This window comes from Lepidochelys kempii, chromosome 2, assembly GCF_965140265.1.
Source record: "Lepidochelys kempii isolate rLepKem1 chromosome 2, rLepKem1.hap2, whole genome shotgun sequence".
NCBI classification, from domain to species: Eukaryota; Metazoa; Chordata; order Testudines; family Cheloniidae; genus Lepidochelys; species Lepidochelys kempii.
In genome coordinates this window covers 188891959-189135751 of record NC_133257.1, presented here as the reverse complement: position 1 = coordinate 189135751, position 243793 = coordinate 188891959, and the positions used below count along the sequence as shown (strand labels likewise).

Here is a 243793-nt window from a genome sequence, read left to right as displayed (position 1 = left end):
CTCTATTAGATGTGACCAGATTCTCATTTACACTAAGGTCCCTTGACATTAGCTGTGTCAAGGGACGTTACTATAAAAGAGAATGTGGCCTTCTTTGTTTAGTGTAATGGGCAAAATTCTGCTCTCACTTATAATGGTATAAATCTGGAATAACTTTATTGGCTTTAGTGGAGCTACTCCAGAGTATCTGTGTAACAGAACAGAATTTAACATTTTATATTTTAAAATTAATTTATTTCTTATGCTGGTTAACTGCATCTTTCCTTCACTTTCAATATTTACACAGGATTCTCATGGTAGCTTGAAAAGTCCTCTCAAGAAGATAGCTGATCAATCGATATTTGTATTATTAAGGAAATTCCCCTCTTGCCTATGTTCTTGATCAATACTTCACAGAAAATCACACCAGACGGTGCTACGCTGATGGGATGGTCACACTGGTAAATTGGCCTCGAGTACTTTGCCGACCTTTGAGGTGTAGTTTGTCAAAGCATCTGTCAGTGATATTTCACACAAACTCTCATTACAGATTATAAGTTTTAGTCTGCTTAGTACATAAAGGAATGAAAAGAAGTATACTGTCCAGTTAGCAGGGCCGTCCCTAGCTATTTTGGTGCCTTACGCAGCCCCACAGTCCTCCACGAGGGGGGCTGGCCCCAGGCCTCCGTGGGGGACGGGGGCTGGCCAGTTCCGGCGGGAAGTGGAGTGACCCGGCCCCAGCCTGCTCCGCTCGGGAGCGGAGCAGGCAGGGGCCGGGTCACTCCGGAGCGGAGCAGGCAGGGGCCGGGTCACTCCACTTCCCGCCGGAACTGGCCAGCCCCCGTCCCCCACGGAGGCCTGGGGCCCCACACAGCCCCCCTTACCCCCGTGGAGGCCTGGAGCCAGCTCCTGCCCGCTCCCCGGCTTCGGGGGAGGGGGAAACCGCACTCGCTGGCGACGCAGCTGGAAGCCAGGGGAGCGGAGCAGGCTGGGACCGGGTCGCTCCACTTCCCGCGCCGTGAGTGCAGGGCCGGGCCTGGCTGCAATCTTCAGGGGGGCCTGGGGAAGAGTTGGAGCAGCAGGCAGCTGCAAATGTGGTGCCCTAAATTTCCTGGTGCTCTGCGCAGCTGCGCGCTTTGCGTATAGGTAAGGAAGGCCCTGCCAATTAGACTGGAGCAATAGAAATGATGTGCAGAAAACTTTAACAGGCTGGCTGTAGTGAGATTGATTCATGATTGAAAATTAAAATGTTGAAGATACAGACATTGCAGCTGGAATAAATTCTCTCACATACAGACAAGGCCACTGTCTGCTAAGGTAAGTGAAGCACTGGAATGCGTTACCTAGGGAGGTGGTGGAATCTCCTTCCTTTGAGGTTTTTAAGATCAGGCTTGACAAAGCCCTGGCTGGGATGGTTTAGCTGGGGACTGGACTAGATGGCCTCCTGAGGTCCCTTCCAGCCCTGAGGTTCTATGATTCTAAGTATTAGCTCAGCTGATCAGATCGCACCTCGGCTATGTATGCCTGACATTCTGTTTTGAACAGAGGGTGCAATGTAACTATTCCTCTGTCAATAGGCCTGGCTGTCCCACCACCAAGTCATACTCAATACAGTGAAAAATGATGTCCTCATCTTTCATCTCTAGCCATCTTGACTTCAGCATTATTGAAAATCTGGCTATGCTCCCCATCTCCCTGGTTCTACTCACAACCTCTTTTTCTTCTTCCCCCATCTCTCATGTACAAGCTGTTACCAGATCCTCTTGATTTGTCCTTTACAGCATCTCTATAATCTGTCCAGGCGTCTCCATCCCCACCACCAGATTCCTGGAGGAAGTCTAGTCCAACTACTTACCTCGTACTGTAACTTCCTCACAAAGCTAGAATTACATCAAGATCAAGCCACAGGGAAAAGCACTGTAAAAGTACACACAAAATTAGATGTAGGCTCAGTGTAGAGAATAGGATTTGGATCTTTAGGGCTTCCAAAAGTTTGGGGATGTTTGGATTTGGGATTGTGGCGTGAGTCCATCCCAACATAAAATACATTATTTTAAAAAAGCCACGAAAGCATGCTGTCATGCTCTCTGGATTCTGGTTCAGCAAAATTTGGTGTGTCTGCACCAGGTGAAATCCTCAGCTTTTACAAGTCTAAAATTCACACAGAAACGTTTAAAAAGTATTCCATCTTAATCTCCTTTGACTAATTATTTGTAATTTAAGAGATGAACTAATACAGTAGTTCTACTTGCAGCTCCTCATTCTGTCCTGTCATGAATAATTAGGTAGAGCTTTACGCTGAAATCCTCCTCGATGGTAGTTTCTAAACTGCAATTTGTAGATGGGACCAGTGAAAAAATTAACAGATGATCCTGAAAGGGTTCTGGGGATCCAATAAGCCATGAGTGTGACTCTTGAGCAGCTTATTACTTCAAATCCCTGAGATGGAAAGGGACATTAGTAGAGGAGATTTAAAAAGAACAGCAGGATAAATGACATTTTCCCACTAAGTATGTTAAAATGCATTGGGCAATGGTGGGTGGCGGGGGAGAATAACCGTACATTCTCAGCTATCATTAAGATCAGGTTCCATTGTGACTCTTACCATATATCAAAACATATTAACTACAATCCCTTCACTTTTACAGGAGGCAGTCGTCCATTTACTGAGCCTGGGGCACCTTCGGAGAAATGTAGTGGTGTATCAGACCCTCTGTCTTTAAAATATTACTTGTTAGTAGTTTTCTGTGCAATGCACGTTCTTCAGAATTCAGTAATATATAAGTAGAGCAGCTGGATTCTAATCTCAGTCAAAGAAGTGCAAATCCTCTGATTTCTACAGTTACACTTTATTTACACCAGTGAATTCAGCATCAGAATCTGGCCCTGCATCTTGTGTACCCCTAAAATCCACTTTTTGCCCACCCAGAACTTGAATGTGGCCGTATATGCCATATCCATAACTCCTCACTGCTGCTGGTTGGGGGAAAAGGTTTGAAAAGTTGGAGCATACCAGCAATACTTTTTTAGTTCAAGCACTGAGGGCTAAATTTGTCTCTCATGCCAGTTGCAGTGGAGTAGAATTTGGCCATAGACCTTTGTAATTCAATGAACTGGTGATGATTTTGGAAGAGGGAATGTTACTGGTAATAAAGGTGGTCCCATCCTCATCCTGATTTGCCTGTGTTGCTTGCTGAGACTGCGTGTCCTGAGATTCAAAAATTATAGCAAATCTAAAGTATAATTTAAACAGACAGGATGTCCTGCTCTTACCTTTACTAGGTAGAAGAGAAACAATAAAAATTAACATTCTTCCAGGAACACTGCTTTTTGCGCCACTACCAATCCTTAGGAAACTGATATAATTAATTGATAGATCCATTGCAAGGGTCATATGGAATGGGAATAAAACCAGGAGTAAAATCTAAATCATTCCAGCTCTTGAATATATTAAGGCTCCTTGGCTGGTATTCCTGGAACTCTTGAGTTGTGGCATTTTTGTTATCGTGGAGTGTTCATCACACTGACATGGTGCGACAGGCCACTTATCATACAAATGTTATTTATATCATCTGCATAAACACACATATTAAATGTCTTATGCGAAAGATTCAGGCTCACCAGAGCCAACGTCTCTCTCCATTAGAGTGAAACAGTGTTAACCTTACAAAAGACCTCATATAACCCTTATGAATTAATCAAAACTGGTTTCGTGTTCAGTTGCAACTCATTGTTTTGTTTGGCTTGTTGTGTTGTTTTATATTGAACTGCTGATCAGTGGCTTACTGAAGTTGCTTGGAAACCATCTAGCATCAGCTCAGTCATCCAAGACCGACTCCCCACGTGCAAGCAGTGATAAGCCTAACTTTTTAAGTTTTTAAAGAAATGCAATTAAAATTAAACCAAACCAAACCACTGTATGTGATGTCTGAGAACTCAACTAAGGGAAAAATAACAAATCCACTGATGCAGAAAGGTCTGGAATGGATATAGCGTAGGAGTGCGTTGAGGGAGAATGAAAAAGCAAAAGCATGCTCAAGATAGGGATTGAGTCAGAGAGGCAAAGAGCCACATCCTCAAATGGAAAGTTCTTTCTTCTCTTTCTCCTCACACAATCCCCCTCCCAATGAAAGAAAGAGCAAATAGTTATTGATGAATATGTGCTAAGTACTGACAGCACATTTGACACAGCAGAAGACCCAGTCAGTAGAGTCATTGGTACACTTTAATTGCTCTGTGCCATTTTGGTGACACAAAGCAGCCACAAACCCAATTTGTTTGGGGTCTTTCTGTCCCCACTCTCCCTTTTGGAAATGGTATCTGTTGCTCCCTCATCCCCCACTCCTATCCAAAAAATTGTCTCAGCTCCTGAGGAGATGTGGAGAGTGCTCCACCTGACTTCTGCAGTAGCTGTGACTGGTTGTTGTTCACCAAGGGAGTGAGGAAGGCAACCAGTCAGAGTGGTTTTCCCCTGGACAATTCAAAAAACACATGAAGATTGGAACTTCTTGAACATTACAAGACTGGCTCCAGCAGGGGCTGAAATCACATTACTTGGGATAAATTTGCAAGAGTTGGGAACACTGATTAACACTTGCACACATTTACTCCACATCCAGGGAAGCAAAGTGAAGCACATGTGTAAGTGTCTCCATGATTAGAGCCTTAGGTGGTAAGCTCTGTGAGTCAGGAATTGTGCCTTCTTTAGTGTTCATGCAGTGCTTAGTGTTGGAATTCCCCCAAGACATTTTTCCACTTGATTCCCCAAGAACTCAGCTTGACTCCAGTCTCATCACTTAGGTTTCATTATCTGTCATAACAGCAAAGCTATGCCGAATTGATCACGCTCAAGCGTAGGGGGTAGGCATAGGGTGTACCACACATCCAGAGTTAGGCAGCACACCTTTTTTTTCATATAGACTTACACGGTTCAGTGCATTTGCTATACATTGCATTACACATTTTTGCACTGTCCGTGCTCAACCTAAGCTTAACCTCATCTTTACATTCTTGACTTATTTTGTTTATTGTTTGTTTGTAAATGGTTCCCTGGCTGTTTTCCCTCTTATCCTGGCTCGCTCAGACGTTCTGTCTCTTAGCTTATTGACCGATTTACTTAAGTTAGTTAGCACAAATATTCTGTTTTCAGCCTGCTAATCAATGTACCTCCTTTCTCCTGTCTTCCAAGAAATCAGGCCTCCCCCATGTTTAATTGCTCATTTCAGGCCAGGCCTACATTCCTACACTTAGTACATTGTGGGTGCTGCCAGAAACAAATAATAGAGGCTGCTCAGTCCACACTCTACCACGGACTGAGAATGACATTAGTGTAGTGCACTCACTGTCCAGGGAGGAGGTACTTGATTCATGCAGATAGCTCCATTCCCATTAGCTGCTGCTACAGGGAAACAGCATTCCTGTCTCAGAGGTGGTTCCATACATGGTGGCTGAATGACATAGAAGTTTGTAAATAAAGATTTAGCAAGCAAATAGGAAGGATGTTCCAGTGGAGTGGGTTCTTAAGGGTGCTTAAGAAACAGCAGTTCAAGTCCCTCCTCTACCCTAGATTCCTTGGTTAAGTCTTTTAGTCTCTCTCTGTCTCCCCATCTGTGAATGGGCATAATAGTACTTCCTTCCTGCATAGGGGTGTTTGTGAGGAGAAATACATTAAAGATTGGGAGGTGCCTCAATGCTGTGGTTAATGAAGCCACATAAGTACCTTAGAGGGATAGAACACAGAAGGTTAAACCTTTTTTTAGCTAAAAACTTTTCTCCACAGAAAAAACAAAAAAATATTAGTAGCGTTGGTGTGTATTTTTGATTTGTATTAAAGTTGCACCAAGAAGCCCTGTGATGAGGTTAACATAGCTCACTGTGGATTAGGCAGGGGAGGGGTTAATTCCCAGCAAAAGGGAGTGCCTTCCCCGGCAACATGCTGTGCTTGCTAATTGAGGGAAGTGTTTCCAGCTGGGTTCAGGAAGAGCTTGGGAGTAGAGTGCTTTGGTCTTGCCAGAAGGAAGTATCTTGTTCCTTTTCTTATCAGTCTGGGAAGATAGTGGAGTTGAGCAATACCCAGAACTAGAACAGGATCTAGTGTGCTCCTATCTTACAGACCCGTGCTCTCAACTGAAGCTGTTGTTTTGCTTTTCTTTCAGTTGCTCTCAGATGAAGATGTGCCTATGGTGGGACTGAAGTAGAAGACTTTGCAGGCAAGTCAGCCGGTATAGGAAGCAAGCTGGAGGGAAGTTTGAGGTTGGCTGGAGTATATATCCGCTTCATTAGGGCGGCAAGGTGGTGTCTGTGGTAAAAGGACATGAGAGGTTCCCCTGTGCCTCAGCTGTGGACAGCCCTGCAATCAAGGGATGAAGGCTTTTGAAGCCCTTAGGAGATGTCTTTTGTTTGGATTCTGGGCAAGTCCATTCCTTCCTTCCTTCATTGAGTTAAAAGGCTAAATTAAGTTCGCCCTACCACCAGCAGAGTGAGTCCCTGGCCAAGCAAAGGAGGGAAACCAAGCCAAAGGCCTATGTTTGGCCAGGGAGGTAAGCTGTACCCAGAATCAGAGACCCCCTTGTTAAGTATTGGGTGAACACCCAGTAAGAGACAGTCCCTGTCCTGAACACTGTGTAAGTAGAAAAAAGATAGTTTCCCTTTTGATGAATTGTATGAAACTTCAGCTTTCACATGTGAAAGTTCACACAGATAAAATTGCTGCTTTTGACCACCGTTTCTTTCTTGCTATTAAGGAACAAATCTGCTCTGGGCCATGCCCGAATGGGCTTGTTTGAAACCAAGGGAAATTGGAAACACCTGGAGTCTGTTATGACCTAAAATGACTCTGTGGTTCACTGAGCTCTCTACTGTACGTAAGGGAGGGATTTGGCCAGTGACTCTGTACCGATGAGCCCCATCTTTACTCCCCAAACGTTTTCTGTGCTGCTGTGGAAAGGGCCTCTGGGAACATAGCTTCATGAGGTGTGGACACCATTGTCCTGTTCCCCTCCTCCCATACAGCAGGTCTTCATTATTTATACTGTGTGCAATGTAGAACTGGGCAAAATATTTTGGCCAAAGCTTTTTTTGTGTGTGAGAGAAAAATGCAGATTGGGTGACACCAAAATATTTTGCAAATTCATGTATGTTTTGCCAAATTGGTTCAGTAGAAGAAAACCCCTTTTTAAACAAAAAATCTGAAAAAAATGCTTTGATTTTGGGGCAGGGGCGGGTGGAAACAGATTTTTGTTTCAAAATTCCTTTTCATTTTATTTTTAAAAAAATGTAAAATGGTCAAAACCCAAATTTTCATTTTGGAAATATCTCTGTGAAACACTTCATTCAGCCTGAAACAGATTTATTTCTTTTGATCCAATCTTTTTCAGTTTGATCCAAAAAAAAAAAAAAGTCTTTTGGGAATTGCCAGGGAACCAAAAAAAAAAAAAGTTGTTCTCCCAGCTCTATCACCAGGCCTTATGTGCCCGTTTGCAAGTCATTTTGCAGCCCATGGTCCGTGCACTCTGTGGAGTGGAGGATGAGATTGTACATATTGTGCCTCACTAATGCTCTCTTCAACTCTCATTTTAAATTACATCTCTTCTCTCTTGCGTCTCCCTTAACTCTCAGTTACCAGCCTTCTATGAATAAGGGCTTAAATGTATTTCTCATACAGTGGCCTTTATACCAATGCTCTCAGGGATTTCCATTATATGTTGGCTGCTGCCCTTTATTATTCAACTCTGGAGGCCATGTCGAGATGTGGGTTGCATGAAAGATTCTAAAAAAACAAAAACACAACCCCCTACCTGTACTGTGTATAGGAAAGAGGTGGGCAGGAACGGAGGAGCGAGTTGTTCACATTTGGAGTCTAAGTCTCAAAGAGGTAAAGAAGAAATGATCTTGTTGTGAGCCTTGGAATTGGAGCCAGGCAGGGTCAGGGAGGGTGCATACTACTTAGATGCCTGCAGTCCCCAACTGCCACCAAAATAGAAGGAAACAAATAATCCTTTGGGGCAGTAATGAAAAGCGGCTGAGCACAGATCATGAAACTGTAACTGGCAGCAGAGGACAGTTGCTCCTGGAAAGGTGTCAGCTTTAATCACTGCACTTCTCAGAGATGGAGGCACAGAAGAAACTGAGGAATCATCGCTTGTCATAAAGGCTTCTGGCTTTTATAGGGAATAAGCTCCAACCGTCCCACCCAGTAAACAGTTTATTTTTAATTGCATTATTTTCTAATGCCCTCTTTCTCCTTCCCCTATACCCAGGTCCAAAAGGAGGGTGATAGAACCTCTTGGCTGGTGTAATATTTGTATTACTTTCATATTTTGGGTAGACCCGCTCCTTGTTCCAAACCAGGACCCTGGTACAGCCGCAGCAGAGATGGCCCCTGAAGAATCCATCAGGATTTATGCATTACCCAGAGCTTGCTAAAGGCAGGATTTGGGGAGCTGTACATCCGACATAGATGTACTGAGTACCTCTAATTGTTAATTTAAAATACTTTTACAAACCCGAGGCACTGTGCTTACATGGAAGTATCAGAATAGCCAGTGTTTCAGATGCAATGAGCCTTTATCAGGATAACTCATTAATGGGTAATTAAAACCTCAAAATACACCTTAGTATCTTTTGTAGCTAGTTTCTTCATATTTAGTAGCTGTCTTTGAATTTTCAGGGCATGTGGCAAAGTCTGTGTATACGGTACTAGCTTTTGTCTGAGAAAACCACTACAGGATGCAATATATCACATACCCGGGTGCATTTAGATGATCTCTTCTGGTAAAACTACCCCTTTAGCTCTCTACGGAGCAGCCTGTGTGTCAGGAGTCAAAGGTCAAGCTCTTGTCCCAGTACTATATGCTGTGCAGTTGGCTTATCGTCACTGCTGCTCTGGGATCTGCATTGGCAGCCTGTTGGTTGGTGGAATTGAAGGGGTTTGTTTTGACCTAAGAAGTCTTATGTGGTACGGAACCTTGTGAGACTGTTCCTCTCTGTGTGTAAAGTAATACCAGAATTCAAAGTAAAAACCTTCTGGTGTAAAAGGCTGCTGGCAGGCCATCCTCCATTGAGGCTCCTCAGCTCTAAAGCTCACTTGCCCCACTTGGCTGGTCAGAACCAAAGCCTGTTAACTCTCATACCACACTGCAAGGCTCTCTTCCAGGTTTTTTTTGTTTGTTAAGGGAGCAGGTTGAAATACAAAGAATGGTTTGTGCAGGGATGTTTCAGTTTTTATCAGGGAGCACTGGTGTGTTGGTATGGGCAGTTTACCTAGATTTTTTTTTATCCTTTTTTGTTAAACGGCTTGTAACAGCATCTAAAGCTATATGGAAAGGAAGTCCTCAACTGTATAGATAGAGGTTAGTGAAGAGCTGTTTGGATTCTTTGAATGAATGAATAAATAAATAAATAAATGATCAATTGTGCCCATTAGGCAGAAGCCAATGTACCATTAGCCACTGGTGTCAACAGATGCTGACCTCTCTTATGTGATTGGCATGGATCTTTGTAATGCAGCCCCAGAGAAGTGACTGGGGACAAGAGCCCTGTCACGTGACTGAGCTCCGTTTCCACTGGTTCTAGTGATTATTGGTATAGCCTGCATTTGGGGAAGGTGCAGCGCAACTTTCCCAGAAGCAGCTCTGGGAAAACTGTTAGACTGAACTCTTTCTGCCTCTTCAAGTGAGTGTGAGGACTGCAAGTGTGGATGACTCCTGCACAGGAGATGCAAGAGAGGAATGTTCCTTGTGCCCTCCTTTCTTTTGAGCACCCGTAAGGGGGCTGCCACATTCTGGTTCTATAAAAAAATACTTATGTATATCTAGAGCCACAGAGTGTGCCCATGTTTCATCAGGTGGCATCAGAGGTTGCACAAAAGTCACTAGAGGGGTAGAGGTAGGTACTAGCAGACTCATTTCTTTGCTGAGATGAAGGCTGACTGATCTGTGTACAGATTTACACACTGGTAATGGCTATGTGAAACATCCAGTAGGTCTTGAACACTGACCTCAGGCAATATTTCTAATAAAGATTATTTTCTGGAAATTGCAGCATATCACAGATCAACTGAAATCATGCAGAATATCATTGATTATTATATTCTAAAAAACCATGGGATGAAGAAGATTTAACCTCGTGGACGCTGTGGTGCATTATCATTGAATAAGTACCTAGTTCCTCAGACCTTGAAGAATTCTAAGACCACACATGATGAGATGGAGTGTTAATATTAATAATTCAAGAGTAAAAATTGTTCCAGAGTTGTCCCGACTATCCCAAAACCAAGCATTACAAACCCAGGAAATTCAGAATTAGTTACACTTGGAAGAAATTCAAATGGGTTAAGCGCAGTTAAGGCTTCCAAACAAACTTAACTCTTCCTGGTGGAGATACAGTGCAATAACCATACAATGAGGATAAGGCATGTTAGTGTTTTGTGGTCTTGCATTAGATTGTCAATGGTCCCACAATTTTTACCTCATGCCCTCCTTTACCCCGTCCACCCTCTCTTCGCCTGCCCCCTGGAACCGGGGCTGGGAGCGGGGCTACAGCTGGGGCTGGGGTTGGGAGTGGAGCCGGGGTTGGGGCCAGGAGCAGGACCACAGCTGGGGGCAGGGCCGTGGCCAGGCCAGGAGCGGGGCCGTGGCCAGGCCAGGGCCTGGGTCTGGGGGCAGGGCCTGGACCCGGGGCCAGAGCAGAGCTAGGAGTAGAGCGGGGCTGGATGGCGCTCCCTCCTTGACCCCTGTGGGGGCTAGTCTAATCCCACCGTGCCCCCTGAATGTTCCTTTGTGCCTCTTCCACCCAGGGGGTATATCCCACAGTTTGGAAACCTCTGGATTAACTTTTTTTTTTAGACTCGTGTTGTCATGACAGAGCAAAGTTAAGATTGTCTGGGAGCCTTAACTGTATGTTTCTTACCTTAACACATTTAGATTTCTTTCAAGTATAACCTTAACTCTGAATTTCCTGGATTTGTAATGCCTGGTTTTGGGATAATCGGGGGGCCCTGTAATGTGTTTTAACCCTTAAATTGCTGGCATGAGTTTTCAACCTTAGCTCCATATTAACATAGGCTTTTGTCTTGCAGTTTTCTTAGCTTTTATAAATTATTAAATGTTATACATAAACACTAAGACTCAAATAGAATGCTACCATGCACTATTGCTAATGGCTTGAAGTTATGAAATATACTTTAAATACCTCATCTGGAGCTTTAAAGGGCATATTCACTGATAGACCAGAGCAGCGAAAAGCAGCTGGAGCACACTGGACAGTTAAGACTTGCTTATAACTGTCTTGTATCATTGGTGCAGTGCAAAATGGTTAAAGAGTACTGGTGAGTCTTGCATTTAGAGGGCTGTTACAGAGATCAACACCATGTAAAATAGCAGTGCAAGCAAACTATGCATTTTAATAGGGCTAAATGTATACCTCTAGGAACAAAGAATGCAGGCTGTGCTTACAGGATGGGAGACTCTAACCTGGCAGGCAGGGACTCTGAACAAGATTTGGGGGGTCATAGTGGAAAATCAGCATAGAATGAGCTCCCAGTGTGACTCTGTGGCCAAAGGGTTAATGTGATCCTTGGATACATAAACAGGAGAATACTGAGTAGAAGTACGGTAGAGAGGGTTTTTTCACCTCTGTATTTGGCACTGGTACAAGTGCTGTTGGAACACTGCCTCATTCTGGTGTTCACAATTCAAGAAGGATGTTGATAAATTGGAGAAGGTTCAGTGAAGAGTTATGAGAATGATGAAAGGATTAGCAAACATGCCTTATGGTGATTAAAGGATCTCAATCTATTAAGCTTAACAAATAGAAGGTTAAGGGGTGACTTGGTCACAGTCTATAAGTACCTACATGATGAACAAGTATTTGATAACGAGCTCTTCAGTCTAGCAGAGAGAGGTATAACATGATCCCATATTTGTAAATTGAAGCTAAGCAGTTCAATTAGAAATAGTGTAATTTTTTTAATAGTGAGGGTAATTAACCCTTGGAACAATTTACCAATGATCATGGATTCTTCATCCCTGATAATTTTAAAATCAGGATTGGATTTTTTTTTTCTGAAAGATCTGCTCTAGGAATAACTTTGGGAGAGTTCTATGGCCTGTATTATACAGGAGGTCAGACTAGAAAGATGATCACAATAGTCCCTTCTGACCTAGGAATCTATAATTTATGAAGAAGTGGTGGTAAGAGGCCAGCCCCTCACTTTAAATGATCCGCCTCTGCTCCTACTTCAGTTCTCTGAGCAGTGCTGCTCAGGCAGCAATACTATGGGTAGCTTTTCAAGCACTTGATGCCCAAGCTAATATGGAGCCATGGAACTGAGCTGTTGACACCATCAGTAGTCTGTATAATAACAATTAATTACAATTCATAATAACTTATTACAGCATAATTTCTTCAAGTATAGCCTATGCACAAGATTTCAACTTTAATTACAAGGAAAAGTTTGAAGAATCTGTTGTCCGAAATGATCTCAGTGGAGTAGACTGACACAAATGCTAAACATCTTAAAGGACACGATCTTTAATTTTCACTCTAACAGATTTACTTGTAAATTCACCACATGTTCATTCTGTACTCATAGATATTAAGGTCAGAAGGGACCATTATGATCATCTAGTCTGACCTCCTGCACAATGCAGGCCACAGAATCTCACCCATCCTCTCCTGCAATAAACCTCTCACCTATGTCTGAGCTATTGAAGTCCTCAAATCATGGTTTAAAGACTTCAAGACTCAAAATGCTGTAAGTTTGGAGAATATGAGTATTTTTCATATATAAGAAGGCTGGGTTCCATTTTGCAACTAAAACAGCAATTCAGCCTCTAACAATGGAGTTGTTACTGGTGCTTCCAAATAATGCAAATAACTCTATGGCTGACCAAATTTTTTTCACACACTTCAGCTTCCCTGTCTTGGGCCACACTCTGCCCTTGAGGGTGCATGTGCAATATTACTGACTGAAATGGGAGCCAGCTGTGTGCTTCCAAGGGCAGACCTCAGCACTCTGGCACTAAACAGGAGGTTTACTTGAGGATACAGATTATACAAAAGAACCTCTTTAATTTTTAGTATTAACCAGTAGGCAAACTGCAACTGTGGAAATCTAACAATCAACTCTTAAAGTGAGGCTATGGTATTGTAAATTATACTACGTGACTAGAGCATGACAAATGTCATTGTTTTATGCCTAGACTGTACTAGATATGGTGGCAGTTGTGCTGTAGTATATTTGTATACCAAAATGTGACCTTTTATTACTAATTCTGTATTTAAAGACCTACTAGTCTCATCACACAAACATCTCAATTAGTGAGGCTCTACTGCATATTTCTACATCCGTCCCTGCAATGCATCTTGCAGTCTCTCCAGCAGGGTTAATCAGAACCTGTAGCACCCTTAACATCTCGCTCGCGTTTTGTTTGCTTGCAACCATTTGATGACTGTCAGAGTAGCAGAGTGTAGTGAGCCCACAATGCAAGTCTTCAAATTAAAAAGAAATAATTGACCAAATCTGCTGTCCATGGGAGTTTAGCCTGATCTTGGATAGGTGTGCACATACCTAGCTTACAGCTGATGGTGACCTGACTGAAAAATCAGTTCTGCAAGACTAATTTTTTTTAATATAATAAACATTCAGAAACCTGCTTCACTAAAACTGCCCCTTGCCTTTCCCTGAGCCACATGAATACCACTGAGAACGGGGTGCCCTAGCTACATGGACAACGCAATCTATCAATAAATGCCTAGTTGTCATTCCAGTGGTGAGAGTTGTCATGGGGATGCTGGAGGAAAAATTATCCCTGACTCCAGTCTTGCCTTCTCTTTAGATGTATTATCCCTGCATGGCATGTTGTGGAGATAGGGGTACACATGTGGGCACATGCAGATCCTGCATCTGAAAATCATAATAAATATACCCATCTGACTTTCAGCTTATAGACCCTAAGCGCTCTAGAGCCGCATAGAAGCTGCAGCCTTGGAAACTGGACCAAAGATAAGTGAATTTTTACCTATGCTATTTAGGGTCATTACCAGCCTCCTCATTGCTGGAGCTAGCTTAGGCAGTAAAATAAAATTCAAGGCAGCCAGGCCATAACAAATAGTCAGATACTTTGCTGAAGTAAGTTGTTGTAGAGCTACTGAAATCAAGAGAGCTACACCAGCTGAGGGTCTGGCTGAATGCAACTGGGAGCAGAGAAGACTACACCTGTACAATAGTGGGTTGAGAATGTTATGCTGAGTGATGTGTGCACTTAGACAAAATATATTCAAGACTCTCTCAGCAATCTCAGGGCTGCTTTTGTGGACTATAATGGGATTTCGATGAGCCTCATCTTTGATGGTATCGAATTAACATCACTACTCATTTTAGCTTATTATGTGTCATATCTCTCAACCATCTACTGCAAATAATGATTCCAGCTGTTATAAAGGCAGATACAAATCAGAAATAATATCTCACGAAGAGAGAAAACTTTGAGCCAAATTCTGCCCTCCATTATCTGCATGCAACCCCCCTGACTTTAATACATCTGAAGGAGCAAAGTCTTCCTCCATTTAGCAATTTGGTCCTTATGTTCCTTTCTCCCTTACATACAGTAATGTAGAAGGGAGCAGAAACATGCACAGAGGGAAAAGGCAAAACATCTTCTCACCCCTTTTGCCTCCCTACCCTCCCCCCACCAAAGTCCCCTAACCGGAACAGAATTTGATATAAAACAGCAAATTCTGCTGCTCTAAGGGCTTGATTAAAAACTTATTGAAATCAAAGCCTGTTATTTCAGTGAGCTTTGAATTGGGCCCTAACAGGAGAGCATCCTGCATGAAGTAGCTGTTTCCCAGGATCCATCTGGCTACCCCACACCCTTTGGGTCAGGCAGAATAGAGGCAACTACATGGTGGTGGGAGAGCATATTGTGTGCCTTTCCCCTATGTTCTAGATCCCCTCCTGTGCACTCTGCTTACAGAAGCAGCACCACAGCATTTATGGTAACAGACTGGGGATGGGGGTTGGGCTTGGGACTGGTTGTCCACTAGTCAGGAGGAGCACGGTGTCACACACAGCATTTGGGCTGCCATTGCTGGGCAGAGGGAATGGAGGGTTTCAGAGGTGGGTGGAGTAGGGAGGGGGCTCCAAGTCTGTGAGGTCTGTGTCATCTGCCCTCATTGTTCCTATCTATACCAGGTTACAATGGAAACTATGGTCATGACCCCAGGGGCTAGATCACAAGTCTAGAGAGGACAATGTGATGAAGCAGCTCTTAAAGGTTTGGCTATCTGGGGAGTCCATTGCTCCCTTTCTGTGCAGACACGAGTGAAAGCAGACCAAGGGTTCTCAACCTTTTTCCTTCTGAGCCCCCACCATGCTATAAAAACTCCATGGCCCACCTGTGCCACAACAACTGTTTTCTGCATCTAAAAGCCAATGTTAGGGAGTAGCAAGCAGGGCAATTGTCTGGGGCCCAATGCCACCGGGGCCCCTGTGAAGCTAAGCTGCTCAGGCTTCCGCTTCAGCCCTGTGTGGTGGGGCTCAGGGCCCTAGCCTTCAGCCCTGCACAACAGGGCTTAGGCTTTCTGCCCTGGACCCCAGTGAGTCTAGCGCTGGTCCTACTTGATGGGCCCCCTGAAACCTGCTCACGTCCCCCCTGGGAATGCTGGACTCCTGGTTGAGAACCCACTGGAGTAGAGCATGTGGCTCTTGAGTTGTCTGCCAGATCCAAGTGTACAACTTGTCTGTGCTAGCCTTGTCACTTCTGAATCTAACCATCACTAATGCTAGACTGCACTTTTAAGCACAGCCATGAACAAAGGGTGAGGCAGAAGCAGCACCACCCCCAAAAGGCATTGTTCTTCAGACAACCCTCAAAGCCACAACTCCCTCCTGCTGACCCCTTGCTATGATGTGTGGGACATGTTGATTTGCTGCTGCCTTGTACTAGCAGAAGCTGTGATGCCCCCATCTGTGCACACACAGACACCACCCTCTGGGCTGGCTCCAGGACAAAGTCAAGGCTCCACTCAAATTCTTTCTCCCCTAGGGAGGCATGTAATTCAAGTCACAGTCTCTCCTCAAGAATGCAGTGCCTTGTACAGCTGTGTCCAGATACCCTTGCCACCATATTTACGATACTGATAAACTGTCTTTAAAAAATAATCCGAAAACCATAGACAAACAGAACAGCAGCAGCACATGGTAACCGGGCCTAGTGTGAAATGGAATGCATGAGGTAATGCTTTAGATTTGACACACATTGTTTCAATATCAGAGCAACAGTGGGCAAAAATATGGAAATAATAATAAAGTTATTACAACTCCTCTTCAGAGCACTTTTCATTCACTAAGGGATGTAATATTAGTTTTTTGACTTGGCCATATGCTGGGAATACATTTGGTAGCAAAGACAAAGGTTCAAGTTTTCAGCTACTGTAATGATTTCAAAATGTCAGTTCCAATTTCATGGCATTAAAATTGGTAGCAAAAGCCTAGATACTTAGTTAGAACCAAACTCTGCTCTTGGTTAAATGGATATAGTACTCTTTGAAGTCCATGGGAATTGTGCCATGTAAAAGTGTCAAATTCTGCTCTCAAACTTGTTTAATCTCAGACATGCAACGTGCATCATCCCTTTTTTCACAAGATTAACATCTGTCCCCACATGCAAAAGGCTGTCAGAGTTTACTAGACCCATAGCATCTGCCATCAGATTCTGGTCCTAAATGTCAGGCTTAAATACCGATGGTATGTTTATGTATTCCTAGGATCTATTTCTGTTGGAACGTTTACTTTAGGAAAACAATTTATATTGTGAGTATTGCAAAGGTCAAGAGTTCTCATTTGAAAATGTCAAGACTTTATTACAATATACTATTTTCTGATTTTAAATATTTTCTTACTTTTTTTAAAAGGAGCTTGTAGAGCTGTGTATGCGTGTGTGTATACACACACCCCTATGCACACATGGGCTCAGTTGTGCTTTTCTGCAAGCCATGAGGAAGGAGGAGACCAGGGATGAGATTGTGATTCAGTCACAACCTGGCTCCTGGTTTTCCCCCTTGCTGTGGAAGGTGTGGGGAAAGCAGTCTTCCCCAGCCCCATATGTCATGCATGTTAATTCCCCTGGCAGAGCCTGGGCTTTGCTGGCATTCCTGCCCATTCCCCACGCACGCACGTGTGGGAGGAAGTGTTCCAGCCTCATGATCGGGGCTTAGCCAATGCAGAGATGTAAGGGAGCTTTCTACACCTCTCCACAAAAGTGAAGCCGGAGACACAATCTGGTCCCGTGTAAACTTGTAAAGGCAACATATTGTTCATTCAGGGGCCAATTATGCAAGACACTGAGCTCCCTCGATGCCCACTGAATTCAGTGGAAGTTCAAGCCACTCATACAGGATTAGGCCTCAGTCCTGTCATAATTATGAAAATTACTCCCATTTCAGTTTGGCCTACAGCAGTGGTTCTCAACCAGGGGTACACAAAGGTTTTCCAGGGGTACATCAACTCATCTAGAAATTTGCCTAGTTTTACAACAGGCTACGTAAAAAGCACTAGTGAAATCAGTACAAATTGAAATTTCATACAGACAACAACTTGTTTATACTGCTTTATATACTATACGCTGAAATGTAAGCACAATATTTCTATTCCAATTTATTTATTTTATAATTACATGGTAAACATGAAAAAATAACCAATTTTTCGGTAATAGCGTGCTGTGACACTTTTTTTTGTATTTTTGTGTCTGATTTTGTAAGTAGTTTTTAAGTGAGGTGAAACTTGGGGATACGCAAGACAAATCAGACTTGTAAAAGGGGTACAGTAGTCTGGAAAGGTTGAGAGCCACTGGCCTACAGGACTGGGTACTAGTTGTATTTGCTGCATTAAGGAAACATGGGCCTTGATCCATTCTCTCCAACAAGAGTTGGAGCAGGTCCATTAAGCTGTATTTCTATTATGAGGCGACGATGTAACTCATTGTAAATACCAATACAATCATACAGTAATTGATTGCTTCCAAGTTATCATTTAATTTTAAATGACAATATGTGTAATACAGCCAAGCTACATATTGCTCAGATCCAATCAACCATTGTGGGAAGTGAAGGAGACTCCAGGCTTTGTTCAATTGTTTCATTAAATTCAGATTTCTTTTAAGAGTGGGGCTTCTCTATCCTCTCTCGCTGTCTTGATGCCTCAAGTAACCTCTGTCTGCCCCCAAACCTCCTTCCTTTTTACTCTCAGGCACCGTTATCTACTCCAGGGCACCCTGCAACCTCAAGCTAATGCTGCTCCTTCTCTGCTATAAACTTGTTATTCTTATACACAGTAACTCAAAAATGGTTAGGAAAAAGTGCAGGTATAATATATATAAAATATACAAGACCATATAGTTTGTCTCTTGATGGACCTCACAACAAAGCCCCCTGGAAACTGATAGGAACAGATGCTTTTGGGGAGACCATAAGTCTCCTGTCCAGTAAACTCTACTGACTTCTGCTAAGTATCTATCCTATAAACAGCTATCTGTGAAGTGGAGCTTGGAGCAGTCCTGTCAGAGGAGGTAAGTGGTACGGAAGCTCTGTTCTCAGGAGAACTCCATACTAGAAAGAGCGTCTAGCCATGAAATGGGTGATAGTCCCAGCTACCACCTTCTAATAATTCCTCTGACTAGGTTGACCAGATGTCCCGATTTTATAGGGACAGTCCTGATATTTGGGGCTTTTTCTTATATAGGTGCCTATTACCACCCCACTTCCTGTTCCAATTTTTCACATTTTCTATCTGGTCACGCTACCTCTGACCCTGGTCTTGCACATCTTCCTGCAGGCCATCAAAGATACTAGAACTAGGATCACTGGGCTCTACAGCCATATTCCTTCATGATATACCTATAGGGCAGCACATCTGAATACTGCAAGAGGTAGGAGAGGGGGAGAAAGGGCGTGACTCCCACCACCGTGTACTATGTGCTATGCTTTATGTGGGGGAGATGTTTGACAGCATGCAGGAGAACTACATACTGCCATATACACAAAGGGTTAACTAGCTTTCCTTTACCTCTCCTTGCACAAGTGTTTGGGAAAAGGATATGGCAGGCTGCCGGAGAGAGAGAGAGAGAGGGAACAGAGGCCACTGTATACTACCCCTTTGAGGGGCAGGCTGGAGGCTGCAGCTGGGATATCCTGGTGTGCCATCAAGAGGCCCTGCCTCACCCTAGGGCTGGGCTATATAGACAGGAGGATGAAGTTGAACAAGTTAGTGACGACTTGGGAGTAGAATCATGCAGGATGTAGCAGGTGGTGGTTTTCCTTGCAGGGTCTAGGAGACTGGCCTAACTAGAGACTTTGTTTGTGAACTTTAAGTTTGGGAGCTTAATGAGGGCACTGAGGTGAGGACCTTATAAACGTTGTACTGTAATTACTCCTCTCCTGAAACCCTACACGTGATTTGTAGAAGTGTATGTTGACTTCTCCTTGCCCCGGGCTGTTAAATTGAACCAAAAGCTGCCTCAGTCAGGGAAATTACGAGAGTACCACCATGGGCTATGCAGGGACTGCCCACACTCTTACAGGCCCACACAATGGTATTAGGCTCTTTATTTTTGGCGATTTCAGTGGAAGTTAGGAACCTAAATACCTTCATGGATCTGGGCCCAGATGCTTGGAGGGGGATGCAAGACCTTCTGCCCTGGTTGGGAGGGCTGGGATTTCTCTCCTCCTGCTGGGGAACGTATAAAGATTAGTGGCACTGAAGAGAGAGTGCCCATGTTTCCTGGAGGGACTATTATTTACTGATCACCCATGGAACAAGGATGTGGGGTGATAGGCTAGAAGCAACTCAGCCACATGGTCAGAGTTGTGCACAGGGTTTAATAAAATTCCACTTGTTCAGCTTAACCTGCATTTAGCTTCTCTCATTGCTAATTGGTCTTGGCTGATGTTCCCTTGTTTTATGACTCGGTGTTAGAGGTGTCCATAAATTACATAACACTTTTTGATGAGACAAGGTGGGTGAAGGAACATCTTCTATTGGACCAGTCTCTGTTGGTGAGAGACAAGCTTTTGAGCTTACACAGAGCTCTTCTTACATGCTTTAGAGGCATCATTCAACATAAAAAGACCCTGTGCTTTAGTATGCTGGGAAAACAAAATTAGAAAGATGATGTTCTTATTTCTGCCCACTAAAATCTTGTTACTACAGTACATTTGTTGTTGTCCTCTGCCTATATGAACTGATTCCTCTGCAAGTCAGCATTGATTATGTAAATTAAAACTAGATGCTGCCACATATCACACTTATTTCAGCACATCTCTTAAAAAAATTGAGTTGGAAAGCAAAAGAGATATTACTGTAATAAAACTGGTGAAGTGTTTCATAGAGAAGAATATGTTGGCAACACCACGATCTCAAGGACGTCTCTCTCCTTGCTGAGAGAAACAAAGAGAAAGCAGACTAATGATCTATTTATCTACCTCTTACAATGATCACCATTTTCACTCATGGTGATCCAGGTTTGCTTATCTGCTTAAATATCTTCATAGGAGACACTACCTGAATATAGAATGGGTGCATCTAATTCTAACACCTCCCACCCCGTTTACACAGAATAGGTCACAGAACCATATGAATAAATTGACTCCTTACCAGACTTTTCAGTCTAAAACTGACTCAGAACATTTCCTTAACTTGCAATGAAGCTACTTTATTGTTTTCATTTGGATGACTCTTCTCCCCCTTCGCTTGCTATACTTCCAGCCAGTGGGCTCCTTTACTTTCTACCGCTTTGGCACACGTGCCCAGAGAAGCCAGGCTTCAGTTCTTCAGCCGCAACAGAACTTTCCTACTACCTGCGCTCTGGGCAGCTTTGGCCTTTCCAAATGGGAACACGGGAGAAGTAAGGAAGGTCAGCTGCATGTTCTTTACTTTTAAAAAGACCCTGTGGAACATTGCAATACTACCGATTGCCCGTGTGTGTGACATGGAGAATACAGAACACCTGTGGCCCTTGTGTTAACTAATAGTATTAAGGCAGAGGAGGTGCCAGTGTGACTCAACAGTAACTGCTCTAAATCTTAGGGTTTCATAGCCCCTAAGCCTAGGAGAGCCAGGCATTCTGATACAGGGAATCTGTCTGTCACCAGGTTACAGTAACAATATTAGCAAATGGATGCAGTTAACATAAGAACGGCCATACTGGTCAGACCAATGGTCCATCTAGCCCAGTATCCTGTCTTCCAACAGTTGCCAGTGCCAGATGCTTCAGAGAGAATGAACAGAACAAAGCAATTTTTGAGTGATCCATCCCTTGTCATCCAGTCCCAGCTTCTGTTAGCAGAGGTTTAGGGACACCCAGAGCATGTGGTTGCATCCCTCACTATCTTAGCTAATAGCCATTGATGTACCTATCCTCCATGAATTTATCTAATTCTTTCTTTTTTGAACCCAGTGATAGTTTTGGCCTTCACAACGTCCCCTGGCAATGAGTTCCACAGGTTGACTGTGTGTTGTGTTAAGTTTCATAGAATCATAGAAGATTAGGGTTGGAAGAAAGTTCAGGAGGTCATCTAGTCCAACTCCCTGCTCAAAGCAGGACCAATCCCAACTACATCATCCCAGCCAGGGCTTTGTCAAGCCAGGCCTTAAAAACTTCTAAGGATGGAGATTGCATCACCTCCATAGATAACCCATTCCAGTGCTTCACCCCCTCCTAGTAAAATAGTGTTTCCTAATATCCAACCTAGACCTTCCCCACTGCAACTTGAGACCATTGCTCCTTGTTCTGTCATCTGCCACCACTAAGAACAGCCTAGCTCCATCCTCTTTGAAACCTCCCTTCAGGTGGTTGAAGGTTGCTATTGAATCCCCCCTCACTCTTCTCTTCTGCAGATTAAATAAGCCCAGTTCCCTCAGCCTCTCCTCATAAGTCATGTGCCCCAGCCCCCTAATCATTTTCGTTGCCCTCCGCTGGGCAAAAAGTTTGTTTTAAACCTGCTGCCTATTAACAGTTCAAAAAAAATCAATAGATTAAAATATGTTTGACAAAAAAGTTTGCACAAACAGCTATGAATAAAGAACAAGTTTGTTTTGTTTTGTTTGTTTTTTTAAAAAATGCGAACAACGAAGGTAAAAATCTCTAAAATTATTTGCACCAAATAGTTCAACCAGCTCTGTGTGGCTGTATCTTATTCATGCACTGATGGAGATTATTCAGTTCTGCAACAAATAGAACTGTGCAATGTGTACTTTAGGGTTGTTGGCGGTGCATTCGGTTACTAGAGAACTGGGTGAACATAATCTCTTCTGTAGTTGCTAAAATGAACTTGCTTCACCTGTGGATTCACTGGCTGTGAACATTCAAGCAGTCGAGATTTATTCACATAATGCTTACAGAAAGCAAATTTTAATCTCACTCCATTATTTGCAATAGAAATGGTATATTTTATAAGGGATGGGACAATATATTAATACAACAGGGAGACGCTATTTTAAAACTTTGCCAGAGCCCTGGAACAGAGGCTATTAAGCAAGCCAATCAGGGGTGTGACTTCACCCTCCATGAGGAAGACCATGCATGCACGCAACTACTTCTAATGAATGGGATCAGAGGAAATTAACAATAAGATTCATATCTAGCCAGCAAATCTTACAGTAGCCTAACTTAAAAAGGAGTATGCTGCAGGCAAGGCCTGGGTGACCTGGAAGGGAAAGTCTTAAAATGGTCTGTCTAAAATCCCAGAATCCTATTTTATCTGCTGCTTCTCCCTAGGCAATCCAAAGCTTCCGGGGTCTCTCTAAAACTTCCTCCTGTTTATAAGATTTATGCTTCTCCAAACAGGAAAATAAATGCTAATGTGTGAATTGTATGACCAACCATAACCTGAGTGTTGGCATATAGAATATTCGTAGCAAACTGTTCACAATTCATCTATAGAGAGAGGAAAAGGTAGTGTAAAAACCTGTAATTTCAAATAAAATTGAGGAAATTGCCATCTGTGGGAACATTCTAGGAGCAGAACAAAAGGCAAACTCGTCATGTAAAATGTTCACTAGTACCGTATCTCCTGGAGCTCTGCAGAATATGGGGGAAGCATGGCTCTGGCATCTCCACCAGAGAGTTTGCGTAGGCCAAGTTAACGAAACAATGCATTCCATCAGAGATGTTTGCAAAAAATATTTGGTGTCTGCTGGTGGGATAAAGTAAACAATGCTGATGTGATACAAAGGACTGGCAAGCAGACTGCAGAGACAGTGATTCGAGAAAGAAGGCTCAAGTGGTTTGGATGTGTTGTGTGGATGTCAAAAAAATAGGGCTGTCGAGCGATTTAAAATTTTTTTTATTGCGATTAATCGCATGATTAAAAAAATTAATCGTGATGAATGGCACGATTAAACAATAATAGAATACCATTTATTTAAATATTTTGGATGTTATTATATTTGAAAATGTAGAATTCAATTACAATACAGAATACAAAGTATACAGTGCTCACTTTATATTTTTTATTACAAATATTTGTGCTGAAAAAACAAAATAAATAGTATTTTTCAATTCACCTCACAAAGTACTGTAGTGCAATCTCTTTATCATGTTTCAGAGTAACAGCCGTGTTAGTCTGTATTCGCAAAAAGAAAAGGAGTACTTGTGGCACCTTAGAGACTAACCAATTTATTTTGAGCTGTAGCTCACAAAAGCTTATGCTCAAATAAATTGGTTAGTCTCTAAGGTGCCACAAGTACTCCTTTTCTCTTTATCATGAAAGTTGAACTTACAAATGTAGAATTATGTACAATTTTATGTACATATGTAGAATTTTAGAGCGTACAAGTCCACTCAGTCCTACTTCCTGTTCAATCAGTCACTCAGACAAACAAGTTTGTTTACATTTGCAGGAGATAATGCTGCCCGCTTCTTGTTTACAATGTCACCTGAGAGTGAGAACAGGCGTTCGCATGGCACTGTTGTAGCCGGCCTTACAAATTATTTACGTGCCAGATGCACTAACGATTCATATGTCCCTTCCTGCATTAACCACCATTCCAGAGGACATGCGTCCATGATGATGACAGGTTCTGCTCAATAACGATCCAAAGCAGTGCAGACCGATGCATGTTCATTTTCATCATCTGAGTCAGATGTCACCAGCAGAAGGCTGATTTTCTTTTTTGATGGTTTGGGTTCTGTAGTTTCCACATTGGAGTGTTGCTCTTTTAAGACTTATGAAAGCATGCTCCACACCTCGTCCCTCTCAGATTTTGGAAGGAACTTCAGATTCTTAAACCTTGGGTTGAGTGCTGTAGCTATCTTTAGAAATCTTACATTGGTACCTTCTTTACAGTTTGTGAAATCTGCAGTGAAACTGTTCTTAAAACAAACAACATGTGCTGGGTCATCATATGAAATACATGGCAGAATGCAGGTAAAACAGAGCAGGAGACATACTATTATTCCTCAAGGAGTTCAGTCATAATGTAATTAACACATTATTTTTTTAACGCGCATCATCAGCATGGACACATGTCCTCTGGAATGGTAGCCGAAGCATGGAAGGGGCTTACGAATGTTTAGCATATCTGGCACCTAAATACCTTGCAATGCCAGCTACAAAAGTGCCATGCGAATGCCTGTTCTCACTCTCAGGTGACATTGTAAATAAGAAGCCAGCAGCATTATCTCCTCTAAATTTAAACAAACTTGTTTGTCTGAGCAATTGGCTGAACAAAAAATAGGACTGAGTGGACTTGTAAGCTCTAAAGTTGTACATTGTTTTGTTTTTGAGAGCAGTTATGTAACAAAAAAAATCTACATTTGTAAATTGCACTTTCATGATAGAGATTGCATCACGCTATCAAAGGCTCGTTCACCTGCGCATCTACCAATGTGATATGTGCCAGCAGTGCCCCTCTGCCATGTACATTGGCCAAACTGGACAGTCTCTACGTACAAGAATAAATGGACACAAATCAGACATCAAGAATTATAACATTCAAAAACCAGTCGGAGAACACTTTAATCTCTTTGATCACTTGATTACAGACCTAAAAGTGACAATTCTTCAACAAAAAAACTTCAGAAACAGACTCCGAGAGCCTGCTGAATTAGAATTAATTTGCAAACTGGATACAATTAACTTAGCCTTGAATAAAGACTGGGAGTGGATGTGTCATTAGACAAAGTAAAGCTATTTTCCCTTGTTTATTTTCCCTCCTACTGTTCTTGTAAAGTGTTGGAAATGGCCCACCTTGATTATCACTACAAAAGGTTCACCCCCCCCCCCCCGCTCTCCTGCTGGTAGTAGCTCATCTTTCCTGATCACTCTTGCTACAGTGTGTATGGTAACACCTATTGTTTCATGTTCTCTGTGTATATAAAATCTCCCTACTATATTTTCCACTGTATGCATCCGATGAAGTGAGCTGTAGCTCACAAAAGCTTATACTCTAATAAATTGGTTAGTCTCTAAGGTACCACAAGTCCTCCTTTTCTTTTTACGGATACAGCCTAACACGGCTGCTACTCTGAAACTACAGTACTTGTATGTGGTGAAATAGTATTTTTCATTTCTTTTATCATTTTTACAGTGCAGATATTTGTAATAAAATAATAAAGTGAGCACTTTACACTTTGTATTCTATGTTGTAATTGAAATCAATATATTTGAAAATGTAGAAAAACTTCCAAAAATAGTTAATAAATTTCAATTTCTTGGTTTTCTGTTTAACAATGCGATTAATTTTTTTAACCACAATTAATTTTTTGAGTTAATCGTGTGAGTTAACTGCAATTAAACGACAGCCCTACAAAAAACTGTATTCCTAGACAAGTCCTTTACTGGATGCCACCTGTGGGAAGAAGGAAAAGAGGAGGACAACAGAAGAGGTATTAAAAAACCCACTGAGAAAGATAACCCTGTCATGGAAACAGACTATAACAGAACAAGAAACATGGCATTAGATGGATGGAGGTGGAAAGTCTGGGTTGCCTCATGTCACAAGGCATGGGAGCATCTATCAATAAATACTCTTATTGGAGAAAGAACATATCTGCTGTCTGGTTGTGGGAGGAGGTCAGGCCATGCGGGAGGAGGTCAGGCCAGGTCAGTCTCTCTGCTTCTCCAGCCTTTGGAAAGCCGAATGGTGGCAGCGGCAGTAACTCTGTGGAGTCCTTGTACTGCACCCAACCTCTGTGTGAGGGAGGTGACGTGGATGGTGTGTATAGGCTTCTTGTGTACTACATACTCCCAGCCTGTGTAACTGCCCAGGGGCAGGGCACAATCTCTCTACAGCTTCAGCTTCATGACACTTCACCAGAAACAGCTTTGACTGAAATAAATGCCTCAGTGCCTAAAACCATTGATGTAACAGGTTGATCTTATTGATACTGTACATACAATAGGAGTTCTCTCCCTCCCATGCACTCTGTGGGCCGAATTCTCCACTGGTGGAAACCAGCAAGTCTTCATTGACTTTTGTAAATCTGCATAGCTCCACTATAGCTGAAAATCTAGCTCTGGTATGGGTGTCAGCATACATATCTATCATAGCATACAAGCACCCATTCAAAGAACATGATTTAGGTTGCAAAGTGATGCACGCCAAAGTTAGGAAATGCGACCTTTACAGTTGCCCATGCAGTCTTGATTCTGCCTTCTGTGCATCCAATCTTGTGTACGCAATGCAGCAGGGATCCTGTGGCAAAATAATATGTGAGCATATAAGTAAACACTGTACCAAAGTGAATATGCATAAGGACCAAAATTAAGGCTGCAGAGTCAATTGTCAGTCTGGCACTTCCTAACTCTTGATGTTTGACTTTGCTATCTTAATGGCAATCTTTCAGTGGAGGGTTTTGTATGTCAGGTTTCAGAGTAACAGCCGTGTTAGTCTGTATTCGCAAAAAGAAAAGGAGTACTTGTGGCACCTTAGAGACTAACCAATTTATTTGAGCATAAGCTTTCGTGAGCTACAGCCCACTTCATTGGATGCATATAATGAAGTGAGCTGTAGCTCACGAAAGCTTATGCTCAAATAAATTGGTTAGTCTCTAAGGTGCCACAAGTACTCCTTTTGGTTTTGTATGTAACATCCTAGAATCAGAAATGGACTATGTGCTGAGTCTGAGGGTGGTTGCGGGGAAATCTGGACTGGCTCTCTCCCCACTTCCCCCTCCCAGACATTTCCACTGTTTCCATTCCTCCCATAAGTCCAGCACTTTTTGATAGTTTGCATTTTCAAGTGTTTTGACCTGCTGCTAAAATGTTCCTGAGGACTATAAGGGAGAGAGGAGGGTGTTTGCTTTTTTTTTAACACTTTGTCTTATCAAAACCTGAAAGGAACTTAATGGGACCAAGAAAAGGGACTTCTCTAGCTCAGGGGCTTTCCCCTGCTGTATTTCAAAGGCCTTCTGGAGGCAAAGGCAGCGTTAAAGCATCTCAGAGTCGCAGGAAACTTTTATTATGGGAAATTAGGTAACCTAAATATAGGGGTTGTTTCCAGCTCGCCCTGTAATCATTGGCTGTCTTTTATGCATGTCTATCTCTTAACTACTTAATATTAAATTAATCCTTCAATTTAGAGCAGTGTTTTCATGTGCTACAGGCAGAGGCTTTTGCCCCATCTTGATGGCTTATCAGATCCTGAAATCATATTTGCCATTTACTGTACCATAAAAATATCTAATTTGAAGGGTCCTTATTTGTGCAATGTATTTTCTGGTGCGATAAAGAGGCTCAGGGCATGGAAGTATCCTTGAGACTCATAAAATTTACTTGGCACCATTGAGCATAAGGGTAGTCATGGAAACCTGCTCCTGAAAGCTCTCTCACAGCTGGATAAGAGCCTCAAGTGCTACTGTTTGTGTCCAGCAGGGAAAAGGTGAGTGGAAAAGGTCAGTGCTGATGACAATATGTGAAAAGCCTTGGGGTGATGGAAGGAGGCATAAAGCAGGTTGGTTGGCTGAGGGATAAGTCGCTCTGTAGGAGTTGGGGAAACAGACAAACCTGGCTATGTGAAAAGCAAGCGTGCTCACAGCTGAGTCACTGTGAGCTTAAAATGGAAGGTGGCTAGTGCATGAGGCAGATGATATAGTGAGCACATGGCTAGCCCAAAGTGCATTTGTGCAATAGTCAAACCCAGGATTTGGCTCCTATCCTTCCAACACTTCCTGCTTTCTTCCACCTATTGCCCCACACTGCTCTTTCCTAGCCTTCGTCTGTGTCCTTTTCTCTTTGGTATTCTATAGTGCTTTCCATTATATTCCAAACATAATTATCTTTTCATTATCTTCCTAAGGTGACCAGATGTCCCGATTTTATAGGGACAGTCCCTATTTTCGGGGTTTGTCTTATATAGGCGCCTATTACCCACCGACCCCTTGTCCCAATTTTTCACATTTGCTATCTGGTCACCCTACGTACCCCACTGATGGCAGCTGTGCTTCAAGAACATATTGAGGCAGCCATTCAAAAGATTCTGGGGGGTAGCTTAGCCCGAAGATGCAAGCTGCATGTGACTGTGCAGACAGAGTCCTGGTGAGCAGAAAATCCATACCTAGACAGCAACAGGTCAGGAACATCTGAATGAAAATAGTGACACAGATATTTCCGGAATGCCTCAGTCCCATGGTCAACCTAGTCCAGTATCACATTTCTGACACCAGGTGGTAGATACACTGGAGGATAGGGATAGGATACAGAGGGACCTAGCTAAATTAGAGGATTGGGCCAAAAGAAATTTGATGAGGTTCAACAAGGACAAGTGCAGAGTCCTGCACTTAGGATGGAAAAATCCCATGCACTGCTACAGACTAGGGACTGAATGGTTCGGCAGCAGTTCTGCAGAAAAGGACCTAGGGGTTACAGTGGATGAGAAGCTGGATATGAGTCAACAGTGTGCCCTTGTTGCCAAGAAGGCTAATGGCATTTTGGGCTGTATAAGTAGGCGCACTGCCAGCAGATAGAGGGAAGTGATCATTCCTCTCTGTTCAACATTGGTGAGGCCTCATTTAGAGTACAGTGTCCAGTTTTGGGCCCCACACTACAAGAAGGATTTGGAAAAATTGGAAGAAGTCCAGTGGAGGGCAGCAAAAATGATTAGGGGGCTGGAGCACATGACTTATGAGGAGAGGTTGAGGGAACTGGGTTTGTTTAGTCTGCAGAAGAGAAGAATGAGGGGAGATTTGATAGCTGCTTTCAACTACCTGAGAGGGGGTTCCAAAGAGGATGGATCTACACTGTTCTCAGTGGTACCAGATGACAGAACAAGGAGTAATGGTCTCAAGTTGCAGTGGTGGAGGTTTCGGTTGGATGTTACTTAAAAAAAACGTTTTTTACTAGGAGGGTGGTGAAGCACTGGAATGGATTACCTAGGGAGGTGGTGAAATTTCCTTCCTGAAAGGTTTTCAAGGTCAGGCTTGATAAAACCCTGGCTCGGATGGTTTAGTTGGGGATTGGTCCTGCTTTGAGCAAGGGGTTGGACTAGATGATCTCCTGAGGTCCCTTCCAACCCTGATATTCTATGATTCTATGAGGTGCTTCAGAGGAAGGTGCAAGAAATTCTGCCTAGATGTAGGATAACCTATGGCTGGGGGAATTTCCTCCTAATTGTTAGAGATTGGTTTAAGCCATGAAGCATCAGATTTCATGTCCTTCTGAAACCTCCTGTATTTGCTAACATAACTCTGGCTAGTCACATTATCCATATAAATGTTAAATCTGCTGACTCTTGCTAAGTTCTCGGCTTCCATGACATCCTGTGACAATGAGTTCCATAGCTGGTGTGTAAAATATTCCTTTTATTGGTTTTGAATTTGCTACCTTTCAATTTCTTTGACTGTCTCCTGGTTCTAGTGAGACAATGTGGGTGAGGCAATTTCTTTTATTGAACCAACTTCTGTTCTTTCGTTGGGCCAAATTCCCTGGTACTAGTGTGAGACAAGAAATTCCTGGTCGGTCTTATTGATGCTATCCATTATTTTCAATACTCGTTATCTCTCTAAAGACTAAGTAATTAAGACCAATTAATTCCAATCTCTATTTTTATGAGAGCTTTTCCATGTGTTTACTTGTTCTGGTCACTTGTTTAAACCTAAAATATCCTTTTTAAAATGGGTGGTTAGTACTGTGCACAATTTCCCAGATGAGCCTGTATGACTGACATTTTCCATCACATTCCTTATGCATCTTAGCTCTTTTTATTGCTGCAGCTGTTTTACTGAGGAGTCTACTATGATATCCTGATCCCTTTCCTATGCTGGTGCACTTTACTGGGTTCTACACTGACTGTGTGACTAATTCAAAATTTTCCCTCCAATGTGCGTTACTGTGCATTTATCAACAATGAATGTAATCTGCTGTCATGTTGCCAATTCACCTAAGTTAGGTCCTTCTGAAGTTCCTCACAGTCCTCTCTGGACTCACATACATTTTGTATCATCTGCAAAATTTGGCACCTCAATGCTCACCCCCTTATCCAGATTAATAAATATATTAAACAACATTTATTTGAATAATCCCAGCAATACCCTTCCAACATCCCTAAGTGGTGCCTTTGTGTGCTACTGTACTTAAACTATGCCCAGCCCCACCCTTGCTTTCCTCCTGGAAAACTATTTTCATGGTTGGTCACGTGTGATTTCTCTATCAATGACGACATGTATTTCTAGATCCATGGTATAATCCCATTGTCTCTGGTCTTTCCCGCTCCGTTCCTCAACAACCAACTCCCACTTCATTTTTTGTTCATTTTCCAGACAGAGGGTCTGAACATTGGAGTGGGTACTGGAAACATGTTTGGAGGCTGCTGGACTTGCCTTCTTCAAGCAGGTGCCATTTGTGTGTGAACAGCAGCACTTCACACAGCATTGGTTTTGAAATCAAGGCTCTGATGGCAATGGGGAAGTTTTACTGAGCGATGTGATGAGACTGGGGCCAGTGAAACACCGTGTACTGATGCCAGATAGAATGCTGAATTCCGTACAACTCACTTTAATTGGGCTTGATTTGCTGTACTAAGCTCTTGCGGAGCTCCAAACACTGTCACTCAGGTTGATCGTTATTCACCACATGGCTTAAATCTACTTTATACGCAAGCATCTGTTGATTTGAGCTTTTTTCTTTTTAAGATGAATTGCTAGCCTGCCTTTCTTCCCCTTGGCAGCATGTGTCAGGCATTCTGAAATAACTCACCTGGCCCTCCGTGCAGACTAGACTGATATTTATAATCCTGAGTCTGCCACTCCAGATTCTCTCCCCCTCTCATTATGTGCTACATCTACCACAGGTTGTAATACTGGCTGTTTAAGCTTTCATTTTTCCTTATACATTTTGCCTCTTGCGGTTGGGTTCCAGAACCTTGGCTTGAAGCCGGCAGAGAGAACAAGAGCAATTGGAATTTTGTTTCTGCAAGAACAATTCCTTTCAAGTTCTTTATCCAAGGTGACTGACTGGTGCGCACTGTGTTGTATTTGTGAAATGAAGACAACCGAAGCAGCCTGTTGAATGGAATGTAAGCATGCACACGCGTACACACACAAACACACACTGAGGTTAGGCAGGCATTGTAATATATCCATTCAATCACATTGCCTGGAATAAACACACTAAACCACACTCTTTTTCCTATTCTGATTATTCCCGAGGAAGGCCTCACTATCCCTTCCTAATGTCTGTTCTAGTGAAAATCCTTGTGTTTTTCTAAAACATCTAATCTCTCTATAGTAGTTTTTCAAGTATGATTTCCTGTGTGCTTTTAGACTATGGGGTTTGTATGAAAACTGTATCTTTAATATAGATATAAATATACATACTAGATAAGTTTTATGCATCGGGGTACAGTAACAAAGGGAAAAAAACCAAAATCATGTCCAAAAATTAATCAAGGGCCAATTCGTCTCTAGGTTGCCATTTAAAATCCAGCTCAGGTGAGTTGTGAACAAATGTTACCTCCCATTTGATGGCTATTCAGTGGCTGATGTAACAAGAGTTGGTGCTCTCTGTTTACTTCTAAACAAACGCAGCTGCAGCAACTGGGGGAAGGGATGTGTCGTCCCCCCCCAACATTGTTATTATCCTAGTGATGTTGTTTCCCCTACTCCCCCATACAGCCTCAATGCTCGTACAAAGAGTTGGGGGAGTCCAGGAGTGAGAGTGTGTGGTTTACTTGTGGCACCTTAGAGATTAATCAATTTATTTGAGCATAAGCTTTCGTGAGCTACAGCTCACTTCATCGGATGCATACTGTGGAAAGTGTAGAAGATCTTTTTATACACACAAAGTATGAAAAAATACCTCCTCACACCCCACTCTCCTGCTGGTAATTGCTTATCTAATGTGATCACTCTCTCCTTACAATGTGTATGATAATCAAGTTGGGCCATTTCCAGCACAAATCCAGGTTTTATCACCCCCCCCCCCCACACACACACACAAACCCACTCTCTTGCTGGTAATAGCTTATCTAAAGTGACCACTCTCCTTACAATGTGTATGATAATCAAGGTGGGCCATTTCCAGCACAAATCCAGGGTTTAACAAGAACGTCTGGCGGGGTGGGGGGGTAGGAAAAAACAAGGGGAAATAGGTTACCTTGCATAATGACTTAGCCACTCCCAGTCTCTATTCAAGCCTAAGTTAATTGTATCCAATTTGCAAATGAATTCCAATTCAACAGTTTCTCGCTGGAGTCTGGATTTGAAGTTTTTTTGTTGTAATATAGCAACTTTCATGTCTGTAATCGCGTGACCAGAGAGATTGAAGTGTTCTCCGGCTGGTTTATGAATGTTCTAATTCTTGACATCTGATTTGTGTCCATTTATTCTTTTACGTAGAGACTGTCCAGTTTGACCAATGTACATGGCAGAGGGGCATCACTGGCACATGATGGCGTAGATCACATTAGTGGATGTGCAGGTGAACGAGCCTCTGATAGTGTGGCTGATGTTATTAGGCCCTGTGATGGTGTCCCCAGAATAGATATGTGGGCACAGTTGGCAACGGGCTTTGTTGCAAGGGTAGGTTCCTGGGTTAGTGGTTCTGTTGTGTGGTATGTGGTTGCTGGTGAGTATTTGCTTCAGGTTGGGGGGCTGTCTGCAGGCAAGGACTGGCCTGTCTCCCAAGATTTGTGAGAGTGTTGGGTCATTCTTCAGGATAGGTTGTAGATCCTTAATAATGCGTTGGAGGGGTTTTAGTTGGGGGCTGAAGGTGACGACTAGTGGCGTTCTGTTATTTTCTTTGTTAGGCCTGCCCTGTAGTAGGTGACTTCTGGGAACTCTTCTGGCTCTATCAGTCTGTTTCTTCAGTTCTGCAGGTGGGTATTGTAGTTGTAAGAATGCTTGGTAGAGATCTTGTAGGTGTTTGTTTCTGTCTGAGGGGTTGGAGCAAATGCGGTTGTATCGCAGAGCTTGGCTGTAGATGATGGATCGTGTGGTGTGGTCAGGGTGAAAGCTGGAGGTATGTAGGTAGGAATAGTGGTCACTAGGTTCCCATTATAGGGTGGTGTTTATGTGACCATCGTTTATTAGCACTGTAGTGTCCAGGAAGTGGATCTCTTGTGTGGACTGGACCAGGCTGAGGTTGATGGTGGGATGGAAATTGTTGAAATCATGGTGAAATTCCTGAAGGGCTTCTTTTCCATGGGTCCAGATGATGAAGATGTCATCAATATAGCGCAAGTAGAGTAGGGGCGTTGGGGGACGAGAGCTGAGGAAGCGTTGTGCTAAGTCAGCCATAAAAATGTTGGCATACTGTGGGGCCATGCAGGTACCCATAGCAGTGCCACTGATCTGAAGGTATACATTGTCCCCAAATGTAAAATAGTTATGGGTAAGGACAAAGTCACAAAGTTCAGCCACCAGGTTTGCCGTGACATTATAGTGTTCTTGATGGCTTGTAGTCCATCTTTATGTGGAATGTTGGTGTAGAGGGCTTCTACATCCATAGTGGCCAGGATGGTGTTATCAGGAAGATCACCGATGGACTGTAGTTTCCTCAGGAAGTCAGTGGTGTCTCGAAGATAGCTGGGAGTGCTGGTAGTGTAGGGCCTGAGGAAGGAGTCTACAGAGCCAGACAATCCTGCTGTCAGGGTGCCAATGCCTGAGATGATGGGGCGCCCAGGATTTCCAGGTTTATGGATCTCGGGTAGTAAATAGAATATCCCAGGTCGGGGTTCCAGGGGTGTGTCTGTGCGGATTTGATCTTGTGCTTTTTCAGGGAGTTTCTTGAGCAAATGCTGTAGTTTCTTTTGGTAACTCTCAGTGGGATCAGAGGGTAATGGCTTGTAGAAAGTGGAGTTGGAGAGCTGCCGAGCAGCCTCTTGTTCATATTCCGACCTATTCATGATGATGACAGCACCTCCTTTGTCAGCCCACAGACTATACTGACAGCTTGTGCCACATGCTCTCAAAGAAACTGCGGAATCACCTAATCAACATCCTCTACAGCAAACAGGGAAAGATTAAGAATGAGCTCTCAAACATTTTTATGGCTGACTTAGCACAACGCTTCCTCAGCTCTTGTCCCCTAACGCCCCTACTCTACTTGCGCTATATTGATGACATCTTCATCATCTGGACCCATGGAAAAGAAGCCCTTGAGGAATTCCACCATGATTTCAACAATTTCCATCCCACCATCAACCTCAGCCTGGTCCAGTCCACACAAGAGATCCACTTCCTGGACACTACAGTGCTAATAAACGATGGTCACATAAACACCACCCTATACCGGAAACCTACTGACCGCTATTCCTACCTACATGCCTCCAGCTTTCACCCTGACCACACCACACGATCCATCGTCTACAGCCAAGCTCTGCGATACAACCGCATTTGCTCCAACCCCTCAGACAGAGACAAACACCTACAAGATCTCTATCAAGCATTCTTACAACTACAGTACCCACCTGCGGAAGTGAAGAAACAGATTGATAGAGCCAGAAGAGTTCCCAGAAGTCACCTACTACAGGGCAGGCCTAACAAAGAAAATAACAGAACGCCACTAGTCGTCACCTTCAGCCCCCAACTAAAACCCCTCCAACGCATTATTAAGGATCTACAACCTATCCTGAAGGATGACCCAACACTCTCACAAATCTTGGGAGACAGGCCAGTCCTTGCCTGCAGACAGCCCCCCAACCTGAAGCAAATACTCACCAGCAACCACATACCACACAACAGAACCACTAATCCAGGAACCTACCCTTGCAACAAAGCCCGTTGCCAACTGTGCCCACATATCTCTTCTGGGGACACCATCACAGGGCCTAATAACATCAGCCACACTATCAGAGGCTCATTCACCTGCACATCCACTAATGTGATATATGCCATCATGTGCCAGCGATGCCCCTCTGCCATGTACATTGGTCAAACTGGACAGTCTCTACGTAAAAGAATAAATGGACACAAATCAGATGTCAAGAGTTATAACATTCATAAACCAGTCGGAGAACACTTCGATCTCTCTGGTCACTCGATTACAGACATGAAAGTTGCTATATTACAACAAAAAAACTTCAAATCCAGACTCCAGCGAGAAACTGTTGAATTGGAATTCATTTGCAAATTGGATACAATTAACTTAGGCTTGAATAGAGACTGGGAGTGGCTAAGTCATTATGCCAGGTAACCTATTTCCCCTTGGTTTTTTCCTACCCCCCCGCCCTCCAGACGTTCTTGTTAAACCCTGGATTTGTGCTGGAAATGGCCCACCTTGATTATCATACACATTGTAAGGAGAGTGGTCACTTTAGATAAGCTATTACCAGCAGGAGAGTGGGGTGTGAGGAGGTATTTTTTCATGCTTTGTGTGTATAAAATATCTTCTACACTTTCCACAGTATACACCCGATGAAGTGAGCTGTAGCTCACAAAAGCTTATGCTCAAATAAATTGGTTAGTCTCTAAGGTGCCACAAGTACTCCTTTTCTTTTTGCGAATACAGACTAACACAGCTGTTACTCTGAAATGTGTGGTTTGAATCGGTGCCCATACAGAGGTGGTATTGTTGTCGTCATCACTAGGTAGTAAGTACATTCTTAGCAGTCCTTGAAGAGTGATCAAAAACTGAATGGACACCGAGAAGACTAAACTTCTCTTTCATTCCAGAGGTGATCTGTTTAGGTCAGGGTTGAAGTACATTAACAGGGAGCCCAGGGAAGCTTTCACCACAGCTGCTGTTTCTCTACTTGTTCTGCATCAGATCTAAATAGAGGACTTTGCTTTCCAGTTCTGAAGCGTGCTAAATCTTAGCATGCTTCACAACCACTATATTCACATAATAAAAGCAGTGTGTGCAGATTGTGATGAGTTTTTGTCATTATGCACAGGACATGATGTAGCAGGAGGGCAGTGCAAGACCTTATCCAACAAAAGAGAGAAATGGAGGGCTTGTCTAGACAGGGAAATTGACCAGAAAGAGCTATTCTGCAATAGCTCCCCATATGGATACTCTTATTTCACAATATGAATGTTGCACAGGGAGTGATTCCAGAGTAGCTATAGCGTTTTAAATTCACACCCTTCCTTATTCCAAAATAGCTTCCCTGTGTAGACAAGCCCTAATATTTCTGCACAGAAACCTCTTGGCCTGGAGCCTTAATGTGCAGTATATTTTATTTATTTATTATATTTATATTACTGTGGGGCCTACCATAGACCAGGACCCTGTTATACTAATGTATTCCAATGCTTGCTTATGTCCTCAGTACATTCTCCTATTCAAGAGTATGTTGGTATTTCTTTCCTGCTGAGGCAGGTATAAGGAGATTAACTTAGGGCCTGCCTCTTCACCTGCCTGTCAGCATCCTCAGGATGGGGTCACTAAGGGTATGTCTACATAGCAACTAGTTACCGTCAGCTGGTCCATGCCAGCTGGCTCAGGCTAGGCTGTGGGGCTGTTTCTTTGCTGTTTAGACTTCTGGGCTCGAGCTTTACCCCAGGCTTTGGGACCTTCCCACCTTGCTGGGTCCTTCAGCCTGGGCTCCAGCCTGAGCCTGGAAGGCTACACAGCAATGAAACAGCCACATGGCCCAAGCCCTGTGTGCCCGAGTCGGCTGGCACAGTCCAGCCAGGGGTGTCTAGTTGCTGTGCAGCCATACCCTAACACAGCTTACTTCCTCACCACCAGACTGTTCCTGTGCTCTTTTCCCCTCAGTATGGTCACAGCTCAATGAGTGGATTCCAGTGATGTCACAGATTCATGGTGTTTTGCTGCTGCCTCTATAGCTGTTGGCCAAATCCCGGACTCTCCTCCCAGGAACCTATCAAGTGATAGGTAGCTGGTGCCCCACATGGCACTAAGGAAGCCCTCTGGAGACATAGTGTGTAGGAGCAGTGTCTGGGTTCTGGGGTGCCGGTCGGACCTCTCAGGATGGATCCTTAGGATTTAACTGTGTGTCAAAGTTTTGGGAAGGTGATAGTGTTGGTTATTAATTTAAGTTATAATTTGCCTTTGATACTGTATCTGCAGTATCTTTTCTGTACTATTTGTTCCATCCCTAAATACAGAGCGAACAAGTAGGAGACCGATCTATCTTGGAGTTACCTCCACAACTCACACTGATGATGGAATTGCCCCCCAAAATGCTTGTTTGTATCTGTTCACCAAAAAAGTTGTATGTATTTACACAGTAATCACAGTTAGGTAAATACATGTGCATAACCATGGAATGTAACTATATAATTTTAGCCACAGATTGGGAACTACTCTTTACCCATCCTCCCTTTAGATAACCCCTCCCTTGCCTCCCTCAAAAACTCCAAGGGCAAAATTCTCCTTTCAGATACAAATGACTCTCCATTTGATCCAGAATGAATCTTAATTCTGATATTCTGCTCCACTTACATGTGCAGAATTATCACTAGTGTCATTGGGAGCTCTGCCCACGTACGGAGAGCTGAATAGCAAAATCAAGAGCCACCATGTGGATCTGCGAGAATAAATTTGCCTTCATATCTTTGTTAATGGTGTATTTCTGGGAGCTAGTCCAGGGTAATTAAGAGTGTAAATATAATTTAACAGTTATTTCTTGAGTTCAGTTCTGATCGTAGGAATAGCCACTGCCTCTAGCAATGATTCAGTCTGAAACAATCCTCTCAGCCCCAATGACTACCTAATGAGAGGTTCTGCAGTGCAGTTTTGGGCACCCTCAAATAAGGCAAGGCTTCAAATTCCTTCAAAGTGAGCATTTCTTCTTCAATTAATGGTGACTCATTTAATGGAATCTATGGGTCTGATGTTATTAATGTACCAAGCTATGGTGTGAATTTGTTTCTCTTGGCCTAACGGGGCCTCCTGTAGCAATCTGACTTAAAATACAGTGAACAATGGAATTCTAGAAACTGTTTGGAAAAAAAAAAAAGTCACTTTCAGAGACCAAAGAACTTACCGGCAAGACCTCTGAAATCAGATGTCCTAGCACATCAGATGGTTTGTTTGACAGCCACGACTAAAACACACGACTAAGCACAAAGATGGACAGATTCCTCTCCGGCAGCACAGGGATTGTAATAGCGGAGAATAACTGAGGCAGTTCATCAGGGTGAAGCTGCATATTTTAGAAGGGTTATGGCAACCAGACACATTTCCAATGAAAAAAGTTGAGGGGGAGGGGAAAAAAGTCTTTTAATGTTAATCTACCGTTTCTGCCCAAGTTTGGTATTCACAATCTTATTCCATGACAGAATCCATTATTGCAGCTTATTGATCAAAGTGCATATTTCTTGAAAGCAAAGGAAAAGAAACTGAGTATCTCCTTTTCAGCACTTTATCTTCACAAAAGATAATGGGCTAAATTCATCCCTGGTGTATCTCCTTTGACTTCAATGGGCTTATATTTGAAATGAGTTTTACCCGGTAGGTTCTGTCCATTTGCAGTATATCGTATGTAATGGTAAGTACACTAAATTAGGGCCATTAAAGTCCTTGCTTCCAAATGAATCAAGTTAGTATTGTCTGGCTTTACTATCCAACATTCTAATATTGGGCTCAATTCTAATACCAGTGGAGTCAGTGGCAAAACTCCCATTGACTTCAGTGGGATTTTGGTTGGAGCCCAATTTCTCCACCACATGCCTTTTATTGGAAGGTCATTGACTGGTTGAGGTGTATTTTCCCATTTGTCAGTATTTCTCATCAAGATTCCAGTAGTGTGCCACATTACCTTCGCTACCAATGAGAGAAAAGAAATCCTTTAAATTGCCATCCACATACATAGTGTCTCAATTTATAATACATATACTGTGTTTATTTTTTAAAAAATCTTTGGCTACATGGTAACTATAAAGGGTTTTATTCAATTATTGATTAAGTACTCTTGGTTCAGAAGTACTTTTCATGCACTATGGTTTCATGCAATAATCATGTAATACACAGAGTAATTCTGTTACTGACAGAACTATGTCAACTCTTCTCCAGCACAGATTACTTAGGTAACGAATCACCAGAAATGCTTCTCCTAGCAATGTGAACTTAGATGCTTTGCATGTTTTTTCTTAATATATTGCTGCAAATGTTAAATATATACCCTGGAACACATGGGCTGTGCAAAGTGGCCATCTTCTAACTCCTGGACAGCATGAATTTTTGCGTTTCCTCCACTTTTTGTGACTGTAATCACAGAGCCTTCCCCACTACATGAATATAATCTTTGGTATTTAATATCTCTCATATACACACACATGCTTTGATGAAAGACCCTGAGAATGCACATAGTTCCAGTGTTTGGATTTTTTGTTTGGGGTTTTTTTGCACCAGGAAAAAAACATGATAGAAGAGCATAGGGGGAAAAAGTTTACTGGGGAAGTTACAGATATATGTCTGGGAAGCAGTTCTCCATTCTATGAAGCCTCTTTGTGGCACTCTGGGGCAGAAATAGGCCATTGGGAATATCCCCTTGTAATGAGGCTCTAAACAGGACCTGAGCAGGACATAAGTGGTGTGTAGGCCTTGTGTTGGCCCTGGAGCGAATTTCACCTACAGTGAATACAAATACCTACTGTGAGCCCATAGGCGACATGGCTCACCAGACTATCTTGGTAAATACTTGTGAATAACTGATATATTCACAAGTCGGGATTGACTCAGTACCCATGTGCAAACAGAAAGGGGCTAAATTAACGACGACTATTTCACTGAATGATTCAACCAGCTCTACTACTAGTAAAAGCAGATTTGGGAATAGCTGTACAGGTAGAAGAAATGAAGAGAACTGGAGGGCTCCTAAGGCCTCAGAGGGCACCCACCCCAGACAGAAAGGAAACAGTGTGAACTCTATGAATATGTTTCAGAGTGGTAGCTGCGTTAGTCTGTATCAGCAAAAACAACGAGGAATCCTTGTGGCACCTCAGAGACTAACAAATGAAGTGGGTTTTAGCCCACGAAAGCTTATGCCCAAATAAATGCGTTAGTCTCTAAGGTGCCACAAGGACTCCTCGTTTTTTTTTATGAACATGGATATGCATAATGTATCTGAGGGCGCAGTAGCTTAAAGGCTCAGCATCACTATGTTTAGATAACAAAGTGTCCCTTCCCCAGTGGAGGACCCATCTGAAATGTGCCTATTCAACCATAGCAAATTAAGACTCCTACAGCCAGAGCCCTATGCTGTAAGGGGCAGTGGCTGCAGACATCATGCTTCCAAAAACTGCTCACCAGCAGATCATCTCATGTACCTTTGTGGAAAGGTACAATTTACATTTCTCCCTCCTATCCATTCCTAGAACAACCTTCCTTCCTGTTTGAGACCCAGATCTAGCACTGAGAACCACACTGGCACATCCGTGCAGAGCCCCACTGAAGTCCAGCCAGGCTTCACCTGGGAGCAGTGATCCACTCGCACAGAACTGGGGCTTACATTTTTAATATAATGCTTGAGGGGTGGAGGCAGTGTGACAGATTTTTGTTATCAATCTGTCTGGGCCACAGTTGATCAGGCTGGGGCCACAGGACCCTTTTTGGGGAGGAGATGACGAGGCACACCAAGTGTCTAAATTTTTAAGCTTTATTGATAAAATAATAAAATAACAGTAGAGAGTGTTGGGAATGCTCCCACGTCACCCAGGGGAAGAAAGTAAGTGTTAATGCCCCAAGCTCTAACCCACTGAAGTCAGCTTCTTATCTTCGGACTGAGCTTGCTAGCTGCAGTGTTAAGTTAACCCGTTCTCTGCTCTCTTCTTTCTCTCCCCCCCCCCCCCCCTCGGCCTCTCATACCTGCAAAGGAAACTTCCACTCCCCACTCACACACCTCTGACCCTCTCCAAAATGCTTTGTGATGCTTGGAACAGCATTAGCAATATACAGTGCTGATCTGCCGTCCCAGGGGACTCCCTAAAGGGAGGGGGCCATTGGATTGTGACAGCAGGAGCACAGCCACATTTCCACTCCCCCTAGTATCCTCCTGTCAAGGGTCCTTCCCCACTCTGAACTCTAGGGTACAGATGTGGGGACCTGCATGAAAAAAACCCCTAAGCTTATTTTTACCAGCTTAGGTTAAAACTTCCCCAAGGTACAAACTATTTACCTTTTGCCTTTGGACTTTATTGCTGCCACCACCGAGAGTCTAACAAATATATAACAGGGAAAGAGCCTGCTTGGAAGTGTCTTTTCCCCCCCAAATCCTCCCAAACCCTTCACCCCCTTTCCTGGGGAAGGCTTAATAAAAATCCTCACCAATTTCCATAGGTGAACACAGACCCAAACCTTTGGATCTTAAGAACAATGAAAAAGCAATCAGGTTCTTAAAAGAAGAATTTTAATTGAAGAAAAAAAGTAGAAGAATCCCCTCTGTAAGATCAGAATGGTAAATACCTTACAGGGTAATCCAATTCAAAACATAGAGAATCCCTCTAGGCAAAACCTTAAGTTACAAAAAGACACAAAAACAGGAATATACATTCCATTCAGCACAGCTTATTTTATCAGCCATTTAAACAAAACAGAATCTAACGCATATCTAGCTAGATTACTTACTAAGTTCTAAGACTCCCTTCCTTTTCTGTTCCTGGCAAAAGCATCACACAGACAGAGAAAAACCTTTGTTTCTCCCCCCCTCCAGCTTTGAAAGTACCTTGTCTCCTCATTGGTCATTTTGGTCAGGTGCTAGCTTCTTAACCCTTTACAGGTAAAAGGGTTTTTCCTCTGGCCAGGAGGGATTTTAAAGGTGTTTACCCTTCCCTTTATATTTAGGACACCTCCAAATCCCACCTGGAGGTAATTTTGACAGCCAAACAGCTGATCCCTACACAAATGGGGAAAAGGGGTCCTTTCAGCTTCTCCTTTCACTAGCACGCTTAGTAACTTCTTAGATGTGCTCTTACTACTAGGTATTTGGAGATACTGTGTTTGGAGCCCGAAAATACAATGTGACACTAAAGGCTCAAAAAATACATGAAGAGATCTTCCAGGGAGGTCATCCTTTAACTTAGAATGGTAAAGTTTGGGGGGCCAAATGGGCTGGTTGCATCACTCTGTAAATGTTTTTCAGGCTGTGGGTTTTGATATATATTTCATGAAGTCTTTACTGTTTGCTTCCACTAGCTAATTGGAGTATGATGAGGATGGTTTATAAATGACCAAGTTATTTGTTAATTACCCTTACTAACAAGACTAACTCTTCTATAATGAGTACACTAGCTCTAGGCTTCTGGGTGATCTGTAGTAGGTTTTAAAGATGTACGGGCCAAATTGTGGTTGCCCCTGCAGGACAACGAGAGAGAGTGGAAGGAGAAGCCATAGGCTGCCCCTTCAGGCCCAGTGCTTCCACGTAGGAGGCAAACCAGAATGCTGATTCTAGAATTCTCTGTTCACTGGTACAGTCCATCTGCTCTTGTCACTAGAGTGGAACAAAACAACTGGAATGTGTCTGCGTAGCTGAGTCCCAGAGTACAGGGTGGATGATAATAAATTAGATAGTATTTGGACTTCATAATAACCCCAAATGCTGCAGTATCACTGCTGTTAGATGTAATGTGTTGAATCTCAAGTAAGAGTAGAGAGGTTATTTTCCCTCTATATTTGGCAGTGGTGTGATTGCTGCTGAAATAGTGTGTCTAGTTCTGGTGCCCACAATTCAAGAAGGCTTGACTGGAGAGGGTTCAGAGAAGAACCATGAGAATGACCATGAGAAGGATTAGAAAACATGCATCATAATGGTAGATCTGAAGAGCTCAATCTATTTAGCTTAACAAAGAGAAGGTTAAGGGGTGACTTGATCACAGTCTATAAGTACCTACAAATATTTGACAATGGGCTTTTCAATCTAGCAGAGAAAGGTATAACATGATTCAATGTCTAGAAATTGAAGCTAGACAAATTGAGGCTGGTATAAGGTGTAAATTTTTTATGGTGAGAGTAATTAACCATTGGAACAATTTACCAATGATTGTGGTGGATTCTCCATCACTGACCATTTTAAAAACAGGACAATGTTTTTTCTAAAAGATTTGCTCTAGGAATTATTTTGGGGAAGTTCCATGGCCGGTGTTACACAGGAGATCCGATTAGATGATCACAGTGGTCCCTTCTGGCCTTGGAATCTATGAATCTAGGATCATGATTGTAGAATACTGTAATATTTATCCGGGGAGGCAGTAAAGGCGGCTGGTGGTTGGGAAGAATGACTAACATTGGTGGTGGTGTATTCCCCAAAACAAGTATGACCAGGTGGGATAAGGGTGTGGCCAGGGGGCTTCCCTTCTCCCTACTTGCTAGCACCTGGAGACAAGCAGTCAAGAAAATAGGGGCTGCTGCTGCTGAGTCCAGTCTCCCCAGCACCCCTTGGATGAATTCTGCTGCCTCTGCACTGGTCTGGTGGGATACCCAGCACTTCAACTCTGCCCTGCAGTCTGAAACCCTCAGTAAGCCTCTGACTATAAAATCCAATGGGCTGGAGTCTCTTTATAGCAGTGTGAAAGCAATATATGTCCACTGACTTCAGTAGCGTTGCTCTCAGTCCTCTCCAGTGTAAGTGAGAGGAGGCAGCTCCGGTTCTATGAAGCATCTGGCCCAATCGTCTCCTGATGTAACTCCATTGAAATGAATGGAGCTATACTTCTCTAAACGGGAGCTATACAGGGGTGAGTCAGGCATTGTGCATTTTGCCAAAATATCTGTGCCTAAAACACATAGAACCAAGGCCTGGCTTTCCGAAGTGTTGACAACCTACAAATCCCACTGACTTTAATGCAGGCTGGAAGTGCTCAGCATCTCGGAAAATTGGGACTACAATATACAGGAGAGAGAGTGTGTGTGTGAATGAACTCTTTTTTTTTTTTTTTTTTTTAAAAGAGCTCAGGTCTGTATTTCACATTTCTCTTTGCCCTTCCAGCAGCCCTTCCTCTCTTTTCTCTGCAATGTTTATGTCTACAGTACAAAAAGCAATTGCATTTCCATGTAGCCAGGCTACCTCGACCACAGTTTTCAATAGCTGAACTGCCCTTTACATAGCCTCAGCAGCTATGAGGCCTCTCAGGACAGAGCCGTGTTTGTCTCAGAGGCATGTTGAATTTGGCAGGTACCTTATATCTACTTCCAATTTAAACTACCACCTTTCAGAAGGAACGAGTCTGGAATACGCAGCCACAGCAGCCGCTGCTGCCAGGGAGAAAATCTGCTCACCCCACAGCAAAACCCAACCAGCTGTTACAATGGACATTTACTCTTCTACTTTCAGAAATACACACGCAGCGTCCGTAACCTTATGGCCATTGATTGGGCAGTACACTTTTTTTTTAAACTTGAAAGGAGTGTAATACACAGCTTGATTGCAATGAGTCTGAATCAGTTAGTGTAGCTAAGACAGACCTAACTGTAACCTTGAAAAAAAAAAAAAGGACCTTCTCAAACAGCGATCAGATGTAGATGCAGATTTACATAAAGTCTGCTGTGCTCTTTCATGGCCTGATGGCTTCCTGTGGGTTCATCTCTTCCCATTAAGTTCAACAGAGTCAATATTTATGAGTGCATTTCTTTGGTGTCTGCTGGTTTTTCCCCCCCACCCTACTCTCTCCCCTTTTGGCTAGTGCAAAGCAAAAGCTGATCTCAAATGAAAAGAGGATTAACAAAGGGTCTCTGTAGGTGGTAACTGGCCCTGTGCAGCTGGGGTGTTGGCAAGTCTCCTGTGGCTGGCTGGTGGGAAAGGGGAAGAGGTGGGACCCAGTCAAGATATTGAGAGGAAGAGAAGCCTTTCTGTGCAGAGGTGATTCTGGCCAGAAGCAGCTATGGTCAGGAATCTCTGTATGTCTGTCAAGTCAATAGTTTGTATGGTTAGTGAGAGAGAACGTGTGTCTGGAGCGTTTCTGAGCGGAGGTGGTAGTGGGGAGTTCGGCAGCACGTGTGCATGCGACGCAATGCATTTGTTTCGCAGTCTCTGTTTCCTCCATGTCACTAACCTCAGTGTGGCTAGTGCTGCCACAGGAGGGAAGGTCACCCTGGGTCTGACTCGCTCAGGTGCATGTCTCAGGGGCATTCAGGGTTCTTGAGGTCACTTTCAGCCTTCCGCTCACCCAGTGAATCAACAGGCAGTGCAGAAATTTCCTCAATGGTATCGGTTGCTGTGCCCTAAATGTCTCCTGCAAAGCAAACCAGAGCAGTCAGTGCTGGGGGGAGGGAAATGACTGACTTGAGATTGGGCAGATGCAGTGCATGAAGAAGCCTTGTGCAAGTGCTGCCAATCATTGGTTTCCCTGGTCCCCCATTACACTGCAGTTGCTCTGTTCTGTCTCCCAAAAGGCTTCTTTTCCAGGCTGGTGCAGCAGTGCGCTCCATTACTGTGGCCTGCTGGGAGAGAGTAGTTGCTTGTTTAAAAGTGGGGTTCTCTGGTTTCAGCCACCCAATGACTGGCCTTGCCTTTCATCCTGAAGGATCTCAAAGCACTTTATACAATACATCCAAGTTATTCAAATCGGACATGCTGGATCAGGAATCTGTGGTTCTCTGAGATGTTGTCTGTGCCAGAGAAATGACTCCCACATTGAGTCAAGCTTCCTGCACTATTTTTCTTGCTTCCTGCACTTGGGTCCAGGCAAGTCAAGAGACACAGGGCTCAACAGACTCCCACAGTACAAACCTGTCTTCCACACACTGATCTGAATTCTGACGATAAAGGCCTAGATTATACAAAGTAGAAAATTTAATTTTTAAAGGCTTGTTTGCATGGTAACCCTATTTTAAAAGAAGAGCTGCGGACCTAGTGTAAAGTATCTGGCTTCTAAATAGTTAACGGAATTGTACTGCTGCTGTCTCAATCTCTGACTTGGGCAGACTTCCCCTCTGTCTCCTGCAGGCTGGGCTTGGAGCAGCAAACAGGGAAAGCAAATGATTATATGTATGCCTCCTCTGTCATGGCTAAAGTAACACTCTACTTTGCAGGGTTGTCTGTTTTTGGTGGTGGTGGTTTTTCAGGGAAGCAAGGGGAAGGCAGAGGCCACTCAAGATAATCTGCCACTCTAGGCAAAACTCCCGTGGGTTGCTCCCCTCTTCCCCCACCCCAGAACATAGGTTCTCAACCAGGGTCCATGGCAAGCTTTTTGGATGGGTCAGTGGTTATTGTAGAAGTGCTTGTGTGTGGGGAAGTGCCACATCACAGCATTACTCAGTCAGGTTTTGCCCAGTTGCTCCTCTATCATGAGTGGGGAGGTGGGGGCAGTCAGGCCAAATTTGAATGAGTGGCATTGTGACCTTGCACACAGGGTTGCAGTGCCACTCAGGTTTGCCTGGCTGCCCCTGTGCCTGAGGCAGAATCTGGCACCCTAGGCAGCTGCCTAGTTTTCCTGTCGCTAGTGTGGCCCCTGGGTGGAGGCAGAGGGTTGGAAAAATGGAAAGAGGTGAAAGATCCAAACTTCAGCACAGCATGTTGGCATCTTTCTGGCTGGTGCCCTATCTCCCATGTCCTGTGTCATCTGTGCTGTATTGGAATCTGAGCGGGGTTCAACAGTATGGCATGCTGAGCAAGTTGTATCTTGTTGAGACTCTTGCTTCTCTGACATTCTTAGACCATGAGGCACTGGATAAATTGTTCTGTCATGTACAGGGCAACTGGCTCTCTAAATGAGCCTATAAGTCAAAACAAGACTTGAGCTTTTTGAGGAACAAAGTGTTCCCAGGACTGCCAAGTGTCACCTCACAGCCCTGTCATGTGTGCCTGTACCTCTCAAGGACTGTCTCACATCGGGCTCAGGTGCAGTTCCGCCTGCCACCACTAGAGGCTGAGGTGGAGCCTCACTTCCAGTAGCCAGGCTGCTTGTCTGGTTCCCCTTTGGTTGCTCCCCGTGCTGGATCCTAGCAGGAAAAGAGCAACGGTATCTGTCTAGCCAGGACAGTGAAAGAGCTCAAGGCTGCTGCCTCCCCAACCAGGTTCCAGACTCACTAGTTTCCACTGAGACCCTAGCCAGACCAAAGACCCCTAGTTCCCCTGCCAGATCTCTTTTCTCTGACTCCAGCCATCAGGACCCCAGCAATCATGCACCAACCTCCTAGGCAGCACACAGACACCTTAGCCACCCCAGATGCCCTTCAGCATCAGCAAGTTTGAGCACTTCCAGAACCTTCCCAGCTCCACACCTCTACCTACTCCAGCACCCTCAGACACCTACCTTATACCTACCCCAGCTGCCAAGTTTTGTTCAGCTCCATGTCCTACCCCCATTACTGCTTGGGGAAGAGTGTATGACCATAGGCTGAAGTTCAGGGTTATTTACAAATACAGAAATTAGCTAATTAAATTTGCATAAAATGTCCCAGGACCCATGCAGAACTTGACAGCTGTGTGTCACAGAATCAGATATTGAAGAATTAGGCCTGGACAGCTTGTTCAGGAGTCCACGAGGGATTACAAAGGATGATCAGGTCATCTGAAGAGTTGTATGCGTAGGGAGGAGAACCGTGCATCCTATCCGCCATTATGGGATGTCTTTGGGAGACTTATTGTTCTCGTGCTTAGGGAGATGGAGTGAATTACTTTGGAGGAAGAACATCCTTTTTTCATGCTGGCCACAATTTTGGAAGGTCTCTAGTTTCCTGCTCACCAAGCACCTGGTCTCGTTATTCCTTCCTTAAACCCTACATTCCTTCATGAGACCCTTCCTGTGTTGGTCTCCTTGTCAATAGGTTCCCCACACTAGCCTGGACTGTGTTAGACTGTAGGGCTGGGGACTGCCTTTTTTTGGTGGGTGTGTGCAAGCGCGTATGGAGTTTACGATGCTATGTGAGGGCTAGGTTGTGTCCTCAGCAAAGTCAGGCCCGGGAGGGGTGTAGAGGGGAGCCATACTCTCCATCTGAGTTCTGGTTGACTGAGAGAATTGCTCCTGGGAGTTTCCAGGGGACACGCCTGCTACACCAGACTTGAAGAGAGTTCAGCATGGTACTCCCTCTCCACCCAACCAGCTTTTCTGGCCAGTGCAGAGGTCAGTCGAGTCCTTGTCCAGTCCCTGGTAGTTTCTGGAGACAGCAGGAAATATGTTCCCTAAGCATATCCTTATAGCCCCCCTGCAGTTACCAGAGGGTGTGAAGCACTTTTGTATCTTTTGCATATCTTTTGAATGGACTGACCAGAATCTGGTCCTTCATGCTTAATAGTCTTTCCAGATGTCTGACAGCCTTGTAAAAAGCCCTCTCATTTCTCCAGTTTCTTTCAATCAGCAGCTTGGGTAGAAGTTCCAGGACTGAAGCCGTTTTCAGAAACAGAAGACAAATGAGAGGAGGAAGGTTTTTTATAACATCAGAGATCTAATATTCCAGTTAGTACTTCGGCTGGGGCACTGTTTCTTAAAACACTTGTCTCCAGGCAGTCTAGCCCCAAATTTAAAAGAATTCCAGTAAAAGAAAAGCTTAGTTTTGGCACTGGCAGACTGCCCAGAGATGGGTATTTTAAGTAATTGCAAGTTTTAGAACAAGACAGCAACTGTAGTGCAGCAATAAACAAAATGCTTAAACAAATGGCAAAGGTTTGCTGAGGTTTTAGGTGGTTTTGTACAGGTGGTGGTGTTCTTATTCACTTACATCTCCCTCCCATTTATGTTTAAATCTAGCACGCATTTTCCCATTTTCCTCCTGCCTGTTTTCCACTCCTGAGAGGTATTTTCATCACTGTTTTGAACACCGTCTTCCATCTCAGCTTCTCATGATGTCTGTGTCTCTTTGTCTGTTAGGCTTGGTCTACACACAAAAGTTGTATTGATATAGGTATTGGCCAGGAGTGTGGAAAAATCACAACCACGACTGTCATAGCTATGCTGATGGAAACTCCCAGTGTAGCCGTAGCTAGGCCAACAGAAGAGTGCTTCTGTTGATGTAGCTAACAGAAAAAAATCCTTCTGTTGGTGTAGGCAGCATCTATGCTCAGAAGCTGTGCCAGCATAGGTTCCATAATGTAGACATAGCCTTAGTTTGTCTAACGCCAGTGTCCATTTTAAGACCTAGCTGTGTGCGTGTCCACACTTAAATTCGTCTCCCACTGATGTAAGCGACCCATAACAGCGATGCAGTAACACCACCTCCCCAAGCAGCATTGAGCCATGGTTGATGTACTGAGGTAGATGCTGTGCGAGTATAGACACGGGACTACCTATGTCAACCTTAAAAGTTCTTCAGCAGCCATCCCACAATGCCCAACGCTGATCACTCTGGCCGTAATTGGGAACTTCACTGCCCAGGGGTCATGTAGACTGGAAGCTCCTCTGCTCTCTCACCAATTTTTGACTGCCTTTTCCTGATTGTTCAGCTTGGCGAGCACACCATTATTGTGTGCAACTGCCCAGCAGACCATGCTGACTACATGTGCTTCAGCTTGGAGTAGCCAGGAGATATTGGATCTCCTGGGCCTGTGGGGAGAAGAGGCTGAGTAGGCACATAGAAATGTGGACATCTCTGAACAGATTGCACGGGGGATGCAGAAGAAGGGGTATGACGGGGACCAGCAGCAGTGCCGTGTGAAAGCAAAGGAACTGTAGTAGGTATATCAGAAGGTCAGAGAGGTCATCAGTCGATCCAGTGCTGAGTCGCAGACCTGCCACTTTTACAAGGAGCTGCATGCCATACTTGGCAGAGACATCACCGCCACCCTGCAGACCACCCTAGATACCTCCAAGGAGCCTGAGCCACAGGTCCCTGGTGTGAACAGTGAGGATGAGGAGAAGGAAGAGGAGAAGGCAGGGAGACAGGTGACTGGGGGTCCAGCTATGCCATAATTCAGGACCTATTTGAGATTCCACAACAGTCCATTCAGTCCCAGCAGTGGAGGAGAAGTGAGCCTGATGCAGGCGAAGGAACCTTGGGTCAGTGTGTAAATGTATTTCACTTTACAATGATATACTGATGTCGCCCCCAGCTTAACAGGACACCGCTTTTGACTTTTCATTAATGTATTTGTACTAGAAGAGGTAGCAATACAACAAAGAAAGGTGGAATTGGCACCTGCTTTTCATTCCCCTGTGGAGTTAGGTGGGGGTGGGTGGAGGGCATGCAGAGCAGTCTGTGTATGCAGGAGTGTCCCTCAAATGCTCCTGAGAGACCTCAATGATACCTTCCTGGCAGTAATCTGCAGTCCTTTCTTGAGGGTGCCCAGGGATGGCAGCCTTATTCCTTCCTCCATGGTAGAAAGCTTTCCCATGCCAGTTGGTGATAACTTTGGCAGGCACCATTGCAGTAAAGAGGCCAGCAATGCCCTCCTCGTTTCTCTCACCTCTCGTAGGCAATATTCTCCTTGGCTGGAGTTGTGAGTGGTGCGGTGCACAAACACTCCAAAGCAGAAGTGTCACTATGCATGTCTTGTGTTGAACTTTAGGGGAGCAAGGGAAGGAAGTTCTGAATCTTAACTTTCGCTTACTGTTGTGACCATACTGACAATGGTACCTCTGTGTGTTTTATCTATCGCTGCTGCTGCTGAGGGGTTCCCCCGCCACACCCATAGAACACCTGAGTGAGATAAGGAGAAGAAAGAAGAGGACTTGGGATGACATGTCCAATGAGATCCTGTAAGCCAGTGCTGTATCAAACTGTGAGCAAAGGGCTTGGAGGGTGAACATTGCAAACAGCCTGGAGAAGGAAAGAATGGACAGGAGAGAGACCCAGGAGTCCCAGTAAGAAAGGGAGAAGGAGATGCACTTAGACATAATGGGGTTTCTCTGGCAGCAAATATAGATGCTGGTGACTCTCTTGTGGACCTACACGTTCAACAATCATGCGCTCGCCTCTCTTTACTGTCCCTGGTAAACTCTATTATAGAACTTCCCTGCACCCCACCACCCTCAATATTTCACTTGGCATCAGAGGCCACATCCCTACCCCTACCACTCCACCCCAGGAGACATTAAGGACAGCCACAGTTCCACATCCACTGACCTGTGAGAGCCCAAGTCACTGCATATGTAGCTAAAATGGACATGAGTGTTCTTTCCCCTTGTTAAGTTCTGAATGCATTTGCTTTTAAATTGCACAATTATTTCTTTGCCCTGGTTTTGTTAGTCAATAAAAATGCCATTTCTTGGAAAATAATTCATCTTTATTAGTTCACAACATGTGCTGTGGGGTGTCTAGCAATAATGAAAGCATGTACTTACTTGTGATTGTACACTGTGACACAACTCATAGGATCAGTGACAAACACAGTATAATAATCGTAAATGTACAGCAAGCACCACAAAATTAATAGGTGCATTGACAGTGTTATAGTCATAAATGTACACCAAGCATCACAATTTTTAATAGGCTCCAAAACAGCAGGGCCAAATGGCGCACAGTACACCACAATGCATTACTGTGGGTCACTGTTTAAAATGTTCTTTCAAAGTCATATAACTTTGGGTTGAGCTCTTTTAACAGCCCTTGTGTCCGGCTGTTCAAACTCAGCAGCCAGCTGTTCCATCTCCGCCCCCCTACCCTGGTGGCAACTTTTCCCCTTTTGTTTCCTTAATATTTTGCAGGACACAACAGGCAGCTATAACTTATTCGGATGTTTTTTGCCACTGAAATCCAGTCTTGTGAATAAACCACACCAGCATCCCTTCAAGCTGCCAAAAGCACATTCAACTGTCATTCTGCATCTGTTGAGCTAGTGGTGGAATCTTTCGTGGTTCTATCAAGGGGGCCAGTGTACAGCTTCATAAGCCAAGGCAGCAAGAGGTATGATGGGCCCTCCAGGGTCACCACTGGCATCCCAACATTATCTATGGTAATCTGCCAGTAGGCCAAGAAAGTCCCTGCTTGTAGCTTCCTGAACAGTCCTGTGTTCTTAAAGATACGAGCGTCATGCCCCTTCCCTGACTACCCATCATTGATGTTGGTGCAGCATTCCCAGTGAACCACCGGTACTTGCATAAGCATAAAAAAGTAGCCCTTTCTGTTGATGTACTCAGTGGCAAGGTGGTCTGGGGCCACAGTAGAGATGTGCATGCTGTCTATTGCTCCACTGCAGTTCTTGAACCCCATTACTGCAAATCCATGCACCCCGTGCTGCACCTTGCCAAGAGTCACAGTCCTACAAAGCAGCAGACGATTAATGGCCCTGCACACTTGCATGACAATGGCCCCCATGGTGAATTTTCCAACTCCAGAATGATTTCTCAGTGACTGGTAGGAATCTGGCATGGCAAATTTCCATAGTGCGATCACCACTCACTTCTCCACTGGCAGTGCAGCTCTCTTGTGGTGGCCCTGCGTTGGAGGGCTGAAGTGAGCTTGCCACACAGATCCAGGAATGTGGCCTTGTGCAATCAAAAGTTCTGCAGCCACTGCTTATCATCCCAAACCTGCATTATGATGTGATCCCAGCAGCCAGGTCTTGTTTCTTGGGCCCAGAATCGGAGCTCCGCTATCTGTAGCTGGTCCATGAACACTACCACCAGCCTTGAATTGGTTCTTGCTATGTCCCATAGCAATCTGCCCTCCAGGAAATCATCATGTTGCCTGCTGATTCTGTTCTTCTTGCGGCTCTACAAATACTGAAGAGTTGGGCGTCCTGTGCTTGCAGCACTTATGACAATAGGGCAGAGTTGTGTAGGCTCCATGCATCTCTCAGAGATGGTAGACAGTGAGGCAGGCCCCATGGACTTGTGGGATTTTTAAAAAGGGAAGACAACTATGGGATATAGATGACATTATGGCCTGGAGACCGTTGCATTTTGGGAAGTTGACCCTTGCTCCCAGTCATCCTGTGTGACCCATTTCTGCCCCACCATGCGTTGCCAAAACTTCCCAAAAGAAGTTTGTGCGCTGGATAGTGGAGGGTTGCACACTGAGCTACTTAACTCCTGGTGCACTGCACTGTGCATTGACACAAGCACTCCTGGTGTAGCACTGACACAAGGAGCCACGTATGCATGCGTACAAGCGATAGACTAACGGCAGCAGCTTTATGGCCATGTAACTTGTGTCAGTAAAAATTTGCAGTAGAGACATGCCCTTAGTTTTCAGAGTGTGTCTATGCTTCTTTTTATTGTCTCTTCCTCTTTCTTTCAGTGTCTTAGTTTTCCCTTTCTCTCCCCTCTCTGTTATTGCATCACCCTATCCCAGCAAATCAGAAGTGCCATGCTGTGGTGCTGATACCGCAACTGAAAGGACAGTAGAGTCAAAGACTGTCCTTCCACGGCAATATCACAGCAGAGGTAACAGCTGCCAAGTGCATCATTCTGAGTTCAGGTCCCTCCATATCAAGGATATGTCTACACTTACCAGGGATCGATTGTGGTGGCGATCAATGCACCGGGGTTGATTTAGTGGGTCTAGTGAAGACCCACTAAATCGATCGCAGATTGCTCTCCTGTCAACTCAGGTACTCCACCGGAACAAGAAGAGTAAGATAAGTCGACTGGAGAGTGTCTCCCCTTAACGCAGCGTGGTATAGACACTGCAGTAAATCGACCTAAGCTACGTCGACTCCAGCTATGTTATTCACATGGTTGGAGTTGCATAACTTAGTTCGACTTATCCCCATAGTGTAGTCAAGGCTGTAGTTGGGATGCTGTAGTTGGGATCTTGCTTGCTTGAGTATGGTATCAAAAAGAAGCTTATCTTGCAGCAGTATGTGTGTACCTTATGCTGGGCACTGAGTCTATGGGAGCGAAGAGTCTGTTATTAAGGTCCCCTTTACTCTGGCAAACTAGACCTAAATTCTGTGGTGGTGAGATGCAAAAGACTGGAATTTCTGTGGCAGCTTTGTTTCAAATGTTTAAAATGGAGATTGCTTGAATCAAACATGCACATGAATATTATCATCAGTATGGTAGTCCCTGTCTTATTTTGACATTAATTTATAGGTATTTGTGGTGTCCCTCCCCATTTTCAGTTTTTTTGATGCTACAGATTTTGTATTGACAATGGGTGCGAGCTGTCAGGGGAAGGAGAAAGTGTGTGTGTGTGTGTGTGTGTGTGTGCGTGCATGCGCGGGGGATGGGAGGGCGCTAGAGGTTTTGGCAGCTGAGTAGAACAGTCTGGGGCTTTTCTCACTGGGGAGCCGTGGGAGGCAGGTAGAGATTGTGTAATTGGAACATGAGCTGGAGGTCTCTGCCAAAGTCATCAGCAATGAAATAGTTTACGCTGATGTTTGAATTGTCATCTTCAAGTTTCAGAAATAACCTCCGGGGCATTTAAAACTAATTGCCTTTATCTGCATTCTTTGTTTTGTGCTCTTAAGGTTCAACTTTTCAAGCTTTTCTCTGAAATTGAGGGATGGACTTTTTTTTTTTTTTTTAAATGAAAGTTGAGATTCGCTTATAGTGGCATGAGTCTGATGAACTAGGGCTTCATGAGACCTGGCAATGCAGGTAATAAATCAGAGGGGTTCTACCTCAGCTATTGTTTCAGGCTGTCTGCATACTCAGGAAGACAAATCTGTACAAGTTTAACTTTAAATGGCAATAGTGTTTCTTAACCATGAACCATAGTAATATTTTTTTTAAAAAAAATAAGTCGTATGGCGAGAGCTGGATTCCACGGCAAGTTCCTCCACAGCCACAGAATACACAGGGCCCTGCCTGTTGTCAGTGAATCTTCCCAATCTATATTTCTGCTTCCATATAATTAATGTGCCCTATTGTGCTGCACCCCATGAAATCAGAGAGGCCAATGCAAATGCACCGAGAAGCTATGTGTGTGCGGTTCTGTCACCCCAGCAGACAAGGGCTTTTTCCCACTTGGAAAAAGACATTTTAGTCTTAGTCATTATTTACAAAGCCAGTCTTATCAATACGGTACTTAATTGTGAAAAATTTCTCCTTAGTGTTTAAAAAAAGGGTGAGACTGCAGAGCCACATAATGGATTTTACATATAACTCAGTGTTATACAGTAGAATCTACTTAATTGGAACACCCACACAGGGCTTTGCAAATAAAGAGGATGCCTTTAAAAAATAGAAGAGGGGGAGAGACTGAACGTAAAATAAAATGCTGTGCTGAGTCAAAATGAGGCACAAGACTACACACTATTAATTGCATTTCATCTTTATGCTTGGCTCTTCTTTGACTTTGAGCAAGTCATTTCACCTCTCCATACCTCTGTTTCCCCTCCCACTCTTCGTACAGTGGGGCCCTGATTTTGATGGGCATCTCTAAGTGCTACTGTAATGCTCATAATGGTGCTACACACATGTCTCCTCATCCCAAGTGCACAATCTGAGTGAGTAACCATGTGCTGTGATCTCTGTAGCTGCTGTTGCAGTCTAAGGGCTTCAGTAGACCCAGTAGCTGATGCACTCTTATGCCACAAGGGAGAATGTCCGGACCCACATAATCACGGATCCATTGGCCTGGTCCCCTCAAAACTCTCTGCATTCTGAAGGTAGGAAAGTCCAATGCGGCTGAATATATAAGGGGAGGAGACTTTATGCAGAGTCCCTAAATCCTGCCCCTCTTCTCCACAGAACTGCAGTGGTATCACTGAGTCTGGCTCCTCCACAACCCAGGAGGCAATGCAAGATTTGTCCCTTAATCTTCATTTGGAAACTTCTGTATTAAAAGCCCTGAGTTCAGGATTTCACACCTTGTTAAATAGCACTTCACCACTTTGCAACAGTCAAAATGCACCCTTATTAAATGAAATGTGAATGCTATCACAGTGAAGGGCCATTCATTACATGTGGTGTCATCAAGCTAGAGAGAGAACATCCTGTAACCACTTGTTGCAATTGCGCTTGAGGAGAGTGTTCAGTACTATGGAGCTTCAAACATTTTGCAGACTAGTCAATTTGTTTTAATTGGTCTGGTTTTGGCCCTTCCCTGTTTCCTCTTCGTTCCTGATGTCTGCACACTGAATGTCTGGTTCTGTCCCTTGTCTTACGATTCTCTCACTTCTCCCTCACCCATGTGTTCCATAGTGGACCTTCCAAGAGTGTCAACTTCTTGGAATATAGAATTTCAGGCTAGGCAGTAGTGGAGTTGGGTAGAGATTTCATTATTTCAAAGGCTTTATTTAACTTCTCCATGCCACACACGTGTTACCAGCTCATGAATGAGATGGAAAACCAACACCCTGGAGACTTCCGGTCATTAAAGATCCAATATCAACAGGAACAAGGAAAGGGGTGTTGCTCTTTCTATTCTGGAGAAATTCCAGAAAGTGCAATTTACATGTTTTTTAAAGTTTAATTGCTCTTTTATTGTGAAGGGGGATGGAGGAGGAGAAGAGGGCAGGGTTGCTGGGTATTAATTTTGTTTTGTTTACCCCAACCCCACTTTGGAGCACTCATAACAGAAAAGCCTGGGTCACTACAGGAGTCCTCATGTTGACCAGGGCTTGCTTGTTTAACTAACTGAGCAGTCAGACTGCCTGAGCCTTACAATGAGAATAAATAGATGCAAGACATCTAGCAAAACTGATGTGGAATCGTGCGCTCTGTTTGAAAGCAGTATGGCTGAGAAATTGCTCCTTTTTATGTTGGACCTTGAATACATTTTAGTTTCAGTTTCATGATGCTGATACCATGGCTGTTACAATTCATCATCCTGAAGTGGCAGATTTCATTAATGGGGTCTGGAAACTGGCCTGACTTCCTGCCTCTCCCCACCGACCCCATCTTCATTTTAGATGCACAGCGTTTAAAGCATCTCTGCTGTGCTGAGGTGTGCAGAGTAAGCCAATTAAACTGAAGGAAGACTGTCCCTGTTGCCCTAGCAACAGCTACAGATATAATTACAGCTGAATGAGTAAGAGATTCACAAGCAACTGGAGTACTTTTCATAGGCCTTGCAGATTTCCTCATACCAGTGTGCAGGACTGGGTATGATCAAAGTACAGTAGTGAGTCATCTCAAAGCCAGTGAATGATCATTCGTTGGAATGGGGGAGAGAGATAATCAGACTGGCTTGACTATTCTCGCTGTTATGCTGGGAGGTCTAGTGGAGCAGTACTACTGCCATTGAAGATTTTGTTTGTTTGGAGTGACTCATTGGGTGTGCCTCACAAATTATATACTGGAAAAACTACCTATGTTCTTTGTGGGTGGGCAATCAAAAGTCAAGTGCGCTATGGCACTAGGAGGGCAGCAGGCAAAGTCAGAAAAATTAATGATGGGGCTAAAGCCCCAACGTCCAAATATGCTCAGCCTTTGTAGCAATAGGGAGGGGATTTGAAATTCAGCCGTGGATCTGAGCTTTGTAACTGTGCCTTTCTTTGTAATAAGAGAGTGCTTAAAATTTAGGCTGTTCAAAATCTATATCCTCATCTGAATTGGGTCCATGATTTTATATATACTAGTAATGGGTGAACCTCAGAAATGCTTATTTGAATGACTCCAATCTTAGGCATGCAAAATTCAGTTGGAAATCTTAAGAGAACAGGTCTTATATAGTTTCTGGCACTATTGCGTCCAGATGGGCCAGGAATTTGAAGCTTATAGGGTCAATCAAAAATAAAAGGGGCAAAATAGTTACTTGGGATTTTTTTTTAAATTAAAAAAAAAAGCTAATTTCAGATTATAGGTGATCTTTCAAGCTGGTTGTTATTTTACCCAAGCTGTTGTAGTTTTTTAAAACTCTGATTAAATAAATTCACATCAGATTTGCCCTGGAAAGCTTTGGGATGAGAAGTATCCAGTGGAGAATCACACAATTCAGTGACTGCACTGGTATTTTCTTTATTTGTTTTTTTAAGTTAGAATTTGATTACAGCTCTTGAAGAATGTTCTTTTATTTTAGCCCTGCATCAGAGAGTAATTACGGACATAATGGGCCAGATCCTCTCACTGACTTCAGTGGAGTGACACCAGTTTACACCCAGTTATGGATCTGGCCCAGTAGTGGTAGATACTGTAAAGGAGTCTCTGCTTATGTTTTTTAAAGTAATAGTATTACATCTTTTGGGACCATATCCCCAGCTGGGGTAAATGGTGCTATACTGACTTTCCCCACCTGAGTTCTGGCCCATCTTCCTCTGTTAAGAAAGCAATAGGTAATCAGGAGTATTGGATAGTAACACTACGAGAGTGAAATTGTCACCGTTGAAGTCCCCATTGAAGTCAAAGGGAGTTCAGCTAGCGACTTCAATGGGGACAGGATTTCACTGATGGAACATTTCAAAAGGTTCAAGTGATCATGAGCTAATTCAGTTCAAACTGAACGGAAGGATTAACAAAAATAAATCTGCAATTCAGGGAGCTTGGTTTGTTTGATTTCAAAAGGGCTGACTTTCAAAAATTAAGGAAATTAGTTAGGGAAGTGGATTGGACTGAAGAACTTATGGACCTAAAGATAGGGGAGGCCTGGGATTACTTTAAGTCGAAGCTGCAGAAGCTATCGGAAGCCTGCATCCCAAGAAAGGGGAAAAAAATCATAGGCAGGAGTTGTAGACCAAGCTGGGTGAGCAAGCATCTCAGAGAGGTGATTAAGAAAAAGCAGAAAGCATACAGAAGTGGAAGATGGGAGGGATCAGCAAGGAAAGCTACCTTACTGAGATCAGAACATGTAGGGATAAAGTGAGACAGGCTAAAAGTCAAGTAGAGTTGGACCTTGCAAAGGGAATTAAAACCAATACTAAAGGGTTCTATAGCCATATAAATAAGAAGAAAACAAAGAAAGAAGAAGTGGGACCGCTAAACACTGAGGATGGAGTGGAGGTCAAGGATAATCTAGGCATGGCCCAATATCTAAACAAATACTTTGCCTCAGTCTTTAATGAGGCTAATGAGGATCTTAGGGAAAATGATAGCATGACAAATGGGAATGAGGATATGGAGGTAGATATTCCCATATCTGAGGTAGAAGTGAAACTCAAACAGCTTAATAGGTCTAAATCGGGGGGGCCCAGATAATCTTCATCCAAGAATATTAAAGGAATTGGCACACGAAATTGCAAGCCCATTAACAAGAATTTTTAATGAATCTGTAAACTCAGGGGTTGTACCGTATGATTGGAGAATTGCTAACATAGTTCCTATTTTTAAGAAAGGGAAAAAAAGTGATCCGGGTAACTACAGGCCTGTTAGTTTGACATCTGTAGTGTTTAAGGTCTTGGAAAAAATTTTGAAGGAGAAAGTAGTTAAGGACATTGAAGTCAATGGTAAATGGGACAAAATACAACATGGTTTTACAAAAGGTAGATCGTGCCAAACCAACCTGATCTCCTTCTTTGAGAAAGTAACAGATTTTTTAGACAAAGAAAACGCAGTGGATCTAATTTATCTAGATTTCAGTAAGGCGTTTGATACCGTGCCACATGGGGAATTATTAGTTAAATTGGATAAGATGGGGATCAATATGAAGATTGAAAGGTGGATAAGGAATTGGTTAATGGGGAGACTACAACGGGTCCTACTGAAAGGTGAACTGTCAGGCTGGAGGGAGGTTACCACTGTAGTTCCTCAAGGATCACTTTTGGGACCAGTCTTATTTAATCTTTTTTATTACTGACCTCGGCACAAAAAGTGGGAGTGTGCTAATAAAGTTTGAGGATGATACAAAGCTGGGAGGTATTGCCAATTTAGAGAAGGACCGGGATATCATACAGGAGGATCTGGATGACCTTGTAAACTGGAGTAATAGTAATAGGATGAAATTTAATAGTGAGAAGTGTAAGGTTATGCATTTAGGGATTAATAACAAGAATTTTAGTTATAAGATGGGGATGCATCAATTAGAAGTAATGGAGGAGGAGAAGGACCTTGGAGTATTGATTGATCATAGGATGACTATGAGCCGCCAATGTCATATGGCTGTGAAAAAAGCTAATGCAGTCTTGGGATGCATCAGGAGAGGTATTTCCAGTAGGGATAAGGAGGTTTTAGTACCATTATACAAGGCAGTGGTGAGACCTCACCTGGAATACTGTATGCAGTTCTGGTCTCCCATGTTTAAGAAGGATGAATTCAGACTGAAACAGGTACAGAGAAGGGCTACTAGGATGATCCGAGGAATGGAAAACTTGTCTTATGAAAGGAGACTCAAGGAGCTTGGCTTGTTTAGCCTAACTAAAAGAAGGTTGAGGGGAGATATGATTGCTCTCTATAAATATATCAGAGGGATAAATACCGGAGAGGGAGAGGAATTATTTAAGCTCAGTACCAATGTGGACACAAGAACAAATGGATATAAACTGGCCACCAGGAAGTTTAGACTTGAAATTAGACAAAGGTTTCTAACCATCAGAGGAGTGAAGTTTTGGAACAGCCTTCCAAGGGAAGCAATGGGGGCAAAAGATCTATCTGGCTTTAAGATTAAACTCAATAAGTTTATGGAAGAGATGGTATGATGGGATAACATGATTTTGGTAATTAAATATTCATGGTAAATAGGCCTAATGGCCTGTGATGGGATGTTAGATGGGGTGGGATCTGAGTTACTACAAAAAATTCTTTCCTGGATATCTGGCAGGTGAATCGTGCCCATATGCTCAGGGTTTAGCTGATCGCCATATTTGGGGTCGGGAAGGAATTTTCCTCCAGGGCAGATTGGAAAAGGCCCTGGAGGTTTTTCGCCTTCCTCTGTAGCATGGGGCACGGGTCACTTGCTGGAGGATTCTCTGCTCCTTGAAGTCTTTAAACAACAATTTGAGGACTTCAATAGCTCAGACATAGGTGAGAGGTTTTTCGCAGGAGTGGGTGGGTGAAATTCTGTGGCCTGCGTTGTGCAGGAGGTCAGACTAGATGATCATGGTCCCTTCTGACCTTAGTATCTATGAATCTATTATGACAAATAAGTGAATTGATGCAAATAAGTGAATTAAAACCTGTCCTGGTCTTAAGATTGTTGAGGGCATTATTACTCATTATAATTACTAGTGGCCTGACTGGAACTGGGGCCCTGTCATGCTCGTTGCTGTAAGAGATTGCTACTAACTAAGGAACGTACAATCAATAGACAAGACAGCCAAAGGATTGAAGGGGAAACAGAGGCACAGAGAAGTGAGGTGAAGTGACTTGCCCATGGTCACACAGTGGGTCAGTGGCAGAGTCTGGAATAGAACCCAACTCTACTGGGTTCCAGTCCGGTGCCCTAGTCACCGAATACAATGTCTCCCTTGGCATGGCAGGAGTGTGCAGAGAATCCACCATTACATGAATTATCCTGATTTCTCCCCTCTCTGCCCCTGCATGCTTCCTTCCCTCCACAGACAAGTAATACTCTAGCTGTGGAATGGCCCCACTCCTTTCTCTTGAGCTGGGCGCCTCTTGTCCTCCTGGAGTTCCTCAGTGCTCAGCCCAGTTACTCATGCGGGGTGCTGTGGGAGAGGATTTGTCCCCATATGAATACAATGTAAAATGGAACAGAATGTAAAAATGCTTTCAGACAGACTTTAAAAAGGAAGATTCTTTTTCATTTTCTCTTTTAAATGTTTGATGACTGCAGAAGAAGCTTCACACAGAGAGAAGAGCTTTGAGAGTGGCAATCTCCAGCCTGTACTCAGAAGCACATTCCTTTTTAATGGACATTCAAAGTGTGGTTTTGTGATAAAATGACTTATGGGCACAATGGTGGTAGTGCATTGCACTGCTCCAGTTGGGATTCAGGCTCCCTGACTCTCCCAGGTGCCTGTGGAGGAATTGCATTGTAACCAGTCTTCACTTAGCCACTTTTTCTGCTTTTAGTTTAATTTTTATTTATTAATTAGAGATGGACCAGGACAAATCCCTGGATCTGAACATTCCTGAATTTTGGAGGGATTCTGATTCAGTACCTGGATCCAAAGGCAAATTTCATGGCTAATCCTCTATCATAGAATGAAAACCTCAGATTCATTGATTTTTAAGGCCCAAAGGAACCATGAGAGCATCTAGTCTTACCTTGTTGTCATATGCAGGCCATACGATTTCATCCTGTTACTCCTGAACAACAGTAAATAAAATATGGGGTTAAGGAGAGTACAAAATCTGGATCTGAATCTTCTGGTTTGAGCTCATCTCTAATTCAAATGGAAATAGAAGTAGGTAAAATGGATGGGGGTGGAAATTATATAGCAAGTATCTTACCTTGTGTAAATAGTCAAGAAAAAGTAATAACCTACAGTAATTTAATACATAAAGACTCCTACTTATACCCAGTTTATGTTAATCGTAATTTAAATAATACATTTATAAAGCTCTAATAACAAAAATCAAATCTTTAAACCTATCTTCTCCATGGAATATTATATAATTCTCTTGAGGCTTGAAAATTTACATCACCATGCTGTAATGTTTGTGTGCTGATTTCCAGTGCCTCAGCACAGACTTTTTAGCTACTACACAGAATCTCTCCAGGAACATTTTATCACGATTTCTGAGGCTCTCAGTGAGATTTGGAACATCCACTAGGAAGATTCTTGGGTCTCCTACTTCAAACCGTATTTTGTTTCCTGGCAATCTCTTTCCAGAACCTTTCGGTGTGGGGAACGATGCCATAAATTTGCTGGAATTACAGAAATAGAAAAGGATATGCCTAGCACATCAAGCCACTTATCCCTGTATTTGCTATTCTGTTCAGGGATCTAGTATCTCTTGACAATTATTGCGATTATCCCCTAATAGTCTCACATTTTGTATCAGGAACTCCTTCAATAGGAAACGTATCAATGTCTGTCAGTAGTTGGTGGTGAAAACTGCTACTTCACGTGAGGCAAACCTGTTATCAGCAGTGGTATTAGATGCTGTCAGAGACAGAATATTAAGAAAGATGGGCCACCGGACTACGTGTCCATGTCTTGCAATTCCTACGTTGCTAATTGTTACAGATAGAAGTAACAATTCATTAACTGGCTGAAATTGGCTTCATGAAATAAAGAATATAAAGTTGGATTGGTGTGCAGTGCCCCACGTGTTAAATTAAAAATAGATATAAATCTGTCTTTGCTTCAGATATGGTTTTATGCTCCTTGCCAGTCAGCGACAATTTCCTTCTCTGTATATGGAAAGGCTATAGCCCTTCAATGTTATGAGTATTATTACAGGAAGGCTATTAATGATGGATGTGTATATACAGTAAAAGGTATCACATGTACAGTAGCTGGCCCCAGGCTGAGTACAGAGCTAGAATGCAACAGAGAGCCTCTAATGGTTTCATAAACTGCGAGAGCATAACTTGAGTGGCTTATAAATGACAGCAAAGCCTCCTGGGTGATTTTGGTCATGTATTCACTCCAGTGCAACAGGTTCAGTAGCTATTTGTGCTCATTTGCAAACTAAGGCACTCTCACCGGTTTTTACCTTTTAATTCCCCCCTGGAATGACATCCATCAGAGGGTAATATTGTCACTACGCATTGTGATAGAGTGCTGGGCAACAGCAGCTGTACTCTGACCACGGGCTCACCAATGAGATGAGCCCTGAACAAACCTGAGGGACAAAGCAGGGCTAACTTAAAGATTGGGATGGGCTAAGAAGACTCCTGAAAGGCTAATTAGTCCATTAGCCCAGAAAGTAGAAAAGGCACAGGAAGGAAGTGCTTGTGGGGAGGGGCTGGGAGTCAGAAGAGATCTCTTAGGTGGAAGATACCTTCTGTCTCCCCCATCCTTGGCTGAGCAAGCTAAGGGCTGCATGCTTGCAAATATAGAGCCGCAAAAGTTTGTAAAGGGGGAGGGGGGAGGAAGAATGCTGCAAATAAATTGCACAAGGTGTTTGAAGAGATGAAGGTCTCCAAGCAGTTTGTATCTTAAAAAGAGACATGAGTGCTGTCCTGTCACACTTATATGAAGCATGAGAAGGGGTAATAATATCACGACTTGTCTAATGTCTGTGCACTAAGAGCACTTATTTAGCACGTTCCATGCAAAAATCTCAAAGCCCTTTGTGAATATGATGCAATTTAGTCTCAATCTTTGAGGCAGATAAATATTACTATTATGTACACCTAATAAGACTGAGGAACAGAATGGCTAAGACAAACCCTGCCGACTGATTTCAGTGGGAACAGGATAAAATTCTAAGTTACTTGCCCATATGCTGATATTTGTAGACTAGAACGCTGGTCCCCTGGCTCAGCCCGATGCCTGGCTTAATCACTAGATCTCCTTCCTCTCTGATAGGTGAGATCTTACCTACCGTACCATATTATTTTGTGAGTGTGTGTGTGTGTGTGTGTGTGTGTGTGTAAAAAATATATATAAACTTCTATCAAGAAAATGATGCTTTTATTTTCTGATAAGCTATAAACTGGTAAATTTACAACATATTAAAACAGAATGAGAGAGAACTGCTACTTTTCCCTAGCTAATCAATATATTCATTTTTCACCTACTGCTGTTTCAGATATTGATGGTCAAGCTGTTGTTTAGCTTCCCTGGGTAGACTTTATTTTTAGCTGAGAGTGTCACTTTTCCATGTGGAAGCTTTCCCTGCCTTACATCATGCAATAAAAGCCGTTTGTTGGCATTACGCTTTCCACTTTCACTGCCATTTTTCCTCAACTGACTTTTTAGCGTACAAAAATTGGTAGTCTTATTAAATTATCATGTTGCCTACAGTAAGACAGAAAAGTGACTTTGCATAACTTGCCTTGCAGCATCATGGAACGTACCTCCTATTGTTGCACTAAGAGGTGCACTATTGTCGTTCTGCTGCAGTGCAATGTGCATGGCTTCTAGCTACTGTCAGTCAGGACCAGAGATCTGGGTGTGCCCTGTGTACGGTAACTCCTCACATTCAGTGAACAAATCCTGGTTGGCATCTGAGCTAGAAAAGCAGATAGAGTGGTCACCAGCACGGAGCACAATAGGCACTTATTGCTGGCGTTCAGAGACAAACGAAGATGCCTTTGAAATGGCTGCCGGGGAAGTATTTTTCATCACATCCACAGAACGCATAGGTTTTGCTGCTCTTCTCTTGCGTTTTCGAGAGTAGTGCTTCCTCGGAGCTCGAGTAGTACTTTGGTGTGCACTTCTATTTGCACCCGCATAGTCCGAACCGCAGGGCAGTGTAGCCAGGCCCTTAGATCAGTACTCCTGACTTCAGTGGGAGTTGGATCTAGCCCTGACAAAACCAAGAGTGAAATCCTGCTTCCACTGAAGTCAATGGCAAAACTCCCATTGACTACATCAGACCTCAGAGAATATCTGATTTTTTGGTTCACGGGCAATTAAAAAAAAATTGAAAAACAACTTCATTTGGATCCATCCAAAACCAAATTTTCTTGGAATTTTTGGCTAATCAAAAAAAGTTGGAAAAATTTCACTTTGGGTCAAATGAAGCATTTTGTTTAGTTTCTGGGCATACTTTTAAATAAAAGCAAAGAAAATGAAGGGCTGGAGAGCGGTGATAGTGGTTCCCCTTTATAACCTTTATCCCAGGGAGTAGAGCACTCACCTGGATGTGGGAGAGCCACGTTCAAATCCCTGCTCTGGAGTAATAGATTTCCAAAAAAATTTCATTCACCTCCAGCCAGGATTTCACCTCGGACTCTAACTGGCCAAGCTGTAGCACAAAAACACTTTGTGGGAGTGGAAGAATTAATGGCATCCCTAGGCACTGACTTTTGTGTTTCAGCGTCTGACTTGGGACCATATGTTTTCTGCTGCAGGCTTAGTGCTATGTTCTCCACCATTCCACGGCTGCAGAGTTTGTGACAGGCTACAAAATTGTGGCCTCTTACCACTGAATTGTGATTCAGAATATAAACTTTTATTTAAAAATAAATTCCCACCAATCGGGTTATGAAGAAAATATTAAAAATATGAGTCAAGTATAAACCAGTGCAGTGATATCTATGTCTTCAGACAGGCTGAAACCAGAGCTGTAAGAGTTGGGTGAACGGCCTCCATAGCTCTCAATAGGTTAACTCTGAAACCTGAGGATGACAGTTGAAATGTCAATACTTTTAATTATTTAACTACTGATCATTGTAATGTAATCTAGCTAACATGCTCAGCCCTCAATCCCAACCTCTCTCCCAGGCCCTAGCAGTTGCTAAAAACCCCAAGTATCCCCTATGTAGCTGTCAAAACTTCCAGCCTCCAGCCAGACAACCTCTGTGATGCAGTTCTGTTTGGTCATTGCCAGCAACTGTGGCCTACTGAAAGCGTAAAGGCAGTTTAATATCTCTTTCTGGAGTCGGAACATGTTTCCTCAGGGCAATGGCAACCTCTTGGGGAGACCGGTATTTTGCCTCATATGAGGAAATATGCAAGAGGATCCCTTGGTCCTCCCTCACACTGTCATCAAGCTCTACAAGCTAAATGTGTGAGCGTCCTCTGGGAAGCAGTCTCCACTAGAGGAGTGCTGCAAGAAGCAGAGCCTCTATAAGCAGAATGTGCTCTCTTTATAATATGGCTGCATGTTTATTCTTTTTTGTTTGTATTACTGTAGCACCTCGGAGCCCTGGTCCTGGACCAGGACCCCATTGTGCTAAGTGCTGCATGGACACAGAAAAAAGTGATGGTCCCTGCCCCAGCAGGCTTACTCTCGAAGTATAAGTACAAGGAAGCAAGGAGACAGTGTTGGTCGCATCATAGGCAGTGGCCTCAGCACACCGCTGGCCTAACCATTGTCAAGTTTTTTGTGGGTGCCCTGGTAAAGGAGAGTTGTGAGGTGGGTATTGGAGGTGGATAATGAGGTATTTTTGCAGACGTTTAAGAAGGGGGGCAGCATGGGAAAAAGCACGAAGGTGCTTGTTTGAAACTAACAAGTGGGCAATGGAGGCTGGCATCAAGAGCACAATAGTTTGTTTATTATTTGAGTTTCTCATTTTCCCTCCCTGTCTACATGATGCGATTAAAATCCCACTGTTAAGGATCTGTGGTGATTTATGTACTAAAGGAAAATGTTTCTCTGTTTACCTGACAATTTTTTTTCTTCTAGTAGGAAGGTCCCCCCACATGGGATTTTAGCTGGCACAGCAAATATGGAGGACTGGGTTTTTAAAATACTCTAAAGTCATGGCCAAGATAGGACTCTAGGCCAGTGGTGCTCCCTACTCCTAACACAGTGTGCACACCTGGGAGTAAGTTTGGAGAATATCCCTTCCTGAAGTTTTATTGTTCACTTATAAAATGAACACTCTTCAGCCTGAGCTTGGCTGTTCCCCTCAAGGGATCCTCTGTCCCTGCATCTTAGTTCCCTTTGCAACTCTCAACCCTTCTCTATTTCTGAGCTGGAGCAATAAGCACCACCTCAGCTGGATGCTAGGGTGCATCAGCAGAATGGCTCTGCATCTCCATCTCGGGGACTTAGTACCTGATATGGAGAGTGCCTGAACCATGAGATTTGACTATTGTTACTTCAGCATGTATAACTACAAATGTTATTGATGGTCATCAAACCATTCAACCACAGCATTATATTCAATGACCTCCCGATGGCAGAGAATTCCACCAGCCATGAGAAACTGTATTTCCCTTGCTTAGTTCACAGTGTACCAGCTATTAATTTCATGGCTCTACTAGTGCTGCGTCTGAGGTCACTAATACTCCCACAGTACTCACTGAGAAGCACATGCCAGTTTATGTGCACTTGGTACTTTTGTTCAGACCTATGCTAATTAGCAGGCTCATGGGCAGCACAAATATTCAGTCTGCGGCTATTCATATACTGCTCAAGAGGGAAAAGAAATTCCTGCCATACATCATTCTCCCCAAAATGAAAAGATTAAATGATATTAATTAATTTAACTGCACAACCCATTAGAAGTAAATGCATACTCTTAGAGCTCCTTGATTGAGAATAAATGCCTCATTAATATTGGATATATCAACCTGGGAGCCCAAGCAAAGTCCGATAGAATAATGAATGGCATTACAATGAGCCCAGCAGACCCACGCAGCGATGCCTTCTCCAGTCCCTCAATCTGCATTCAGATACAGATGTTTCTCTTAGAACACCATCTGTGAAGGTTTCGAATGCCTGGGTCTCACCTCTTCAGCACGACTGTGGCAGAATTCCCCAGAGTGTTAAGGCTTTTGGACAGGGAGAGCAACTGCAGTGTGGTTGAGCATGAGCCAGGCCCCGGCTGACCATCAGTTGCCACCCCCTGTATCAGAATATTCTAGTCAATTTTGTTCTTGACTGTGGTTGCTGCCTGCAGGTGGCGGCACCTCGTCAGTCTCCAGCACTCCTACTTTCCAGCAGTACCTTCCTGGTACCCTATAATGCCCTGTGCCCACCTTTCAGCCGCGGTACCAGTGACTATGCTTTTTTGAGGCTTTGGCCTTGGATGCTGCAGCCCATTTCTGTGGTGCCCTGGCACCACTTATGTTGGGGCTTCGGCACCTGCCTTGACATTTCTCTTATTGGTATCCTTAGGATGGCAGCTGCCACTGCTGCAGGAGAGTCATGAGGCATGGGGTGGGTCCAATAAGAACATTGAGGATGACAGGCCAGTGGAGGGAACATAAAGCAATTTTACATATGATGAAAGAGAGATCCTCATCCTGGAGGTAATCCCCTCCACCCCACCCACATCATAATATTCTGCAAGTTCCCCGCTCCAGGGACACCTCTGTTGCCCAAAAATAGCAGCTATGGGGCCAGATCCTCAACAAAGCCAACACAGGTGAGACATTTTTATAAAAGATGTGCCCTGTGGCACAGAGATGAACAGAGGAAGTCACAACTTTGGGCAGCCCTGCAAGGAAGAGCAAGCCAACAGGAGAGAGCTCCTGTATTCCCTTATTCCCTGTTCAGAATAATGCAGTCTTACAGGGCATCCCCATTCACACTATACTATGGACTGGGGATATGGACACTTTTTCACAGGTTGTCCAGAGAGCAAATATCCTTCCCCCACCATCTCATTATCTACAAGCACACTGTCCCGCACACCAGCAATCGCTGTTTAAAGGTACCCTTGCTTATGTCTGACTTTTTCAACATGCGCAATGCTCACTGTGAAATGCTGGATTGCTCCCCTCTAAACAGCCTCAGTGTCCTCATGTTCTACTCCTCCTACCCCATCCTGGTTATTGTTACTGGCCTAAGGCCAACACTCCTGTTACACCACTCTCCTTGCTTGTTGGTGAGCTGTCTGTGAAAGAGTGATGTCTGTTAATCTTCTCAGACTGGCTTCTATGTCCTAATTTCACAGGTACATTTCCTGGTGCATCTGGCCAGGAACTCACCCATAACGGAATGATCCACCCAAGGCTACTCCTCTTCTTGTAGAATTCAAATGTCAGTAGAGGAGGAGAACACCAACACGTTGGTATTGGACTAGTGGATGCATTAGCTGTCTTTAATAGCCCCACCCCAAATCACACGGACAAGTTGGAGGAATACTATCCAGATTGACTCTCCACATTTCTCAGGCCATCCCTTCCCTAAGAGGGATGAGGCTGCATGGTGGGGCAGATCTCCTTCTCAGGCCCAGCCAGGACACAGTGCTGTTACACACCCTTCAGCTTCCGTGGCCAGGGCAACACAGAAGATGAGACCCCACCTGGTGTATCCATGGAGAGAGAGGCTCATCTCATGAAATATATTTATTATGTATCATTAAATGTGATGGGGACATTTAGCTTGCTATCGCTAGTAGGTGGGAAGGTCATGCAGATGGAACCTAGGGATATCTAGATCTCTCTGAGTCACACATGGCATTAACCTGTGCTTTCCTGGATGAAACATGTGTGCAACTTGAAGTCTTCAGTGGGAACATCACAAAGAATGGAAATGTAGGATGACTCCACGCTCAGTGGTTCCATTCTCAATCAGGAAGAGATAGCTTGCTTAGTACATGAGTATGTATCCAGGAAATCTGGCTGCTGCAGCAGCCAGGTGATGGTCTCATATATTGCATGAGGGTGTGTTTATTTATGTGCTATTTATATCTGTGAGCAGCAGTGTCCACCAAAGGACACTCTCGGGGATATGTATGTGCCATCAGCTAGCACTGGTGGAGAGTGGAATCTCTGTGAGCTTTAGAAGTGTCTATTTGTCTCCATGGGGAAGGCTGTATATCAGAGGTGGGCAAACTACAGCCCGTGGGCCACATGCGGCCCGTGGGACCCTCCTGCCCGGCCCCTGAGCTCCCGGTTGGATGGGTTGGGGGTTTTGAGGTGGGCAGTTGGGTGGAAAGTGGGAGGGGGAGGGGGCCAGGCTGTTTGGTGAGGCACAGCCTTTCCTACCCGGCTTGCCATACTGTTTCGCAACCCCGATGTGGCCCTTGGGCCAAAAAGTTTTGCCCACCCCTGCTGTATATTGTATAACCCTCATCCATGGCATTTAGGAAGTCTTCCAGGAGGTGTGAGGCAGCAGAGTGGCTGATGCCAGCATATGTCCCCAATGATCTTTGGAAAGGTCTTGGGATGAGCATACCTAGATTGGTGGTGACCCTGAAGAGGACTGAGAGGGGCTTGGTTCTTGTGTGTCACTGTCTCAAGGTCCCTCCTGTGCTTATCACATAAGTACCTGATGGCCACGCTGGATGAACCCATCACTGGGCCCTGGCAAACGTATATACATCCTCGGCCCCTCTACTGGCCAGTTAAACTGGATGCATTTTTATTAACTCTCTCCTGGCCAGCACAGCTGCATTAGTACTCTATTAACTCCAGCACATCCGGCTCCCACTGCAAATATGTTGCTTAATTAAACTTTCCTATTCAGGTCAGTCAGTGACTGGGTCCTGCTGTACAGGCACTGCTTTATTAACCCTCTTGTGTCCACCCCCATCAGGGCTCCCTGCCTCCCCTTTCCTAGCTGGCTTCCTTGTATGGGCACTCCCACAGCTCCCCTTACTTGGGGTAGGTCTCAAGGTTGTGGCTGAGGGAGTCCTATGGGCAGAGCAGAGGTGACATGGGTTGCTGGTCTTGGGGAAGGGGGGATCATTGGGCAGGAGCCTGGAAGCCAGGAGGAGCAGCCCTACTGCCCACTCAGGTTTGGCCCAGCGCTTCTGCATTATGATACAGTGGTGATCAGATGCCACCTGAGCAGCACTGCAATCCCGTGCACCAGCTCTCAGTGTCACTCACTCCATCATGACAGGGGACAGCCGGGCCAAATTTAAGTGAGTGGCATTATGACCTGGCGCATGAGATCGCTGTGCCACTCAGGTGGGGGCCTCATAAATTTGGGCCCTAGGCATGTGCCTAGTTAATCTGGAAGGAAGTGATTCTGCCCCGTGGTTTACTTGCATCTTAATGAGGTCAGAGCAGGTCCTCTTGGGCTCCTAGACTCTTTGAAGAGAGTGCGTAAAAGCCTCCCCTGTCTTCGAGCTGTGTGAAATTGCTGCCGCTGCCGCCACCCCTGCTCCTTCGCTTGCCTCAGAATGGACTGTGCCATCACATGTTGACTGGTGCAGTGTCCTCCCGCCAGAAACGCCCAGCTCAGGAAGCACCCTCCGTCAGACTTCTCATTCTCCCCTCATTCTGTTCTCTGGTAGCCTCCAGTCTCTCCTCTTCTCCTACCCTAGCCCCAAAGACCTCCTCAATTACTTCCTCTTTCTCTGTTGATCAGTCACTGTGGGCTGCTCTTCATTACCGTGGTACATCGGCGCAGCTGCAGCAAGCAGCACCAGCGTAGCGCAGCTGGTGAAGACGCGCTGTGTCGATGGGAGAGCGCTCTCCCGCCGACGTCATTACTCCACCTCAGCGAGAGGCGGAAGCTGTGGGCAGGAGATGCTCTCCCACTGACAGCACGTGGCGTAGACAGCACTTTAAGTTGATGTACCTTATGTCCCTTGGCGGGGGGAGGGGCAGGAGGAGGTTTCACACCCCTGAGCGACATTAATTTAAGTGGTAGTGTAGACAAGCCTTGTGTGTATCTGTCTCTCTTAACCATAGAGAGACAAGGTGGGGGAGGTAATATCTGTTGTTGTACTACCTTCTGTTGGCGAGAGAGACACCCATACTCTTCTGGGAGTGAGAGCACATATTCAGAAGGTGGGTAAAGAAGGTGGGTGGTGTTGTAGTTAATTTAAAATAAATTAGCAGTCGGATTCCCAGGTGTGCAGGGTACAGAGCAACCAATGAGTAGCTGGCACCTGTATAGCTTTATCAGACTAGATTTCAAATTGATAGCATTCCTTTAAATAGTGGGGAGTTGTTTCTCTAGCACCCAGTTGGCAGGACTAATCCGCAAGAGTGCAGAGAATTCTCTCCCTAGTCTCTGCAGTTGCTCAGTCTCACTTTCTCACACACATTCACGTCCGTTCTCGGACACATCCTCCCTGAGCACTGCCAATACATTCTACATGATTTGACTTTATATAAACTCTCACAATAATGCTTCTAATAAGGAATCATTATTCACTGCAGGTAGACTGTCCCCATATGAATATGTAACAGGTAAAATGTCCTCCTTGAGTCTGATTCACCTAACATAGCTAAAGTCCTATTGTACATAATGTAAAAATCTCATTAGAAAATAGCATTACTCCTGTGTAACATTTCCCCCATTCATCAGTTGTTTTCTGCAATGTGTAGGTACTGCATAATCCAATTACATTCTGAGTGACCATATAGCTAGGCATTAATAGGTACATAGAGTCGTCAGGAACCTAGCCACTCATTCATCCACAGAGACTTTTCACAGTAGGGAGGGAAAACAATATGAAAGAGAATGCATAGAAGACCAGTACTAAGTCATGTATAAGTTTCCATCCATGTATGAAACACAACATGCTCTTTTATCCTGTAGAGAGGAATATAACTAGGAGTAATTTCAGAGTTTACTTTTTAAACTGAGACATACATTTCCAAGTTGGTGGTGATGAATGAGAACACAAGACTTTCACTTGAGATGTATACAAATGTCTTACACTTTGTTATCAAAGCCTCTTTTCTCTATGGAGTAGGGTAATGTCCATCAGCTTCTACATTCTGTACAGTGTCAGAAAATTATATGATCAGACATCCAACAACTAAAGCACAGTCTGACTCATCCTCAGTCTGACAGTCTTGCAGTCTCAATCTTTCTTGGCTGCCAGAGACAGATTAATGAGTGCTTCTTGCTCTGTATAAAATGCTAAGCCTAAGAAAGTAAAAGCATTCTTTTAATGTATTACTGCATATAACCCATGTTTGTTTTTAATACAACTACAACATGACTGGGAAGGTGGTTGCTATAATTAGTGGTGTGTGAAATGATCATAACACTAAATGAAAGCATGCCAAGAAACCCAGAAGGTTGTTTTGGGGGTTCATTTTAGATTACAGCTCAAAATTGAAATAACCTATCAGTTTATTCATAGGCTTTTCTATGGTGCTCACCACTGCACTTCACAAATATGAATGAGTTTAGCCCCACAACAGCCCTAGGAGGGAAGAAGATATTATGATGCCAGTCTTACAGATAGGGAACTGAGGAACAGAGAGACTAAGAGCTGGACTTTCAATGGTATTTACATGCCTAAAGATACAAATTGGCTCCTTGTGGGATTTTTAAAAGCACGTAAGCACCGAAGTCCCACGGCTTTCAGTGCAATCAGCAGCAGAGGTGGGAATTTAACCCAAATCCGAGTTCCATCCCAGTGCCTTAATTACATGAATATGCTTAACCAGTGCCTTAATCAGAACCCTTTAGAATGTCTTGGGACTAATTTATTGTTTTGTCTACAATTCATGCCCCATTTTCAGCTGCAGTGGAGTTTTACTGTGTGGTTTTGTTTTATCTGAAACTCTGGGGTACAAACCCACACAGACTGAAAGGAAAGAACAATTTTACCCAGATCCCTGGAAAACAAAACTGCTTAATTTCACACAGTTCTAAGTAGGGCATATACATCAGGTGCTGACCGAAGGGCCATATCTCTGATTAGCACTGGGGAGCTCTGCATGCCACCCTTACTGCCCTTCTGCACTGAGCTTAATGTTACAAAACAGGGACTGACCAGTAAACTTTGATTCAGAATTTCCTGCATCAGTAACAAAAATGAAAAACACTAGGTTGGTGTGGGACAGGTGAATTCAGGTCTAAAATGAGAGATGGTTGAGAAGCCTGCTTGTCCTCACCTGTTCAGAAAGTCCACAGCCAGGATGAGTACGTCTGTGGGTATGACTCCAGGCACACGTGAAGAAAGCAGAGTGACTGGCAAGCGAAGGGCAAGTGTCTTTACTTATTTTCCAACACGTAAGGGGATGTCTGCACCACAGGCTCTACAGCATCACAACTGCAGTTGTTCTGCTGTAGCACCATAGTGCAGATGCTTTTTATGTCGATGGAAGGCGTTTTTCTGTCAATGTAGCTAATCCACTTCTCTGAGCAGCGGTAGATATGTCAATGGAAGAATTCTTCTATAGACCCAGATGCATATACTCTGGGGGTAAGATCGGCTTAACTGTGGGACTCAGGGATATGAATTTTTGCCACCCCGAGCGACGTAGCTAGGTCAATCTAAATGTTAAGTGTAGACCAGTGCTAAAAGATAAATTAAACAACTTAAGCTCCTGTTCAGAACACTAAAGTCAATGGGAGTCTTTCCACTGCCTTCCACTGACTTCAACAAGCTTTGGATCGAGTCCCTAATGAATAGTCCAAGGAAATTTGGTTTTGGTTACTGCTCTAATTTTTTCTTCCTGGAAGGGTTGAAGACTTTCTGCTAATCACCAGATCACAGTTTTCAAGTCTCACACTCTGCATGGGAACAGCAGCAAGTGACTTGTGTGAGGTTTAGCAGTCATTCTCACACTTTTGCTGCCAACCACTGCAGTCGCCCCCAGCCTCCCCAGAAATACACAGACTGAAAATGCCTCCCCCCGCAGCCCTTAGGTGATTCAGATCAACAGGCGGCCCTGTTATTTCCGAGGCTGAGAGCTTGGTAACATTTCCTGCAGGCAGCTACTTCGGGAATACTAAGCCTGACTGTTTTTGAATTCAAAGGGCCATGAGAGTGGGAGAATGAGTGAATAAACCAAGAAACTCGACAACACTAACATTTTGTAACACTTCCTTAAACACAGAGGGAGCTTTTGATATCACACAGGGGAACAAAGGCTTTTATCATGTAGGCTACTTCGATGTTAATCTGAAAGTGTTTCCATTGTACTCGCATCCAGTTTCAGGGAAACAAGCTCATGTTAGAGAGCTAGTTAAAAATAATTTTAAGGCTCATCATTTTTTGACATCTCCAATCCAGCAGCACTTTGCTTCCTATGAAGTACTGTACACAGACAAATCTATTACAATGGCCACTTCTGATCTCAGCCTAGCCTAACAAATACACCCAGAGCACTTGTGCTGATGTAAAGCATATTAGTAGAGTGGTTGCAGTGACGTGACAGCTCACAGTCGATGGGACTACTCATCTATGGAAGGTGAGCAGGACTTGGGCCCCTGTGAGCAAGGTATTTTCTTTCATTATGAAGCCCTAAGGAGTTGAGTTCTTATATAAAATGACATTATTCAGCAGCAGAGGTATAAACCACTACAGCCTGCAGTAATGATGCTGCAGTGGTTTAGGCCATGGCAATAAACTAGTATGTTTTCATGAAGGTGCGTCCAGCCCTTCAACTTTGACTGAAAATTCCTACACCTATGATTTTGAACGGAGGGTACTTCATAGATTGTCATCTATCTGCTATAGCTACAGTGGATGAGAGGGGAGTTTTCTTATGCTTTCTTGAAAATTAAATATTTTGCTCTTCTATACCTTCCATCCAAAGATCTCGAAGTACTTTACAAACTTGAACCAATTAATCCTTCAACCCCCTGTGGGCTTTGGTAGTCTGATACTTATTTGTTTAGGTTAAAAGTCAGTTGTAAGTGTTCTTTGTCATAAATTTCCAAACTGTTTGAAGGTTGCCTCTTAAAATTAGAGGGTGTGTATACATTAGCATTTTCCTCCTAAAATTTCTCACCACTGCTACCATTGGTGCTGCTTCTGGTAGAGCTGCAATGGTGGAAGCACTAGTGTAACCTTGCTGCTTTGGCTAATAAGTTAAGAGCAGACATAGAGTGACATGGTTAAAATAGCAGTGTCAGTCTACACTAGGTGGGGCTGCACCAGCATAGTTCAATGGTGGAGAATTTGAAGAAAAATGTCAGAGTAGATAAGGCCTCAGTATTCACACACTAAGCTACAACTGCTCAGTAGAGCAGCCTGGTACTTTCATTATGAAACATAAGACACATGAAACTTGCTTGGTTTCACGTTTCCTTATGAACTCTAAACTCAGCCCAAATTTATAGGGAAAAAATTGTTCTTTCCAGTGAACCAGTGCCCAGTTACTCAGTTGAAACCATCTGATTTCACTGTGAATGATTATTTTAATTGAGTGGTGAACTTGGTGGTTTCCACTGAGTTTGACATTGGCTATAGGGAGCTCCATTGGATCCAAACACCAATGCAGAGCTTGGTGGTACACAACCGTCCAACTGAAATAGGAAAAGATTCACAAGAACCTCAGTGAGCCAAAACTGCTCTATCTTGATTTCTCTACTGCCCAGAAGAGCTGAGTCAATAGAGGAAAAAAATGGTCCATGATTATTTGTTTGATTTGAAAGAGAATTTTGATCTGATCGAGTCCCTTTTGAGTTTGATTTCTGCTTTTATTTATTTACAAGCTTGAATACTTGCAAACAGTGAATGTTAAACACAGATGCTCACATACTGACCAACAGTGAATTTTGAAATGTGTATTTGTTGTAAAATTCACATTGTGCTGGTTACTTACATAAGTCATTCACTCAGGAAATAGAAGAGAAAAACATGTTACTTATGTCATAAACAGACACAGCTCATACTGCATATTGTGATTATTTACAATGGACTGGACAGAAGAGTAGAAATTATTCACCATAATAATTCTTGAATGAATGTAAATAATGAATACATTAGAGAGTTTTTCAATCTATTATTGCACAATTCACAGCCAAAAGGTGAAATTCATGAAAAAACATTAGCTGTGATTATTGGCTCAATTCTAGTTCTCACTTTCATGGTCCTATGATCTACAGTGCCCACAAGCCAACACCCTTTAATTTCAGTAGAGCTGGTTATAGACTAATAAAAAGCTGTTGGCTGCTTGTAAAGCTAGGAGTGTTTTAATTAAAGTTACTTACTAAGATTTAAAAATATCTGGGCTTCACCTTCAGTGCTACACCAAAGCAGAAGGAAGATTCCATTGACAAGTTTAAATACTATTCTCCTTTTGTTCTGCCACTTGCTGAATGCCCCTTGATCTCTCATTTTGTATAGTAACAAATGGACCTCGAGAGGTTCAGATGGTACCGTTCCTGTAGAGGTCCTAAAGTTTGGATGCGGATCATATAAAGCTTATCCATATCTCTGGAGCCTCAGTATGTTATGGGAGAGGAGAGGGAATCAACAGCCCTGAAAGATAATATGTGCAGGCGAGGGCTAAGGGAGACTACAGTCAGTTATCGGCCAGCTCTGGTGTAAGGCACCATTTAGCTGAAATATAGGTTTTCTTTTGTCTGTATTTTAACAGATGAATGAACGTTGGTTGTTTAACCTCTCTTGGGAGGAAAAATAGTTTCATGGTTAAAGCACATGACTGGAAGTCAGGAGATGTGGGTTTTATTCCCAGCTTTACCACAGAGCCGGTGTGACCTTGGGAAAGTCACTTAATCTCTCTTGTGCCTGTTTCTCCAACTATAAAATAGAAATAGTAATCTCTGTCTACATCACAGGGGTATTGTGGGGGTTCATTCAATTAACCTTTGTAAAAGTCTTAGACCAGGGGTGGGCAAACTTTTTGGCCTGAGGGCCACATCAGGGTTCCAAAACTGTATGGAGGGCTGGGTAGGGAAGTCTGTGCCTCCCCACACCCTAACCCTATCCGCCCCTTCCCACTTCCTGCCCCCTGACTGCCCCCCTCAGAACATCTGACCCATCCAACCCCACCCATGCCCGCCCCCTCCTGGGACCCCCTGCCCCAACTGCCCCCCCCGGGACCCCACCCCTTATGCAACCCCCCTCTAAAGCCCCTTTCAGAATGCGGCCCTGCAAACATGGGCAGAGGACTCAGGAGGAGCAGGGGCAGCTGCGCAGCTGGAGAGAAGCGGCGGTTTCCCCTTCTAAGCGCCGCTTAGAATCATAGAATATCAGGGTTGGAAGGGACCTCAAGAGGTCATCTAATCCAACCCCCTGCTCAAAGCAGGACCGATCCCCAATTAAATCATCCCAGCCAGGGCTTTGTCAAGCCTGACCGTAAAAACTTCTAAGGAAGGAGATTCTACCACCTCTCTAGGTAACGCATTCCAGCGTTTCACCACCCTCCTAGTGAAAAAGTTTTTCCTAATATCCAACCTAAATCTCCTCCACTGCAACTTGAGACCATTACTCCTTGTTCTGTCATCTGCTACCACTGAGAACAGTATAGAGCCATCCTCTTTGGAACCCCCTTTCAGGTAGTTGAAAGCAGCTATCAAATCCCCCCTCATTCTTCTCTTCCGTAGACTAAACATCCCCAGTTCCCTCAGCCTCTCCTCATAAGTTCCAGTCCCCTAATAATTTTTGTTGCCCTCCGCTGGACTCTTTCCAATTTTTCCACATCCTTCTTGTAGTGTGGGGCCCAAAACTGGACACAGTACCCCAGATGAGGCCTCACCAGTGTCGAATAGAGGGGAACAATCACGTCCCTCGATCTGCTGGTAATGCCCCTACTTATACAGCCCAAAATGCCATTGGCCTTCTTGTCAACAAGGGCACACTGTTGACTCATATCCAGCTTCTCGTCCACTGTAACCCCTAGGTCCTTTTCTGCAGAACTGCTGCCGAGCCATTCGGTCCCTAGTCTGTAGCGGTGCATTGGATTCTTCCGTCCTAAGTGCAGGACTCTGCACTTGTCCTTGTTGAACCTCATCAGATTTCTTTTGGCCCAATCCTCCAATTTGTCTAGGTCCCTCTGTATCCTATCCCTACCCTCCAGCATATTTACCTCTCCTCCCAGTTTAGTGTCATCTGCAAACTTGCTGAGGGTGCAATCCACACCATCCTCTAGATCATTTATGAAGATATTGAACAAAACCGGCCCGAGGACCGACCCTTGAGGCACTCCACTTGATACCGGCTTCCAACTAGACATGGAGCCATTGATCACTACCCGTTGAGCCCGACAATCTAGCCGGCTTTCTATCCACCTTATAGTCCATTCATCCAGCCCACACTTCTTTAACTTGCTGGCAAGAATACTGTGGGAGACAGTGTCAAAAGCTTTGCTAAAGTCAAGGAACAACACGTCCACTGCTTTCCCTTAATCCACAGAACCAGTTATCTTGTCATAGAAGGCAATTAGATTAGTCAGGCATGACTTGCCCTTGGTGAATCCATGCTGACTGTTCCTGATCACCTTCCTCTCCTCTAAGTGCTTCAGAATTGATTCCTTGAGGACCTGCTCCATGATTTTTTCCAGGGACTGAGGTGAGGCTAACTGGCCTGTAGTTCCCAGGATCCTCCTTCCCTTTTTTAAAGATGGGCACTACATTAGCCTTTTTCCAGTCGTCCGGGACTTCCCCCGATGGCCATGAGTTTTCAAAGATAATGGTCAATGGCTCTGCAATCACATCCGCCAACTCCTTTAGCACTCTCGGATGCAGCTCATCCAGCTTTTCTAAATAGTCCCAAACCACTTCTTTCTCCACAGAAGGCTGGTCGTCACCTCCCCATGCTGTGCTGCCCAGTGCAGTAGTCCGGGAGCTGACCTTGTTCGTGAAGACAGAGGCAAAAAAAGCATTGAGTACATTAGCTTTTTCCACATCCTCTGTCACTAGGTTGCCTACCTCAATCAGTAAGGGATCCACGCTTTCCTTGACTTTCTTCTTGTTGCTAACATACCTGAAGAAACCCTTCTTGTTACTCTTAACATCTCTTGCTAGCTGCAACTCCAGGTGTGATTTGGCCTTCCTGATTTCACTCCTGCATGCCCGAGCAATATTTTTATACTCATCCCTGGTCATTTGTTCAATCTTCCACTTCTTGTAAGCTGCGCAGCCGTCCGGTGCTCCTCCTGAGCCCTCCTCCCGCATTCGCCGCACTCTTGCACCGCCCACCTGCTGAGGCTGCAGGTGAGCCTCCCTTCCTGCTCTTCCCTGTCCCCGCAGTGCAGCCCCCTCCTGCGCTGGCAGCGCGGTACACTGAGGCTGCGGGGGAGGGGGGATAGAAGGGAAGGGGCCAGGGACTAGCCTCCCTGGCCAGGAGCTCAAGGGCTGGGCAGGACGGGCCCGCAGGCTGTAGTTTGCCCACCTCTGTCTTAGATCCTCCTATGGAAGAAACTACAGCAGTGCACAATGTGTTAATCACTGTGCTGATTGGTTTGGGGGCAGTCACAAAGGTTTTCAAGTAGGGTTGGGTGAACTGGTTTGGATTAAACCAGAGCCCCTCTGCATCAAACCCAGACTAACCCATTTTTTTGAGGTTTAAATAAGTTCTGATGACTCTTCCATGGAATGTTACTTAGAAAATGCATTCTCTCCTGACTAGTCCTTTGCACTGAATTTAGCAACGAGTTCAGAGCAGAATCAGAGGAACACATTCTGGGTTGATTGGAATGATGAGCCGTTTCAGTGCTGTCTGGAGTTGACGCAAACAGATGAATTCTGTGTGAATGCATGCAAGTCTAGTGAATGGAGGGGCTTTCATGGGTATGTCCACTGAAGTTCAGAAATCCCCAATAAGCAGCTCGCTGCAGAGCTAGGTAGCAGGTTCTGTTTCTTGCTCTGTGGTTCTGCATGAGGAACAGACCCCAACAAATGACCTTGGTAACTCAAGCCTGCTCCCTGAGTTAAATAAACCATTTGCAGTTTTGATTCAACTCCCTGCTCTGTTGTCTTAGAGAATGATTCTCATACAGAGGCACAACTCTTGAGTATTAGTATTAAATTTTAAACTATTATGTTTTTATGGGCCTAATTCTCATTTTCACTAATGCCCTTTTGCACCACTCTCCTTTATATCACTTTAAGGCCCCTTTCCACGCCAGAGTAGTTCAAAGGGTCCTGAGTGTAAATGAGAACAGGCCCTTGTAGGTTTAGTATTTTTTGTACCATGTTTGCTAACTACTCAGGATATTATCCCTATTTGTTACTGCTTTGATCCATTCATTTAAACTTCGTCCATTTTATTTTCCTGCATCTGCAAGCCACAGACCACACCCTTATGGTGTTATTTTTCCCTCCAATTCACATGAACAAAATAAATATTCATTCGCTCATGTCTCTGATGTATGGGCTGGGTGTGGTGGGTTTTTTCCCAGTGGATTGGTTTTCTGTCCCTGCATGCCTGACTGCGCTCCTGTAAGAATATAATATTCATATAATTGCTTCAAATGAATCCTACTGGGAGAGGCGTTAGAGAGGTAGTATAGTGTAATACCTGAAACTGCTCATCAAGGATGGCTGAACATAATAACAAGCCGTTCTGCAGACTGTGATTTGAAAACAACATGAAAACAAAATCTGAGTTGGGGTTACTCTTCCGTTTTTCTACAGATCACATTTTCCCTTGTCATGTTTTGCCACTTTGTTTTCATTTTCTGCTGCCATGATGTCGCAGATTACAAAACAAAATTCCAGAGGCATTTTACTGTTTTCCAGATCAAAAGCATTAGTGTGAACTATTGGTTCAAGCAGAGATCTGATTTATGATACAGTATGTGTAGTCTGTTTATTGACTTAAATCTAAACCAAGAAAAGAAACACTGAGGCATCTGCTCACCCATTCCTAGAAATGCTCGTCTCTAGGAGAGCTTTGGCCTCAGTTGTTTTTCAGGCCTATAGTGTAATATCTTTGACTGGACCAACGTCTCTTGGTGAGAGAGACAAGCTTTTGAGCCACGCAGACCTGAAGAAGAGCTCTGTGTGGCTCAGAAGCTTGTCTCTCTCACCAACAGAAGTTGATCCAGTAATATATATTCCCTCCCCCACCTTCTCTTTCTCACGTGATAGACTGTCTGTTTGCTCCTCACCCAAAAATATACACAGAGGCTTATCCAAAACCCTCTGAAATCAAATGAGAGACTTTCCAATGACTCCAGTAGGCTTTGGGTCAGGCCTACAGTAGAAATCAAGAAATTCTTGTCTCCAATACTCCACTCAAAAGGTTTGTTGAGATATATTTATAATCACTTCTAAGGCATTTATCTTAGCAGCATGTATGCACTGGGCTTTGTACCTAAAATTGTAGGGGATGATCTAATATGTTTTTTGCAATCTGGAACAAAAAGACCAAAGTAAGGGAAGTTTGTTTTTCATGGCGTGGGATGTAAGGAGGTTTTGGAAGTTGGAGGTGGAGTCAGGGATCAGGTTAGAGCGGTTCATCAGTAGGGCCTAGATACTTGGGCCCAGAGTATAAATAGGTCAACAGTAGTCACATGACAGGACTGTTTTCTTCCATCTCTCTCTCACCCACTGCACATTTCATACTAAATACTACTAAAGATGGCTAAACTGATGTATCAGACTCTCTCTTTCTCTTGCAGCAAGACTATCTTGGGAAGCAAGTCTCGGGCTATCTCCAAGAACAATAGCTGCTTGTAAGGCATTCAATGAAGTCAGAATAGCTTGAGGCTGCAAGTAACATAATCACTTTTTGTGCTTGCATAGCGTTTCATTTTCAAAATGATCTGAGTGTGAGACAGTGAGTAACAAGATTTTTTCAAATGTCTTTAGCAGGATTTTACTCCAAATACTAACTTTTGCCATCAGACATTTTCTTGTTATCGCTAAAAAATAAAAACCATGCATTTGATGGTCCAGATTCTTCTTCCAATTATGCCATTATAAATCTGGAGAAATTCCATTGATTTAAGTAGAGTTATTCTAGATATACATTGTTGTGCTCAGAATTTAGCCCCATATCTGTTTTTCATTATTAGGCAAGGAAAGATGCTTAAAGGAACATCAACTCAAAAATTGTACTCTTTCTGAAAAGTTTGTACCAGCTGTTGTTACAAGTAACATCTAAAATGCCTAAAACTAAACCAGGTTTATGACAAAGCATTACTTTTCTCTGTTTTTTCAGTTGGTTACTTTGTGTACTTGACAGCACTGTCAGTCATTTTTCCTTGTCTGTCTGTGTAGATCAGAATGTTTGTTTGTTTTTAAAAATCACACACATCGATTGGCATGGGACTCGGGTAGGTATAGTACATAGAATTTTTTATGTATTTTTTAAACGGACTAGATTTCAAGTTAATGGTGTGTCTTAAACAAGAACTTTGATATTGTAATAACAAATTGGAATATACTTACAGTAGCAGGGAAATTAATGTATGAACAGATTCTATAGGTTCTATTATGGGTGCTACTGTCAAGAATTATCATGGACATTGGATTAGACTTGGGGGAACAGAAAAGTCTGAGGAGCTGTGTAAATAGGCAACAGAATTCAGACACTATCTAAATAGACACCACAAGTGTCATGCTGTGATGCATCAGTATATAGGAGTTTGCATTGCAATGTGCTGTTGTAATGGCATACTGGCAGTGTATATCACAGTGATATCAATGCAATCCAAATGTGAGCCCATCTGCCAATGGCAGACCTGAAGTGTCTGGCATCTGGAAATAAAAACATGCACCGCATGCTTCGACGTGTCATAGTCACAAGAAATTTTTGCTGATGAGCAGCAGACTGCAAATCTGTAGGTATAAAATTCAAGATGGCTCTGTTGCAATTTTTATTTTAAAAGAGTTTGGTTACAAAATGGGCTAAATAAGGAATCATAATGGGAACACACAGGCCTTTAATCTCATTTACAACAAATTCCCCTTTACACTGCCAGGTCAATTTTAAAGGGGCCTTAGTGTAAATGAAAATTAGGCCATTATATTTAAAATGCATTTTGTTACCTTTACAGATGTGACAGCATGTTTCATTATGACTGCAGAGTTCTTAGCCTAGACTGGGAAATGAAAACGTGTCGCCATTCCTCATCCAGGTTAGGATGATATCCCTAAATATACTGTGTTCCTCTTGATGTGGTGTACAGAAGCACAATGAACTCTAAATCAAAGTTATTCTGTGTTGCTTGTGCTTACCTTACATATTGTATATTGCTTTTTGCTGGAAACTACTGCTTTTGTTTTATTAAGCTATGTTGTTAACAGGCCATAATGTAGTAAATTACACTTACTGGAGGGTGTTTTCAACATTCATCTAGACAGGAATAATTTATGATCATCCAAATCACGTAAAACTGGTGTGGGGGAGGGAGGTGAGAATGTATTTTTCCCCAGTTACTGCTGTCTGTCTGTAACATAGCCCACTGCAGTGTTAGTCAATTCCCTCAGCAGTGGGTGCCCTCACTAACACACTCAGAAGGAGTCTGCAGGCAGGAAAGAGCACATTTGATTGCAGGGTCAGGTGACTAAAGTTAGGTCATTTAAATCAGCAGTCTGGGATTTGGTTTTGGTTTTCCCCTCCCTTGCTCCTGCTCACTAATGGTTTTAATTGTAGCTGTCAACAGCAACCGCAGATCCTATGGTATGTCTAAGTGTATGCACTTGGCGAGTTTGCCACCCACCAGCTTCTGTAAGGCTCCAGTAAAGATGTGCCTGGATACTGTGTTCTACACGGCTTCCTTCTTTTCAGTTTAAATACAAAGCACTGTGCCAGCCCACTGACACTGGATTACTTGCTTTTGAAATATGCCTTTATAGTTTTATTATGATGCAGTGGCTACCTGAGCCATGTTGAATGTGCTTGTTTCTGTTTCATTGTTCTTTATGCTCCCTTAGAGCCAACATATCTGACTTTGTTACACCACTCGTTGCACTTTTATAACACCTTGGACCAGCTTTTCAAGTGTCCCTGTTACCCAGAACCCAACCACGCCCTTTTTCCCTGAAGCAGCATCCTTGTCAGCCTTTCTGCCTGTTCCCTACACCACCCTCAGTGTAATTCCTCTTCCCACTGCTGCCACGACCTTCCCAGATGCTAAACCACATTTGGTATTTCATACTGCCCATACAGATACTACTGCACCACAAATTCTGAATGTAGCCCATAGAATAGATGCACCACCATCATGGCTGCCCTTTTTGTGTGTGTGAATGCACAAGTGCAGGGAAAGGTCTCTCTCAAGCCTCCGCACCATTCCTGCACACTTATAGTGAAGTAGTCGGGATCTAGTCCCAAGTCTCTCAGAACAAATTCAGATTAATTCTTTTAAACCCCCCATTTCAACCCTTTAGGTTTCTATTTTCTTGTTTCTGTTTCCAGCTGCCAACTTAACAGGGGTGTTGCAGCTGGTGATGTGCTAGGGGATGTGATGTGATTCATAATGCTGACATCACACACCATCCTTAAACAAGTGCTTGAAGAGTAACGCATGCTTCCTAAGCTTGAAATACCAACTTCATTTTGTTTGGCTCTGGAGGTGTATTTTTTTTCCAAACTCTTTTCAAGTACATTAGAAGTAAGATGATAATCACAGGCCTAGATCCTCCAGTGTAATGTAACCCTAAGTCTGGTTTAAATGGCCATGGGAGGTGCGTGGGCATCTTCTGATAGCATAGAGATGGCACAGAAAATCCTATCCTACCTTCCCCACCACTTCTACTGGTGTAAGTGTTGTGGCCAGGAATCAATATATCCTGCCAATCCCCACTTGTTGTTTCAGTCCCTTTGAGTCATTTGCAACTGCAGGCTTCTCTAAATTATGCCAGAGGACTGGACCACACACAGTCAATCCAGGATGAGGGAACTGCACAGGCTACCCTCTGTGCTGTGCACTCTTCAACCATAGCCCAGGCTCTGGGCCAGTCTGTATTCCCACATAAAGCGTTCCATACATTCCTTGTCCAGAGTGTGCTCACCTGACCATGAATTTGTGAATAGCCTTCAGTGCTCCTGCAGTTCAGCAATCAAGATGAAGTTTGATTGAAGGTGCAGCATTGTGGATGGGAGACATGTTCTCATTGCCCCAAAAGCCACAAAAACTCTTGCCACAGGAGTTAGCCTTGAAGTGAGGTATACATTCCAGGGTTCTGCTCATATTGTATCTCATTACCTAATGTAGTTCTTTATCTATTTGATTATACATACATCAGGTAATGAAAATTTACTGCTCACGGCAGGAAGTCCAACCAGAAATGGCTTCTTACAACTAGTCTAGGGGTGAAAAGTGTATACTTGGGAATCCAAAATGAAAGCACATATTTGACCTCACTCCAAAAATATTATTTTACTGAAAGAAAATTGTCCAAATTTAATCAAATAAAATGTTTCTATATCAGCCTCTTTTTTTTCTAATATGTTGTCATTTTAGGAGCTAATCTCTCTCTCCCACTACCCCATGCCTCAAGACACAGGTCACTTCAGCGTGTTATCTAAGAGAGAGAGAGTACATAGCTAAATTCCCAGGTTGTGGCATTTTTTTGTTGGTAGGGTATTCACTGCTATGCTAATCAACTGGTGATTGGCTTCCTTCTAAAATACGATCTGAACCCATCCTGAACACAAAAGACATTTTATTCTTCTCCAGGGAAGGAAGTGCTAGTTCATGTGTTGATATTCTAGCACAGTAAGCCAAAAATTTGACTCACTCGATATAGCTACAGACCTCTGTAGAGACTCTCTGCCTCCATTTTCATGGCAGCTGCATAATACTAGTATTTCATATCTGAGCACTTCCACTGGAACCATCTGATCCTAGAGTTGAAATAATTGATACTACTGGAGCCAGATATGTTGCTTTCCTTGGACATTGCTGCACCTCATTTTCTTTTGCGGTAGGGAAATATGAGCTTTGATGTTACTTAATAGTCATCTTGTCAGGAAATACTATGCAAGCGAAGAGGTCACATGGCCTAGCATTTAGAGCACAGGATTGAAAGAGATGAGCATCTTTAGTGCTAATAAAGTCAGAATTCACTGTGAGACCTCAAGCAAGTCACTTGAAAGCCTTGTGCCAGAGTCAGATTAGGCAAAATTGGAGAAAATCAATGGTGTGCTGGACCTGACCTTTCCAGGGTAAAAAATTCTAATTAATTAATTAATTGTACATTCCCAAAAAAGCTGTCTGAGGGTAAAGCTACATTTTATTAAACATAGTAAGGGATTCAAAAGCAATGGGTTGCCATTTCTATAAAATCTCACAAACACCCTTTCCTTAAAAGACAATTCTCGCAAGTATGCAGTGTTGTCATAGCCACTTCAGGTCCCAGGATATTAGGAAGACAAGGAGGGGGAGGTAATGCCTTTTATTGGACCAACTTCTGTTGGTGAGAGAGTGGCTTGAAAGTTTGTCTCTCTCACCAGCAGAAGTTGGTCCAATAAAAGATAGTTCTCACAAGAACATTCAAACACGTTGGCTCTCAAGGACAGCCTCACAGAGGAAAAGCCCTGAGAATGGAATTGTCACCATCTGCTGTGCCATGCTTTCTAAATGAATCATTTTGAGACCCAAGACCTATAGAGCAGTTTAACTCATGTATTTGTTTTTTACCACCTTTGCTGATTATTGAAGAGCGCTGGATTTACATGATGGTACGCTCTGTTCCTGGTTCAATTTTTCCTGCTGATACTGCAGGTATGTCGTATGTAGTCACCCACACATTGCTGCTGACCTGCCTTAGAGGTCTTGTGGGGATAAATGGAAGTGCACTAAGACGGCAACAGCCCTTCCTTTTAGACCAAACACAGACAGTTTGATAAGCATCTGCACTTCAGCCACCTGAGCTCTCAGCTGCTGGGATCCTTTTCCTCCTCTTAGTCAACATTCACTTAAAATGACTAGGATGGAATGTTAGATGCCAGGGTCTCAGTTGCCAGCAGTACACGGGTAATGCACAGCTGTGCATGTCCTTCTTAGCAGGTGCAGAAATAACCACCTCCCAGCTATCGCAGTGTCTATGTGAAAGCAGAACATGTGTGAAGAACAGCTGACTGAATCCCAGAAGTAAAGAGGCGATGCCAATGGGAAAAGCTATCACCGGTGGTTGCTGAGGAGTCAAATCACAGGTCATCAACGGGGTGCACCGTTTGGGGGTCTTTCTGAACTCCTTGCTGATCTTAAAGAGCAAAATAGCAACAGCCACTAGAAATGTTGTCATCCACTTGCAGCTGGACAGGAGACTGCATCCTGTTCTGATAGACATGGTGTGAGTCACACTTTCACAACTGCCTGACTCAACCATTGGAATGTCCTGCATCTTGGAATGAATTTACAAGCTATGGCAGGGAATCTCTGTCTGGTCCAGAATGCTGCTAAACAACAATTATAGGCAAGAGCACAAGACCATTAGAATACCACTGAGTACCACCACTCTCTACTGCAGTGGTTCCCAAAACTGTGATCTCTGGACCACAGAGCCTTTGTTATTTGTCCACCAAGCCCTGGTCTACAGTAGGACTTTAGGTCAAATTTAGCAGCATTAAATTGATGTAAACCTTCACCTGTCCACACGACGAAGCCCTTATTTTCGACTTAAAGGGCTTTTAAAATCTATTTCCTTACTCCACCCCTGACAAGTGGATTAGCGCTTAAATCGGCCTTGCCAGGTCGAATTTGGGGTACTGTGGACACAATTCGATGGTATTGGCCTCCAGGAGCTATCCCAGAGTGCTCCATTGTGACCGCTCTGGACAGCACTCTCAACTCAGATGCACTGGCCAGGTAGACAGGAAAAGAACCGCAAACTTTTGAATCTCATTTCTGGAGACTGTGGGAACTGTGGGATAGCTACCCACAGTGCAACACTCCGGAAGTCGACGCTTGCCTCGGTACTGTGGAAGCACTCCGCCGAGTTAATGCACTTAGAGCATGTTCTGTGGGGACACGCACACTTGAATATATAAAAACGACTTCTATAAATTCGACCTAATTTCGTAGTGTAGACATACCCTAAAACACACACATAACCTTGTTGTCTGCTCTAAACAAGCAGCAATCTGTTCCCTGTCATTAAATGAAGTAAGTAAATATAGGAAGCTTTTTAATGATTTGCTTAAAAAAATATTAGTGAATGATCCAGCAGACACCTCTCATGCCATTTGCAGGACTTTCCAAAGCAATTTAAGATGCTCTACCCCGCATTTTCGCGCTCTTCTTATTGTAAGTTACTGAGCACTAGTGTATACATAACTGAAACACGGTTAAAATAAGGCAAATCGAACAATGTTTTGTCATTCGTTAGCTGGTCACACATTGCTGGGTCTCCTCATTTACAAAGTTCAAGAATCCCTGATCTTTGCTGGATGGAATGTCAAACCTTCTCAAGCGTTTGAACTTGTTGTACTCTAGCAACTAGACTCCGAAGAGGATAAAAGATTGAATGGTAGCAAATTTAAAGGGGATTCTCCTTTGCTGCAAAAAGTAGACATACTTTTGGAGCAGAAGTTCTCTCTCTCCATTGATAATCAGGAAATCCATGGGACCACTGAATAATTAAAATAGGCAAAAAGGTATTGAAATTTGCATATCACCTTTCAGAAGATTTCCATAAGCTAGCTTCAGTGAATCACAGCTCATTTATAGTATTTTTTTATAAGCAAATCAACACACCACTGAGGCACGTGGGACACTGCAAATTACATAAATCCACCCACGCTGCCGCTGCCATCAAAATACAAGTTCCTTATTACTGTTGCATGAAAACAAAGTTTGCAAAGTTTTCCTCTAGTCATTGAATCCTCAGCCCATTATTGTAGTAGGCCAGCTAATAAGAGATCCATAAATGGGTCAAGGAAAAATCCTCTTATACAAGCACTGAGCATGTTAGCTCCAGTCTGCTATTTCCTCCCCTCCTCCATTATGTGTAGTTAAGAAAATGCTTCATCTGATAAAACTGGAAAAGGTCAGAATATTTGGCTTAATATTTTATTGGAAGAATAAGCAGCTCTATTTGCTAGAGTGCCAGAGAGACTGATCCTATGGTTTGCACCTAGGACCTGAAGCAATAAATTCCTGAGGTGTAATGCTTGCACTGACAATTACTCCTTCTGTGACCTTGGGCAAATTGCTTAACCTTTCTACTTGTTTCCCCAATTGTGAAATGGGGAACACTGCCTTGCAGGGATGCTGTAGAGTTAATTATTCAATATCTGTGATTAGGAATGTTCTCTTATTGTGGGCAACTGGTGGACCTGCTTGCTCCTTAGAGTGTCAGGCTGCATGTCAAGTTACTTATTGTGTGTTTATCTGTGTCCAATGCAGCTGATTTTAAATGTTAAAATTCTGGTGGAGAAACCCCAGACAACAGTGTTCTTTTAATCTCCACTGGAGGCCACACAGCATGTTAGGGTCAGGAACTGGAAATCTGTCCCTCTGCTTACGTTCTGATAGAAGAAAACTTAAGAAGTGCAGGAGACTACTGATCTAAGTAAATAAACCAAAGACACCCCTGTCATAAATATAAAGGGAAGGGTAAACACCTTTAAAATCCCTCCTGGCCAGAGGAAAAACCCTTTCACCTGTAAAGGGTTAAGAAGCTAGGATAACCTCGCTGGCACCTGACCAAAATGGCCAATGAGGAGACAAGATACTTTCAAAGCTGGAGGGGGTGAGAAACAAAGGGTTCTCTCTGTCTGTGTGTTGCTTTTGCCGGGACCAGAGCAGGAATGCAGGTCAGAACTCCTGTAAAGGGCTAATAAGCAATCCAGTTAGATATGCATGAGAGTCTGTTTTGTTTAAATGGCTGATAAAATAAGTTGTGCTGAATGAAATGTATATTCCTGTTTTTGTGTCTTTTTGTAACTTAAGGTTTTGCCTAGAGGGATTCTCTGTTTTGAATCGGATTACCCTGTAAGGTATTTACCATCCTGATTTTACAAAGGTGATTCTTTTACTTTTTCTTCAATTAAAATTCTTCTTTTAAGAACCTGATTGTTTGTTTTTTCATTGTTCTTAAGATCCAAGGGTTTGGGTCTGTGTTCACCTATGCAAATTGGTGAGGATTTTTATCAAGTCTTCCCCAGGAAAGGGGGTGTAGGGTTTGGGAGGATTTTGGAGGGAAAGACGTTTCCAAGCGGGCTCTTTCCCTGTTATATATTTGTTAGACGCTTGGTGGTGGCAGCAATAAAGTCCAGGGGCAAAAGGTAAAATAGTTTGTACCTTGGGGAAGTTTTAACCTAAGCTGGTAAAAATAAGCTTTGGGGGGTTTTCATGCAGGTCCCCACATCTGTACCCTAGAGTTCAGAGTGAGGAAGGAACCTTGACATGGTGGCAGAGCGGTGGGATTAACTTGAAATCATTTTGAGATCAATTTGAGATTTTTTTGAACCAGAAGCACAGATTTTAAAAAGGAAATTCTTTTTTTTCCTTTGGGCTGCTGGAAAGCAGGTTTTAAACTGAAAGCAGTTAGAGGTGGTTTTTTTTGTCTCTGCTTGGGGGCCAGAGCAGAGACAAAAGGTAGTTGTCTTTTGTGAGCTGGAGTTTTCTCTACCTAAAGGCAGGGTAGTTAACCTCCTCCAGGGAAATTCACAAGTCTTCACAGACCTGAAGAGGTTTTTTTAGCTAAGAGCAACTAGAGGGGTTTTCTATCTATTTGCCTGGAGACAAAGGTGTTAGGGGTTTTTTTTTAAAGATTTTTCTGCAGGCGGACAACCACTATCAGAGAACATAGGTATCCAGTTACAACACAACCTATTTTTGTTTTGACAAGCCAAGTTTTTTGTTTGTTTTAGTTCTAACTCTCGGGTGTAAAGTTAGTTAAAAACAGAGGCAAACATGACAGAAACCAAGGAAACAGCCAAAGAGGCTGCCCACAGGAGAGCTATGGAGGAAAAGGAAAAAGCCCAAGAGGCTGCCCACAGGAGAGTTATGGAGACAAAGGAAAAAGAAATGGAGGAAAAGGAAAAGGAAAAAGAATGGAAGCATGCTGAGGAGGAAAGGGAGGCTGCCCACAAGAGAGCTATGGAAGCAAGGGAAAAAGAAATGGAGGAAAAGGAAAAAGAGAGGAAGCATGCTGAGGAGGAGAAGGAAAAAGAGAGGAAGCATGCATGCACTGGAGATGGAGAAGGCATGAATTTAATGCACGAATCAGTGTGGTGCAAAGTGACCTGAAGATATGATGCTATTAGGGCCCTACCAAATTCACAGCCATGAAAAACGCATCACGGACCATGAAATCTGATCTTTTGTGCTTTTATCCTATACTATACAGATTTCACGGGGGGAGACCAGTGTTTCTCAAACTGGGGGTCGTGATCCAAAAGGGAGTTGTGGGGGGTGTGTGTCAAAGGTTATTTTAGGGGGGATCTTGGTATTACCACCCTTACTTTTGTGCTGCCTTCAGAGCTGGCTGACCGGAGAGCGGTGGCTGTTGTAGTAAGGGTGGCTATACTGTACCATGCCATCCTTACCGCTGTGCTGCTGCTGGCGGCGGATCTGCCTTCAGAGCTGGGCTCCTGGCCAGCAGGTGCCGCTCTCTGGCCACCCACAGCTGCCTGCAGCAGTACAGAAGTAAGGGTAGCAGCACTGCAACCCTCCCTACAATAACCTTGCAACCCACCCCCAACTCCTTTTTTGGGTCAGGACCCCTACAGTTACACCAGATTTAAATAGTTGAAATCATGAAATTTGCTATTTTTAAAATCCTATGAGTATGAAATTGACCAAAACGGACCGTGAATTTGTTAGGGCCCTAGATGTTATTAACTGTGACTCCATATTGAGTAGCACATAGAAAAATAGAAATATAAAGCAGCAAGTGGGCCTTAAAGATCCCTGCATTACTGGGGTTCACATGTGCCTATTACAGTACCTATGGCAGGAGTATTTAAAACCCCTGCAAGAATGAAAAACAGCAAAAGGCAGACAGGGCTTGCACAGAATTTCCTGGTCTTGCTACTGCCTGAATTAAAGCTGCATCACCACTCACTAGACATTAATTAAGAAGTAGCTCCTTTACTGGTTAGGAAATGACTACCTTCCTACTGAGCGCTGCAGAACTCAGGATGCATCTTGCATCCCTAAATTTTGCTGTTCTGAAGAGCTGGATGTCAGACTGCTTATAGCAAGATCGTACTAACAGTGGCTGGGGAAGGGAGGCAGATGTTGGAATGGGTAAGCCAGAAAAACATCTAGTAATATGCTTTAAGCTCTGCAAATATATGCAGTATGTGTCAGTTGGAAAAAAAAATGAGAACAAGAGCTTGTTTTCTTCATAGATTTAGGGGCTTATGTCTCAGGTTTCTAAAGAAAATGATGTCTTAGACTGGTGAATTTACATATCATAGAAAATCTCCCAATATATGGCATGCTGGATTACCCCTTTGCAAATGCACTGCAGGCTACTCTGTTCTGATGGGACCGAGAAGAACATTACTTTGTTTTGAAATTCTTCTTAAGATTCTGTTGAGTCTTCAGCAGCTCTTCTCTGCCATCTTATCTCCATCCACAACCTCATCACAAAGGTCATCTGATCTGATTGTTCCTTGGGACCTCCCATACCAAATTAAAAGACTAGATTCAGCCTTTGTTGCAAATTGGCACAACTCTGTTGAAGTCATCCAAGCTTAAACCAGGGCTGCATTTGAGTATTCAACTGCTTAGGGTATCTGATAAACTGGTAACAGTTCTTTGGACAATGCATTAACAGATCTACCAGTTTTTCAAAATAACTTTGCCCACCAGCCCATACACTGCACAGAGGGAAAGAAAGGCAAGAAGAACTGAAGATCGTGAGGGAGGTGCAAACATCTAATCATCTCACATCTGAATTGCTGTTAGTACTTGAATAAACCTATAGGAGACAATACAGGCAAATATTTAAAATATAAATAAACAGGAATGAGCAAAATTGATCTTTCATTCAGATCACTGACAAAACTCCCATTGACTTCAGTGGAAGTAGGACTGAGTCCCAAAATAAGAGCAGACTTCAACCATCACCCAAACTTGAACCAAAAGTTTTCTGTTTCAGAACAGTTCAGGTACCTTTTTCCTAGTTTCTTTTCCATGTTCACAGGCTCTGCATTTTTCAGCTAAGACTGGAAACAGACATGCTGCAGTACTGTATAAAGAGAAAGGATCTTCTCCTAGGATTTCTAACTGGAGCAGAAGTAGGAAGTACTGGAAATCTTGCAAGAAACCTTGTTCTTGCAAGTTTTCCAGCCCAGTTTTGCAGACTCAAGGCGTTTAGAGAGTTAAATGAAATCTGGATAACCATCCAAACTTTTGGGTTTGCCCATCACTAAAAATAACACTGACTGGAGGGTGCTGACTTGAGCCAAGCCTCCAAACATTTTGAGGTTCACCCATCCCTGACTGAAGTGGTCATTATAATCTGGCAGGGAATGTCATCTGGATTCTAAATTGTGTTTAGTTATTTTAGTTAAATCAACTTCTCATCTTGCCAAGGCCCTAGTGCGGGACAAAGAGAAGCTATGTTTCAGCCGAAATAGAAGTTCCAATTCCTGAGGAAGCATTTTCTATGTAAAGAATATAACACTACATTTATCTAGGGAAACTTATATGTAGCTAAGCAACAGTTAAGAGGTACAATCACGGGTGTAGAGTCAAAATAAAAAAAAAATAAAAAAAAAACCCTCACCAAACCCAGCCATAATTTTTAGTTACCTCCCACTCATGCTCACCCACACCCCCAAGGACCATGTCAGAGTTCCCAACTGCTGTGCAGGGGCTGTTAACAATTAGGAATACAATTACACTGTAAAAGCATGGTTGAAAATGTCACTTAACATGCTCCATCTGGGTCAGTGCCACATTACATGACATGCCCCTGCTATTTATACAATGCCATGGGGCTATATAATTCTTTATAAAGCACATGGGTCCCGATCAAAGTCCATGGAAGACAATAGGATTTGGATCAGGCCCAAAGAGAGGTCCCTGTCCTAAGGAGCTTACAGTATAAATGGTACAGATACAGTACATATAACTAACTGCAAGGGTGGTAGCAGTCAGAGATGTAGTGATCAGCAATGCTAGGCTTGGCAAAACATTCATTTGCAGTGAGATCTGAATGTGGCAAAGGGGGAGGTGCAGTGCACAAGAAGTAGGAAGTTATTAGAAAAGTAGGGGGGAAACAGAGAATAGGAGGTGGGAACAAAGAGAACATTGAATGGAGAAGATGGAGCAAAGTGTAATATCATGAGGGAGTGTTGCATTTATTGTGTGATGCAGCACAGTGAATAAATTAAGGCTGAAGATTAAATACATGTTACCTGTCTTTAAGCAGGTGGAAGAGGAGATTCACAGACAGAGGTGGGTTGTCGGCAAATCTTACTATTTTTGTCCTCTACCTGCATGAGACAGTGATGGATTATCTAATAATTCCTTTAATATGAATTTATGACCCATCCAGTGATATTTAAAGGACTCAATGGCGCATTTAATAACCAAACGTTCTTCCTGATTAGTGCTCATTTGATCTCTTGAGAAAAAAGCTCCTCCAGACTCTCCTATAAAAACTGAATGTCCTTGTTCCCCTACGTGTAATGGTAGAGCACACTGCAACAGTACTGGCCTCAGAGGTGTCTGCAAAACAAATTCTGCCTGAGAATATGCACTGTGCACAATTTATGCCTTACACCATGTCTTTTTTAGTTTTGTAGAATTCCAAATTTTGACACTTTAAAGTCCTGCTGATTCATCCTTATTAGGGGATGATTTTTTTCCTTATTGAGATTTATCAAAAGTCTTTGAGTACTAATACAATAGGGCATACATTTGCAAAGGCGACCAGTGAATCCCATGCAAACTGCATTGTTTTTAGGAAGTGATACCAAAATTTAAAGGTTACAATAATAATGTATGACGAAGGTTGCCCTTTTCCCCTGTATGGGTTGTATTTTAACAAATCTAATACTAAAATACACTGGCCCAGATTCTCAGCTATGCCCAGTACATGCTGGACTCAGCAGAGCTGAAGTGAGGGGAGGATGCTAAAGAGCCATTTGTGGATCCCTGGTTCTAAACTGGACTCGGCCCCTATGGAGATTACTCTATGCCCATTGGCTATAACCCCCAAAAGGCCCCACCAGAACAGCACAAAGAAAGTAGAATGAATTAGTGAATCAGGCCCATTTTATTTTGAGGTGGCAGGAACAATCTGGCAACTGCAGTAGACTCTTAACTGATGAATGGCATTGGGCCACTTCCACATGTCTTTTCCTGGGTCTGTGACGTGATATAAATTTGTCCTACAACTTTCAGAGCAAAGATTTCTGTGTAGGCGGTATATAGAGGTCTTGAATTATCCAAGGATGAAGCCTGTTATCGAGGGTGGAATGTGAATACTACAAACAACAGCGCCAAATATCACTTTACAATTGGACAAGTCTGTATATGTGGACTTTAGACTCCCTTACAGCAGCAGAAGGTCTCTTGGTGATCTAAGGCTCCAAGTTGGAGACTCTTGGTGATACCCAATGCATAACAAGAATCCTTGTCTTGTCAGAGTAAAATGATTATCCATTGATCACTGCATATCACATGGGTCGGAAGTGAATAGACTCATTATCAAGACATCTAGGAGAGGAATCGGTGACCATAGCAAAGGGACTGTTAGAAGTTTATCTATTTTTGTTGTGTATTGTTTGTAACTGCAGTAACTGGTAAAGAAGACCGAGAATGAAGAGTGAATTTATTAAGATGTTCTGAAAGTGTAGCATTTGCTTTGAAAGAATAGTATAGCGCAAAACTCTAATGAACTATAACCAGTTACTATGTTTCTGATTCATCTTTGAAAAGGAAAATTACAGTATAAATCTATTGTCATGACAAACATAATGAGGATGAAACATAGAGCAAAGAGTTGTGTTCTTATTGGAGTCTCAGGGAGAAGACTTTATCATCTTCTAAGCTGCTGTTCTCTTTGGGTGCTGCTAGAGTGTTAATGAGCCTGGTTCTGTGATTAGGTATTTTGGACAGCCATTAATAATCTTGTGAAGGTTTCTCTCTCCCACTCTAAAAACCTTAGATCTCAGCAATCACTTTTAAAAAAAGGCCTTAGGGGGGATCTTAGTCATCTTATCCCACTGCCATCCTTAATTTATGAGTAAACATGAAATGACTGCAGCTGCATCACAATGCATCATTTTTAATTTACTCTTGTAGTAGCTGTGAAGGCAGAATTTGCATCAGGAAGTAACAAGCTGATGAATGGTGGTAGTTTCTTTTCAGTTTAGTCCATGGAAACCGTCCCAACTTAATCACCACTAGAATGACAGGTGCAAATAAATCTTTGCTACTTAACAACCATATGTTCTGCTATAATATAGGCTACTGTGACTTAGGAGACAGGCTACTCAGTGAAGTGTAGCTTCCAGAGTTTCCTACAGATTATCCTGTCAAGGGTTTGGGGTATCTCTGACAGCCATCAAAGAAAGCAAGGAGTTTGATGCCCAGGGATCTGTGGAGGCCAGGACCAGCCACATGGAAACCCTTTGCCTATGTACAACTGGATTCTGCTCCCTCAAAAGAGAGGGTTCTATGGGTGGATACACTAACGTTGACAGGGTCAGCCTTAACTTACCCACTGCTCTTCTGCAGGGTTGGTGGGAGGAAAAATGCCTTCTTCATAACTCTTCCCCACATCCATGCCCCGGCCCGCCCCCAGGTTGTCTAACCCTGCTTCTGCCTTGGGATGAGGGAGAGTAGGGTGTTGTAGACACGTCTGGGCCAAGATTCACTAGATCCACATACACAGTAGTGTGTACAATATAGCCCATGGTCAGCATGCAACCAAACTGTGGGTGAAATAACTGTCTGGGAACTTTCTCAGTGTGATGCATGGGCAGATTGTTGCAGCATCCTTTTGTTGATATAACATCATCAAGCAGACCATCTATATAGTAGATATACTGTAGCCAAGATTCTACAGGCAACTGGTAGTGCAGTTAACTAAATAACCATTCTACGTCTGGGTTGATAGGCATCTCCATGTTCTGAGACATTGCTATCTTTGCAAGGTTAACTCTGACCTCTCACTAAAACTCCAGTTGCATGCAGAAGTTTCGAAACATCGATCAGCTTCATTCGAATCTGTCCAGCCACCATTGCATACCTTTTGTTTTTATCCTCCATAGGAGTCGCAAAACATTTGATGACCTTGCCTTCTTCCTTGGAAGGGATGTTAAGGGCCTTTGGGTTTTTCTTTTCTCTTCCTTTCTTCTTCAGAAAATCAACTTATTTTGAAAAACAAAAGTAAACAAGGCAACTGCAACATTGTCTCTGTGGATCCAAATCTAGTTTAGCTCAGCAAAGAGGCTCTTTTTCAATTAGATCATTCCATTAAACCTGTACTTGAATTTCAATACATTGTTATTTTGCCTTGATTTACCTTTAAGTTTATACCACTATGTTCATTTCTAAAGCTCATTCTTTACTGAATATAATAAAAACATTATGCAACTCATGGGAACCTACAAAAAGGGTTATTTACAGAAGCTGATATGATCTGTCATTTATGAAGGCTGTGTTTATACTGTGCTGCTCTAAAGTCCTATAAATAAAAAGCTAGATATTCACCACAGCCGAATCTATGGCTTTTGTAGCAATACCCATTCACATAACCATCCTTGTCTAGTACGTGACAGCTTGACACACACACAAATTCATTCTTACTGTATTTGAAATATCAATCTGAAAAGGGTATCTGTATTTTCTTTGGTGTATTTCAGTCTGGCAGTTTTCACTCTGGATGCAGATAGACGTTTCACTACTTCTATTCCTGCAGTTCTTAAATACATTATTCATTTTGAATGACTTATTTGGCATTTTGTCCACATTGTTTAAAAGCCACTGTCGGTCAGTCTCTCTGTCTATTTGTTGTGGCGTCTTTCAGGGGTACAGTTGAGGGGGGGAAAAATTCATGTCTGTTACAACAGTGACAAAAATATTACAGAACTATTTGGTCTGTGCTCTAATTACAAACCATTGGTGTGACTGAATCCCCTACAGGACAGATTTTTATATTCTGCCTATATCCACAAGAAGAGTGCATTGGTTTCTGTCTGATTAATTGTGGGCTGGGGCTGCGGGACCTGGAGGAAGTGTTGCAGCACAAGGAAGGAGAGGTTCCCTTTAAGGTCATGACCTCCAGTCCAGTGTCACTCCACACCTCAGGCAGTGATCCTGTTACAGCTCATAAGCCAGGTCAGGCCACGTGCTTGAAAGAGAAACTTCTAAGAAAATACTCAGGTGCTGCAGAAAGCTGGGTATTAAATAGATGACATTCTTCCCTCAGAGTCAGTCTAAAGAAATGCCCCAGCATAGTGTATAAGAGGCCACTGTACATCTATCCGTCTGTGTATTTGTACTGTGCTCAACACTGTAGTGTCTGCTAGAGGGACCATCTTTCAGGTGAGTCATTAAACCAAGGCACTAACCAACGGTGGTCATTAACACTTTTCATTGGAGCAGACATGTTAGCCCCAGTGTCCTGCCCACGCTCTAGTTTGGCTAATTACAGTCTTCCTAGCCAGCTTCCCCCTGCTGTTTCAAACTTAGAAGTTATTCTTCACTTCCCATCCTTTAAAAATAGCCCCCGTGTAGCGTTGCTTTCATGTTCCATCACAAAATGGTCAGCATTTCAGTAGTGAGCAAAAGAAACATATATATGCAATTAAAACTCTCACTATGTTAAAAGAACATTAAGGTTGCCAAGCGAAGCTCTCAAAAGTCAGGAAATGATGAAGTGAAGGTTTCCCACACACTCTTAACTCTGCTCTCTTCTCTTTAGTTGCATAGTCACAAACTATATATTTTCCCCACTGGACCCCTGCCTCATTCAGTGCTCAGATTGGAAGGCACATAATCAGGCAATTCTCCCATATGTTTTTATCATCTCTGTTCAATGTGTGAAGGGCTTGCCTCATTCATTATATGTTATCCATCCTCTCTATGGAGAGCCCAAATGTGGCACCCATGTAAATTCAGAATGCATCCACTGATTTCAATGGATTTACTCCAGATTTCCAGCACAATAACCACAAATAAAATGAGACAAATTAAGGCATAGATCTGCAGGACCCATCTCTCTCACTGTGCACCATTCTGCCTGCGCAAATTAATTATATATGCAGAGATGAACATATATAATTAAATGCTGTATGGAATGCATAAGTACAAAGGGGCAGAGGTGAAGCACTTTCTGACTTTTGTGTGCCCCATTTTGCAGCCTTAAAATTCTTTTGCTCTAGCATTTGGATTGACTAGTCTAGGTTTTTGAAAAAGAGAGAAGATAAATTCTATAACATGGAACTATTTGCTAGGTAGCAAATAGTCTTGCATAAAGGCGCATTCCTGGAGGTATATGATTTCCTGCTTTGTACAGCGAATGAGGCAAAACAAGACTCCTTCTGAATTTTTGTTCCTTCCATCTGTGGAGGCAAAGAGGACAATTTGGGCCCAAGATACATAATATACATGTAACCCTTCTGCCCATCAGAGTTGGCAGCAACAAGGGCCGGGTTCAATATCTAGGGGATCCATTCCAATAACACAATGCAAACCGGCTCGAGCCCCCACCCAGTGACCTGGGACCAATATATACCACCCCCACTGGGCGCCTCCAAGAGGCAATACTTCCCCTCTCGCAAGCACATAGTCTGAGTGTAGCAAAAAGCCTTTTAATAACAGAGAGAAACAATGTGGCATTATGTTGGGGAAACACCACCAACAGGATTCATAACACAACCCATGAGCAAAAAAAAAAAAAACCCACCCCAAGCAAATTGGGGCATGCCCTTTTCCCTTTGGTTCTTGAGTCCAGCAACCCCAAAGTCCCAAAAGTCCAATGACCCAAAAGTCTCTGTCCCTGGTCAGGGCAGCCCCAGAGTTCGAAAGTTTATCTGCGGAGCTTTACCTCCCAACCTGGGTGGAAATGGGACGGGGTAAGAGGCACCTTACATGATCTGAAGCTGACCGCTCCATAACTTCACTCCGCTCCGCCAGCCGCCCCATGAACTCCTTTGCTCAGCTGCGCTCCGCCAGCCGCCCCACGAACTCCTTCGCTCAGTTCCACGGCCCACAAGCAGCTCCTGCCGTCCACAAACTGCTTCGCATCGAACTGCTTCACCAGCCTGTCCACAAGGCACTCCAGCCGTCCCACAAACTGCTCCACAATATATCTTCAGGCTTCCCCACTACTTAACACAACGCTCAATGATTTCAGCTCTTAGGTGAATTCAGCTTGTAGTAGGGGAGCCTCAGTGCTGGTGCACTGTCAGCCCAAAGTGAGCTCAGCAGCCTATAACTAGACTTCTAATGAAATCAAAATTAGCTCTGATATTCCACAGTGGCGAGAGGAGGAAGTACAATTAGCATGTAAGGCCCTCACCAAGGGGCACATGCCACCAAGTATTAATACTTGTCCCCAGCCTCTCTCCAGTCACAGAGTTTTAAAACCCATGACCCTTGCCTAGCGAGTGCTACTTAGTTGATGGTGAATCCCTCCATCATAACAAAAGGCCACATACAGTTCCAAGCATAGTTCCCATAATCAGGGTAATAATTTATTCTTCCTGCCCCAATAACAGAGACACTGGGGATCCCACAGCAGCCAAAGTGACCATTTGGGCAGCTATGGTCTCATTCTAGGCGGGGTGGGTGTGCCTATGCAAATGAGATCGGCCCCTGAAGTTCTTTTCCACAACTTGCCACACCTCACCACCAGATGTTAGGGTGGAGCTCATCCTGACACTGCTTACATACATTTGATTTAAGGAGTGTCATTTTATTAAGATGAAAACAAAGTGGAACCTTGAAAAGGGCCTGGCAGACAAAAACATCAATATAGCAATGTATAAAAACAAACCACCAAAAAGTGCTCAAACCCGAACAACAACTGCCCCAATGTATCCATTTATATAAGGTAGCTAGAGAAATATTGGGTGGCTACTTTGCTTTTTATTCTAAGCACTAATCTTAGTCATATTACCAGAGTGGATGGTTTTGCCTTTTAATGCTATGTGTCATACTGAAAACTGCTTTCCCTACTGACTTAGTTCTAACTTTTCCAAGGTGGAGCAGTCCAGGCTAGCAAACTAAGCACATTTAAAGGTTTCCTTTGGGTTTCTCTGCTGACTAAAAAGAAGCCCTTTGGATGACAGCAGCCCATCCATGCCACTCCTTTGCATAGGAGCTCTGGTGTGTATGTGGGGAGAGGAAGGTGGTGGGTTGAATTTAAACACATTTCAGATGTCCTCTCTTATCAGAATGCCTTGTCACCCTATCACTCCTGTCTAAGAACTCTGTTCATCATACTAGGAATGTCATTTGATTTTCTCTGAGACAAATGCGTGCACTATGCCTTTGAAAAGTTTTTTGTTTGTTTTTACAAATGAAATGACACACCTCCATTTGTTGGCAGTATTCCTACAATTGCAGCATAGATTAGAATGTTGATTTTATGAATTTATGTTTAAATCCTTTAACTCCTCCTAGATGTTTCAGAAAGCATGAGCAACTAAATCCTGCAAGAATCCGTTATGAAAACACCCTTGACAAAAGAAATTATACTTGATCTTTAAATACTCTTTACCTCCAGTCTTTGCATTCCTGATTGCCTGTAAATGCAGAGCAGTGATATTGTATCAATAAATAGCAGCTTGCTAAAATAAAATTCCCTGCATCTCTCCTTCATTTTGAATGTTTCTCGGTGTGGTTTTTCATCTGGTGGCCTTACGCAGCAAAGTAAGATCAGTCGAAAGAAGACAATAGAGGTTTATGCCAATTGTAGTGATGAGGGGAAGATGGAATGCCTTGTGTATTAGGAACTTTAATGGACTTGATTCTCATATACACTTTTACAATGCCAGTGTGGCATAAAGGGGACTTAGTGTAAGTGAAAATCAGGCCCAGTGAAACAAATTCTAACACAAGCTGGTACAACTCCAGTGGAGTTAGAATTGGCATAAACCTCCATTGTTTCCTTTGTGCTTACATTTCTTTGCTATATAAAGCCATTGGCTGAAAGAGCACCCAGAGAAACACAGTAGAGTAAAAGAGTCAGCCCCACTGTACCAGGATCTTTACAAACCCATAGTAAATCCCATACTTTATCCACTGACCACATTGCCTCCCCTGCAGGGAACTTACTGTACTGATTTTTTTTTTTTTTTTGTAATGCCACGGTGTTGGTGTTTTACATGCAGTTTATGGATGCAAGGCAGACAGACAAATTGTGATATAAATCACATTCACTATTATTCCCTTTGTCAAGGATGCGTTTTTTAAAAAGGTTTCTTGCAAGCTTTGATTGCTAATGTTTTCCAAAGCATCTATGAGGAAGATTTAAAAAATAAATGTAGAAATTCAACCTGGAACTGTGCCTGCTTACATCAGAACTGAATTAGGCTCCAGTTTAAGGCTAAAATTGGAAGACAGACAGAATATGCTGGGTTTGGTCAGGAAGTCTGTAAAATATAATCAAGCCAAGAGCTCGAGTTAGCATTGCTGGCCAGAATAGGTGGTGATTATCTCTGTGTTAGAAAGGAAATACTGGGGGTGATATGTTCACTTTGTGCCAGGATGTGATGTCAGCCTATTGTTAATATGAAGCACTATAGTCCAATGGACAGTGCACTGGCCGGGGAGTTCATGGAACCTGCTTTATGCTCCTGATTCTGCCATGAGTTTGAGCGGGTTATTTAACCTCCTTGTGCTTCTGTAAAATGGGGATGCTATCTAATCTAATCTAATCTAATCTAATATAATCTATTCTATCCTCCTAGGTGTTTGTATGACCCCCATCACCATAGTATCTGAGTACCTCAGAATCTTCAATGTATCTGTCCTCACAACACCCCTATGAGGTAGGGCAGTGCCATTATCCCCATTTTACAGAAGGGAAACTGAAGCACAGAGAGGCTAAGTGACTTGCCCAAGGTCAGACAGACAGTCTGTGGCTAAGCAGAAAATTGCCCCCTGGTCTCCTGAGACGTAGGCTGAAGCTACCCTACACCTGGATCAATACTTTGTAGAGCCTTGAGGTCTGCAGATGAAGAGCTATTCAGGCATTAAGTAATATTAATCTTGGCTCTTCATCGATTTATCCTAAACACAGACAAGGGACCTAATCCTGCACTTTTTCCTGAGCACTTCATAGGATGAGCTCCATCATGCCCAATCCCTGATTTATATATTCCAATGTGTAGCGTGCAAACTGCTCCATTTTTATTAAAGCAAATATCAAGTTCAGGAAAAGAAGGCAGGCAAGTAAATTGCAGAGTCAGTGCCTGAACTGCAATTTGATAACACTGATGCAACATGATTGCAATAAAGAAACACTTGACAAGTGTCATAAAGAGTCTAGCCACTTTAAACTGGACAGAACACAGTGTTGATTAAGCTTCAAACAGCTGAAACAACATTCTCTCTCCAGCCACCTCTATCTCCCATCTCTCTCACATGCAGACAGACACACAATGAAAAAGAACAGCAGCTTTGCCAGAGTAAAGATTTGAGTCTGCCTGGGCTAGTTTATACCTAGACTTTATGTGGGGATTCAGGAGGGAGGAGGCAATGATAAGCCTTTTTTCCTACATAAAGGTGAGTACAGTGTCTGTCTCTGAACATGGGAGTGCAAAGCTGCTCCCATTCTAATCCCTTGGGGGGAATACGGAACCCCAAAGGTGGAGAAAAGGACCGTGGCGTGTTAAAATTACAAGCTACCACTTTAAATTCTAAGGGGTTTACTGGTCCTGCTTGCAGGCTGGAGGACTCTGTAGGGAGACGTGCAGTCTAGCTCTTCCGCCTGCAGTCAGTCTGCAGACGGACAACTAAAAGCAAGACGTGGTGAGTTGTACCTCTCTGGTGCCGGGAACAGCCTGTTTTGTCTTTCTCTGGTTTTGATTACTGTGTGGTATCATTCTGGATCCTAAGAAATAAAGTAGTATCAGGTTGCAACCTTCCAGAGAGAGAAATTTATGTTTGTAATCGCACTTCCCTGTATATATGCAGTGAACATAACAAAGACCGGTGCAGTGGAAGGAGTAAGCTGCATGCCCTGAATGGGTGAGCAACTCCAGCATGAGGGAAACCTGGAGAAGAATTCTCCCTGATCCTTGGCCGGTGTAGCTATGCTCCACCCCAACATAGGATTGGGCCTAAATGGCGCAATTGAAACTTTCTGCCATAGGTGCTGGAACTAGGGGTGCAGAGGGGTGCTGCAGCACCTCCTGGCTTGAAGTGGTTTCCTTTATATACAGGGTTTACAGTTTGGTTCAATGGCTCTCAGCACCCCCACTATGCAAATTGTTCCAGCACCCCAGCTTTATGCTGTAAGACCCCTGAGAGGAGTCAAATCTGAGTCCTGTAGAGTGCCAAGCGTAGCATCAGAGCATCAACAAGGAAATACTACAATAATTAATAGGAAAGTATGGAGTCACTGGGGGCAGCATGAGGAAAGGACACCTATCTTATCCTCTCCCACAACCATATTTTTAGAGCCATTAATGGATAACAAAATTTTACATTCAAAGACATGCACTTTTGCCTTAAATTCTCTTTGACTTTATTCACAGTAGGACGCTTGCTGAGGCTGACCATCATCTAGCATTTCTACCTCTTGGTGAGCCTTAAACAGAGCTTTTCATGTTCAAAGAGGAGGAGAGGTTTGAAGGTTGAGAGGCTGTCTCAGCATATTGAGGTGCAATCCTCTGATCTTCATATTTCTCAGTTCTTCCAGGAGAACCCGGACTAATTGTGGTTTTAAAAGACTATTTAATTTTAACTCCCTCCCTCTCTCACCCTTTACTAAACCATCATGACTTTCGTCACTGAAAGGGTACATGCCATGCGAGGAGAAAATGTGAGACGGTATCTTATAGCTATTGAAATGTGTGTGTGTGTTAGGGGGTTGGAAAGGGATGGGGAGGAAACTACATCTTCGAAATTAGGGTGAGAGGAGCTGCAGCTCTTTGGAGTCGTGCTGGATGCAACTGATCAGTGTTTATAATGCACTCTGACAATGAAAAGTGCTGTTTAATTATTTTCATTGAGTTATTTAGAGTTTTCACTAGCCACCTTCAAATACTGCCCAACTTCCCTCTGAATAGTGAGGTAACCGTTTCCCTTCAAGAATGCAACATGAATTTCACAGAGGTGATGGCTAACCTGGTTTAAGGTAATATAGAAAAACATCTCTGGCAATACACTGTGGTGTTTGTCATAACTCTAGGCTGTGGCTTTAGTGCAGGATCAATACTTAGCAGTTCTTTTTATTATGGTTGGGGTTTTCAAAGGCACTTAGAGGGAGTTAAGTGCCCAACTCCCATTGAATTTCAACTCCTTTGAAAATCCCAGACCTATAAATATGTATTTTTTAAGTTGTCACTGAAAAAGAAAACAACTTTAGGGTAGGTCTATGCTAGATTTTTTTTCAGTCATGTTTTAACACGTTAAATAACATGTATTACCTAACAATTGTAAGTTCTTGTGTAGACTGGACACAAACGTTTGTTGTTGTACGCTAGAATTTACAATCAAGTTAGTTAACATATATTAAGACATGACTAAAAAGTCAAATATAGACATGCCCAGTAAAAGGTCTGAGAGACGTGACCAGTTAAATACTAACAACTATGGTATGAAAGTAAAAGACTAGTTAAACACATAGGGCTAAATTCTGCAGGGCAGATCATCAGATGGTATAAATCGATGTAGCTCCATTGATTCCAAACCATGCTTTGAAATTGGCCTATACTGTTCATATTGATAGAGCTTGTGTTTCCCCTTCTTTTAAATTAAGTAGATAAAAGATCCCTCTCCACATCATTCCACCTGTCTCTGTAAGCAAGATGTTTTGTTTCATCAAGTCTTCAAATACAGTTCCTGCAGGGGCATTTAATCCTCAATGATTTTCTCGTTAAAAAATACGGGTCTACTCATAAAAATCAGAGTGTCCTGTTAACTAAAGAAGGCATAGCACAAGAGATTTATGGGCCAGACAAATGGGTTGAAATCTTGATTATCAAGAGTAGAAACTATAGCATTAATAACTTCCATTTCTCCACCTCTTAGTGGGATATAGTTTTTCATTTTCCATAGATTTTTTTTGTGTGTAATTTCCCTGAGTTCTAGTAGAATCTAATCAGAGAAATAGTATAAGCTGTGTCTGAAAGTAGGTATGGGTGAGTTATGTCAGATAAAATAAAATCTGACTCAAGCCTTTGCCCCTAACTCAAAACAAAGTTTTGAAGTTTAAAACAGTTCAATCTGTTTGCTGCTTCTTTTCCTCTGATTTTTTTGCCTCTCTACACTTTCTGGCATAGAGGAGGACAGGTGTACCAAAACAAGGAGACTCTCTAGCTGCTTTTCTCATCTGGTCAGAATCAGAAAGTACAGGAAATCTCAAAAGATAGCTTGTCCTCACAAGATTTCCAACTCAGTTTCCAGATCAAAAAAGTTGGCCAAGCATGGTCATTTTAGGGCACTATTTTGTATCAATACCACTATTGTCTGACTTTGGGGGGAAACACTGGTAAGTTAAACCTTTTTTAAATCTTGGTGTGTGTGTTTAGATGCCAGTTTATATTTGTTAGGGATTCCCAGGACTGACTCCAGTTTGTCTATAGAAAATGCTTAATCCATGTGTTATTTGCTTCAACCACCGGCTTGTGTATATCTAGCCCCTATCCAAACTGCAAGGTGTGGAAAATGCTATGAAGAGTTTACTTAGAGGCATGCAACTCGTTTGACATCAGTGTGGTTGTTCACCTGCAGATGAGAGCAGAACCCTGACCTTTTAATGGGGAGACTTATTCACCCTGTGTAAAATTCACCTCAGTATGAAAGGCTGGAGCAATGTCTTCTGCATCACTTAAGCTCTGCATAGACGTTGTGTAGAACTAGTCTCCATGCCAGCCTATGAAGGGGCAGCGTAGAAGGTCACTTTGAGGGTAGGCTGGGAGTGGTCTGGGACAGGTTAGGTAACGGGCTAACAATCTATTTTACACATGTCTATGGACTCCACTACTCCCTACATCTGGCCTAGAGGGGCTACAGCTGCTGTTCCAGCCCTTAGGCAGGAGTAGCACCACTTAGGAGAGAGGGCGGTGCCAGGGGCTGGAGAACAGCCTTGGCCCTATGATGCGGGGGGGCGTGAATTTCATCTCTCCAACCTTCCCGCATCACCTTTACAGACCCTGAATGCTCTGGCCTTTTGTTGGTGGAGTGGTCTCCATTTTGCAGTTTTTTCACATGCAAAACTCCCCAGGACTTCCCTTTTGTCTGCCATAGCAAGATGTCTGACCTCACACATATGCACCATGGGCAATATCCTATAACAATCTTTTTCCTCCTTGGCCATAAGTCAAGGTCTAAAGCTTTAGGGTGTGTTCGTAAAATAAAAATCTACTCCAGGGAACTGCCTGTGCATTTGCCAAAGAAAACTCCCGTCCCCTCTTCTCCTAACGTGGGATCCTGATGCAGGGGAAAATACGGTGAATTTTACGGTAGGATTCACATTTCACTATTAAGGTTTTTCGCTATACTTTTAAATTGATCTAGGCTTCAGTGGACCAGCAAAACTCAGTATCTCCTATGTGGAGGCAAAGGATCAAATTCTGCTCCCATTTACACTTATTTGAAGTCAGTCTGGAGCTATTCCAGATTCACACAGAATTTGGGCCAATGGCATCTTTTACAACATAGATATTTATATTTTGATGGCATATGTTTCCCTCAACACTTAAATAGGATGTAAGTAGCATATAGAGCTTGTGTGAAACCTCTGCACAGGAGTGAATTTCATCCTAGTCTGTAGTGGAGAAGATATTCTTCACTTTCCAACATACAGGGAATCTGCAACTAAGGAAACAACAGGCATAATCAGCACATGCTGATATGGAGCTGGCATATCAGAATCCTCCTCCTCCTGCTAGAGATGCCATCAGCAGTTCAAAAACTGCTGCTGAAATGTCCACCATCATCTAGCAGATGCTCCTCTTGTGTCCTGAAATAGGACTGAGGTAGAGAAGTTCTTCCACTGGAGTGGGATTAATGTTGGCTCTGGCTCCAGAGAGCATGTGGATACACAGTGGCTCAGCTGTATGAGTCTGTGGGCTAAAACCACCCAAAACACTTCTGGCCAACTCCCATGGGACAGACAGACTAGTTCTCCTACAACTCACTGTAGAGCATCTTCAGCAGATGAGGACACTAGGAACCCTGAGACACGATAGTTCATGCCCACAGAAGCTGAATATATGAGTTGGGTCTTCAGTATGGACACAGCATGGTTGTGAGGCCTGAGTTTCCATTGCAAAGTAGACACTCAAGCACAGGCTTGGAAACACAAGTCAACTAACCCGAGCTTAGCATGCAGCATAGAGGGACCCATTCTCCAACTACAGGATACAGGCAACTCCTGTTGAAGTCAGTGGGAGTTGCTTGTATCCTGTAGTAAGAGAACTTGTTGTGTATTGTTGGTGCAGAATGGCAGCTAGGATCTACTCAAGTAGTGGTTGCATTTCAGTGATGATTTAGGACGTAAGTAAAGAGTGCCATACATGCACAACACAGATTTGCATTGTGGATGAGACAACATCAGTGTTGATCAAAGAAGAATTTTGTCCAAAGTTTGTAAAGAACTTTTGGATCTTTCTTAATAGAAGGCCCTATATAAATATAAACATGATGATGTTATTGTTTTTTAGAATTCCCCTGGTGCGTAATGGGAGAATAAATCCTTAAATTAAGTTCAAATATATTAATATTGATTAAGAAATGAATAAATTCTTCTAGAATTTTATCTGCCTCTACAAATGTGCACTTGATCTTCCATTTTCAAACAGGACATAGTAATGCCCTAGAAAATTGCAGCCTTGAACTCCATCAAACCACAGACACAGATTATATATTATTAGATATAATTTTGGAAATCTGTCTGGAATACACCATAAAACAGGAATAAAAGAAAAACTGTAAGGACATTTGTATTTGTCAGCGTGTCCCCAGACGGAGCCCCGTGGATATGGTATTTTTAGAATAAAGCTTTCATTTCTCAGTGCATCAGTGGGAAAATTAACACACTAACCTCATACTGTTCCATAATTCATTTTCTTTGTTTTAGATACTGAGCTGAGCTGGTACCATAACTTAAATTTGGAGAATAGATTTTAAGCAGAGCTGGATCTTGGCTGGTTTTTTTCCCCCCATCTCCCAGCTTGCCAGTGTCTACATAAGTATTTTTAGTAGCACTAGCACTGAAGTGATAGGCAACCTCTATTTATTTCAGACTGTACCTTTTAAATATATGTATTATTTTTAAATGGACACACCCAAGTACTTTTAAAATGGTTTTAAATACCTTGTGGCAGACTCACCCATGTCAGTGCAGCAGATATAAACTTCACCTACTTGCCACCACAAAGGATATTTATCCTGAGGGAGCACAAGCAGCATTTCTCTCATTAGCTTTCCTCAGTGTTTCTGCTGAGGTGATGGAAGCATATGGCTGGGTCTCCATAAGCTCTGACTGGGTGAAATCCCTCTCCATGCAGAGAGCCAGTGCAAGGCCTATATACTGCCTTAGTTTAACATAAGCCTCAGATACCAAAACCTTAATATTACAGCAACGCATTACTTTTGTTTACTGGATTTTGTAACTGAACCATGAGGTTACGTTTTTTAAGTAATGTATAATTGAAACTAAAGTAACTTCAATGACACTTTGTCTTATATCAGTGAGCATCAAGAGTGTTAGCATTGTGCTCAAATGCCCTGGAACTCCAGAAGCTGAGAGGAGAGAGAGAGAAACATAGCACCACTAACCTTTGTCATCAAGAAAACTCTCCCTGTGTTAAATCTGGCAGAAATAAACAATAATTTCTGGAACTGGCTCAACCAACAATAAAGCCAAAGCCTTGACAGAAAAGGGACTTCTGTCTCATGCCAATGCTCTGTGCTCCGCCAGTTCAAATGCTGTACAAAAAGCAAAGCCTGAGTTTGGATGCATTAATGGAAGTTATGTACTTCCTGATACTGTATCAGCAAGCTCTAATACTGCTTCTAATACTGATCTAGCTCCAAAAAAGAGTATTTGTTTGCAGAGAGCAATGGAGCTTGCCTCAACAACTGCTAGAAAAAAGTTTGCCTGAAAAAAGCAATTTCCTTACCTATTTGGAAGAGTTAGCCTGAACTCTGGTCTGCCAGAAAGAAACTCTGTTAATTCAAGGGAAAAATTATGATTTATGCCTGCTACAAAGAAGCCTGCAAGGAGCTTGCCTGCCTTCAGCTTGATTCATCTCTAGAAGCTATGTGACCTGTTGCGTTAAATCCATGTACAGCACCTAGAAAACTGTTAATTTTTTTTAAATGTACTATTGTTTCATTCTACGTCACAGAAACAATGGTTGAGTTTGGAAAAGGGGACAGTTGATCTGTCATAAGGAGTGACTGGCCAAACCTGGAACCTCAAATTCAAATCTCTTAACCTTTTGACTGGTGAGGAAAATTAATTGATTTTGTTGCTTGTGTAAGCCTTCAGCAAGGTGTTGTCAGCAGCATCGAGGGCCAGGTTCAAATATCTAGGGGGTTCCTCTTAAAATTAATAAATGCCATGTCAAGGTTCCTCCCCCACTCTGAACTCTAGGGTACAGATGTGGGGACCTGCATGAAAAACCTCCTAAGCTTATCTTTACCAGCTTAGGTCAAAACTTCCCCAAGGTACAAAATATTCCACCCTTTGTCTTGGATTGGCCGCTACCACCACCAAACTAATACTGGTTACTGGGGAAGAGCTGTTTGGACGCATCTTTCCCCCCCAAATACTTCCCAAAACCTTGCACCCCACTTCCTGGACAAGGTTTGGTAAAAAGCCTCACCAATTTGCCTAGGTGACTACAGACCCAGACCCTTGGATCTTAAGAACAATGAACAATCCTCCCAACACTTGCACCCCCCCTTTCCTGGGAAATGTTGGATAAAAAGCCTCACCAATTTGCATAGGTGACCACAGACCCAAACCCTTGGATCTGAGAACAATGAAAAAGCATTCAGTTTTCTTACAAGAAGACTTTTAATAAAAATAGAAGTAAATAGAAATAAAGAAATCCCTCCTGTAAAATCAGGATGGTAGATATCTTACAGGGTAATTAGATTCAAAAACATAGAGAACCCCTCTAGGCAAAACCTTAAGTTACAAAAAAGATACACAGACAGAAATAGTTATTCTATTCAGCACAATTCTTTTCTCAGCCATTTAAAGAAATCATAATCTAACTCATACCTAGCTAGATTACTTACTAAAAGTTCTAAGACTCCATTCCTGGTCTATCCCCGGCAGAAACCAGCATATGACAGACACACAGACCCTTTGTTTTTCTCCCTCCTCCCAGCTTTTGAAAGTATCTTGTCTCCTCATTGGTCATTTTGGTCAGGTGCCAGCGAGGTTACCTTTAGCTTCTTAACCCTTTACAGGTGAGAGGAGCTTTCCCCTGGCCAGGAGGGATTTCAAAGGGGTTTACCCTTCCCTTTATATTTATGACATGCCACCATCTCGAGCCCCCACCTTGAGATACCTGAGACCCAGGCAATACTTCCCTGCACGTAGTCGCAAGCACTGCGTCGGTATATGAAACCAGGAAAACTTTATAAGCGGAAAAGGGAACACAGCATCAACTAGGGTAAACACAACAATAAATCAACGTAAGTATGTAATAACTAAAACACCCGAACCCATGGTAACTTTGCTGGTAATCCTGTATGTCAGTTTTCCTCCCCATCAGTCTGAATGTCTGAGGAGAATGTTCCTTAAACATGTCACTGTGACGTTTCACTCCATATTATTTATGAAAATATGCTTATGATATGAATATGATATAACTGAGATATACTTTATACAAGATGGGTCTTGTAAGCTATCATTGGAAAGGTTATGATTTACTGAATCTGATTATCCAATTTGTATGCATCATTTCTGTATCTAAAGTTAGAAACGTGGACTATGTAACAATTACAACAGGGTGTGTATTTGGAAGACACCCACCAGACAACAGGCCATCAAATTTGATGAGCCATAAGGAAGGAACAACAAAACCATGAAGATACTAATCTCTCTCCCTCCTGGAGGAGTCCGGGGACGTAACTGTGACACTACTAGGTCAGGGGTCTTGTCACCTGATACTAAACATTACCTAGGACTTCTTGTAACTTTCCACTGGAAGGGAGGGGGGTCAAGTTTGGGAAACAAAGATTCCTGCCTTATGTAAATCCTATTTAAGGGTGGGGAGGAAGGCAAATGTGACTCCTTCTCTCCATGGCCTGTCTGCCCAAGAAGAACTGCTAAAGCCACCTGAAGTGAAGGGGAGTCCGGACTGAGACAGGGGTCCAGTCTGAAAAGGAATATAACTGGAACTCTGAACCACAGAAACTTTGCAGCCTGCCTAAAATAACATTTACGGTGAGAATTTACATTTTGTAACCTGTTTCTTAAATATATTGAGCTTAGCTTGTGTATTTTGCTTTATTTAGTCAGTACTCGGCTTTGTTCTGTCTGTTATCTCTTATGTTCACTTAAAATTCACCTTTTGTAGTTAATAAGCTTATTTCTTGTTTATAATATAACCCAGTTTATGTAATTTCTAACTGGGGGGGCAAGAAATTGTGCATATCTCCCTCCACATTGAGGGAGGGTGCGAATTTCATAAAACCTTTGGGTTTGTACCCCTTAAAGAGAGTGGGTACCAGAGTGCTGGAGCAAGCTCCTAAGGCTGAATCTTTCCAGCGTGGATCTCTGTCTCTCAGGGCAGCTGGGTGTGGCCCTGCCTGTGTGCTTGGCAAGCAGAGGCTTGTGAGCCTAACCCAGCAAGGCCAGGTAAAGGGGACCCAGGCTGGCAGAATAGGCTGACTCAGTTAAACCTGGGTTGGGTCCTGACTACTGACTTTGGAAATAGGGAGCCTGATCCCATGAGGTGTTGACTGCCCTCAGATCCTATTGACTTCAGTATGCATTTGAGGCATTCCACACACTGGGGTATTGAGCTCTGCGTGAGCACCTAGCCAAGAAGAACTGTGGTGAACTGTCCTAACAAGGTTCAGCAAGGCAAGTGCAGGAACAAAGGGATTGCCATGAGGGTAAGAGCAATAGTGTCTTGTAGTCCTATGTCCTATCTCTGACAGCATGCAGTAACAATTGCTTCAGAGGAAGATGCAACCTCCTCACAATTAATTATGCAGTAGTCTGACCATAGTGGACATTTCTTTCTAGCCCAAGGCAGTCAGTGATTGGGTTATGCCCTCAAGCAAGAGAGCCGATATCCTTCATATATGTTTCTATATCCTAGCTAATGCAACTGTGGATATTTTAAATATTTGTATAAATGTCTAATCCTCTTTGAATCCTACTAAGCTACTCAAATCTTGTGAGAATGAGTTCCAAAGGTTAATAACATGTCAAGTGAAATAGAGTGCTAGATACTCCAGTCCAATAAATCTATTTAGTGCCATAATCGCAGTGAAAAATCAGCCTCAACAAATCATTTGGTCCATTTAAAATGTGTTGTCCTTTAATTTCACTGAGTAGCTCCTTGTTCTTGTATTACTTAAAAGGGTAAACTGGAGAAGCCAATCTACCTTCTTTATGGTATTCATTGTTTTATTACCTGTCTCATGTCAGGTGGTGGTTACTAAATCTAAACAGTAACAATAATAGGCCCAATAAATTTTATAAAAACTCTCTAAAAATTCTTAGAATAAGGTTTTTTTTCCTGTAACATATGCAAGATGTGCAGAATGTAAGATAGTGTGGCGTAGCGTAAAGTTTTTATCAGCCCTTGTGGGACAGCACTGTAGGGAGCAATGTGGAGCGGCAGCATCCCAGGAGGAGCCTTGAAGAGATTGTGGCTTGTGGGCAGGCCTAATCTCCCCTAATATTTCTCCTTGCACCCAGGTGACTGAGCAGATTTCTCCAACTTAGTGCACCAGCCCTGGTCCATGGGCCAGTGCAGACACAGCTGGGGCCATGACTTGGCCTCCTTCCCACCTATGATGGGGCGTAAACCTTACACCAGCACCAAAAGGGTTAAAGGAGCCTGAAAGTGCTAGTAACCTCCCTGATTGCACCTGGGGAGGAGGGTGTGACCAGGGGAAGGGTATGGATTTTGGAAAAAAAGATCAGTTCAGAGGAGGAGATCCAGTGGAGAGGGTGTATTGAGTGTCTTCTCTCTAAAGAAGTCTGACAGAAGGCTGGAAAGGCAGAGAACCAGACAGTCTGCTTCTGAGGTGAGCCTGAGGGAAGATCAGGAGCTGCTGAGGGATGACAGCCTGCCTGACACCCTGGGAAGGCAGAGAACCATGCCAGCCATAGACTGTGGGATGGAGTGAGGCACAGGGGCTTGAAGACAAATGTGAGGACATTGTGTTATAGCTGAGGCTTGCCTGTGAAGGAGAGGGGTGGCTAGCTGAGCCCAACTGGGGCTGAAGGTTCAGTTTTCCTTGTATTTCTTTTGGACGTGTTAAAGGACTTGCAAGGGGTGGAAACAAAATGTGACCTGACTGGAGGGCCATGTCGTGAGAAGAGACAGACTCCCCCCCATGGGACGAGAGTGGCTGTCAGAAAGGGACATTAGATGAGGAGAGCCTGCTATGCCATGCACTGCCAGGAGGGGAGCACTCTAGCAATGAGTCTACTTTTCTACGCCACCTTTTTCTGCCTTCCCATTAGCTGTCCCGCTCCTTGAGGTGGAACAGGAGCACACTGTCCCTGCACCTCCCACAACTCAGGGACTGCTCTTGTAAGTAGCTCTGCAGCATGTGAAAGTTCTCATCAGACAGTGTTTGGATAACAGGCCGACGCTGATTGCCTCCAAACGGACCTGGGATTCGGAGATGCTGACACAGCTCAAGAGAGACTGGACTTTACAAGCTCTCTACTGGTGCTCATATCAGCATGTCCCGTCTTCATTGAAAGGAATTGTGGCCATCGGTCTGTTTGGGAGGAGGGGGCATGAAGGGGAGAGTGAGATAGCAGAGGTATTTTGCAATACCACAGCCTGCAAATCAGTTAGCCTTTCACAAAGGAATAAGGTAAGGGGGCAGTTAAATGTGATTGTAAGTGATTAGGGTTGTGAAAGGAGCCCTACAGAACATCTGCTGTACGCTAATAAACCATTGGTAGATTATTTTTAAAAGGAAAACAAAATAACAAACACTACTAATGTGGCCCAGGCAGGTAATAAATATCCCAGCAGCACTGACTTCAAACAATTGGCAGAGCCTAGAATATGAGGAACTGTAACCTGCAGCAAATCTCTCTCTGTCTTTATTTTTTTCTTAAGAACATCTATGAGCTTTTTATTTCTTAAATAGCTTGTTTTTAGCTCTGTGCTATCTACACAGAACCTATTTGCTTCAGGTGTATGCCTGGCCAGGCCAACATAAAACGGATCAGAATGCAGATGGATGCGACCCCAGCGCCACTACAGAAAGAACCGCCTTAAAATGAATGGAAACAAGCAGGGTGAGATATAGTATAAGCAACATTTTAGCCGCTAGGGCTAAGATCTTTATCTTATTGGGATTTTTGTAAAACAAGAAAATGTGTAATCATTTAGGAAGCTGCCTTGAAATTCCAGCCATATTCAAAATGAGAACGGTTCAGACTACAAGATATTAAAGTGGAGTCAGAGTCAGAAATGTGACCGTAAAAATAGTTAATTTCCTTTTGGTTGGGGATTTAGCACATGACTCACATTGAAATTAATGGGAGCTGTATGGCTAAATACCCTAGAGCTTTGAAAATTTTGACTATTGTCTTCAATGAGAGAATGAGCCTTCCTGAGACAATGGGCTTAATATTTGTTCCCTGTTGTCGTTACTATTTATGTTCGTTTTATGAGAGCATCTAGAGATCCCCAGAAGGGATCAGGACCCCACTGTGCTTGCTACTGTTCACATTCATAACAAAAAGACAGCTACTGCCCCCTGTGCATCTGAATGATGACTTTTCACTGACAAAAGAAGAACTTTCACTCATGTTCACATTGCAGAGCAAATGCAGATCCAAGTGAGTAAGATGGGTTCTCTTCTGCACCATCCCCCAAATTATCAGCTGAGTTTTGATTGTAGAACCTTCAGAACTGGTGATGACATATGAAGCAGAAAGAATGCAGCTTGATATGTTAACTCCCAGGCCGAGTTGGCAGTGCTAGCAGTCAGAAAAATATAAATTTAAACCTGTAAACTAAACTTATATGAATGGGAAGTCACTGAGAGAACAGAAATATAGAACTCCAAAGTAACATTTATACAGTCATAGGAAGAAAAGGAGGACTTGTGGCACCTTAGAAACTAACAAATTTATGTTAGTCATGTTTCTATCAGTAACTATTGTATTTTAAAATAAAACAATAGTTTTATACACAATAATTACTAAGGGCTTGAGTCTCATTATGCTTAATGTGGTTTTACACCAGTGCAAGGGAGTTGCTTAGGCATATATGCTCTAGTGTTATCTGATGTGAGCTCATCCTGGTTGACCAAGAGACCTTCGCAGAAATGGGCCACCTAGAAAATCTCTCACGTGTAATGTAGGTGATGCTTTGTCCTATTTTATCAGCTATTGGCCGTTGTTGTATATTTTACTTTTGGGAAAGATTAATGAGAAGGTCATGAAGTAACTTTGCAGGTTTCTGGAGTTCAGAATTTCTTGTCTTCATTCAGTCTGTTTTCAGAACTTTGTATGAGAGAGAAGCTGCACTGTTTGCATTGATCAATGATCTATTTAATCTAGTTATTCTGTGCCTATCAGTATAGTATCTAATCCCCACTGTCTCTTCAATTACGTGCTTTGGAGGATTTCTGCAGACAGTGCACTGAGAAAGAGTGAATGTCAATGGATCAATGAACAGTTTCTTCCCTGATATGACAGGGACTGCTGCTCTACTCCATTCACATTCATTTCCTTTTTAGTGCACTGTCTGCAGTAAGAGAGTAGGTGTCACTGGGGACCACAGCCTGATGTCACCACAGACACTTATTTAGTTGCTATTATCAAACCTGGACACAAAAGGCTGAAATTCTGGAAATCTGTGAGCAAGTCTTTTAGTTTTCTTTGTGCCAATGCAGAATAGGGATGGACTGGAGTTAAAATGTACTTTCCCTTTACTGGTCCTCTTAGGAGTCAGAAAAAAATATCTAAACAACACTCCAGATCTTCAGGACATAAAAGGGCTAATATCCAAAAGTTCTAAGTTCATAAGTAACAAGCAGAGAAGCACATAGAAGCTCACAGATCTGGGGCTGGGAGGGGAATACAGGATGATAAAGGATCTCCATCATTGGCTGCATCCTGTTTATAATCAAAATGGTAGAAAACAATAAGCACATCTCAACACTTCAAACAAAAAGCATGGAGCTATTTAAGTGTCCCGCTTTAAACAGTAAAGCCTTCACATACTAACTCAACATAATGCAATGCATGGGTCCAGTTCCACCCACATTTACATAGATACAGCCCCCATTGAACTCGGTATCGACAGCACCAAAGGGCTACATGCTAACAGCCATCTTTGCCTGTGCTTTCAGCTACCTTTAGCTGATTTTCTCCAACCCTTCCTCCTCCAGGCCTTATTATACATCATGCCTTTCATTTCCTTACTTATCCCAGTTTACATCTTCTGAAAGTCAGGAAGCAGTGACTAGTGCTTAATGGCTTTCATTTTGCTGTACGTGAGTACCATTTGGGGGAGGAGGGATAATAATGTATCTTGTTCAGTTCCTTTCCTCTTTGGCTTCTATGCCTCGGGCTGGCTTTTTGAAAGCTACATATGGTAGACTGTGATTCATATATTCCTGCCTAGCGCTCTTTCTGGTACAGTGAAAGTATGACTGATAGTTAAGGCTATGTTTTAGTCACGGGTATTTTTATTAAAAGCCATGGACAGGTCACAGGCTGTAAACAAAAATTGACGGGCCCGTGATGTGTCCATGACTTTTACTAAAAATACCCGCTGTGACTAAAACTTGGGCAGGGGGCTGCAGGTGCTTGGGGGTGGGCGGTCTGGGGAGGGGCCGTGGGTGCTGGGGGAGGTGGCGTGGGACCGCACGGGTGCTGGGAGTGAGGGGGGTGGGCCATAGCACGCGACCAGGGATCCCTGCTGGTGCTGAGGGTGGGGGCCAGGCCACAGTGCATGGCCCTGGAGTAGGATCCCTGTTGGTGCTGGAGGGGAGATGGTTGGTGGGGCTGACAGGAGCTTCCTATCTGGCTCCGCATCCCTGCAGCTCTTAAGCGGTGGAGGGGCCAGGGCAGAGTCTCCTCTGCTCCTGCCACAAGCACCAGCTGCTGCAGCTCCCAATTGGCCGGGAACCGCAGCCAATGGGAGCTGCGGGGGCGGTGCCTGCGAGGGGCTTGGGAGGGGGAGGCGTGTGGCGCTCCCCTGGCCCCTCCGCCACCTAGAAGCTGGAGGGCCATGTCAGTGGAAGTTAGGGTGACCAGACAGCAAGTGTGAAAAATCGAGACGTAATAGGAGCCTATATAAGAAAAAGACCCCAAAATCGGGACTGTCCCTATAAAATCGGGACATCTGGTCACCCTAGTGGGAGCTGGGGAGCCCTCCACCCTGAGGTAAATGCCGCCCACACACACCCTCCAGCCCCGTGCCCCTAGCCCTGAGCCCCCTCCCACACATCCAAACTGCTGCTGCTGGCCCAGAAATCACAGAGGTCATAGAAAGTCATGGAATCTGTGACTAATTTGCAGCCTTACTGACAGCACTGATGGAAAGTAGCATAAAGAAGGCTGTGTTTCTTTAAACCCATTGATATATACTTCAGCCTCCTGGGTCTCTAAATAGCAGGTTGGAGAACCTGTCAACTTGACTGTCTCTGACTAGTAAAGGTGCACTTAGTGTGGTGGAGGTTATTTATGGCATGTGTCTGTCATCAGGCTAAATGCACCTGTGAGCCCTCCTGGTCTTTCCTAGTGCACCCCCTCCCAGGTTTGGGGCCTCAAGCCATCACCTCTCTTTAAATGGAATCATGTGATTCTTCCATTCTCAGCTGGACCTTGGGCTGCTGCCCACAGGAGCTAACCATGATTACCTCAGTGGGCCTGACTTATGTTCAGTACCTGCAGTGTTGTTCCCTCCAGGAGCAGTGACCAGTGGTTAATACAGTGACTAAACAGACTCCTTAAAGCAAAACATTATTTATTTAGAACCAAAGCATTTAAGAGACAATAGATCTTAAAACAATAAACCAGTGTATATGCATGCCTGCCTCCCCCTGAGGCTTACCATCCCCTGGGTCTGGGGAAAGCCCAACTTCTTCACACTCCCTCTGCAGAGCCTCTCTCTGTGTCAGCCTTGTCAGCCCCTGACAACTGACCCTGCTTCCTCGCCTGAGGAGGACTTTTTCATGGTTTTAGTGTCCTTTTGATCTCTAGCTCCCATCTTGGGCAAAAAAAAAGCTTGCATTTTTGTTGGAAATAGCTTTGAGGTTCCAATATCCTAGCAGCTCTCCTTGTTGTCTTTCAAGGGTGTGCTGGGAAAGTCTAATCTAGGGAGCCATTGTGTTGACTTCCTGCTTGTTCTTCTAACAGCCGTTATAGCATTAAAGCAATGTTGGTGTATAATAAAAATCTCTAATCTAGTTATACAGTTTATGTCAGTAACTAGGTCAATACCATACTCATAACATTATTATAGTGGAACCTCAGAATTATGAACACCTCAGGCATGGAGGTTGTTCGTAACTCTGAAACGTTCATAACTCTGAACAAAAGGTTATGGTTGTTCTTTCAAAAATTTAGAGCTGAACATTGACTTAATACAGCTTTGAAATTTTACTATACAGAAGAAAAACGCTGCTTTTAACCATCTTAATTTAAATTAAACAAGCACAGAATAGTTTCCTTACCTTGTCAAATCTTTTTTTTTTAAATGTTCCTGTCATAAATATAAAGGGAAGGGTAACCACATTTCTGTGTACAGTGCTATAAAATCCCTCCTGGCCAGAGGCAAAACCCTTTCACCTGTAAAGGGTTAAGAAGCTAAGGTAACCTCACTGGCACCTGACCAGCAATGAGCTGCCAAAATCTTAACAACCAGTTCCCTATAAAAAGTTCTGATGTAAGGGATGTGCCCCAATATGTATTTTTTGTACCAACAGGGTTACCATACGTCCCTATTTTCCTAGGAGGAATTTTTAAAATTAAAAAATTCGTCCCAGACGGCAATTTAAACAACCAAAAAGCCGGACATGGCTGGGAAAATATGGGTGTATGTTAACCCTGCCTAAAGTTCTTTTTTAAAAAGATGGGCCTGAACTAGAAATGAGCTCCATTTCACATGTGTGGGTCCCTGCCACTCCCTGGGGGTGTGCTAGGGTGACCAGATGTCCCAATTTTATAGGGACAGTCCCAGTTTTGGGGTCTTTTTCTTATATAGGCTCCTATTACCCCCCACCCCATCCCAATTTTTCACACTTGCTGTCTGGTCACCCTAGGGTGTGCACATGTGTGGGTCCCAGCTGCTCCCTGCCCCCCTCATTGAAGCAGGTGTGCAGGGTTACTGCCCTGGGAACTGCAGGGCACCAGTGGACGGGGGCCAGCTGCAGACAGGGGTGTGGGGCAGGGCTAGCTGGAGGCAGAGGGTGTGGGGATGGCTGCGGGCAGGACAGGGGGTGCAGAGCTGGCTGGAGACAGGAGGGTGCAGGGTTGGCTGGAGGCAAGGGGAGGTGGGGCTGGCTGGAGACAGGGCATGGGGTGTGTGTGGCAGGAGCTGGCTGCGGGCAGGGCAGGGGGTGCGGAGCTGGTGTGGACAGGGCAGGGGGTGCGGCAGGGGCTGGCTGCAGGCAGTGGGTGTGGGGGTGGCTGGAGATGGGCTGGCTGCAGGCAGGGCAGGGGGTGCGGCAGCGGCTGGCTGCGGGCAGGGCAGGGGTTGGGGGCTGGTGCGGGCAGGGCAGGGGCTGTGTGCGGCAGGGGGTGTGGGGGTGGCTGGAGACGGGCTGGCTGCGGGCAGGGCAGGGGGTGCATGCAGCAGGGGCTGGCTGCGGGCAGGTCAGGGGGTGCGTGTGGCAGGGGCTGGCTGCAGGCAGGGCAGGGGGTGCGTGCGGCAGGGGCTGGCTGTGGGCAGGGCAGGGGGTGCGTGTGGCAGGAGCTGGCTGCGGGCAGGTCAGGGGGTGCATGCGGCAGGGGCTGGCTGCGGGCAGGGGGTTTAGGGGTGGTTGGAGGCAGGGCAGGGGGTGCGGCAAGGGTTGGCTGTGGGCAGGAAGTGCGGCGGTGGCTGGAGATGGGCTGGCTGCAGGCAGGGCAGGGAGTGCATGCGGCAGGGGCTGGCTGCGGGCAGGTCAGGGGGTGGCTGGAGACAGGAGCTGGCTGCGGGCAGGGCAGAGGGTGCGTGCAGCAGGGGCTGGCTGCAGGCAGGGGATGTGGGGGTGGCTGGAGGCAGGGCAGGGGGGTGCGGCAAGGGCTGGGTGTGGGCAGGGGGTGCGGAGGTGGCTGGAGACGGGCTGGCTGCGGGCAGGGCAGGGGGTGGCTGGAGACGGGCTGGCTGCGGGCAGGGCAGGGGGTGGCTGGAGACAGAGGCTGGCTGCGGGCAGGGGGTGCAGGTGTGGCTGGAGACTTGGGCTGGCTGCGGGCAGGGCAGAGGGTGGCTGGAGACGGGCTGGCTGCGGGTAGGGCAGGGGGTGGCTGGAGATGGGCTGGCTGCGGGCAGGGGGTGCGGCAGGGCTGGCTGCGGGCAGGGGGTACGGGGTGGCTGGAGGCAGGGGGTGGCTGCGGGCAGGGGGTACGGGGTGGCTGGAGGCAGGGGGTGGCTGCGGGCAGGGGGTACAGGGTGGCTGGAGGCAGGGGCTGGCTGTGGGCAGGGTGGTGGGTGCTCACGGGGAGAGCGGCTTGGAGCAGCCCGAGCAGCAGGACACAGCCCAGGCCCAGCAGAGCAGCCGGGGACCCACCAGGCAGGATCGGGAGCCCCAGGGCCAGGGGAGCAGCAGCAGCAACAGGGCTCGTGCCCAGGGCCCGGCGGCAGCCCACATGGCTCCTGCAGCGCAGCGCCCCCGGAGGCCGGAGGAGGAATTACATCACTTTCCAGCTGGAGCCCATCAAAGCCTCAGCACCCCCTGCAGGGAAGCGGGTTAACAACTGGTTCTAAAACTGCTTCAAAATTTAACAACCGGTTTGCATGAACCGATGCAAACCAGCTCCAGTCACCGCTGAACCTGGCCCAAAATGACCAATGAGGGGACAAGATACTTTCAAATCTGGAGTGGGTGGTGGGGGACAAAGGGTCTGTCTGTGTGATGCTTTTGCCAGGAACAGATCAGGAATGCAGCCTGACAACTCCTAAGTTAGTTAGTTAAGTTAGTAAGTAATCTAGCTAGAAATGTGTTCGATTTCCTTTTGTTTAATGGCTGGTAAAATAAGCTGTGCTGAATGGAATGTATATTCCTGTTTTTGTGTCTTTTTGTAACTTAAGGTTTTTGCCTAGAGGGATTCTCTATGTTTTGAATCTGATTACCCTGTAAGGTATTTACCATCCTGATTTTACAGAGGTGATTCTTTTACCTTTTCTTTAATTAAAATTCTTCTTTTAAGAACCGGATTGATTTTTCATTGTTCCTAAGATCCAAGGGTTTGGGTCTGTGTTCACCTGTACCAATTGGTGAGGATTATTATCAAGCCTTCCCCAGGAAAGGGAGTGTAGGGCTTGGGGGGATATTTTGGGGGAAGACGTCTCCAAGTGGGCTCTTTCCCTGTTCTTTGTTTAAAGTTCAAGGACAAGGCAAAGTTTGTACCTTGGGGAAGTTTTTAACCTTAGCTGGTAAGAATAAGCTTTCATGCAGGTCCCCACATCTGTACCCTCGAGTTCAGAGTGGGGAAGGAACCTTGACAGTTCCCTTTATTTTTTAGTAGTTTATGTTTAACACAGTACTGTACTGTATTTGCCTTTTTTTTCCTTTTTTTTAATTTTGTCTCTGCTGCTGCCTGATTGCATACTTCCGGATCCAAATGAGGTGTGTGGTTGACTGGTCGATTCATAACTCTGGAGTTCATAACTCTGAGGTTCTACTGTACATATCAGTAACTCTTAGATGCCACAGCAGCTCCACATTTGCCACAACATGAATGGGGGAATAATCAGTTTAGTTCCTTTATGAACAAGAAGTTTACATGCCACTAAAGAAGCACAGAGGTTAATTGGGGAAGGGTATTCTTTCTCATTGGTAAGTTTACATAAGAATATAAGAAGGGCCATATTGGGTCAGACCAATGGTCCATCTTTTACATAAGAATATAAGAAGGGCCATATGGGGTCAGACCAATGGTCCATCTATCCCAGTCTCCAAGTCTTCCAACAGTGGCCAGTGCCAGATGCTTCAGAGGGAATAAACAGAACAGGACAATTATCAAGTGATCCATCCCCAGTCATCCAGTGGTTTAGGAACACCTGGAGCATGGGGTTGCATCCCTGACCATCTTGGCTAATAGCCATTGATGGACCTATCCTCCATGAACCTATTTAATTCTTTTTTGAACTCAGTTATACTTTTGGCCTTCACAACATCCCTTGTCAATGAGTTCCACAGGTTCACTGTGTGTTGTGTGAAGAAATACTTCCCTATGTTTAAGTGAATGTTCCCATTTTTACGGAAAGAGATGTCTTTTCTGATACCTGAAGGCAAACTATTGGATGGCTTGGGAAGTTTATTGGCAAAAGATTCAGGTTTGATGGTGCTGGACAGTCAACAGAACCACCAGGGCACCTTTGAGACTGAATATGGGACTGCTTTCTGAGCATGTTGATCTCATACATGTTGATCTCAACCTCAGCTGGAGTATGCACTTCATGTTGCTCTAGATCATGTTGGTAAGATCCTACAGAGGGTCCCTCCAGGGCTATAAGTATATGCTATATGTTTAATTATTTTCTGTGAAAATTTTGGCTTGGTGCCTTATTACTAACATGGATTAGGCTTCCTGGCTAGACTGACTCTCCCACCATGAATCACCATGGTCTGCATTCATTGCTACGCAACCCCCAGTGCATTATGCTACTCAACCCCAGTGCTTCATTGCTATGCAACCCCAGTGATCATGAGATCAACATGAGAGATGTTGTCCAGCTGGGAAACCTGGCCCATAAAAGAAAATGGGGACATGAGCTATCTGAACTGCAACTCCCATGAGGCATGGCAGCAGTGTTTCCAAAACAAAGTTATTCCATTTTCAGGTCTTCAGTTTTTCTATGACAAGTCAAAAATTTCTGTGGAAAGCAGACACTGTGAAAAATTTTGTCATATCAAAAAGCTGATTTTTTCCACAGGAAAATAGTATAGTTTAGATTGAAAATTTTCCATGCACCCTACTTTCAACCCAGCTCTGGTTCAGAATTGAATGCTGCCTATCCTACACCTCAGGCATGAGGAGGAGGAATGCATCTGTAGAATTCAAATTCCTCCTTGGAGAAATTCTACAAGTGAAGGGAGAAAAATCTGGGAGCTAACCTGAGTTTGTTTTTAAATGGCAGTTGTTTGAAACTGCTTAAGTCTAGCCAGTGATAACCGATCTGCTTTAACTACATATATGAAGCTCCCATTGATCACTCTGAAGAGATATGCAATGTAGATTGGTAAAGAATATACTAGTATTTTAATATATGTCCAAGTGTGCAGGGAGTCCTGTAAACAAACAATGCACTTTTTACTGGCTCTTCACCAAAGAAGTCAATGGCCAAATGAAGGATCTCGTCCCATTGCTCCTCAAACGATCCTGCATCTGAGTTTTTCATTGAAGCAGAAGAAAAAAAGGATGATCTGAAGATATAATGAAAGTTTTAAAATCAGTCTCTGTGCAACACTTGAAGTGGCTTATCACTGTTATTTTGGTAAAAACATTGATGTATTCTTGGCAAACTTTGCAAAAATAAACATTAAATAAAATGCTAATGGTTGTAGGTGTTTGTCTTTCTGTATCTTATTGTGGAAACCTGGGTGTATGTGTAACAGACCAACAGAAACTGTTGTGATAGTTACAAGAACACTTTCTCTCTTTTATAAATGTCTCTTAGAAACTTAAAAATAATTTTTCTTTCTCATCTCATTTTGTCTCTTCCATTTGCCAAGCACAGATTTATTGTTTTTAATTAGGGATGGTTGAATTAGCTGAGAATTCGCCTATATTTCACTGAACTCAGTCGAAGCTATCTAGAGGTTCAGATGAGTAGCTTTCAGCAGACCCATCTTCTTCCTAACATACCTGTCCCTGATTCCCTCCCTCCCTATAACAGGCACCTGGGATCATTCCCTAACCAAGACCTTCAGTAAGCATGTGGTCCCCTCCCTTCTGCCAATGTACCTCTCCACTCCCCCTCACCAGTAAAGGTTCTCCCCCCCTCTGCTTTCATCCCTCACCCACTCACCACAACCTCTATAGAAAATGCAGTTTAGTTCTCAAGTCACCTCCAAAAGAAATAAAGCTCGCTCCCTGTGATTTACCACAGAGGTCAAACTTTGGATCTAATCTTCTTGATAGTGATTCTCTTAAGAGTCAGCCATTCGTGCAATGCTGTTTATAATGAGTGTCCCATGTAAACTGTCATAGTTCACTGGGGCAGCTCAGACTGACTTTGGGACTAGTAAAGCTCCCTGAAATTCCTTTTCCAAGTCTAATAAAGCACAATAACTTTCCAGGCATAGGGCCTATTTAGGGCCAGATTGTGGTACCCTGACTGAGACTGAAAAGTATCTTATCTATAATAAGTTCAGTTGAAATCAATGTATTACCTGTGGTGTAAGGTACTACTGAGTGTAAGAAAGGGTATCCATTGGCTTCAAACGAGCTAGGACAACTTACACAAGTTGAGGATCTTCTTCATAGCACTAGTTGTTTAACAAAATGGCAGTAGTGGTCTCTCTAACTGATATTGATAAGAACTGATGCTATGCTACTGTAAAAGAGCAACTAAAATATGATCAAGGAGTACTTGTGGCACCTTAGAGACTAAATATTTATTTGAGCATAAGCTTTCATGAGCTACAGCTCACTTCATTGGATGCTGTAGCTCACAAAAGCTTATGCTCAAATAAATTTGTTAGTGTCTAAGGTACCACAAGTACTCCTGTTCTTTTTGCAAATACAGACTAACACGGCTGCTACTCTGAAACCTAAAATATGATCATGAGAGCTGTGAGCAAATGTTTGTAAAAGTGTCTGCCATTCTGTTTCAGGTGATTTTGCATAGACGATTTCACTTTTTCCTAAAACGTCAGAAGATTGACTTTTTTTTCATCAAAGCCTGGGAACAGCCACTTTCACTTGAAATTTCAGGCTTACAAATTTCTGAGCAAAAACAAATGATCCATTTTCTGAGCATCTGTGTAAATCTAGTGAGGGGAAAAAATGAGTTAATGATGTGTGCAATGGACAAATCCAGCATCACATACTGCACACCCCCTCATGGCATGTACCCGCCTCCCCACTCCCTCAATGCTTCAATGGCTTGTTTATAAATTGAACGCTGCTTCTGTGCTGCTGTTCACCCATAAAATGCCCTCCCCAAGGTGCTCCATAAGGCTACTCCACTCCCTTCTTTCTACTCCCTTCTCAAGACTCACTTTTACCATGGAGCCTATGTGAAATTATTAGCTAAGTCATTATGGCTTGGTAGACAGATAGGGAGAGATGGCATTTATTGTTTATATTTATATTGTTTCTCCCCCTCCCCCATTCCTTTCAATGTCACCTGTAGGTTCTTTGGAGCAGAGGCTGTCTTCCCATAGGTTTGAGTAACCCTTTCTTCAGTGTGTGTTGTGCATCACCCTCTAATTCCTGGTACACAAAGGAGATGAATCTTCTGTAGCTACCCTCTAGAGCAATTACTCTTTTAGCTCAGTTGATAGAGGTGTGTGCTTTTAGCCTTGGCAGTCCTGGGTGCAATCCCCATGGCATCCCATGATAGTAGCCATCGCATTTGGACACCACCCAGCATGTTGCAAGCACTACTGGAATTCACATCATCATAATAAACCAAAACTGGGGTACCAGCTCTCTGACTGATACAGACACTATGGTCTGGTTGTGACGAGGTAAGCAGGAGGCCGTGGTGCAATGCGTCAGAAAGAAAGATCTTTCTCCAAAAGAGGCACCATTCTCTTCTGTTACAGTGGATCCACCTCTGCTCCTAACCCTCTTCATTATGTGCCCGGACGCTGAGAGGTGCTGAGCACTTTGTGTTCCCACTGAAACCAATAGGAGCAGTGGATACTCAGCACTTAAAATGTTTTGCACTGGTGGGTAAGTATCCTGATCTGTGATTTACAGACAGGATGCTGAAGCAGAGAGTGGTATGAGTGACTTGTCCAAGGTCACATAACAAGTCAGTGGCAGAGTTAGGAATATCACCCAGGTCTCCTGACTCTATGCCAGCCCCCCTGCCTCAATGCAATGGAAAAATATAAAATATGAAATATTGTCTAACGTGATCATCTATGCTACACAAACAAAATGCAGGCTCCTTACAGCTCAGAGAGCAGTAGCCCACAACAACTCGAGTGCTTGTCATCTTGCAGGATCAGGTCCACAGACAAAAAATTTGCATTTAATTTGTCACATGCTTGATGAAAGCAAAATGTTTTGCAAGGAATAGTGCTTTTTCAGGGCAGCTGAGTGACCTCAAAAAGAGTCAAATTTTACTGCAAATATTTCATATAATTCTAGTTAGGATTATATTTAATTCAGGATATTGCTAAACATGGATTGATAATACTACAATTTTTCCAAAATACATGATTCAAACCTGCAGATTTGAAGATTTGTTAAAGAAGGAAGAATAAATAAATAAGCAAGAAAGACAGCTAATGAATCACTGCTGTAAATGAAATTACTTTCATTGGGAACATAATCTCTTAAAACACGTGCTACAAATCCATTTTGTTGCAACATGGCTCTACCTCATAATAATAACATTCAGTACTTATGTTGTGCCTTCCATAAAGGGATATCCTAGGACTTCACAAGCATTAATTGATTAAACTTCATAACTTCTTATGAGATACCTATGGAAAGTATTAGCCCCATTTTAGAGATGAGAACACTGAAACAAGAGGGAAAGGAGATATTTTCCTTAAAAGTATTTATTATTTTTGGGTTCCTTCATTTTTGGTGCCCAACTTGAGACCCCTTGGACTTGATTTTTAGAGGAGCTGAGTATCTCTAACTCCCATTTATTTCAGCTGGAGTTGTGGGTGCTCAGAATCTTTGAAAATCAGGCCCAGATGTCTCAAATTCAACATACAGAAGTTGAAGAGGCACAAATCAGAGGCCACATGAAAACATTTTTGCCTAAGGGCCAGATTTTCAAAGGTATTTAGGAATCGAAAGCTGAAGATAGGTGCTTAGTGCAATTTTCAAAAGTACCTATACAGGTTAGGTGCCTAACTTCTATAATTATTATGGCTCTGTATAGCCTGCCAACTGTATTGTATGTAGATATGTAACTGAATGATGTGCCATTCACTTTTCTATGTACTAGATCTTTAACTCTATAGCCAAGCCACACTGAACATACCTGATCTCATCTATTCTTGGAAATAAACAGGATTGAGCCTTGTTAGTACTTGGAATGGAAACCACTTGGGAATGCCAGCTGTTATAGGGATTTAGGCCCTGAGATACCATAGTGCATGATGGGATAAATGAGAAAGAGAGGAGTATTCCTGCCTGTTGTATGGGCAGCTGCCATTTTGTGTTTTGGCTCACATGCAGAATGTTGTAGATAGGGAGAACGCAGTGACTCAATCATAGAGACTTTGTCATTGTTCGTTCTTTTTTTTTTGTTTCCTTTAATCAGAAATAAAAGTTACCTAGATTGGAAAGTAAATGTTTTGCTCATGGTTTATGGCATATCATAACACCCACAGCTCACCTGCTGCTCACAGCTACAGGTCTCTTCACCGTAGGTTCTACAGTCAAATAGAAAGTCACCATGATGCCAATAGTTGTCCTTGTTTTTAGTCACAATGCATAAATCACATTGCTGTTCCTTATCTGCCAGTGGAGCCTGCTTGAACAGGTACCACTACTGCTTCAATAGGGAATGAGCTAGAACAATATTATCATGATAAAGTGAGGAGAGTACACACCCATCAGTGGCAGAATTAGTAATGTCAGAAAAGAGACTCAGAAATCAAATAGTGAAATGCAAGTTGTTTTTCATTAATCCAGAACTGTATGCTGGCAAATCTAAAAAGATACAGAGAACAAATACTTAGGAGTATATTCTCTGTTAGATCCATGTCCAAAGCGCCCATTAATAATGACATTTTGCACTGCTATAACATCTTTCATCCCCAAACTCTTCACATAATATGTACAGTAACATTTAACTGTAGCCAGCTCTTTGCTGAAGAGTAGCAGCTAGCACCCAGTGTGTATAGAGAATTTTGCACAAGGGCATCAAGGCAAACCCCTCTACTTTTACCAACCATGCTATGCAGAACTTTTAATACCTATACCAAAGAGACAGACTTTTGATTTTTAAAGTCTCACCCCCTCTACACACACATGCACAGATGCATGAATTATATGATACTCAGTTTATCAACCTCATAAGGATGAAAGAGTTTACTGACACTGTGAGGATTTGAACCTTGTGGTTCCATGGAGTCTAGATATTGCAAACCTGATACATCGGGATATTAATCCATGTAGAAGTTACAAGCAACACCTCATGGAAACTGTAATATGTGGGCCAGATCCTCAGGTGGTTTAAATCAGCATAGATCCAAAGTCAGTGGAGCTACGCCAACTTATACCACCTGAAAATCTGGCCCCCAGACCTCTAAATCTGCTAAAACAGGGGTTTACATCCATTTCTAAGAAGCTTTCTTATTCATAACCCTTAAAGTTTACTCTAAAGATATGTAGATGTAATTGTATGGGGTTTATGGCAATTTTATAGTTTATAGCACACTTTAGGTGGTGTTATAAGGCTGAAAGCCAAGCAACTAACCACCCAAGAAGAATAATATCCCCTGGAAAGTCATTGCCGGTATATAGTCTTATTGAGATTCAAATATATGAAATGTAAATAAAAATAAGAAAAGCAACCCATTCACTTAGGACATTATTGACCTGGGAATGGCATAACTAATACCCTGTGCTTTTGTATTATTATCCCTAACACCACTTCTTATTGCTTAATTCAAGCTCTGCCACATCCCCTGTTCTATGGCTACTAAAACACCTGAGATTAAATTGATAACCTATGTAAACATGCAAATAAAATCAGGACTTTTATTTCTGAGCTACATATTATTTATTATTGTTCGCTGCCCAAAAGCTTCAGTAGGACAGCGGTAAGGTTGACTAGCAGGTCCTGGTACTCTGCCAGAATGTCAAATGCACCTCTGCTTAAACATATGAAAAACAGGAAATAAAGAGTTAAGGGTAGTAACAAACTTAAATCTCTGAAAACAGGCCAGATCCTTAATTGGTGTAAATCAACATTATTCTATGGACCTATATAGAGCGAAGCTGATTTACACTGGCTGAGATTTAGCTCACTATGGTTAGAGCAGGTCATCTGTATATGCAAAAAATAAAAAATATCAGCGCCTGAAACAAAACAGTCTCTAAGTGCCTGGAAATGTTAAATCAGATGAACTCTAATGTGAGTTAGACCAGATCGGTCCCAGTGTGCATTAGACCAAAAGAATAAAAGAGGCCATGGGTTCAAATAAACGTTACCAGTAGTAAAAACAAACTAACAACAAAACAAAAAAACCCTGAGAGATCATGTGAATAGCTTCAAGGGAAAATGATGCAATATCTATGCTGAGATTCAGCCTTGGAAATATTTATGAAACATCAATACTGCTCTTAAATATGAAAGTCACCAAAAATTCAGTCAAGCATCATAATTCACTCTGAAGTAAACACCGAGGAGACTAATCTGAATAAATCTGGACAGCCTCTCTGCAGTTACAACCATGTATTGTATATCACTGCTGACTGCACCAGAAAAATAATACGATCATCCATTGCCCAAGTGTTAAAACGTACATATTCATCCACTTTGTCTGGAGACTAGGGACCTGATCTTGCAATGAGGTCTGCACAGGCCAATTCTTCAATAAGACTCCATGTGGAAGTAGGGGTCCACTCATAAGGAGTGCATTGTGGTATGGGGCACACAGATTATGCAATGGTAGGCTACTGGCACTCACCTGAAGTATATTATGAGTAAGGCTATGATTTTGTCGTGGATATTTTTAGTAAAAGTCAGGGACAGGTCATGGGCAATGTGCCCGCAAGGGCTGGGGGGGAAGACACGAGCGAAAGGTGGACACTCAGGCCTCAGAATAGTAAACTATGCTTTATTGAAGGAAGGAAGAACTTACGCTCCAATCTGCGCGGGGAGCCGCTAGGACGCGCGGAGGGGCTGCAGGGGACTCTGGCCGTTCGGGACAGCTGATCAGGCAGGACTATGCCGGGGGGGAGTCCTCTGCGGCACTATATTCTCCGCGCTTATCTCAGGGTTACATGGGGTCAACAGCTGGCTACATTCTTATATGTACGATTTATGCTTATTACATAAATTGACTCGTTTACAGGCAAAAATATGCCGAGCTGTGCTACAATGTCTTTTGGCAGGGTGTGTCGGACAAAGTTCATTGAAACTGCCTGCATCCTCCGCTTACCTCCAGTCACATACTCAGTCCACCACTTAGCTCCTCGCCAATCTTCCGCAACCTTGCCCCTACAGGCAATAAACAAAAAATCACAGAAGCCGTGACCTATCCCTGACTTTTACTAAAAACATCCCTGATAAAATGGGGAAGGATGAGGGTCCAGCACCCTGCCTCCCACCCCGCAGCAGCTGGGAGCTGTGGGAATCCCATTGCTCGGCCCCCTTACTGCCTCTCAGGGCTGGGAGCTGTGGGGATCCCATTGCTCGGCCCCCGTACTGCCTCTCAGGGCTGGGAGCTGTGGGGATCCCATTGCTCGGCCCCCTTACTGCCTCTCAGGGCTGGGAGCTGTGGGGATCCCATTGCTTGGCCCCCTTACTGCCTCTCAGGGCTGGGAGCTGTGGGGATCCCATTGCTCGGCCCCCTTACTGCCTCTCAGGGTTGGGAGCTGTGGGGATCCCATTGCTCAGCCCCCTTACTGCCTCTCAGGGCTGGGAGCTGTGGGGATCCCATTGCTCGGCCCCCTGACTGCCTCTCAGGGCTGGGAGCTGTGGGGATCCCATTGCTCGGCCCCCTTACTGCCTCTCAGGGCTGGGAGCTGTGGGGGGTCCTTGCCAGCAGCGGAGGCCGAGGAGCTGTAGGCCTGGCTGCTGAGCACCTCCGGGTTCCTCTGCTGCTTCCGGTGGAGGCTGGGAGCTGTGGGGGGGGGGGGGCGGGCCCGGCTGCTCGTGGCAGCTGAGCTGCTGCTGTGGGGACCCCTGCCAGTGGCGGCGCTGGGCAGCTCAGGGGTTGCGGACGGCAGCCAGTCAGTTGCAGGAGGGTCCTGCCAAGAATAGTACTGGGCAGCTGCGGGAAGGTGCCCGACTACCCCCGGAGGCTGGGGTGCTGCGGGGCTCCCAGTGTCACAGAGCTCTCTGGAAGTCACAGATTCCATGACTTCTGAGATCTCTGTGACGTACTCTTAGCATTAATTATGAGACACAAGACAACAGGCTAGGTGCTTTCCGGAACTAGGGTGACCAGATAACAAGTGTGAAAAATCAGGATGAGGAGGGTAATAGTTGCCTTTATAAGACAAAGCCCCTTTAATATCGGCATGCCTGGTCACCCTACTGGTAACCCAAGACGTATATCTATGGCTTACTAATATACACCCTGAAGTGGCTTAGTCTTATTCAATTTTAATATTTTAATTACCTTTTTAAAAAACAATTGTATGTGGATTTATGTAACTTAATTCTTGTACTATTAAAGAAACCGTTCCCAATAAAAGATGATGAGAAAGTAATAGGGAAATAGTAACAAGCAGCCGTTTCTCTATTGTTCTTGAATATATTTTTTTATTTTTAGTTTTAACCTTTTCTGTTTAGTTGTAAAGTCCTTTTACTTCTTCTCCCGGCTGCTCTTTCAACAACCACTTCACACCTCTCTCTCTCTTTGTAAAGTTAAAATATGATATCATTGAGTACTTTCCAGTTCATGCCCTGATTTTGCAATATGATCTGTGTGGGTTTACCCCTGTGGCTGTGTGGAGCACCCTCTGACTTCAAGAGGACTTTATGTAAGTGTAAGGGCCCATTCATGCAACTCAGATAGCACAATCAGGGCTTTGATTTGTACACTGAAAAGCGGATTAAAAGTGTGTGTTGAGTGAGCACAAACTGCTGCCGATGTGCAACCTGGCACTTCTGTAAGAGGGATAGTTTAAAACTGTCATTTTTTTCTCCTTCAGTCAATCCCTCTTTCCCCACCACCTTTCTGCCCCCTACTTTGAGGCCTGGTCTACACTAATGAGGTAAGTCAGTTTAAGTTACGCAAGTTATGTAACTGAAATCGAGGTAGCTTACAGCGGTGTCTACACTGTGCTATGTTGACGAGAGACACTCTCCCACCAACTTACCTTCCGCCTCTCGGGGAGGTGGAGTACAGATGTCGATGGGAGAGTGCTCTGCCACTGACTTATCCCGTCTTCACTAGACCCGCTAAATCATTGCCCACTGCATTGATCGCAGCAGCGCGAGTGAAGGCAAGCCCTAACTGGCGCTTTCCTCCAGCTCCCTCTACACCAGCTTAGACTGTTTTACACTCACTCACTCACCCTTTGGTATAAGTGAGTCTAAAGGAGTCTGAGTTTTAGGGTATGTCTACCCTGGAGCTAGAGGTATAATTTCTAGCTCAGGCAGACATACTCTGACTACTTCTGATCGATCTAGGGTGCTAAAAATAGCAGTGTAGCCATGCTCACACTGGCGGTGGGACAAGCTAGACACCCCAAGTATGTTCTTAGGGTTTCAGAAGGAATTGTACTCACAGTGGCTAGCCTATCCCACCCCCTGTGCAGCCATGGCTACAGGGCTATTTTTAGCATGCTAGCTCAATCACAGCTACCATGGGTATATCTACCCAAGCTGAAAATTACACCTCCAGCTCCAGTGTAAACACACCCTAATTCAGTGGACGAGGCTCTAGTTTATGTCCCCTTATCCATGGGGCCTGGTGTGCAAAGAATGAGGACCTCATTTCCACCCTGCTGCAGCCACTTTATACTGCTCCCATGATGTAAAGGGGAGTAATAGCCTCAGGAAAAACACCTGGTGTAGGTGAGTTCTCTTGTTATCGAGGTGGTGGACAGGGTCTGCAATTCCCTCCCTTTGGAATCATTCCTATGAAAGCACACCAGAGGTTGGGCAGAAAGTAGGGGGCAAGGCTGGAGTACGCTGCTGTGATAAGGTGTTTACCCCACACATGGCCTGACTAGGTACAAATGGCCAATGAATCCTGTGACAGGCTGCACCTGGAGGAGAGTCAGTGCCAATAAGGCCTAATGGCCAATGAAGCCCAGCTGAGGGAGGAGCTGGGCTAGGTATAAAGAGAGGAAGTTGTGGGTGAGAGAGAGTTGTAGGGAGGAATTCTACAGTCACTCCCAAGAGAGCAGGGAAGTAGGCTAGGAAGACCAACAAGGATAGGGGCAGGGGGGTAAGCTCTGTGATCCTGCCTGAGAATACAGAGAGGGCAAAGTAGTTACAGGGAACAGAGGAGGCTCCAGTGGTAACCTGGGGATGGACCACAGGACAGAGACAGGAAGGTAGAAAAGAGCCCAGGGAAACAGTGAGAGGGTCTGACATTGGATAGACTCTGCTTGCTGGGGTATGGGGTCCCTGGGCTGGAACCTGGAATAGTGGGTGGGGCTGGGTTCCCCTACCAGCCACTGGGAAAGTGGCACAGTCTGGGCAGTGGAGCTGAAGAGTGCCTGAGACAGTTAGTCCTGAGAGCCTTTGATATCCTGGAAGGGGAAAATCAGAGTGACCTGGCCAGAGGGCCAAGCCACAAAGAGGAAGCAGGTGAACCTGGAGAGAGTGAGTGTGGGGTGAGCAACTGAAGGAGGGGGCATCAGGCTGGTTGAGAGCTAATCCCCAGATGCAGCCACAAGGAGGTGCCAGAGCAGTTGAGTAGCAAATCCTGTGACAACTGCTCTCTGGCACCTCTTGAGTGCTGAAGTAGTGTGGATGCATGTCTTCAGGAGGAAAATGTGTGAGCTCTTTGTTCATCACATCTCTTGAAATCTATAGCCGTGACAGCCATTATGGCATCTCCTGGTTACTATTTCACATACAAACTAATCGGAATGCATGTTATACACCACTGGCTCTGACTGTGCTACCAGTTTGCTACCACAGTATTTCAGGAAAGATGGAGCTAAAGGCCTTCTACTTCACCAGGGCTGGTAGATAGGGTCTTCTCTGTTGCTTTCCTAAGCCCAACCGAAAACTTATCTCCACAAACAAAAGAAGCTGCATTATTCCCACATAAGAGCTGCCGCCACAAGAAGTTCACTCACTGCAGTGTATCTAATTCTGATTGTCAAGGGTTAAAGAAAATGTCCCTTTTTAAATCCTCCGATTCTAGAGTGTCTCTTTCTCTATATTTTTAAAGCAGCATGTGCTACCCTAGCAGGGTTTTTGGCTGTGTATTTAATTTTATTTCAATGTATCTTAAATATTTTTTTAAAAAAATATATTTCCTCAGTTCAAAATAATCCCAAGGCCTTAGTAACTGAAATTAATTCATTCACATCTGATGGGTAGTTGAAAGCCTACAGTATATGAAATAAATTGATGGTCTTAGTGCAGCTCCAAGAAAATAGTGTCCACATCACAAACACCCTTGCAGTTGGCACTAATTGGCACATGGCTAATCAAGAGGAACAGTAGCACATTCATGGGTGGTAGATATTATCGTGGCATATAAATAATGAATGTCTCTAAAACACTCCCAGATGCTGGAATCTAGATTCCTTCTGGGCATGTGAACAATTTGCTCAGAGGGAAAATATAGCAGTTAGACAAGAGTAGAGACCTGATTTAGTTTTGTGAAATTTTCTTCTGTTTATGAGAAATATCAGTAAAAGGGGGAGGGGAAATAAACTTCTTGGCTAGTGTCAACCACGGCAGAACAGAATGTTTTTTTATCTAGGATATTTCAATGATATTTGGTTCTTTTTTAATATAATAGTCCTTTTACTATTGCCAAATCTCCAGTTTACAATTAGGTTTTCAGTTTGTGTTGGAATCTACAGTCTTTCCTGAGAAAAATGAACTATTTGATCTCTTACAATGGCAACTTATTGCGTAAGATAAGATAGAACAATTAACAAGTGCCTACTGTGAAATATTTCTCATGAGAAACTGCTTCTGTAGATAGCCTCTGCAATTAAAATCATTTAATCCTGATAGTTAATGTTTGAACTCTTACACAAAAAATAAATAAACAGACAAAATACACGAGCTATGGAGACCTTTCTTAGCCTTTTAGCAATTAGGGTTGTTTTCCCTCAAGGCACTTTTAAATCCATTTACACAGTTTAGTCTTGTCCACGCTCTTTAATCTTGGCTAAAAACTTAAAAAAAAGACAGTCAAAGCAAAACCTTTTAGCAAGTTTGACTTAGCCATATATTAAGAACTGATTTGTTGGGTCTCTTGTAACATTTTAGGATCAATTTTGCTTCTTTTAGTCTCACTACAGTCAATGGAACTCCCATTGGACTGATCCAGCAACCCTTACTCACAAGAGTATTCCTTCCTTTGGACAGTAGTTCAATTGAAATCAGTGCATCTGCTTACTGAGTAAAGACTACTGATGTGGTTAAGAACTACTTGCTGGAGTAAGGGTTGCAAAATCAGGTCCAGTAACTTCATAGGGAATAGGGTTGGGCCAATGAAATTGCTCATGTGAGCAAAGCCATGCACCTCCCCCAGTCTTTGGCTAAACTACTGTTGAATGATCCTTGATACTTAACCCTTATGTTACTAGCAAAATAATTTTTAAAAAGTCTTTCACCTGAAATCTTATCAGCTTAAATCCACCCCAAGATGCTAGTAACCAAATATATTTATCATCTGACAGGTGTCTGGAGCCATATAACATATGAAATGCACTGGTGGTCCCAGAACAGTTCCTTGTGGATATAGTCCACATCACAGATCTCACCAGTGCAATTGGCACTGTTTGGTAAACACCTGATCAATAGACCTTGCTGCAGAGGCAACCATAAATACAATGCTAATAGAATAAGTAATACATAGCTCTCATATAGTGCTTTTCATCCATAGAGCTCAAAGTGCTTTATAAAGGGAGTTAGTATCATTATCCCCATTTTACAGGTGGAGAAACTGAGGCACAGAGTGGTGAAGTGAATTGCCCAAGGTCACCCAGCAAGCCTGTGGCAGAGCCTAGAATAGAGCCCAGGATTCCTGAGTGCCAGTCCAGTGCTCTATTTACTGCAGTTTGGGATTAAAGGTCTTTTTATTTCCTCCAGTGAGAGCTGCATCACATTCTTTAGAACCATTAGATCTGATGTGGCCAGTAGGCTAAGTATTATTAAAAACTAATATGGCCTTTCTGCAAACCAAGAAGTTACTGGGTAATTATTTGTATACTATTAGAGAATATTGAAATAGGGCATGTTTACCGTCTTTCATTTGGGGAGTAATAGGATGGGAAATAAAAGTGAGTTGTCACTTTTTCTTCCTGAAGGGAATGGCACAGGGGTCCAGCTGCCACTTGGCATTTTGGGGGCAATAACAGATAATGTGATGATGAAGGTATGGGAATGGGCTGCAACACACAGCAAAATGATTGTGTGATGAATTTTAGTATGTTTAGTTTCATGATTTGGGTTTGAATAAAAAAATTGATTTTTATTTTGTTAAGGCATCTTTGAAGGAGGAAATAAAGTCTGTAGGGTACCTAGAAGAAGTGCATTTTAAGGGGGCACTTAACTTTTTATATTACATACAGTTCAGTATTTAACTTGCTGTTCACCAATCAAGTCTATATTAAGCTCTTTGATACAGAGACAAACTTTTTGACATGTTTGTTCAATGCCTAGCACAGTGGAGGCCAGATCCCTGACTGGGGCCTTTAGGTGCTACCACAACACAAATAAAAATAAATAATTCATGATTCCAGATGCTTCTCTTTTGGAGAATCCTCCTGAGTACTCATCCTTTTTGGGACCCTGCCCCCTGCTTGCTCCTCTCAGCCTGCTCCCCCTCCTAGTCGCTCAGCCCTTAAGGGTGGGGTCTTGAGGGGAAGGGCCGGTGTGGGGGCGGGGTCTCAGGGGGAAGGGCCGGTGTGGGGGCGGGGTCTCAGGGGGAAGGGGTGGTGTGGGGGTGGGGTCTTAGGGGGGAAGGGGTAGCATGGGGATGGAGCCTTGGGGGAAGAGCCAGCACAGGGGTAGGGCCACAGTTCAGGTGCTCATGGCCCCCAACTTAAAGGGAGTTTCTGCCACTCCTGAACCTTTCCTGTTGGTGTAAGTAGTGTCTACACTGAAGTGCCACAGTGACACATCTGCAGCGCTGCAGTTGTGCTACTGTAGTGGTTTGAGTATAGACATACCATTAGATAGATAATTGGTGAGTGAGCCTGTGTCACCCTTACTAAGTACTTATTTAAGAGGTCTCTGTTAAATGTTTAGTTCAGAGCACAGGAAGTACACTGTTTTCCAAATCTATTATAATATCCCAGGGATATCCTCTCCAGATTTCTGACCAGGACTTTGGAACAACCCAGGAAGAGACTTCCTCCAGAGATTCTATCTTTTACACCAAGCACTGGTGTCCCTATGCTGGGACAAGACTTCGGGAGTGTAGTTCAGTGCTGTGTTAATATTCTTACAGTGCAGGCATAAGGAATAATGCTCAGTTATGTACCTCAGTCACAATGTCTTGAGGTAAGAAACTTCCCAGTAAAGTACCAACTCTCTGGTCAACTTTAGCCTGTATTTGGTACAATAAAAATGTATTCTTTCCCTCTAATCTGTTTTCCCATTTTAAAAGGGGCTGTTAGGGCTGTGTGGAAGTGTTGCAACAGGACCCGAAACTATGTCAAGTTTACGTGGCTGCAGATTTCATTACAAACTCAAGGCTCAGGTGATGTTCATCAAAAGGGTGCTAACCCTGGTACATGCTTGAAACTTTTACCAGTATACTAATGTCAGTTAGGGATGTGATCCTTTGACATCTACATGAGGAAGTTAGAGCGCAATGAGCTAGGGTGTGAATTTAAAGTGCACTAGCTTCCCATGTGGACACTCCTAGTGTGTCTTGGGGAGGTGGATTTCCTGCCCCACCCTGCCCATTGGTTTTGGGGCACACACAATGTGGGGGAGAATAGTGGAGACTTGTAAGGTCCAGGTAGCCCATGCAAGAGTGAAAGGGTCATTTCATACTTCACTTTACCTCCTTGTATGGGTATGTCGTGCAAGACAGTCTCACCATATCTATTAGGGATGAGAAATGAATGACCCAGATCTCAGTATATGGATTTTATCATTTTGAATATAATGGGAAGCTGCAGTCTATAAGAGTCAGTTCCACCTCCCTTCCTTTTGTGGTAGAGCTTAGAGTGGTTACATCTAGAGTTATGATAACAGCGTAAATACATATTGTGGTGGGCTGGCTGAGGGGATCGATCAATGGCATTTTGTGCCCAAGTTCGTTCATCATTTCTCCTGGCATATAGTATCTAAGTGTTTTTTTAATTACATTAAGGTTTTTGTCTTCGGTGGCTTTGACTCTTAGGTCATTTCACACTTCAGGTACAGCTTGTGTTAGAAAGTGCTTCTTGACACTGTCCTGGATTTCTTTTTGCTTTATTTCCACTAATGCTTATCTATGATGGAATGAAAATAGTAACTTAGGCAGAAATTAGTTATTAGGATTGCTATATACTTTAGTTAATATCCTTTTAAGACAATCTCTCTCTCTCTCCCTCATCTGTTCAAACCAGTTTTCTTTTTTAGCCAGTTCTCATAAATTCCATGTCTAAGTTTTGGAAGTAACCTTTTGAATTATTCTCTGAATCTTCTGAGCGCTACAATAATTTCCCTATAGCCTAGTGATCAGAAATTAATAAGAGGAATATATTTCACGCTGCTGTATATACAATAACCAGTATTTCTTTCGCATTAAGTACTACCAGACATTAGCCCCAATTCTGAGGTGCATCTGAGCTGCATGTTAACAGTGGCTAATCACACACTTAGTAGTGAACTAAATAGCTATCAGAGAGTTAGAACAAGGTCATGTGACTAGCTAGAACAACAGTGTGTGGACTCAGAGCTACCTTGCAAGCGGCCCCTGTCTCCGTTTCCCATGATTCCTCAATAAACTAAAAGAGAGAGACTTTTATAAGTCTAATAACCACAGCCCTCCTTAGGGTCTGGTTTGTTAACTTAAAGATCAAAATTAAACACAAAAATCTTCCTATGAGCCTTAAACTGTACAAAGCCCCAAACTCACCTGCTGTCTCAGGGCTTCCCTCCTTTGGTAATCTACTCCCAGCCCTTCCTAGCTGGGGCAACTCCCCTGATATCAAGGGTATGTATATGCTGCAATAACACACCTGCGCCTAGCCCATGTCAGCTAACTCGGGCTCCATGGCTATAAAATTGCAATGCAGACATTCAGGCTCAGTCTGGAGCCTGGGTTCTGGGACCCTCCTTCCTCGTGAGCCCCACAAGTAAGGGAAGTGATGTTTCATAGGAAACTCCACAGGTGAAGCCTCAAGAATAATGAGAATAACATTCCCTGCCCTGAGATGGGGCAATATAGCTTAGAATAGCAACTTTAGAGTTTGGCCCACAGTTATTAACAATCATGTAAACCTCACATTATTATTACTTATATTTTAATTTAAGATACTTTGCACTAATATTAAGCTTTTCATACCACTGTACGAGCTATCATGTGTAATTGGCTTACAGACAACCATGACATATCACACAGCATTTTAGCAAGGGAAATATCAGCATTCATACACTCTCTGAGCAAGCTGAAGTGTTCCCCAGAAGGTGGAATGAAGCCAGACTGTCCTTCTGCTTTATTTTCTGCTGACACATGAATTTGTTCAGATCCTGGTTAATCCTCAAGTCTCAGTCTAATGGATATCTGCAGTCCAGCACCAGCCACCATCTGACCATTCCTCCATTGTGCTTTGGGTGGTACTGCTGGTTGCACTTTTTACTATGAAGGGTTTTAGGTGTGGATCTCACTTCTTTCTTTGAACACCTGACCCACTTTATTCCTCTCTCCCTTTTTTAAAGGAATATGAAAACTCTGGACCACATCCACTGGTTTGCTCTGGTTGCTTTGCACTGCCCCATAAACTTGGTTTAATTTTAAATTAAACAGGGTTTACTGCTGATTTGCATTGTCAGGGTGCCATAGAGCAGCTAAAGTGTACCAGTGAATCTGACCCGTGGTGTTGTCAGAGGTGCTTTCAATTTTAATCCCTGTTGCCCCTTTTATTATTATTATTTATTTGTATTGTGGTAGGGCCTGGGAGCCCCAGCCATGGATTAAGATCCCATTTTACTAGGTGCTGTGCAAACACAAAACAAAAGATGGTCCCTGTCCAAAAGTTAAGTATAAAACGAGACAACTGGTGGATGAAACAGACTGACAGGTGTCAAAGTTTGACTCAGACTCACAATTTATCAGACCACTCTGTTTTATTAGCAAAGCTGCTCTGCTAATACATTTAGAAGTGAGCCCCCTGAGTGGGGCTTGTGTCTCTTAATTTATACAGTTTTTTGGAGAACAAGTTACAGAGAAGTTACAGACAAAAGAAGAAAAAGATTTTAGTCACCACCCTTCGAGATCCCTGAGACCAGTCACGTATCTTCAATTACCTGCCACCCTTAACAATCTCCTTTAAGAGCTTCCAGTTAACTTAACTAATTGCCCTTCACACCTTCCATTCTCATGCCTGCTTCTTAGACGCGCTGGCTCTATCTTAATTGCTTCTCCATTCAAAAGCTAACTGTCCCTACATGTGCTCCCTCAGATATTTTGTAACATGTTTTGGCATGCCCTCTCATATACAATGTATCCAGCATGTCCCCTTATACAATGTTATACAATGTTATACTTCCACAATCCCCCCTTTTGGTCAAGGCTACGCCCATGACCAATGACTTACTGGATTCCATACATCAATCGTTCTTTTTCATTACTTTCACTGGTGACATTTAACAACATTAGATTAGCACTCTGGTTGGGATAACCTGATGGATGGTGCGTCTTGTGCAGTTTTGGATACAACAAGAAATCAATTGAAAACACACAAAGATTATTAGAATTCCAAATAGGATAGTCAGGATTCCTTGAAACAACCAGTTTCCCAGACTAGAGAAATTGAATAAGTTACTTATCCATTTCCACAAGGAACTTGGTTCTTCGTGGGGAAGGTATGCAATTTGCTCCAGATGGCTAGCATGATTTATTACCTCATTAGTATTATCAGGTATGTATACACAGCATTCTGTTCCAATTAGAGCACAGGTCCCTCCTTTGGCTGCCAGTATTATATCTAATGCCCGACGGTTTTGGAGGGCCACTTGTCGGACCGCTCCTGCTTCTTTGGCTAGAGCTTTTAAGCTCTCTCCTGTTTCATTGGCCATGATCTCAACCACCGCTTGTAACCTTAAAAGCCTTTTTGCATGGTGGATTACCCACCCTACTGGGACTAAAGAAATACCAACAGCTTCTTCCCAAGTTAGGGGGCTTATGTTATCCACATACCATTTAGCATCTGGCAAGTCCCTCCTTTTTCGCCTGAAATTACGGAGGTGATTTCGTGGGAGGGATTGAAGCACCCGGAATTGTGGGAAAAGCTGAGCAGGATAACAGATACCTGACCAATTTGCTGGTAACACAGTGTAAGCATTTTCCCCACAAACCCAATGATGTCCCATTAAAGCTGGGAAGGGTTGACTGCAACCCTTTGACATGTAAGAATTTATGAAGGAGGAATAGTATCCCCCAAAGGGCACAGGATGATTTTCACTGGGAGAAGAGGTAGCATTCACATGACATTTGTAGATGGTGCTGTTTTTCTCAGGGAGGCTATAGGGGGAGCAAGAGATTGAATCTTTGGTTTGGTCCCAGGTTGAGAGGAAGTTTATCTTTCCATACCCGGTTCGCCATTCTCCAACCTTGTTTCAATAGTATTGGATGTATTGGAGACAGCTGTTCCTCCCTAGATTCAGCCCTGTCCCATTACACACCCAGCACCAGTGGCCCTTTCCTTTCACCACACTTATAAGTTTAGGAACATATGTTTTTCCCAGCCCCCAAGTGTCATTTTCCTTCCATGTCCTTTTAAGTGGATAGGGTTCTCCAGCAAGCTCTGAGGAATTCAAAGGGATTGCCATGGTGGGGATACTAGCTTGTGAGTGAGCTGGGATGTGGCTGCAGACCCAGCAATTAGAAATATTCAGGATCTGGGCTATCTGCACCTGTTGTTGGATGAAAGAATTGTCACTGTCACTCTGGATTCCCCAGACCCTCAGGACACAGTAGCTGAGGATTAAGCTTCTCAAAGGACACATGTTGGAAGCAGGACCCTTTCTGGTTCCGACAACCCCTTTCGAGGGAACCGCAGTCACGGTTTTACGTCCACCAGGCAGCAGGCACTAGGCTCACTACTGCTTCTTGTTTATTGGGTCCTGCTGTCTGCTTACCCTCTGCTTCTGGCAACCCTTACGAGAGCGCAGATTGTAAGGTATTGCAGGCTGTTCCTCTTTGTCTTCTGGGGTTGAAGCTGGTTCTGCGTGGTCTTGCAGAGGTGCTTGGTCCCCTTGAGGTGGCGCTGGCTTACACTGTGAGGCGTGGATCCATGCAGCGATGCCGGATAATTTCACTGCTGTCTGGGTGGTGAGCAGTACCTGGTATGGACCCTTCCACCGGGGTTCCAAGGCGTGCTTCCGAAGGTGATGCCGCAGGTAGACCCAATCACCAGGCTCAAGAGTGTGACAGGCAGCAGAGGTGGGTTCCGTCAGCCAAGCTGCTCGCACCTGCGAATGGAAGGAGCTCACAGCTTGCATTAACCCTTTGCAGTACTGGAGGAGCGTGCTGTGAGTTAGGTTTAGGTCTGAGGCTGGGGTAATAGTGGCCATTGTTCGCATAGGGCGTCCCATGATGATTTCAAATGGACTCAATTTGTGTCTCTGGGATGGGGATGACTGAATTTCCATAAGGGCCAGTGGTAAAGCAGCTGGCCAGTTTAACCCTGTGGAACTACAGATTTTTGCCAGCTTATTTTTAAGCACACCATTTCGCCTTTCAACTGCCCCTGCACTCTGTGGATGGTAAGGGCAGTGCAACAGGTGGGTGACATGTAATACCTGGTTTACATGTTGAACAATTTTTCCAGTAAAATGTGTTCCCCGGTCACTAGACAAAGTGGCAGGAATTCCCTTGGTAGGGATAATGTGGTTTAACAGACCTTTTGCAACGGACAATGAATCAGCTTTGCGACAGGGAAAGGCTTCAATCCAACCCGAAAACAGACATATTATAACTAAAATGAATTCATATTTCTGACACTTTGGCATTTGTACAAAATCAAGTTGCCAGTGTAGGAAAGGTGCTTGAGGCAAACCCCGGAACCCTTGTGTTACTTTTACAGATTTGCCTACATTGTGGCTTTGACAAGTAACACAAGTGGCACAGTGGCAGGTTGCAAAGGAGCTGAAATGGGGAGCCCACCACCAGGGCGGCTAGAGACGGGTAGAGTGAGAGGGGGGCTACAAAGGTACCGGTGGGCGATCGCCAAAGGGAATCAGAATGCAAAGAGCAACCCAAAGCACTCCAGGAGTCTTTCTCTGTTTCTGGGGCAGAATCCTGGAGCTGAGCGAGATGAGACAGGGATGGTGGTGTTACAGAGACAGAGAGGGGACCAAGAAATGCATCTGGTGAAGGTTTTATAGTGGCGGCATGTTTTGCAGCAGCATCAGCAAGTGCATTACCTTTTGCCACCTCGGTGTCTGCCGCTGAGTGGCCAGTACACTTAACAATTGCCAAGGCAGACGGTAGTAAAACGGCATACAAGAGGGCGGCAATGTAGGGGACATTCTTGATAGGGGTACCAGTAAAGGTAAGAAAACCTTGAGCCTGCCAGAGGGTGCCAAAGTCATGCACAACCCCAAAGGCATACCGAGAATCAGTAAAAATAGTGGCAGAGAGCCCCTCGGCTAGAAAGCAGGCACGGGTTAGAGCAATCAGTTCAGCCACCTGGGCAGAGGTCACAGAGGGTAAGGGCGCAGCTTCTATGGTCTCAGAGAGAGAGACCACAGCGTACCCTGCAAGAAGGTGGCCTTGGTCATTTCTATAACAGGACCCATCAGTGAATAATACCAGGTCAGAGTTAGGGAGAGGTACATCTGAAAGGTCGGGGCGCGGGACAGTGATAGCGGAGACAGTTGCAAGGTAGTCAGTCATCACTAGGTAAAGGAAGGAGGGTAGCGGGGTTTAACCGGGAGCAGCGCTTAATCGTGATATGTGAGGCTGAAAGCAGCAAAAGTTCATACCTAGTGAGGCGAGCAGAGGAGAGGTGAGCAGTGTTGCGTTGCAGAAGGAGAGTTTCCACAGAATGGGGAACCATGAGAGTGAGAGGAGAGCGGAGGACAAGGGACTCAGACATCTTGACCAGGCGCGCTGCAGCAGCTACAGCGCGTAGGCAAGGGGGTAAACCCTGCGCTACAGGGTCCAAGGTTGCAGAAAAATAAGCCACTGGGTGATTTCTGTCACCGTGCTCCTGAGTAAGAACCCTGAGGGCACAAGCAGATTGTTCGTGACAGAAAAGGGTAAAAGGCTTGTCATAGTTAGGTAACCCTAAGGCAGGGGCAGAGGCTAAATTCTGCTTAAGGGAGATGAAAGCAGCATTTGCTTCAAGTGGCCATGGCATGGGGTTAGGTACAGAGGATCGAGTGAGTTCTTGGAGTGGTTTAGCCAGAGAAGCATATTGGGGAATCCATTGCCTACAGAACCCTGTCATGCCTAAGAATTTTCTGACCTGGCGTGGAGAGCAAGGCTGGGGAAAGCTAAGGATGGCTTGTACCCGGGCTGGATAGAGTGTACGGGAGCCCTGAGAGAGAAGGAAGCCTAGGTATGTGACAGAGGTTTGGCAGAGCTGCAATTTTGTGCGAGAAGCCTTATGACCCTTGTTTGCTAAAGCTGTGAGAAGTGTTAGTGAATCAGTTTCTGAGGCAGACAGAGAGGGGGAGCACAGGAGTAAGTCATCCACATATTGGATCAGTGTGGATCCTGATGGGAAAACCAGATCAGCAAGATCCCTGGCTAGGGCTTGAGAAAAATAGGATGGACTCTCTGTATACCCCTGGGGAAGGGTAGTCCATGTATATTGTAGTCCCTGGAAAAATCTCTGTATACCCCTGGGGAAGGGTAGTCCATGTATATTGTAGTCCCTGGAAAAATCATGGAGCAGGTCCTGAAAGAATCAATCCTGAAGCACTTGCATGAGAGGAAAGTGATCAGGAACAGCCAGCATGGATTCACCAAGGGAAGGTCATGCCTGACTAATCTAATCGCCTTTTATGATGAGATTACTGGTTCTGTGGATGAAGGGAAAGCAGTGGATGTATTGTTTCTTGACTTTAGCAAAGCTTTTGACACGGTCTCCCATAGTATTCTTGTCAGCAAGTTAAGGAAGTATGGGCTGGATGAATGCACTATAAGGTGGGTAGAAAGCTGGCTAGATTGTCGGGCTCAACGGGTAGTGATCAATGGCTCCATGTCTAGTTGGCAGCCGGTATCAAGTGGAGTGCCCCAAGGGTCGGTCCTGGGGCCGGTTTTATTCAATATCTTCATAAATGATCTGGAGGATGGTGTGGATTGCACTCTCAGCAAATTTGCGGATGATACTAAACTGGGAGGAGTGGTAGATACGCTGGAGGGGAGGGATAGGATACAGAAGGACCTAGACCAATTGGAAGATTGGGCCAAAAGGAATCTGATGAGGTTCAATAAGGATAAGTGCAGGGTCCTGCACTTAGGACGGAAGAACCCAATGCACAGCTACAGACTAGGGACCGAATGGCTAGGCAGCAGTTCTGCGGAAAAGGACCTAGGGGTGACAGTGGACGAGAAGCTGGATATGAGTCAGCAGTGTGCCCTTGTTGCCAAGAAGGCCAATGGCATTTTGGGATGTATAAGTAGGGGCATAGCGAGCAGATCGAGGGACGTGATCGTTCCCCTCTATTCGACATTGGTGAGGCCTCATCTGGAGTACTGTGTCCAGTTTTGGGCCCCACACTTCAAGAAGGATGTGGATAAATTGGAGAGAGTCCAGCGAAGGGCAACAAAAATGATTAGGGGACTGGAACACATGACTTATGAGGAGAGGCTGAGGGAGCTGGGATTGTTTAGCCTGCAGAAGAGAAGAATGAGGGGGGATTTGATAGCTGCTTTCAACTACCTGAAAGGGGGTTCCAAAGAGGATGGCTCTAGACTGTTCTCAATGGTAGCAGATGACAGAACGAGGAGTAATGGTCTCAAGTTGCAGTGGGGGAGGTTTAGATTGGATATTAGGAAAAACTTTTTCACTAAGAGGGTGGTGAAACACTGGAATGAGTTACCTAGGGAGGTGGTAGAATCTCCTTCCTTAGAGGTTTTTAAGGTCAGGCTTGACAAAGCCCTGGCTGGGATGATTTAACTGGGAATTGGTCCTGCTTTGAGCAGGGGGTTGGACTAGATGACCTTCTGGGGTCCCTTCCAACCCTGATATTCTATGATTCTATGATTGCTGACCCTTGTAGGAGAAGGCAAAGAGATACTGGGATTCAGAGTGCACTGGTACAGAGAAGAAAGCGGAGCACAAATCTACAACAGTAAAGTGGGTTGCATTTGGAGGAATAGACGCTATTATTGTAGCAGGGTTAGGAACCACTGGAAAAAAAGGTATGACAATACGGTTAATAGCTCGAAGGTCTTGAACAAATCGCCACGATTTGCCATCAGCCTTTTGAACTGGGAGGATAGGGGTGTTACAGGGGCTGGAACAAGGGACAATAATTCCTTGTTCTTTTAATGCAGATATAACTGGAGAAATCCCAGCCTCTGCCTCAGGATTCAAAGGATACTGAGACAGGCGAGGCAGAGGTTTGGAATTGTCTACAGTAATCCAAACTGGGTCAGTAGTTAATCGGCCCACTTCAGATGCGTGAGATGGCCATAGGGAGGAAGGAACCTGAGAGAATAGGTGCTCTAGGGACAGAGTTAAGGGACAGCAAGAGACCGGAGTGGAGAGGGAAGTTTCAGACAGCAGGGAGGCTACAGAATAACATAAGGAAGACTGAGGGATTTGCAGATAGACACCATCTGGGGAGCAGTAAATAGAACAGCCAGGTTTGCATAGCAAGTCCCGTCCCAGAAGGTTTGCAGGGGTGGAATCAGAGAGGAGGAATGCATGCTCCTCAGAGAGGGGACCGACCTGAACAGACAAAGGTTTTGAGAGGGGAAAAGAGGTAGGGATCCCTGTAATACCAACAGCAGACACAGATTTTCCAGATCGGGGAACCTCAGGCAAGTCAGTGGTGCGGATTCTAGAAAGAGAAGCTTCAGTATCAACAAGGAAAGGGAGAGAGAGATCATTTACAGTCAGGACACATTCTCCAGTAGGGGACAGAGGTAATAAGGGAGCTAAAACTTTGTGAGGTTCCCCAGCATCCCGTCATTGTTGGGGTGAAAAATAGGGTTGGGGATCAGCTGGAGGAACCAGCGGGGGGTTCACTTGATTTCCCATACAATTATTAGGTCATCTTGGACACTCTTGTCCAGGCTGTTTACAGTAGTTACAAACCCCAGTTAATCCAGCCCCCCGCCCCCTTCCGCAACCCCGTCCCTGTCCCCGGTGTGGTCTGCTTAGTCCTGAATAATGCTGTATCTGCAGAGCCATTAACTTTTGGGAGGACTGTTCCTCCTTTCCTTTTAAAGTGTGGTGGCAATGCTCTGCTACTGCCAGCAATTTGTCCATGGTTTCAGTTTCCCATCCCACACTTTATTCGTTTTAACATGCTGCCTGTGGCAGGGAGAAGACCATCCACAAATGCATGTGCCAAGGCCCCCTGCCCATTTACATCGGGCTCTTGTATTCCTGAATGTTGTAGGAAAATATCAGTTAGCCAGGACCTATAGTCGCCTGGGCTTTCTCCTTGCCCTTGCTTACAGCAACGTATTGCTGTCCAGTTTGTTTTAGGAGACCACACTTTGGGAATGGCTTGATGCAGGTGCTTCCAAAGAGCCATATACCGGTCTCTGTATGCCGAATCTGGGCCAGTACTTTTTATGGTTGAGTGGCGTGCCTCAGCTGGCCAGTCTGCGGCAGCCAACCATTTTTCATAATAACTGGCAGGAGCTAACAATTTACACAGTTGGAGGAGATCTGTCTCAGAGGGTTCATAGGTTTCACAGATTAACAGAAACTCCTCAGGAAATTTGACAGAGTTTTCCTGTGGTTTGGGAAAACTTTTAACTATAGATAAAAGTTCCGTACGAGTCCAGGGCTTATAATCCTATATGGACTCACTTTCTCCCATCTTAAGGACTCGTAAGGGTGCCACAACAGTTTGATCAGAGTCTCTCATTAACCTCCCACCAGGTTCTCTTTTCCAAGAAGAGATGTCAAGAGAATCTTTGCAGTCTGCTTTGGATTTCTTCTTCATAATATTTTGCAGCGCTGCGAGGCCAATGAGGGTATCTTCTTCACTTTCATTATCTGTAGTCACTGAAGATTTTTCCTTTTCTGATTTCTTATTTGCGCAGGAGTATGGTGGGGGTCGGGTTTAATCCGGATCATTGCACAGGACTGGGCAAAGGGGAGCGCTCGGACTAGTGGTGGGAGAGATTGCATCCAATTGAACTGTTAGTTTTTTGATAGAATTTTTAAGAGAGGTGAGTTTTGACTCAGTCCATCTATGATTTGCCTCTTCCCACCACTGCATGAAGCAGTCTACTTCTCCTCTCTCCAGTTTGGTTTTTGGGAGGATGAGTTTGCTTTTTAAAGAGTCCACTCGATCCTTGTCCCAAGAACCTAACAGTGGCCACTGTAATTTGGGGTTCTCTAGAGCTAATTTGGACCATTTTTCAAGAAACCTACAAGAGTCCGGACCCCTCCTAAAATACATAAAATAAGCTGGAGTTCCCTTAGGGAACTGTTCTACCTTAGACTTCTGATTACCCATCCAGGAGGACTTCATACAGCACTCACACAAGAAGGAAATTCGGGCTCAGCAGAGCGGTACCCGGTGCAGCACACAGAAAGGAGCCCACAGGCTACTGCCTCAACTGCCCTTGCTTTCACACCAGGGGTTATACCCAAGGCGTGGTGCGGCTGCAGCTGTGCAGATTCCACTTATTCAGACCGTGGGGACGGGGACCCCTTGGTCAGCCAGTCTCCGGACAGAGATGGCTCCCAGATTCACACACACACCACGGGGAAGACGGATAGACACAAAGACAAGACAGTCCTCAAACCGGTTAAAACACAAAAATAATAATTACCTGAGACGTCTGATTCCAGAAGCTGGATCCAAAGACCCCTACCCGAACAGAGTGGGAACCAACAAGTTCAATGGCGTAGACTGCACGGCTGCTGTGTACCTTTCTGTCTTGTGGAGGATTGCTTGGACTAAGCGTCCAGGCGCCGGCTGCCACGATCGTCCTGCAAGGCAGTCAGGGATCACACAGCCTCAGTGAAGCCGCTTGCCATCTCGGTGGAACCTCCAAATTGTCAAAGTTTGACTCAGACTCACAATTTATCAGACCACTCTGTTTTATTAGCAAAGCTGCTCTGCTAATACATTTAGAAGTGAGCCCCCCGAGTGGGGCTTGTGTCTCTTAATTTATACAGTTTTTTGGAGAACAAGTTACAGAGAAGTTACAGACAAAAGAAGAAAAAGATTTTAGTCACCACCCTTCGAGATCCCTGAGACCAGTCACGTATCTTCAATTACCTGCCACCCTTCACAATCTCCTTTAAGAGCTTCCAGTTAACTTAACTAATTGCCCTTCACACCTTCCATTCTCATGCCTGCTTCTTAGACGTGCTGGCTCTATCTTAATTGCTTCTCCATTCAAAAGCTAACTGTCCCTACGTGTGCTCCCTCAGATACTTTGTAACATGTTTTGGCATCCCCTCTCATATACAGTGTATCCAGCATGACCCCTTATACAACGTTATACTTATACAATGTTATACTTCCACACAGGGAAGCATAAGGAAGCAGTGAGACAATACTGGCCACGGTGACAGAAAGAGGTCTCAGCATGCTCCTTGTAACTGATGGCCATCAGTTCTTCTTGATACAACCAAAATCACTAGTCCCTTTTGAATATGTGTGTGTGTGAGAGAGAAAGGGATGTGTGTACATATAACACATGAAAAAACATTAAAAGAGTGTTGTTTAGATTGCAAAGTCAAGCACATGAAATGCCATATTTAAGGATGCCTATTTCAACCTTAATTCAGACCCTTTGTGCATATGCATTATGATACTATCCTTAATTACGTGGACCATGTAGCACACAGGATGGATGGCATGTGTCCATCTCCTCCTCCCTGGCCCGGTCCCACAGGCTGACCATGTCTCAAGCTTCCAGGTTAGGAAACCTCTCAGGTCCTGGGGGTTCTTCCCCTTTCTGGAGGCTCCTGATGGTCTCCCTGTTCAAAGTTGTGAGGGCAACACTTTGTCACTTATCTCTCCTTCTTGCTCCTAGGCCAGTACCTATAGGAGCTGCTTCTCAGAATGGCAGGAGGATTTTACGTATCACTGCTGCTTCTGAATGGGCAGATAACCGTTATTGGTATTGAAATCATATTAAACATGTGTGACATCGCACTCCATATGTTTTATGGAAATATGCTTATGAGTATGAATATAATGTAACTGGAATATGCTTTATGCAAATTTAGGTCTCTTGTAAGGTATCACTACAAAGCTTATAATCTACTGAGTGTATTCATCCTATTTGTACGTATGTATCATTCTTGTATCTGAAGCTAGAAATATGAAGTATAAGTCTGAAGACCTATTGTAATTATGCAAAGTGTGGGCCATTAATGGTGGTTTGGAGGCTTGATGGCTCCCATTGACTACAGTAATTGGTTGTAAATGGCTCTATTTACTTGCAAACTTCCCTGGATACATGCAGGCCAGCCCTGGACGAATGAAGTCTCACAGGACATGTGACCATTTCACAGGGTACGGGAATCCATCTTAAACCTGGTGCTTTTCTATTTAGAAGGAGAAGTGAGAACCCAGAGAGACAAAAGAGTCTCGCTTTGTGCCAAAGCTATAAAAGGGGGTGGAACAGAACAAAGGGGGCTGCCAATTATGAGAAATCCCCTAGTTGCCACCTGAGCTGGAACTAACAAGAATTGTACCAGGGAAAAGGATTGGGCCCAGACTAGGAAGAAGTCTAGTCTGTGAAAGAAGCTTATTGGAACTTCTCTGAGGGTGAGATTTACCTGTAAAGTTTCTTAATGTATTAGGCTTAGACTTGCATGTTTTGTTTTATTTTGCTTGGTAACTTACTTTGTTCTGTCTATTACTTGAAACCACTTAAATCCTACTTTTTATACTTAATAAAATCACTTTTGTTTATTAATTAACACAGAGTAAGTGATTAATACCTGGGAGAGCAAACAGCTGTGCATATCTCTCTATCAGTGTTATAGAGGGTGGACAATTTATGAGTTTACCCTGTATAAGCTTTATACAGAGTAAAACAGATTTATTTGGGGTTTGCATCCCACTGGAAGCTGGGTGTCTGAGTGCTGCTGAGCAGTTTTTGGTTAAAGTCTGCAGCTTTGGGGGCGTGGACCAGACCTGGGTCTGTGTTACAGCAGGCTAGTGTGTCTGGCTCAACAAGGCAGGTTCTGAATGCCCAAGCTGGCAGGAAAAACGGACTCAGAGGTAATTTCAGTATGTCAGGTGACAGTCCCAAAGGGGTCTCTGTGACCGAACCTGTCACAACATGTTTAATCATAGTTTTGTATGAAATCTTTATATGCACAAAATAGCTCCTGTCTGTACTTTGGAAATGATTCATGCTTGGGTAACCTACATGTTCAACAGTACAACTACTTCCAAAAAATAAAGGAGGATTATGTAAGAATTTCAGCTTTCATTTAGAAAGAAAATTAAGCTTCTAGATCATATGATTGCAGAAAAAAGTTTGTAAATGTGACTTATAAAGGCTCAAAGTCCAGGAGGCAAATTATTGTTTGGCTTTAAAAGGAGCCTTAAAAAAAGAAATCTCATGACTTTGGGGGCCTGACGCATGATTTTTGAACCCTTTGGGTTGACAACACTGTTACCCCTGAAAATTTAGGACAAGTCTATATCTGGCTGCTGCAGGAGAGAAGAAACAGAGCAAGCATCCCTTCTTTTCACCCAATCTGCCTCATGCAGTGGCTGTGCGCAGTTGCAGTCCCAATACTTCCTAAGCACAGGAACTGCTCCCTCCTTGTGTCCCGGGAGACCAAGTTGCCATAAGGAATGAAGAGGCAGTACCTAACATATATAGGTTTGTGAGAGGTAGCTAAATAATGTTTTTAAAGTGCTGCTGTGTATACTATAAGCACAATGTATTAAGGCAAATCACTGGCAAAGATGGGAAAAGAACTTGGGATACCTAGCTCCTAGCCCTATGCTCAGTATACACGCATGCACGTGCATACACCCTCTCCAGGGGAAAGCCTTTAGTGATGACTTACACTTTGCACTAGATTCAGTGGCTCTGATCCAGTCTTTTGACAGCAAAACTCTCAGGATTAAAATTATGCGAATGAACACAAGTGCAGGAGGTTGATGAAGTGCAATGAATGTGAATATAGCCATATGATACCTATTAATGATGATACAAGTTGCTTAGCTATTTCTTTGTGCATCATGAAGTTTACACCTAGGGTTCCATTTTCAGTGAAGGTGATTCCTGTATAAATGGGAAAGTTCATGGTCCTTCAACAGCAATTCCAGCGGTGTGTGCATGTGTGGAGACAGTGTTGCCTAGAGCACTGGACTGAGACTCGAGAGACCTGGATTGTGTTCCCACCTTCTGGGTGACCTTGGGCAAGTCACTTGCTGCTCTGTGCCACAGTTTCCCCATCTGTAAAATGGTGATGGTGATACTGACCTTCGTTGTAAAGTGATTTGAGATCTACTGATAAAAAGTGCTGTAGGAGAGCTAGGTTCTTTTTTAAGGGATCAGTGAAGGAGATAGAATGTCTGTGTTTGAAGGTAGGAATTAATTTAATTGTATCTTTATTAGCATATAAGTCAGAGGGATACGGTCTAGAATGATGGCCATGAGTAATACTGCATTAGAACAGCTGCTTTATGATACAGGATGGTTTATGTGCTGTAATGTTGAATACTGTAGTTAAAGCTAATGTGCTACTAGAAAGTCAGATTACCCTTCATGACTGGATGGACCAAGGTGTCCAAGGGATGTTGCTTCAGTTAAAACAGAATTAAGAACATAAACGCAGTTGTGCTGGGTCAGACTAAAGGTCCATCTAGCCCAATATCCTGTCGTCTGACTGTGGCCAGTGCCAGGTGCTTCAGAGGGAATGAACAGAACAGGTCAATCTATCAAGTGATGCATCCCCTATCATCCAGTCCCAGCATCTGGCAGTCAGAAGCTTAGGGACTCTCTGTTGGGTTGTATCCCTGACCATCTTGGCTAATAGCCATTGATGGACATATCCTCCATGAATTTATCTAATTCTTCTTTGAACCCAGTTACAATTTTGGTCTTTATAACATCCCTTGGCAACGAGTTCCACTGATTAACTGTGCATTGTGTGAAGAAGTACTTCTTTCTGTTTGTTTTAAACCTCATGCCTATTAATTTCATTTGGTGACCCATGGTTCGTTTGTTATGTGAAGAGGTAAATAAAGGTTCCTTATTCACTTTCCCCATACCAGTCATGATTGTATAGACCGCTATCTTATCCCTGCCCCCTCGATAAACACCTTAGTTGTCTCTTTTCCAAGCTGAATGGTCTCATTCTTTTTAATCGCTCCTCATATGGAAGCTATTCCATACCCCTCATCATTTTTGTTGCCCTTCTCTGTACCTTTTCCATTTCTAATATATCTTTTTTGAGATGGGGCAACCAGAACTGCATGCAGTATTATAATGGTTGCAACATAATCTTGTATTTTTAGCAGTTTCAACATAAAGCAAATTCTTCCCATGCTTCTGGTGTAATTCACATGCCTAAATTGCCAGTTTCAGGAGCAAAATAGAGCAGCATTTCTGTGGGTAGAGGATGTTTTTCCTCTTCTCCATTCCAGATATATGAAGCTCCAGTTTTTGCTGAACTAGCTGTTTCTTTGCATGGCCCAGTCTTTGTTTTCATTGGCAGCATAGTATTGCAGACTTTAGAAACCACAAGGAACAGATCAAGTGCTTTAAATTCTGTAATATAAGTGTTAAATATTTCTGCACTGAAATTCATTATGGGTGAGATTAGATGTCTTTGCCATATCCAAATGAGTAATCACAAATCTTGGGTGTTCATTTAACCCCCAGAAATATGCCTGCTCAGCGTAGTAGAGATGCAGGGGTGTCCTTGAACACAAGCAATGCACTGACTTGCCAAATCACAGGATGGTCCAACCTCCAACAACAGGACCAGGATGAGAGGCAACTCACCACCTGGCAGGGAAGGGCTCTGTGTTTGCTTGGAGCAATGTAAACCAGAAGGTTGATCCAGCATATACATGCCTCTGGCCGTAAGGGTTATACCTGTTACGCAGGAATTATGAAAGGGTACAATAATAATTACTTGCTAATAGTAAGATCTTAAAATTTTACTGAATAATATGCTGCTTATTCCTTGGCTGCTACTTGCACCACCATGCTTTAACTACTTTCTTGCTGGGCAGCTTGGACAGCCTACCATATTAATTGCACAGCCTGCTTCATGGTCACCTCAGGCATTCATTGTAAAAGTTTTCAGAAAGCGACTTGTTTAAAATCCCAGCTACAAAACTATGTCTTATGTGCTCTTCCTTATGGACACTCAAGTCACAGGGACCTAAATTTTCAAACATAATGAGTGATTTTACGAGCCTTAGTTTTTGCGTGGCTCTTGTGGCACCTTAAAGGAGCCTAATTTTCAGAAAGGGGTGAGCACCTGCCCTTCGAAAACTAGGGCCCTCAAAAGGTGTCTTGGGCACCGCAAAATCACTGGTCATTTAAAGAAATTTAGGCCATTGTGCATTTTTTTTTCCCATAGAGGTCCTTATCAAGGCTTCAGTGTTTTCTCCAGGCCTCTTCACACTTTGGTAAAGCCCATTCACGTATTACATTCCAGTTTGGAATGAAACCCTTAACAAATGTTTTAGGAATGTTGTCATAGTTGTTCTTATCTCCTTCTTCTGCAAAGGCAAATGATTTATAAACATTTTCAGTTTCACTCCTACTTGCACAGATTAACAAGTGGACCGATACTTCACTGCTCTGTGTGATAAGCTTCACTGTGGTTTAGGACCAGGGGAAGCATTCCTTCCACATAGGTATTATCAAACTGAAAGGCTGGTGGAGCATTAAATTTGAGCAATTTCTTTTCCTCTCATTGATGCTGGTTCAACACAAGCTAGTTTCTGGCACAGTGTCATTTATGGGTAAAGAATCCCAGAAAAAGCTATTTTCTGCTCTCGTAGCCAGCAGCACTACCAACTCTCCTGATTTGGCCATGAGCCTGGCAAGATTTGAGTTGGGTTTCAATTTTTTTTAAAGCCTCGCGTGATCTCAGGTTCCAGTCTTCAAAACCTGTGACATTTTCCTAATTCAAAATGGCAGCCATCTCCCACTACTTTCAATGGGGCTGAAGCCAAACTGCGCTCAGCCAAAATGATTATCATTTCCCTACAGGCTTTGGACGTGGAGGTGAGACTGCCCCTAGTAATGACAACTGCTACCTCCCACTGATTTCAATGAGACTGAAGCCAGGCAGATTCAGGGAAGATCCCCCTCCCCCAGGGTCTGTGGTTAGTGAGCTGGACTGGCCAGGAAACTATAATGAGACCATAGTATGTAGGGTGCAAGGGGAATTGTGGATGCAGGGAGAAATTGAGAATCATGCAGAGGAATGTGGGGTTCAAGAGAGATTCTGGGAGGGCTAGAGAGAGACTGAGCAGTATGCACAGGAATTTGGGGTGCTCAAAGCCTTTTTGGGGACAGGGGGAGGAGCAGAGGGAAAATGTGAGGGATAGGATTTTGTAAAGGGAAAGAGCCAGTCACAGAGATGAAGGCCAGAATGGACCAGCATATCATCCAGTCTGACATCCTGTATATTACAGGCCACTGACACTAATCAACTCCCATACCAAGCCCAGCAACCAGAATTGGACCAAAGTATTTCAGCCTGCAGTAGACTCAACAATTGTGTGCCATGGGTGGGCTGGGGTGGGGCAGAGAACAGGAAGGGTTGAGATGCACCAATGGCTGAGGATCCTGCAATGGCAGGCCACTGATTAGATGGGATATGGCCAGCTGATGCTAGCAAGTGATCCCCATACCCCAGAGAAAGGTGAAAAAATTCCAGGAGGAAATTCCTTCCCAACTCCAAATATGGCAATCAGACCCTGAGCATGGGAACGAGACACACCAGCCAAGCACCTGAGAAAGGGAATTCTCAGTGCCATCTCAGAGCACCACCCTATCCAGTGTCCCATCTCCAGCCATGGCCAAGTCTGACACGTCAGAGGAAGGAGACAAAAACAAACCAAACAAATGCCACCAGGATACATCAAGGGAATAACATACCCCTTCCTATAGGGATAGGTGAATGTAACTTGGGGAGGAGAGGGACAAGAGTCTGTATAGGAGTGTGGAGTGGGAATATGACTTGAAACAAAATCGAATGGGCTGGGGAGGGAAATGGGATGGGGAAGGAAAGAGGATAATGCTAAGTGAGGGGAATGGAAAGGGACAAAATGGCAACTCCCCCACTCCAGAGATTAGGAGAGGGCAAGGGGTGTCCCCTTCGGGGCATTCCATATTTTTGCAAGGGCATTTCAGGTTAAATTTTGACCCTGAAATACTCATGTACACTTTGGGAATGGGGAGCTCCCTCCAATAGACTTAAAAACCAGCAGACACATAAAAACAACCCCCACCCCCAATACATTATTATTTTTAAAAATCTCATGATGATCAAGATAATCTCATCATTCTGGCAACCTGATTTATAATTTTTTAACAATTGGGGTTGGCAGTACTGCACTGAAAAAGGAACTTAAATAAGACAGGAAGCTCTAAAGCTTCCCTCTGTGTGTGTTAGAGATTTTGCCAAGAATCTTTCCCAGTTCCTCTTATCTCACTTCATGCTACCATTATAAAGAAACAATACCCACATCTCACATCGGGGTACCCCTGTACATGTGCAATGGCAGGAGGGTAAACTGAGCTACCAGTGCTGCTTGGGCAGGACTCATGGAATTCAACAGCCTAGAATCACTGTTACAAGAGCTCTGTGCATAGAATCCTCCTGGAATTCAATGGGAATTCTATGTGCAGAGCACATGGGGGATCAGGCCTGTTAAGAGGGCCCAGGATTACAAAGCCTTCACTATTAGACTGCAGCCATGATTCAGTTTGGTGGCCAAATGGGAGCAGTGGGAGAGGCAGCAGCATGCATCTACAGCAGCCTGGGGGTTAAGTTCAACCTAATGAAGACAGCGTTCAAAGATTATCTTCACTGTTACTCACAGCACCATCTGGCACAGATGCACATGTGGGAGATTAAACATGTAAAAGATGGCAACAACAACAACAAACATTTCCATAATAGTACTTTTTTTTTTGAAGGAAAATATGTTGACCATCTAATTTGGATTCATAAAGAAACCTATTAATCTGAGGCTTCAAAGAGTTGTCTCAGAACTTTTAATCAGGAGTTGCATTTTACTGTGGAAAGGAGCAGAGGGGAGTGAAAAAAATAAAACAAAACAACTGTCTATTTGAAAGCAGTCTGGGTGAGGGAACTCTGCAGGGAGCCTCTTCTCACCCACCTGGAGAAGAGGCTCCCTGAATGCTTGTTTTCATTAGCATGGGCCTCTCTGGCTCTTCAAAACCCTTTCCATGGGTTGCCAAGGCAACCTAGAGCCATAATGCAGCACATGGGTGTTGTACATCAACTGGTGTGTTGCACTTTATTGACATAAACATGAAAAATAGCCAGGGGCCAAAACATGGGCATTGTCTTTTATCATGGACATCTAAAACTTGTGGGGTTTTCAGGTACTCTGCTACGTGTATCTGCCAAGAGATGGTTGGTCAAAAAAAGGACAGGATATGCACATCAAGAACCATCTCCTTTGATTTTAATGGGGCTTCTTGCTTGTGTAAGGCAAACAGGATTTGGCCTGGAATGTGCGAACACATGCAGATATTGGGCCAGATTTTCACACAATTTAGCACCGGCAGTTGGGACTACCTTTTCAAAAGGGCTCAGACCCCCCCAGTTAGGCACCGAAGTAGGTGGCCACATTTTAAGAAGCCCTTGGCGGTAGGGATTGAAATAGGAGCTGGTGGTGCAGAGCACTTTGGAAAACCTGACCCAAGTTGTAGCTGCTGCACACCTGAAAAATCTGATTTTTAGGGTCTAATCTTGCAGTTGCTACTCACGTGAATCATACTTACGCAAGTGAATAGTCCCATAGTAAGGACTACTCATCTGAGTAAAGATCATAAGAGCAAGTCCTCTAGTTTCACAAGGCAAGGCTCACATGCTTAGCTAAAGTTACCTCGTGGAGAAGATAATTTGTGATGTGATATCGCAGATTACTGTTTGCAAAAGAGAATCAGCACTGGTGTATCGGCTGGAGACAAAGTATGAGAGAGGATAGACTGTTGCTTGAATGAGGTCAACAATGAGGAATAACAACTGTAAGACCTCTTTAGATTTGTAGAGCACAGCCAAAGAAAAGATTTGTATCCCCAGGAATTTTTGTTGCACATCCAGCTAGACATGGCTGTCAAAGAGTTTTCATTTAGAGTCAGGAAGGGAGGTGCTGGCTGCAATAGTTGGCAGGAGAAGAAGGAAGGGAGTGGGTCTGAAAATATACAGTCACTTCAACAAATATCTAGTTCTCTTCTTCATGTATCATGTTAGCATTTGTTGGAATGTGAATGAGTAGTAGCAGCTCAGCAGACAGAGAGCAGCAGGTTATGTAGATATGATAGTGCACTTGGGACAATTGGTGTGAGTGTCCACTTTCTTTTCCTCTGCCTCATGCATACAAAGAGAAGGGGTGAAGTCCTGTCCCCATACTAGAAATAATGAACAATAATAATACACCCCAAGACTTTGTGATGGTGTGTCTATCCCACACAAGGCCTGAGGTAAGAAGGGCCAGTTAACCCTGTGTCAGGTTGCACCTGGAGGAGAGCCAGGACCTGTTAAAGGCTAATTGATGAAGTCTAGCTGGGCAGAGCCAGACTGAGTATAAAGCCAACAAGGTGACAGCAGGAAGAGGCTACTGGGAAGAACTTTACAGTCACTCCCTAGTGAAGTGGCTATGTATAAGGAGGAAGTCTAGGGGGTGAGTAGGCCCTATGATCCTGCCTCAGATACTGACTGTGGCAAGAGAGGGGTGAAGTAGCCACAAGGAGCAGAGGAAGTTCCAGTGGTAACCCAGAGGTGGGCCAGGAGATAGGGAGGAAACAGCAACAGGGTCTGATGTTTGATAGACTATTGTTAGGGCATAGGGTCCCTGTGCTGGAACTTGGAGTAGTGAGTGGGCCTGGGTTTCCCTACCAACCACTGGGAAAGTGGCACAGACTGTGCTGTGGCTCAGAAGACTGCCTGACTTAGTCTCTCAGGACTAACTTTAGTTTTTCCATTCTGGGGTTTCATAGTGACCTGGCTGGAGAACTAAACCATGAAGAGGGAGCAACCAAGTCCAGAGAGACACACACCCAGGAGTGAGCAACCAAAGGAGGGGGCATCAAACTGCTCAAGAGCTAATCCCAAGATGTGTCACAAAGCAGTGCCCCTAATGGTGAGTGACTTGTTCTAATACAACTTTATTCTACAATTACTATATTTTAGTGGGTTCTCCTGTAGTGACTCTCACTTTTCTGTGAAGTATTAAAATCTTTCATTACTTATTCACGCATTAGAATAGAGGCTACATATTTTAAAGTGGTGTCCTGTCATAATCATTTCAGGTACAAGAACTGTAAAGCTGAATTATTATGGCACCAAATCTCGTTCGTATATGTACAGATACGCATGCTCTATGTTGATGGCTGAGCCTTCATATCTCACTTCTTTTACATTTTTCTTTTCCTTTCTACTCTTATGTGAACAGAAGCCTGTTTTATTTAAGCCCTGTTCTCTCATGTATATGTATAGTAGTGATAGCTAAAATGACTGTAAACTTTATTCAAGAATGCGTCCTCCTGGTGAGGAACAAGAAGGGTCTGGCCCAGTGACAGAAGGACAATCATAGTGTTGCCTCTTCTTGATCCTAGTGGCCAGTCTAAGTTTGGGGATCTGGGGTTTTGCAAATTGGAAGCAGAAATTGATGGAGTCTGGTATTCAGTGATGCAATCTTGTTTATCCACAAGGAGTGGACAAAGTCCATCTTCTCCAAATGCAAGAGGAACCAAAACCAAAAGGAGCAGTTTCTTTAGTTTACAAGCTCAAGCCTCTTTAACCAGCAGACTCTGAGGCATGCTCTCTAGCAGTCACGCTGTGCTCACAGGCTATTGGCTGCCTTTTCTGCTTTTGCCTCCCTTTTCATTCTTATCTGTGTGATGGGTTGGGTCACAGAGACCCCCTTGGGACTGTCACTGGATGTGCTGAGATTACCTCTGAGCCCGTTTTCCCTGCCAGCTTGGGACTCCAGAACCCTGCTTGTTGAGCCAGACACATTAGCCTGCTGCAACACAGAACCAGGGTCTGAACCACACCCCCAAAGCTGCAGATTTTAACCAAAAACTGCTCAGCGGGTCACCTACCTCAAGCATCCAGACACCCAGTTCCCAATAGGATCCAAACCCCAAATAAATCTGTTTTACTCTGTATAAAGCTTATACAGGGTAAACTCATAAACTGTCCACCCTCAATAACACTGATAGAGAGAGATATGCACAGCTGTTTGCTCCCCAGGTGTCAGTTACTTACTCTGGGTCAATTAATAAGCAAAAGTGATTGTATTAAGTATAAAAAGCAGGATTTAAGTGGTTTCCAGTAATAGCAGACAGAATAAAGCAAAATAAAACAAAACACGCAAGTCTAAGCCTAATACATTAAGAAACTGAATACAGGTAAATCTCATCCTTAGATGTTCCAATAGGCTTCTTTCACAGACTAGACTTCTTCCTAGTCTGGGCCCAATCCTTTCCCCTGGTACAGATCTGGTTAGTTCCAGCCGGCATCTTGGATGAAAAGCAGATAATTCCACATGACTAGGACTCCTCTTTTCTGTTCCACCCCCTTTTATAGCTTTGGCACAAGGTGGGAATCCTTTGTCTCTCTCTCAGTTCCCACCCCTCCTTCTAAGTGGAAAAGCACTAGGTTTAAGATGGATTCCAGTATCATGTGACATGGTCACATGTCCTGTGAGACCCCTAGTCTCCATTCTTCCAAGGCTGGCCAGCACGTACCCAGGAAGTTTTGCAGGTAAACAGAGCCATTCACAACCAATTGTCCTAGTTAATGGGAGCCATCAAGATTCCAAGCCACCATAATGGCCCACACTTTGCATAATTACCACAGGACTTCAGAGTAATATTTCATATTTCTAGTTTCAGATACAAGAATGATACATTCATACAAATAGAATGAACACGCTCAGTAGATTCTACGCTTTGTAATGATGCCTTACAAGAGACCTTTTGCATAAAGCATATTACAGTTACATCATATTCACACTTATAAACCCATTTTTATAAAGCATATGGAGTGTAACGTCACAATCTGTTCTCAGATTCTTCATGAATTCCGCACCCACACACACCTGCTCTCCCTACCCCGTTGGGGAAACTCCCTGCATCCACATGGCACTAGTCTCTGAGCAGACCCAGTTAGGCCTTGTTTTAGGTGTCTCTTTTAACTATCTGTCTAACCTTAACTGTCTCTTTTAACTATCTTAAATGAGGGGTGCATTCACACATCAATTTGAACAAGGCTTTAACTTAACTCATAACAACATTTCACCTAGCTTGTAACAATAGCATCTGTTCAAAGAATACATCTAGTTCTTCTACTTGCTAACATCTATCACTTAAGGCTATGACTACACTGTGCACCTTACAACAGCATGGCTGTTGTAAGACACTCAGTGTAGCTGCTCTTTGTTGCCAGGAGAGAGCTCTCCTGACAACAAAATAAAACCACCCCCAATAAAGGGTGGTAGCTTCGTGGGCAGGAGAGCACCTCTTGCTGACAATTGCTGTCCATACTGGTGCTTTTCATCATTAAAATTTTTGTCATTCAGGGGGTGTTTCACACTCCTAAGCGACAAAAGTTTTAACGACGCAACTGCAGTGTAGACAAGGCCTAAGGTCATAATGAGATTTGAGGATGTCCACTATGGTCTATGAAGTGGTTTAAACTGCATGAGATTTGATCTGGCCTCTCAGACTTTGTAAGGAACAAACATTTCACGTATCAGTTTAGCTGGTCGTGCATTTAAGAAACAGGGTAAATTAGGCTGTTACGAAGAAAAGCACACATCTACTGGTAATAATATGCTATCCTTGAGCCTGATCCTGCTAACCCTTTCTCAAAGGGGAAATTTCTTCCACTGAAGAGAGACAGCAAAAGGCATTGGCAACATTTAAACTCTGTTTTGGGTCAAAGGCCACATGTTGGTTGTCTGCACAAGTGGTGAATTGAATTGACGAATAATCCTTGCTCAAGTGAATAGTGCTATTGAACTTAATTAGACTCTTAACTGCATTAATCACAAGAGTAAAGACTTGCAGGATTTGGCCCTTGTATTTACTAATTTAGTCCTAGATGCACAAAAGAAGCTAAGTCCCAGTTTGTGCACCTCTGCAATACACAAACCCACCTGCCTAACAGTGAAGGTTTCTAAACTTCCACTGTAGAAGTTCCCTAAGTACTTACATTTTGCAGAAGAAGGTCCCTAGTCACCTGTTTCTTCCTCTGGGCATGTGCGCTGCTGCCTCCCTATAGGCATCTGGACTCCATCTCTTGCCTAAGCCCCAGAATCTTCCACAAACTGGGGGAAGAAGATAGATGCTCCTCTGTAACTTGCCTGCATGCCCTGATCCAATAAGTGTGCTCTGAATTTGCCTGCCAAATCAGGCCCTGCAGGCAAGCTCTTACAACATGGCCACGGTAGGAAGGAAAAGCTCCCTCAACTTTTAGCTCAGTGGTTAGGGTAATCACCTATGGGCAAACTACGACCCACGGGCCACATCCAGCCCGCAGGACCTTCCTGCCTGGCCCCTGAGCTCCTGGCCCCTCCCCTGCTGTTCCCCCTCCCCCACAGCCTCAGCTCACTGTGCCACTGAGCTGGTGCTCTGTGCTGCGCGGTGGCGTGGCTGGCTCCAGCTGGGCGGCACGGCCATAGCGCCGCCAGCCACCGGTGCTCCAGGCAGCGCGGTAAGGGGGCAGGGAGCGGGGGGGTTGGATAGAGGGCAGGGAAGTTTGGGGGGAGGGGGTCAAGGGGCGGGGGGTGGATAGGGGTCGGGGCAGTCAGAGGGCGGGGAACAGGGGGGTTGAATGGGGGCAGGGGTCCCGGGGGAGGCAGTCAGGAAGGAGTGGGGGGTCGGATGGGGCGGCAGGGGGCAGTCAGGGGCAGGGGTTCCGGGGGCGGTCAGGGGACAGGGAGAAGGGGTGGTTGGATGGGGCAGGGGTCCCGGGGGGAGGGGGGGCCGTCAGGAATGAGAGGAGGGGTTGGATGGGATGGCGGGGGGCAGTCAGGGGCAGGGGTTCTGGGTGTGATCAAGGGACAGGAAGCCGGGGGGGGTGGATGGGGCATGGGTCCTGGGGGGGGGCCCATCAGGGAACAGGGGGAGTTGGATGGGGCAGGAGTCCCAGGGGAGGGCATCAGGGGGCAAAAACAGGGAGGGGCAGATGTGGGGGCACGCCCCCCTCCCCTAACCAGCCCTCCATATAATTTTCGAAACCCGATGAAGCCCTCAGGCCAAAAAGTTTGCCCGCCCCTTTCCTTGTGATGTAGGAAACCCCTGAGTCAAGTCCCCCTTCTGCCTGATGAGGATAAACTTAAACCGGGATCTCAGATCACTTCTCAGATGAGTGCTCTAATCAGTGGGCTATGGGATATTCCCATGTGGGCCTCCCTCAGTCTCTTGTTGAAGCTGTTCCATTGTGGATACATGATCAAAGTAATTGGAGCAGGGGAACTGGCTCCTGGGTCTAGCACATCCTGGTGAATGCTCTGACTATAACCCGATGAGTATTCTCATGCTTTCTTGCTCACACATGTTCTCTCTCTGTGTGTCAGCCAATGACCTTAATTATTTAATCCAAAGTGCAACAGCTTCCCCAGGAGAAATTGGGGAAACCCCACATCAAAATAACCCACAGCCCAGTGGTTAGAGAACTCTCCTGAGAGGTAGCAGATCCCTGTTCAAATCCCTCTTCCTTATCAGGTGAAGAGGGGACTTCACCTGGGAAGTAGGAGACTCCAGTTCAGTGCCCTAACCTGTAGGCTAAGTTGTATGGGAGATCCTCCTCTCCCTGTTATTCCTTGCCCCCCCAGGTATCGAACTCCAGGAGAGAGCTCACACCGTAGAATCACAAGCAGAGATTGGTTCCTCCCTGTAACCAGGACTTAGGTGCCTATCTCTAAGAGGGGCATAGCTTAGCATATACCTCTGCCCTTGATATCTCCCATTGGCTATTTTAGTGGGCTTCCCACCTAGCATGATGGCTTTTGTGAATTTCTGAACTATCCAAATCTCAAAGTCTGTAAAAATTGAGTAGAAAATCTATGGAGGAAAAAGCTCTTGTGATAGTTCCAACACTTCCTGCTTCTGTTTGGGCTGGAAATAGCATAAGAACAGATTTTCTCATTGGAAGTGCAACTATACCATCAGCCAGTCCCACATGTGGCCAGAAGCAGAAAGTGCATAAGTAGCATGGGAATTTAAAATATTTTTTTAAAAGTTACTCAAGTTGCAAACTGAAATATTTGGTTAAGAGTTTGGTTTTAGGTTTGGTTCCCCTTTGTGTGGAAGCTTTTAATCAGAACTGATTTGCCCATCCCTACATAGTAAGACCAAAAGATGGAAACATTTTTCCTCTTTCTGGGTCAAGTTCACCCTTGTGCTGGCTTTCTGTGCCCTTTAATTCCCATAGAAGATCTTGAGATCAGCATTGGGCTTAAATGATGCATGAGCTTTGTGCTGACCCCTGCACAAGAGTGAATTTTGCCCTTGATGTATTTCCCCCATGGGGCAAAGGTGCCTTCCGGACTTACAGTTCCTTTTGCCCTTCCTCTATTCACTTACCACCAGATACCAGCACTACTAATCAATTAACATCATAAACTCAAACCCAAGTGAAGCTCCAGTAGTCTTAGAATATCTCCAACACTAAATATGAGCAAACTTTTATAAATCTATTTGCCAGCCCTATTAGTCAGGACAGAAATACGCTTATACAGTTTACATTACTGTTTTGTCATCCCTCAGCGGCTGTACCAAAATCTAAGTCTAAGCAGTTATCATGGTATTTCTGATGTTATAACAACCACTGGCTAATAACATCGCAATAAAAACTGTTCTAATCATCATCTCCCTGGATAGATCTGTTGCATGCCTCAGATTCCCCCCCGCCCCCTTTTCCTCTAATGTTAAATGTGATTTTTTTTTTTATCCTCAAAGGGGTGATTATCTCTGTGCAAACCTGGCAAGGTTAAACACTATCTATAAAAAACATTCAGCTGTGTGCCATGAAATGAATTACATAATATATCAGTCATCTACCTGGCTTTTGAAAAAGTGCAAAATGTTTTTGTTCAGTCTGGATGAGTTTTTTTACATTTGGCTTCTCTTTCCATGAAGGTAAAAATGACCTTGATTATTAGAAAGTGAAGAGATATTGAACTGGTTAGAATCAACACAGTTCCATTTCATTTAGTCTCCACTAAAATTGCAAGGAGTGAAAATAGAGATTGAATTTATTTTACTATATATTGCCTCATTTGAACTTTAAGGCATTAGCCACTAAGGAAAACCCTTCCCCCGCCCCCCTTCCATAATCTCTTATAGATGGCATGTTAAGGAAATTGCCTTGACACTATTGATTCTAAGCTATGAGGTACAACATAACAGCCAGTGTAGTAAACTGGGAAAATGTATGCTGTGCTACATTTCAAGCAATGGAGCACTTTGACACAGCACCTGTGTCTCCCTTCACAGAAATGTGACATTTTAAAATTACAAATTTGTATATATTTTTTTCTAGGTGTCAGGCCATCTTCCCTTTGATTGGATAACTTTTTAAATGGTGTCAATCTGAGTATTTTACAGAAGAAAGGAAAGCAGCCCTTTGCTAAACTAAAGGGGCCACAGTCCAAAGCTAGTTGCTATATTAAGTCAAGTCACCATATTTCTTGCTAGCTCCTTTCCAGAAATGCCTCCCTTAAAAAAACCCAAAACTATAAAATGGACAATACGTGATCCTGCATGCTGCTATGTTATTGCTGCTTAACCACTCATCAGTTTGACCTACAACATCTTCCAGCTAAATGAACTGGTGTTAAAGTGAGCACATGGATGCAAAGTGGCTGGATTGCTTTATTTTAACTCTTAAAGTAAACTGGAATCTAATAAATTCTGGGCTGAATCCTCAGCTGGCGTGTATTGGCATAGCTCTAGGGAAGTCACTGCAGCTGCACCAACTTAACGCCAGTTGAACATCTGGCCCTCTGAATGCAAAAATCTACATTAACACTCATTTCCTAGGTGATAATTGCAACCAAGGATATTAGCACTAGTAGACTGAAACTTCACTGTGGGTCATTAACCCCTGTACACAAATCCTATGAATTAGGGCTATCTGAAAATTTTCTTAAAATCAGGTTTTTGATTAAACAATATTTATTTATTTATTTATTTTTGCAAAAATAAATAAAGTACCTGCCTTCCATGGAAAACTATTTTTTTCTGAAAAATCAAATGGCCCCCAAAAAATTCTATTCAGAAATGCTGCTGCAATGCTTCATGGGAGTTAATTTGCTTTATACCTCCATTTTCCTATGACTTTCATACCACTTCACTGTAAGCAGAGTTTCACTGTAAGTCGATTCCCTATCGAGTGAAATCCCACCCAATGTACAGTCTATTCAAGCACCAAAGAACTAACAGTTTACCTTGATCTGAGTATCTGAGTTTCATCATACTTGGCTGACGCCGCCAGAGAATCAGGCAGCTGTAACTTGCTGCATGACACCTCTCTGCTCCCCCACATGCAGCTGAAAGTGGATGCAACAGAGAACCTGGGCCACAGTCCTTGATGCTAGTTGTTCCGATATTATAGCCTCACCTGATGTATATTGGGAGTGAATTTATTTCCTAAGTGGGTTTCAATAGGATGGATTAGAGTTCAGTTGGGTGTACTTATTTTGGCACCACAAAATAAATGTAATATACTACTGACATAAAGTCTACCAAGGGGCGAATATGAAAGCATCCTATTCATCAATCAATTACAATACTTGTAAGAGCATGGTCAGGCCAGTCCATAGTCAGGGCCAAACTCAGAGGTGATGTGTAATGCAGCACAACTTCTTAGCCTCATTTCCCACACCTTGTACTGCAGATGCTCTGCACTACTAGACAAAACAGGCCTCCATAGTGGAGCCATAGTGTCCCCATTAGAGCCAGTCATAGGGCCAATTTAGCTACTTAGCTAACATCTCCCTGCCGCTGTCTTAGAGGAAAAGGGTCACTGCTTCCCTCTGACCAGGTGCTCTCTGGCTGCCAAAAGGCAGATCTCAAGCTACTCTTACCTGTGCCAGGGAATATCAACCTCGTGCACAATTGGCCTGGGATTTGCTGTCTGTGAAGGTGTGTTAAGGACATCTTTGTACACCCTCTGAATTGCACAATGTGCTATTCAGCCATGGATGTGGTTCAGGGCCCCTGAGCCTTTTCCTACCTTATTGGTTTCCAAGGTTGGGCACAGAGGCTCTAAGTTCAGTCTCTTCTCCCTGTACCTCCACAATTTCCAAGTCCTCTCCCTTCTATGTAGCTGAAGGACTCCATATAGCTTCCATTACATGAATTATGAGGTTCTCAGAACCCCTGGTATTTTCACAACCCCCCTGGCCAATAAGGCAGGAAAATGCTATTCCTGTTTTACCAGTTGAAGAACTGAGGTACAGAGATGAAGTGCAGAGCCCAAGGTCACACACCATCTATAGCAAAACAAGAACTGAAGCAAGATCTCCAGAGTCCCAGTCCAAAACCTTAATCACAAGGCCATGCTTCCTCCCACTCTTATAAACTGTCACTTCCATCTTTCTGAGGGTGAGATGATCATTAGCTGCATACAGCCCTGCTCCTCTGAAATCCCTACACTGAGGGCAGACCCATATAAGTCCCATGTTTAGGGACAGGCTAATTTTCTCCCTACACCAGTTGGGGTCTGCCCAGTCTGTCACATTACAATTAAAATAAGCCTGAAAGAAAGGAATACTTAGCCTTCTTAAAATGGCATTTAAAAAAATCTAAACCTAGAGATACAAAGATTCAGCATTAGGGCTCTTTGTTCCATCCTTCAGTCACCTGTTGAGCCTTAGTGTTATGTCATATGTGATCACATGCTCTTCTGAGACCTGTACAATACCTCTGTACAACAGGGTGAGCTGAGGTTGAAGTGGCAGCTGGGTAGCTTGGAGTTTCCTTGCTTTTGTTACAAACATCACATGTAAATTGTAACATTATTTTAAGACTTATTCTTTGCTTTTAAAAAAAAATCAAGAAATGACATTACAGCTAAAGTTGCCCCATCCTTCATTCTTTTTCTCCCTCTTCCCCCAAATTTGGATGTTTTTGAAGAATCAGGCCTGCTGTGGACTGTAGTGTTCATACAGCATTAAATCATGTTAAAATTAGCTATAATCCAGCACAAATCCTCTTAGTGATACTGGCACTATAAGGGGCGTTATAATTGCTCAGAGCTTTAAAACAATTTTGTAGCTTTTTCTCCCCTTGGTGCACCAGTTCCAATTAGGTCAAGGGAGCCTTATGAACGCACAGATGTTCTATTTAGGACCCAGCCCAATCCTGACAACACACTGTCATCCCCACAGAGAAGCTGGGAAAATGTCCGACTTACACTCACTGTGCTTTGTCATGTCTAACTAAAGAACACGTTATTCTTAAAGTCTAGTACAGCCCTCCTAAGGTGATTGTCTGTGCCTGATGCCCCTTTATGTATGCCATGTGTCCTGGTTCTGCTTCACCCAGTTTTAAATAACATTCCAATTTCAGAAAGCTTGAGAGAGAACAGTCAAAAGGCAGCAAATTTGAAAATGTGTCTAATACCCCACTTGGGGTGGAATCTGTGAAAAGAGAACCTAGCAGGTGAAAGTTGCCTCTGTTCAGCACTTGCTTTGAGGGCTCGTATTGGCCTTCTGCACAGTAGTGAATTTCAGCTAGTTTGAGTAGGCAGCCCCATGTACACGTTACTGGAGTAGCTGAAGAACAGACCCTTCAGCTCCAACTTACTGTAGCTGGGACTTATCTACTGCAGGGTAGGGGCAGGAATAGTGGCCATGGGTGGTGGTTTCTGCCATACAGCATGTATGTTTGTGGGCCTATGTCCCAGGTGCGCCTCTGCACTTAGGAGTGGGCCATTCCAGAACGCACCCAGGGTGCTGTCAAGTTCCTTTCATTGCACCTCTACCCCTAGCATTTCACCTGCTCTAAAAACCTAGATCCTTTATTCCACCCATAAATTAGCTGGATTGCAACACTGGAGAATAATCTGATCTATCTGATTTAGAGCTGGCAGAACAGCCCGACACAGCCCACTTCCTAGCAGCCCTAGGGGCTGGTGCATGTTGGGAACCTGGCTCTGGTGGGGGAGGCCAGAGCATGCTGTTCTCCACCCACTGTGGGCTGCCAGCTGGTCCCTTGGAAACTGCATCAAACAGGGTGGAATTTAGACCCATGCACAGGACATAGCTAGGCTGAAGGCTGAACCCCTTGTTGGAGCCAGAACTGCAAAAGTGACAGTCACTTTGCTCTCCCCTGCTGGTCTGCAGTGTGCTCAGATCAGCAGAAGAGCTCAGGTAGTTGAAGCACTGATTGTGACTATATATAAACGTAGCCCTACATTCATTTTGGCTGAAAGGGGTGGTGAGTGAGATAGGGACAGAATATAGGCTGCTGCAAATAGAGTTCAGTTTAATAAACCACAGTGAACATTTCAATCATCCTCTTTTCCTCTTGCAACTATACTTGGCATTAAAATGGTGAGTATGGACAAGTAGGATATCAAATTAAAAGGACCCAGCCCTGCCCCACCTATTCAGAGATTCTACAGCTCCTGGAAGGCACTGAGTACCATCAATCCTCAGGGACTTCAGTGGGAGATAGGGGTGCCCAGCGGTGTTTAAGAAGTGTTCAATTCCTTGTGAGTTCTAGACCTTAGTGAGGAGAAATCCTCAGAAGTGTAGCCAGAATTCCTGGCAGAATTCTGTTTGCTTTGGTAATAAGCAAAGAAAATACTTGTTTGTATAGAGTCTTCTTTAAGAATTCTGAATGGGGGAAATTTAGGATGGCTGCCGTAATCATGCTGTGATGTTCAGACTTCCCTCTTGTCTGCTCACGCTAACTGGAAGAGTGCCAGTGAAATTATGCTGTTTTATTTTCATTTTCCCCCCGGCATTGACTTCAGCCCCACAACGTGCCACTCTTCCTCTCCCCTCCCCACACAAACACACATCCAATGTGTGAGGAAATTTTGCTCAGAACATATCTCCCTCCTATCACCAGGATCTCAGCCATGTCCTCAGCCTTTGTCTCATCTTTTATGTGAGACAAAAGTCAACCCCAGAACTTAAACCTGCCACTTATATTAAAAACTGCAGCTTGCCCCTGTGGGGATAGTAGAACACTCTCTGATAAATGAGGAGTAACCTTCCCCTCTCATGGACTCTGTCATATGTATTCAAATGAATTTGAGAGAAACAAACGTGCTTACACTTCTGCAAATGGGAGAAAGCTGCCTCTAAAATTATTTCCATTTTCAAGGTCAGGAAGCAAAGAATCAGTCCACGTTCCTTGGAGACGGCATCCAATCAACGGAAGCTGTTCCCTTGTCAGACAGCTGTTATCTGCATAGTCCTCCTTTGCTATTTGATGTGCCACTGGCTTCTTGTCACTTGACAGATATTTTCATCATTTTGTAGCTGACACCCTTAACATTCCATTTTGCCAGACACAGATATCCTCCTCTTCCCTCCCCCACCCCACCCCCCGCCATCTTACAGAAGCAAGTGGCTGAAAAGCATCTAAACGAGCTCTGGTCTCTATTGTTCCATATTTTTATGATTCACTGATATGTCTTAAGGCCCCGTTTAGCATTCTCTCTGCCAAATAAATACATAATACTCCTGATAGGGAGATGAGGCTCCCAGTGAGCTTTGCAGTTCATATTCTCTGTGGACCAAGCCTGAGGTCCTGACTCAGCAAATTCCCAATGAACTTGGGTGTTTGCTTAAGTAAGGACTGAGGGTTGGGATTTTTGCAGGGGGAGGCTTGGGCCTGTTGTTTGTAAGGTGGATTAAGGCCTCCAGATTCGGCCTAGTCTGTCAAAGAGGAGATAAATGAGTATAATTAAATTTTTACCAATGCTAAAGGGATACCTTGCCAGTTTTCCTTTCGGCACCGTCTAATTCATGCGGCCTCTATACTTCCTCCTCTAGTCCTTGACGCAATTGCATGATACAAAGTGGGAAACTGGGAGAGTAAAACAAGGCTTCATATGTTACCGCTCTGTACATAGCTGCCAATATCCCCTGTGTGTAACTGTACAATCCTGGAGGAGCTGTAGAACAGTCCCTCTATGTCAGAGGTTCTCAAACTTTTGTACTGGTGACTCCTTTCACATAGCAAGCCTGTGAGTAACCCCACCTTATAAATTAAAAACACTTTTTTATATATTTAACATGATTATAAATGCTGGAGGCAAAGCAGGGTTTGGGGTGGAGGCTGACAGCTTGCAACCCTCCATGTAATAACCTCGCGACCCCCTGAGGGGTCCTGACCCCCAGTTTGAGAACCCCTGCTCTATGTGGCATGTTCCCTCCTACTAGGAAACCTCTGATCACTTAACGGTGCCTGAAGCAGATACCCTCATCTTGTATATTCTGGGTGCTCGCACTGGAGGAGTTACAGAACGCAGGTGCTATGTGGGAATCAAAGACAGCATGACCACACTGACAGTGTTGCAAGGGGAGGCTTTCATAAGACCACAGAGGGACAGAACCTCTGCAGCTGGGCCCAGAATTTCCAATGGATCTCAGGCCATTAGTCTTCTCTGACCCTGTTGTGTACATGCACCTCTTCCCCCATCTCACAGGGTGAAGAAATGCAGTCCAATAGCTCCTGGCTTCTATGGGTACAGGAAGAGCTGAAAGAGGGTGCTGTGACAAGAGGCAGGAGGGTTTCTGCTGGCCCATGGAATTGAGAGGATGCAGGTCACAACCTTTGTCTAGAGTGAATCCCAACTGACTTCATATTCCCTTGCTGGGAAACTCCTCTCCCAGCTGGACTGTGCTCTGAACACTGGTTTTCACCATTCTGCTCAGCTTGAATAATGAAAATAGAGTGATCAGGTTTTTCTGAAATTCTGAGGTGGCAAAGTTGTGCCAGCATACAGAACATTATATGTGATTATATCATATCCTGCAAAGTCAGGGAAGACATATAGGCCAATCAAAAGTCTGAGGAGGCAAACCAAGGTCAGGGGGCAACTGTCCCCTTGTCCTATAGGGCCAGAGTCATCACTTGCTATCTCAAAATATCTATTTTTCTGAAATTCTGACCTCTGAGGGGCCCTTAGTTATTGAGCTGGATCTTAAATAAACTACTGATGGGTAATACCAAATATATCAACAACACAAATTGTTCCTGTCAAAGGAATCCTTCCTCCTCCTCTTTTTTTTTAATTATTTTTTTAATGCTTTTCATATCAGATGCCAACTATGTTGTATCACACTCCTAGTAGTGAGCATGCCCTGCTGATGGGCTAAAGAGATAAACACTAATAAATATCTTGAACCCTCTCATCCTCTGGCTGACCATTGCTCCCACAAGATATATAGGTTCAGCTTTGAAACATTCAATCTTTCCATAGTGCTGAGAGTGAGACTTAGCCAGCATAATTCCTTAGCATGCAGTATGGTGAACTGCTCTACATTAAATACAAATGGTAAGGGAGTTTACATACCACAATCATTGTGGAAAGCAAATTGCTAAAGTCTAAAGGGAAAAAAACAAAGTTGTGCTGGCAAGACCTCTGGTTTTGTAGCTTTTCCTAATGGTAATGATTTTTTTTTAAATTAAAACAAAATATTATATATAATGGAAAAACAAAAGGGTAGGAGGGAGTTGCTGATGGTTTATCAGAACAGAAGATTGAAAAATCAAAGCTAGGGATTATTTTATAAAATGTTTTCCCTGGCTGACCTTTATCTCAAGAATCAATTATAAAGCTTTCTTTTGTGTGGCTGCGATTCAGATGACTTACAAAACAAAACACACAAACTCCAGTGTTTTGTTTTGTTTTTCTAGTCAGCTAAATTTGTGTTAATATCAAGGAACAGTGATTTGTGTGTGGATAGTTTATGCATTATAACAAGCTGGTATACCCACACAGCTTGTTGTCAATGTGTAAACACCCCTGTCTCTCCTGAATTAAAGCTACAGGACAGTCAATGAAGGGAGAAAATACTGAATATCTTTAGAGGGCCAGTTCATAACACTAGACTAAACATTCAGGAATGCAGAAATGTGAAGTCCTGAAAGTGTAGATCTAGAAATCGCACTGGATTAGCATTATCTATTGTAGCTTTTAAAACTACATATTACATCTTGGAGCGCTAAAGGAATATATTGGGAGGGAGGAAGTATGCTTTTAGATACTAGTTTGGGGGAACCTTCTGACTCTGAACCTCCTGGCCAAACCACTGTGTGTATGTGTCAAGCCTCAGTTGTTTCAGCAGTTCTTTGCTTGTGCAAGAAGTTCCATTCATACAGAACCAGGACCTAACTTGGGCCTGGATTCTGAACTGAATAGTTTGCCGAGAGAGAAGCAAGAGTACACTTCTGCTGTTTTTCCTTTAAAGCAGGGAGCTAACGTGGTCTAAAGAGAAATAGACTGAGACTGATCATCCTTTCCACTGTACTTGGCAATGTTAAAACAGCCATAAATGCATCAGATTTATTGGTGCAGCTAACCAGTGCCATTTTTTCCATATTGTCACTTCACCAATACAACCGGACCAGCTCTAATTCTGAGTTATGGTAACAAATGTTTTAACAGTAAAACACAAACAGGCATGTGAATATATTCTATGAATATAAGCACCAATTTCAGCTTGCTATGATTTGGAAGAGGTCCTATTAATCATTATTCTTGAGCATTTGGAAAACCAGTTGGTGTTTGTGAGCATTTTCACAAATACCCCTGAGTGTTTCATGCACTTTTTGCACCAATGACTGTCCAAAAATTCCTTCTGAATTCATCATAGATTCCAAGGTCAGAAGGGACAATCGTGATAGAACATCCCCAAAATAATTTCTAGACCATATCTTTAGAAAAACATCCAATCTTGACTTAAAAATTCAGTGACTGGAAAAACTTACCCTCACTGATAACACCTCATTTCCAGTGGGAATTTGTCCCTCTTCAACTTCCAGCCATTGCATTGTTATACCTCTCTCTGATAAATTTAAAGAGCCCATTATTAAATGTTTGTTCCCCATATAGTAACTTATAAACTGTAATCAAGTCACCCTTTAAGCTTTATTGTTAAGCTAAATAGATAAACTCAAGGAGTTGAATCACTAAAGGTATATTATCTAATCCTTTTATCATTCTCATGTCTCTTGGCTGAATCCTCTCCAATTTATCAACATTATTCTTGAAGCGTGGACACCAGAACTGGACACAGTATTCCAGCAGCAGTCACACCAGTGCCAGATACAGAGGTAAAATAACCTCTCTACTCCTACTTGAAATGTCCATTTATGCATCCAAGGATTACATTAGCTCTTTTCATCACAGCATCATTCAGGGAGCTTGTGCTCAGCTGATTATCCACCATGACCCCCCAGATCTTTCTCAGTCACTTTCCCATGATAGAATGCCCCTTCATGTAAGTATGGCCTACATTCTTTGTTCCTAAATACTTACATTTAGCCATATTAAAACTCATATTGTTTGCTTGCATCCAGCTTACCAAGAGGTCCAGATCGCTCTGTACCAGTGACCGGTCCTCTTCATTATTTACTGCTTCCCAAATTTGTGTGTCATCTTCAAACTTTATCACTTGGGCAAAGAACTGATCCTTGGAGCATCCCACTGGAAACACACCCATTTGATGATTTCCTCATGTACAATTACATTTTTGAGACCTAACAGTTACATAATATGTGCCATTTTCATTTTATATCTTTCTAGCCTTTAAATCAAAATGTCCTGAGGTACCAAGTTAAATGACTTACAGAAATCTACATATGCTACATCAACACAATTGCCTTTATCAACCAAATTTGTAATCTCATTTTAAAAAAATTATCAGTTTGACAGGATCAGTTTTCTAGAAACCCATGTTGATTAGCTTTAATTATATTACCTGCCTTTAATTGTTTATTAATAGAGTCCCATATCAGCTACTCCATTATCTTTACACAAGATCAATGTCAGAATGACAAGTCTATAATTAGCCGGGTCATTCCATGTACCCTTTTAAATGTTATGCCAATATTTGGTTTCTTCCAGTTTTCTGGAACTTCCCCGGTGTTCCAAGAGGTATTGAAAATCAACATTAATGGTCCATTGAGTTCCTCAACCAGTTCTCTTAAAAATCTTGGCTGCAAGTTATTTGGACTCACTGATTTTAAAAGTACTGACTTGAGTAGCTACTCTTTAACATTCTACTGAGATACTAGTGAAATAGAAAGTGTTATATGACATGACTAATCTGTTTTTTCCCCAAATACAGAACAAATATTTATTGAACACATCTGCCTCTTCTGCATTATTATTGATTTTACTATTTCCATCTAGTAATGGATCAATTCCATTGTTAGGATTCATTTTATTCCTAATATAATTTTTTTTAAAAATCCTTCTTATTGTTTTTTAACTCTACTGGCCATACATTTCTCCTTGTGTCCCTTTGCTTCCCTTATCCTTTTCTATAATGCCTAGCTTCTGAAATATTCATTACTATCAGCTGCCCCTCTTTTACACACACCCCTCAACTGCATCTGCCTTCACTTTCCTTCATTGTGTCACTTCATGTCCTTTAGTTCCTTGATTAATTTTGTTTTCAACATCTTAATTTTGAATGAGTGCTCATATTGTCCCTCTTTTTACCCTTCCCTTTTGAATTAAAGCTGCAACAGTCCACACAGAAAAAATCTATCAAGAGGATTTATAGGAAAATCAAGAATAATTATACTTGTTTTGTCCCAAAGTCACATTAACCTGAAGTAAACCTTTTTTATGTGTTCGGTCACCCAATCAGGGATGAGAAATAGCATGTGATTTATATACCCAATCATACACCAGGAATAACAAATATCAGGTATTTAAAGCAAATGAAAGCAACTCCTAGGATGAAGACTTGGTGTGTACAGTACTTACAAGTAATAGGCCACTTCCTCAGTTGTTACCAGTGTTGCTTGACTGAAGTCCATGAAATTGTGCTTATTCATGCCAGGTGAGGAGCTGGCCCAATAACTACATAAACATAAATGAAGACTGTCCTGCATATTATTCACTCACCAAAAAAGGGGGCTAAATGCATAATGAATACTTGTAATGACCATCTCTGTTTAAATTCAAAGTAGGCTATTAATTTTTACTGTCCTAGAATGCATCCCAGACCCACCCCTGCCACCTCAAAAAACCCCACTTCCACAATCATTCACATTAGACAGCGTGATACATACAAAAGGCTAATGTGACTTTGGAACGAACTAGGGAAAATATAACTAGTGTTGGTTTTCCTCTAAGTCCTCTAGATAGTGGTGAGGTTTTTCTGTGTGTGTGTGTGTGTGTGTGTGTATTGTTGCAGATTTCATTCAGAATTGTATTGACTGATTTCCTTCAGCATTGTAGGGGGTTGCTAAGCAACATGGAGTCTTTCTCCAAGTGTTTGTCACATGGGGAGAAAATGGGAAATAGAAAAAGATTCACCTTCTCTAATACCTATCAGATCACAGGGTCTCTTATTTCAGGCCCAGGCAAAGTTATACAATTCATAGTTCTTCCCCAGAACTAGAGTAGATCCTACTTTGTTTGGTTCTGAATTTAGTTAGAATATAGGTCCTACAAAAGGGACAAAATTTGCTATCACTTTCAAGGTGCTGTCAGACTGGCATTCACAAACACATCTATCTGTGGACAATTCACTGTAAATCTGACCCACAACTTTCTCTCCTGTGCAATGTGACTTGGGGCTGATAAACAGAATCAAGCTATACTCATCTTGGAGTTGTTCTTTGAGACCTTAAAACAGACAGAATATCTGGCAGACAGCTCATTCTGACCAGCCAAACTGATTCAATCAGGTCTTCCAGCTGCTTCATTTCTTAGTGCTGGGCCTTTGCAACAGCAAAACCAATCTACTTGCTGTGTTGTAATGTGGTTTATCTTGACTTGCACCATATATTACATCTCTTCCATGGGGTTATCAAGCAAATTAGGATTTATGACAGCACTGCTGAGGCTGTCAGAAACATGCATGTGTTCACAGGGAGTATAAAAAACAGTACTGCATTAACGTCTTCCATATCCTAGATGACAATGAACACCCAGGCTTATGGTCTGTCAGCAGATTGATCTACGTTCTCTGCTCTTTAACAGTATGACTCTCTTACATACCTCCCACAACATCCACTGGGTTCTGCAAGCCTCGGCTCCCAGAACTGGAAGGTAGCATGTGACAGTGAACAACTGTGATGGTTTGGGTCACAGAAACCCCCTTAGGACTGCCACCTGATGAGCTGGGACTACCTCTGAGCCCATTTTCCCTGGCAGCTTGGGTACCTTGCCTGGTTGTGCCAGACACGCTAGCCTGCTACAAACACAGACCCAGGACTGAACCACATCCCCCAGAAGCTGCAGGCTTAACTGAAAACAGCTTAAGAAGTGCTCCTGTCTCCAACACCCAGATACCCAGTGCCCAATGGGATCCAAACCCTAAATAAATCTGTTTTACTCTGTATAAAGCTCATAAATTGTTCACCCTCTATAACACTGACAGAGAGATATGCACAACTGTTTGCTCCCCCAGGAATTAATACTTGCTCTGGGTTAATTAATAAGTAAAAAGTGATTTTCTTAAATATAAAAAGTAGATTTTAAGTGGTTCCAAGTAATAACAGACAGAACCAAGTAAATTACCAAGCAAAATAAAACAAAAACATGCAAGTCTAAGCCTACTACAGTAAGAAAGTAAATGCAGGTAAATCTCACCCTCAGAGATGTTCCAATAGACTTCTTTTACAGACTAGACTTCCTCCTAGTCTGGGTCCAGCAATCACTCATACCCCTGTAGTTACTGTCCTTTGTTTGTTTCTTTCAGGCATCTCTTTGGGGTGGAGAGGCTATTTTTTGTGCCAGCTAAAGACAAAATGGAGGGATTTCCACGGGTTTATGTAGTCTCTCTCTTGTGGGTGGAAACCCCTCTCTCCCCCTGTGTAGAATCACAGCTACAAGATGGAGTTTTGGAGTCACATGGGCAAGTCACATGTCCATGCATGACTCAGTTCTCTGCAGGCCAAGCCATTGCCCACACGTTAGCCCGAACATTCCCAGGAAAGCTCAGATGTGGATTGGCATCTATCAAAGTCCATTGTTAGCCAAGTACTTCCGTTTAGTTGAATAACCCCTTCACACTATGTTGACCAAATCTGCCTTAGGTGCTTCTTACAGCACACTTTAAATACAAGCCAGCACTCATAACTTCAGATATAAAAATGATACATGCATACGAATAAGATGAATACGTGCAGTAGAACATAACCTTTGCAAAGATATGTTACATGGCATATCTAGCATAAAACATATTTCAGTTACGTCATATTTACACTCATACACATATTTCTATAAAGCATTATGGGGTGCAACATCACAACAACAATGATGATCCATGCAAGCAATAGAAAATAATCCAACTCATTCTCCCAGAGATATAGGGGTTCTGCAATGCAAACAGCAGTTTAAAGGGAAGTCTTTTTGTTGCTGAAGAAAGCAGGCATGACTTGTAGTACATACAGGCTGATCCAAATTCTGTTCTGTAATGTTGATGTAAATCCTTTGATCTTAATGTCCCAGTGCCATGTGTAGTCAATGGAGTTAGTCCTGATTTGTACTGGTGTAACTGAGATAAATTGAAACCTATAACTGCATTTTAAGGCCAAATCCTAATCTCAGATACATCTATATTTAACTTACATTGACAGCATGTAGCTGAGGATTCTTAAACTGGAAAGATGGTATTGATACTTTATAAACAGGAGGGAAATGAATGTTAAGTTCTGCTCCTCTTAAACCATTTATTGAGGTACAAAAATAGCAGCTATACTCAAACTCATTCCAGTGGGGGGAAAAATCCTAGTAAGTAGGTGTAGAAAACTGTAAAATTCTGTATGCATAAGTGTCTTACGGAAATGTAGAAACACAAGTCTTGGCCATCAATGGTCAGCTTGGAAAAGAGACTACTGAGGGGAGATAGGATAGAGGTCTATTAAAACCAAGAATGGTGTGGAGAAGGTTAACAAGAAAGTGTTAGTTCAGATAACGCACAAACCAATGAAATTAATAGGCAGCAGGTATAAAAACAAACATAAGGAAGTACTACTTCACACAGCACACAGTCAGCCTGTGATACTTGTTGCCATGGGATATTACAAAGGCCAAAAGTGTAACTGCGTTCAAAAAAGAATGATGTAGGTCAATGGCCATCCTCCATGAACCCTGTCATAAATATAAAGGGAAAGGTAACCTCCTCTCTCTCAACAGTGCTATAAAATCCCTCCTGGCCAGAGGCAAAACCCTTTCACCTGTAAAGGGTTAAGAAGCTAGGAAAACCTCGCTGGCACCTGACCAAAATGACCAATGAGGAGACAAGATACTTTCAAAGCTGGAGGAGGGGGAACAAAGGGTCTGTCTGGCTGTGTGATGCTTTTGCCGGGAACAGATCAAGAATGCTCTTCATAACTCCTTAAATTAGTAAGTAATCTAGCTAGAAATGCGTTAGATTTCCTTTTGTTTAATGGCTGGTAAAATAGCTGTGCTGAATGGACTGTATATTCCTGTTTTTGTGTCTTTTTGTAACTTAAGGTTTTGCCTAGAGGGATTCTCTATGTTTTGAATCTAATTACCCTGTAAGGTATTTACCATCCTGATTTTACAGAGCTGATTCTTTTACTTTTTCTTCTATTAAAATTCTTCTTTTAAGAACCTGATTGTTTTTTCATTATTCTTAAGATCCAAGGGTTTGGGTCTGTGTTCACCTGTACAAATTGGTGAGGATTTTTATCAAGCCTTCCCCAGGAAAGGGGGTGTAGGGCTTGGGGGGATATTTTGCGGGGAAGACGTCTCCAAGAGGGTTCTTTCCCTGTTCTTTGTTTAAAACGCTTGTGGTGGCAGCATAGGGTTCAAGGACAAGGCAAAGTGTGTACCTTGAGGAAGTTTTTAACCTAAGCTGGTAAGAATAAGCTTAGGGGGTCTTTCATGCAGGTCCCCACATCTGTACCCTAGAGTTCAGAGTGGGGAAGGAACCTTGACAAACCCATTAGCCAAAACGGTCACGGACACAACCCCATGATCTGGATGTTCCTAAAGCCAAATTGCTAGAAGCTGGGACTAGATGGATCATTGGATAATTGCCCTTTTCTGTTCATTCCTTCTGAAGCATCTGGCACCAGCCACTGTCAGAAGACAGGATACTGGGCTAGGTGCACCATTGATCTAACCCAGTATGGCAGTTCTTATGACTCATCACAGTTTGATGACAGTTTAAATACCAGACCTGGCTAATAGTACAAAAAATAGATTCCAAATATTCACTCATCTTTAACTTATTTTGAAAGTGTTTGTAACTCTGTCAATTTCCCACTGACACTCTAGTGTAGGACTTTTACTGGTAGAAATGTTGGTAGAAGTGATATTAATCATATTGGAAAGTCTATGGAAACTTAATTCAAAATCAAACATACACACTCATACCCTAACTGTAAGAACTAGTCATCAAAGCAGGAAGCAGAAACATCATCTGAGTTGTATATAGAATCAAAGCAGCTTGAATTTTGATTTTTCAGTACTCGGAATGAGCAACTTGCTAATGAGGTACAGACAAGAATTCTTCATGATATTCAACTAATTATTTTTCTCTATTGTGAAATTCTTCCCAGCACAAGTGCTATGCACCATTTCAGTCCCAGTTATACCATATTCTGAGGATTTACATAGGGCTGAAGGGGGTGCCTGGGCATCCACTGGCCCTCTACATATGGGTGAAATTCACCCATTTTTTTTTTTTAAAATGGCAGTTGCTCATCAGTGATTCACAAACATAAGGAGGCAAAATTCATTTTAATAAATTACTTGACATGAATTATACACCAAGTTCCCATAAATATCCTTTCTAAAATATCCATTACATTTTGAATGATGATGTAATTACTACGTGCAGAGATGAAACCCTCCTGATTATATGTATATTCCTGTTTGCAGAACAGAGACCTGATCCAAACACTTGTGCCTGTTAGTAACTTTATTATTCAATGAGACTACTCGTGAGTAAAGTAAGTGTTTACAGGATCAGGTCCCATATTTGTAAAAATATTAGCCTCTTTTGTTTTTCTTCTCATACTGAAGCTTAACTGTAATATGAATCAGTTGTATCTGAGTCGTACCGTGTATGTATTGCTCATTGTATTTACATTCATGAATCTACAATTTAGTACAGCAATCCAGTGAACAAAGCAAACTACAAGAGTAAATGTCTTAAGCTAGCACTGTCTTTCTACACAATTACTGCACACTCCAGGCACTGCCGTAAGGCAGAGTCAAAGGCTGGGTGACTCAGCCATTTGATAAATGCTTTCAATCTCTGCTTTATTGCTACTGTGAAATGAAAATTGAGGGGTAAAGAAGAAATAATACCTGCACATTCATTAGTAATTGTTACTGTCTACTTTACACGGCCCTATTGCCTTCCCTTTACGGATCTCAAAGAGCTTTACAAACCTGAATTAAAGTCTTTAGTCCTAGGATCCTTGAGTTATTGGCCCACTGAAGTAAATATGTTGTCTTTCTATGACTTCTATGGACTCTGGATGAGGCCCTATACATAATAACTATATTTGACAGATGGAGAAACGAAAGCACAAAGAGATCTTATCTTGCTTAAGGTCACACACAGTCACTGGCAGTTCTGGGAACAGAAACCAAAGTTCTTGATTTCCAGGCCTGTGCTTGAATCATTGTATAGCATTTTCTCTCCATGTGTGTGTAGGCTAGGAAAATGTGATATTTAAAAACATGCTGACCTATCTCTTCGACTCCACAACTAACACCTCTTTAGAAGGGTCAACCTATTGATTAAAATATGATTAACACATTTTAAAACATGATCTCTTTTCCTATATTAGACGTGGCCTTCTTGTCACTAACAGCCAACGCCATGAGCACCTAGAAAACACTACATGCACCTAGAGTTCTTTCCACTTAGTTTTAACACACCTTCCAAATTAAAAAAAATGTTAGATATAAAACACTATAAAATGGCTGTAGAGATTTTGCTCATAAAAAAAAGACAATGGAAAATTTCAGCTCAGCCGGATAGAGTTCTAGACGATTATTTATCTCTAAGGCTACAATTTAGTCATGGAGGTCATGAAAGTCACCGAATCCATGACTTCCAGCAATTTCTATGACCTCAGCCTGCGGTGGTTGGGAGCTGTGGGTGCCACCAGAGGTGGCAGGGGAACTCCCGAGCTCCCAGCAGCCATGGGAACCCCTGAGCTCCCATCCGCTGTGGGGGGCAGAGAACCCCCAAGTTACCAGTGGCAGGGAAGCCTCCCGCGTGGCAGGTGGGCCACCTGAGCTCCCATCTGCCCTGGGCAGCAGGGAATCCCCAAGCTCGTGGTGGGAGGCCCCCCCACAGCTCCCAACTGCTGCAGGGAGTGGGGGCATCCCTGGAGCTGCAGGGGCCACGGGTACCCCCAGCTGCTGCAGACAGCTCCTAGATTCTGCCCAGCTGCCCCGCTTCAGGTGGTGTGGGGACCTGCAGATCCCCATTTTGTCAGACCTTTTTAGGAAAAATCACAGACAAGTTATGGCTTTTTTATCCTTTAGCCTTATTTATCTCTGATAACAAAAGGCTATAAATCTGTTTTTGCAACTTTAACTATACCATTTGGTGCCATTCACACACTATGAAATATTAATAGATATATATACCACAAAGAAAATTTCATACAAAAAGTTAACATCTCATTTCCCACTTATCACGTACTTTCCCTCTACATAAGTATCATAGCTCCAAAATATGCAGTTATGCAATGCACGCACCACATTCCCTATGATTGCACTATAATACAAAACCTAAACTGACTTCCTATTTCCCCATGGGGAAAATAATACTGCATATAGCTGACCAGTGCATGGATGTCTACCACACATCCATGTTGATATTGCTGAGGATTTACATTAGTTTGCAATCGTTAAATGTGTATTTTTAAGCATTTATTTCTTTTTCGACTTGCCAGTGACCAAAATATCTTCCATACTCACAGACCCTTTGACAGAACTTTCCATTTTTCATTATTTATTTTTTTAAAGCAATACATTGTATTGGCTCCAGATAAGCAGATGGACAGTTCACTATGGTCTAAATCACTAAGCAGACTTTCATGTGTTGCTAGTAGAGATGTCAGTGAATCGCAGTTAATGCAAGTAATTAACACAAAACAAATTATATTTTAAAATAGTGGTGATTAATTGCAGTTTTAATTGCACTGTTAAACAATAATAGAATACCAATTTAAATTTATTCTTTAAAATTAAATATATTTAATATTATAAATATTTTTGGATGTTTTTCTACATTTTCAAACATTGATTTCAATTACAACATAGTACAAAGTATATAGTGGTCACTTTTGTTATTTTTATTACAAATATTTGTACTGTAAATAAGATAAACAAAAGAAATAGTATTTTTTCAATTCACCTCACACAAGTACTGTAGTGTGATCTTTTCATCATGACAGTGCAATTTACCAATGTAAAATTATTTTGTTACATAACTGCACTCAAACAAAACAGTGTAAAACTTTAGAGCCTACAAGTCCGCACAGTCCTACTTCTTCAGCCAGTCGCTCAGACAAACAAGTTTGTTTGCATTTAGAGGAGTTAATGCTGCCCACTTCATATTTATAATGTCACCTGAAACTGAAAACAGACGTTTGCATGGCACTGTTGTAAATACCTTGCAACACTGGCTACGTGCCAGATATGCTAAACATTTATAGGCCCCTTCATGCTTTGATCACCCTTCCAGAAGACATTTGTAATTTAATTTAAATTTAATGATGAATTTAAATTAGTATTCTCTTATAGTTTAACAGTGCGATTAAAACTGGGAATAATCATGATTATATTTTAATCTCATGATTAATTGTGATTATTTTTTAATCGTTTGACAGCGCTGTTTGCTAGTACCTATGATATATTGTGCTCATGAAATGCACCCATAGTAGACAAGGTTCAGAAAGGAGTGTGTATGTAATTGTTGTGTAAAACCTACACATTTCAAACAAAGGATGCCTCATTTTGGACATTTGAGCACAAGTGCATTAGATGTCTGTCCTGATGTGTCATGTTGGATGACAGCAGTGTCCCAGCACAACTGCAGATTTGAAAAGTGTGTGTTTGTTGCTCCTCAGACACAGCCAGTATATTGCCCAATACGTAGGGCCTGCTGTACAGTCCACTGAAGTCAATTCTAGGTTCTAAGTTAAGTCAATGAAGAACTAATGAGGGAGGCCAAATCTTTCTAACTGATGTCACCTTAAAAAGGAGTGTGGTGGCAAATCCCACAGAAAAGAGATGGAATCATTTTTAGGCAGGTTTTCTAAAAGGTAAAATATTAGCTTTCCAAGCGATTGGTTTTAGTGACTTATTGTAGCAAAATAACAATATTTGGTCTCTGGGTGGTAGAGAAATCGGAATGGTCTTCAACACACACTTTGAGCTGTGCAGGTCAGAGGTAAATAAGAACACTATTGTGCCTTAGGTGATCCAGTCATAGGCTGCTGTTCCTGCCTGTTTTATGTCCTTGGTAAGCTTTTTCTATGGAAACAGTCATTCATGTGGTAGATACTGTGAACATGGCTTGCAGCCTCCACCCACCTGATGTGCACCATAGGAAAATGTTCAGAAGTGCCTTGTCACAGTTACAGGGCTAGCTGCACTCCTGACCCTTCTTCTGGCCTATATGTGCATCCCCTACAGGTATCAGACCTAGTGCCTTCACCTATCCCGGAGTGGAGTTCCACAATTCTCCCACTCGGGCTGGGTTACAGCACTGCGTGTACCAACTGTGCTTGACCAGCAGATTCAACTGGGTTGGGCATCTGCAAGACTTGCCTTCGAGAGCTTGTGAGCCATGGTAAATACTGTAAGCAGAGGGCTTTCTCAGAACAAAGTATTGTTTAAGCTTAAGAGAGGAGAAGAGAAATTTAAAACAAGAGGTCTATATGTATGTCTCTTACCCAAAGCCCTTCTATGCCTTCCATCCCAGGTTAGAAACACCTGACTATTTCAGATCCTCCAGGAGGGTCTGTCTATCCACCTGTTCTGTACAAACAGTTCCCAAATTCCTGACCTCAGGGCTGGAGCCAAGGAAGTAGCATCTGACAGCTAATAGCTCAGGTATTGACTCTTACTAACTCCCCAAGAATTTACTGTGAGGCTGCTTGGCTGGAGCCATTGTGTTGCCTTCCTGCTTGTTTCCCCCACCCCTACTATTGCATTAAACTAACACAAGCATCTGGTAAATATTTCAATAATCCACTACAGACATACAGTATTCAGTTCACATACCGTTAGTCAGAAAAGGCAAACGAACATGGGGCTTATCTGTCAAAATACACACTTTTGGAAGTGGGACACCACTTAGGCTCCTAAGTCCTACTGAAAGCCAAAGTCACAGCAGTCTTATACCTCTCTGATTCCCTGTAGCTTTGGTGGTCCTCCTCCATCTGCAGCCTCAGTCTGGAGTCCTCTTTCTCCTACCACAGGCTCACTTTTTTGTCCATCTTCTCTGTTGCAGCCTCAGTTTTTGGCCCTTCTTTTACAACACATCCTTGGTCTCATCCTTTTTCTGCAACACCTTCTCTTCCAAAGATGCTACCTGTTTCTGCAATGTCATTCTCTTCTTCTCCATCTGAAGTCCCGTCTCCCTCCTCACTACCCACTGCAGCTTAAGAAGGATCTTTATCCTTGTCAAGGTTCCTTCCCCACTCTGAACTCTAGGGTATAGATGTGGGGACCTGCATGAAAACCTCCTAAGCTTATTTTTACCAGCTTAGGTTAAAACTTCCCCAAGGTACAAACTATTTTACCTTTTGCCCTTGGACTTTATTGCTGCCACCACCAGGCGTCTAACAGATATATAACAGGGAAAGAGGCCGCTTGGAAACGTCTTTCCCCCCGAAAATCCTCCCGAAACCCTACACCCTCTTCCCTGGGGAAGGCTTGATAAAAATCCTCACCAATTTGCATAGGTGAACACAGACCCAAACCCTTGGATCTTAAGAACAATGAAAAAGCAATCAGGTTCTTAAAAGAGGAATTTTAATAGAAGAAAAAGTAAAAGAATTACCTTGTAAGGTATTTACCATCCTGATTTTACAGAGGTGATTCTTTTACTTTTTCTTCTATTAAAATTCCTCTTTTAAGAACCTGATTGCTTACCTTAAGAACCTTAAGTTACAAAAAGACACAAAAACAGGAATATCCATTCCATTCAGCACAGCTTATTTTCTCAGCCATGTAAACAAACAGAATCTAACGCATATCTAGCTAGATTACTTACTAAGTTCTAAGACTCCATTCCTTTCTGTTCCTGGCAAAAGCATCACACAGACAGAGAGAGCTTTTGTTTCTGCCCCCTGTCCAGCTTTTGAAAGTATCTTGTCTCCTCACTGGTCATTTTGGTCAGGTGCCAGCGAGGTCATCCTAGCTTCTTAACCCTTTACAGGTGAAAGGGTTTTTCCTTTGGCCAGGAGGGATTTTAAAGGTGTTTACCCTTCCCTTTATATTTATGACAATCCGTGATATCAATTTCTATCACTTCAAGTTGCTTAGGCGCTCTGCTTCCCATCTTTTGACCTCTGGATGCACCTCTGAGAAGGTCCATTCTCATGATGCACAGAATGAGGGAGGTCTCAGTGTGCCCAGGGTTTCATTTGTGGCTGGAGAGCTTGGTACAGAATGAGAGTAAACATTATGGCTTCAAAGTGCAGGAATGTTGCCAGTTTGGAGTGTAGCTGTGCTGCACACTGATAAACCTGCCCAGAACCCACTGTTTGGTGCAGGCCTTAATTGCTAACAAAACACTATGCCCATAGTCCTCAATTCTGACAATATTTTCAAGTGAAATGGACCGTTCTTGCTTTCAGCACCTGAGAAGTTGAAACCCACAACTTTTGGCAAACAACTTTTTTTGTTTAATCTAGGCTTGGGGGGGAGGCGGGAGGGGATAATGGGGTTCAGTGACCATACAAGCAAGAACTGAAGGTACCCACTGGATAATGGAAGACATAGCAGTGAACATTGCCCCACAGGCTGCTCTGGAGTTTCCTTTTGTTGTGGTCAGAAGTCACCTTCCCGAACTTGAACTCAGCAGTCAACATCCTCAGCTGCTGTAAATCAGCACAACCCTTAGGCTTTAGTGGAGCATTTCCCTGCTCGGTGCCTCAGTTTCCCTATCAATAAAACAAAGCTGTTGATACAAACCTCTCTCACAGAGGGTCTTGTAAGGCTGTGAGGGTCTAGCCATGCATTTTTAAATGGATGATCATGGCTGTTACCCTGTCCCTTCCACAGTGGCAGGGCATCATGTCTCTTAATAGAAAGTCAGGGAAAAGGCACTTTACTTTGTAACTTGGTCACCAAGGTAGAGAAGCAGCTGGCTGAGAGTGTTCTTGGACATCAGGAAACCAGAGAGAGATCATAGCTGATGTAAACCTTGATCTGCAGCACTAAATATTTATCTTGGGTTTACTACACTGATTATGTATATGCTGGTTAGTGTGTTTGGTATTATTTGCACAGTACAATAGACTTGGCTTTTTTGGTTAGCTTTAAATACTTGTCTTTAAAAATAAAAAAAGCCCTCCATCAAACTGGCATTCAGTAGCTATTTTTGTGCTAACCACACTGGGTTAAAAAAACCTATGGGAGAGGGGTATTCTGGCAACTTCTGCTCTGAGGCCTGGCCTACACGAAAAAGTTAAATTGATCCAGCTACGTCACTGGGGGGGTGGGGGCAGGGGGTCAAAAATCCACCCCTATGAGCAATGTAGTTAAGCCAATTGTACACAGTACTAGGTCGATGGAAGAATTCGTCCATCAACTTAGCTATTGCCTCAGCACTCTAGGGGAGGTGGATTATCTATGCTGATGGAAGAACTCCATCAGAGGAAGTTGGAGCTAAATGGCAGCCACAGAGGTTGGAGTCACTGGGCCTGGGATTAAGTTGTGGTAGGCAGAGATATTTCAGACAAGAAAAAGAAACCTGCGAGGAGTTCCCTATTCAGTCACTCACTTTGGCTACCTCTAGGAACAGAACACTTTCCATCTCCAATTATCTGCCACTGTGATGACAATAATGGAATTGCCAAGTAGTGTCAGCTCAAGTGCTTTGATTTAATCTGCCCTCTGTTTTGCTGAGTATGCTTAATCAGCAAAATTATACAACAAAACAAAACACATATTCATAGATTCGTAGATATTAAGGTCAGAAGGGACCATTATGATCATCTAGTCTGACCTCCTGCACAACGCAGGCCACAGAATCTCACCCACCCACTCCTGCAATAAACCTCTCACCTATGTCTGAGCTATTGAAGTCTTCAAATCATGGTTTAAAGATGTCAAGGAGCAGAGAATTCTCCAGCAAGTGACCTGTGCCCCATGCTGCAGAGGAAAGGAAAAAACATCCAGGGCCTCTTCCAATCTACCCTGGAGGAAAATTCCTTCCTAAACCCAAATATAGCGATCAGCTGAACCCTAAATATGTGGGCAAGATTCACCAGCTAGATCTATACCTTGTGCAGAGGGCACCTGGTGTTCTGTCAGCTTGGCTGTGTTACCATCATGCTGCTCTGTCAGGTAGGCCTTGGCCTCCTGCTCCTCTGTTTGCTACCCCAAACATGTATTTCTTCCAGGATACTGCTCACATGCGCACACACAATTTACTCGATGGTCAATTCACAATGATGGAGTCCAGTTCCTCAAAGAGAGCCCCTGATTCGGCTGTTCTCTAAGCTCTAGTTGTTATCCTAGCAGTACTGCTCTCTGACTCTTCCCCACTTACCTTATCGGGCACTGCTTAGTACCTCACTCAATGCTCAGCTCAGTAAGCCCCCAACAAGACCTCAAGGGTAATCCTGAGAATTTGATTGTACTAGCAAACTTTCCTAGGATTGACTCATCACTCCAGATTGCTCTCAGGGGCTTCCATCAGGCTTTTAGTTCAATCAAATATCTTTGCAGCAGCAGGCACTGTTAGAAGAAAAGTGTGGTGAGTGGCCCCAATCCTTCATAGAAGTTTGACAATCTCAGACATGTAGATGACTTTTTGATTCAAAAATATGGGCCTGATCCTGCAGCTCTGACTCGTAGGATCACTCCTTACTCACTTGAGTAAGAGTATTGACTTCAGTGTGATTATTTGCAGGAATAACTACTCGCTTTGGAAGGAGTATAAGACTGGTCCTGGAGCTAGGCCCAGTTTTTCATGAGTGACTACTGATCTTGGGTGCCTCAATTTGCAGATGTCTAAAGTTGGCCAGCCAGAAATGGAGTCACCCGCTTTTTAGAAAAATCTGGTCTAAATGATTTGCCCAAGATCATGTAATGAGTCAGTGGCAGAACTAAGTTTAAACTAGCTAGTTCTTAGCACCTAATCCCTTACTTAGTCCACTGGCCCACATCACTGCATTTTTTTAAAAAAAACCCTTTTTTAGGTTATTCATAAAATATTAATGGGATATCCCAGAAATGTCTCCTCTATGTTGCTGTTACTGCAAATGAGGAAAGTGTTTGTTCTCAACCAGCACTTCTGAAAGAATTTTTATCTCGCCCCTGACAGTAATTTCTGAGCTCAAAAACAGGAAGAAAAGTATAAACAATGTGCAGCCGTACAAAAGAAGATTTGCCAACTGCTATTCTTAAATGCACCGACACTGTCTGTGCACAAAACTACCAGAGCCAATGATTCCTGAAATTCAGATATGTCATGCCATTTATTTCAGGCTTAAGATTTATGAAAAATTGATGATGACTATCCTACTGCTAGCAGTATGATAACTTGGGATCTGTCCCCATTCGGAAATTGTCCAGAGTGACTGTTACTGACGAATAGGACAAAGCAAAGCCATGGAGTCAACATACCACGAGGATTCAGCATTTAAGGGAAAAATCTCCTCTCCTGTTTGTTCTGTTTGTATCTCTTCTGTTGTAGACCTGCCCGGCCCCCCGCCCCGGCCCATTCCATGCAGGAAGCCTCAGTTCATGTCAGTAGACATCCTGGATGCAGAACACGAACAGAATCTGCAATGAAAAAGGAGGAAACCGAGGTGCAGAGTAGAGAGGACGATTTAACGCTAAGAACTGTAAGACACATTCTCCTTTCTTCATTACACCTGGCTCTGACCAAAAGCTGCTAGTTGGGCCTGTTAAAAGTCATACAAAAAACTGTAACTCTGTTGGTTTGGAAAAAGTACAGCTAAATTGGTACAATCTCTAATGTAGATGCAGCTGTACCATACAAAGGTGTTTATATTAAGCTGTACTCATACAAGCACCTTTGTGCTGGTATAACTATGCCTATGCTAAGCTTGTACAAATTTAACTAGAGAGGTAGAAAAAGGCTTCCCTCCACCCAAATTGAAATACTGTAGTTAAATCTGTACAAACACTGTGTGTAGACAAGGCCTAAGTAAATCTTCATTGTTAGTACATATTTGTCTTGTTCTTCACTGCGGAATTTATTACTATTTATTCATCACTGATAAGAATAAACTAGTTTTAATAAACTTGGGCCAAGTCCTTCTGAGGGCTGTTTACATGTGCTTCAGGCTGCCACCTGCCTGTCCAAGCAGCACTTCCTGAATCCTGATGCTATCTCTCTCCTAAGTAAGGCCACCATCTGCAGAGGAGCAGCAACTCTCAGGTCACCTCCTCAGGAAAAGAATGAGAATGAGATTCCAGAAGAGTTTTTGGCAGAGAGGAGACAGATCAGTTAGGGAAGAGGAAGCTCTTTTCTTCTCTGGTTTCCAGGGGTATCTTTTGCCCAATGGATTGCATCTTTTCTCCCTTGCTCTCTGTTTTGCGCTTTAGCCACACATCCTATTTTAATGCTCCCCCCTTAGTTGTCAGTGAGCTGAGGAAGAACACAGCTCCTGCTGGGATGTTGAGGAAGCATTGAGCATGATCTGTTCCTCCTCTTGATACCATTCCCCAGTAGCTGTGTCATGCTATATATGAGAAGCAGGGTGCGTCGTTTGGGACTTTGGCCCTCAGACAGGAGCGGGAGCTGGACAGCCACAAACTCTATGAGACTGGCTCTGGGCAGGATAGTTCCCGCTTATGGATATAAGGAATCCTCTGTGAATATGGAGCCCAGCTGTGTTACAGTGAACTCCATGTCATTTTCTGAGCCTGGGATTTGGCCCATAAAGCTTTAGATGTAAATCCTTACAATAAGCATTTTTATAGCACTCCTCCAAGTCCTTTACAAGCATTAAGTATTGAGTCTCACCATGCCCTGCGTTACTATTATTGCACCAATTTACTGATGAAGAAAAAGAGACAGAGCTACCCAGGGTCACACAGTCAGGAAGAGAGCCCAGGGCTTTAGTTAGGATGGTTGCTTTTTAACCAGGAGAATATCAGGGGAGGAGAGTTGCAGGGAGGTTCTTTGCACCTAATTCAAAAAGGAAAACACTAAGGATTTAGTTAAACAGAAACTAGCAAAGCAGCAGGCTTGAAGTGTGCAAATAGACGTGTATGAAAAGGAAAAGTGTGTGGGCAAAGGCTTATCAATTTTTTTCAGCTATCATTTATGTTCCTCATCATTCAGTAATAATAAATATCTACAGCTACCTTCCCACAGGAGGCTTGTAACTGCCTCACTTCTGTATGTGTTACTCTGTACACACTATTGTAAGTGATTAGGTAAAAGTTTTCGGGAGGTCTTACTTGATATTTGGGAGCTTCAAAGAACCACAAAGAATTGCAATACACACATGCCCCACTAAGGGCCTGATCATCAGATTGGGATGACCTGTACTCAGTGCAGGACCTGGGAGGGTGGGATCCGTTGGCTGCATATCACCTTTGTGCTCCCCCAATATCCAGGACTGCTAAGTGGCATAAATTAGAGCAGTCCCAGGGCTGCTGTAACTTATGATGGTTAACAGCCTCCTAGAGACCATTACACAAGCTAGGGATCACCAGAGAAGAATTGTGCTTTCTTCAAGCAGTCCCCCAAACACTTCTATATCAGGCAGCATAGCAAGGAGCCCTGTATATGGTTAGGGCAGCCTTACTGCCCCCTTTGTCTCTCAGAGACAGGAAAAAATAGGGTGTAGCCCTAAGTTTCTTTGTTCTTCAAAAAATTTGCATTCTTAAAATCTATTACCCATGGATTTCTGTGCTCTAAGAACCCATTCCTTTCTGTATGGATGTCAAGTGGTCCCTGCTTCCTTATGTTACTCTCATCACTCAATTCCTCTCTGTTTTTCTCCATATTTTTCACTGTTGGCACCAGTGAGCGATAACAGGATAGTTAAGGAGCCAGAGCACTGGCCCACTAGGCAAGCACCAGGACAGGTTTGAAGGCTATATATATGACTCTTATTCTGGATACAAGTGCTCATTGTGTGCGTGTGGAATGTCTGTTACAACCAATGGGAGTTTTCTGCATGGGATCAGACTACTATATGGCCCTGAGGACATAAGGAAGACTCACTAACTTTGCTTTCTACTATTTATGCAGATAAGAAACCCCCTTGTTTAATCTCCAAACATAAACCAGTATTATGCAGTATATTCCCAAAGGCCACAATTACTTCTAGAAGCAGAAATTTGAATGACCTAGATAATTAGTTCAGTGTAGCTGGTCCAAAAATTATTTACATAAAAGCCTGTTTTACTTCAGGGGCCACAGGAACCTTTTGCTACCTAAAGCAAATGACCCAGTTAGTTTCGTGCAACGAGTCTGAGGAGGCTGCAAGTGAGTGGCAACTCAACAGGCTGTGTCACGGCCTTTCTTCTCATTTTCAAAATACAAACTCTTCATACTGGGCTGTGTCATACATCCATCAATTCTTTAGTCTCACGTTCTCCTCGCTGTATGGACAGATCAGCCCGTCTATAAAGAAACATGTGGTACGGGGTCAAAGAGACAGGAAAATCCAATGAGACTGACCTTGCTGTGTTTCCTGCAAACCATCCTTCTTAGGGAAGTTTGCAGACCCATGGCTTTTGAGAGGGTGACACTTTCCAAGACAGAGACTACTTGCATCTGTAGAGGCAGCACTGCAGCAGCCATCCACACGGGCAGCTTCTTCTGGGCTTGGCCTCGCCTCCTACCCCACTCAGCGATTGGTTTGGGCCAGTGGTCAGTGTAGATTGAGACGCGGGTGGGAGTTCTCACTGCCCTGTTCTCACTGTATTTTCCACTGAATGCATCCGATGAAGTGAGCTGTAGCTCACGAAAGCTCATGCTCACATAAATTTGTTAGCCTCGAAGGTGCCCCAAGTCCTCCTTTTCTTTTTGCGGATACATCCTAACACAGCTGCTACTCTGAAACCTGCCCTAGAAATAACTCCAGCTTTTACAACAACCCAGAGCCTTTTGTGCCCACAATCCCTAGGCTGCTTGGGCACCAGGCTGGTCTCCAGCCTAGATAAGAGCAGTCTCAGCGTTGCTGTAATCTGTGCTGATTTCCAGTGGCTGTAAGGGGCCAGTTCCAGCAGTGGAGGGGGTGTGTGTTTGTGGGGAGGGGGATTACTGTGGCATGGTGCCATAGAGGGTCAGAGCAAGAGTCATACCTAGTGGTCAGAGTCCAAATGCCAGGGCCAGAAATCAGCGCTGAGGGTCAGAACCAGATTACCTACAGCCAGGGAAGGCAGGAGCAGGGCTGTTTCCAAGACTAGGTGTTGGGCAGGGTTGAGGCTGGGACAGGACAGAAGCAATGCTGGGCACAGCCCAGAGTCTAGTCTATAGTGAGGCAAGAGCAGGGCTTGACATGGGAGAAGCAGAGCATCCATAAGCATACGCATTGAACTCTACTAGCAGCTGCAGCAACGCTTAACAACATGCCACCCGGCTGCCTTAGCCAATCACTTGACTGCTCTGGCCCAGCTCTGCTTACTGGCTTCCTGACTGCTGGGTAGGCACACCTATAATAGGCCCTCCTTCCTGACACATGGACTACCTAGCCATGCCTTTGTTCCCTTGGTTACACGCTCTTCCCAGACAGCCAGGAAGGGTGGGAAAGATTTTCCCTCTGCTGGGTGTAGGATGCAGCAGTGTCTGAGAAATAGAGCTGTACTGACTTGTGAAAGAAGGAAGCCTGAATCTTTTGCTGTGTTTTATTGGGTGCTTTAGGTCTTTGTCATGTAGATTGAGAGCTAGTCACGCACTTAACAGGTTGAGAGCCATAGCTCCTACCATTGCAGAATCAGACAGGTGTTCAAAGCAAAAGTTTGCTACATAAGGAATCTACTGCATCATATGCATTACAAATATCATCCAGTGCTATCACTCCTTCACATGCAAACATTTGTGGTTTTCTTCTCATAAATTACTCCCGCCGTAAAAATAAAGCCTCCTCTAAAGAAACTGCAAAAGAAATAAAAGCTAAGGAACAAAACAGTCTTACAACGATCTTCTGTATTTTAGAGACAACAAACACTTGCTTACTTAAAAACAAAATTGTTTCCTTAAAATGTTGTAAAGTAACAAATAACAGTAAATTGCCCTATGTCTCAGCTGCACCACTATTAAGGTTGCTATGAATAAAACTTGTTACTTAACAGCATAGTTGATACCAAAATAAAATCCACATAAAGAGACAGGGTCTGATTTGCCTCTCCCTTACTCTGCTTTTACACTAATGCATCCCCATTGATTTAATGGGGTTACTGCTGATTTACAAGTATAAGTGAGGAGAATCAAGCCCACTAATTACAAGTTAACAGGATGCTTTTATGCAGCCTTATTTTGTACACAATGGGCCTACACAATGGGCCTGATTCTGATTTCACTAACCATGATGTAAATCAGCAGAAGTTAGAATCCGGCCTCTTGTGCTTTGATGCCTTTTGTTTTCAATGAGTGTGCATATTTTACACAGTAGAACTTGGCACACCCCTTTTCCTCTCATTCATCCTGCCCTCTGGGGGTTGATCACTCCTGAGAACTCAGGAGGAGCATAACAAACATTTCCCTTGCATATTGCCTGGAGCTGAAGTGCAAAGCTTGAACATTGTTCTACCCTTTGCCTAAAGGCAACATACACAAATTCCAATATGGAGATATTGTATGGATATAAGACACTTTAGCCTTTAGGAAAGGAAACAAACAGGCCTTGTCTAGGTGGTTTTTCTAAATGGGTTTTGTTTAGTTGGTGCAAATCCCTGTTTGGACACTTTTAAAATAATGTTTTTTATCCATTCAGGTTAAATCGATTCCTTACCAATTTAAATGAAATCGATACAATCCAGGCTTAAACTGAATTCAGTAGCCACACAGGGATTTACATCAAGCAGTTTAATAACCTGATTTGAGTTAAATTGGTGCAACTTGTCATGTAGGATGAAGGAAGCCAAATGAATTTGGTCTAGATTCTCTTCCCACTTCGCACCCTTTGTGCCACTCCAGTGGTGCAAAGGAAATGGAAACTGGGCTTAACTTCCAAGCTAAGGATTGCTCTGACATGTGGAAATCCTAAACTAGCACAAAGCCCCATAGACTTCTCAAAAGCTGCCATCACTCTCAACCCCTGGCACAGGGTGTGTCAGAAACACTGAGGGAGCATGGTGAGTGCGCTGTTCTCCAGCAATCCCCATTTGGCCACATTATTACAGACTAGCTGACAGTTTTTTAGAGCAGCCTTTGGCTGCTGGCTGGGGTCAAATCAACCTGAGAATCAGGGAAAGATTCTCAGCTCAGCCAAGAATCTGACCTTTTCTGTGAGTCATCACTGGGACTCTTGCAAAACAATCCTGATTTTCAATTCGTGGTTTGGAAATGCTTTCATGGACAGGTGTCTCTCTGTGTCTGTCTCCTTCTAAATACAAGGCTGGTGTAAATCAGCAGCACTCCACTGAAATCAACAGAACTATGTCAGTTCACACCAGCAGAAGATGTGTCCCGTCACTATTTTTTCTCAAAGGAATAGTATGGTATGGTTGTGTTTTTTGTCCTGTTTTATTTTAGTGCAAGATGGAGGTATTAGTAAATGTTACATTAGGAAATGTTAACTCTGACGTTCTGTTTCAGCAAGTTTTGTTACTGTATATTATGGGATTTTCACCTCAGGGGAGCAAAGAGAAAGAAAGGAAGCAGAAGGGAGGAAACTGCACATGTACTGTATTCATGCTGCTGACGGACCACACCCATCCACCAACTCTCTGCAACTGCAGCATTTGAAGGAACCAGCTTCCCTTTGTGGTCTGACTTGGCTCTGTGTCCCAGCTACAATTACACCCTTGCAATGTGTATTCCTGAAATGTATTGGTCACTCTACATTACATGTTGAACTGGTGTTTAAAGCCATTTGAGTTTTTATTTCTCTTTTCCAGGACCACAAACACAGGCCATCTAATGTGTAGTGAGCAGCATTGCATGCAGGCACAGGGAGCAAAGTCTGATCTCATTTACTTCAGTGTAAAGTTGGAGTATCTCAGGGTTCTGACAATCTAGTTTAGGTCCACATTTAGTCCTCATGTAACTCAATGGCGTTGCACCAGGGATGAATGTAACCTTCAAGGTCAGATTTTCAAAGGTGCTGAGCAACCAGCAGCTCTCAAATTTGGCCTGAAGTCCATAATATTCAGAAACTCATCAGCGCCAATTCAAATGTATATCTTCAACAATAATACTTTTAAACTGCTAAATGCTAGCTTCTATCTGTTAGATGCTCTTTATTGGCCCGCCATTTCTAGATGTGTGGCATTTTTTCCTCATATAAGCTGCTTTTTCAAATAAATTTAAAATCCCCCTATATTCAGTTCATACTTTCAGCTGAGCACTGAATTAGATTCTGTCTTCATATATTATAAGCTCACCCTCTCTGTTAGTTTATAGAAAGCCATTTCAGCCCTCAAGGAGTTTGCATTTGACATTCTTGGCTTCTGAATGCCCAGAATAGAGGAGTTAAGAACAAAATAAGGGTGGGAGAGAGGGGATGTTCTGTTTCTGCTTGGTAACATGAAACGTCCTGGAGTTAAATACCAAAAGAATATTCAGTGTTAATCTTTAAAATTGCTAGGAACTTGTCACCTTCTCTTACAGTCTAGGCGTTGCCACACACTCCTACAGACTCGCACTTCCCAACTCAAGGCACATCATGCACTCCTAGTACAGACTGATACCTCACATAACAAGATATAGGACTAACCTACAATGTTTCAAAATTGACCTGGGGCTGATTGCTGTAACTCATGAAAGCTTATGCTCAAATAAATGTGTTAGTCGCTAAGGTGCCACAAGTACTCCTTTTCTTTTTGTGGATACAGACTAACACGGCTGCTGCTCTGAAACCAAACATAAGAATTGTTTTTTTAAAAATGCATGTGTTCAGTTTCACAGTTATTGCTTCCAAAAATGGGGAGTATTTCTAAGTTTCACCTTATGGTGCTGTCTATACAGTATGACACATTTCCCATTCAGCACTGGAATCTTAGATGTTCATCTGTAGACACAGAAACAAAAGGCCCAATCCTACCGTGGATTGCAGCCACTTTGCACTGCAGTGCAAGCAGATTCTGGCCATACACTCAGCATATCAGGCCTCCTGAAGATTACCCTTTTCAGCTCAGGCAAGGTAGAGCTGGCATAGAGGGCCCTGGGCACCCCATTCCCTATGTGTGGAGAGCAGGACATGACCTGTGGAAGAAGGAATGGTCAGCACATTTCTTTGTTCACCAATCCCCAGCAACAGTTTTGGTCCCTTTGGGCCAGTAACAGCCAAGATAAATTACACAACATGCTAGAAAATTATCCTACATTAGCAGAGGGAAGGATAATCAAAGAGGTCTTTTCCTTCTCTAATTTCTTGGTCCAGATGAATGACATGTAGCTCAGATTGGGTGGGGAGTGCAAAAGAGGAATAAAACTCAGATTTGCCTTCTCCCAGTTGTCCTTCCTTGGTGCAGGACCTGTCCCCTGCTGTAAATGAGAGCAGGGATTGAGCATATCACTTTGCAAACTCATGTCTAATTTGCTGTGTTCTAGCTCCTTTAGTATTACTGCTTCCTAATTTTTGCCCTTTCATGGATTGAAAGTACAGTATCTTGGATAATTTCCCTAGATTGTTTGGACTGAGAACTTTTCTGCAGTCAGGAACTCTTATATTCTGCCTTTAAGGGAAGTTGGGTTCAGCTTTGCCTGTGATGCAACAACTTTCCCTGAGCTGATCCTGATTAGGTGGCTTAATTGAAGTTATTGGAAACAGCTGGGAAAGGGTCAGGAAGGCTTACAATAAGAAAGTGAGACCCCTCTTGGAAAGAAGGGGACCTAGAAGAGAGAAGGCTGGGAGTTCTTCCTCTTGGGGAAGTCCTTAATAAGAGTCAGGTGGATGAAGAACTGTGGAAAGCCATTAGAGAAGAGAGGGCCTTGGAAAAAGGGGACGACTTCCAGGAAGTAATCCTGGGGGTTGGTGTTCAGGAACAGGGGTTAGGGAGAAGTGGTAGGACTGAACACTCAAACCTGGATGTGTAAAGGTTGCTTTAGTTGTGTTTTCTTTGGTGTGTTGGGGGATGCTAAGGAAGGCTTGGGAACCTGCTACTCTGAGAGAAGTGTGGGACTGCAGAGGAGCCTAGTGTAGGTGGAAGATGCCATGTTGATATCAGTGTTGTGTGGGACCTTGCTACCTGGAAGGGATGAGCCTCTAAAGGGAGCAGGCCAGAGAGCTGAGTCACAAGAAGAAACTGGAATGGCTGTTTATAAAGGGCGAGGTGAGCCTGCTGTGCTGCACCCAGCCATGATGGGGTGGGCTGCCTGCTCAGTCACCCTTCTACAAACATTTTAGCAGAAAAATCCAGTTATGATGCTGACCCATTGCTGCTGGATATAGTGGCAAGCATTCAGGTAGGCTCATATGGCTGCTGATTCTCAAAGAGGTGAATGCATGAAGTCCCCTAAAATATCTAATCTCTGACCTGCCCAGCAAAAGTGTACTGATTGCATTAGTCACTTTCCTATTTCTAGGAAATATTTTCATGTTTGACTTAAGACATCCATTTTTTCAATTTACCTGTATCAGCTGCAGAATTTTGTTTGGTGTACTAGCGTGCTTCAGAAATTAGGGACATTTGTTGCAGAAGTTTGCAGGGCCTCTTACTGTAGAGTACATAGGCCCTCTCTTTTCTATAGTTCTGAGGCTCTCTACAGTATTAGCTGCTGTTTCTGAAACTGCCCTGAAAATCTACCCCCTCCAAAAGAGATGACTAAGAGGGGATATGATAGAGATTTATAAAATCATCAGTGTTGTGGAGAAAGTGAATAAGGAAATGTTATTTACCCCTTCACATAACACACAAACTAGGGGTCATCCAATGAAATTAATAAGCAGCAGTTTTAAAACAAACAGAATGAAGTACTGCTTCACAAAATGCACAGTTACCCTGTGGAACTCCTTGCCAGGGGATGTTGTGAAGGCCAAAACTATAACAGGGTACAAAAAAGAATGAGATTAGTTCATGGAGGATAGATCCACCAATCGCTATTAGCCAGCATGGGCAGGGATACAAACCCATGCTGTGGGTGTCCTTTGTCTCTGTTTGCCAGAAGCTGGCACTCAGTGACTGGGGATGGATCACTTGATAGATTGACCTGTTCTGTTCATTCCTTCTGGAGCACCTGGCATTGGCCACTGCTGGAAGACAGGAGACTGGGCTAGATGGATCATTGGTCTGACCCAGCATGGCCATTCTTGTGTCCCTAAAGTTTAGGTTGGACTTGCACAGGCTGAGCTCTTCACTATGAATAATTTTGTTCTCTTTGCAAATGACCTATAAACCAAGCATGTTTTCTCTGGATTTGTTGATCTGCGATAGTTAAATGAATAGTTTTTATGAAAGGCTTTGGGACTGTGGGCTTTCATGAGATGTGCACAACAGATACTGCTTTAAATTTCTGATAATTGAGAATTTAGGATTCTGTTTGTGTGATTGGTTACTTGGTATGATTTCTGTTCCCTGCATGGATGACCTAACCTCTATAAACAGGAGCAGTGCTGCAGAAACTGTATGTTGATGTCTGTAGACATGTCTCCACCCAAGAGACCTTTCTGCTATGGGAGCACCCTCACATATCCCTTTCTACCTTTTGTCCCTTCTCGCTGCTCTCTGTGCTGCTGGTGATCAGTCAGTCTGGTCTATACTGGAATCACTGCTTTTACTGCTCTCCCAGGCTGGTCTAAACACAGAAGTTGTACTTATGGCTTTGTCAACACACACAACTGCCCCAGTTTAACTTAAGGGGTGACTTTAAACTGACACAACTAAAATGGTGCAAAAGGCTGTGTGGACACTCTTATTTCAGTTTAAATCAGGCCTATTTTTGTTTAGCTTAATTCATTAAGACTTGTCTCCAGGAAAAAGTTGCCAACAGTAAATTTACACCACTATAGTTAAACCAGTGCACACCCCTGTGTAGACACTTATTTGGGGTACAAGGCATATTTAGGTTTCGCTTGAACCTCTTCCCAATCAACTTAAACTTAGGCTATGTCTACACTACAGCCTGTGTCGACAAAACGTACGTCGCTCAAGGCTGTGAATAGCGCTATATCGGCGGGAGAGCTTCTCCCACCTACGTAGCTTGTTTTTTATGCCAACGGTAGAGCTCTCACATCAGTATACAGCGTCTTCACCAACTACTTTGCAGCAGCACAGCTGTATTGGCGCAGTGCTGTACATATGACATACTCTAAATGGAAAAAAGCCACTCTTATAGTAAAATAAAAGTGCCCCTACAGGGTATGCATTGGTTTAACTACACTACTGTAAAGAATGGGGGGGGACGGTTTCCATTTAGTTAAAGTTAAACCAAAATAAACCATCTTACACCAAAAGACGAGTGTCTGCTCGGGGGTTTTGCACCCATGCAATTTTGTGTGTGAACCAGGGCTTAAATCAGTTTTAAACCCGTTTTGGTAAATTGATGCAAAACCCTGTGTAGACGTTCTATTTCAGTTTAGTTTACCCCCCTCAAAGTTTTAATTTTTTTCTACAAAAAGTCAATTTTTTTCTGTGCCAAACAGGCATTTTTTGTGATATTTTGTTTTAATGGAAAACTCAACTTTGGTCAAAAACCAGTTTTGACCAGCCCTCATTGAAGACCAAATAGAAAAGTAAAAAGGCCTTAAAGGAGGCTTTACATCAGACAAGAAGCTATCAGAGGGGAAAAAACGGTGGCACAATAATGCCAGTAAGATGTAACAGGTCTGATCTGGGGAAACTAATGTGAAATGTCACCTGTTACACTTCAAAATGGGCGGGTGTGTTACACTTCCAAATGCGTGTTTGCTGACTCCTCACTGGAGATCACAGATGAGAAACACTTCTTGAAACAATACAAAAAAGAGAGAGACAATGTGGCAAAACATTGCCAACAAATCAGACTCTGCGGTGCACCATAACTGGTCTGTGAAAAAGACCTGGATACCTAAAAAAGAAAATTAAGGGGTAAATCCCTGACAAAAAGAGTTGCCAGGAACTCTGCAAATAAACAACACAGAGGGGAGCAGCAGAATGAACATGAGGGAAAGGTTACTGAGGTCCTTGAACCAGCAGTTAGAGAGTGTGACCTAGTGGCTAAATGCAAAGACAAGCTGTCCGGCCTCCCTGGATTTTATGCATAGCTCTTTTATGGGGTCACATAAGATGGCAGTGATTCTGCTGCCTTCTGTGCCAGCCAGGCCCACACCACCAGTGTAAGGGGAGAGAGGCTTAGGTGCTGGAACTACGGGTGCTGGGGGTGCTCTTGCACCCCCTGGCTTGAAGTGGTTTCCATCATATACAGGGTTTACACTGTTTAGTTCAATGGCTCTCAGAACCCCCACTATACCAATTGTTCCAGCACCCCCGGAGAGAGGAAGTGTGTTGAGATGCTCTGGGGGTGGGGCCTGGGCAGGATGGGAGGGGAAGAGGCCTGGCAGAGCAGAGCTCCACCTGATTCTTCTCTAGAGTAAGTTAAACCTCCTCCTGTAACGTAATTCAAAGGCTATTGGTTTTTCATTTCACTGAACTTTCCTACTGATATTTTTCTTCAAAGCGAATCCTCTAATACAACAAAGATAATGAGAGAGTCTGAAATAGGGAGCTTATGACAGCCCTGCTACTCCATGACATAGAGCATATTTCATCTGGATTATGCAAAGAGCCTAGCTAACCATTATAATTTTCATAAAGACACTATATCTATATCTCTATATATGGAACTCACTGACCCTCCATATTTTGGGAGGGGAAATCATAAAATAAGAATAAAGGACCGTAAGGAAGAGGCATGTAGGTTTTCCAACCTCCCTTGATTTATCTCAGGTAAGCTTTTACACTTGTATCCAAACAGCAGTCTGGTGGAGCTCTCTATATAATTCAGAGCAGTCACATGGTCTATCATTGGCAGATAATGGGTCCCCAAAAGTGCCTAAAAGTAGAAAACAATGTGATATATTTTCCCTATTTAAATCTAAATATTTCGTTCCACTATACAATAGTACCTAATATCTTACATAAATCAATAGCATTGCTTTTATAATTAAATAACGTTGTTGCTCATGTCCATATGCTCAAAGACCATCTATTCTACTTATTTAATTACAAAGCTATTATTGCAATAGCAATTCAAGCAGCTATGAATTAACTGAACATGCCCAGATACAATCATAGCTTAAATACTGCGGGTATTTCTGACAAAGAAGCTGCATTTTCCTTTCCTATGAGATGTGGTAGGCATTGCTTCACTTTACAAAACAATAACTGCTAAGGTAAAGTTCAGTCAACCAAAGCAGGAACTTCAGTCACTCTGCTTTTTGTAGTCTTAATCTGAAAGCAAAAGGGTGTCCTTGCTAGTCTGGTCAGGCAGTCTCTCTGTTAAGGTCCCAGAATGGATAGGTAGTGTCTGAATGCTGGATCTGCCATTTGAAAGGAAATAATAAGATCTCTCTATTTCCTTAGAAAGACTTGTTCAGCTGAAACTAGTGTCTTCTTTTTGTGCTCACATGCATGGATCCACATCTGGGAAAACTAAAATCCTATTACCTTATAGGTTGGCAGCTTTAGCTTCCTGAAAACTTGTGTCTTCATCCCGTAGACATGGTAGGTTAGCCACAATGATAGTATTTCCCTTTCCAGGCTTCTCATTTGTCTTTGTCATGCCGTACGCTTACTCATTTGAGAGGAAGAGGCATGTTTGTCCAAGCAGTCAATACCATCTCCTCTTGCTCCATTTGGTAAAATGTCAGATTTTAGAAAATAATCATCTTCCACTAACATTAACATGGTGCTGTGTGTCTGATTCAAAACCCACTGAAGTCCATGGAATGACTCCCACTGCCTCGAGCCAGATCCAAAGATCACTCAATCTGAGCCAAAGTGCTTTACAGATCTTAATTAATAAACCCTCCCCTCTCGCCCATTAAGTATGATTTGTAAGAGGACCAAAGACTCAAGTGACTTTCCAGAGGCCACATAGGAGGACTGTGGCACAGCTCCCCAGTCCATTCACGTCAATTGCGGTGGAGGGGATAGCAAAAAAAAAAGCTAATGCAGATTTGTAATGAATCTCTAGAGTGCACATGCCATATATGTCATGTTTTTTGTGTCAGATTACCTTTTGGGGGAATCCTCTATCCCAAAGACTCAGGACTTCACAGGACTAGACAAACAAGGATGTTTTAAAATGTACTCACCCTTAATAAAAACAAGGTTTTAAATTACAGGGGAAATGGTTTGTGAACACTGGCTAGGCTTGTGATCCTTCATTGTATTTTTAGACACTTGCAAAAGCCTCAGCCTCCAGAAGCTTTGCTCATCAGTACGTGAAAATGCCAGTAGCTCTGAATCTGCGGGTCTCAATAGCTACAGTGGGACACAGAGGCACAGTCAGCCTCTTGGGTAAACTGATCTTCTATTAATCCCAGCTTTAATCATTGTGCTAACAATAAAACGTTGAAGGCCACTCTGTGAATAACTGGAAGCCAGTGCAGATTATGAAATGTGAAGTTGAGGCAAAGGCCCTGGAATAGTCTCATTCCTGTGTTCTGTAATATCTGAAACTCACAAGTGTTCTCCAAGAGCAGGTCCAGAGGAACTAGGTGACAGTGATGCAGCTCTTGGCCTGAGAGCTGTCATTCTACTGGCAACCTGTACCTGGAGTAGGAAAGACATGAACCCTTCAGGAAAGACTCCTGAGAAAAACCCCAAGAATACCCCACTCACTGCTCCAGTCACCAGCATAGTGAGAACACTGTCGGGCCAGATTGGAGAGAGGGGATGGGGCCATAACATGCTTGGCTCTGGCTATTCTTGGCAGTGGAAGGCCCCAGGAGACTATTGCAGTAAGGCTGCTCTAACTTATACAGTGGTCCAGGCTAATAATATGGGCGTGCAAAAGTGGCTTAAAGTGACCTTTGCTCCCCCCTTATCCCTATCCCACAGTGAGTGTAAGTAAGGAGGAAAAGAGAATCGGACCTATTGTCAGAGGAAAGTTATTCCAATTTCAAATCCACTGCTGAGACAGCAGATTAGAACAATTCTATTTATTTAAAGATTGTTGCACCACATAGACCTGTCTGTGAGGTTTACGCTAGCTTGATAAAGGGTTGTCTATGTCCTCTGCTGTAATCTCACCATTCAAAGCTGGCTGGCTTTCCCCAAGTGTTCTTAGGGGTAAAATCTGACTTGCAGGGGCTGCTTATAATTATTTCCCTGGGGTTTCAGCATTCTCCAGATATGTCACTGGAAGTGATGCTCCAGAAGATGGTAATCACAATTGCCAACATGAACGCTAACAATAAAATGTCACGGCATGGACCTGAGGGGCAAGTCCTTCAGCAAAAATCACCTACACCATCAAAGCTAAAAATGAAAGGCTACACTATGCTCTGTGCACTACCCCTCCTCTCCTTTCCCATCTAATCTGTGTTGGAAGAAACATATTTTTAAAAGCACCTTGTTTTAATTTGAGTGAAAGGCCCTGAAATGTAGCACAACCCTCATGTCTGTTAGATAATAAGAACTTGCCATTCCAACATTTATCAGCCTAGGGTTGCCAGGCATCTGGTTTTCAACTGGAACGCCCAGTCGAAAAGGGACCCTGGTGGCTCCGTTCAGCACCGCTAAAAGTCCGGTCGGCGACACAGTGAGGCTTAGGCAGGCTCCCTGGCTCTGTGTGGCTCCTGAAAGTGGCTGGCATGTCCGTTTGCCCCCTAGGCAAAGGGGTGATCAGGGAGGCTTCATGCACTGCCCTTGCCCCAAGTGCCGGCTCTGCAGCTCCTATTGGCCAGGAACTACAGCCAATGGGAGCTGCAGGGGCGGTGCCTGTCAGTGCAGGCAGCGTACAGAGCCCCCTGGTCCCTCCGCCTAGAAGCCACAGGGACATGCCAGCCACTTCCAGGAGCCGCCTGAGGTAGGCATCGCCTGGCCAGAGCCTGCAACCGTGAGTCTCCTCCCACACCCCTGCCCCAGCCCTGGTACCCCTCCTACACCTCAAACCCCTCATCCCCAGTCGCACCCCACAGGTTGCACCCCACAGCCAGAGCCCACACCCCCTGCCATACCACAATCCTCTGCCCCAGCCCAGAGCCTCCTTCCACACCCTGAACCCCTCATTTGTGGCCCCACACCAGAGCCCACACCTTCAGCCAGAGCCCACACCCCCTCCCGCACCCCAACCCCCTGTCCCAGCCCAGTAAAAGTGAGTGAGGGTCTGGGAGAGAAAGGGGCGATGGAGTGAGTGGGGCCTCAGAGAAGTGATGGGGGCTTGAGGAATGAGGAAGGGGCGGGGCAAGGTTGTTCAGTTTTGTGCAATTAGAAAGTTGGCAACCCTATATCAGCTCTTTAGTGCAAAAGAAGAACTGAACTTTAGGAAATGTCTTAAAATATTCATCAGCCCCTAGTTAAAGGGGACAAGATGTTCATATCATGCTAAACACTTATCCAAACAAATATCTGTCCATTCCCATGCCCCCACCTCTCCATACGTATTTTGATTTTTTTACTGTGTAGGTATGGTAGCTATAAGGCCAAATTCAGAGCTGGTGATTAGGATCTGGTTGATCAAAACCTCTCTTGTCTGGACTGAGCTCTGGCTTAATAAGCATCATGCACATTGAAAAGAGCCCTTCTCTGTATTCCATGTCCTCCATTCTCTTTGGAGAAACGAGATTCTACTGTATTCATTACAATATTTCTCCATCATGAGTCATCTTGAGCAAATCACATAATTGCATCTTGGTATTTCTTCTTCACACACCACAAGAATGAAGCCCTACACAGCAGTAATGATACACCATATGCTGGATTTAAATTACAGGAGGTTATTTTTTGCTGCATAAGCTAATAGTCTGTAAACCTGTTTGCTGGTTTCATCAGCAAAATTCTAGGGGCTAGACTGTGCCATAAAGACACAGCCCACACTTAGGGATGGCTCAGTGCTGTGCCACCCAGGAACATCTCGGGGAAGGAACTGTGGCTTTCCTGCCTGCACAAAGTATGGGAGAGGGCTATATCAGCCCCTGTGCCAGCTCGGATCTGGCTGGTGTGCTGCAAGGAGGAGAGCCACAGTTCCATCTGTTCAGGGAGAGAACAGCACCCACACACTCCTGCATACCCAGACAGGCAGCGTCCAGGTGGTCCATGCAGAGGTGTAAGGTCCGTACTTCCCTTTATTCCACTGTGCGAGTATGCAGTCCTAGAGACAATCAAACCCTATATTCTGCAGTCCTTATGCTCAGACCTTCAAAAGCAGTTTTGCTTGCGTATGGATGGTAGGATTTGCCTTATTTGCATGAAGGCAGCTTGGTGCTGCATCACCAGTGTGATCCTCTGGTGAGACAGAGTCAGTGTAACAGCTCCTATGCCCTTCCTTCCTTCTTTCCCATGGCCAGTATAGGCCTATGACTATGGGAAAGGATGTTGCTAGGGCATCCCTGTGCCCCAGTGTTTTTCAGCTATCATGTCAGGGTAAGTTCCCCACGCAGTGGGACATGTAACACACTGACGAGTAGGTTACATCAGCTCTTTGGGCCACTGGCAGTTGGCATAACGTAGAGTAGCTTTCAGGATGCACTAACTCATCCTGGGAGACTGGCTCGGCACACAGCCAGCCCAGAATCAGGGGAATGTAAACGCAGCTTTAATCCTGCTGAATGGTACTGAACACTTTTCAACCACAGCCAAGGAAGTGGGTTTAAGAGTTTTGCTTATTTTATCACTTGTGCATATTATTCCTGAATATATTGAAATAATTTTTTGTTCCTTTGTCTGGAGTGTTATTACTTTACAAGGATAAACTCAATTAGCAGAACCTGTTAATTTCTCAAATTGAACCCATTTAGAAGAGGTACATTAGACCAATTCCTTGGGTGGGTAGCTCCCCTAATATATATATACAGTACTCATCTTAAGCATCAATCAAGCCTTTTGTGATAGGTGATACAACTATTTACTGATGTGTAAGGACTGAATCTAGTCCTACTGCAAAACCCTCCTGAATTTTACACCCAATAGTCTTGCAAAATACAGACATTCTAAAAAACAATAAGATACTCCTGTCTGTGAAAAATGAATAAAATACACATCTTTGAAGGGTGGTGGACAGATGTTTTATTTGCAATCGTTTACCCTGTCCCTCAAATACATGAATTTTCAATCTCTATCGCTACACTGTATTAAATGAGAAATAAATTGCTCCATGTGAATGATAGTAATTGTTTCAAAGCAGAATCTAAACTTACAGCTTGAGAAAGAATAGTGTTGCCTTTGAAACAAGAGTATCTGGCTCAAGAGGGAAAAAGTATTTGAGTTCCTGTTTATATTCTTGCAAGCTCCGTCCTTCTCTGTGTGATTAGCTCCTGGTTAGATTTTTTCCATAAAGTGATGATGCTCTTGCTTAGGACCAGCCAGGCATGAGAACTGGATATTCCTCTGTACTCTCATTTAATTGAAGAGGTCCCAGGGTAAAACCACAAAGCTCCAGCCAAGTCAATATCTTGCTTGGCCCACATCTTTTAAATAAAAAATTGCAAGGCTATAAATGTGAGGTTTCAGTGTAGGACTTTACTGCCAAGAACAAGTAGCCAGTGCTACAGAATTAGTTTCAAGGCCAAAAAGTATGGACTCTAGAGCTACTCTTTTTTGAAAGTTCTACTTTAACATTTAAACTGTGCTGTGAAGTGATAAATACGATCAGTCCCTATCTCAAATCAAAACACAGCCCCATCACCAGCCTTCCCTGTTTCCCCTTTCGATGGGTCATACGTTCAGTGATGTGTGTCTCCTGATAAAACTTGAGAGAACCTTTGTGAGTTTTATAAATATTTGAAGAGGCTTTTTTCTTTCTTTCTTTCTTTCTTTCTTTCTTTCTTTCTTTCTTTCTTTCTTTCTTTCTTTCTTTCTTTCTTTCTTTCTTTCTTTCTTTCTTTCTTTCTTTCTTTCTTTCTTTCTTTCTTTCTTTTTTTTTTTAACATGAGAGCTGGAAACTTCAGGCATAGGCAGGGGAGGAAGAAATCAGTGATGTGACACCTAAGTTCGGGAAGCCAGAGAGGCCTAGCAACCTTACTCTTCTTCTTCAGATTCTTCCATAGAACTCTCTTCTTCTATCTTACTGGCATGTGTTTCTAAATCAGTAATTCCTTGCAGCATAAGTGGGAACTCTGTTGCTGACATTCTACTAAACTATAAAGCTACAAAAAACACTGGGGGAGCCGCCTTGCAGGGCAGTGAAGTCTACTGTGTAAATCTGTAGGGGTCATACAATATTAGTGTACTCGTTTTAGGGCAAGGGTTATAGTTTTCATTAGGCTGAGGAGGCCCCAGCTCATCTCTCTTGTGAAATTAATGAGTTGGAAGTGGCGGAGAACCGCTAAGCTCCTCTGCACCTGCCTACGTGGAGGTCGTGCAGGAGGTTGGACTAGATGATCATAATGATCCCTTCTGACCTTAAAGTCTATGAGTCTATGAGCACCTGTACTTCAGAGCGCAGAGCATCAAGGATTTGAGAAGATTCCAGTGAAATCTCTCGTGAACTGAAAATCCATGGGAAGACTCCTCCCTTCGGGTAAACTGATGACATGTCCTGTCAATGGCAGTTAAGAGCCAAAGTGCCTTTGAGGATCAGGGCCTTAGTTGCTGGAAGCTCCCATGCTACTGAATGTGAACTGATGGTCTGGGAATGAGAATACTCTTTATTTTAATTGTATCCAGCACCACTGATGTGGGTAAGAATAGTTCTTGTATGCTGATGGCAGTACAGCTGGTGTTAGCAGGCAGGGATGTTGCTGTGGCTTTTCATATAGTCACTAGCAGCAGGCTAGGTCAGAGGAACAGAGCAATTTCTGAAGTTGGTAGGGAAAATGCCAAATACGGATTTCAAGCACAGAAAAGATGGGATGAAACAGGCCTTGGCCAATCACTCTAAAACTAAAGGCTCTAGCCCCAGTCCTAGGACATTTCTGTCAAGGCAGAAGTAGCCTCCAGTGAGAAGTCACATGGAGAGAATTGAATGCGTGCTAAAGCATTGAACCCATTCTAGAAAGATGGATGGACAGGAGAAAATGAGGGCTGCCTAGGACCCAAAAAACATATGCGGGAATCTCTGAAGCAATAAAATTGAATACTGAAGCCCCTGCACCCAGTTATGTTAATGACACTGGAGGTGAACACCTAGAATCTTCCCCATGGGGAAAAAAAAAAGTGAGTGTGCAGCATCTTGGTTGTCCCTTAGCAGCAAACCTCAGTCCTAAGGAAAGTGTATTGTGAGCTCTTTGCAGCATTCTAGTGAATGACTTAGCAATGTTAAACGGCCCCTTTCATTTAATGAATGCTTTTTAGGTGTGTGTGAGAAAGCCAGCCCTGCTGGAACCCTTTGGTTGCAAAAGAAATAGTTCTATCACTCGAGCTAGAGAAGATTCTCATAGTACTGCTTACATCGGCTTTGTAGGCTTCTAGCCACTAGGAAGTGAGACTTTCATAAAATATCTCTGAGTTAAATCTGGACAGTACTATTTCAGATAGGGTTGCTACTTGCCCCAATTTTTCTAGGAGTTACACTGATGGGAAGGATCCCCAAAAGCCAGATTCTGATATCCTTACTTATGATGAGGAATACCTAGTCCTTGAATAATTCCAATTACCTCTGTGGGATACTCAAAAAGTAAGAAAAGGAGTACTTGTGGCACCTTAGAGACTAACCAATTTATTTGAGCATGAGCTTTCGTGAGCTACAGCTCACGAAAGCTCATGCTCAAATAAATTGGTTAGTCTCTAAGGTGCCACAAGTACTCCTTTTCTTTTTGCGAATACAGACTAACACGGCTGTTACTCTGAAACCTGTCAAAAAGTAAGATACTACTGTGACGGGTTTGAGCCTTTTGGGGGTGTCACGTAATGTGCTGGGATACCACTAAGTCAACTTATTCTGCCAGCCTGGGTCTCCTTTACCTGGCCTTGCTGGGTTAGACTCACAAGCCTCTTCCAGACAAGCACACAGGCAGGGCCTCACCCAGCTGCACAGAGAGACAGAGATCCACTCTGGAAAGATTCAGCCTTTGGGGCTTGCCCCAACACTCTGGTGCCCACTCCCTTTAAGGGGTACAAACCCAAAGGTTTTATGAAATTCGCCCCCTCCCTCAATGTGGAGGGAAATATGCACAGTTTCTTGCTCCCCCTCCCCCATTAGAAATTATATAAACTGGATTTTATTATAAACAAGAAATAAGTTTATTAACTACAAAAGGTGAATTTTAAGTGAATATAAGAGATAACAGACAACAAAGCAGATTACTGACCAAATAAAGCAAAATACGCAAGCTAAGCCCAATGTACTTAAGAAACAGGTTACAAAATGTAAATTCTCACTCTAAATGTTATTTTAGGCAGGTTGCAAAGTTTCTGTGGTTCAGAGTTCCAGTTATATTCCTTTTCAGACTGGACCCCTGTCTCAGTCTGGCCTCTCTCCTGCCTTCACTTCAGGTGGCTTTTGCAGTCTTTCTGCTTGGGCAGACAGGCAATGGAGGGGAAGAGTTCCATTTGCCTTCCTCCCCACCCTTAAATCGGATTTACATAAAGTGGGAATCCTTTGTTTCTCAAACTTGTCCCCCCTCCCTTCCAGTGGAAAGTTACAAGAAGTCCCAGGTAATGTTTAGTATCAGGTGACAAGACCACCTGACTCTGTAGTATCACAGCGTCCATGGGTCAGTGGCACTATGGAACGTCCGCAGGAAGGCCAAGCCTTTTCACAGTCCATCGATCTCACTGATGGGTCATCAGTCCTGTCTGGCTTTTCCATTGTTGTACCTGAAGTGTTAGCAGTGGGCATCACCCAAAGTAGCATAGTTGAAATACAGATACATAGTCAATATTCCTAATTTCTGATTCAGAAATGAAACAGGCATACAAACTGGATAATCACATTCAGTCAGTTATAACTTACCTTACAAGACCCATCTTGCATAAAGTATATCTCAGTTATGTCATACCCATATTAAAAGCATAGTTCCATAAAGAGTATGGAGTGCAGCATCACAACTTCTCAATGTGCGTAAGGGTGTTTTACAATTGAATTTCTAGTCATGTTGTAACGTGCTAATTAACACTTGTTAGCTAACATTAGTGTAAATTCCAGGACACACAAGTTTGTTGCTACACATATTTAACCAGAAAGAAAAGAGATGGCAACAAATATTTGTGCCTTGCCTACTCTAGCATTTACAATTGTCTTAACAAATGTGCTAAAACATGACTAAAAATTCAAGTGCAGACATACCCTGAAGATATCATCGTATTCATGCCCAAAATAATGTGCAGAGTTATCACATCTTCACAATGCTGTACTCCTTTATAAAATAAAAACAGGTGACAGTAATTTCTCCAAGTACTAAAGTAGCAGTGGTGTAGTCATTTTATACTATTATGTCAGATGTTACCAGCCAGCACTGTTACACATAGTCTTCCAAAAAAAATAATTTTAAGTTTGTGAGCAAAATGTTCAGTCTTTGGAAGGTGACGGTAGTTTTTAGTGTGCAAGGTTTTGTTCAGAGGCAGTGGTTCTTGGAGAAGAAGCTTGTGCAAGCAGCAGGACACTTTGCTCTCTGCCTTGTCTTCTGAATTTAGTCAATTCGTGAGGTAGAGTTGCTCCCTGGGAACCATTGGTGTTGATCTGATTCCTGAAAGCAGAGGCTGCCCTGCATGCTGTTTGACCACCTCGTTTCCAGAGCTAGTATATATGTGTGTGTAGTCCATTGGTTCGATGATGCCATTTTCATGCTCTCTCTTTTTGTGGATTCTGGAGTGACTCTGAAGTCCAAAGCATGATGCGAATGCTCGTGAGCAGATTGGGCAGACAAAGTCCTTGATGAGCGTCTTGGTAGCTATAGCAGTAGAATGATGCTTTTCCCTTGCAGCTAACAGTGGATTATTTCTGTCTGCTTGAAAAGCTCTGAGTGCTGTGTGCTGCCAGGCTGATCTATTTAATGCAGCCTTCTCAAGATCATTCAGTCCTGCCAGCGGATCCCCATAATGGTGCTCAGAAACCGCATATGGAAGGCCTCTAGCTGTTTGATATGCCATTTGTATGGTGCCCAGGACTCACAGCCCTGGAGGAGAGATGTGAGCACAAAAGAATTATAAAGTTTTATTTTTGATGAGAGGGTTATGTTGTGGGATTTCAGAACTTCGTTACGTAACTTTCCTAATGACTGAGAAGCTTTCTGTATCCTGTTTGTGATCTCTGTCGAGAGATCCATCATGGGAGATGTTGCTGCCAAGATAGGTAGAACTGTCAACTTGCTTTAGTTGGTTTCCACTAATGGAGATGCTGGGGGATATGGCCCGGAGCGGTGAAGATGATTGGTGCACCACCACAGGTTTCTCCAGGCTGATTGTGAGGCCAAACAATTTTGATGCTTCAGCAAAGCGATCTACGATGCACTGGGCGATCTCCCTCTGGGAGGGCAGAGTCGTCCGCAAAGAGTGCCTCTCTTATTAGTAGTTCTGTTACTTCTGTTTTTGCATTAAGCCTTGTAAAATTGAAGTCTGAGCTACGGTCATATCTGTGTCTGATGTATATGCCTCTGTTGAGCCCATCTGTAGCATGCCTGAGAACTTGGGTGAAGAAGAGTTTGAACAGTACAGGGGCAAAGACACAGCTTTGTTTGACTCCATTTGAAATGGGAAAGGAGTCAGTGAAATCTCCATTAAAAAGTACCTGACTTTGCATCCCCTCATGAAATAAATGAATGATCTTTACCAGTTTTGGTGGGCAACCAAGTTTGAGGATCATCCATAATTCTTTTCTATTGACTCTATCGAATGCCTTTGTCAGATTGATGAAAACACTGAACAGATTTATGTTTTGTTTGATACATTTTTCTTGTATTTGCCTGAAAATCATGTCTGTGGTGCTACAATCAGGTCTGAATTCGCACTGAGTCTCAGGTAGATTGGCTTCTGAGATAGATACAATCGGTTGGTTCAGGAGGACACGAGCAAAGATTTTTTCCAGCAACAGATAGGAGAGATATCCCACGGTAGTTATCACAGACCATTTTACTGCCCTTTATTTTTAAATAAAGGAATAATTGTGGCATCTTTGAAGTCTTGTGGCATTTCTTCACTGTCCCAGATGTCAGTAAGGATCTTCTGGAGTGTTGTTACCACTTCTGGACCCACAGATTTATATATTTCTGCCAGTATTCCATCTCTGCCCAAGGACTTTCCTGAGCTCATCAAACTGATTGCCTTTTCTATTTCTTCAAGTGAGGGTTGTGACTCAAGGTGGTGCTGAATAGGCTTTTGAGGTGTCAGATTAATAGCACTTGTTTCTGTTGAAGATGGTCTGTTCAGTAGTTGGCTGAAATGTTCAACCCATCTCTGTTCCATGCCATGTTTGTCTTTGATGACTGTCCTGCCATCAGCCATCATGAGCGAACCTGTGCCCACCTTCGAACATCCATAGACTAGCTTCAAGGAATCAAAGAACTTCTTTGTTTCATTTGTTTCTGCATAAATTTGAGTGTCTTCTGTTATCTTCTCCCACCATTTATCTTGTATCAAGCGTAGTTGCCTTTGTGCCTTGCTTTGCAGGTGTTTAAATCTGTCTTTCTTTGAGGAGGACTGAATATCATTTGCCAGATTTGGAAAGCTTAATTTTTTTCTTTGAAGAGTACTGTGATTTCCTCATCATTTTCTTCAAACCAGTCATGGTGAGCCCTTTTCTTCCATCCAAAGACGTCAGTTGCAAATTTTTGTACTGTCTCTCTAAATTCCTCCCATGAGACAGGGTTATTACCAAGGTTGGTTTCTAGTTCACTTTGTAGCTTGTCTCGATAGGATGCATAATTTAGTTTAACAATATCAGGGGACGTCTTGATTGTTTTGGGGCGTTTCAGGCACGTGAGTACAATATGTAGATTCAGTATTGACCTAATCATTTCATGATCCATCCAACATTTTGCTCCACACATGGCTCTGGTGATCCTGACATCCCTTATGTCACATTGTTGGACAATGATGTAATCTATTAGATGCCATTGTTTGGATCTGGGATGTATCCATGTCGTTTTATATTTGCCTGCCTGTCTGAACATGGTATTTGTAATTGTCAGGCTATGTTCTGCACACTTGTTTAGGAGTAGGAGACCCTTTTCGTTCATTTTTCCAATGCCATTTTTCCCAGTGACACCTTGCCAGTTGTTATTTTTATCTACTTTTGCATTAAAAGCTAATATATACGTGTAAATAAAACATGTAACACTTAGAACGTACCCAGACTCTGCATCATTGATTTCTCCTCCGCTGGGAAGGCAACCTGCAAGGTCTCAGGTGTATTCTACTTCTCAGCAGAGGGACTACACTGATGTCAGAACAGGGCATTGGTGTTGGAAAAAGGGGCAAGAACAGTAATGCTATTATATCCATATACAGTGCCATAGAGAATAAAGAAACTGGCCCAACCCTTATTTCAGCACACTAGGCCCTTATCTTGACTAGAATTTAAAGGTGTGTTGTTAGAATGTGTTAGCGATTACATTCTAGAAGTGTGGTGTAGCAAGGCCGTGTAGACCCGGGGTTCTCAAACTGGGGATCAGGACCCATCCGGGGTCGCAAGGTTATTACATGGGGGGTCACGACCTGTCAGCCTCCACCCCAAACCCTGCTTTGCATCCAGCATTTATAATGCTGTTAAATATATTTAAAAGTGTTTTTAATGTATAAGGGGGGTCACACTCAGAGGCTTGCTATGCGAAAGAGGTCACCGGTACAAAAGTTTGAGAACTACTGGTGTAGACTTTAACACTGGCTAACCTGGTTGAGTGCCTAATGGGGTGCTAACACACTCTAACAACACACCTTTTAAATCCTAGTCAAGACAAGGCCTCACGCTTTTCAGTGCTATTTTAAATGAAGAAAATCATATCCATCCTCTTTAGAAGTTCTAGGCCTGGTAATGCAGCACTTTACTAGCTTCATTTTATTCCCTCACATATTCCTAAGAACATATTTTGGGAGCTGCACTTGCAGTAATGTGTGCAGATAGGGCAAAATGCTGTTGGGACCTTCCACCATGCAGAAGGGTTCCAAACCATGAAAATGTAACGAGACGAGACTACATCTTATCTGTGATACCACCACATGGCCATTACAAATGAAGTCCTTCATTATCAGAAAAATGTCCGTCTTCAGTTTCTTATCTAGACAGTTGCAGTTATGGGAGACAACTGCAGCAGCAACACCTTTAAGACTAGGGAGATATATGAGAAAAAGGCAGAGGTAGGAGGGGATTTCCAAGAAGATGGGCCAACCATACAGGTCAGAGTAGCTTGTGGCTTGCTTCCAGAAGGAGAAAGCAAAAGAAGAAGAGGCTTTATGGAATACAATTGCAATTGGTCATTATTTTACTATAATTAAAAATATCAAGGAAATGTCAAGAACCAATCCTGCCAAACCAGCCTACTTTCTTTTTTTGACAGAGTTACTGGCGTCATGGATGGGGGAAAGAGTAGACATGATATATCTCAATTTTACTAAGGCTTTTGACACTGTCCCACATGTATTCTAAGAAGGAAATTAGGGAAATGCAGTCTAGATTAAATGACTATGAAGTGGGCACACAACTAATTGAAAAAACATACTTAAAGAATAGTTATCAACTGTTCACTATCAAACTGTGAGATCTAGTGGGGTCCCACAGGGGGTCTATCATTGCTCCGGTGCTTTTCAATATTTTCATTAATGACTCACATAATGACTTGGAAATGAATTTGATTCTGACTAACAGGGAAGAATTGATTGTGAATCTGAAGGTTGAAGGTAATCTGGGTGAAAGTGATCATGAAATGGACAATGGACTTCAAAAAAGCATTCTTTAATAAACTCAGAGAATTGGTAGCTTAGGTTCCATGAAAACAAAATCTAAGGGAAAAAGGGGTTGAGGAGAGCTGGCAGTTTCTCAAAGAGGCAGTATTAAAGGTGCAACTGCAAGCCATCCTGATGAGAAGGAAAGATGGGAAGAATAGAAAGAGGCCAATATGGCTCTATCAGGAGCTCTTTAATGACCTGAAAATCAAAAAGGAATCCTACAAAATGTGGAAACATACAAATTGCTAAGGAGAAGTGTGATAAATGAAGGGCAGGGGGGTAGCTCCCTTTTGTGGACCCGACCTGAACCAGGCTGGCCAGCACCATCTGTGATTTGAGGGGCGTGTGATAAATGAAGTGGGGGAGGGAGAGCTCCCTTTTATGAACCCAGCCAGTTAGCTATTAAATTCCTTTTATTAGCTGTTTTGTACTTGCTTTACCTGTAAAGAGTTAAAAACGTTTAGGAAGACGTGATTAGGTTTATCTCTTTTTATTTCTTTATGGCTTATGAACTCCTCTGTGCTTACCTCAAATGCTTTTGTTTTGCTTGTAACCTTTAAGCTGGACCTCAAGAATGTTATACTTAATGCTTAATCCTTATAAGTGGGTTTGTTTTTTTAAATCTAGCAATAGCCTAAGTTTCCAGATGTATTTTCTTTCTTTTGGTTTTTAATAAAATTTACCTTTTTTAAGACCAGGATTGGATTTTTGTGTCCTAAGAGGTTTGTGCACATGTTGTTTAATTAGCTGGTGGCAACAGCTGATTTCCTTTGTTTTCTTTCTCAGCTATTCCCCAAAAGGGGTGGGGTGTGTGTGAAAGGGCTTGAGGGTACCCCACAGGAAGGAATTACGAAGTGCGTCTTCCTGGGTTTTGCACTTGGGTGGTGGCAGCATCTACCCATCCAAGGTCAGAGTAAAGCTGTAACCTTGGGAGTTTAATACAAGCCTGGAGTGGCCAGTATTAATTTTTAAAATCCTTGCGGGCCCCCACCTTCTGCACTCGAAGTGCCAAAGTGGGGAATCAGTCTTAACAAGGGGTATAAAAGAACAGCAAAAGCATGTAGGGACAAAATCAGACAGGTTAAAGCACAAAATGAGTTACACCTAGAAAGGGACATAAAAGACAATTAGAGGTTCTATAAATATATTAGGAGTAAGAAAAAGACAAAGGAAAGCATAGGGCTTCTTCTTAATGGGGAAGTAGAGCTAACAACTGATGACATCAAGAAGACTGAGGTATTTAATGCCTATTTTGGTTCAGTCTTCACTAAAAAGATAAACTGAGCACAGTTAATTAACAAGTGAGAAGGAAGGCAAGCCAAAATAGGAAAAGAACAGGTTAAAGACTATTTGGATAAGTTAGATGTATTCAAGTCAGCAGGACCTGATGAAATTCATCCTAGGGTACTTAAGGAACTGGCTGAAATAATTTTAGAACCAATAATCTTTGAGAATGCATAGAGGATGGATGAGATCCCACAGGACAGGAGAAGGGCAAACCTAGTATCTATCTTTAAAAAGGGGAACAAAGAGGACCCAGGGAATTATAGACCAGTCAGTCTAACTTCAGTACCTGGAAAGATATTGGAACAAATTATTAAACAATCAGTTTGTAAGCACCTGGAGGATAACAGTTATAAGGATCTGGATCTGTGAAGAACAAATCATGCCAAACCTACCTAATTTCCTTCTTTCACAGGGTTACTGGTCTAGTGGATTGGGGGAAACTGTAGAAATCGTATCTCTTAATTTGTGTAAGACTTTTGAGTATGCTTATAAAAACTGAGGATGACACCAAGCTGGGAGGGGTTGCCGGCATCTGGAAGACAAAAGGAGAGTTCAAAAGGAACTTGAAAAATTTGAGAATTGGGGCAAGACTACACTACAAAATTAAGTTGGCCTAAGTTACGTCGATGCAGTAATAAAATTGTGTTTGCATTCCACACTGCACTCCTTGTGTCTGTGGTGTGTGTCCTCACCAGGAGTGCTTGTACCAATTTAACTGTCAGTGGGAGGCTTTGTGGGATGGCTTCTGAAAGGCAGCAACAGTCAATGGAAGCAACGCAGTGTCTACACTGACACTGAGTTGACCTAACTACATTGAGACATTTTAGTGTAGATGCTTACTGGGTTAGATTGATGTAAGCTGCCTAAAATCGACCCAACTCTGAGGTGTAGACCGGGCCTTGGTTTGAAATCAACAAGATGAAATTCAGTAAAGACAAGTGCAAAGGACTATACTTAGGAAGGAAAAATCAAATTCCACAAATACAAAATGGGGAATGAGTGGCTAGGCAGTAGTACTGCTGAAAAAGATTTGGGGGTTATAGTGGATTACAAACTAAATATGAACCAACAATGTGGTGGAGTTGCAAAAAAGGGTAATATCCTAGGGTGCATTGACAAGAGTATCATATGTAAGACGTGAGATAATTGTCCCAACTCTACTCAGTGCTGGTGAGGCCTCAGCTAGAGTACTGTATCCAGTTCTGGGTGCCACACTTTGAGAGAGAGAAATGGACAAATTGGAGTGAGTCCCGAGCAAAACAACGAAAACAATAAAAGGTTTAGAAAAGCTAACATATGAGAAAAGATTTAAAAAAAACTGGGCGTTGTTTAGTCTTGAGAAAAGAAGATTGATGGGGCACCTGATAATAGTCTTCAAATATGGTAACAGTCTGCAACTATGTTAAGGTCTGTTATAAAGAGGATGCTGATCCATTGTTCTCCATGTCCACTAAACGTAGGACAGGAAGTCCTGGGCTTAATCTGCAGCAAGGTATATTTAAGATAGATGATAGGAAAATCTTTCAAACTATAAGGATAGTTAAGTACCGGAAAAGGTGTCCAGGGAAGGTTGTAGAATTCCCGTCACTGGAGGCTTTCAAGAACAGGTTAGACAAACATCTGTCAGGGATGGTCTAGGTATACTTAGTCCTGCCACAGTGCAGGGAGCTGGACTAGGTGACCTCCTGGGTGTTCCCTTCCAGCCCTACATTCCTATGACTCTGTGATTCTGTAATGGAGTGGAAACTATGCTTATAAAATTTGCAGACACCAAACTGGGAGGGGTTGCAAGCACTGTGGAGGACAGGATTAGAATTTAAAGTGACCTTGACAAACTGGAGAAATGGTCTGAAATCAACAAGATTAAATTCAACCTCTTGAGGCCCCTTCCATATATGTATGTATATGTGTATATATATACACACACATATATATTGGCTCATCCCGTCTTTGGTCCATGAGTGGAGAAGAGTGGCAATGAAAGGGGAAAAAAAACCCAAAACAAACAGAATACCCCTCAGATTGCATTATTTTAAAAGACAATGCAGAAAAAAGCCCTCAGCGATATTTCAAATGTTAAATAATCGACCATTCTATATTGGTCCTGCCCTTAACTTTTTTTTTAAGGCAATAAGTTATTCTCTGACAACAGGAAACAGCTGATAAAAGCAATGATCCTTTGTTTTGAATTTACGGGCCATTTCCCATATGTTGTATTTGCTTTGGATCATGTCTCTGTAATATCTGCTGGAAGAGGAGAGGGGGAGGGGAAACCAAGTGTGTTGTTGAAACCACAGGTTCCCCCAACTGCTGTTGCTCCTGTTGTGCTCAGCATTAAAGGAGCAAGAACTCTTCTGAACCCTGATCCTTCTCCCCACATGTATTTAAAGGGCAATTTTGTGAATTTATGAGTGCTAGCAGAGCTTCAGAAAGCATCCAAAAGCTGCTGAGGAATAGATGAGCTGGGCAGCCCTAAAACTTAAAAGGGAAAGAGGAATAGCTTAAACAAACCAACATTAAAATGCTCTGAAGTATTGGTGTGCAACCCTTTATGCACTGCTGCACACCAGCAAACCAAGCATGTGCTTGGGGCGGTACTTTTCAAGGGGTGGCACTCTGGCCCTTTTTTTTGCTTTGGTGGCACTCAGGCTTTGTGTGTGTGTGTGTGTGTGCTTGGGGCAGCAAAAAACCTAGAGTCGGCCCAGGCTGGATATGTCATTTCATAAGACAGTCGTTTTCAGCCACCATCGCACCTCTGTGACTGGTAATAACTGCCTTTTCCGTCCCTTAATGGCGAGCCTCTTTGCTGTACCCCAGTAAACTGTCACTTGCAAGGCTGAGATTTGGAATCGTCTCAGTGTGGGGCAGAATAAGAGTTGGTGGGTACTAGCTGGTACAGCCAAGGTTACAAGGATCGATCGTGCAATGTGTTGACACTCCAGCAACTGAGTTTGAGGGTGCTCTGCACCCCTTAGGACTGAGCCCTTAAACTGGAAAACAAAGACAGTGCAAAAAGAACAGGAGGACTTAGGTGCCACAAGTCCTCCTGTTCTTTTTGCGGATACAGACTAACACGGCTGCTACTCTGAAAGACAGTACAGTTGCTTGAAAAGGCTGGGAACTGTTGGCTTTTAAAAAAATGACCTGAAAGAAGGGAAAATGGTTTCTGCCCCCCCCCCGCCCTTTTTTTTCTGTTTTATGTATGCATAAAGAAGACTTTGGGTTTTGGGGGTTTCTGTTTGGGCATTACCTTAGAAATAGCAGGAGTGTCAATTCTTGTGTTGGCTTTTCTGCTGGAGAATCCACTGGAGGTCTCAAAGACGCATACTGTGAGGTTGTGCGTTGTTAGTTGAAGGGTAGAGGTATTGAACTTTCACAAAAATATATTTTCTCTCAGATGGTTTAGGCATTTGAGTTAAATAGGTGTTTACAAAAACAAACAAAAGCCAAAAGTTTTTTTTCATTCTGAATAAAAAGCGTTTCCTCTCTGAATTAATCAAATTTCACTGCATGGAGTCTTTGGTGTAATAATCCCACTATGTCATCCATAGAGTCTTTCAGGAAAAACAGAATAGACAAGCCATGAATTTCTAATATAAAAAAATTGCCCCCCCCCACAGGTCTTTGTACATCACATAGGACCCAAAAATGGTACTGCTTAATGCATTTTTTCCCTTTGCAGGTCATTCTTAAGGTGTTTAGAAGTCATCTAGTATAGTGATAATCACTGCACCATGTATTTTTAAATGATCTGAGATTTACATTGAAGGCCCTAAACCCAGTGTTATACAGGGCAAACAAAAATATCTCTTATTTTGACATGTGCTTATTTAAAGCATGTTTTGTCAACATTACCAACCTGGTTATGATAAGGATGTCTTCTAGAAATTACATAATTACTAGCATTAAAAACAAAACAGCACACAAACCAATAATGTTGTACTGGAGTGTGTTTCCCATTGCTGCTGTAGCAACATCATCTCAAAATGTTTCCTCCGGAAAACATTACGGTGACTGCTTTTCATGGTGATATCAGCACAGAAGTCTGCTCAGCTCCTGTCACTCTCAGTGCTACTAAAAATTAGGCAACAGGAAGGATGCTATTCACTGTCTGCGTCTCAGCTCCACTGTATCCTGCTGAGAGAAGCCTGTGTTACTTTGTTAACTCCAGTTCCTCCAAGCCCAACCCTCACTGTCAGGATTCTAGCGTACTCCAATATAATAGGAGTGAGGATTGGGGAAGGAGGAGAGAAGTATTCCCAAAACATTAGCAACTCCTTTTTGCACATAATAAAATTTGTAAGAAGTTCAACATATCAGCCTGTGCAGGATAAAAGGAAATATTCAATGCCCTTTTTTCCCTTTATCATTGTGGAAAAGAGGTGAGAGAAATTGAGTGGCTCAGAGATTGTTTTTTAATGGGTTGATTTCACGGTCTTTGTACTGCTTAAGTACCATTCATCTTCCTCTAAATCTCTAGTGGGAGTTTCATATGGTTTGGCAGTTCTATTTTCTATCAGCCTACCAGATCTTACAAAAGATGAGATATCTAGCAAACGGGGAGAGGGAAGTGTTAGAGCAAACACCACACCATATCTGTGGGCACCCATTTCTCGCCAAGATTTATTGCATACAGGGGAGCAGATTTCATATCCAAAACACTTGTTACACTTCTCATATTTATTTGGATGCAATCTCAGTATTGATTTGCTGTGCATTTTGTTCTGTTCAATTTACTTCCAACAAGATCTTGCCATACAGCCAAACAGGACTTATGGAAATGTACAGGGTGTGATATACCCAACCACAGCCTGCTGCCACAAGTGGCTTTCAGACAAAAGGCATCCTGCATAAATTCAAATTCAGGTTTAGCTCTTTGAAGTCAGTGGAGATACATTAATTTAGACCAGCTGAGAATCTGACCCTCTGTCTCCTTCTGTTCCTTCTTTGCATCCTGTTATCTTTGGCATAGCGTCTTCTTACCACCTAGCCTTGACTTAGGCTATGGCTACACTAGAGAGCTTACAATGGGGCAGCTGCACTGCTGTAAGCTCTCTAGTGTAGCCACTTTAAGCCGACGGGAGAGAGCTCTCCTATCGACTTAATTAATCCACCCCAACGAGTGGCAGTAGCTATGTTTGCGGAAGAAGCTCTCCTGCCCACATAGCGCTGTCCACACCAGGGCTTAGGTCAGTGTAACTTATGTTGTTCAGGCAGGTGGCTTATTTACATACCTGAGCAACATAAGTTATACCTAGCGTCCTACTAATTTTATGGCCGTGAAAAACATGTCACGGACTGTGAAATAAGCCCTTTCCCGTGAAATCTGATCTCCCCCCATGCTTCTGGGAGTTCCCCAGCCTGGGGCTCATAGCTGCGAGTCCCAGCCAGGCTGGGGAGGGACAGGACTTGTCCTTCCCCTGCACAGCTGCTCTCGGGGGAGGGGAGCGATCAGACCCACCTCTGGGTACCTTTTGGGTTAGGACCCCCAAGTTTACCACACCATGAAATTTCAGATGTAAATGTCTGAACATGTGAAACTGACCAATTTTAAAACCCTCTGGCCATGAAATTGATCAAAATGGACCATGAATTTGGTAGGGCCCTAATTATACCAACATAAGTAGCAGCGCAGACATAGCCTGAGTGCCAGAGTTTCTGCCTAATGGATTCACAGCAGTGGTCTCCATGGTTAAAGTGCGGCTGTCACTTTTTCCAAACAACTTTTTGAATGCTGAAGCATTACCTTTTGTCAACTCCCAATTGGGTATTTTAATTTTAAAACTGAAACTTTAAAAAAATACTAAATTTGAAATCATTTGAAACTTTCGCCAGTCCCTTCCTCCACTTCTTAGTCTGAGGACTTGTCTTCACATACACTTTAGTGAAGATGCTCCTATGCCAACAGGATTGTTTCTCCTGTTGGCGTAGTTAATCCACCTTTGTGAGAGGTCGTAGCTGTATTGGAGGGAGAAGCTCTCCCATAGATATAGTGCTGTCTACACGGGGGTTAGGTCAGTTTAGCTACATTGCTCAGGGGTGTGGATTTTTCAAATCCCTGAGTGATGTAGTCACAGGTTTATATAGGTCTGTAGTTACTCCTGGGGGAGTTCTGTGCCACTGCATGTGCGCAGAATTCATGTCTCCTGCAGATTTCTTTGCTTCCCCACAGAAAAATGACTTTCTGATTGGGAAGCAAAGGGAAGTCACAAAAGCGGTCATGTGCCGCTCCCCAGTAGCACGGGTGCCTTGTTTCGGGCATCCAGAGCAGCCAGTGGAGAGGTAAATCAGTGGGGGAGGGAGGAGGCTGGGGATGCACCAGCTGGTGGCTCCTACCCTGTGCCAGGCTCAGCTGCTAGTCCCAGCAGGGCTGGGGAGGACGGGACTTCCTCTTCCCCTGCAAGGAGCGGCCAGGGCTGTGTCTGACCCACCCCCAGAAACCTCTCTGGCTTCAGGAAGCTCCGCACCCCCACTCCTTCCTGTCCCCATTCCCCGTGCATCCAGATTCACCTCATACCCAGATTGCCCCATCAAGCCTCAATCCCTGCACTCAGAACCCACACACACACTGAGCCCCCTGAACCCGAACCCACACCCCAACAGCCTCACCCTCTGCTTTTGGAGCCCCCTGCACTCAGACACCACTGCCAAGCCCCACCTCCTTGCATCTGAACCCCATCCCTGCACCCAGACTGCCCCACACCAACTTGAATTCCCACCCCAACAAATCCTACACAACCTGTACCTGGACCACCCTGCCTAACTCCCTGCACCTAGACCCTCACCCCACTGAGCCTCACCAAGCCAGCACCCAGACCCCCCTGCCACTGAGCCCTCCATACCCACACCCTCCTGTTGAGCCCCAACCACCTTCACCTGGACCCCCGTGAGAGTCCCATTGCCTCTGCACCCAGAGCCGCCTCCCGCCCTCAACGAGCCCCTGTTCATCCTGATTTTGGCACAGAATTGCCACAGGAGTACTGTAGTGTAGACCTGGCCCGAGGCACAAGCTGCTAGGGCTGCTGCTGCTCCTTTGGACTTTACACTCAGTAGCACCAGGATGTGGGAGAAGAGATATCTCCTGCCTCTTCTCCTGAGGAGTCAGTTAGGGGATTGTGGAGACCCAGGGCTTGGTAGAATGAAAAGGCACAGATTCACTGGTATGTTGTATGCAGTAATGGAGGGTATGATCAGGTGAGCTGAATCTGGCAGTGTGGGAAGCAGATTCCCAGCTGCTAGTCTGAGATTCTGTCACAAAGTTCTCCTGCCTCCTCCCTTGAGAGGAAGTCTGGAGCCCAGAGGGGTGCCTTCCTGAAGCCCTCAAGGAATTTCCTCTTTTGCCTGCCCCAAGCATGGCTACAGGTTCTTTCCTCAGGCAGGAGCCATATGACCTATCCCACCTTTGGGATTGCTTAAATAGAATTTTTAAACTTGTTTCTTCTGCCACAATAGGCAGAATCAATGGCTTCCAGGTTCCAGCCCACACTGCATCATGTAATGAAGGACTTTGGGTTCAAACGTTAGACATTTGACTCTGGGTCAAATTCTGCCCTCAGAAATTAATGGGAGCCATGCATGTTGTGGTCTAGTGCTCCTTGTCCCCAGTTTCTTGCTCAGCCAATCTCGGTTCCCTTTTCTCAGCTCTTCATCCAGTTGGTCTCTCTCCCCTACCTGGTTCCAGTTACTACCCCTTACCATGTTCCCCATCCTCACTGGCTCCCAGTCCCAATCCCACTCCTTGGGACCCTGATTCAGTCTCAGTTGCCTCCTGCCCAGCTCTTAGTCCTAGTCTCTTTGGTTAGTCAGTCTTAATAATCTCCTGAACCTCCAGCTCCTCATCAGATCTGTCTCCCTGTTCCCTCATTTCCTTCCTACTGGTTTTCAGTCCCAGTCTTTCTGTTCAGTCAGTCCCAGTCTCTCCCCCAGCTCCTCACTGATCTTAGTCTCTCCACAAACACTTACTGGGTCCCAGATTTATCTTCCTGGCTGCCAGACCCAGTCTCCCATTCCCCTCCCCTCCCTCTGTGACACTTTCCATTTCACTACCGGGGTGGCGGAGTGTGAGCTGTCAACCAGTGGGTGCAGCTCTCAGCCACCGTGAGCAGTTGGAGGGCGACCCTGCAGCTCTTGGCCGCTAAAAGCAGTAGGGGCTTCTCAGCTGCTGGCCCCCAGAGTTCTGAGCTGCCACAGGTGATGGGGGGGGACCCCACAGCTTTCAGCTGCCGTGGGTGGCAGTGGGACCCGGAGCTCTGAGCCTCCACGGGCAGCAGGTACTGGGCACCCCCACAGTGGGGCTCAGGCGCCCAATTCCCACACCCCCCCTCGAGCTTCAGTCATCCCACATCAGCCTCCCTCCACCCCAATTATTTTTAGTAAAAGTCACAGACAGGTCTCAGGCTTCCATGAATGTTTGTTTATCACCTGCGACCTGTCTGTGACTTTTATTAAAAATAACTGTGACAAAAACTTAACCTTAGTTATTTCAGATTGACCCCAAAACTATTTTTTTTAATTTTCAGCAAATTGAAAAGTTGAAAAAACAGTTTTAATTTGTATAATCTATGTTTAATGCTGATTTAGAGCATTTTACTGTATTTTTTCATTTTTAAAATAAAGTTAAAGGGTATTTCAAAACAAAGTAATTTTGAATAAAAAAAAATCAAGATGTTTCTTTTCAAAAATATTAAAATGAAACTATTTTTTTCATATTTTTTTTTCAGATTTTTCTATTAGTTTTTTGGGTTTTTTTTCAGAAACAATTCTGTGAAATCTACTCTAATTCACACAATATATTGGTGTTGTTGAATCTGTATTTTTTGCCCCCCCAAAAGATTTAGTCAAATAAATTTTCCCAGCTCTACCTTGCATCTTGTGCAATCATTTTTCCCAGAGCAAAGTGAGGGTGATATGCTACATTCTGGTTTAATAGCATTTTGAACTCATTTTGCACTGTTGTAAATAACTACACAGGGACAGACAATGGAAAATCAGGCCTCTGTCTGGGTTGATTTCCAAAGAACATGTCATGATAATATTTAAATCACGGTTCGCCTGACTCTCATTTACCCTAAAGCCACTTTACATTGTTCTGGTAATGTAAAGGGGTCTTAAAGTGGGTTTAAATGAAATTTACTTCCACTTTAAAGCCCCTTTATAATGCCAGAACAGTGTAAAGTGCCTTTTGCATAAATAAGAATCCAGCTCTATTGATTCATTTTTCTACAGAAAACTTAACAAACAAATGGAACAGGTATTCAGACCAAGTTGATTTGATCGAGAATGTCTTTTCAGTGACTATTCAAAACCCTTTATAACTTCCTTCTCTTTCTTGTACTTGTAAATCTAGCAAAACAGCGGGAAAACTTCAAAAGTTCATAGAAAGTTCACACTTCTTGACACTTTCAATTTAGTTAAATCAGAATGAATGCTGAACGTTATGAAATACCTGTAGATCTCTTGACACAAATGGAGATTTCCATTTTTTGGCTGAAATATCTTTTGGCAATAAATCCCACCTGGAAATGTGCTTCCTCCTCCCCCCCCTCCCCCTCCCCTTAATTAGCTCCAACAGAGAGATATATGTAACTCTGATCACCATGGGAATCCTGATAACAAAGAGTAGTGATACAATACAGATGAAGGTAGTCCCTTTCAAAAGAAGATTCACTCAAGTGTCATGTTTCATTTTCCTTTTCTGCTGTGGCAGGCATTGGTAGCATGGTGACAGAACTTTGATTTTGCCATGTTTTCCTAAGAAATATTTAGAAGAATATTTCCTTAATAATATTCTAACTTGCCAAGTACTCTACATACATATCAATTGGTTCTTTCTGGCAAGAGACAGAGAACCTGATCATTCAGAATTCATTTTCTCCTACTTTCATAGGTGGGGCCAACTTCCTTAGTTCCTAGGGGGGTGCTCGATCCACTGCTGTGTCCCAGGTCCAGTCTGCTCTCCACCCCTTCCCCCAAGGCCCCAAGCCCACCCATCCTCTTCCGACCCCTGCTCTGCCCCCACCCCACCTCTTCTCATCCTGCTCTTCCCACACAGTGCCTCCTGCACACCGCTGAACACCTGATCACCAGGAGGCAGGAGGTGCTGGAGGGGAGAGGGTGGCGCTGATCCTTGGGGCTGCCGGTGGGTGCTGAGCACCCGCTATTTTTTCCCATGGGTGCTCCAGCCCCAGAGCACCCACGGAGTTGGCGCCTATGAGTGAGCCAGTCAGGAAACTGACCTCAAAGGGCAGCTTGAGCTACAAGGATGGCCACAAAACACATCACTGGCCAACGTGACCCAGTGAGTTCTACATTGTGGATCATGGCCACTCTCATCTTTAAAGGGGACCAGTAAAGAAGAAAAGAAGTGTTGGGTTTTTGCCCATTTTTGCTTCTATATGCTACATAACAAGGCCTGAAATTGTTATTTTTTTAAAGTGGTTTTTCTTTCTTGCTTGTTTTTTACATTAGAAATTCAGGTCTTAACTATTCTGTTTGTTGGAATACTCAGTGGGCTGCTGAAGAAATACTATCACTTCACAAGGGCAAAGGAAGTGAAACCTGAGTAACTGTGAGGAGGAACCTCTAGTTTGTTTATTTGTTAACATCTGTTTAACTTGGACACCCCACAAACAGGAGGGAGAAAAGATCTCTGTGATCAGGTTTACACTGCGGACTTTTGTCGGCGTAACTATCAGTCAGGGTGTGATGAGCTGGGATCTCTGACCAACTGAACTGTGCTGTCAAAAGCCCCGAGTATAGCTGCAGTTACACAAACAAGACTGCGCTTTTGCTGACAGAGTTTGTTTCATTTGGAGGAAGCCGGAATAAGCCATATCGGCAAACGCGCAGCTTTGTCACAGTATAAGCTGCATCTGCATTAGGAGTGGTTTGCCAGTACAGTACACCAGTAGAGCTTCACAGCATGTCTATGCTGGGTGGGAGGTGTAATTTCCCATTTGGGTAGACATACCTGCACTAGCTCTGATTGAACTTCCGTGCTAAAAATAATGGGGTAGCCACTGCAGCGTGAGTGGTGGAATGGGCTAGCCACCCGAATACATTCCTAGAGTTTCAGATGTGATTGTATAACTCAGGGTGGCCAGCCCATGCAGCTGCAGCTACACTGCTATTTTTAGTACTGCAGCTTGATCAGAGCTAGTGCAGGTATGTCTACCCAAGCTACAAATTATACCTTAATTTCCAGTGTAGATATACCCACACTGAAAAGCACTCCTAGTGTAGGCCTACCCTTACCAAGTCACTTTCAGTTACAGGCTGAGGGAGCTCCAAATCTAGTTCCATGGTGCTCCAAGATTTCCAGGGGGGAAAAACAGTGAAGGCAAGTTTAATTTTACTGATATTCCTAATATAAAACTAAACCAATTTAAGAAAAACCACAACAGTCTCTCTGGCTTTCTTTGCACGCTGTAAAAAACCAAAGGGTCACAAGGCCACTTTGTTTTTTCTTTTGCAGGTAATCTTTAGTCCACTGGTAAATGATAGGACCCAGCATGGAATGCGCTGTCTTGGTTTGCGCAAGCAGACAGCTAGCTTATGCTTGAAGCTGCAGGCCGCACCTTTGTTTTACAGATGGGGACAGCTGCAGCTTTTACTTTTATACAAAATAGCTTCATCCCTCCAGCTCCTGGAAAGCTGAAAATGTAGCCCTCGATTAAGCAAAGTGTAGGCAGTCCAGATCTATCCACAGTAGATAGTACTGTCATTAAAGATGGGAAAGGTCTGAAGTACTCAACCTATCCTGGGGGGAAGGGGAAGGAGGGCAGTACAGCTTGGATGCTAAGTACAATATACATATTTTAAATTGCAGCCTGGACCACTACACAGCATGGAGGAAATGAGAGTTTTAAGGGACGCTGAATGTTGTAGATCAGGGGTAGGCAACCTATGGCACGCGAGCTGATTTTCAGTGGCACTCACACTGCCCAGGTCCTGGCCACCAGTCCGGGGGGGGCTCTGCATTTTAATTTAATTTTAAATGAAGCTTCTTAAACATTTTTAAAACCTTATTTACTTTACAAACAACAATAGTTTAGATATATATTATAGACTTATAAAAAGAGACCTTCTAAAAATGTTAAAATGTATTACTGGCACGCGAAACCTTAAATTAGAGTGAATAAATGAAGACTCGGTACACCACTTCTGAAAGGTTGCTGACCCATGTTGTAGATTTTCCTAATATATCATAATTATGGAATCCCCAGTTCTAAACACTGGGAGTGAAATCCTGACTTTAATGAAATCAGTGACAAAATTCCCATTGACTTTAGTGGAGCCAGGATTTCACTTCTAGTGTATGTGTTGGTCTAATATGAAAATTAACATTATTCAATAGATTTCAAAATTTTTCATGTCTGTCATGATGGTTTGGGCAGTCCCACATGTGGGTCCCCAAATTAGTTCCATATGTGGCTAGAGCGTTATATATGTAAAGATATTGATTCAAGAACTCTTACAGAGCTTTCATAAATATAGCCTATTAGGCACAACTGTGCTTAATTATGCAGTGTATATTTCTTTGTTCCTCCAGAGGTTTCAGAAATGCTTCTAATATCACAAGAACTGGAGACACTACCTGCATGAGAAAACAAAGTTACAAGTCATTCTTAATCTAGACTTGGATTCTGGCAGTCAACTACATTGGCAGATACAGTCATGCCTAAATTCTGGTTTTGCTTCACAAAGATTTATGTGAAAATTATCTTTCCTTTGGTTTCATAAGGGATGACACCTTCCTGGGTTTTGGGCCTGATCCTATAGCTATTTCCACATGTGGGACTCCCACTGGGGGCTCCATGCATGCAGTAACTGCAATATCTGGCCTGTAACTTTGAGTTTTTGGCATATGAAACAGCCAAAGCCCAATTTCTCTAAAAAAACTCTTTGAAAACCACTGAACTTCCCTTGGTTTTGCAGCAAAACTAAGTAAAACTAAGATTTTCATAGTTCTTTGGTGCAAAATCTTTAAATTGACTCAGGTTCACTCAAATGTTCCTTTCCATAAGCTTAGTTTGAGTTTGTAATAAAATACAAAGTCAAATGAGAGTGCTGTGTAGCTTCATTGTGAATGCTTCTCACAGCTCTGTCAGCAAATCAGAGATGTGCACATAGGCCAATTTCAACCTGGGGGAAACTCCACTGAATTCCATTGAGATATATCAGGCAGGAGTGCTGGAACAATTTGTATTGTGAGGGTGCTGAGAACCAAACAGTAACCCCTGTATATGATGGAAACCACTTCAAGCCAGGGGGTGCGGCAGCGGCCCCCCTCCCATACCTGGTTACAGCACCAGATTTACCAGGGCTAAATTTAGCTTAGTATATGTAGAGATCATGGTAAAAAAATGCAGAAGTGGGTACCTAAAGTTAGATGCCAAAGTCGATGTTGACACACCAAAATGGGTGATCCAATTTTCAGAGTAATCAGTAGAACTCATTAGGAACATTTTTGTCTAAATATTTTTTCATCAGAAAATACCGATTCTACAAAACTGAAACTTTTCATGGGAAGGTATTGGTTCTGACAAAGCTTTTGTTGGGAAGGTTTCTCAGGTCCAGAATGGAGTTTCAGGTCAAAACCAGCAAGACAGAGAGAAACAGAGACCCCTCCAAGAGTAGCCAATAGCATGATGGTTAGCGCACTGACTTGAGAAGTGGGAGACCCAGCTTCAGGCAGAACAGGGACTTGAACCAGGGTCTCCCACATAAGTGTCCTGGCTATTGGCTATTCTGGAGGTGGGTCTCTGGTATTTTTGGTGAAAAATTTCAATAGGTCCTCCTCATTTTGTTCTGCATCGAAACAGAACCAAGTGTCAAAACCTCAACATTTTTCATGAAACAGAATTCTTGTTTTCCTGCCAGTGCTCATACTGAGCACCTACCGCTCCCATTGTTTTCTTCTTGGAGTGACAATGTTCAGCAAATGGTTGGGCAAAGCTTGGCACATTCTATCATGTTATCCAATACTAACTTTATTTTGTTTGTTTGTTAAGGGAAGGCTTCTCTTAGGAATGACATTTCAATATGTCTGTAGCTACTACCTTGAATTTGTGATGAACAGTCAAAATGGCAGACCTACAACGGACTTCTGAGTGCCCCCATTTGGGGGTGCACAAGCTTTTTGTAGCTTGGAATTTTTTTCACTTTTAACTTACAGCAGAACAAATGGCTGGCTAGGATGGCAAAATATTAGGGGTACCAAAATGTTCTGTAACTGCTTGTGTGGCTGCTGTTGATAGAACCAGACAGTCGTCAGTTTAGTTAGCACAGAAAAATCTCTAGAGCCCACCTGGTTAGTTTCTTTCTCTTTCTCTCATTCATCTGAGTGGGAATTATGGAAAGTCATTTGAATTACCAAGCCACCATGAGTGTGCAGGTAGAATAGCATGGTCTCTTCTCCATCTTTGGAAGAAACTGGCTTAGTTTGGCCTACCCTTAGGTATGACTATTAGAGATGGGCCCAAACCAAAACCCTGCATCCAAACACTCCAGAATTTTGGGGAAGTCCATTTGTGGCTAAGTCCTCTGTAGATGATGAACCATACGAAAGCCTCAGACCTGAATGTCCTCAAATATTGGAGCAGTAAAGATACAAACTTTGTAGCTGAGGCCTGTAACCAGAGGTTACATAAGCACTGTTTTGTTTCCAGTAGTTAACATATCCTTTAACCAGGAACTGAGTCTTTTCTGTTGGAAGTGATACTGTCACAGATGTTGTTTGTGGTGTTAAGGATTACTGCAGCATTGTTAATGTTGCCAATGCTGCTGTTCTTGGAGTTCTGGTGTTAGTGACCATAGGCGCCGACTTATACTGGCACCGGGGGGTGCTTGACCCCGCTCTGCCCCCTGCCCTGCCCCGACTCCACCCCTCCCTCCCTCCCCTCCTCCCCCCATTCCAACCCCTTCCCCAAAGTCCCTACCCCAACTCTGACCCCGCCTTGACCCTATTCTGACTCCTTCCCCAAATCCCTGCCCCGGCCCCTCCTCTTTCCCACCTCCTCCCCTGAGCACGCCGTGTCCCCGCTCCTCCCCCTCCTGCCCAGAACTTGCTCCAGCTGTTTGGCAGAGGCAAGCGCTGGGAGGTAGGCAGAGGAGCAGGAACCCGGCACGCTCAGGGGAGGAGGCAGAGGCGGAGGAGAAGGTGAGGTGGGGTGGGGCAGGGAGCTTGGCTGCTGGTGGGTGCAGAGCACCCACTAATTTTTCCCCGAGGGTGCTCCGGAGCACCCATGGAGTCAGCACCTATGTTAGTGACACTGGCAGAAAGTGTGGCATGTTGATTAAGCAGACGTTGATTTTATTCATAAAGAATGCCCGCAGGTTCAGTTCAGTGATGAAAGCACTCAGCCAGGTTTATCGTCGACAAAGCATAGTACTAGTGCCACATAGGAGCTACAGTACACTAACATTGTATGCCCACAACATAGGTACCAGTTCAATCAACACAGCAGGATGATATCCGGTAGACTAGTACAAAGGTGCCCTTCTTATGACTTCTCCTTTTATACATTGATACAAACAAGTTATGTATTACGTTTCATATGCTTTTTGTTATTATCCTGTACCTTGTACCTGCTAGTTCAAGCAAAACTCCTCATTCATCCTGTCATTCCCTCCTTATCTTTATGAGAGGGTCAGCATGTTCTTGTACCATCTCTTAGGAATGCATTAATGTAGTTACTTGAGCGATCTGTGTGGTTTTGTACCATTCTCTCAGGTCAGGAACATGCTTACTTGGTTAGCTGATACCTAGTGTGTTGCTATTCTGCCAGGACCAATTCTGGCTCATTCTCTTAGTTATGCCTAAGGACTCCAGCATGGCCTACAACAGAATTTTTTTTTAATGTATTCACTTTCTAAGTATGTGTCTCCAAGTGCTTCTAGGACATCATCAGGATTGCTAACAGTCATATCTGCAAAATTATTCATTTCTTTCACACTCTACAAAAGGACCAAAACATTCTAGGAAAATGCCACCCACCATACTGTGTAAATAAAACCAGTGCTGTTTGATAGGGGCTGGTGATTCCAACTTTCATGCATTTGTGTGTGTCGTTGATTCAGCAAATCACTGAATCAAACACTTAAGTCTATCCCTGTTCAGCAGAGTATTTAAGAACATGCTTAACTCCCTTTGATGTCAATAGAACTTAAGCATCTACTTAAAGCTGGGCACATGCTTATGCGCTCTGTAGAATCAAGACCTGCATATGGGTCCCCAGATGCTCATGTATGGGAATACATATTTTTTAAATGTTTGCTTTTGCCACACCTTTTCTGACATTTCAGAACTAAAGAGGCAAACTTGATTTTGAATTTTACAAATGTATATTTTGTAGGGCTGTCAAGCAATTAAAAAAATTAATAGTAATTAATCACGCGATTAATCACGCTGTTAAACAACAATATAATACCATTTATTTTAAATATTTTTGGATGTTTACTACGTTTTAAAATATATTAATTTCAATTACAACACAAAGTACAAAGTGCACCAGTGCTCACTTTATATTTATTTTTTATTACAAATATTTGCACTGTAAAAAACAAAAATTATATTTTTCAGTTCACTTCATACAAGTACTGTAGTGCAATCTCTTTATCATGAAAGTTGAATTTACAAATGTAGAATTATGTACAAAAAATGCATTCAAAAATAAAACAATGTAAAACTTTAGAGTCTACAAGTCCACTCAGTCCTACTTCTTGTTCAGCCAATAACTCAGACAAACAAGGTTGCAGGAGATAATTCTGCCTGCTTTTTGTTTACAATGTCACCTGAAAGTGAGAACAGGTGTTCGCATGGCACTGTTGTAGCTGACAAGGCAAGATATTTATGTGCCAGATGCGCTAAAGATTCATATGTCCCTTCATGCTTCAACCACCATTCAGAGGACAAGCTTCCACGCTGATGGGTTCTGCTTGATAACAATCCAAAGCAGTGCAGACTGACACATGTTCATTTTCATCATCTGAGTCAGATGCCACCAGCAGAAGGCTGATTTTCTTTTTTGGTGGTTTGGGTTCTGTAATTTCTGCATCAGAGTGTTGCTCTTTTAATACTTCTGAAAGCATTTTCCACACCTCGTCCCTCCCAGATTTTGGACGGCACTTCAGATTCTTAAACCTTGGGTTGAGTGCTGTAGCTATCTTTAGAAATCTTTGCGTTTTGTCAAATCTGCTGTGAAAGTGTTCTTAAAACAAATATGTGCTGGGTCATCATCCGAGACTTCTAGAACATGAAATATATGCAGAATGCAGGTAAAACAGAGCAGGAGACATACTATTCTCCCCCCAAGGAGTACTGTCACAAATTTAATTGACGCAGTATTTTTTTAACAAGCATCATCAGCGTGGAATCATGTCCTCTCGAATGGCGGCCAAAGCATGAAGGGGCATATGAATGTTTAGCATATCTGGCATGTAAATACCTTGCAACACCAGCTACAAAAGTGCCATGCGAATGCCTGTTCTCACTTTCAGGTGACACTGTAAATAAGAAACAGGCAGCAGTATCTCCCATCAGTGTAAACAAACTTGTTTGTCTTAGCGATTGGCTGAACAAGAAGTAGGACTGAGTGGACTTGTAGGCTCTACAGTTTTACCCTGTTTTGTTTTTGAGTGCAGTTATGTAACCAAAAAAATCTGCATTTGTAAGTTACACTTTCGTGATAGAGATTGCACTTCAGTACTTATATGAAGTGAATTGAAAAATACTATTTCTTTTGTTTATCATTTTTACAGTACATATATTTGTAATAAAAAATAATATAAAGTGAGCACTGTGCACTTTGTATTCTGTATTGTAATTGAAATCAATTTTAAAAATGTAGAAAAACATCCAAAAATATTTAATAAATTTTCAATTGGTATTCTATTGTGTGACAAAGTTCCTGCTCTACCTTGGTGGATCTTGCGCTTATTGGTGGATTTGCTCGCCTTGGAGCTTCACGGCAGCCCTCAGCTTGGCCGTTTTTCTGAACCCACAGTCCAGGTCAACTCCTCCTGTGTCTGACCAGGAGTTGGGAGGATTTGGGGGGAACCCGGGCCCGCCCTCTACTCCGGGTTCCAGCCCAGGGCCCTGTGGAATGCAGCTGTCTGGAGTGCCTCCTGGAACAGCTGTGCGACAGCAACAACTACGTGGGCTACTTCCCCATGGCCTCCTCCAACACCTTCTTTATCCTCACCACGGGACCTTCCTCCTGGTGTCTGATAATGCTTGTACTCCTCAGTCCTCCAACAGTCCGCGTTCTCACTCTCAGCACCTAGTGCCTCTTGCTCCCAGTTCCTCACACGTGCACCACAAACTGAAGTGAGCTCCTTTTTAAAACCCAAGTGCCCTGATTAGCCTGTCTTAATTGATTCTAGCAGCTTCTTGATTGGCTGTAGATGTTCTAATCAGCCTGTCTTAATTGTCTCCAGAAGGTTCCTGATTGGGAACGCGACGTCCCCCGCTTGCTCCTCAGCTATCTGCTTTCTATTCTTTCCTAAAGCCCCCTGGCCTGGATTTTTCTTACTTTTTGAGCCTGCCTTAGTCCCCCCACCCCGACCGGGCCAGACGCTTTTTTGTTTTGTTTTGGTTTTTTTGCCGTTTTTTTGCTGCCGTTGAGTGCTGGTCGGCTGCCAGCTTGCCGCCAGCAAACCCCCCCCCCACGCCTGCTCTCGGGCGTAGCTATTTGCCTCAGCTATATATGAGGCTGTTTGCCTCAGCCGGAGGAGGGGGGGAAGATTGCTGACCCGCTACCCGGAGTGGGGAGTGGAAGCCCCCAGACCCAGCCATTTTGCTGGCAGCTCAGAATTTACTTCTTATCTCTGCAACATTCTCAGCATGCCGGAAGCCTTGGTACAAAGCCAGCAGAGCTGGAGAAGAAGAAGATAGCAGACAGAAGAAATCACCCAGGGAAGGTACAAATCATCATGGAGGGGGCCGTAAGACTGAGTAATTTTTTGAATTATACTCTCTTGGGGGGGAGTTTGACTGTGGCTTAATTGCGTTTGCGGCGGCACAGGGGGTGTGGCACGGAGCTGCCCCCCGATCCATCAGTGCCCCCCCCACATTATTACAACTGTCACGGCCCCCCGCTGTCCGTCCCTGCTGGCAACCTGCCATCTGCCTCGGATCCAGCTGTTTGCTTTGAACTTTGCCTTTCGGACCGGACATAACAGCCGACCAAACGAGACTCTTTGGACAAACGTGCATGGGTCCACACCCCTCCCCCCCCGGACTGTTTATCCCACAGCTTGCCCCTATCACCGGACCCCGATTCCTGTTTTTCCCCCCTTTCCAGTCCAACCCATTTTGTACCCCCCCCCGCCTGCAGCCCAGCAGGGAGGAGCGGTTAATTTGCTTCCCCCTCCCCCCTCCTCCTTCTGGTGTCTCCCCGTCTCTCCCTGAACACAATGGCGGGGAATGAGAGGAGCGAGGCCCCTCTACCAATATCAGTTGTTCCTCCCCCACCTCCCCCCCTACCCAACCCCCGAGCCCCCCACCACCACCACTGTCAAAACACCTGCCACCGCCCCCGCTGGGGCACCGGCAGCAGGAGGCACCGGGGCGATTACTGCCACTGTTACGTCCACTGCCCCCCCAGATTCTAGGAACCCCCCCCCAGCTGGCCGAAAAGGCCAGGGCGGGAAGAAAGGAAAGGGCCCCGCTAAAACCACTAGGCCCTCCATGGCAGGGGCTGCCCCCACCGCTGTGGCCTCGTCATCGACCGTGGCGTCCCCCCCTGCTGGTCCCTCCACCAGCTTTGCGAACGTCCCTCCCCCGGTCCCCAGGACGTATGCCCGGGTGGTGGCAGGCTCCCCCCTGCCTGCCGCCTCGTCATCTCGCCCACCCACTGCCCCCACTACCATCACCAGCAGCCGGGGCCCCTTCCCCACCTTGACCAGGAGGCACGGTGTCCGTTGCCTCCTGATGCCCGCCTCACCCCATGTGGAGACATACGTACAGGCATTGGCGAAGGTGGTAGGACCCACGGCTATTGTGGCAGCCTCCAAAATGTATGGGAAGGTCGTTTTTTTCTTAGCTTCGGAGGCTGCCGCCCAGGAGGCAGTGGAGAAGGGCCTGGTGGTGGGGGGTGGGTATTTGTCCCCTTAGAGCCGCTAGAAGACTTGGGCGTTCGCCTCGTCCTCACCTCTGTTCCTCCCTTTTTACCCAATGCTGCCCTGTTACCCGCTCTCTCCACCCTGGGGAAACGTGTCTCTGTCATCAGCCCTCTCCCTTTGGGCTGCAAGGACCCCACCCTCCATCACGTCCTTTCGTTCCGCCGGCAAGTGCAGCTTCTACCACCGGCAGGGGCGCGTGACGGAGAGGCGCTCGAGGGGTCCTTCCTAGTCCCCTACCAAGGAGCCCGCTATCGGGTCTTTTACTCCACCGGAGAGGCCTGGTGCTACCTCTGCCGCTCAGCGGGGCATGTCCGCAGAGACTGCCCTTTGGCCCGGGGAGGAGGGGCACCTGAGACCCCCGAGACCCGGCAGGACATCGGCCCCATCGTTGCCAACGCCCTTGGCTGCCCGGCACCTGAAACCAACCCTCCTCCTACTCGACCTGCCGCTGCTCCCGTCCGGGCCCAAGAAACACCTCCCCTACAACGCCCAGGCGAGCAAGGGAGTCCCACCCTTGCTATTACCAATCCGGCAGAGCCTATGGAGGAGGGTGTGGCCAAGATATTACCGGGTATAGGAGAGGGCCCGCCCCAAGGAGAACCCCCCGCCCCTCATGCTGCCTCACTGTTACCCCCCCGAACCCCTGAACCATCGCCTCCGCCCCCCGACACGACCCCTGCTAACCAACCCCCAGACGACGCTATGGAGGGCTGGACCCTAGTCCAGGGGAAGCGAGGCAAGCGGAAAGCTCGAGCTCCTCTGCACCCATCCGATGCGGAAGCCCCCCGGAAGACCAGGAAGGGAGGCACTGATATCGAGCCTTCCGCTACGGCCACGAGTGAGATCCATCCGCTGGTGTCGGGAGGGGAAGACGGACTGGCATTGGAGGGCAGAATCCCCCCTCCATGAGAGACCCTCCCCTCCGAGACCCCTGAGGAAGCTCCTTCTGCCCGGATACCACCCGAATCCCCTGCGAACCCCGAGGCGACCATTGAGGCGGGCCCTAGAGGAGAGGCCCCCTGGGTAGCAGGAGTTGGCCTCTCCTCCGTGTATGCGGAGATTGAGGCCCTAGATTTGACCCCGGTCACCCAGGGAGAGGATGATCTACTGCCGGCTGGCCTCGATCTGGGTAACCTCACCCCAGCCCCCCTTTCCCCATGCTCCCTCCCCCTAATTGCCTTCCCGGGAGAGCGCCCCGCAGAAGGTGGTCCACCACCTGATGCCATGGCCGCCAAGACCACCACGGAGCCAGCACCTAGCGTCACTGGGAGCCCCCTCCCTTACCCCTTAACCCTCGACTCTGCTCAGGAGGCACCTTCTTTTAGCTGCTTGCCTCATGAAGTTCAGAGCCTTACCTCTGCCCCTGCCCCCACCCCTGTCCCTGCCCAATTCCCCTCCTCCTGAAATGCTAATGCCGCCCCTGGGGTTATTTCTTTCCCGCCTTTTGCAGATTCCCCCCAGGGAGCAGTCTTTGCACTTTCTAGTCGCGACCCATTAGGAGTTGCAATTTTTTCCCTGCCATCCCCTTCCACCCCAAGGCGTGAAATGGATTTAATAACCCCAGCCTGTCAGATGCCCCGTTGGTGGTCCGCACCCTGTCTACCCGCCTTAGCGGACCACGAGGCTGCATTAAGAGCCCCACTAGGGACTACCCCGGAAATCTCAACCCCACCCCCCATGAGCTGCGGCATGCACTATGGAAGTTCCTAGAACACACCCGTGGCACCTGCAATAGGGTACAGCTGGCTCTTCAGCTATGGGGGGACTTTGATCAAATTCTCCAGGCCACAAGGGCCCTTAAACAGGAGGGCAGAGGGCAAGGAAAGCGCGGTGCTGCGGCCTACGAGCGGGCCCGCGGCTTCCGAAAAGATCTACTCATCCACGGGATGGGTCACGGGTTGCTGTGCAACCTGTTGGGGGCCACGAACACCCCCACCAATAAGAACCCCCCACCCCCCCAGCCCTCCACATGACGCCTTTCATTATTGCAACCTTGAACACCAGGGGCTGTAGGATGGCTCTCTGCAGGTCCCAGGTGCTCTCTTACCTTCGGGAAGGGGGGTACTCGTAGCTTTCCTGCAGGAGACCCATACAGACCCGACCGTCGAGGCCAGGTGGCGGCTGGAGTGGGGGGACGGGGTATACTTTAGCCACTTCACGACTTGGCAAGCTGGAGTGGTGACCCTGTTCTCCCCCACCCTATGGCCCGAGGTGCTAGGGGTCACTGAGGCCGTGCCGGGCCACCTGCTGCACCTTCGAGTCTGTATGGAGGGGCTCGTGGTCAACCTTGTTAACATCTATGCCCTGCAAACGAGCCCAAAGTGGCCACAATTCTATCAGCGGGTGTCCGACTTTCTCGGCACCCTAGATTCGCATGAGTGCCTGGTCCTGGGAGGGGACTTTAACACCACCCTCGAGGAATGGGACTGCTCAGGGGCCGAGCCGAGCCCAGCTGCCGCGAACATTCTTCGAGGAATAGTCAAACATCATTCCCTAGTTGACGTCTGGCGAGACCATCACCCAGATGACACTTCCACGTTCACCTTTGTCCGGGTGGAGGCCCTTCGGTCACACCACTCTCGGTTGGACCGTATTTACTTATCCTGTTTCCATCTTTCACAGGCCCACTCCTCCGCCATTCGGCTGGCCCCATTCTCCGACCATCATTTAGTCACCACAACGGTCTCCCCCCGTGCAGAGAGACCGGGGCTGGCCTATTGGCACTTTAACAACAGCCTGTTGGAGGACGAGAGCTTTGTGACGTCCTTCTGGGAGTTTTGGCTGGCCTGGCAAGAGCAGTGGCGTGCCTTTCCCTCGGTGCGGCAATGGTGGGATCTTGGGAAGGTGCGCGCCAAGCTCTTCTGCCGCGACTACACTCGGGGCACCAGCCGACGGAGAAATGCGGCGATAGAGCAGTTGGAATGGGAGGTCTTTCTTAGAGATGG

At 43.8% G+C, this 243793-nt stretch overlaps 1 long non-coding RNA gene across 3 annotated transcripts; it reads left to right on the top strand.

The window, feature by feature from the left end:
• The first annotated feature begins 744 nt into the window (after positions 1–744).
• LOC140906016 (uncharacterized) lies at positions 745–182697 on the top strand. Of its 3 annotated transcripts, XR_012157024.1 has the most exons (5): positions 745–1296; positions 6135–6518; positions 84053–84133; positions 161975–162117; positions 182340–182697. It is a non-coding gene; the product is annotated as an uncharacterized lncRNA (long non-coding RNA). The 3 variants fall into 3 exon arrangements; XR_012157025.1 differs by lacking the exon at positions 84053–84133; XR_012157026.1 differs by lacking the exons at positions 161975–162117; positions 182340–182697 and adding an exon at positions 90899–90975.
• The last annotated feature ends 61096 nt before the right edge of the window (positions 182698–243793 follow it).